Source organism: Rhamphochromis longiceps, linkage group LG20 (assembly GCF_057381845.1).
Source record: "Rhamphochromis longiceps isolate RC_006_pf linkage group LG20, R_longiceps_female_GT1.1, whole genome shotgun sequence".
Taxonomy (NCBI): Eukaryota; Metazoa; Chordata; class Actinopteri; order Cichliformes; family Cichlidae; genus Rhamphochromis; species Rhamphochromis longiceps.
Window position 1 is genome coordinate 10,452,060 of NC_140576.1, and position 285,806 is coordinate 10,737,865.

The following is a 285,806-nucleotide window of genomic DNA, read 5'->3' on the forward strand; positions in this document are numbered from 1 at the left end:
AATGCAATGGCATACCCGTTGCACCTCCTCAAAGGATCACAGCTGGTCCTCTGGTTTTTGTGTCTAAGTGCCCTGGTCCACACCTCCTCGGTCGCTCTAAAGCCTCAACAAATAAGGCCTAATCCCATATTATGGTTTACAGAAGACGCTATAGAAAAAGACACGCAGTGTGGAATATTTGGACTGCTGAGGGCACTTTCGGTGGAACAACTGTTTCCCCGAGTTCCAGTAAAGTTCCGACTCCTCTCTCCACAAAGGTTCCAGTAAACCATTTTCTCCCCCCCCCCCCGATGTCTGTGTCCGTGTTTCCGAGCTCGTCCTCAGCTGATGTAACAAACAGTTGGTGACTGTTGTAATTGTGACTGCATGCTGTGGTGAGTGATTTGTATGGGTAGTAATTGACTTGGGTGTGTTTAGTCTTTTTAAGCAGAGTAACTACTGGTTCTGCTTGCTTTTTTGCCTTTGTGCAATCTCTCTTTTTGCCGTCCTCTGCCCCCTCTCTCCCAAAATCCTCCCTGTCCCTGAAGAGTCTTTCTATTTTAGCCTCAATTTTCCGCCCTCTCATCTCGTATTTATTTAATAGTTTCTTATCTCAGCGGATTATTTGCATCGTCATTTTATCGCAGTTTACTCCCGAAACGCGCTCTGTTGCAGAAGCTGCCCCAAGTACAATAAACTTGCAGACAAACAAAGTCTTTCCTCCACGTCTTGTGTTCATGTCTCCTGTGAAATCACTGAGTGGCTGTTATTACTGGCCGGGGTTCAGGTCATGAATATGACACCAATAGAGTTTAAACATCCCGTTTCACACGGCTATGATGGGACTATTTAGACTGTGTACAATTCTCATCTCAGCCCTTGATAAATACATTTCTCCGCAAGTGGCTCGTAAAGATAAATAGAAGCTAAATTAGAACAAGTCTGCCAATGGGAGAGTTTTTAGTGGACGGGGAGAGGAAAAAACAACTGGCTTCATGTAATGGTTAAGCCATAAACATTTGATGGAAGTAAATTATTTAAAAACAAAATACTTGATCTGGCATTTGCAATCTAAAATGTCAGAGATCGACACTTCAGTAGATGTAAATTTTTTAATCTGGTTGCGCTGAGAGCCAGCTGGTTCCTCATGGTGACTGCAGACTTATTAAAACAAAGGTGTTGTGCAATTTCACTCAATCTGATGGTGACTGTGCAAAGACGTGAACACGGCACCACTCCTCAAGATGACAGGGATTTCATTTAGCTGGCTTAAAGTGGATTTTACACAATGGAATCATCTCACTCCTGCAGGATAATCCCCACACTGAAATTTTCTGCTCTACCAAACTCCTTTAACCTTTGATCCCTGTGGCTGATCTCCAAAATAGGGGAAAAAAGGGGGAAAATTGCTTAAGTCACAAACTCGTTGGACAATGCTGTTCATTTAGATGCACAGTCTAGATATAACCTTGGCTATAAACCCACTGTGATTACACTGATTTACTTTGGATTTCTCAGATCTTACGCCAAGCTAACGTCTGCCTAGCGGGCTGAACTTGAGTGAGCTGGTTAGGTAATGGGGGTGGGGGTGGACTTTCAAGTGGTGTCATGCACAGTCTTGTTGGGCCACGCTTTTAGTGAGCAGAACACTGGCAGTTAATTCAAACAAGATGACAGAAAATGTAGCACAAGTTTTTAATGTGGACTGCAGCTAATCATACTACTGTGGTTTAAAAAGTGTGACTGGTGTTGCGGTCGAGCCGTGGGGCACTTCATGATTTTATTTTAAAAAAAATGTATATACTTAAAAAAATAAAAAAAAAATAAAAAAAATCTGTGGTGAATACCTAACCCTACAGTGGCCCTGAGAGGTCAAACCAATTGCAACTCAAGAAAACACCAGCAAATAGAAAAACACAATGGAAGTTAAATAAAACTCAACAGTGTTTTTGCGGAGACATTAACGTGACAGAACAGTTGCGTCTAACCTTGTGAGGGCGAAAAAGTTGCAGGTAATGCATGTTTTAATTCATATAATGCCGTAGATGCATGTTTGCTATTAGCCATTTCCTGTTAGCTTACTTCCACAGCTGTTCCATCACATTATTTTCTCCCCCTAAAATTTGGGAGTTTTTCTGCACAGCCTTTTTTCTATTTCCGTTGAGTTTTATTCAACTTCCGTTGTATTTTGTGTACTTTGTGCAGCTTTTTTTTTTTTTTCTTGGTTGGTCTTTTCTTAATTTGCAGTGTGTTTGAACTCTCAAGGCCAGCATACAGTACTAACCACTTAAAACACTTGCTGAAAATTCAGTGAGTTCTAATGATTTTAATTGTAGGCAGACCTCCTGCCTCCGAAACATTTAGAAGATGTGCACTGTAACAATATGGCAGCCACATTAAGGTTTAGCTAGGCGAAAAATGCAGTTGTAGTCACTTGAGCTGCAGAATTAAAGACCAAAGTCTCTCACATTGTCCAAGTTAAATGAAGGAATTAGTAGGCAGTGGACCAAACAACTGTGAGGCACATGAGGGGGAAGCCCACTTTTTGAAACCTAAAAAATGTATAGCTTTGCATCTACAGTGTAATTAGCACAAATGGTTTCCATGCGTATTTTATTATTTATAATTAAATAATTATATGAACATTGAGGCACTGAGAACAGTGCTAGTTTTTGGATGTTCAGCAATCCTCATGTCATGGAAAACCAAAACAATGAGTGAAAAACGGGGGGGAAAAGGTTCTTTTGAACTAACGGGAAGTGTTTACTTTTCGTGTTCGTCATGACAAACAAGTGTTTTTGATTTACACGTAGTGCTGTGAATGTATTTTTAAAAAATTGATTAGTGCAGCTTTAATCGGAGTCCTCAACATTCTGACCAACACAACCAGTTTGTTTTTGCAGTCGCCTTATTTAGTTTCCAAATGTCCCTTGGCCCAAACAACTGACCCTTAGCAATTTTTAGCTTTTTAGTGTGCGTGTTGGTTGTGGTGGGGAAGTTGGGACATATTTCCTCTTGGTGACATTCCTGAGCCTGCAGGCTGTGTGTGTGTATGTGAAGCGCATTGTATTGTACTGCTGGTGTGTGAGGTCAGCACTTTCCTTCCCCCATGTCAGTCAGTCACCCCCACCTCCCCCAAGCACAACACCCACCCGCCCTTCACTGCTAACAGGACGAGCCCACAGCGGAAACCGGAGGTCACCTAATCCCTTGGTGACTCCCCAACCCGTTGGCTCAGGGCTTTCCATTGTCGGTCGATGCCGAGCGGCCTTGCTCAGCCGCTTTCCATTTCGTTGTCCTCCCTGATAACCTTTATTGTTTATTGGTGCATTTCGGTCTCATTTTGGCCACTTCCCCTAGCCAGGAAGCAGACAGTGATCAGCATCCAGCGTGTTACCTGTTGGCTTGTTGTGGTGTAGTAAAACGGGTGTCGCGTTTGCCACCTGGTCATCTGGCTCTACCAAGCAGCTTTGCGGAAAACCACTGGAAGCTGTCTCTGTTGGCTCACCTCAACCAGTACTGGTTTCTTCGATGCATCTGCAAAACCTTAGAAACGCTGAGCACATTTCGTGTCTGCTTGACTCGACCTTTCTCTCCCAGTTTTCCTCCTCCTGTCAGTGAATCTGGGTGGACAAAGGGAGTGAGAGGCGAAAGCAGATCGGGGAATTTATTGTGTTTGTTAGCAACCCCAGATGAAAGCCTGAGAGCAATTGTAAAACAGATGTAATGCCCTTACAGCTGCTCCATTGGTCAGCTAATCCCTTTGACTAATGCTTCTCTACCCACCCACCCCCAACATGCACACATGCACACTCTGCTCTCAGCCCTTACACCTTTACTGCCTTCTGCTGCTCTCCCCTCCTTTACCTCAGTGACCCCCCACCCCAGCTCATATTACCATTTCACCTCCTTCAACACAGACCCCCATTGTTCCACTACCTCCGAGTACCCCAAAATGCTAATGGCGTGTTGTCACCCTACATACAAACAAAATGACATGACATATTGCAATTACAGGTTTGTCCCAAGGTGGAGAAAACCAGGGGGATGGGGAGTGTAATAAGAAGACAAGGGTACAGGCAAATGCCTTTAGTTATACTCGGGGAGCCATTCTGATTAAGATCTAGACATTGCATTTCTTGGTTGGTATTATTTTTGCAAGATGTTTTTTCTTTTCTGTTCACTGGCTGTAGTTCTGAATTTATCCTTTCTGTCTCCCTCCTCCTCACTGCGAGCATGTGTTTGTTTTACTTGGCCACTGACTCCCTGTAAGCCATGCACAGTTTAACTCACAATTGCCCTGAGGCAGACATGACCTTACTGCCTTTAAAAAGCCCTGCACTGGCTTCAATTGTTGGGGGACCAGGGGGGTTTCCCCTTAACCATGTGCTGCCCGAGTCCTGAGGGCCGATTCCTGTTGTTGAGCCACCATGTTACCCATTCATCCATCTTTCCGACCGTGCATTCATCATTTCGGCGCCTCCATCCATCTTAACTTCAGCTGACAAGCCTTATGGGGTGGCCATCGGAGGCTCCCACTCCAGAGCCACTCAGGCTCCCAGCAATGTAGCGGGCCCCTGCACTCACTCTCAATAAACAAACACAGAGCCACTCGAGGCACACGGGGCCTCTCAAATGACAAACAGTTCCTTTCTTTGTAGCTACAGGGAGGGGAAAAATGGCCAGTCTAACTTTGTGAAATGTTTCAACTCTGAAGAAGCTGGCTGAGAGACATTTGTATACACGATCATTCATCTAAGGAGCCCCCCCTCTCTTTGTGGGTTTAGTGCCTCTGTTCGTGTTGGGTCAACACATTCTGGCTTCCTTTTGGGTTATTATTCTGTCTCAGGTCTCTGGTAGCCACAGCGGCAGTTCTTCTCCTGGTCACGCTCCCCTTATGCTTCCATGCTTTGATTGGCTGCTTTAGGAAGGAAGTCTGCGTCAGTCTCACACTTCCTGTTTCCTGTTGTGTCCAGCAACAATCCAAAGCCCCTCTCTCCACCTTCTCCGTGGAACAAGGAAGTTGTCTTTCACCGGACTTTTCTCCTTTGTCGAGGAATCCTCTCATCAAATACCTCAGCAGAGAATCATCTACTTTCATTTACCGTCAGTGACTCAAATGTTCATGATACACAAACTCCTTGACCTTTTTTTGTTACAGCGGAGACCTGGGCTGAAAATGAATCTGCTCTCAAGGCGCTCTGGTACAGGCCTCCTGTTGGGTGGTGTGCGCTGGAATGCATCTTGATTATAGAGGGGACTCGCAGAGTAAGGCCATCATCTCCGCAGGCCTGACCACGATGCATTGCAGCCGGCACTGTAGCGCCAAAAAGAGGCTAGTCCTCCTCTTTTCAGTTGCCATGTGGCATTCCGGCTATTCCCATCTGCAGCGCTTGGTTGTTTGTATGTTTTCTTTTTTTTCTTCTTTCAGCACTTGAATGGCATGGCATTCTCTTTGCCTGTTGGTCAGCGGTGAATAGCAATGTTAATGGGTTAGCTGGGAGGCTTTTTAGAGGCGACCGGGAGGAGAGAAAGGAGAGGAGGAAGGAATTTGGGGATTACGAGGAGGAGAGGTAGGGGTATGAATCGGGGTTTGAGGCAGCAGCTGTTCCCCCTTCTCAATGAGCGAGTTCACCCATCCCCGTCTCCTTTCTTTCTCCCCTCTTTTCTTCAGTCCTCAGCAGGATACAGTATTTCTTCTGTCCCCTTCACACCACCTCTCTCCTGCCTCTCCTGTCCTCTTGCCTCGTCTGCGTTAATGAGTAGCAGTAGCTGTTGGTGAAACAGCTGGCTGAGACAGAAACGAGGCGCTGTCTTGAGGGAGGATTGAGTAACGCGTAAGCCTGTTGGCCAAACTTAAAAAACAAAACAAAACAAAATACCTCAAGCTGAGCTTTTTCTGTCTTCTAATCCTTATATAACACACACACCCGTTCACAGCAGCGCAGCTCCCAACCCGCAAAGATCGAGGAAAAAAACAAGCGAAGCTGGAGTGAAATGTACGGTTTATTGAGGAAATCCCCTTGATATATCTTAAACAGAGCCACAGCCATGTGCTGTCTGTGTGTGTGTGTGTGGGCACTTGTAGGTTGCAGATAAACTTTGACTCATTTCGACCTCAGTGAAAGAATTCTGCGTGAATCTGATTTTTATCGTCATCCTCGGCTCTCCTTTATAAGTCGCCCCTGTTGGAACACACACATTTTGCCTTTGATTTGAATGTTTTGTTGCTTTTCCTCTGTCAGCGGCGTTAACCACAGTCTTTGAATATCATGAAAGGTTCTTACATTGTCTGATCTCTATTTCTAGCACCTCTTTTGAATTTTTTTTTTATCACTTGAACCTTTACAAGTGAGAAAATGTAAAGGTCTGTCATTACTCATTAGCTATTTACTCCAGAAATACAACTTGGAACAAAGGCAGAGATGTCTTATTTTATGTTTCTGTGTGTGTGTGTGTGTGTGTGTGTGTGTGTGTGTGTGTGTGTGTAGTTGAACTGACTTAGCAGAGGGATGTGAACAGGTGACAGGCAGTAGACATAATCCCTGTTCTGATGTCAGTTTGTCCCATGTGTCCAAGGCTGTGCTTTGCATACATGTATGTGTTTTCTGTGCATGTGTTCGGTGCACACATGAATGCGTGTGTGGATGAATGTGCAACGGCGTGAGGACACGAGCGGCAGCAGGCGTTGGAATGCTCTCGCGGAGTTAATGGGGAGCCATCTCGTTTTCACTCCCCTTTATGGCACGCTCTCTCTGAGATTTCACACCACATTAAGTTCGTATTTCACCGCGGCTACGCACAGCTGGACCCCTACCTGCGTCTCTTTATTCAGAGTTGGACGTGTGAAATCGGGTGTCATCTTATCTGAGCGATACAGTTTCAAAGATCTGCATGTGGTTCTGTAAAAGGAAAAAAAAAATAGAGATGATGGATTGTCAGGCGCACGCGGATGCAGTTTTGGGCTGATTCTTGGTGTTTTTAATGAAAGCTGTTGCTTCCATTCCTCTCTCCCGTTGCAGCACTGAAAACCTAAGTATCGTCAAATGTGGCATAACTGGTTGTGCTTTGAGAGACGGTGAGAAGCCAGCAGAGGAGTGAGAGAGGTGGCGTTTTGATTTATTGATTTGATTAACATTCAAATTCAAATCTCAGTGAAAACAGTGAAAAAAAACAAAAAAAAAACAAACAAACAGTGAAAACAGAACAAAAATCTACCATAAAGAAAGAAAGCATGAGACAAGGCTAATCAAAAGGTATTGGCTGAAGCATTTGCTTATTACGCCAACCCTTTTCACAAAATATCTTTTTGTATGCAGCTCCTGTACACAGGGCTTGAAGAAAATAATAAAACAAAGCAAAAACCAACCAAACAACCAACCAACCAAACAAACAAAAAAACAAAGAAAAAAAAACAAAACTTTCCACCTTAGATAAGTAACTACATCAAAGCAAAAGAATCAAGAGGTTGTTTTTTTTTTTCTCCTTTTTGCTCTTTTCATTCTTGATTTCTATATTTTTCTATTACTCTATTTTTAAACATGTTTTTAAACAAGGAAAATGAACTACACCTTTTTAAATCACTGTCATAACTATTCCACAGGTTAACTCCTCTAACAGAAACACATCTCTGCTTTATATTTGTCCTTATCTTGTTTTTTTTTTTTTAAAGAAATCTGTTCCCCTTAAGTCATATTGACTCTCTCTGACTTTGAACAGCTTCTGAGTACTGGGGCAAAGCAAGTTATTTTGTGCTTTATACATTATCTGTGCCATTTTATATTCAACTAAATCATAAAATTTCAGGGTATTCAGATTAATAAACAAAATGTTAGTTGGTTCTATATAGTTTGATTGGTTTATAATTCTTATAGCTCTTTTTTGTAACTTGAAAATATGAAGAGTGTTCGTTTTATATGCATTACCCCATATCTCCAGACAGTAAGTCATATATGGAAGCAACAGAGTACAATAAAGTGTGTATAATGATTTTTTTGTTCAGGACATGCTTTGTGTTATAGAGAATAGCAATGGTTTTTGACATTTTTGTTTTCACATGGTTTATATGAGACTTCCAACTCAGCTTATCATCAATTATCACTCCAAGAAATTTATTTTCGTACACTCTTTCAATTTCAATTCCATTAACCCTTATTTTAGATACATTTTTAATTTGTCTAGTGCCAAAAATAATCAATTTTGTTTTCTTTATATTTAATGATAACTTATTTACATCAAACCAGTTTTTTAATATATTTAACTCCTTTTCCGCTGTAGTCAGAAGCTGTTCTAAGTTTTTACCTGAGCAGTACAGAGTGGTATCATCAGCAAACAATACACATTTTAACAGTTTGGAAACACTACATATGTCATTTATATATAATATAAATAATTTAGGGCCCAGCACAGAGCCCTGAGGAACACCACAAGTTACCTTCAACTGCTTAGATTTTACATTATTGAATTCGACATATTGATATCGTTCATCCAGGTAACTTTTCATCCACTTGTATGCTATCCCTCTTATGCCATATCTCTCTAGTTTATTCATTAATATAGAATGATCAATTGTATCAAACGCCTTTTTTAAGTCTATAAAAACACCAACAGTATATTCCTTATTATCTATTGCATTAGATATCCCTTCAACAAGTTCCATCACTGCCATTGAAGTGGACCTTTTCACTCTAAAGCCATATTGGTTATCACTTAGGAGATTATGCTTCTCAATATATTTATCAAGTCTATTAACAAATAACTTTTCTAAAATTTTTGAGAACTGTGGGAGTAGTGATATTGGCCTATAATTGGTAAACTGACATCTCTCTCCGTTTTTATGGATTGGAATAACTTTTGCTATTTTCATTTGTGAGGGAAACACACCAGTTTGAAAGGACAGATTACAAATGTATGCGAAAGGTTGCACTATATATTCTATAATACTTTTAACTAATATCATGTCAATACCAAAACAGTCAGTGGACTTTTTATTTTTAAATGTCTTCACAATGTTAATTATTTCTCTATGAGTTACAGCACCAATAAACATGGAGGACACATTCTGAGTAATATGTTTATTTAGGTCGTTATTATTTCTTGACTCTGGAATTTCTTTTGCTAAATTAAAGCCAACATTTACAAAGAAATCATTAAATTCATTTGCAATGTCTTTAGTTTTATCAAGCACAATATCTTTATCTTTTTTTAAATAATCTGGATGATTCTTATTTTTTGAGCCCTTTTTGATTATACTGTTTAATATCCTCCATGTTTCTTGTGTGTTACTTCTACTTTGCTCCAATAATTTGTGGTAATATTCTTTCTTACTTGTTCTTATAATATTTACTAATCTATTTTTATATAACTTGTACTTTATTTCAGCATCTTTTGTCCTCTGTTTTATGAATCTCTTATATAGATTATTTTTCTTTTTACATGCATGTTCTATCCCCTTTGTGATCCATGGCTTATTTGATCTGTGATGCTTTCTAGTGATTTTCATTAAAGGACAGTGTTTTTCATATAGTGAAATTACAGTTGATAAGAATGCATCATACGCACTATTTGAATCTTCATTTGCAAAAACCTCATTCCAATTGTGTTCCTTTAAGTCCACCTGGAGGGCAGCAATGGCTCTTGTTGTTCTATGTCGTATCATATCAAATATTTGATTCTTTTGTTTAGTTTTAATCCCAAAATAATTTTGAAAAATTGCAAAAACAGGAAGATGATCGCTTATATCAGTTATAAGAAGTCCACCTACTATTTCATGGTCAATTTTATTTGTGAATATATTATCTATCAATGTAGCTGTATCAATTGTTATTCTACTTGGTTTTATAATTACAGGGAAAAGGGAGTTACTATACATTGTATTTATGAAATCTGTTGTTTTCTGTTGTCCATTTGGGTTTAGCAAATCTATATTAAAATCACCACAAATTATTTGCACTTTTTTATCATTTAGGTTGCTAAACATAGCAGCAAGTTTTTCATTGAATATCTCAAGGCATGAACCTGGTGTCCTATAGATGCAACTTATAATTATATTGTTAGCTTTTTCAACATGAATTTCAATAGTGACACATTCCAATATGTTATCTATGGTGCTTGACATGCATTCAATCAGACTACATTTCAAAACTTTATCTACATATAAAGCAACACCGCCTCCTTTTTTATTCACCCTGTTCATTGTAAATAATTCGTATCCTTCCAGTCCCATTTCACTAACTTTCTCATTATCGAGCCATGTTTCTGATATTGCAATTATGTTAAACTTTTTTAACTTACTTAAACATTCTGTAATTTTAGAAAAATTTTTATACAGGCTTCTACTATTGAAATGTATGACCGACAATGCATTTGCCATTTTAATATTCACATTGAATTGGTCATCTGTATAGTACTCACAAGTATTATTGGTGTTATTGTAGAAGTGGGTATCTGGGTCAATGTTACTTTCAGGGTCATTCATGTTGTGCTCTGCTTAGTTAAACGTTTTGAAGTTCGTTTTCTCAGCGTGTGTGGCAAAATAACCACCTTGACAGTCCTTTTCATAATCAAAGTCTTCCTCGTTAGAGGTTGAAGAAGTAAAGGGCAGGAGTGCAGGCTGAATTGGGCTCATCTGAGTATTTTAATAAGTAGAGCCAGCACCATGCAAACTCTTGCACATGTTTTCCCTACAAAATATCTTTCACTTGGAGGTGGCTGAGGCTGAGGAGGTAGAACAGGCCATCTGCTAATTGGAAGGTTTGATCAATCCCTGTCTGCAACCAGCAAATTACTGAGCCCTGTATAAATGTGACTTTTAGTCTTGACATGTCAACTTAGCCTGATTGTGTTGCACATGAGGTCAAAAGTTCACAGCATTGCTGCTCTATTGACGGGTGTAGAAAGGTCTGGAGAAACTAGCTTTGCATTGTCATTTGGGATGCTGCCTGAAGTCATTTGTTGTTCTGCTGCTTATGCAAATGTCGTCTTTGTCTCTGCAGAATGTCGGCCTGGCTCTTTCAAAGCGGAGGCATCGAGTGACGCGTGCGAGCCATGTCCTGCCAACACCGATACGCTGGAACATGGTGCTGTGCTTTGTCCCTGCAAGGATGGCTTCTTCCGGGCCCCAACCGACCCCACTACTGGACCCTGCTCAGGTGAGACCCGTGGAAGGAAAAAAAGAAACATTTGAAATGAGGATGTGTTTGCTACTCAGCCAGTGCAACCAGTGCCATTTCCACACGTGACCTTTCCAGTGTGTAATCAAAAGAGACATTTTAAAAGTGACTGTGAATCCTTCAGGATGTGCAGGGGTGTGTTTATGGTTTTGAACTGGCAGCATGACTTTCAGCCTACACCGGACATGTTTAAAAGTTATTTTTATCAAACTTCTTTTCTAAAAAAAAGAAGTATATTTCAAGTCATAGCTGAAAAAAAAAAATCCCACACATCTGGCATCGTGTGCTTCTCTTCTTCGTTGCTCTTAATGCTGCGTGCATTTCAAACCTGTGCTCACCAGGCCCCCCCTCTGCACCACGAGATCTTTCGGCTGTCCGTCAGCCCTCCGTGGGAAGACTCATCCTCTCCTGGACCCCCCCTGAAGACACCGGAGGTCGTAATGACATCACCTACAGCGTGGAATGCCAGCGCTGCGATGGGGTTGTGTGTCAGCCCTGTGGGGAGAGAGTTCGCTATGAGCCGGGGAGCACGAAGCTGACTGAGGCCAGGGTGTCAGTGAGCGAGCTGGAAGCTCACCTCAACTACACCTTCATCGTGCAGGCGCACAGCGGCGTGTCGCAGTTGGCTAGTGAGGCTCAGCGGCCAGCATCCAGGAGCAATGTCACTATATTTCTGCACTACACAGGTGAGCACAGCTGATATGAAGCAGCAGTGTGGGGCTATCTGTGAGGTAGCGACAACTCCACAGGTTGAAAGATGAACTGTCGGATTTCAGCTCTAAAGTCTATTATTTTATCTATTGTTTCTTATATCCTCTCAGCTTTTCACATCACAAAAAACCCCTAATATTCTCTACCCTCTCCTTAGATCCCCCCCAAATTACCACAATGCGACTGGTGGGACGGACCTCCACCAGCCTGGCTCTTTCCTGGGATGTATCCCCTCGACCACGTGCCCAGCTTCACGTCCGGTATAAACTAACTTACCACAAGAAGGTGAGCATCTTTTGTTTTTCTCACCAGGAATGCCCTGAAATCAAACTTTGTCTTATGTATCATTTTGGTTTTGTGTCAGTGTATGTGTGTTTCGCATGTTGTTTAAATAACAGATCCACTGGATCTATTTTGAATATTCATAATTATATCACGAGGCATAAATTTTCAAAATCAGACATCGCCGTTTTGGCCATAAGCTTAAGCCACTAATATAAATGGCTGCAGGATCACGTCTTCTGCAGTAACACTGGCTGCTTAGATCACATTTCTTCCTCTGCCTCCCAGGATGACAACCTTGATAAGACTACCTACACCGTGCTCACGCTCGACAAGAACTCTGCGCAAATCAAAGATCTGGCCCCGGGTACGGCCTACCTGTTCATTGTGCAGGCCCTCGGCAGCGATGACAACTCCGAAGGCTCCAGAATGGAGGAGCATTTCGAGACCTTGACTGAAGGTACTTAGCAGAATCCCTCTACAAGTTTCACTAGTTTCATGCAGATGTGTGCGTCTAACCTTGTTTTCTCTTCCAGGAAGCCCGTCTCAGAACTACACTGTCTTATTAGTGGCGGCAATTGGGGTGGCGATGATGCTGATCGTAGTGTTCGCGTTCCTTTTCTTCCACAGACGGTCAGTAAACGTCCCGCTCTGCTTCCCTTCCCTCCACTCTCTGTCTGCTAATCGGTCAGAATAAGTCCTCCTCCACCAGCTTCCTCCCTCATTCTTCTGCTTTTCCTTTTTGAGGGGCCTCCAAATGGCCCCCGCATTCATCTCTCCTCACCTCTCACTTTTTCCCTTCCTTTAGCCAGCTTTCTCTTTCTATTTATCTGGATTTGTGTCCCAGCATTCACTGGCGAGGAATTTGCGTTGAATGTGCCTTGTCATTGCTCAATGGTGATATTCTAGTGAGTGTTGGGGGGGTAGTGGGGGGGCCCTTGAAAGGAAATTTGCCCAGAGTGGTACATTGTTGGTGATAAGAGGGGCTTGGTTCTTTCTGCACCAGGCCACGGGTACTTTGTCAAAGGTGACCTGGGTCTCTGCTGTAGCAGATTGTACTGTAGCCCGCCTGTCTACCTCCCTCCCTCCCCTCCTGCTCGTCTGTCTTTCAGTCTTTAAATCAGCTTTGCAAACACAGCCTATCGACAGCCGCTATCAAAGGGCCACTTCTTTCTGAATGGATGCATTGCAGCAGTGAAAGCCTTAGAGCAAAAGAAAAATTGCTACAAAGGTTGCCATGTGCTCTTGATGTTAAAGGAAGGAAATAATAAAGAGATAAAGTAGGGCATTAATTTGCAGATGGATTTTTAAAAATTTATTTATTCCTTTTTTTTTTGTTTTGTTTTTAGAAAAAGGAACTCTCACACCAGGCAAGGACCAGAGGACACGTACTTCTCCACCCCAGGTAAAATTAAATAAAATTCTCCCACCTTTCTGTCTCATTTCAATGAATTGACTTGATTTATTTGTTGACCTACAATAACAGTGTTTGTTGTTGTTGTTGTCTCTTCCTTTGGTTGACAGAACAATTGAAGCCTCTGAAAACCTACGTGGATCCACACACATACGAGGACCCCAACGTGGCCGTCCTCAAGTTTGCCACCGAAATCCACCCCAGCCACATAACCAAACAGAAAGTCATCGGAGCTGGTGAGTGACAGCCCTGCTGAGACAGTCTGTTGTGGGTCTTAGCTCTGAGACGTTGAAAGATTTTTCCAATCCCCCAAATTCGCTGTTTACATTGTGCATTTTCCACAGCTTAGCAGGGTGACTGACGGTGGTTACTTCAGTGAGATTAACATCCGTCAGGCTCGCACAACAAGTTGAGACATTTTATTGTCTTGGCTGTGGCACCTTTTTTGTCGTGGCTCAAGTTGACAGCACACTTACACAAAAAAGGAACTGTTGCAAGAACGGTGTTTTGGAACGATATCAGAGCACCTTCCTGAGCGCTGTCGGCTTTTTTTTTTTTTTTCTTTCCATTTTCTGCCCCACATGATGATACGTTTACTCAACTGCGACAAACTTTTACCCTGTAAGCAAACGGTCTTTTCCAACACCCGCTTCCCACGACCGCGTGCCCCCCACCCGTTCTCCTCTCGTGACAGCTGATTCCCATGCCCACCCCCCACCACCACCCTGAACTACAGGCTAATAAAACAACAACAGAGAATCAGGCTCTGAGAACACACCTCTATGAGAGAGCCCCGGGCAAAACAGCCGCGCAGTCTTCCTCATTTTCAATCTGTAGCACAGCCAAACCCCTGTGGGTAAACTCTTGAGATGTATCAGATGCATGTTCCAATATTGGGCATCTAGTTTTCAACTCAAGTGTCTGAGTGATGGTGTTTTTTCTTTTTTTGTTGCAGGGGAGTTTGGTGAGGTGTACCGCGGTATTCTGAAAGCGCCGGGGAGGAAAGAGGTGGCAGTGGCTATCAAGACACTGAAGCCTGGCTACACCGAGAAACAGAGGCAGGACTTTCTGAGCGAGGCCTCCATCATGGGCCAGTTCTCCCACCAGAACATCATTCGCCTAGAGGGAGTGGTTACCAAATGTAAGGGTTTCTGTGAGTTTGGCCGCTTCTTTTCTAAGTTTTATATGTTTCAGTTGTTTTGGTGCAATGGAAAGATGTGTAATTTATTATTCTTGGTGGCTTCTTTGTGCAGTTAAACACGCCATGATCGTAACTGAATACATGGAGAATGGAGCTCTGGATAGGTACCTTAGGGTAAGTCCACAACATACAGTTTTTACTAATGCAACTATCTCTGTGAGTATAGCCACAAAGAAGCTGTTAAAAACACAAGAACGAGCTCTGAAGTTCAGAGTTTGATCCTTTTTCTTTTTTGTTTTTTAAGTTATTATAATAACTGTTTTGTTTCTTACACCAGGACCATGATGGTGAGATTTCTTCCTTCCAGCTGGTGGGCATGCTGCGTGGCATCGCTGCAGGCATGAAGTACCTCTCTGACATGAGCTACGTCCACCGAGACCTGGCTGCCCGCAACATCCTCGTCAACAACAACATGGAGTGCAAAGTGTCTGACTTCGGCCTGTCCCGGGTGCTGGAGGACGATCCTGAGGGGACGTACACCACAAGTGTGAGTAGATGTGGGCCTTCCTGAGAGCTTTTCTCCAGCCAGAATCATCTTACCACGTTTTAAAGATCTGTTTCTTACCGTTTTTTAACATTTTTTTCTCACATAGGGAGGTAAAATTCCGATTCGCTGGACAGCTCCAGAGGCAATAGCATACAGGAAGTTCACCTCGGCTAGTGACGTGTGGAGTTTTGGCATAGTCATGTGGGAAGTTATGGCTTTTGGAGAAAGACCTTACTGGGACATGAGCAACCACGAGGTATGTGCCAGACAAGCAAACTTCATAGAATTAAAAAAAAAAAAGACCACAAAGTTTGAAGAACCCTGTCATTTTAAAGAGAAAAAACAAACAAAAAAAGGGCTAATGAGATCAACTGTTTCCAGGTGATGAAGGCCATCAATGAAGCTTTCAGGCTCCCGGCACCTATGGACTGTCCCTCAGCCGTTTATCAGTTGATGCTGCAGTGCTGGCTCCAGGATCGCGCCAAGAGGCCACGTTTCGGAGACATAGTGAGCCTGCTGGACAAGCTGCTGCGCAGCCCAGAGTCCCTGAAGACCATTGCAGACTTTGACCCACGGTAAGATTTATTTAAACACTAGGCAGAAGGCTTATAGTGCATATTTTTCTAGTGCTGACTCTACAGTGGCTGCCACTATCAGCAACCAGTTCTTGGAAAGAGCCCTTTAACCAAAACATTTGGCAATACAATAATAATATAAATTACTTTTTTTCCCTCCTTCTGTCTCATTTATGTAAACGTCCTTTGAGCTCTTTCAGCTTCCCTTCTGCTAGATGTTAGGACGGAGCCATGCGATGTGCATTGAAGACTATGCACATCATTATTAACAAGTCTGTCAGGGAAATGACTCAGTTTATTTAATAAATCAAGGCTTTTTTTTTTTTTAAACAGTTTGACTGACGTCTGACTGGACTTTTGTCACAGGAGTTTTAAAACGTGACTAATTTGACTCGACGCTCAGCTCAGAGTTGGCCGTCTGACTTCAGACTCAACCTTTCCTAGCTTCAAAGGAGAGCTTTAGGCAGCAGCTCAACCATTAAGTTTAATTTTACAAAATTGCAGGATGTTTAGGGTCAACTGGGGCAGTGGCAGTGTTAAGATGTTATACTTAAAAACATCAGGACACACTGACACCTTTGCTGCTGGGCTAATGGAAGAATTATGCGTGCTAAAGATTTTTTTTGTTGTTTTTCATTCTTTTGTTTTTGATGTTTTTTGTGTGTGAGAATACATACTTTCACCTTTGTGAAAACGCATTAGAGCCAGAAACGGTGAGAAAGGACAAAGGATGCCACGCTATCTTTCGCCCCAACTCCTCAGACTGGTTTTTATCACTGGTTTCCTGCACAGTAATTGCAGTTCAGTCATCAGCCTTTGTTGTGGGGAAAGCCTGCTGATTATTATCATTTGGATCCATTTTACTTTACCAGCGTATCCATCCGCTTGCCAAGCACCAGCGGCTCAGATGGCTCTCCCTTCAGGTCGGTGTCTGAATGGCTGGAGTCCATCAAGATGAGCCAGTACAGCGAGAACTTCACCTGCGCCGGGATTGTCACCATGGAACAAGTCCTGCAGATGAAAACTGAGTAAGTGTGACATGATATTAAAGTAGCAGTTATCTTATTTGCTCACAGGTTTTAAGATTGTAGATCCAAAAGTTGCACACTTGTTTTTCCTCCCAGCCCCTGACGGACTTCTCTCGGGCAGTTCATGTATCTGTTTTCCCAAAGATGTTAAGTTTTAACAGCCAGCAAAATAGTTTGCACTCAATATAATCGCCAGCCTCGGTTACAACTTAAGAAATGTTTGAGATGGAAAATTTAATCGAGGGAAGGAGAAGAAGTGGGGCTCATTTGTGGTTGGCTGACGGTGGTGGCTTGTGGTTACTGCAGTTCTTATTTTTCTTGCCCTCCTCCATCCTTTCTCTCCTCCCTCCCTGCACCCAATCACACCCGCTGCCCTGGACGGCACTTTTACTCGAGCCCCTAACAAACCGCCAGTTTTGCCCGTTTAGATCGAAGGCCTTTTGTGGCTTCTTCAACATTAAAGTAGGGGAAAGAGGGGGGGGGGAGGAGGGAATAGGCTGTAGAGGAGCAGCAACTAGAGGAGATTACTGAATTGAAATGGATGTGATTTCTGGAGAGATTGAAGAGGTGCGCTCAGAAAGTACTCCCTGAACTCATCACAAGATGGTTGAGGCAATTAGATCTTCCCTGACTCCCCCGATTACAAAAGGGGTAATTTAATGAGATGAACTCAACGTTTCGGGAAGAAAGGCTTAGTGAAGCATATAGTATAAGGTTGCTTTAGCTCTATAACGAGGGCCAGAGCATTTTCTAACCACATGACCAACCAAAAATAAACCCCTCCACACCCCATTCTGCCACAACGTATATATGTAGGTCTTGATCTTGGGAAGATGGGCAGACTGTGAAGCAGAGACAAACCCTTTTGAAGTATTTGTCATACAGTATGGTGTGATTTCATGGCCCCATGTTTCCATCTCGGGGCATCTGGTAGCACTCTTGGAAAACCAGCAGTTATTTACAACGCGCCCTCTGCTTGCCAGACAACTGATTCATCGTCAGCAGAGAGAATCCTTGTTAAGTAATTAAGGCTTTGACTTTAGGCTGCTGCTTTGCAGGGCTTTTGCAGGTTCGCGTCGTGCGCTCGTCGAGCCCCCTGTGATGTCCTTTTTATTTTTCTTATGAAAGATCAATCAAAGCCTTGGCAGACTGCACACTTGGAAAGCATCCCACGTAGGCATGAATCGGTTCAGCTCCGGGCTGGCATTTCATCACATCGAATGAGTCAGTGATTACTTCAAGGCTCGAGAGGCAGGAAGGATGTGCGTGAAAAGTGTTGGAATGTGGCCAGACTGTAAATCCATGTGGCGCTTCTCTTATATATCCTCCTCGTTGTGTGTGTGTCCTTTGCAGGGATATTAAGAACATTGGAGTGAGGCTGCCTGGACATTTGAAAAGAATTGCCTACAGCATCTTGGGCTTAAAGGACCAGACCAGCACACTGAGCGTGTTTGCAGTGTGATCCTTATAATGAAGGGAATTCAAATCAGGCACTGCAGCCGGCAGCCCTTTGAACTCTAAACGGAGCTGGAGCACTACTGCGGGGATGGCTTGGGATCATCAGAATCAAGAGGACTGTGCCATCCTTTCAGGCTGACTGAATAAGACAAGCTTACTGTACATTTTTTCTGATTTCTTATCTACAGGGAATGGAGCAAATACACACCGACAAATATATCAAGTAGACTGTGTATATTTGAATATCTATTTTTTTTACTATCCATAATTTCTGTACAGATGCAATTTTATCTTTCTTTTCTCTTTCTTTTCTTTTTTTCCATCTACGGTTCATAAAACGGTCTACTCCTTGGAATGCTTTACACAAATCGTACCCTGAGCTTGTTGTATCCAGTACCAAACAAACAAGCGAAGGAACAGTCAAGGTGTGATCAGCCTTTTTGTTGTGACTGTGGTCGGCAGTGATGTCACAAAATCTTCCTTTAATTGGCACCTTGCTCCATTTCCTGTTAGGCCGGCCGGTGAGGACGGAGCGCCGCAGTGGCTGAAATGAGCTTGAGCTGGCCCAGAGTTAAAGAGATGGTGTTGCCTGGGTGCATAAACACAGATGGACCTTGTGTTTTTACTGGCCGCCTCCTGGCTGTGTGCAGAAATTAAGCTATAATCTTATAAGTGATGTTTATATGAGAAGAAAAAGAGAGGACATATGTGAGGTACTCTATGTGTACAGAATCCCCCCCTCTCTTAGTTTATAGGAACGAAAACCTACAATGAAGCACTTGGATCGAAGAATCAAGAATTGCAGTAGTTTGCAATTCCACTCAAAAGTTTCTATTGGAATGCAGCACGTTTGTTTGTAGTGTGCCGGCAAACGAAGAGGGGGAAAAAGAAAAAAAACATACCCTGGGGAAAAAAATGGTGAGGATTAAATAATGAGTGGTTGTGGTTGAGACAATTTCACACTAAATAATAGTTTGGTTTGCAATTTCAATGTCTCCTTTAGTTTTGTAAAAGCTTTACAGACATTCGTTCATATTCTTGTTGGTTTGGGTAACACGTCGACTGGATGAAGCTCTATGAATAGACAGTTGCTTGATTTCCGACATTTAAAGACTTTATCTTTTTGTTAAAGTGCCTCTTTCTAGGAGTTTAGCGAGAGTTTGCTTCCGTCTATATAAAAGAAGCGGCTCTATAATGTAGTGGATAGTGGACAGTGTGCCCCAGTGCTTTAATTGATGACTGCAATGCGTTGTGTTACTGATGTACACCTTCCTTTACTTGAATTTTTAATGTATTTTCAAAGTGTATCTATGATTCTGTTGTAGCAGTTAGACACCCATCTTTGGAAAAGGGATTTTTTTTATTACTGTTTTATTGATTGCAGTTACATTTTGTATAGTTTTCATGATTTCGCTATTTACCAACTACCAAACAGATTATTTTTCTAAGTTCATCACTTTCCAAAGCAGCATCTCCTACTTCTTTTGCTTTCTTCCTTCATCAAAGAGCAATTTCCTCCCTTTGTGCCTGTTGTTTTATACTGTATTTAATAGTGTATTTATTTTGAACTTGTATTTATTTATCCTGATAAACATTGAGCTGGGTTTATAATTGGAGCTTGCTCTCTTATTGTCAGTAATTTAAAAAAAAAAAAAAAAAAAAGCTGTAATGTCCCTTTTTTTTCATTCCTGGTTTCTTTTTACTGCCTTTGTTGCATTTGCGGAGCAATAAAGTCTCGAGTTTGGCAAAGCCCGTTGCATGATGGACATTAAAACAAGCAGAAGAATGTGTCTTTTAAAAGACGCCATGTTTTTACACCCACCTGGGTATGCTGATGCTATTGGGTGTTTTTAATTCTAGAGTTGGAAACTATAAAAAAAGTCCTCAACGAACTCTTTGGAAACAGATTACAAGGCTGCTCCTGAAAATGTTTTACAGGAGTTATATGATCTAATCAACATTAAAAAAAATCTCACATTTAACTCTGATTCCTGCATTTATTAAAAATTTATTTTAATGGCATTTAATTACTTCTTGGGAAATGATCTGATGTGTAGTGCTGTGAAATTTTACAGTAATGAGAAAAGGAAAGTTTTCACTGGACTCTCTGCAGTCCTGTGAAAAACTAAGAACACCCTTACTGCTTCCATACGAATTATGAGGGTAGGTAAAAGCCAGGTGTAACAAGTCGATGAGCTGATCATCAGCGAACACGGCATGGAGGAGTCCTGATCTCGGCTTGTTTTGAAGCCACAGGACATGACCAACTTGCAGTCATTGAGTCAACCATGAATTCCGCTGTGTATCAAAGTACTCTAGAGTCTGATATGAGGCCATCTGTGATGGCTAAAGCTTGGATTGAACTGGGTCAGGACGACGATCAGAACAGACTGACAGGAAAAAAACAAAAGTCCAGGTTTTGCAATTGTCTAAATTGCTGCAGTGGGAAAGGAGGTTATGAGAGCTGTGCTGAGAAAAATGCCCACAAAGAGGCTAAAGTCATATATAAAATGATCACATCAAGATATCGCTGCTCAATGTGGTTCTACAAGCTACTGAATCCTGGTGTGTGTATATGAGAACAAGGAAGGCAAATCTTACATCCTTATAGTATAGTCATGCATAAAAACCAGAATCAGTTTTAGCACCACAGAAAGTCTATCAATCATTTTTTAAGCATGAGATACGAGACAAAAGTGCACAATTTCCCTCTGTTAGTTGTAGTGGAAGGTCGTTTCAGTTGATTACATGTTGGCCTTTTCCCATAATGTGGTCATTAAATTATCATTTTTACGTCACTACACTGAACTCGGTGACTGATAAAGGGGGAAAAAAACAAGACGTTCCAAGTTTAGTAAAACTAATCTTAAAAAAAAGAACAAAAAACCCATAAAAACACCTGTTGAAATGTCAGATTGTAGTTTCCACATTCTTGCAAATTCATGTGATGACAGATTACTATCATCTTCCAAATAAACTGATTCAGACAATCTGATTTAGCGGCTGGCAGGGTTGCAATCTCTTCGTCTGTCCGACTCCTCCTGGTTCTTGTCCCGTCCCGTAACAAAGACTGTCGGGCTGGCGAAAAACAGGCTTAAAACAAAATGTGCTTACCAGAGAAGCTGAAAGGGTGACTATTAAGAGTGTCTTGTAATACAACAGAACACAGAAACAGCACCTACCTGTCACTGAAAGCAGCCACGCTTTTAATTGTCTTAATTTTAAGCCTTAATACAATATAAATGGGGGAGTAATAAGAAGTTTAAGCCATGACAAAGGACATTTGCTGTTCTTTTGTTTTTATCTAACCAGCCTGTAAACTGGTAAATTGGCCTTAAGTGTCCAGTTTAGGAACTGCGGTTCTGCATTGTTTTCATTGTTCAATGCACCACAGGTTGCTGCTTGGTTCTTCCACACCTGTGATACTGCCTCTCTTGCTCTAGTGTCTGCACCATTATCTAAACTAACCAAAAAACTATGCAAAAAAAGTCCCAGCATGATTTCTAATACTGTAATTTTCACCTCTGCCCTGAAAATAAGAACGCACTAACTACAGATCAGCTATTTCTAAGGCTGTGGGACAGGATTTTATAAAATAAAGTCATGTATGTTAACATCTGAGCTTTTCTTTTAGTCATCAGAATGAATAAGGCATTTCTTCCAGCAGGAATGTGGGTTTGCATAAATGTAACTGATCAGCGCAGTGCACTGAGCCAGGTTCAGTTTTTTTTTTCTTTTGCTGGTCCGTTCATGTAAACGATAGGGTTATAATTTCTCCTTTTTTCTTTTTCCTTATTTATTTTTTACACGGGACCGTCTCAGGCCTCAGAGTCTGCTGTGCGTCAGTCCACATTTGAACCGTGAATGACGACCGGCCCAGCAAACTTATAAATAAAATCACTGGATCACTGAAAAAGACATCAAGGCCGTTTTATATTTGGAGCTCCTTTCTATGTGACCTTCATGGGAAATAGAAATATTGGTGTTGAAACAGGAGAATGTTGTATCAGTTTCTTTTACATTCACACACCTGCTGAGGACAGAAATTACCAATAAAATGTAACCGTGCACAAGCCCAAGAATCCAGCAAGTCTAGACATGCCCCATACTTTTCACTTCACCTTGACTGATCCACTGCGCCTTATCTGACTCACTCTAACCTTGCCGCCCACATTTTGAAAATTTATCAGCTTTGATTTACTGATGTAAAGGGGGGGGGGGGGGGGGGGGGGACTTAAATGCACTCTTCAGATAAGAGCCACACACTACAAGGAGGAATGTCAATATTTAGATATTGAATTAATCTGCAGGTCAGTGAAGTAGCAAGAAAAAGACCCTACAGGGCCGGAGCATGGGAACTTGGATCTGCCGCTAAGTCCCTCACGAGTCTTTGTCCTTGACTTCCAGCTGGCTGTGTGTTCTTGCCTCTGTTAAACCAATAGGACGCCTAGAAATAGTCTTGGCTTTATGTGGCGACTGTAAACTGAGAAAGTATTCCACTATTTTCCGTCCATGGCTTTAGTGTTTCACAGCGAGGTGGATTTTTTTCCCCTCTCTCTCTCTGTCTCTCTCCCTTCCAGCCGCTATGGAAAAAGAAGAGCAGAGCCACACAGTTTAACTGCTGATTGTACTGTTTGGATTTATGCAAATCCACCAAGTTGAGTTCGGTTTACGTCCCTGTCGTCGGCTGTAATGCGATTATCCTCGCTCGCCGAGGGTTGAATGTGTGGAAGTTTGCGTCTTGTCATTAGGACTGTAAATGACAGGGATGCATGGAGAGACAGACAAAGAGCAGGAGGTGGGACAGAGAGGCCTGGTGGTGAGAGTGGGGGTGGAAAGGGTTAGCTGCAGATTTGAGCCATACCAGAGCTTTACTGCAGGCCACAATAGCATGTGTGGTGATTATGTTGAAGGCTTGGCGTCCAGGGCCCGAGCCTCCCCCTGAGGACTGTTGTGCGTGGGGGCCGTGGCTTTCGCTTTCAGAGTTTTTCCCTCCTTCTTGTGGCTTGTTAGATGTCTTTGTTCTCGGGGCGAAGGTCAATTTAAAAAGAAATAAAAAGAAGTAAGGAAGGCGGAAAACATTACCCAGGCACTTTTTCATGTATGACCTCTTCCTATACCGCCGCCCTTCCTTTACTTTTTGTTGCTGTTGTTTGTTTGTGTTGTTTTTCTGGCAACTCTCAGTGTCACGCGTGGATCTGAAAACTGGCAACGCTCAGGAATTTACATCCCTGCTAATTTTAGCATCGGGTTCCTGACCAGAAAACACACGCTCCAATTTCTGTCTATATTGGTCTTCCTGCGTCTTTCCGCTGCTGTTCCTCTCAGCAGCACTCCAGGCTTTTGCAGATTATTCTGCTAAGCTAACTCTCCTCCGAGCCCCTCAATTTTCCCATTTTCACCGCATTCTCAACTAGAACATCTTACATGTCCTGATCCAACATTGCTCTTTGAACACTGCCAAAGCTCCTCTCCAGGTTTAATCCACGTGAAAACAAACTAAGCTGCTGGAATTAAACGATTTAATGAACTTGTTTAATAGGATAGTAGCTGAGGAGCAAATAATTATTACCGGCATCAAGCGTTTCCCAAACCGCACTGCTGGGATCTGTTTGATGTTAGCGCAGGGGACATGAGGGGGCGAGTGGAGAACAGTAACACATGCTGCTGCCGCTGGCCTCGTCTTTCCACAGGCTCCTTGTATATTTTGAAACGACGACCCTAAAGTCACTGCACATTTGCGATAATCACTGTGCTGATGTCATTCACTTAGAGTGAGCGTGCACACACACACACACACACACACACACACACACACACACACACACACACACACACACACACACACAAAGAAGGGCCATGAACACATTAGTGCTCTGCAATACTGCAAATTTGTAAATGCCGGGCTAATATTGGCGACACCGATACTTTCAGCCTATGAAGAGAGCTTAAGCAGAGGAGAGCAGTGTGTTATGACTTATGACAGAAATCATCATCAGTTTGCAATCTTGGAACACATTTTAATGACCATTAAATCTATAAACTAAATCATAAAATCTAAATGTTTTACTTTCCATAGCTAGTTAGTACAACAAAACCCACTTTTCAGCTTTTTATATATTCCCTAAAGCACTTTGGGTCAACTTCTGCTGAAAGCTATAGTTAAAATGAAACGTGTTCATAGTGCATGTTAGATATATATTTTTTCACTTTAAAAAAAAGAGAAAAACTTATTTAACACAATTCAGTTTGCCATATACTGAACTTAGAGGACAGAATCCAAGTATCGATCCTACTGAACGAGTATCAATCTGATACCAATACCAACGCTGGTATCAATACTCTCTTAAAGAGAGCTCTTTGGCCCACCTCTGGTACACATCATGATGCTGCTTTTCTGGCTGCTGCAGTATACAAGAAGGTTTTGTAATTAACACAGTAAATAAAACCAAAAGCTAGACAGTAAATAAGGCGACAACGTCCCATTAATACAGGAAAAACTTTCTTTGTATAGGTGCAGACATGGTTTCAAATTTTAAGATGAGTTTTTGTCACTGTCTAACTACACATGTGACAGATTTAAACATGTGCTTCCATTCAAAACAGATGTCAACTGTGAGAATGGATTAAAGCAGTCCAGTTTATGGTTAAAGGCTCTCGGCGTGCATTAAAGGAGAAAAGTCATTTGTGATTTGACTGAATCACTGCACAGTACAATGCCAGCAAAATCAACAGAGACCAAATACGTGCAGTTGTGCATGTGGAATACATTGTCTTATGGCTGAGTCTAATTTTTACTTACAAGGTAATACATTTTACAAAAACATGTCTGAAATGTGATCTACAGGATCCTGAATGGTTCTTTTCATAGACTAGATTAGAGTTTACGCTTCGCTGGTAGTGCTTTATGATTCTGGAGCCAGAAAAATCCAGATTTGATTAAAGAGAAGTAAACATGGGCAGACCAGTCGAATGGGTTGAGTGGCGACCGCTCTGATAGGCTGAGACACCTGCCGCGTAAGGAGACATGCGCCTAAAACAGCCAAGTGAACTGCCGGCCAAGTATGTTGACACAGGGAATTTGACTCGGGCGGTCCGTGGTTCTTAGCATACACAGAGCTAAAAACAAATACGGGAAGGTCCAAATACAGCCAGACACAGATAATGGGATGCAGCATAAACATGTAGCCATTACATACAAGAATTTAGGTATGAAAATAATATTAAACAGCTGGAAACAAACACTCCATTTCTACAGGTCACATACTTGCTGTGTGCTATAAACAGTGGTCAGCTGTGCTATAAGTTTCTTAATGGAACGATAATTCCCAAGATCAGCCCCAGACATCAACAGTGAATCTATCTAAATATTCTCACAGTCGACTAATCGTTAGCTGAGCGTTTCCTCATTATTCTAACATGGGAAGATTTACTGCTTTTTCATAACATACAAACTAAAACAAGAATTTTTTTAACGGCTGAACAAATGTGCAAGTAATTTTGACGGGAATCTTTTTTTTTTTTTAGTTTAATTCAATATAATTTTATTTACATAGCATCAAATCACAACAACAGCTGCCCCAAGGCGCTTTATAAAACCCCAACAATCAGACGACCCCCTGTGAGCAAGCGCTTGGCGATGGTCGGAGGGAAAAATTCCCCTTTAACAGGAAGATATCTCCAGCAGAATCAGGCTCGGGGAAGGCCTGATTATTCGAGACCTTATGTGTGAGGAGAAGGATTTTAAATTGAATTCTGAATTTAACAGGAAGCCAGTGAAGAGAAGCCAGGATGCTCTCTCTTTGTAGTCTCTCACTGCAGCGTTTTGGATCAACTGAAGGCTTTTCAGGGAGTTTTTGGAACAACCTGATTATAATTTTGAAGATATTGCACAAATATTTCACATCAAACAGTTTATTGATTAACTGAAAAACATCACAACCCCCCTCATGCCTCCAGCGCTGACCTGTTGGTTTCTTTGCTTTCTGTCTCTTGTCTTTCTCTTGCTCTGCGTACCTTTGGTTGTCTGGACTTCTGGCGGCGTGACTATACTCACCAGTACCTGCCAGGTCCTTTACCGGCACACATGGCTGGCATCAACTAATTACCAGCCTGCTGTATATCAAAACTGGCTCTTCCACCCAGACGGTGTCACATTATCTGCTGTAGTGTAGTGGAACTCATTTCCTCCCAGGCTCCTCTCTTTGGGTTTTAAGTTTCTTTTGATATTCACTTCTTGTGTGTCTGCTCACTGTCTCGCACCTACACAACTTCAGCTACAGGCCTCTTCCAGCACCTCAGGAAATCACCTGCATCCTCTATGTCATAATGAAGCTTTTTAAATCTCCCTCTAGGTGTTGCATCCACCATTAGAGTCAGTCAGTTCCTGTTTCAACCATTAGAGAAAATAGGTCCTTTTCAGTTTTATCATGTGTTGCTATTTGTAACTCCAGAAATGTGCATTTACTCAGTCAGTCTCCCCAGTGATAGTAAACAAGAGGAATGTTGTATACCAATTCTTTTAACTCGCTTATGAGGAAAATCTCTTAAAGAGAGCACCTACAGGGCATTTGTGGTACTGCAACCTAACTCTTTTTTTAATATATACGTGGTTGTTCATATACAGATGTTTTCTAACACATCATTAAGGTTAACTTTTACCTTTTAACTGTATGGGTGGCATATGTTTTATATGTCCATATGTGTCTCAGATTACATCTCATTAAGATTTTTTTTAACTTAGTAGAAGATTTCAACCAATAAAGTCCCACAGAGAAAAGGAAAAAAGCTCAAAGTGCTGTGTCATTGTTCTGTTTCTCTTAACCAGCAGGACGTGTCTCCCTCTGCAGCTTTACGGCTCTTTTCTTCTGCACAGCTATTCTTTGTCTCAGTGCCCCCCTCTCTTAATTTCCGCCTGTCTGCATATGTTTTGGAGGCCATTAATCGTCCCCGGCACAACATGCACCCCAGCAGATAATTACAGTCATTAAACCAATTAGGGAGCACATGGAGGGGAAGGTTTAGTCAGCCCTGAGGCCTCCCACTCCTGTTCTTCTCTACAGGACAGCCGAGGTGGTCCGCTGAAAGTCTGGCAAAGCCTTAAATAAAGAAGGGGGTGAACTACTTCATCCCAGCTCTGGATTAATGAAATTTCCTGTTGATGTAGCCTTGAGAGACCTCGCTAACTTCGCTGCAGGCCAAGTAACCAGAGCCATTAGCCAGCAAAAGCCGTCTGAATTTTCCCATCTTTTTTGGAGGGCGTGGCAGCCGTTTAGGTCGGTGCGTTTTCACGGAGCCAAGAGGGTTATTTTGGTGATTCTGTGGCAAAACACAAAAAGAGATCAGAAGTGGCAGGAAAGGGAGGGAAGAGTGGTCAATCTGCAGACAGTGGTTTTCAGTATGCTCAGTCTATCATGTGATTGTAGAGCTAATATTATGGTTTCAATGCCCTGCACAGTGGGAGTTCTGGCAGAACAAGGCCGTAACACACAATAAATTAAACTGTGATTTCTTAGTTATTCAGAAAGATGGGAGTGAGACTTTTAGTTACTGGCTACATGTGCAGGCAAGCCACAGAAAGTCCCTCACACTCGCTCTAAGTCACCATGTTGGATGACAGATTGTCCTCCCTTGTATCAGAGAGGTATTTCCCAGCATTCATGTTATGCTTGGCACATGTTTTTTTTTCCAACCTCTGAAGAGAAAAGAAAAGAAAAAGCAAAAAAACTGGGAGCGCTTTAAGTTTTGTCTGTCCTTATGAATGAGATAGAAGAGTAAAAGGCAGATCTTGTAATGAATCCAAAATAAGCAAAGAAAAAAAAATCCTTCAGGTCTGAATAAGGCTGGGCTAAGCTATACTGATGGTATGAACTTTATTTGCAGGCCTGAAAAATGAAACTTAAAGAAAGAGAGACGTTACCGGCTCAGTTGTAGAGACAAGCAGTTATTATCTGTGCAGAAAGCATGGGGAAAGTAGCTACCTTGACATTTTCCACTATTAGAAAAATACACAAGATGCTTCTAAATTTCAAGAAGAGGGTAATTTGTCCAACCATGCATTGTCTTAACCACTTGACCAATTCAGGGTTGAGGAGGGGGCTTGCTGTTATAGGACAAGAGGTAAGATACACTCTGAGTAGTTTAGCAGTCTGTTGAGGTTTTATATATACTTTTCCACCATTTTGGGCATGTAACAATCCTGGTAACAATGTAGGATCAAGTGAATAAGGCTCAGGTCACGCAAGCCTAGACCCGGTCCACAACCATCTGGCAAACATGACAAACATGAAAAACTGGCAACTGTGGCAATCTGGCAGGCTTTTGGCACATCATCTTCTTTATCACTTCTACCTCTTCTTAAAGTCAATAAAGAGTTCTTTTACTGATGGCATGAAGTTGGCTTTAATGTTAGTTGTAAGATCTTGGGGTTGTTACAGCTTCACCTTGATCACAAACTACGCCACCGTCGAACTAAAACATAACATAAAATCCAATGAGATAGTAAGACGAGTGAATTAAAGACATAAAATGATCTATATAACATACAAACATACCTCGCTGGCTGACCCATGCTTTGAGGCAGAAATGAGCACTTTACAGATACTTTTAAGAAACAACTTTCTCTGAATTAAATTGGCTTCTCTTGCTTCAACTTGCCATGCTCACACATCAACATGGGCGTGCATCTCCCTCAGGTGCACCAGTGGAACCAAAATGCAGTACAATAGTTCCTACATGAGAATTTTCACAATAAATGACCTAATGGCATATAAAATATGCATAGTGCAAAACAAAATACATTAACTGAAAGTAAGGCAGTAAAACTCCCACCAAATCACAAAACTATTGTGATTTCTACTTAAACATTATAATAGGAACATGTTTACAATTTAGCATTTATTCTGCTTCTAGCAATAACACAGTTTTGTGTACTGGCCTATCAAGGTACACTGGTTTGACAGTCCTTTTGCCATCCTTATCCAAGGTTGAATCACTGAGCAAAAGCTTAACCTTTCTAATTCTTCCATCTGCACTTGGATATATCTCTGTTACTCTTGCCAATTTCCACTTGTTCCTTGGAGAATTGTCCTCTTGGAGAATAACAATGTCATTCACCTTTGCATTCCTTTTATCTCTTTGCCAGATTTGTCTCTGTTGAAGATTGAGAAGGTATTCCTTTTTCCACCTAGTCCAGAATTCATTGGCCAAAAACTGAACTTGGCGCCATCTCCTTCTTAGGTACAGGTCCTGGCTCACAAATTCACCAGGAGGAGGTAGAATAACACTGGACTTCATCATGAGAATATGATTCGGTGTAAGAGGCTCTAAATTTGGATCATTTAGGTTCTCTACTGTTAATGGCCTGCTATTCACAATAGCCATGACTTCATAAAGAAATGTTCTGAGTGAGGAATTGTCAAGTCTCTTAGAAGTGTGATCCAAAATAGAAGTTAAAACACTTCTAATAGTTCTAATTTGCCTCTCCCAAACACCTCCCATGTGACTTGAAGAGGGGGTGTTCAGAACAAACTCACATCCATATTGTTTCAACTGTTCTTTGTCAAAATCCTTTAGTGCATTCAAAAACTCTCCCTTAGCACCAACAAAATTAGTACCTTGGTCACACCTAATTTGTCTTACATGTCCACGAATAGAAATAAAACAACGTAATGCATTCATAAAGGCATCAGTGGTAAGGTCATCCAGCATTTCAATATGTATTGCCCTAGAACACATACATGTAAAAAGAAGACCATACCTTTTAAGTTCTTTTCTACCCTCTTTTACATAAAAAGGTCCAAAACAGTCAATGCCACAGTAGGAGAATGGGGGTGTTGCTTCCATTCTATCCTCTGGCAGATCGGACATCCGTTGATCTTGAGTATGTCTCCTGTACTTTCTGCAGGTTGTGCACTTGTAGATGTGAGAAGCAACTGCATTGCTGCATCCTGTGATCCATAGTCCATTGGAGCGCAGCTCGTTGACAGTTATTCCTCTTCCTTGATGTTGCACCTTTTCGTGGTAGTGTTTAATAAGTAAAGACGACACATGACTTGATTTGGGAATAATGGCAGGATGTTTGATATATGGGTGCAGAGTTGCTCTTGTTAAACGTCCTCCCACCCTGAGCACTCCCTGCTCATCAACAAATGGACTTAGGCTGTACAGCTTGTGTGTCTTATCCTTCAGTTGAATGTCCTTTCCTCTAGTTAAGTCCTTGATTTCTTTGCTGAATGTGTTTTCTTGTGCAAGTTTTATTATGAACAGTTCTGCCCTTTGTCTGTCCTCAACACTTGTGTTTTCACCCTTTGTTTGGGTGAGTCCTTTAAAATCCTTCACAAATTTCTGTAGACGAGCAATAGCTTTAACCGCTCTTCTCCAGTCTGAGAATTTGGTGAGACGGTCTAGTATTGTTCTCCTTTCTTCTACTTTGGTGTTGAACACATGTACTGTTTTTAGCTCTGGATCATTGGGCTTGACTTCCGTAAACTTGCCATTTTCAACAGGTAGCTCGCTTTGCCACAAAAACTCTGGACCTTTAAACCAGTTAGAGTTGAGTAGCTGTTGGACACTGAGTCCTCTTGATGCATGGTCTGCAGGATTACTTTCAGATGGTACATGATGCCACTGTCGTGGGTCTGTGAGTGACCGTATCCTTTGAATCCTATTTGCCACAAACACGTGAAATCTCTTTGCATCATTATTCACGTATCCCAACACTACCTTGGAATCTGTCCAGAAGTGTTCTTCAAGATCACTTATCTCCAGTTCATTTCTTAACATTGCACTTGTTCTTGCGGCAACTACTGCAGCCGTTAATTCAAGTCTAGGGACAGTAGTGACCTTGGTTGGGGCTACACGTGCCTTTCCCAGGACTAGGGCACAATGAACATCACCCTTTGATGTTACTGTTCTTAAATAACTACACTCTCCGTAGCCTGTCACACTAGCGTCTGAAAAATGGTGTAATTCACACTGTGCAATGTCTGTGTTTGCAGGTAAGACATGTCTTTGAACTTTCACCTTTGACAGGGTTTGAAGATCTAGGAGCCAGGATTCCCACTGTGTGCTGAGATCATTTGAGAGTGGCTCGTCCCATCCAACTTTCTCTTGACATAACTGTTGCAGGATTTGCTTTCCTCTTAGGATGAACGGTGCCACAAATCCCAGTGGGTCATACACTGATGCTATTGTGCGCAGAATTCCTCTTCTTGTCATTGGGTGCTCTTTTACAGTTATTCTGAACTGAAATTCATCAGCAGAAACGCACCACTGAACACCAAGAGCCCTCTCCATTAATGGCTCTCCAAGTGCCAAATCTAAATCCTTAATACTTTCTGCACACTCTTCTCTCGGCAATGACTTTATCACATTTTCACTGTTTGATATGAACTTGTGTAATCTTAGTTTACCTGTGCTACACAGTTCTCTTGCCTCTTGGACTAGTTTTATGGCTTCTGACTCTGACATAACACTAACAAGTCCATCATCTACATAAAAGTTCCTTTGAATGAACCTTACAGTGTTTGGAGTGAACTTTCCCTCACCTTGCGTGGCTAGATGTTTTAACCCAAAGTTGGCACAGCCAGGAGAAGAAGCAGCGCCAAAGAGATGAACCTTCATTCGAAAGACTGAGGGTGGAACGCTTAGGTCACCATGCTCCCACCACAGGAAGCGTAAGTAGTCCTGGTCTTGAGGTGTTACATGAAACTGGTGAAACATGCGTTCCACGTCACACATTACAGCAACGGAGCCCTTCCTGAACCTACAGAGCACTCCCACCAAAGTGTTTGTGAGGTCAGGCCCTGTAAGCAGGTGCATGTTCAGCGAAGTGTCTTGATATTGTGCAGAGCAGTCAAAGACTACACGTATCTTGCCGGGCTTCTGAGGGTGGTATACCCCATGGTGGGGGATATACCAAACAGGTGTATTACAGAGTTCTTTCTCCGGCACTTTCTCTGCGTCACCACATGCTATCATGTTCGCCATAAAATTTGCATAGTCTGTGTAGTACCTTTGGTCCCTTTTGAATCTGCGTTCGAGACTACTTAAACGTTGCATTGCACTTGGCATGTTATTGGGAAGATCTGGCCTGTCGCCCTTGAAAGGCAGTGGCATTTCATAGTGTCCATCTAGCTTTTGCTTTATTCCTTCTTGTAGCTTTGTAATAAAGCGGACATCTTCTTGCGAAATGCTTGTCTCTTCCACTGCTCTCTCTGTAAAGTCTGATTCAAGTGCTTTGATTACATCTGGAAATGTTACTTCCTTTACTTGTGTCTTGCAGATGTAATGAACCTTATTCTTTAGTTTTGTGGGTGACTCAGTCTCTGGTATAACTTGTTTTACAATGATGCGGTGACTTACTCCAATTACATCATTACCTGTATCACATGAATCACAGTAGCTGATGATGCTCCAACCCAAATCTGTTCTCTGAGCGTATGGCTGGTTTTCTTCACCACATACGACCTCTCTGGGCATTAAGGCTTGTGTGCAGTTGTACCCTAAAAGGAGTCCTATTTCACAGTCCAAAGGGGGTGCAATATGTTCAGTGAGATGCTCCAAATGTGACCATGCCCTTGCAGTGTCTGGAGTAGGAATATGACTACGATTAGCGGGTATAAAGTCCCGTGTGTAAACAACTGGTACAGTGAGTTTCTTCTTGGAAAACAGTCCTCTTATTTGCAGAGCTTCAAGTTTTGTGCATGGTACAGTAGTTTTCTTGGATGACATTGTAGATAGATTGAGCTTAACTTGAGTTTTGGTTGTGTCCAAGTTATTTGCTACTTCATTAAGAATAAATGAAGAATCACTCTGTGTGTCCAGCAGAGCGTAGATCAGTACTTCTTTACTTGGTTCATTTTGTGTGGATACGTAGACTGGGACTATTGCGGATGTCTGTGTGTTTTTACTTTCATGAGTCACTCTATTAGATGTGGTCTCATTGACTATGTCTTGTGACTGTGTTACCTGATGCTGGGTTTCCTTCAGTTCACTTACTTGTTGCTCTTTAGGTGGTTCTTTCTTTGCCTCTTGTCTTTGTCTTTCTTCATGCAGGCATGTAGGATGCCGTTTTGAGCATGTGTTGCATGTCATCTTGTTGCTGCAGTTCTTGGAGAGATGGCCACTATTTAAACAGCCAAAACATAATTTTTCACCTTGAATGAATTTGACTCTCTCAGCGACAGGTTTCTCAGTGAACTTACGACACTTGTGTAAGCCGTGTCCTGCTCTTTTACAAAACACACAAGAGACCATGCTTCTTTCAGTAGAGTTAGTTGTGAAGATTTTCACTGTATCTTGTCTCTTAGGAATGGGTGTAGGTTGAGGTTTTGTCTTTGGTTGGTCAAAGTCACTTTGTCTTATGGCTTGGTATGATGTAATGGGATTACATGCGATACTTGCCTCCATTGACAGGAATGTTACAAAGTAACTGAAACGTGGGAATCTTTTGTGCTCCAGCTGGTACTCTGTAGCCTTTCGGTTCCACCTGTTACTTAACCAATCTGGTAGTTTAGCAGCAAGTCTTTGATTCTCAATGCCATCATTGAGAATGTTCAGATTCTCATTATTAGTCATTGCAGATTGGCAGCTTTGTAAAAAGTCCACAAACTTTCTTAGCTCTGCACTATCCTTTCCTGTGACCTTTGGCCAGGTGTGTAACTTGTCTCTAAAGGCCTTAGCAATGACAAAAGGCTCTCCATAACGTTCATTGAGCATATTCCATGCTGCCTCATATGAGTCTTCAGAGCCAATCAGAAAATAGCCATCTAAGGCTTCCTTAACACAGCCACCAACATACTTCTGTAGAAAAAATATCTTTTCGGCAGTGGGAATGTTCTTTCTCTCTATTAAACTTAAGTGGATCCCCACTAAATACCGAGGGCTCTGGAATAGGCAGTCTATTAGCTGACATAGCTTCTGCCAAAACCTTTACAAGCTCACCTGTGCTCTCATAAGTGACATTTGACTCTCTTCGTGGTTGTAAGGGTTGATTAGCAGTATTCTTGGACTCTGTTACCTGTAAGTTTGCAGGGTTTAGAGTGACTCTTTCTTGCTTTACTGAAATGTAGTCTTCCTCATAAACTTGTAGTTTTGCCTGTGCTGCCTTGAGTCCTTTCAGATTTTCCAATCTTTCAATTTCTCTTCTTAAGTCCTCAACTGACCTTCTCCTCGCAGCACTTTCCTCTTGTTGTCTCTTTATCAGGGCCGCTTTCTCCTTTTCTCTTTGTAACTTGCGCTCAGTTTCCTCCTTTTCCTCTAGGAGACGTTGTGACATTGCAGCAGCTGCTTGCTCTGCGAATATGCGTTTGTCTTCTTCTTCAAGCATTTGCATTCTTTCTCTGTACTTCTCTTGTTCTGTCATTATCTGAAGCACAGCCTTTGTGGCTTCATACTCTGCTGCAGCTTCTTGTCTTTTGGAGGAGGAACCATTAGAAAGAACTGTATTGGCTTTAAATGGACTATGAACTGAGACACTAACAGAGCTAGAGGATGTAAATATAGAGCCTGCATCAGGCCATACAATCTCCTCTTGAGTTTCTCCTTTAATGTGACATTTGATCTTTTGCAAAACTACTGTAGTCACTGATGTGCATTTGTCTAGCTTGGAACGCATATCATGAGGTGGTCCATCCATTGCTCTGTATTCATCATAAATATCATTAAGCTCGGCTGCTTCTCTTTGTACAACGTTCATGTGACCTTCAAGAATGTCAGGTGGATCTCCTTTTATAACAGATTTTTTTGCCACTTTGATTAATGCTTTCCATCTGTCATAAATACTGTCAAAGCGACGTTGCAACCCTTGTAACCTTTGATTATGGAATTCTTTTCCTTTTTCTGTGAGCATGCGAGACCTTTCACTTCTACGTTGCTCTATTTGCACTGTTTGCTCTAAAGAGGTTTCATCCACTTGCCTTGCAGCTTGTTCTGCACTGGGAGCTTCAATTTCTGTCTCATTTGTGTCTGACATTTTGTTTTTCTTGTAATGCACTTATTTGTTGATGCAAAATCTCCCTTTAACTTGACTTGAGTAATGAATTGTGAACTTGGGTGCATTAATTCCCTTCTTGCTAACTTGTGATGCTGTTGTTGTCAGGCTTAACACAGTTCCTTATTGTTTCTCCTTCCTTGTGTCATCTTTCCAAACATAAACTTTAATGTCTGGCTTCTGGACATCTTATGAAGAAGCAACTGTGAACTTGTGTGTCCATTAACATTTGCAGCAGCTTGGTCCTTGGTGCACTGGCACGATGTTGCCACCAGGGGGCCGGGAATCATGCAGGTCCGAGTTCGACTATCACTTCTACCTCTTCTTAAAGTCAATAAAGAGTTCTTTTACTGATGGCATGAAGTTGGCTTTAATGTTAGTTGTAAGATCTTGGGGTTGTTACAGCTTCACCTTGATCACAAACTACGCCACCGTCGAACTAAAACATAACATAAAATCCAATGAGATAGTAAGACGAGTGAATTAAAGACATAAAATGATCTATATAACATACAAACATACCTCGCTGGCTGACCCATGCTTTGAGGCAGAAATGAGCACTTTACAGATACTTTTAAGAAACAACTTTCTCTGAATTAAATTGGCTTCTCTTGCTTCAACTTGCCATGCTCACACATCAACATGGGCGTGCATCTCCCTCAGGTGCACCAGTGGAACCAAAATGCAGTACAATAGTTCCTACATGAGAATTTTCACAATAAATGACCTAATGGCATATAAAATATGCATAGTGCAAAACAAAATACATTAACTGAAAGTAAGGCAGTAAAATTCTTTGTAACCAGTTGTACGCAGTGAGATCTGGAAACTTTCAGGAATCACTGCCAATCACTTGAGTAATACAGATGTTTCCCTAGCAACCAGTGTAGCACATCCAATATGGAGAACTCGGGAGCAACATGGCACGATGTAACATGAGATGCCTCATAAAAAAGGATGTGTTAAATAAGTGCAGCAGTGTGAAAAGGCTAACTAGCTATTACCCAAGTCCAGTCTTAGATTCTGCATTTTAAAGCTTCACTGTTCGTGTTTTGAAGTCAAATTCTACATTACTACGAAAGGGTAGCGGGCTTACTTCTCAGCTAATACTAGCTAGCTTGGTTAGCAAGCTGCATCCATATATCATATTGGTGCAATGCTAAAAAGCTTGGTACCAGACTAACAAAGCAATAGAATTTCACTCATCAAAACTGAAGCCAAAGTTCTTGGATGGTCTGTGTCACACAGCAAGCCAAAATCTTAGTCAAATAATACACAGTGAAAAAGATCCAGTTATATTACTCAAAGTAATGGAGGTGAGGGCTGTCATGCTCCAGAGTTGGTGTGAGGACAGACGAGAAGAAGAGGATATAAAGAACAAAGGATGCCTAATATATAGAGCAACCAGGCAGGAGGAGATGAGAAAGACCACAGAGAAGATTCATGTTTATAGTGAAGTAAGATATTGGTTTGACAGAAGAAGATGCTGTGGATAGGGTGAGATGGAGACAGATGATCTGCTGTGGTCACACCTTAAGGGAGCAGTAAAAGAAGAAGTGTTGAGTTGTATGTGTTGTGAAGACAGTGTATAATCGACTAAGACTGAATGAAACCGGTTTGCTCTCTGTCCTGTCAGGTTATGGTCTGCAGGTCTCATGATCCTTTATATTCAAATTTTGACGTGTGAGCTTATCCTATATTAAATGACATGATTTGTGTTTTTAAAAAACTTTTTTTTAGATACCAGACTGAATTTTAACATCATAATTTGCACAAAGTAAGACATAACTATAATAATAATGGGTATATTTTGCTTTAAGCTAACATTAACTTTAGTACAGATTTTCATCTTTCACTTGCTTTAATGTTTCTCCATTTTATTTATGTCTATTGTGCTCGCCAAAGAAGTCTTTGTCAAAGATTGTCAGGCCTGATGTTATTGTTGGCTGCACATTTAAACCTCATTGAGGTCACATGTTTGCTTCTCGTTCTTCTTGAAATGCTGAATTTTCTCTGGGCTCCCACTGACTCTCACTGAAGGACTGCTGTAATATTCAAAAGTGGATCTAAAAAACAGAAAAAGCATGGCGGGTGGACAGCTTTTTAAAGGATTAAAAAGTAATCGTCCAAAAAAGGCTTTTTAATTCATTCCCTTTTTTAATCCTTGGAAATTCCCACATTGACACAGACTGCAGCAAAACAGAGGTTGAATTTCCCCAGAAGCCGAATGACTACTTGCTTTGCAATAAGAGCAACAAAGTAATCACACTTGTATTCAATCAAAACTTGGCTGCATGAAGTAAAAAAACAACTTTCATGTTGAGTACACTGTGCATCATCTGAATCATCCAGTACTGAAAGGCATCCAACTTTCTCTCTGCCGCGAGGGATGACAGAAATGACTGTTGCTGAATGATTGTGGCTTCCCACTGAGGAGAATCGCATACGCGTATGTGGATGTTGGACATTCCTCCTTCTCTTTCTGCTCTCTCCTCGACTACTAAGCAAAAACCCACATTCCCCTCAAAGCCTACTCGAGATTGGTTTCGTTTGATGGACAGAGATTCAGTCACACCAAAGGACCATAAAGAGGCCGGTTTTATTGGCGCTGTCTAACAACTGCACACGGTGACAAAAAAAGGTTTGCACAGCAGCCGGCACTGAGACGTGTTGAGGTGTGGTAAAGAGCTGATGTGAATATGTAACAGCAAAGGAACTGACTTTTCTTCAACATGCAAGGTGAGAAGTGGGATCTGACCCTTGGGGCTTTAGTGAACACTTCCACCTGCTGGTCTGAATTATTCATGAAACACTTCCCTAAGCTCTTCCTGTCTAACATCCAAGCTCTGGCTGCTTTAACCACTCACCTTGTTTGGTTTAACAATACATTTACAAACAACTGAAACACAAATGTCATGAAAGGTGGTAACACAGCCTTCCAAGTTTCTCATGCACTTTTGCCTTTTTGCCACAAGGTGTCAGGCTGCTCCTAACCTTGACCCCATTCCTTTCACCAAGCGTTTCATGATGGGATGGAAGGACATGGGGGAGTCTGGGACTACAGCAGAGATTATTAAGAATGTTCCAGAGCAGGTTCAGAATTATTTAAAGGAATAATAAGATTCCTTGAGCTTCTCAAAGGGTTTCTGGAGGGATTTCAGAGCCCCCAAAGTGTATTAAAAGGGTCAGTGAACATATTACAGCCCTCCTTGAGACTGGTCCTGTGGCCCTGAAAGAGGTTTGAGGGGCTCTGGAAGGGTTCCTGCAGCTGGAATAGGCTAAATTTGAAGTAGTGAGTTTTTCATTTTCTTAAGGTTTCTTTTAGGGGGAGCTGAATGGATCAGTGAGGGGTCTCTTTTTCTTGAAGGTGTGTGGTTTCTTCACTATGTTTAAGGAGGAATTTTCTTCACTGTGTTCACTGGTTGTTAGCAGAAGGTCTCAGAGGTCCTTAGATTTTTGGAGGAACATCTGTCATTTCTAGATGAGATGTTAGGGTTCATTAAGTTCTCCTGAAGCACAATTTTCTGGAAAAACGTCAGTGAAGGTCAACAGTTTTTATCAGGGTTTCATTTAATGAAAGCAACTCATTGATTATATTATTCTGTAAAGCTACTCATCAGCTCATACTTATCTCTGTGTCAAATTAGCCAGAAAGAACTTCTCTTTTCCAAACATCGAGTTTCACCCCATCTTCTTTCTCCAATGTGCAATTTCAAGGCTCACTTATATTTTCAGTTAGTTATTTATTGTATGGTTGAGAGGTAGGGTCTCTGGGAATGTATATGAAGGAATACCCTGTGGAGTTTCGGCTTAGTGGAAATCTGCCCTTGGGGAAAATACAAAGAGCACTGTTTCTTTTAAAGGGAACGTAAACGCAGCACGATTTTCTTGAATGTTTGAGGTCAGCGTCTGCTGTTTCTCTAACTTTATCAGCGCAGTCCTCCCATGTTCATCAGATAATGTTTCTTTGCATCCTTTCCCCGTCCAATTACAGCAAAACGCTTCAAAAGTACGGAGCAACGTGGTTGCCACGGCAACAGGATTTTCCCCACGTTGCCGCGGGTGATGTCAGCAAAGCCCCGGTTACTACTGTGCCAGCAGGCACCGGGCTCTGAGACCAACTTGCGAAACACACAAGGACAAGAAGAGTCGAGAAAGAAAGAAAAAAATTGTTCCAGGTGAAATGAGCCACTGTGTTTAAATGCTGTGTTTAAGCAAGGGCAAGAAAATCTGAACATTCAGCTCAGGCTGGCAAGTTCAGAGAGAAGATCGTCTCAAAGGCATCTCAATAACGCCACAAAAATGCGTTTAAAGGAAGATTTGGCTTCAATATCATCCATAAAAGTTTCATATCCCCGGAGAAATTAATCAGGTGAGACAGAATTTGCAAAGGAAAACATATAAATTATATATCTATATATAAAGATATATATAGATATATAATTTATGTGCAGTGTGCGCTGTTGGTCTGCTGTCCTTCTGTGAACTGATGCGCTTTCCCCCTCGTCCCTCGTATAAGGTCCAACTATTTCTTTGTCATCTGTCAGGGTTCTCTCCTCTGAACTTGTGTGAGTGCTTCTGATGTGTGTTTGGTGTCTTCTTGTTTTTGTGTTGCTTTGTTTGTTTTTCTTCAGTCGTTTTCCTTCTTTTCGTTTTTAAGACCACCCTGTACGTGTTTTCCTCCCCGTTTTGCATTCGGAAAAGTCGGGCTGGTTGCTTCTTTAGTGCTGTTGTCTTAAATACGATGTCATATGCACATAATGTAATAAGAGATTGTCTGCCCTTCGTGGTCAAAAGATAGAAATGGAAATGACTGCGTAAAAATGAGTGAGATCCACCAGAATCTGCACTTAAACATTTTGCACTTTCTGCATGAAACATAGTATCTATCTATCTATCTATCTATCTATCTATCTATCTATCTATCTATCTATCTATCTATCTATCTATTATTTGTCCCACAACATACTTACATACCTCCATCAATAAGCCCTCTTGTCACAGTGTGAAGTCAAATATATACAGTAGCATGAAGACTGGGAGGGGAATAGAAGAAAGAGTGGGGAGGGGATTCAAATCGTCACCAAACAGACATTCATGCTTTCTCCCCCCTTTTCCTCTCTCTCTGTCTCTTTTTCTTTGTGTCCCCCCTCCCCACACTTCGTGTCTGTTGCTCTCTCTCTCTCTCTCTCTCACCTCCCTTCTCCTGTATGGAGCAGTGCCTCAGCCTACAGCTCACCAGGCATTCACTCTTACTTACCCCCCAACTCACACACACACACCACCACCACAGTTTCTCACTTCCCTCTGCTCCTCTGCTTACTGATACTTCTGCTTCCACTGCTGCCTTCCTCGCTCCCTTCCCTCTTCTCTGTAGCTCGCTCCTCATCCTCAATCCACCATGGTGAACAGATAACCGCCCCTGCCGTCCCGAGACCATGGGTGCCTGCCTCTGCAAAGGTCACAAAGGTCAGTGCCCGACTCCACCTGCTTGCTCTTCCTCATCTGTGTGTATGTCTGAGGGTTTAATCAGCCTTGAAGATAATGTGACAGCATTCACAGGCTGTTTCAGAAAGTTGCATTATGCCTTTCAGGAATAACTATGCACGTGAGGACATGGAAAATCATGGAAAATGTTTGATTTCTGATTTTGGCAGATATTCCTGAAGTTCTAACAGCAGAAAGACCACCTGAATCACATTTTGAGGCATGTTTACAATGCACTCCATCATACGAATCCAGAAACTTATTTTAAGCTGATGTCTTATCTATCCTCGAGCGAATCTGTTGAGGCTGCTTTAGAATAAAGACTCTGGGAGAAGAGGCTGATGACGAGGCTTGTGTGGATCAGTGAAGGACAATTGTAGCTGTAGGATGTCAGAGCTTCGTCAGAAGCCGATTCCAAGTTGTCGTGACTTGAAGATGTGACTTGGGTTGCAATTTATTTTCTCTCCTACTGTGTTTGCTCACTATCTCTGCTTCTGGGGGAAATAAGTTAGTGTTCCAACGCTGCCTAGATGAAATAACAATACCTCAGCTGAATGCAGGGCCTCTTCCAGGGAGAACATAGGTAGTAATTTATGCTGTCAAAAATAAAGGTTCACTAGCATCGAAGACAGATGTGAGGTGTCTGTGATACCTCAGAACAGCAGTCTACTTAATATTTTCCCTTTATATTTTACATGACAAAATATTAACATCATACTGCAGTCTTATATATTATTTTCAGCTGGAGCGCCGAGTGCTGTTTGAAAATATTTTGTGAGACAAAGGTGACAGAGTGAGCAGCGCTTTCAAGCTGGGAGGAAAGAGAGAAGGCAGCTGTGAGGATCCAGACAAACAGATAAGAGAGCAGTGGAGGTGTGTGTTGTGTGTACGTGCACAGGTATGTGTGTATGGGAGTGAATCAGTGTGGGATTTAACCCCACAAGGACAGTGTATTGGATCAGGAATCGCAATGGGGTTTCTTGACCTGCTGATAGGATCCGATGAGGCCAGAGAGCAGATACAGCCCTGTGCACCAGTGTGTGTGTGCATGTGTAAAAGTGTGCTGGCAAGTAAATGGAAGGGCATCACTAGTCACCTCTTGCTGTAGCGTTTCCATAGCAATACCCAATTGTATTGAAGGCACCTCCCGTGGGAAAACCCCTAATGTGTGAGCGTGTGTGTGCGTCTGACATTTCTAATAATGTTAATTCGCCATCGCACGGGCCTGCACTTCATTTCCTCCTGTCATTCATACGAACCTCATCACCATCAATTAGAAAGCAAACAGTGTGAGCTGGGGCCGAGCTAAATATGCAGAGAGGCTTTGGTTAAATGACTCTAACAGGATTCAGTCGTCTCCATCTCATCATTTATATATGAGGCTCACTTGACCCCTGGAAGCACATCGACACACACAAAGGAAGCTTAGACATGTATGCTCCAAGTGTAACACCAGGGTTTGTCTGTCACTCCCTACAGAGATCAGCATTCCTGTATCAACACTGCACCACCCCGAGGAGGGTCAGTCATCCCCTGCCAAGGTAAGTGGAAGCCCCCCACCCCACCATCAACTTGTCAATACGCCCTTTTAGATTTTTAATGGTAGCTTTAATGGCTGTCATTACTAGCTAAAACCTTTTTAAAACCAACAACACAGATCATAGTTTAACTAATTATGTCCCTATGATATCATCATTAGCTGGACCAGCTCAATTTATGATGACATCTAATATGCTGGCAGCTCTTTCTATACCCGTAACACAAATGTTACAACATTCACAAATTCTCAATTATTATAAAACATTTTTGTCCTGCTGTCTCTCCATTTTTGTAACCCTTTAATATTTTTATGTATGTTTTAAGGAATAATCTTCGCGTTAGCGATGTCACAGTTAGCATTTTGTAAAAAATGTATAAAACAACACATGTATTAAAACCTTCAAGTGAAATTGAGTTTAAAGGAATCTATATTAACTTTTTAATTACTGTTATGGAAATCTGAAATAAATCAATTTACAAGCAAACATGTTGGTTTTGTGAGGTTTTGATTTGCCTCTACAAAGGGAACAACAGTGGTGTATTTCTCAAAAACCACGAGTTACAGCTCATACACTAAACACTGCAACTACAGTAACTTACCCTAAACCTTTATTTCACGTGTTAAAAGTGTTGTTGAAAGCCTACCCAGTCAAACTGGTCAAATATTCAGTCATGGTAATTCCTCGATTTCTAATTTCTTCTACAATGGTAAAACAAAATGCGTGCTGCTCCAGGCAGGTTATTTTCTGAGGATAAATGACTGCTATTGTCTATCAAGGTGAAAACTGGGGACCCTGATTTGAAGAGACGAAGATTTCACTTGCTTTTGTAAAACAAAAGAGCATCTACATTTGGATGTAATGGGGAAAAATAGATTGGACCTCCAGCAGTAACATTAAGCTATCAACTCGCGTAGATTGTACAAAACTGAAATTGAACACATCCCAAAAACATGCAGCCTGTCTGTACCAAAGGAAAGAAAATCATATTGTAGAAAACTGAAATATTTTTTTCGAATGCTGACAAACGATAGGAAATCAGTAAATCGCCTTTCTGTGATGCACAAAATGTGAATGCCATTTATTGTTATACATGAAAAACCGTAATATCTGTACAAGTGGATTTGAACTGGTTTCCAGCAGTCTGGAGTGGAACCTTTATCTATGCTCTAATGTGAACAGTTTACACCATCAGCTTACTCTCAGTTCAAAAATACTAAAACCGAGAGAACACTGTTTGAAAAGTACCTCCCAAGTCTGTATTGATTGCAGCTTCTTGGGTGTAAACAGCAGACACGCTTATAATACCTTTTGTCTGCAACTTATTCAGGCTGAGTGTGATTACTGAGGGACTGTTATTGTCATTATCACCATTTTGCCAGGAAGAAAAAAAGTGGGAATAGTGTGGGTTGAGGCTCAACGTGACTGGATGCGGTTGCTAGAAGAGGGTGTATGCAAATGTTCTGTTGCATGCATATGTTTGCATCTACTGTTTTTTTGCAGTTCCCTGCCCCTGAATTAGGTCAGATGTCATAAATGTATTGATGGCAACTAGGGGTGGGTTTTTATAATCGATTCATCGATTAAAATCGATTCTGGCTTGGATAACGTAAAATCGATTCATTAAAATCCTGAATCGATTTTTTAATATAAATTTATTTTGTCCGAAATGCCAGAATCTCTGGTGACATCTCACAACATTTCAAGAACCACCAAACAGTAAATGAGAGCAGGTACAGGGATTCTGCACATAGACTTAAACACACAGCGCGACCCGCGGATCAGAATCAGTTAGATGTAGCCTTTCTCACAGCTCGCTGATCCGGGTCCGCGCTTTGTGTTCACGCCCTTTATGCGCTGATTCTAAAGCTGTTAGTTTGATCTCTCTCCAAACAATATTGACCGAACCAGCAGCAAAAGAAGATCCAAACGCTTCACATAAACATCGTCATGAATTCACTCTGTTTTGCTTCCATTGCGATGCGCAGCTCTCTCTCTCTCCCTCTCTCCCTCCCCCCCCCTCTCTCTCGAACAGTTTCGCTTTCTTCATTATTCGCTTGCTTGTTACGCACAAGTCTACTGTTGCTTACAGCGCTGTCGGCCGCTGTTTTTTTCCCTTTTACATTCTTCCGAAAAGAAAACCTCATTTCTGCTGTTCAATACTGAACAAATTTAAACTTTTTAATATTATTCAAAATGCAAAATGCTTAGCCGTGTGTCTAATAAAACCGCTGTAACGTCAGAGGTAATGTTCATTAATTAATGGTTTTCTTTCGTTTTTGATGTACTGCAGAATATTTTTATAAAATCCCAGGCCAGGAAAACCTTCATGTTTTTCTGTGTTTTATCCTCAGCTACTTTGACACAAAGGCATCTGCTGTGATGCTCACACCTTGGATAAAGTCTTGCGAGTGTCAGCTTCCTTTTTATAGATACAAAAATATGTAAATGTTCTGATCTGAATTATACTTCTGACTGTCAAAATTTCCCAGATTTAAATCGAATCGAATCGAATTAAATCGAATCGTGGATCGAATCGATTTGGGACCTTGTGAATCGGAATTGAATCGATTCTAGAAATCAGTGACGATACCCAGCCCTAATGGCAACCTAAAAGGAAGCTCAGTCCTGAGAAGTAATGAATATAAATCCCTTTTTTTATGCTATTATACTGTGTAGGATGACCAGAATCCCTCCAATGGCAGCGTATCAGATAAAACCAGTCGCTATGACATTGCAGAGCTGGCCACATCCTCTTTACTGGGTGAGACACACACACACACACACACACACACACACACACACACACACACACACACACACACACACACACACACGTGTTTAGTTCATGCTGTGTTTAATTCCTGCGTGCTTCATCACGAGTCACTGTGCTTGTAACTACGGGAGATTAAAATGTCATTTCCGTCTTTCCTTACTCCCTCACACACAGTAATGCCAAGCAGCACACATATTTCCTTCATCCATGTGTATTTTTTCCTTCTCCACCTTTAACTCTGGCTTCCTGCTCCTCGTCTTCTTCCTCCTTTCCCCATCCTGTGTCTGTCTGCCTCATCTTGACTGCTTCCCCCGCTCAGTGGGGGGTTCATTATCTCGGTTAATGTGTTATGCCTTGCTGAACTTTTCCGAGTGAACGCTTCTTTATTACAGTGACAGAATAATTACGGAGGCCATGAAAACCTCATGAATGCAATAGACAAATACAGACATTCAGGAAGACGGCTGAGATGCTGGCACCTGCTTTGAGAGGCTCCGTGATATAAAAAAAAAGAATCAAAAGGCTTTTTAACATTTACTCAATCTTAATCAGTCTTCAGTCATCACTTAAATTGGCACTGTAAGTTCTGTGGACGTGGAGCTGACATCCTAACTGCTTAAATGAGATCACACTGTGCTAACGCAAATATTATTGTAACACTGTAATTGCATTTTGAATAATATTGAGCAGCCGTTGCTGCTTTTATTTTCCTTGTATGATGCTGTTTGATGAATGCGTCAGGCTGACGTGATTGTATTAAGAGCCAATGGTGCTAAAGCGCTGTTAGTAACTCTGGGAAGCTAAAGTCTTCATCAGATTGCAAAGCTGCAATAATATTGGACTGAAAAGGAAATGATGTTTTGTTATTCTTAGAAACCCCGTGTTACTAAACATGCAGTGTTTTTCTACACGTATGTTTACGCTGGTCTTTAAAATGAAATAGGCTTCGCACTATCAGAGTATGAAGGTGCTCAGTGAATTTAGTGTCATTTGAAAGGTAGTCATAATCACAACTAAACTTCAGTTTATATAATGCTGCTGATTCTTTCATCGTGGTATACAGCAGTTCTGCAGGCTATAACAGTAAATGCTGCTGCCACCTCCTAGCAGAAGCTCTTGCTTGACTGCTGTGGCTGGGTAAAGTCAATTGTAAACACCAATCTGCTTGTCCTGTCATTACTTTAGATTTAATTAAAACCATAAAACTAGAAGCATATTCTTGATAGCTTTGTGCAGTCACAGTTCATTAATGATACTGTAAAGGCCCGATCTCCTTTATCTGGACGTCTGTACAGCTAAAAGGATCTGCTCAGCAGATCTAGTGGGAGTGTGCAAAGTTAAAATAAAAAAAGATCAGAGAAGTAAGGAGGCACAATCCATGACAATGACTTAAAATCAGCGGGAAAAATGGGGCCGATAAAAGGAAATCAATATGGTTGATCTGTTAAGACCCAAACATTTTAGCCCAGCTGCAGACTGAGCAACAACTCACTGACAGGTGAATAAAGACTGTTACAACAGTCAAGTCACGAAATGAAGGCATGAATAGCCTTTTTCAAAGTCTGTCGAGCAGAGAAATAGCCTCACCTTTTAAGTACCCAGAAGCTAAAAGAGCCTAGCTTTAACAACAGCATTTATCTATTTATCAAAAGGAAAAGAGCTGCCGCCGGTCATTCTCAGGTTCTTCACAGAGGTTTTGTTTGTTTGTTTTTTAAATAGATTTTTAAAGGTCTGAGTCCAGTGGGTGTCAGGTGCTCCAAAAAATCACTTCTGTTCATTTAGCAGACATTTTAGTCTTTCTGTGTGCAATTTGAAGAACATACAAAAATTTTGAACATGCCATTTCTTTTTAATAAATATTACATTTAGTAATGCTGTCTCTACTTACAGCAATGAAAACAAGGCAAACTGCTCTGAAGGCTATTTTAGACCAGATCAGTGCAAGTGAAAATAAATGGGACAAATTTGCATGCCATCAAACCAACTCTTCTAAATGAGAAAAAGTAAACAAAGAGCACATTTGCCTACAGTTATAGATCAAAATTAATGCCCTAGGTTTTCTTGATTTCAGTTAACAAGTTTAACAAATTAAAAACTTATGAAGACTCTAGTTTAAGTTCAGTTAATGCAGATTTTTAACACAGCACTTCAACTTCGTGTTTTAAAATCTCTATTACAGTGGCTACATAAAATGTAATTGTTCATCTTGAAGCGAGCTGAATGTTCCCGGCAGTTTATTTAATACAAAGTTACAGCTTAATATACAGAATTGATGGTGGCTTTGAAGGAACATTCAGGAGCTCCCCTAAATATTGCACTTAATTTGCTGCTCCTTCCTCAGTGGCCCACCCTGGCAAGACTGTGCTATATTGGTAATAATGTAGTAAGGCTGCAGAAAAGGTAATGCTAACCCATGAACAGTGCATAGAGACATGGAGACAACATAGAGACAGGCAACAGGTCACACTCCTACATGAAATAAAACTGGAAGTTCTGTTGTTGGTGTGCCACCCCAATATTTTTAGTGGCCCCCATATGGCCATGGTATGAAAAAAGTCTGGAGGCGCCCCTGCTTGTCAGGATAGATAAGTGTGAACATGGACGTCTGTCCATTCACAGTGGCCAAATTTACATCCCTTAAGACTATAACCATGGTAAATACACAGAGCACCCCTTTGCCTGTATTTAGAGCCTTACAGAGCTGTTAGCAGGTTCATTTAATGGTAACAATGAATACTTAAATACAATGCAAAACCCACACTACAGCTCCAGATTTTAAAACCACAGTTTATTCATCTGTCTGTGTTTGCTCATAAACAAAGCACACCAGGAAGTCGTGCTTCACACAACGCAGTATATGTTTTTTGTTTTTATTTGATAAAATCACTTACTCCAGACTTATTGGTTGTTTAAGTAGTACCACTATCTTGATTGCAATAAATGAGACATTGAATCATTTATTACAGTCCCCAAGGAATTTCAGATTATTATTGATATGCTTGTTGCCTCTGACATGCTGAACATGGCTAAATGTTTCATTTATCATCTCATTTCCTGTCTTATTTTAGCAGTGACTCATTTTTAACAGCAAAGTGACTCTTACATATTTTCTGTCAGTTTCATTTTTATGACTGCTTGCTTTGTTTCCACAATCACCTCTACTGAAGCTGCCCTTGTTGTGCAATAATATATGTGTTTAAGGACAATTTATAGAGTTTAAAAAAAAACTCAAGCAAAAAAGCATTGGTTGAAAATGTTGGTTTGCATGAACCATTCAATATTTTAAAAGGAATGCCAGCTCTACACCAATTTAAAGCTTGTGTATGTGTGTATCAAATGACTTTGAATGTGGGATCAAAAACAGAGCAAAAAGCATAGTTAGCAAACGGATTTGAGCAGCCATTCGGCTACGGTAAATGATAAAGGGGAGACATTAGTGGAGAAAATAGCTGGCGACAAGCAAACCAGTCGTGGAAATGGCTGAAAGCAGACTCTTAAAAGCTATGTGGGGTTTTTTAAATCATAAAAGCATCCCGGTCCTATCCTTTGTTAGGTAGGTACTTTCAGCTGCCCCCTTATTTCCCATGAGGTCACCACAGCAGATGGATTGGTATATTTGATTTGACACATATTACACCAGATGCCCTTCCTCACACAACCCTGCCATTTATCCAGACTTGGAACTTAGGACACTAGGAACACATTAACTTGTGACCCCCTAAGGGTCGACATGCGGGTTCTCAAACAAGGGATGTTTTGCATATTAGACCTATGTGTTAACTACTGCAACATGGAGCCACTGGACCGTAGCCTTTAGTTCGTGTACCACAGACCTCTTAACAATCTGGGTTTGTTTTGACTTTGAAATAGCTCACACAGTCACTATATTCAAACCCAGTAATGGCATAATTCCTCTGAAGTTGTGAAGATAAATCTAATACATCAAATGTGTCTCTAAGGGTCTCCTTTGAATTCAGTCCTTGAACTCTTATTTGATTGATCTGATTGGCTGATCTTACGTAGAAGCAACCAAGCAAATGTAAAACTTGACATGCTAATCCTCTCTTAGCTATGTGCTTAGCTATCAAACTGTTTCAACTACCCAGCTCATATATCAGCTTGTTTGTTTGTTTCATTTACGATGAGCTTCTCCTTTTAGCTGTTCCCTTCTTTCTACAGCAGTCCATCTCAGCCTATCCCTAGGATCCACCTCTCTCACATTAATATCCTCCTTCTCTACATCCATGAATCTTCTCTGTGGTATTCCTCTTTTCCTCCTGTCTGGAAGCTCCATATCCAATATCCTCTGTCCAGCATATCCACCATCCATCCTCTGTACCTCTGAGCCTGCTAGCCCTTCACCTCAGCTACGTTTTTGGTCTCTACCAGGTCTTGAGGGAATTTTTTTTCTCTTTAATTGCCGACTGCCTAGCTAAAGGCTAATCACCATTTAAGCAAGCCTCTGCATGCCCTCCTTCAGTACATCAGTACATCCACGACTGGTCTCTGTCTGCATTTAAAAACTATAAATCAACTGATTCAGTTCTTATATATCCCAGTTCACTCCGTTAGCATAAATGTCAATCATACAGTATAACCTTATTGTTCTTACAGCTTTACAGAATGGCATAAAATAATGAGAAAAAATCTTTTCCTGTTTAAAGAAATATAAATGAATTTTTTGTGTCTGCTGTTATTGTCAGGATCCATATGGCTCCAGTAATCCTAACAGGCAAGCTGGGTATAGGGTGAGATGCTAAACTAAAGGCAAAGAAGGACAATATCACTGTCTTTTGTGCTCCACTCACAACTGCTTAATAGGCTCATTGCTTTCAACGCCCAGCAATAATTGAGGCTGACTCAGACAAGCATATGTTTCAGAAGTTTTCAAAAAGACTTCTGTGATAAGGAGAATTATCTGAAACAATAAAAGCGAGGATGACAAAAATAACATCTTGAAAAAGCCCTTTCAGTTAACTGTGCAAACTCATGAAAATGTTTTACTTCTCTTCACACAGAGACAATGCAAATGTGACATTTCGTAGTTTTTTTTTGTCTTTTTTTTTTTCAGAAACATAATAACAGGCCTCTATAGAGGCATGCAGCAGCACAGTCAGTAGCTCCAAACAGCACACTGTGCATCAGCCTCCCATGGACCTGGCGGTCCCTTAAACACTGTTTGTCTGCACTGTACCTACAGATTAACAGCGAAAATCATGCCTGGCTTACTTCTGCCCACTGCGTTCTGGGAACAAATAGGCTGAGCTATGGCAGCCTATTATGATTTAGTCCGTTTCATAACGCAGTGTTGACAGTTAGTGCAAAATACCCCGTTTGGAAAACAGATGGGATTTTATTGCTGTGTGCACATAACATAAATGGATGCAAATATAGCTTTTCCCACATCAACAGTCAGCCAGAAAAGAGCCGCAAAAAAGAGTCGTCACTGTGTGAACGCAGCATGAGACGGAAGTGGGTGTCACAGTGTACAACAAAACGCTGAGAAGTAGGTGTTGAGCTCAGAAGGGAAAGAAGAAAAAGTGATACCAATGTTTTTTTTTTTTCTCAGCTTGAACCCAGATGTCCAGCACATTCGGATCCCTTATCTTATTTACACCATTTCTCAATCCTCAAAGTCACCTTTTGATTTCTAATCCTTGGTTTTCCTCTAAGCTTCTGTAGTCTTAACATTTTATTTCTGCTTTTTCCATAAATTCATCTCTTTTTTTGACCTTTACCTTTTCAACCTTTCCTTTGTTTGTCCTTTGTCAATTTGACTTTAACTCGTCCTTTCCGAAGACCTTTCAACTTTTGTCTCCTTTGATTAAATTAAACGATGGATCCTTTGAGGTTTTGCCCGGTGATTCCGCAGTTTATGAATAACACATTAGCGTAGAGATACGGGAACACGGAGACTTGATATTGCTTGACAAGACTCCATTCAGGGCAATATTCAAAGACCCGAGGGAAATGCACCTGATTTGTGGGATCCTTCTGGTTAAGCTAACAATTATGATGTCTGTCTAACTACAAAGGAGTCCAAACAGACTGAAATGATCTAATAAAATGATAAATGTCACACAGTTTTTGTTTCAGTGGTTTTCTATCTAAGTGAGACTCATACAATATTGTTAAAGTGCTGAGAGTTATAAACAAGAACTGCCTGAGGCGTGCAATGCTCTCATTTCTGTTCTGTCCAGTTTCGTTTCTGTTAGGTGAGGCTGTGTGCAGACAGGAATAGGACCCAAGGTGCAGACTCCGGAGACAGTCGTGAACTCAAAAAGGCTTTAATTAGGTACTCAAAAATATAACATAACTAAAAAACTCAAAACAAACTTAAACTGGAGGAATGACAGAACACACAGCTAGGAAAACGGTAGATCGCGACACGGACACAGAGAAACACTGGGCTTAAATACACAGAGGGAGCAATCAAGGAATGGGTAACAGGAGGGAAACACAGCTGGGGCAAATCAGGCCTAACGAGACAAGGGGAAGCAAAACCAGACACATTAACATCAGACATGGACTTTCAAAGTAAAACAGGAAACACATAACACAGACTGAACAAAGACACAGACTCGCACGCACTGCAACAGAGGGAACAGAGACGTGGGACCAGGGCAGACACAAACACTGACTGGACACGGGGATATAGCCACTAAGGACACACAGAGACGCGAACTAGACAAGGGGATACAGCTGACAGGGGAGACAGAGCAGCTAGAGAAAACAAACAAACAACGGAGCCTGGAAAGCAACAGAACAAAACACAGGAACAAAGTCCAAAACAACAGCACCAAGGCCCAGGCATAGTCCAAAAGCAAACAAACAAAAGAGCTCACGAAAGGCGCAGAGGCCCAGGCAATAGTCTCAAAAAAGTTCAGGGGGCCGGCCCGGAGGCTAACGGCACAACAGTCCAAACCCGGGCAGGTCAGGGGGGCGGACCGGAGGCTGATGGTCCAAGAGCCCAGAAAACAGGTCAGGAGGCCGGCCGGGCGGGAGGCAACGGTGGCGACGGAGCAGATCAGGAGGCCGGCCGGGCGGGAGGCACCGACGGCGACGTAGTTCAGGGGGCCGTCCATGACAGCAATGACGTTCAGTCATCGGCCGGACGGGACGAGCAGGACGAGCAGGCCGGACAGGACGAGCAGGACGTGCAGGCCGGACAAGATGTGCAGGAACAGACAGCATGGAGACCTCAGGAGCGGACGAAGCTGAACACTCGGAGGCCGGACCAGGCGGAGCTGCAGACTCGGGGGCCGGACCAGGCGGAGCTGCAGACTCGGGGGCTGAACGGCCTCGCCAGAACCATCAGCAGACACTGGGACGTGCTGGCTGGGTCCTCCCGGACCCCCAGCTGACAAGGCAAGAGGCTGAACGGGGCCCCCCCTCGGACCCTCCAGGGGAAACAGGTGGCTGAACGGGGCCCCCCCTCGGACCCTCCAGGGGAAACAGGTGGCTGAACGGGGCCCCCCCTCGGACCCTCCAGGGGAAACAGGTGGCTGAACGGGGCCCCCCCTCGGACCCTCCAGGGGAAACAGGTGGCTGAACGGGGCCCCCCCTCGGACCCTCCAGCGGAGACAGACGGCTGAACGGGCCCCTCGGACCCTCCAGCGGGAACAGACGGCTGAGCAGCTAAGTGACCCCGTGGCTGAGCAGCTGATGCAAAAAATATAGCCCCAGAATAAATAGTCCCATGGCCCGAAGAAAAAGAGTCCCTTTTGCTCACCACAGCCGGTTGTTTTGACATCCCGGGGTCCAGCTGTGGGGTGACACGCCGGTGGTGCGGCCGCCGCTTCCTCCTCGGTGATGGCTCCAATGGGCCGGGCAACTCCAAGTCCGGCGGGCTGGGCAGCACATCTTTCTCCGAGTTGGGTAGGTGAGCGGTAGCAACAGGGGGATGCAGATCAAGCTCATTAAGGAAAAACTCCTGTATGAGTGGGTGAAGTGAGTCCAAAAGCCAGGGGAGACCAGAAACCAGTCGCTGTAGCCGGTTCGCTACAGCACGCTGAAATTCCTCCCCAGAATGATTCAGCCACAGGTCACATAATTTATCCACTGAATAAATTATATCCTCCCTGAGCTCTTCAGACGGGGCGAGTGCTGCTGGGTCCATGTACTGGTCGCGATCTTCTGTTAGGTGAGGCTGTGTGGAGACAGGAATAGGACCCAAGGTGCAGACTCCGGAGACAGTCGTGAACTCAAAAAGGCTTTAATTAGGTACTCAAAAATATAACATAACTAAAAAACTCAAAACAAACTTAAACTGGAGGAATGACAGAACACACAGCTAGGAAAACGGTAGATCGCGACACGGACACAGAGAAACACAGGGCAAATACACAGAGGGAGCAATCAAGGAATGGGTAACAGGAGGGAAACACAGCTGGGGCAAATCAGGCCTAACAGACAAGGGGAAGCAAAACCAGACACATTAACATCAGACATGGACTTTCAAAGTAAAACAGGAAACACATAACACAGACTGAACAAAGACACAGACTCGCACGCACTGCAACAGAGGGAACAGAGACGTGGGACCAGGGCAGACACAGACACTGACTGGACATGGGGATATAGCCACTAAGGACACACAGAGACGCGAACTAGACAAGGGGATACAGCTGACAGGGGAGACAGAGCAGCTAGAGAAGACAGAGACATAAACTATAAGACAGAACTCAAAGAAACCAAAGACTAGAAAGTATAAATAATATAATAAACTCAAAACCCCTGGGTCAACGACCCAGGCATCCTAACAGTTTCAGTGGCTCGCTACATAAGAAGGCAGCAGTAGAAGTTCTTCTTTTCATGGTTCATGTTATGCAAATCAAGAATAAATGCTCACCCTCAAGCCTGAATTATGCAAAGCTGTAGAATTTCATGTCAAACAACAACCATCTCATTATAGTTCACCTTTCTCTTGCCCTCTATTAGATTTCACATGCTTCGTTTCTCGCTGTTTTCATCTCTTTCCTACTCTACATCATTTTCATGGAGCTATTTCATCTTTACATTGCCTTCCCCTCAATTACTTTCTCTTATTCCTTCGTTACCACACTTACTGCATGCTCCATCTTTTCACCCCGGACAACCAAAATCTAATCTTGAGCTTCATCCCTTCTTGTCCTCCTTCCATTATTTAGGTCTGGTGGCCACAATAAAGGAACACATCACCAAGCCGACGGCAATGGCCCAGGGGCGAGTTGCGCACCTGATTGAATGGAAGGGTTGGGGTGGATGCGGTGAAGCCAGGGGAGGCGGAGGTGGATGCAGCGGGGCCTGGGGTAGAGGAGGCGGCGCCTGGGGGGCCATGGAGGCCGAGCTGCAGGAAGACGAACAGCTTTATTCCCAAATGACGGACGAGTTCAAAGAAGCTCGCTTCGCTGCAGGTGAGGCAGACGGATGAGTTTCATAGGAGGAAAAACAAGATGTTTTCTGTGGAGATAAAACAATGCTGTGATCCCTCCCAACATTGTTTTTGTGTGATTGGTTTGTGCCGAGGGAGCATCTACAAAAATCAATAACCTTTAGAACGTCTGATGACGGTGACTCAAACCTCGTGCACTTATTGAATTTCCCTCTTTTCTTTTTTTTTGTCTTGTGGTGCTTTAAGAAAAACAACTGATCGACTTCTGAGAAGCGCAGCACGAAATGTGTTTGTTTGACTTGTGTCTCGCAGGTGTTGCGGAGCAGTTTGCCCTGGCTGAGGCAGCCATGAACGTGTGGTCCATGAGCGACAACACAGAGCAGCCGTCCACCAGCTTACAAGGTTGGTGTCTCCTTTATCGGCATTTCATTTTTGTTTTTCATGCTGCGAACGTGGCCGATCCATTGTGTCTGAATACAAATGAACCAAATGCATTCATTTCTTTTATAACGGTCTCCGTCTGGGTTTGATTAATTATTATCCCAAAGTCATAATTTTACCTTCAAGTCGTTGCTTTAATGTTGACAATGGATTTTATTTGCAGACAGACATAAAAGATAAAAGAATGAATTTGTCTTTCACAACATACCTGATTTATAGCTGCATAGTGATGTAAGCTGCTCTGTTGTCTTCTTTATTTTGTTACTGCTGCTTTGGCATGGAGATTAATCTGTCCTCTATTAAATAAGAGCCATGAAAGAATCCAACTGACTGACAGTTACTTTACTTGACATCAAACGTCATCAGTGTGTCAGGATTTATTTTGTCTAGTAGTGGTAGAGATCTCAGAGGAACTGTTTATGCATGGTATTGGTTTTGTTGATATCTCACGTGTTGTTGTTCAGCCGAGGTTGTATTTATGTAGTTTGGATTATTTTTTGTGATGTTCTTACACATAAAACCTTAGAACAAAAAGAGGACGTGCTTTCTGTTTAGCATGACTCTTTGTCTTTTTTCTGTTAGCTGTTTTGTAAGGAAATAAAAAAAAAACTTACTGCCTAAAATTCCAACTTAAAGGAAACTTCACCAACTGAAACGTCTCCTAATTGTCACAGTATGGAGTCATGCTTTGTTCCAGTTAGTTTCTGGTTACATTTTGGTGATTTCTAGGTCTTAGGTTTCAAAGATTCAAGATTCAAAGTGTTTATTGTCATGTGTACAGAAGAAAGAGCATTTCTCTGTGCAATGAAATTCTTCCTTTGCTGTCCATACACAAATGCCAAATTAGGTAGGGTCGAAGGAACGAGATAAATAAGGATAAGAATAAGACAAGGTATTAAGATAAATAAGGTTAAAAAAATAGTGAAAGATAAATCAGTACAAAATAAGTAATTGAAGACAAGTGAGGTATGGAGTTGTTAATGTAAAAGGATGTACAAAGGAGCTTAATGTGAACGATGAACTTAGTGTGCAAATTGTTCTGATGTGCAAATTGCGGTTGAGGTAGTTTAGCTGTTCAGGAGTCTGACAGCAGTGGGGAAGAAGGAGTTGTTGAGTCGAGGTGTTCTGGATTTCACACTTCTAAACAGTCCGTGCGAACAGTCCGTGTTGAGGGGTGTGTGGGGTCTCTAAGGATGGAGGCAGCTCTCCTCTGGACTCTGTGATGGTAGATGCTCTGCAGAGAGGGCAGCGGGGTCCTGGTGATCTTCTCTGCAGTTCTTGGCCGACATCTCAAATTTCCTCAGCCTTTCCTTAGGTTTGTTCCCGTGCCTCCCACGTTTAGAGTGTAATGATTCAGTGTAGGTTTGGTTCTGTCTTCATGTTCATTCATCTGTTTCCCGGTCACATCTTTTGCTCCCTCTCTTCCTTATGTTCCGTCAATCTGCGTCTCAGTGTGAGTCTCTGGTTTCCTGTTTTATGGTGATAGTTCTGTGTGAGTGTATTTTGTTTTGCTTCCTCCCTGACTCGTCATGTCTGATTAGGTTCAGCTGTGTCTTCCTTCTGTTGTGTATTCTCTGGTTACCCTTTGTGTATATAGTGTGTGTCTTCTGCTTTGTTCCCCGTCAGTTTGTCTGTTAACTTTCCCATATCTCCCCGTGTTCCAAGTTCCTCATGTCTCAGGTATTCATGTGTTCCTGGTGTTCCTGGTTTTCGTGTATTTGGTTTTCCCACTTTAGGATTTTGTGATTAGTTTCTCATTCATCTGGTTTTTCATGTCTGGTTCCTGTTCTGTTTTTCAGCTTCAATAAAAGTTATGTCTTTTGTTATAATCCAGTTCAATTTCCACATTCCATGTAAAGACCTTCTTAAACAATCACAGCAACCTGTGATGACTCACTTGTTTGTGAAATCCAGATACTTTTTTTCCTTTTGTTTTTACAAAGCTACCATCTGACTGATACTGATACCCCTCCACAGCAGCACAGAGCCACTACCTGTCTCAGTTCCTGCTTGATGGTGGAAGCGTTGGCGTCCCTCAGCATCTGTACAGCATTCACACCCAGGTGTATGGCAACAACACTGCAGTCAACCTGATCCCCCCTCCACCACCACCAATCAGCTCCGCTTCCCTGATGTCCACCGCCCAGGACAGAGATCATCCTATTCAGGACAGAAGCACTGTGATTGCAGAAGCCGCTGTCCGCCACGTAGACAGCAGCTCCTTATCCGAGGACGATGTTTTTTACAACTAGGCTGTAAAAAAAGAAGTCTTGATGGCAATCTCTAAAATGAGTCTCAACCACCAGCATCGAGCGAGAGGAGAAGTAAAGGCAGACATTTAAGAGGCGACTCTGTAAATGGCTTTTCTGAAAAGGTTCAGAAGACTCCGGATAGTATTTTCTTGAGAGCTAAGGCATATAGTTTTGTGAATGTACATAGTTCAACTGTGACATTAAAAAAAACATTTTTTATTCCATGTACATGAAGTAGTTATATAGAGCTGAACAGTCAAATGAAATATGCTGTAAACACCTTGTTATAAAGTATGTTTTAATATATGTGATGAACAAGGCTGTCTTGTTTGTGTCGTGGTCTCTTTTCTTCTAACAGGTGAACTGAAGGAAAAGGTTTCGCTTATAAATTAAGGATTTCTCGTGTGAATAGAGAGGTGACGTAAGCACACATCCAATTATCCGAGTTTCAGCCGTGATTAGCCATAATTCACACTTTCCTGTCTGCGAGCTGAGAGCAGATGCAGGGAGCGGTGAGAGACGAGGAGAGCGTAGAAAAAAACCGAGTGAGAAGAACACAGAATATACTGTGCAGCCGGTGTGTGTTTGAGAGGGAGAGAAGGGAGAGGAGAAAGGTGGTGTTGCTGTTTCCTGTCATGATGATCTTTTAGCACAAGCTTACACAAAGTGAAGCTTTGCCGCGCGGCGTGCTGTGGCTATTCTGTTACCTCAGTGGCTGTGCACGGCTAGTGTGATCGCATCCATCAACAAAGTCTTTAAGGAGTTTATTTATTACTGCAGTGCAGCAGCATCTAAAGTTAAATGTGACGCAGCTGAATGAAAGGTCACAAGTGTATGTTAGCAAGAGAAAAGTAAACAGAGGCTGTTTTTCAAAAGAGGGCCTCGGTCTAACAGTAGGACAAGGATAAAAAAAATAAGTCCGAGATGGCAGCGTCCTGCAAAAGAAGAAGAGCGACTCCTCTGGGAGCTTATGTTTGACCACCAAACGTCTGCGACTGTGGCTGCTTTCGTTCATCGCAATCAGATTACCCATGTGCTAACTTGAAATGAATGGACAGCAAAATTGTTGGCTTGGGTTGATGATTTGGAATTGAATGCATGAGCAACTGAAAGGCTTCCAAGGGGGTTTTGGAAGTGGAGCCACTCAGACTCAGATCACAACAGAATTTAATGCACCAGTGGCCTGCAATTACCACTTGCGGCCACAGAGGCTCCTGAAAGCCAAAAAGTAATTTATTGCTTCAAAGAATTTCTTAAAGGATGACTCCAGTTTATTCATGTTTGCCGCTGGAGCTTGTTATTTTCTGCCCTTGTTCTCAACAATTACTTACATAGTTATTACACTGTCAGCATAACTGAAGAATGCCAGTGTCTTTTCCTTGTGGTAACTCTAGGAAGGATGTCCAAGTCACGAACTGTTACATTCAACACATAGCAGCTATAATTTTAAATTCAGGGGGCCTTCAGTGGGCAACAAGTTTATAAGATTCAGTCAAAATGTGTGAATAGGTTCGTGAAATTTAGGCACCTTACCTTGTTTGAATTTGGTGGATTTCCAGTTTCCTGTTTGTTGATCACTCCCTTGAAGTCTAGTTATGACCATCTCCACTGTGCACTCAACAATTTCTCCTCAGACCTCAAATTTGTGCAGAGGAAAAGTGAAGTTATGTTTCAAATTGACCTGAATTTCACACGGAGGTGGTGATGAGAGAGCAGAGCAATTTTCTGCAGTTTTAGTGGAAAAGTCACTGTTCACAAGCCCAAGGGCTTCGTGTTAGGCTGTCAGTGCAGAGTTGTAATCAGCCCAAAGAGGCTGAGGGAAAAAATTCAGCAGGAACGATCTGAACCTTGAGGTGTGGCAGCGTAATATATGGCACATGCGCAATGAAAAGGTATTTTGGTCACATGAGCATAGAGGTCTGGCTCACATAAGTACAGATGTTCAGAACAGGACTTCTACTGAAAGGTTTAAAAATAGCAGCCATGCTGAAAACAGCCCAGGGGCTTACAGGAAGACCTTGAACCAAATTTAAATCAGGACAAGCTTTTTGATTTTACAACCCCAAGTCTGAAACTTCTGAACTTTCAAAATTATCTCTCATAGATACAAGTCACAGGAGAAATCATAGGTCAGTGTACCAAAGTAGTGCTGTGTGATACTGAAATGTTGGTATCGATTACTAATACCAACACCAATATCACTACTTTGAACTTATAAATGCAGCTTATGAGTTGAAGCATCGATTTGCAAATTCTGAACACATTTTAACAAGTTAACACAATAAAACACAGCTTTCAGCTTTTCATCAGAATCCAAAATGGTAAATGGTAAAAGGCCTGTATTTGTATAGTGGTTTACTTAGTCCCTAAGGACCCCAAAGCGCTTTACACGCTCAGTCATCCAGCCATTCACACACACGTGATGACAAGCTACATTGTAGCCACAGCCAGCCTGGGGCGCACTGACAGAGGCTGCCGGACACTGGAACCACCAGTAGGCAACGGGTGAAGTGTCTTGCCCAAGGACACAACGACCGAGACTGTCCAAGCCGGGGCTCGAACCGGCAACCTTCCGATTACAGGACGAACTGCCAACTCTTGAGCCAAGACTTTATTTATCCCCAAGGGGCAATTATGTATTTTGAAACTTTTTTTGGAGATCTGAAATGTAAATGTGCCCATCTGGAAAGCACTTTGGATTAGCTTCTGTTGTTTAAATGTGCTGTGGGCTGTAAATAAAACAGACGTGACTGTCAAAGGTTCAGACATTTTTCATAGTGCATGTTTTGTTTAACACAATTCATTGGGCTACACACTGAACTTGGAGGATAGAAACAAAGTATCTTATCATATATTGGATTGATCCGCCCAGTTCTTTACCAAAGATACACTACACTGATCCCTTAAAAAATGCCATAAGCAAAAAATAAAAACAAAAACATTTGGGTGTATTTTCAAGGAAGCCTCATCTTGCAAAAAGACCCCCCCCCCCCCCCTCCAACCCCCCTCCCCAAAGGGAAAAAAAAAAACATGGCTGCCCCTGGGTTATTATTTAAGATGCATGGTCACATAACTTTCAGTTGCGCCCCACAGGACCTAATATATACTGAACAGAGACTGACTGTTATTACTTGTATACATTTTAAAACTGTTTTTCTTCTTATTAGCACTGGTTAATATTCTTTGTGCTTACAATTTTACTGTGAGACAAAGTGCAAAGCAGTAAATGAGACTGTGTGCTATCTGCTTAATGGACGAGATCCTTCTAATTACAAAAATAAAAATGAAAGATAATAGGCTCTGATAAATGTTTTTCACAGGAGTTTGCAGGTGATAACAGTATAGTTTGGTGTGCAAATATTGTTAGAGAAATTACATCATTATTAAACACGTTGAGCTAATCAGGCAGAGACGGATACATGTTTATTTAAAATACATTTTGATAGGATGTGCTGACGTGATGATGTCGCTGTGATGTCGCTCAGATTTCTTTGGCCAAGTCCTCTAATATCCTCTTCATCTGGAGGAGAAAAGGGAGAAGGAGGAAGAGATGGAGGTAAGAAATGAGACTGCTTTGAATCCATAAGTAGCTATTTTCTCCCAGCGCCCTGCATAATTTTAACAAATCCATACAAGGACGTGGTCTCGTTTGCACAAAGTAAAGCTCATTTGAGGAACATGGGAATGTGACAAAAACGTGCATGTTGAAGGTAACATCTGTGCATGGGTGAAAGTACACAAAAACACTCCCTACCTCTGGCCACGTGATAAGCCCGACCAGCTTTCCTTCGTCTGCAACAAACAAGGTTTGGGATCCGAGTAAACTCAGTATACTGTGGGCCTGAGAACACGCAGAGGAAAAAAGGGTTAATGGAAGCAATTTCTCAGATGAGATCATAAATATTCATCTGATGTCCTGGAAACTGCAGGGTTTTTGTTGTTGTCGCTGTTTTGTTTCTTCCCCGCTGTTTTGTCAGATACGTTGCAAAGAAGACTTTTTTTTTAAATTATATGCCCTGTGGATGAGACTGTCTTTATCTTCACATATTTAAGTAACTGAGTGTTTAGAGTGTTTTTCAGCCATCTGTTGAATCTAATTTTAATTTGCTCTCATTTGGCTTCATTTTTTGTCTCTTCCAACTTAACGAGAGAAATATCTTGCTCTTTATGTGCTAGGGTAATGTAATCCAATAGTATCTGTCCACTATCATTTGTTAAGCAGTGTAGTGGGGGTTATTATTTCTGAGAACAGCTGCCTGCTTATTTAAAAAAAAAAAAGTCTAGCAAGTCCCCCAAAATAATTGCATATTGTTGATCAGAAACACAAGGATTTGGGTTCGCTGTGTGCAATTCAAACATCTACTTCACTCTAATTGGCTACAAAGCTTTTTGTTTGAGTGTGCAGCGAGAGAGGGAGAGAGAGAGAGCACCAGTTAACAGGGCTTTTAACTGTTGGCACTTGGTTGCTGGTTGTTTGATTGGTTTGTTTGCTGTGGGTATAAAAATATTTTTGCAGGAAAAAAGATGGTGACAGCAACAAGGAGCAGGCAATGCCAGAAGGTGGAGGAAGTGTAGTCTCCTGTTGCTGTAGCAGCCGATGAGTCAGTGAAGCACACGTGCCACAGCCTCTGCTACAACTTAAGGTTTTGTGAGGAAGGGAAGAGGATGCTTTTGCAACCCAGCAAGATAAACCCTCTGCGCAAGCTGCAAGTTCACCTGCCAGAGACAAACCTGAGCTCACAAAAGAGATTCATGATCTCATGAGTTTTGCTCCTTGCTTGAATAAAAGTGTTGTGCATTAAAAAAAAAGGTTTATTGTATTTATATTTGTGATCTAATCATCAAAAAAGTGAGATTTTCTGGCATTCTGACTGCATTCTTTTTAGGAGAACAACAGCAGAGAGAACAGGTGGAGAGAGATGAAGAGTGTGGCAGATGGTTGAGGCACTCTAAGAGCTAGTGGAGAGGTTCAGATAGACAGAGATAAAGAGTTAACACAGTTCAGTTTATCCATTCAGAAAATTTGCTCATTACTTAAGAGAAGCAGGAGATGTGAGACCAGATAGGTCCATTTTCAGAGACAGACTGCATCAGTGTTTTACTCATATCTAAATATTTCAAAACTAAGCTAGCTCCAGTTGCTTTTATTTTCAATTTCAGTCTGTGCATAAATGGAATAAAACAGTGAATAAAACAGCTCATTAGTTATTAGCTGTTTCCAACTGATTATGCTATGCTCTGCTAACTGCCTCCCGGTTTGTGCTTTGGAAAGTGTGCATCATCCTCCAGTTCTCAGAAAGTGATAAACAGGATTTCTTGCAATTGTTGGGCCAACTGTTGCTTTAAATCAATGACTGGTAACGCTGCCAGTTCCATTTAACAAAGAGCCCCTACCTCCTGAACAGTGTTGTGAGGTGATATCACGATGGAGGTTTGGTAAATGCAGCATCCTTCATCCAGATGTTTCTCCGGACTCTGCACACACACATGGTTTTCAATTGCTCATAAACATGAATCAGTAATTTGGAGTAAAATGCAACTGAAATATACAAAATCAAATGTTTATTTATTCAAATTATAATTGGTTAAGAAAAATATTCATGGTATAAACTCAAGTCAAGTAAATGCCTTGATTGGTTTTATATTGTACTTGCATAACAACACTAGAAACTAGAAAATTTTAATGTAAGTTTGTAATTACAATACAGTCAACATTTTGGGCAGACATTGTTTTGGAGTTTCACAGCTAAGCACGACCTGGAATTAATACCAGTAGGTTCCATTTTCTTGAAAAACTGATTTCCTACTTTTAACAGTTTATTGTAATCCTCTAAAAAAATAAAATAAAATAAAGTATTTTTCTGTGAATAGAAAATCCTTTAAAGTGGATGTGAGTTGTCATGAAATGAGCTCTTCCATCAGTTCGCAGTCCTGCCAGCACATCCTACTTCAATCATCTTTTTTTTCCAGCTGTTTCACATTCAGTCAATGTCAAATGGATTGCACGGACACGCTCTTCTTTTTAAACGGCTGCTTTAAAAAAAAAAAACCTCAGTGAACTCTCTGTCTCCATTCAGCCTTTTCACCTCAGTCTTCCAGCGACGCAGGAACGTCAGCAGCTCTGATCGCAGGACAAACCCCAGCAAAATCTGTGACTCTTCAATAAAACAGAGGAGAGAAAAATCTATTTTCTTTGCCACAGTCGGTGCTGCAGTTTAAAGTGCGCGCAGCTCTCTAGCGGCTTTGAGTCATCTGTTCCAAACACAAAAATTTATCCGTGCAACTGCTGCCGAAAGGCTCAGCTGCCCAATTGATTATTTTCTCATAATTGTCACCTTCTCGGGGAAGCACTTTTATGAAGCTGTACTGCTGCAGCCTTTAAGATGGCTACAACTTTTCATCATTTTATTTTACTTTCAGTTGATCTTTGTGATGTCATACCTGTGCGTGCGCTTTAGACCAGCATGTATGTAAAATTTAAAAGCAATAAAATGAAGAAGAGATAATATAGGCAGACTATTGGAGTGAATTATGATCAAATACATTTGTCCGCTCACCGTAGGAGTCTACCACAGGGATTTGCATTTCAGTGCTGGTTCTGACAGCTTGCTCAGCCTCCACTGGCCCAGCTGCTTTCTGAAGCAGCACCGATTTCACCGCAACCTGTCCGACTGGTGTGGATGGAAGCCTGCAAGAGAGATGAATCGTGTCACACCTGGAGAAAAAGCAGCAGTGCTTAAATTAAATGATCAATTCTGAAATTGCATAATAGCGGCTGCCAAATGATAAACAGGAACGCATAAAGGAGAACTGCAATGCTCTGCTTTTACTGATGAATTTGGATCACTTCCACCCCTCATACTCAGGAAGCATGTTGTATAAGAGCTGGTTGGAAGTCAGACAGTACAGCTGCTGCTGTCAGGGCAGTGATATAGAAGACCTTTTGTTATTCCAACAACACTTCATCTGACAGACATAGGCTGATCCATGCGTGGTCTGAACTTACCAAAGTGGTGTCATGATATCTGTTAGTCCTGTGTGATACTGTCGATTTCGGTATCGATCTGATTATTAGTTAACACGACAAAATACACTTTTCAGCCTTTATTTATTTTGAAACTGGGTTTCTGGCACTTTGGGTCAACTTCTGCTGTTTAAACGTGCTATAGGTTATAAATAAAATATATCTGAAAGTGTGACAGCATTAAGCATGAGAAAGCATTAGCCCTCTCAAGGCAGGCGTTGCCAATTTGCAACACTTAAAAACTAACAACCTGATTACGCCACATACATATTTTATGAGTTTTTTTTTACTCAGAAGTACCACTGCAGGACTTGGTTGTGCATTAGCAACTAAAAACTTAATTTGAGCCTGAGGGTTAAGGGTTATATCCTGTGTGGGTGGCAAACAGATGATGATCCAAGTATAGACACATAAATCTCTGTTAAATCTGAGTTCATTTGGATTTTCATTCTAATTACAGTTCTAAGCAGATATATGATTACTGACATTCATAGCCTCTGTGCCCAGTTTCCAGATATTGTCAGTGTGGGTTGTCATGATGAGTTTCTGTTGTGTTTTTTGTGGCTGACTTGGTTAAAAGATTAAATTCATTGTTGTGAGTGTTTTGATTCTGATGGTCGCCTGTGCTCCTGGGAATCGCCTGGTAATCAGTTGTAGGCGAGACAGGTTTGTTGATTGTTGATTGGTTAAAACGTTTTGATGCATTCTCAATCATCCAGGAAAGTAAATCTCCAAAAATTGATTCTGTTCATCTGGACGTAGCGTTTTGTGGGAGAAACGTTTCGTCACTCATCCAAGTGACTTCTTCAGTCTCAGCTGACTGCAGGTTTCCCCAAATCTTATAAACATCCAGAACACCCTGGATTTCGTTGAGAAGGTGAGAGATGTCATTATTGAGACAGATGAAACCATGGTCTCGTACGACGTTACATCTCTCTTCACTTCCATCCCAGTCACGGAAGCGTTGGAGGTAGTCCGTAAGAGATTACAGGATGACCCCAACCTCAGCAACAGGACCACTCTCAGCATCAACCAAGTGTGTTTGCTTTTGGAACTGTGTCTTCATTCCACCTACTTCACATACAAGGGTCAGTTCTACAGGCAGAAACATGGGTGTGCCATGTGCTCCCCAGTTTCACCCATCGTGGCCAATTTGTACATGGAAGAAGTGGAAAAGAGGGCTTTGCTATCCTACCCTGGAACACCACCAAGCCATTGGTTCAGATATGTGGATGACACCTGGGTGAAAATTAAATCTTAGGATGTACTACATTTCACGGATTACATTAACTCGGTGGACCGACACATCAAATTCACCAGGGAGGATATGAAAAGTGGCAGGTTAGCCTTCTTAGACTGCGAGATTTCCATCAGTAATGGGGGACATCTAAAAGCTGACATTTACCGTAAACCTACACATATGGATCAGTATCTAAGGTTTGACTCTCATCATCCACTGGAGCACAAACTGGGTGTCATCAGGACGCTACAACACAGAGCGTACACCATCCCCACTGACACAGCGGCCAGGGAGGCAGAAGAACAGCACATCAAGAAGGCCCTGAGTAAATGTGGTTATCCCAGCTGGACGTTTGTCAAAGCTGGGAAGGCACCTAAAGAAAGCTCCAGCCGATCCAGGAGAGAAGGACAACCGCTGCCCAAGCGAAAACCTGTAGTGATCCCATATGTGTCAGGAGTATCGGAGTAGTTGAGACGCATTTTTTTCTAAACACCGGGTCTCTGTGGCTTTTAAACCCCAAAACACGCTGCGCCAAAAATTGGTCCACCCCAAGGATCGGGTCCCCCGACACAAACAGAGTAACATAGTGTACGCCTTTAAGTGCCAGGAGGAGCGCCAGGATTTATACATCGGGGAAACCAAACAACCTCTGGCGAAGCGGATGGCACAACACAGAAGAGCTACCTCGTCAGGCCAGGACTCTGCAGTCTATTTACACCTACAGGCCAGTGGACACTCTTTCAAGGATGAGGATGTACACGTATGGACAGGGAGGAACGCTGGTTTGAGCGCGGAGTCAAGGAGGCCATTTTCATGAAAAGGGAAAGACCATCTCTGAATCGAGGAGGGGGCCTAAGGGTACATCTTTCGCCATCTTACAATGCTGTGATTGCAGCCATTCCCCAACTATACTGCTGTGAAAAATGAAAGGAACTCTTTCAAAACACATCAAAAAGTCGTGCTGGATGCACTGATATGGACTGGATAATGTGCTTGGAATGAAAGTAAGGAAATTAAAATACAACCTACAGGGGACTGAATTCAAAGACATACCTAAAATCAAAGTGCAAAAATGTTGCAGCAGGCTGGCCCATTTTGCACAAATTTCATTGCAGAAACTAAAAATGGTGCTCAGTAGTTTATATGACCCCCACATGCTTGTATGCAAGCCCGACAATGTTGGCGTGTGCTCCTAATAAGACAATGTCTGGTGTCCTGGGGGATCTTCTCCCAGATCTTGTGCCAGTCCAGATTGCCTGTACTGTAGAGGTTTGAGCATCCCTCCATGAACATGATTCCCCAGACGATCGCTGATTTACCGCCAATTCGGTCATGCCGAATGAGGTTAATGGCAGCATAATTTCTCCAGATCCTTTCACGTGTGCTCAGGGTGAACCTGCTGTCATCTGTGAAAAGCACAGGATGCCAGTGGTGGACCTGCCAATTCTGGTATTCTATGGCAGTGATCATCCTGTTCTGTCAAAGGAGCAGACATCAGTCCTGCTAATGGTTTAAGGACCTTCTACGGTCCTGTCAGCTCTCCTAGGGTAACTGCCTGTCTCCTGGAACTCAATAACACCAAAGCAGCTAAAACTGATGAACAACCTGACCCGATCAATATCCCAGACGTTCAACTAACTTGATGCTGTACTCTGATTAGAAAGTCTTCCCATAATTTTTTAAGCAGTTTATATACAGCCATACATAAAAGTGTTAGTTGTATGATTATTTACACTTTGGTTGGCTTCCTTATAGTTTTATAGTTTCAGTCATGGACTGAAGTTTTGTTGAAACTTTTGATACTCGGCATAACTTCAGAGTCGGAGGATCCAAACATCAACTGATGAAATATTTCACTGTGAAACACTGTTTGAAAAACAAGCTTTGAACAGCAATGAGAAAACCTAAAATTAACTAAAACAAACTTTATATTTTATTAATATAAACTTTGTATTCAGTTTTTTTCACATTTTCACACATTTCCCCATTTCTGGCTAGAATTCAGTAATAGTGTACATTTTCATGCCTTATATATTGATATGACTTTCTTACTAATATAATGTTATTACACACACTGCTCAGCTAGATGCAAAAAACCCACAATCAGCACCAAAGTTTACAGGTTTGCAGGTTTACTACAGATTGTCAGACGGCCTTTTGTGTTTACTTACTGAGGACTTGCCTTCTTCAGAGAGGGAAGGTGTGGGAGCCTCTTGCTGATGGACAAGGCATCATAGAAAGATGGGCGTTGTCCAGAGCGTGACAGGGCGTTGGCCAGCAGAGTCGCCAGGAGGATGGGTACAGCATGCGTGAACTGACCAGTCAACTCTATAGCCACGAGAACTGGGGACAAAGTGTGTGTGACAGCGCCAGAGAAGGCCGCTGCACCTAAAACAGACCAACCATACGATGCACTTTGAATTGTTGCTTTGTTAAATTTAATGCCACATTTCAGCAAATTTACTTAAAAACTTAAAAAGTTGAAAGGCATGATGATGATAGAAATTAACTTATTAGCTAAAACTGGGTTCAAATTGTAGCTCTAGGAAAATGTTTAGCAAAATTTGAAGTAAACTGATTAATGCAGGCAAAATTGTCCCTTTCAGACATTCAGGCAAAAGTCAATGCGAGTGTAAAATATTAGCACCAAACTACAGCTGGTCAGGTTTTTCTACCAGCAAGTGCGTAGCCTCCTGGGTTTACAGAAGCCCACTGCTGGCCTGGAGTCACTCCAGTGGAAGACAAATAAGCGGCTCCTTCCCCAATCAAACGCCCAATAGCTGCCCCTGGAAAAGAGAAACCAAAACGACCAATAAGAAAGGGTTTCTTACTTAGTAGCTTTGCCATGTTAGGAAAAAGACAGCATTTCACTCCTGCAGATGGGGGATGCAGTGAGACGGACTTGTTATATTGAAATTGAAAGTTGAAACACTCACCATAGATGAACACTGGCATGAAGTATCCAGCTGGCAGAGGCAGGGTGCAGGCGAGGACCAACATCCACATCTCAGACACAACACACAAAGACACAGAGCATCCAGAGGAGTCACATCAGGCTGTGTTTGCACTGCTCTCATTTATGCACAAATGATTCCATTATGTGCATTTGCGTTTCACATTTAAATGTAGAAATGAGAGAACTGCTCATTGGTTCCTGCTAAAGTGACTATCAGAAGCTGTTCTCAGTGTAGAAATTTTCTTTTAAACTCATTTTCTTTTTTGTGCGTTTCCAAGGTGTTCTGTCTGCTTCAAACACAAATGAGAAGAAGAGATGTGTGGACACATAATGGGACTGATTAAAACCAGTAACTGGGCTATTACTTTAATAGCTGTTAAAGGTCAAAAACCCATTCTTTCCACCCGCAGTGCTGGTATGACTGAGCATCAAGCATCACAAGACATTTCATCCTCAAAGGTTAAACAGCCTTTAGTTTGCCTATTCTATTGTGAAAATGTCAATTACTGTATTCCAATTATGGGTCGCTGTGACCCAGCAGAGAGGAACAAGAGGAGTCGCAGCCGAGTTTGGTGCCTTCTTAGGATTCCTAGACAGATAAAAAGATGATTTCATTGACCTTTGCATTCCTGTACCTTCATGAGCAGAAAGAAAACTAAAGAGAAGTAGACAGAAGTCCCTGATGAGCTCCACTCCAACAAAGGCTGCAGCTGCTCGGAGGTGTTGTGGGATTGTGAGGTCCACTGCCTGCTATCCAGGAAAGAAGTGAGGAGCTCCTTCATGGTGTACTGATTAAAAGATTAGTGATATTAGTATTACTACCTCACATTATGAAACAAAAACAGACTGATGCTAACATTGGTCCTCATTTACAAAGAGTGCGTTTGCACTGGAGCTGGGCGGATCGATCCAGATATCAACAGCAACGCCGGTGTTGGTATCGGATCGATACTTTGTTTCTATCCTTTAAGTTCAACATGTAGGAATTGTGTTAAATTATTTTCTAAGAAATAAAAAATATAACTCAATCAGGCATTATGAAAAATATCTGAACTTTTTCGTGTTGACTGTCACATCGATTTTACTTATAAACTATAGCACATTTAAACAGCAAAAGCTGACCCAAAGCACTTTATAAAAAGGCACATTTGCATTCCGGGTCTTAAAAACCTCAGTTTCAAAATACACGAAAAGCTGAAGTACGAGTTTTGTTGTCTTCTCTAATTACAGCCACAGATTTAGTGGCTGTTAAAATCAGAAAATGCAAATTCACGATGATTCATCTCATAACTCATTACACGCTGCTCTTCCCTACATAAGCTGCCATTAAGTTAAAAGTATCGATATCAGTGTTCGTATCGGGAATTCTGGCCCTGTATTTGGTATTGGATGGATACCAAAATTTGCACACAAATCTGCATGAAAACTGTGTGTACCAATATTTTTTAACATTATTTTTTTGACCTTTATTAGATAGCACAGTGGACAGCAGGCAGCAAAGGTGGCAGAGAGTGGGGAAAAACAAAGGGCCTCATGTTCGAGCTGAACCAGGGCTGCTGACTAAACTGGTAGTTTTTCATGGAATAATTAAGCAGTGGCTCATCAATGCACATGACCGACATTTTCAGATGCACTACCTCTGCTAAGAGCATTTCTATGCTGATATTCATTCTGATGTGATGGTGATATTCAACAACGGCATCAATTAGCGTCTTTGCTAGCTTAATGGGATTATTATGATTTGAAAAAAAAAAAAAAAAACAGCAATCAGAGTCAATCAGAGCTTTTTAAATGGAATTAGGAAACAAGAAAGTTTCTTCTTTATGTTAGAACTGGGAAATTATTCAAGAAGCTTTGCGCCAAAAATCTCAGTTATGAGTTACTGAGATAGAATTAGATATTGTGAGCTGACACCCTGACAGAAATAAAAGTGAAATAAGCCTCTGTGGTGAGTGTAATAATGTCTAAGGAAGAGCAAAGTAATGACAAACACAAACAAAGTGTTTGAGCTTGTAATGGAGTTAAACAATCTGATCAGGCTCAGATCAAGTGTTGGAGTGAGCGGTGAAATTGTTGCAGACTATAATTGTGGATTAATAGTTACAATTTATAGGAGGATGAGAGCAACGCAGCATACACGGGAGTGACTCAGAATAAAGTGCATTATAATGAAGGAACATTCAGACGAAAGCAACAGCGTGACTCACTGCAGTGTTTATGTCTTTAAATGCTGCTGATGCCCACCTTAGAAGCCATGTAATGACCAGCAAAATGGGGAAACGTCAGTGATGCCAGGAAGAAGACAACCATGCCTGAGTACAGAGCCTTCCTGCAAAATACAGGCATTTGGTTCATTCCATTAGCTTTTAAAATTGTCTGTCTGACTTCTAAATAACCTGAAATGTTTTCCTATCTACTCTAGTCCATGCTTTCAGGGGTTTAAAGTGTGTTACTCGACAAATATTTGCTTCTATCTGGAAAAAAAGGCAAATAAGTTGTCAACCAGATTTTACAGCACAATTCAGGTTGCAAAGAGCTCTCACTCTGTCGTCAGCATCTTGGCGAAAACTGGGTTTGTTTTAGTGAAACGCAGGATCCACCTGTGGCAGAAGAGGTAGCAGCAGCTCACAGCCCCACACAGCAGCCTGTTTTCAGACAGTGACACAAACCACAGTGAGAGATGAGAGGCTAATTTTAATCCAGGCAGCAACAGACTATCGGAAGTCATTACACTTGGAGAAGTCATGGGAAGGAAAAGGAGGAGGAGGAAATGGTTGAGATGAGACTAAAAAAATTGGAATGCTAATTGGTACAGCAGGAAAAACAGCTGGTTTTCATTGTGACTGATATGAATACGAATGCCAGAAGTCAGGGATTATCTGTCAGACAGAGAATAAAAGAGGACCTGTTTGATTATGCAGATACTGTCAAAATAAACCTACCCCAAGAAAGCAAACAGCAGAATTTCCAGCGGGTAGAAAGGTAAAGCATCGGGGAAATTAGTTCTGAACAAGGCCTGGAGAGTCTCTGTGGACATAAAACAAATTGCATCACTTCAATCTTCCCCACAGCCTTTCAAATTTAATAATCCCTCACATTACTGAACTCAAAATGTATTGGATTTTACAGTCTGCCAGCTTAAATGCTTCCAATAACTTTGCCAAAGTTGATGTTTGACACGGCGAGTTATTATATAGCTGTCAACATTACTGACAACAGAAAGAAATAAAATCAGAATTTAAAAAAAGAAAATATTTCATTTATTAAGGATTTACTTCAACATGAGACATCTTCATGATAAATACCATGAGAGAGATGGAGAGTCTGTTTATGTCAGACAGTCTGGCACATGGGTTTCTGAGAGATCCATGTGTCAACATGATCAATAGGCAACTGAAAAAGCTGCAGTGACATACATCTTCTGCCCACTGGTGGATTATTGGTGCACTGCAGGCAGTAAAGGAGCTGCTGTCATGTAGACAAAGCAACAGGCCACACAGTCTCTTTCAGCCCAGTTACCACAGGCTCAGAAAAATCAAGCACCTATCCACGCAGTCTGCTTTTACAAACACTGGTAAGAGAACAAGTCGTTCTGCAGAGCTCACTGAATTCCAACGCTCCTCCAAAGTGGATGCTGGATGCTTAAGTGGAAGTGAATGCTGATCAATGTAAAAGGAAAACATGCTAAAAAAGCAGAAAGTAAAGCCAGACAATGCAAATAACCAGGAGCCACTAGGAGTGATTTTACAGAAAACTCTGGGAGTGGATAGACTTTGTGGTCGACCTGGCAAAGGTCAAGGGGTGACTGAGACAATAACTATAAAAGGACATGAGCCTAGAGGGAAACGGGTGGGAAAAGCAGTGGGGACAAATCAGGGATGACAAGGGAAGTAGAACCTTTAGCAAGGCACAGGGGACAAACATCTATGAAAATAAAAGAGGAAGTGGCAAGACGAGCAACACCAAACACAGAGATTGAGACGGGCAGGATGAACTGAAACAATAACTTAATATAAACAAAACCAGGAAAACCGAGGGAAAACATAAAGCAACTGTAAACAGTAAGTATTAAAATAACCAAAACTAAGAGATCCTTAACTTAGAAAAACTGGGACAGCAACCCAGGACCATGACATGATCAGCTGTCAATGGTACTACTGCACAGTGGAAACCAGCGTCACCAAGTACTAAAGGCACACAGTGTAAAAAAAAAAAGAAGTGTCCAACGCTCTGCTGACTCAGTAACTGCAGACTTCCAGATCTTCTCTGACATTAACATCAGCATAAAAACTGTGCGGTTGGAGCTTCATGTCCTGTGTTTCTACAGCTGAGCGCTCATGTAGGTGTAGCGTGTAGGTGGCCCAGTATAATCTAGGACACATGTTTAAAATGTCATTATTTTCCTACGCAGTTGTTGGTGTTAAGTGGTCCAGCTTTTAAAAAGGAAATAGCACAGTGTCCTTGTAAGTCTGACTTCAGTAAAATCTCAGCTCTTCAGTCATTATCATCATATTATCTTGGCCTTGTTGCTGTGAGGAGCTGTTACTGTGGCCTGATTATTGAGCTGTTAGCTGCTGGAAAGCAAGTTTATTACCCTAACCCTTCCCTGCAGGAATTTGGTGTTTGGATCCAGTTTGAATCAACACGCTGTCTGGCTGTCTGGTGGAAGGCTGTGGATAATTAATAGATTTGGACCCTCTGAACCACTTACTCGACGTACTGCTGAACATTTTTCTCTGACATCTGTTTCAGCTCCACTGCCCCAAGCACTGATACAGAAAAACAAGGCGCGCATTCATATTAAGCTTCTCATTTTAGAATATTTCGATTTTGATTGAGTGAACTGTGTTCTTCTTTCTTTTTTTGGCCAATGCAAGACAATAATTTTCCATATTTGGAGGGAATTCCTTCTTCTTCTTCTAGGCTTTATTTGGCTTTTTTTTCTGTGACTCTAAAGTAAACCCTCTACTTCTAGACTATTAAAGGAGCGAGTGGTGTTTAGTGCATCCATCACCTCCATCTCCACCCCACACTGCTAAAAGTCGGAAGGTCAACGCCCCACAGGCTGCTGAGAAGAAGCATGGGCAGTAATGCCTCAGGGCGAAGTGAGAGCTCATCACCTCCACAGAGAACAACACACCTGCAGGGGAAGAGGAGCAAAGACACAAAGGAATAAGGTGCAGATGACATTTTGCATGCGACGGCAGTAGCCCTTTCTACTTTAAACAGTACAATCTTTGGAAGGCTGTAATAAATAGTGTTGTCTGCATCTATGCCAACAGAAATAGGGGTATATTTCAGGTGTTAACAGACCCCCTGCTGTTTTATGTAAATTGTGACATTTTGAGCTTATCCTTCAAGCACAAACCTTTGGCAATGAACCTCCAGCAAGGATGCAAAAGAGAAATGGAGGTAAGAAGATCAAAATATTAGGCGGAGAGGTGATCAAGGGAGGAAGAGGTGAGGGAGGAACATATACAAACACGATGGGGGACCAAATAGGGCTGAGGGAGGATAAAAGGGAACAGCAACTTTGTGAAGCATGCAAAAGGGAAATCAAAGGCAGAAAAGAGCATTACCTGAGTAACTGTGCGAAAAACAGATTTGCTGTGAGCAGATACATAAAAAGTTTAAAAAAAAAAAAAGCTCAACCTGGCTCTCTCACCGCCAATGGGAGCTCCGAAGCAGCTGGCTACCCCGACCCCGGCAGATACAACCAACATTTGTCCAGCTGCTTTTTCCTACAAGAAACACATGCTGTAGTGTGTGTGCTGTCTCTTTTTTCAGACTTTTATGCTTTAAAGAACGTAGCAGGATTTCATTTATTGTTTTCCAGAGAAGCATTTCACACCCCGTCTGAGCCCATCTGAGGTCCCTTGCTATGATTCAAATAACATGGCCTCCAAACAGTGGAAGAATCAAACACAAAGCTCTTAACATTTAGACATCACTCAGGCCTTAACAAGCATGTAGAGCCTATGTTCTCTTATTGTGTTTCCTGTAAAGATGACTCTGTCTTTACTGGAATTATTTCAGTCCTTCGATGTGATTCATTTTTTCTGACGTGTCAAAAGCTGCAGTTCCTCAAACGGCCACTCGTGGCTGGCTCCAAAAATGAGTCGTCCTCCATAGACCATCATGTTAAAACGCACAAATTTAAAGTATAAACCAAAAATGCTTGCAACCTGAAACAAGAAGCAATTTTAGTTTTTATCGCTAATTTTCTCATTTAGGACAACTGCATGAGGGATGAAGTTTGCATGATTTGCTTATGGCAGCTTTGGCTGAGAGGTGGAAGATGACACTGCCCACTTACAGCTAGAGCAGCGGTCCCCAACCCCCGGGCCTCGGACCTGTACCGGTCCGTGAGTCGTTTGGTACCGGGCCGCGAGAGTTGAGGCTCAGGTGTGAAATGTATGGTTTTCAGAGTTTTTATCGGTTTTCAGCGTTATTTTGTTATCGTTTTTATCGTTAACTCGGTTTTCCTGGGTCTTTTCACGTGTGTTACGAATAAATCTTCTTTTTTTTTCGGTACCGGTACTAGTTTTATTTTGTTGTATTTATCCGCGACACCTTAAAGGCCGGTCCGTGAAAATATTGTTGGGCATAAACCGGTCAGTGGCACAAAAAAGGTTGGGGACCGCTGAGCTAGAGCATTTTGGAAAGGCTTCACCTCAGCACTGATCTGGACCTCTCAAAAACATTTGCGTCCTTTTGAGCATTTTTAATGGAATTATCTGACAAATAATGGGCTGCTGTGCGATTAATATTTCTAGACTGTCCAGGAAGACTGTAGACAAGTTCTAGTATTATATTTATGCATCACTTACTTTTATTTCACTTAGCACTTATTTCAGCACTTTCATTATCAGGTATCTGTTACAGCAGTTAGGCTTTGATCTTAACCCAAGGATTAAATGTGTTGCAATGAGGTAAGCAGAAAGAGATGAAGATGACAAATAGATTCTGAGTCAGAATTATTTGTCCAAACAGATTAGGGGTCCTATTTACAGCAAAATGATGACATCCAGTGTTCACACTCCTTTTGTTTTTTACTAACTTCTAAATCTCTTTTAGCCACTAAATGGATTTATATAGCACCTTTCCACTTGTGCTGAGCACTCAACTTTCTGTCTCACTCAACTGTGTCATTCACCCGATCAAACATTTATTTAGGCCTAAGCTCACGTACTGCTTTGGAGACAAGTAAAAGTTCTGTATTTTGTGCAAAGACACTTGGATTGGTGGACTGGAGGGGTCAGGGATTAATCCAATGACCTTGTGATTGGTAGATTACCTACTCTAACACCTGAGCTTCAGCTGTGCCACTAAATCATCTCTGGCTTTGTTTGCCTGGTGTTTGGTACCTGATGTGCAATATAAGGGGTTTATCAAAGCTTTTCTCTTTTTTTTTAACTGAAAGGTTTCTGGGCTTAAATATCAAAAAAGTTGAATTAAAATGTGCTTTATTTCTAACATACACAGACTGTTTTAATGTACAGCATCCTTTTTAGTTACTTCTCTGTGCTTTACCTTCTTATCACGTTGTATGAGAGTGCAGAGATTGCTCAGGTAACCTCCCACCATGGTGGAAAGATGCACAAATGGACCCTGATGTTTCGAGGTAAATATACAGAACCGTCACAACAAATCAGAAAACACACCATTAGCAAAATGATTACATTACTGCTGCGCATTCTGAGTAACAAAAAGACATGCTGAGTCATCTTACCACTTTGCCCAGGAAAACAGTGCTGCCAGCAGCCAGTGTACAGATGAGGCCCAAGAACTTGGAAAACAAATTAGTGAGAGACAAATAATGCGGCATTTCAAATCCCGCCAACATGGTTCTCACCTCTGGTATCCCTGAGCCTGAGAAGATAAACAATTGGGAGTACAAGATTGAGTTTGAGGTACAAAAGCAATCACAAAGGCAAAAAAGACTATTATAGGTGAATACGCAAGAATGATTTTTGAATGATTAAATAGAGGGGAACGTCAAGGCAAGGATTTCTTTGGGACTTAAAAAGACCATCAACACAAAACAGGCAAGCTGAAGATGAACTGTGTTTCAGTATTTGATTGTAAAGGCTATATCTGCACAGGGGGATTTTGGTTGCATAAATCAAACCAATTTCTCCTTTTTTATGGTTCAGCTGAGATGTCTCCTTGTTTGCTTTGTTTGCAAGTAAGAGACCAGAGGGACCGCTGGGCTACAGTACAGAGCTGCACTGCGAACGGTGGACAGATAGAACACATAGTCCCTTAGATATGCTTTATCCTACATCCTTCATACTTCATACAAGATTTCTGAGACTGCTAATATCATAGTTGACTTCTTCATATCTCATTTGACTATTTTTCAATACCATTTATTTTAGATAGACAGAAAGACGTTTTCAAGAGAAAAAAAGTGGGTGATGAAAAATGAATATTCACGTTCATTTGTGCTCATTTATCTTTTTTCTAAGACTATAATGAAGATAAAAAGGTTGAATGTCCTTTCATGTTACGGTGTGGCCGCACAAAATCACCTTGGATAATTAGCCTTTCTAATCTTATGCCGTGTTGTAGCCAAACACTACATAACTTCCACGGTAATGATCACTTGTAAGTGAATGAATGGCAAAAGCTTGCTACTGCAATACTCATCAGCTCACACACATCCACATTTGGTAGAGACTCAGTGTTTGCTTAGCTGTCACATCTAAAAAAAACTGGTGCTTTAAAGCATGGGCTCACAATTTTTCCAAGTCTGTCTTACAACAATAATCAGGTTTGCATGTAAATATATGGAGAGTTTTTCGTGCTGTAGTAGTTCCTGTTGTTCACAATAATAATCACTTTCTATTGACTTTTAACCCTGTAACAAGTGTTTGAGACCTCTATATCATTAGTGTTATTGTTTTGTATGTTTATGTTAAAGTTGAATTAAAAGTATAAATAAATAGCATAAATAATATAAATACATTCGAGTCTGAATCTAGAGGCATTATGAGGCGTTGATGATATGAGTTGTAAAGAAAAATCAAGTCTTTTTAGTTATAAACATCATCTTTGGACACAAATAGTTTTGCTTTTTTCTTTCAATTTTGACATGGACACCTTTGTTTTAGGTAAGCTTGTTGATTAAAAATGTTCTCACAGAACTAAATTGCATACTGAAGAACGTTTCAAGGAAGGGGTGTTTTCTGCTAGAGCTTTGTTTGTAGTGTGTGGTGACTATCCCCCAAGCCACAATCTAACTAAGATAGATTTGAGACCTAAAATAAAAACTAATTCCCTCTTTCTTCACCTGTGGACTTGGACGGTTGCAATGCCATGCTCTCAGAATACAGAGAAAAGCAGCACAGCCTGTGAAAAAACACCTGAACTAATCATGTTTCCTGCTTGTTGCTCAACAGACCTGTGGAGAAAGGACAGATGTTGTGGGAGAATGATGATGCAATGGCACAAATACATGCTGGGTAAAGAGTCCAGCAGAGAAACTGCAGCAAAACATTTCCTTCCAGCATCGTATAAAGCCACTGGTGAGCTGCAAGAGACACGAGAGAGAAGCACTGATTATTTGTGTGCTTTGCTTACTTAGCTTGTGTGTGTGTGTGTGTGTGTGTGTGTGTGTGTGTGTGTGTGTGTGTGTGTGTGTGTGTGTGTGTGTGTGTGTGTGTGTGTGTGTGTGTGTGTGTGTGTGTGTGTGTGTGTGTATCCACCTCGCAGCAGCTTCGCTACACTGAGGTCCATGAGGAAACTGAGGATGGCAGTCAAAATACCCAGAGCAGCGTAGCCATACCATTCAATCCCACACACTGTTCCCAGACAACACCTCAGCTTCAACAGCAGCTCTAAGGAAACAAAAAGGTTTAGCATGTCAGAGCAACAGCGTTGTGCTGAGATGTTACAGAGGTGGTAAAGTTAAAAGGTAAAGTTCACAATTACTTGGAAAGCTGTGGAGCATTAAAGTTTTACATTTTTCATCAGATTGGATTCAGTTCAGTTTCGATTCAGCAGTTTCCAGAGCAGGTTTGAATCTTTTAGGTTAGTTTGCATTGTTTGATTCCAGCCTTCTAGTTGTTGCCTTTGAATTAGATTGTACAAAACAATCTGAAAATATAAACACTTGGGTCACAGTCGTATGAGCACCCCAACGTATTGAACATAAATGATCATATTAAAAATAGGCCAAAACTAAGGATATTTTTTGTCTTCATCTTGTTTTGTTCTACTTTTGTTTGTCCACTTGGAGTTAACCTCTTAAATGGTAAATGGCCTGTATTTGTATAGCACTTTAAGCTCCAACGCCCCCTGATACGGGGGCAAAAGGCAGGAGATCAGGTAGGCTTGGGGCTTAAGAGGTTAATAATAATAATAAGGTATACTTTATTGATCCACGTGGGGAAATTCCTCTCTGCATTTAACCCATTCCCTCAGTGGTGTATCCTGGGGTAATCAGTTGTTTTGGGTCTCACAACATCACAGACCCTCGCTCAGGTGAGCCACCCGATGGTGATCAGGCCTTGACTTGCATACCAGTAGCTACCAACGGATCAGCCCTCTTAATCCACAGCCACCTTGTGGCTTTCTCTGCCGCTTCACTCACAGCCTGGATGGCATTCTTTTTGGCTGCCCCAGCCACACCCAGCCAGCAGAGGACTTTGCAGTGATCATCCTGCAAAGCCCCTGGATCGCAGGAACGCCAACGATACCGACCATTGCCCGGGCCTTCGGGCAGCTGCTGACGTGTTCTAGGGTGCCTCTTCCAGAACACAGGGGACAGATTTCCCCCACACTTGTGTATTCAACTATGGAGCTGTGCACAATCCTTATTTTTTTCCATTTGTGCAAGGCTTGAGTCAGATAACTTAACTTGAAACAACACCTACAGAATCGCATAAGCTAATATTGAAGTAAGCACCCATCAGAACAAACACTAATATGTTCAAACATGCTGTACTTGAGTAGAACTACAGACACTAGTGCTAAAAAACACTCCAGAAAAAGCTGAAGTACTGATTTAACCTCTTTACTCAAATAAAAGTGAAAAAGTACAGGATCTGAAATGTACTCAAAGTATAAAGTAGCTCTTTGGAGGATGTTTCTACCACATATATTTGTGTAAAGGTAACAGGAATATTTTAGCACTAGTATTTGTACTTCTACTGCAGTAAAGAATGTTTTTACTTACTTCAGTATTAGCACGAGTGGTTCTGTAGTTGTTGTTTCAAGTTAAGTGACCTGACCCAAGCCTTGCATGAATCTAAAAAACAAGGATTGTGCGCAGCTCTGTGGTTGGATACACAAGTAACAATGAAATCAAATGACAGTTTAGTATAACTGAAATAACAGAAGTATAAAAATATAATATGAAAGTTAAATCACCAGATGAAATATAACAGCAAACGATTATACTTGGGTATGAGAACTGAATATTAATAAGATATCAAATCAGTAATTAGGTTTCAGTGTTGCACCCTGTCCTTAGAGCAGAAAATACATATTTAAAAGATGTGATAATATCTTATCAATAAACTCTGTTATTGAGTTCAAGATTCTGATCAATGTATGACTTTTCAGATTGAGGTCAAACCAAACTGGAGCTCCAGCGTAAAACTACATACTTGATTAAGATTGCACATGGCTGCTCTCAGATAGATTGATTGCATCAGTATTGATCAGATTATAACGATTTTCCAACGTCACTCTGACCTTTGACAACAGCACGGTGCCGTCTGCATGGTTTCCATGGATCCGAAAGGAGCGGGCTCTTATTATGGGATGTGTCCGATTGATTTTCTTGCTCCCAGTTGTTGTTCTCGCCATCCGCTTTACTCCTTCGAGGCTCATCCGGGCTCTTCATTTTGCCTTGAAGTGTTTGCATTGCAGTGTGACTAATGCAATTACAAATAAGCTGCTTGAATGAAGATAAAATACTTACATGTAAGACAAGCAGACTTACCTTCAAGCCCCAATTGAAGTAGTATGATGTGTTACAGACAAACGTCTGTGTGTAGTACGTACAAACTGGTAGCTGGTTGTCAACTGACCTCTGTTAATGTGTTATTATTAAGGTGATGGGGCAGTCACGGCTGAAAGGGTAGCTAATATTAACTCTTTGGGGGAACATGGGTATGTGCCCTTCATTTGTCTGGACGTGCATGATATTCAGCTTTTAGGTAAAACAAAATATGCTTAAAATACATGTTCCACTGTGTAATTTATGAATTATCTGATAACTTTAGCTATTAAAATCTGATAAATTTAACTGGCTAAACTAAAAATTGCGATTTGTTATATATATTAGATATTCAGTGTCTATTTTCCAAGGTCATAGAGGACTTAAAATTGTAAAATGAATGATTTTCTTTTTTTTTCTTTTTCAAATAACTTAATGGTCCGACTTTTAAGAACAAAAACAGAATATTATATTATATTATATTATATTATATTATATTATATTATATTATATTATATTATATTATATTATATTATATTATATTATATTATATTAGATTCGATGGAAATGCATTCATTTAAATATAAACTTGAAGGTAGGTCAGTTGAAAATCAGTTTTAATCTGAGCTTTTGTTACTGCAATAACTTTACAACTGCAAGAATTGCAATTAAAAAAAAACTATGACCTTGCTTAGAAGAGTGATTGTCTTTAAAGGCCCCGAGAACCAGAAAAAAACATTTTGCACAAAACTGTCATTGTGAATTCTCTTAATGTCCCAAACTTTGCAGGAAATGCAGGTTTAGCTTCAACAGGTTGTTGAAGGTCAAGGTAATCATTGTTCAGTCCTGGAATACACATACACATGTGTGCGCACCCACACACACACACTTTAAATCAGCCCTAAGTTAATGGCTATCAGTTATACATCCAATTTATTCTTTCATCCGTTTTGTTTTAAAAAACTGAAGTAAAGTATGCATTCTCTCTGTCTCTCACTCTCACACACACAATTACTCAGTATAAAACTTGTTTCCATGGGAACAGCACGCTGAGGTTCCTAGAGAGCCAGACCGAGAGACGCTACTTTACTCTTGTGAACAATGACTGCTGCTGACTTGAGAAGTTTTCCTCGCTGTCAAATAAGTAAATAAACCAATCAATTTATTCCTTACAGTTTCTGAATCCTGAAGCTGAAAATGAATGCACTTGCAAATATAGACAAAGCTTTATTTGAGAGTAAAGTCACAAATTAAATGACCTCCATTTATTTTCTTTGTGAGGCTGAGGAGAGCTGCTTCTCTGTGATAAACTGAGGTTGAAAATGTTTTGCTTACAGCAATCTCGACAAATGACTTCTGCCTACATAGCTATGTTTTCATGGAAATACGATAGGTTAATGAATGAAAACATGTTATGACCTTCAAGCACAGCCGCAGTCTGTTACAGTGGGATCTGTCTGCAACATTAACAACCAGCAGCTGAAACCGGCAAAATCATACGTGCTGTGTGTGTGTCGCAGGTGACACGGTGTCACTAGTTAGTGAGAATGTCATGCCTGATCATTGTGTTTTGTCTATCCACACTCACTCTGACCCACATACTGAATATATAAAAGTGGTGATCATCCTGCATGACTCGACTGTACTAATTTACTGTTAATTCAGCTGTAAGCCTCAGACTAAACAACTGGTCTAAAACTAAGAAACACTCAAGTAAAATTTAAAAACAGTTTAAAAAAAACCATCCCCGTTCCAAAATGCCATGTGATTCATAAAGAGTGGACATCATGCCTTTGATCCTTTGAAGTTTTTTCCTTAAGTAGGGGTCAGGAGCAGCAATTTTTAGTCAGTTTGTTCGCAGCCTTCAAACGTTCGACCAGAGATATATTTGGAAGTATTTGTAAACCTTTTCAGAGTCACTGTGCACAGGCGCCAACATGTATCCACGAAAATGCCCACAAAGAAAAAAAGATTATGCCGCCTCTCCTTTGAGGTCTGGCCGGCCAATCGCTCCAGGAAAAACAACCATGGATAGTGTCTTATCAGCCCGAAGGACATTACAGGAGAACTCCGACCTACATGCAAAAATTAAACAAATTGAAGAAGAGAAGCTTCAACTGGAAGAGAAGTGCAAACAAATGGAAGCACGAAATCAAGAGCTGGAAAAACAACAGCAACACCAGCCTTACACAAAAATTATTAATGAGGCCTGGGAAGGAAAGTTTGGTCAAGCACGAGAGAAGATTTTGTTCCTGATGAAGGAAAACAAGAAAAAGAGTGCTGAATTAAAAGAAACGTCTGCCCAGCTTCAACACAAGAATGCTACTATTGAGGAGATGCAAAGGGATCTCGAAAACATGGAGCAAAAGAATCAGGTGCTCCGAGGAACGCTTGATGAAGCTATGGAAGAAATTGTAAATATCCTCGGACAGAAAAAGGAAGAGGTCACACAAATGCAGGACCAACTTGAAGGCATAAAGGAAAAATACAAAGTGCTGAAAGTCAGGCTGGATGAAACAGTGCAAAAATAAAGAGCTTCTTCAAGAGAAAGAGCAACAGGAAGAAGAAAAACGTATTCTCCAGGACTTTGAGAGAAGAAATCTAAAACTGAATGAATTTTGTAATACAATGAAAGACAGAAAACCTGAACTGGAAAGAGAAGTATTGGAAAAACTACGTTCAAAGATGCAGTGTAGGATCAATGAAATGGCGAAAAAACACTCAGAGGTCATTAATGAGATGTTGTTGAAATTAGACAACTTGAAGTGCGAAAACGCTGAAATGCTTGCGCAAAAGCAGCAACAAGAGCAAATAAATGAAGACCTGCAGTGTAAGCTTCAAGAAATCACAAGAAGAAATGAGCATTAAAAGAAACGGAGCAAAGATGCCAGAAACTTGAGAAGGAAATTGAAGAAACAAACGATCAGTTGAGAACCCTCATCCTGGAGAAAAAAGAGCTCATGGAAAAGTACCTGAAAAAGAAGAAAAGGCGCTGCTGCTTATTCATGTAGCCTCGTCGTCCTCCACCTCTGTTCCATCTTAATTTTCACCACTCCTCTCCCCCTTCTCCCTTTCTCTCCTAACACCTCTTCCCTCTCTCCTTCATCTTTTTTCTTTTTCCACCCTAACCCCCCAACCAGTCCCGGCAGTTGACTGCCCCTTCTGAGCCTGGTTCTGCCGGAAGTTTCTCCCCGTTTAAAGGCAGTTTTTCTTCCCCACTGTCGCCTAGTGCTTGCTCAGAGGGGATTGTTGGGGCCCTTTTTTTTCTTTTTATTACCGTTTTCCTTTATTTACTGATTTGTTTTTGGGTTTTTTTACTTTTCTTTTACGTTGTTTCTTTATTTACTTGTTTAACTTTTTTTTCCAACTATGTAATAAAATTATAAACCAATTGAATTTATCCTTTGAGTATTTTATGGTCATGCCTTGTCTTTTATGTCCATCCTCTACACTGACAGTATTCTGTTTATGCTGTCTTTTTTCCACACAGGATAAAGTTGGTGTGAAGGTTTCAATCTGTGAATGAATCTAAGCACCATCACCTTAACTCTGTTACCCTTTATGTAACTGAACTCTGACCGTGAGCACCACAGCCACTGCGTACCAGTCACACGCACTTTAAATCCATCACAGTAAACCAGTTATTTTATCTCAGTTTGTTTTGCAGCACATTTCACAACATGAAAAAGCATAATGTCAAATGTACAGACTCAAAATCTGATTTAAAAACATGAGGACTGACCTGTAAGCTTTACATTTACAGTTTATCACATACCACTGAGCAGTTCTTACCTGTAATTCTAACCACTCTTCTTCCTTTTCTTCCGTCTTTCTTATCTTTTTCCATCTCTGAGTGTAGTTAGCTCTTTCTCTCCCTGTGAAATACAGCAGCTGGACCGTTAGCTAGCAACACACTGTGCGACAAAATGCATGAAAGCCTGTGTGTTTGTGGACATTTGTTGAGCTAATAGAAATGTTGCATTTGAAACGACTTACAACTTAAAAAATATGACTCGCTTAATGCTCGCTCATCTTGTGTAGGGCTAAATAGATGCTGACGGAGTGCAACCGTCCTGCAACTGTTCCGATGTTGTGCAAAATAAAATGAATAAATAAAAATGCCGGCCCACTTTAACCCCTGGCTATGGCACACCATTTGCCTCTTTCATCTATTTTCATGCGACATCCCCTGGTGTTTAATAGGGGGACAGGACTGACTCGAATGTGTTAAACCAAAAATAAACATGTTTTGAAAATGTAAGGAGGAAAAAGTACTGGTATTTGTTTAAAATCAAAAGTTGACAGATACATAAATTCCTAAGTAAAGTGGAGATACCTGAAAATTCTATTTAAGTACAGTAAAAATTTCTACTTCCTTACTTCTCACTTCTGCTGCCTATCAAGCCCGCTTGTCGTTTTTTGAGCTTGCGCTACAATCACCTAGAGGTGGGACCGAGTCATTGTTTTGTAAGTCTCAAGTAAGTCTCAAGTCTTTATCTTCAAGTCACAAGTCAAGCCTCAAGTAAAGTCAGGCAAGTCAGAGTCAATGTAAATAAAAGACCATGTGTTCTTTTTTAAATCTGTATTTATCTCAACACTTGACAAAACAAGTGAACTTACAAGACATGCACAAACTAATTCTGAAATTGCACCTCTATAACATACAGCTCTATTAAACTTTGCTGCAAGAATATTCTTCCTCTAAACTACAAATTCACAGAATAAACATTCAGTGAAAAATGCAAAAGAAGAACTTCCTGTTCAAACAAAAAGTGCCGAGATTTCCTTCTGTATATAACAATGAACCATTGCAGTAAATTTAGTGCAGTGTGATTAGCTTGTCCACTCTCTCTCTCCTCTAGTCACTGTGTGAACACGTGTGTTTGTATGTGTCCATGTGTCAGTGACAGAGGAAACAAAACAAAACAAAAGACCCAGATATATGTGTATATTAGGGGTGCAACGATACTCGTATCGATATTGAACCGTTCGATACAGTGCTTTCGGTTCGGTACGCATATGTATCGAACAATACAAAATTTGTAATTTATTTTATCAACTTTCCTTCTGATGATGCTGTCTGTGTTGAGCGCTCAGTGAATCTGCGTAGGCTGCACTGTCGAGTGCAGATCCACTGAGCGTTCAACACAGACAGCATCGTCAGAAGGAAGAGCGCAGGGCAAGCTAGTGAGACAGAAGTTAAGCTCTCCTTGCAACATGGCAAATTGAACCTCCCGCACCCTCATTCAGATCTGGCGTTTGGAATTATTTTGGTTTTCATGTGACGTATGACCCTGAAGGTAAGCGAGTCATGGACTAAAGTAAAACAGTATGTTGGATGTGCCACGCAATGCTCAATTACATGGGTGGGAACTAGTGTGTTAGCGCAGTTAGCTCTTAACGTGTTGGCCGTCTAGCCCCACGCAGGGGTAGCTCGTTAACGGAGATTTGCCGTGTTGTGGCGTTAACGTCATTTCAACGAGATTAACGCTGACAGCACTAGTGGGAACACAATGAATATGACTGCACATTTACGCCGACATCATCCTAGTGCAAAGACAAATGGAAGCAGACAAAAACAACAATCATGCATGCTACAAACTTTACCCGAGTCATTTAGACAGCCGTTAGCACATGATTCTCCTTATGGGGACCTGATATGTTTAATATTGTGGCGAGCTCAGACAACGAGGAGACGGAGGTATCGTTTGGTCTTGCTTCCCGTGAGCTAGCCAGGGAGCACAGCCGTTTATTGACATCTGCAGAAGAACACTGCCGCTAGCTAACTGCTCAGCGCAGCAACCGCACAGCAACAACAACACACAGAGCGCCCTCTGACCCCGGAAGGACACACCTTCTCAGCGAGAAGGCGTCACCCGTCACTATGGCAACATAAACAAAACATAACTGTACAAACAGAACCCCGAACAGCCCTGACCCGCTACATAGCCCCCACCTAAGGGGTCAGTCGTCCCCGACGACCCCATTACCCCACACAAAGTCCTGCAAATGTCCAGGTGCCATCTTTTGGCGCACCGGCCGGGGTCACTCGGGTCAGAACATGGGGTGCCACCATCATCCCACTTCTGACACCAATGTGGCGAGCTCAGACAACGAGGAGACGGAGGTGTCGTTTGGTCTTGCTTCCCGTGAGCTAGCCAGGGAGCACAGCCGTTTATTGACATCTGCAGAAGAACACTGCCGCTAGCTAACTGCTCAGCGCGGCAACCGCACAGCAACAACAACAACAACACACAAGGCGCCCTCTGACCCCGGAAGGACACACCGTCGCAGCGAGAGGGCGTCATCCGTCACTATGGCAACATAAACAAAACATAACTGTATAAACAGAAGCCCGAACAGCCCTGATCCGCTACAATATGCTGCTGAGAATATAGCCCAGAAGAAGCGTATAGTATAGCTTTTATTTTGGAAAGAGCCATTTCTCTGTAATAAACTCTCTTTTCCAAAGATGAGTGATTCCTCAATCAGATACAGGTGTTACCGCGCCAGAGCCGCGGCCCCGAACCGTAGTAAGGAAACCTCTGGCAGTTACTTGAAGGTCCCGTAACTGACTCGTAGTCGGCAACAGCTTACTATACAGGTCAACTCCGCTAGCAAAAAGATCGAAGGAGGCGTAGGAAACTGCTTCACCGAACTTTATTTCTTCTCTAAGGCACGAACACCGCGTACAGTGGGCTGAAACAGTTTACTCACAGCGAGCATCGCCGACACAACTCTGGCTGTCGAGGGAGTTATTATATTCCTTTTATTTATTTTCTTTTCGTCTCTTCTGTAGCTAACCGTTACTTTTTCCCCTTCTCCGCTCTCTCTCTTCACACACACACACCAGGCAGTCCCGCTACACACATCCCGAATACATTTCCCATCAGGCTTCATCCTTAAAGGGCCATGCCTGTAACACAGGGCTTGCAAAATCGCTAGCCCGACGTCCCGGGGCTAGCGATTTTTCCAGTCGTACTACCAAAATCTATCTCTGCCCTGCCCGTCGGGCTATTGTAGGAAGGAAAAATATATGTCAATGCTTTTGCATTCTTTCGGAAATGTAGCTGGGTAATTATGTCATTGGCATCGGTGAGCCACTGTCAATATGTGACATATTGAAATCGCGTTTGAATTTGCGCTTGTTTTTTGCTTTCAGTTTGCAAATGTCCAGGTGCCTTCCTTTGGCGCACCGGCCGGTCACGACCGGCGGGGGAAAAGTCACTCGGGTCAGAACATGGGGTGCCACCATCATCCCACTTCTGACACCAATGTGGCGAGCTCAGACAACGAGGAGACGGAGGTGTCGTTTGGTCTTGCTTCCCGTGAGCTAGCCAGGGAGCACAGCCGTTTATTGACATCTGCAGAAGAACACTGCCGCTAGCTAACTGCTCAGCGCAGCAACCGCACAGCAACAACAACAACAACACACAGAGCGCCCTCTGACGCCGGAAGGACACACCGCCGCAGCGAGAGGGCGTCACCCGTCACTATGGCAACATAAACAAAACATAACTGTATAAACAGAAGCCCGAACAGCCCTGACCCGCTACAATATGCTGCTGAGAATATAGCCCAGAAAAAGCGTATAGTATAGCTTTTATTTTGGAAAGAGCCATTTCTCTGTAATAAACTCTCTTTTCCAAAGATGAGTGATTCCTCAATCAGATACAGGGCTCGCAAAATCGCTAGAGAGTGACAGCACTGATTGGTGAGTGATGATAATTTGTGCACCAATTCCTCTGACATTGTCTTATCAATCGTTAGCTTACTATGCAAACATGACAAGTGAAATCTCCTGCAGCAAGCTTAAACATATGAGAGGTTGATCGCGCAGAGAATCGCTGACCGTTATGTGTGTGTGTGTAAAAGCAGCAGGATATATATTTTAGTTCTGCTGAGCCAAATAAGACAGTTCAGGGTGAAGAAGTGACAGCCAAAGAAAAGCTTACCACAAAACGGAAAAGTTATGACAAATCAGACTATAAGGCAAAAAGAAAGTGCAGCTTTATGGTTTCATGGACAAAAGAATTTCTGTGGCTGCAATATGACGAGCTATATAACCGGGGCTGCACATAAGTGGTCCGCAGGTGCGCATTCGCTGTCAAAAAAAAAAAAAAAAAAGAACGCGCACAAGATATGAAGTTGCAATGCGTGTTTGCATACATAAGATTTTCTGGAGGAGGACAGACATTTGTTTAAAACTCTTAAAGATGTCGAAGAAGCTCCTTTAAGCAATTACTGTGATGTTCCTCCACCTCCAAAGAAATGTCAGAAGGAGTCCGAACCACAAAAGAAGCGCGTATTCTCGGAAAAGTGGTTGCAGGAGGTGAGCTGGCTTCAAACAAATGATGAACGCACAGAGATGTGGTGCGGAATGTGCCGTGAAAATCCCACTCTAGCGGACAAAAACAGTGCTTTGCAACTTCTTATCTGGTGCGCGTCTTTTATTTTGACAGCGAATGCGCACATGCGGACCACTTATGTGCACCCGTGTAAATAACATAATGTTCTACCAGGTGTGTTGTTGGTTTTCTCTCGATTTCTGAGTCGACAAGCGCCTTTGTTACTGGGACCAGTCATTTTAAGAAAGGCCCCCATTAGAACCCATGAGAAATCCAAGAAATGCATTATTGCTCAGTCTGCAATATCTTTCCCAGAACAAACACCAATTGCAAATAACATACTCAAAATAAACCTGAAAAATCTGTTTAGAACAGCGTACTATGTTGCAAAGAGTGAACTACCACTGGCAAAATTTAGCAGTCTTTGCAAACTTCAAAAAGCAAATGGCCTAGATCTTGGTTCCACTTGTCTCTTACCCGTGACTTCAGTGGAAATTTCAAATTCAGGATCTGACACAGACTGATTCATGTCCTACACAGTTCTTACAAGTTCATAGAAATTTCTGTTCAATTAGAACCAAGTATTTGAGTTGATGATTGTAATTTTTATACAATGTTGTAATTTGTTTTTCAACAATTTTTTGATTAATGTTTTGTTTCCTTTACAATATTATACTTTAATGTATAACATTGTAAAGGAAACAAAACAGGAAACAAAACATCAATCAAAAAATTGCTCTCTTTTTTATTCGGGCTACTTACATTTATTTTGGGCTACTAAAAACTGAAGAGTCCCTGCCCGAAGGGCTACCAGGGATTTTGAAATTTTGAGAGCCCTGAGATATATTTATTTTTTTAATTACTTTTGTTTCAGCAACATTAAATTTAAAAACTGTACTTTTGAGTTAAAATATATATTTATAATTTTAATAAATGACAAATTAAAAAGGCATTAACATTTTTTTTTGTATCGAAAAAATATCGAACCATGACACCAAAGTATCGAACCGAACCGTGAATTTTGTGTATCGTTGCACCCCTAGTGTGTGTGTGTGTGTGTATATATATATATATATATAATGTGCAGTTTAAGTTATTTCAGTTAACTATTGTGCATTGCATTTGCCAAATTGGCCAAATGCAGGTACACACGAAGGTACTGCCAAAACTCTGGTGCCCACATGAAATAGAGAAGGAAGAGTCTGTATGTTCATTGTCCAGAACAAGAGGGCATTGTGTCCATCAGCAATATCCAGGTAGTGACTCAGCTGTAGCCCTGCTCTTCCCCACATCCTTCTTCTGCTTCTTATACTAAGCAGCAAAGAGTCCTCCATCTTCACAGTCTTCTTGATGTTTCTCACCAGGAGTCACAGATTGCTCTGACTTTGCAGGATCCGCAGCATCTTGCAGGATCAGATCTGGCAAAACAAATTAACAACAGCAAAAGAGTCTTTATTACAATTTTAGACAAAAAAAAATACAGAAAAAATATACACTATATTCAGTCTTTACCTTTAACTTTTAATGTCACTTCTGTCTTTATGTCACAACTGCCCAACACATGGTGTCCCAACCCACAACAGAGAAAATGCTGGATCCAAAGCAGCTGCTTTAAGGTACACTGGATGTGAAAAGGGAGCAGTGATCCCATCTTCTGCTCTAGCCATTTGCACACTGATAAAAATTCCAAGAAAGATGCTTGGAGACTCCCGACCAGACCATTCTCTGTTTTGATATAATTGTTCTGCAACATACTACCGGACTCTGTATTTTCTGTCAACTACTGGCAGAAAGTGTCGAAAATTCTTGTTTTCCACAATAGACAGTTTGCAACCAATATTCAAGTCACTTAATCATGCATTTGTGATAGCTTTCTGCTGTGGATGAGTCATGCTGTGCTGTCCAGCACAATTGTCCATAAACTGTGATATGGAAGGCTGTTCAGGTTCATTTGTGATCCTCTTTTTCATCTGGTATTCTTCAAATATGCTTTCAAAGGTGCAGCCATTCATGAATTGCATTTGACTTTAATTTGTTCCTACTAATCGGTAATAAATATTAACACTTAAACCCTCATAGTTTTCAGAAAATAAAAAATATAAAAACTATTTATTAAAACACTTTTCTAAAAACTCTGCATAAAATAAGATAACCTTTATTAGTCCCACATGTGGGAAATTTGTTTTGTTCTAATGCGTTCTAATAAGCAATGTTTAGCGTCAATGTTAAGAATAACTGACATTTTCAAATAAACAACAGCTAATAATATAAGATCAAAGTATTTTATGTGATGTATTGACATAAATGACAGGAGAAAAATGATGCAAAAGTTACACACGGCCATGCATTAATTGCAAATTAAACACAGTGGTTTTGAATTTTGATGTGATGGTAAAATAAATATTTGTCAGTCTAAACTGTGTTAAATCTACGGGGTTAATGATGGGGAGGAGACGGAGACCAAGTTCCTCGAGTTCAGGTACAGAAACCCACTTTCCGAAACGGACCCTGCTCACCATTTACCGACAATTCTGAGCTACCAACTTGCATGTTATTCTTGGATGCGCTTGTAAGACCGGGTGTAAAATAGCATGACAAAAATATCATACATGTTGAAGCCAAACAGTATCATCAGCGTAGCCCGGAGAACAGTTGCTAATAAGATGAAGTTAGCTAAGTCAGCTATCTCATCATAGCAAAAGAATAGCACCATGGTACCGTTCTTTATGCAACTTCAAATGTTGGACAAAGTTGGAAGTTGTTCTATCTCTGTCAGTGATTCTCTTCTCGCAGGTTTTTCATATTACATTTCGTTTTTTGTTGACTACTTCGTAGTTTATGTACTTGGGAGCATTTTTGGATTGAGTGTTTTTTTGTTTTGTTTTTGTTTTGTTTTTTATCTGGTTAATTTGATTGGCTGTGTTACAGCTCACGCTCACATACGTACGGAGTGTGGTAAGAGTGAATGAACAAAATGAGTTAATGGTCCGCACTTTTTAAATAATATGTATGTTGAATTTTAGTCCCAAGTCATTCGTGTAAAGTCCAAGTCAAGTCACAAGTCTTATAACATTTTTTTAAGCCAAGTCTAAAGTCATACAATTAATGACTGGAGTCCAAGTCATGTGACTTGAGTCCTCACCTCTGCAATCACCTGATTTCAGTTTGCGTGTCAGAGGAGGAAAATAGCGCTGCAGTCTAGAGCCTGGACAGTTATTTTTTTTTAGTGCACAACAGGAAAAGATAAATGGTAAAGTGAAAGACTGCATCGAGGACAGGAAAAATTGCATCATGCTGCTAACACAACACGGTTTCAAGCATCTGCCCAGACAGCATGCTAACGCCAAGCTAGCCAAGAACCCACTGTGGTCAGATTTGTATTCCACTAAGAGACTGATCTTCGAGACATGTCTTCTCATTAGGGATTTGTCTTGGTGTGTGGGATGTTGCCTGGGGTTGATAGTGTTAAATAGTGATTATATGTGTTTCAGCTATTTTACAGAGTAACATGAATTTAATGTAATGTTACTCTGTGGAGTAAATAAGTCATATACTGCATTACGACCAGGGTAATATGTGAAATAATGACTTTTTTGAGTAAAGACTCTGATCACAACAAAGAGGGAAAATACCACAACAAACATGCGCAAACATTTGACCAACAGCATTAATGTAATTTCTGCATTGCTGCTTAAAGATACTGGTGACTCTGAAAACATACCCAATGAGAACTTAATCTATAAGTGATATTGCTAATGGAATAGGAATCGCTAAATTCTTATCAATTCCCATCCCTACAACCAGCAGCTTTAATCTCCATTAGAAGTTTGAAACACTGATTCATATCTGATTCTGAAATAAAGTAACAATATTACTGCTGTTACTAGGTAGGGAGGAGGCTCTGTTAGGGAGGTGCTGAGTTGCTGGGCTGGATTTAGACCTTCAGCAGGGGTCTGTACTGATAAGACTGGAAGAAAATAACACAGTGTGACGTCATTTTCAATACAGGGTAACGTTTCAAAAACAAAGATCACCTTGCATGGTGGATTGCCTGGGAATTTTCTGTAAAGATTGACTGTGATGGTCGTTATTAGATGTTAAGGACTGAGGTTGTGATCTCTGATTTGCCTATAATGTGTCTTACATACAAACCTCCTTTCGACTGGAATAATGAATCACAAGTCAACAAGGCAACCTCAGAGAGCACATAAATGGATTTTAATGGATTAGCTGTCAGCAGCACTAACTAGAAAAAAGGAGCAGAGAGTGTTTACTAATCATGATGGGCTGTGCTCTCCGTGCAGATATTAATAGCCACAAAGCAATGTCACTACCGAGGCCCCTGCCCCCATCCGTGGCTTTGTTTTCAGGCACATTCTTTCCATCTTTGCTTTTCTCCTAACCTACACTCTGAAAATAGAGGTGAGGCGCTTTTTTCACTTTTAGATTGACTTTGCTCGCTTCTCTCAGCACAACACAAGACAGCAGCTGCGTTTTCTGGCACATGATTAGGAGACTGAATTAAATAAACTCATGACACCGTGAAGGATTTCAGTCGAGAACGGGCCCTTGTGAGAGCACAAACATCTGAGATGAAACCATGCCGCGCTACTCCATACGCTGGCATTAAACGGCAGAAACGCGTGCGGATCTAATTTCAGGTCAAAAGACGTGGCCCTGAATATTATGAAAGCAGAAGAAATAGACAGATGGGAGTGATGGAGAGCAGGGGGAATTAAAGCGAGGGCCGGAAAGCTATTTCAGGGATGACGTGTGATGGAGTGACAACTGTTGCCCCCCTCCCCTTTATCCCTTGTCAGCCCCTGCTCTTTTTCTGCCTCTCTCTATCAAATCCCACTCTGCCTCCCTCTCTTAACCTTAGGCCCTTCAGTGCCCAGAACTTTTCCAACCACAGACCCATCTCTCCATCAGCTCTCTGAGTCTTATGATAAATTTAGAACAGTGTTCCCAATGAGCTGTGGCCTGTGTGACACGTGCCACCTCCCAACCACTGCATGGGACCGTATAGTATATAAGGGCCGTGGGTAAAGGGCTGCAAGAGATTGGGGGAAAAGGTTGATACTGCCTTACACAAACCAGAAAAAAAGAATAAATAGACAGACAGAAAAAGAAAGACAGTAAAGGTAGATAGAAGACCTGTGTGTGCAACTATAGCCGCAAGAAGAATCAACTCTCTCCGCCTCCCTCTTCTCTCCTTTTCACTCCTCCTCTGCCTTACCCAGCACTTACAGCCATCCATGAGTGTAACCAACTCCTCTGCCTATCGATCGGAGCGTAGTTTCCACCAGACTTCATCCTCAACTACGTCCTCTGGTAACCCATACATGGAGAAGAGCCGGGGACTATTTGCTGAGGACTTTGGCTCGTTCATGAGGCCTGGGAGCGACTCCTTGGGTTTTTCCAGTAAGTTGGAAGCAAATTTAAGGTCTCTGGCATTCGTTTTGTAAACAAAAGAGGTAAAAAATTAATAGTAAAAGAGAGCGGAAGGAACAGCTTTGACGGCAAAGATGATTTATGCCCGCTTGAATGCGATTTGTGTACAGTGGTGTGTTTTTGTTCAAGGAGTGATACTGATAACATATCTTCAGAGGAAGACTATGGTGTGGCTGATCTGTGTGTGGACAGATGTTTCTTTAAGGGAAACTGTAGCCAAGGTGCTGAAAGAATAAACAGAACGGACTCCATTTTTGGACATGTATTTACTCTTTTTTTTAAAGATTTATTAGGAATTTACATATGTGTTTAAAACGGAGGGTTGAGGAGATTTTTTTCTTCACACAGCCTGGTTCATCTACAGGCTCAGTATCTCAGTGTCCACTTGGTGTGAAGTGCTCCGTATCACTTTGCTGCTGGTCCACGCAGACGCGTGTATGTGTGAAATCTGATCTTTAAATGGTCCATGTGCTCCTATGTGTCAGGGGCAGAGCAGCATTGTTTTGGAGCCATGGTTGGTGCTGTAATAGGTGCAGCAGATAAGATGTGAGGTGGGCGCTGCTGAGAAGAAAGCAACGCAATCACACACACACATGCAAGCACACACAGAGTACGTGCAAACCTGGGAATGCTGGACTAACTGCCAACAGTGTGACATCACACACTGAGTATCTGGGATGACGCCTGCATGAGAAATGACCAGATGGTTGCCCAGTGACCAGTGCGCACACACACACACACACACACACCACAGTGAGGTGAGGTCACATAATTAAGCTAACCTATACGTGAAGTCAGAGCTAATATCACTCACACACACTCGTTTCCAGTCTGCTGCCGTGTGTGTGAGGTCATGCACCACGCAGGCTTTCAGTGAGCTCAGACTCCACAGGGACAGAGAATAAATCACGCTTTTTTCCTGGACCGACTCACCTATCAGTCCTAGGATATTTAACCGGGACTACAGCTGTGCCTCTTGACAGTTCTTAAAGTCACACCGGGCACGGATTGAATGATTATGCCATGTGGAAGATTCACAGGAGTGACAAAGCCACAAACCATATGTCGGCTGTCGGTTTTCTTGCCTCCAAACTGTTCTCAGAAAACTTTAGTCAGCTGGAAACAAAAAAAAACAAAAATCAACTTCTGGTTAACTCATCACGCTGCTTATTGAACAACCGAGGAGAGAAAGTCATTAACTCAGCAGCTAAAAAGTCAGATATGTTCTCCAAAGAGGTGGTGCAGACCCAAACAGAGCAAAAATGGAAGTGAATATAGAATATGGATGAATGTGGACAGATTAATGATCTGTTTCTTCATGTCTGCTGACTGCCCATAATGTGAGCCAAATTTCAAAACACAGTTAATTTTTACCCCAATTTTTACACCTCGTCAACTAATCACCATTATTACTCATCATATTTTTTGAGCTTGTATATGAATATGAACAACAAGAGCTTAAAAAAAAGGTTTGGGAATTACAAAAGAAACATACAACAAGGGAGTGTAACTGATTTCTATTCGACTCCTCAAAGCACTTCACACAACACCCATCATTCACAAAAGCACTTGCGTCAAAGTGCTTTCTATCGAACAGACAACTTGAGGTTTTAGTATGTTGCCCAAGGGTACTTCAGCATGCAGAGGCCAAGAGTTGGACCACAAACCTACAGCCAACCCAAGCTTATAACACTTGGTATTCCTAATCAGTCTCCCATCCAAGTACTAACCAGGCCCAACCCTGCTTAGCTTTCAAGTTCAGACGAGGGCATGCTCAGTTTGGTAAGCATGCAGCACAGATTCTAGCTCAGATTCATTTAACCATGGAAAACAGATGATCCTCTGAACTGTAATAATTAAGGTGCTTGTGCATCTTTTGTCTCTATTCAATCCATTAAATCGACAATAAAATCCATGTTTGCCCAGAATGTGTGGAATAGAAGGTGTGTCATGCTGTTGAAGCAAAAGCAGAGATTCTGATCATGTCTAAAAATGGATTTTGGTGAATACACACAACTGCAGATCCCTCACTCAAATGAGTGTGTGTAGCCCATCCTTAATGAAGCACCACCTGCAGGTACTCCAGTGATGAACAGCACACGGTTCTCAGACTGGTGGGTTTATTCACACAGGAAGTATTGAAGATGAAAATCTGTGAACGTTAACTGTGCGAGATATATGTACTTTGCACAGTTAATTGTAGCTTCCCGATTCATCATTTGTGCTCTAACATCCTTTCATCGTCTTGGCCGTGGGTTTAGGTGGAGCTGGAAATATCAAGACTCTTGACGATTCGTACCAGTTCACAGTTGACGTGCGAGATTTCTCCCCTGAAGACATCATCGTCACCACATCCAACAACCAGATAGAAGTCCGTGCGGAAAAGGTGGGTGGGAGGTGTTGAAACAAAAGGGGTTAATGTGAGCCAAATAAACCCTAACCAAGCATCCATCTCCACAATACATCGCATGAATCTCTAAAGCTTTCTGTTTTGGCAGTTGGCCCAGGACGGTTCAGTGATGAACACTTTCACCCACAAGTGCCAGCTACCCGAGGACGTGGATCCCACCTCAGTGACATCATCATTGGGCACCGAGGGGACCCTCACGGTCCGGGCACGGCGAAATCCAGCCAAGCATGAGCTCGTACAGACCTTCCGCACCGAGATCAAAATCTAGAGACGGTCCGATCCGTCACTTCCTGTGATTTCATACCATTTCCTGTGCTTCTTATCCTCACTGTCATCATTCAGTTTTAGAGAGCTGACACTGTGCTCTGTGTGACACAATGCCACTCTGTTGCTGCTCATTTATGTGTGTGAGTTAGCTCATCCCGCACATACACAACGGGACATACACATTAATTTAAGGAGACACAAGGGCTTGGAGCACCATTTTGCACAAAGATGTAGACACACAACCCATCAGTTAACTTCTCCCCTACCCCTCCCAGTGTTATTCTAAAACTTACCGGTCACTTCTAAAGATGATAAGTTATTGTATAATATTATTTGTGTGAATAAAATGATACTGCTTTGACAATAAGCCATCCTGCTCTGTAGAATGCTTTTTATGAACTTCTGATTTTACAAATTATTGACAGGAAATACGAGTTGGCAGTTTAAGAGATTTATTTGTTTATTTACTCGTATTGTTTCAGTTTTGACAGAACTGGAGAAATTTTCTGTGGAGACTTATCACCATCCTTGGTATGACTTGCCTTAAACCACTGTTTTGTTAACCATCTTTGGAATAAAAATCTGCGTAAACCTTGAGCACCACAAGGCAAACTACCCTTGAAATCAATATGAAACGGATTTCGCATTCAGTAGGTGCACAGAGGTGTATATACAAAGGTGCTTCTATTCAGTCTTTTGTGCGTGGGAGCATTATGAACCATCCTGTCCTCCTTTCAGGAGAATAGGGTTTCAAAGGAGGTATTCTCCAATATAATTTGGAAGTCATTGTTGTTTATAATTTCCTCCACTGTACGTGAGCTATGCAGTGGCTTTTTCCTTAGAAATATACAGGAGCATTACTTTTATCCTTGTATTAATATACTTTTTGTATCGCAGAAAATTAATTTCTCCTTGTTCTTTCAGTTTTCCGATGATTTAAGACAAGGACCTCTTCTGATTGTATAAAATAAAGCCTAAAGATATAGCTCATTTTAGCACGCAGGGATTCAGTTTGAAATTTGTGATTATTAAGTTAGACTTAGAGCGCTTATTTACACACTACACGTGCCTGTAATGACAAACTATTCTATTACAAATCCATTTTAGCTCCACTGTGTTATGAAGGTATCAGCTTTGCACATTATGTAACTTGGGTGTATCGCGACACCGCGTGGCCTCTGTCGGCAAAACATTGGTTCCCACTGCGCGTGCTCCAGCGATACATCCGGCCGGTCCCTATCAATCGATCAGAGAGAGGAAGATGGCGTTGGATGGAGTGAGCGGGGTATGATCGATCACCGAAAAACTCGATTGGGTTCGTTTTTCCCAACTGAGCCAAAAACTCCGTAAGACCGCTTGGACCAGCAGTTTCAAGCCCGAGTGAAGACGAGATAACAAGGAGGTAAATCGGAAGTTGGTTTCTGTTAAAATGGCGCTTCTTAAAAAACCGAAAAGAACAGGCTAGCTGTGGAAACAACAAGAGGGGAGGCCGGACTCGCAGCTCCGCCATCTTGTTCCCTCACCACACGCATGTAGGCATGCTAAATTAATCCCTGATAACAAAGCTGCAAGGATTGAGGAATTGCAATCGATATATTGCACCGTCAAACCACGCTGTCAAAACTTGTGGAGAAACTGACGTTCAAGTTAAAAAAAAGAAAAAGAAGAGAGAATTAAAAATAGCTGCACAGCCAGCGGGACACGAGATTACGCTTCATCCTTGCGTTAATGTCGTATCTCGCGGTTTAGTTGGCCTTTAGCATCTTTCGCGTTGCATTTCGGATTTAAGCTAGCAGTCATTTTGAGTGGTTGATTTTCAAAACGCCGTTTTTGTCCTTAAAAACACACACACGCAACATGTTTGTGAAGTTTGGTTCATAGGTTGCGTCCCATGGGACAGTTGTGAGTCTGGAGGAGATGTCATTATCTAACATAACAACTGAAACAAAGTACTTAGACATTACCAGTGGCAGCGTTGCTATAATTATTATAGTTTTATTACTGTTATTATTAATAATAATTTAGTTTAGATTTTATTATATTAGTTTAGTTTTTATTGGTTTCAGTTTTCATTTTGCTATTGGTTATTACTTATGCCAAATGCCAGAGCCAAAATTTTACCTCATCAACCAGTTTGTGCCAAAATTCTAACAGATTAACACATACCATATTTATTTATGTTTCCTCTGTTATTTTCCAAATTCCAAAAATAGTTTTAGTTAGTTTACCCCTTTTCATGGTCTAGGCTTTATTTTTATTTATCTAACTAGAATATTTTTCAAAGCTAGTTTTAGCTTTTGTTTAGTTTTAGTTAACAATGATAGCCGTGGTTATAGTCCAAAGGAAGACACAAATTAGTGTGAGGAATACAATTGCTGTTATTAAAACTGCTTGTGAAACAACACATACACAGTTAAAAAACTGATTTAGCTTGTTGGACGCTAACTTTAATACATCTCTGTGCTGATACATTGTAAAAGGGGTAATTGTGAAATTAAAATGAACACAACTTTCCAGTTTTAAATAAGGATAATAAATAATGTAATGGTGTAATGTGACATATAGTCTAGACACAGAATTTATACTTCATTATAGCTCATTATATCTTATTTCTGTTGACTTATATTAATTTGTAATGTATAGGTTTAGTTTTAAGGCTGATACATCTATTTTTCTGAAAGCAATCATCCCCTAATATTGACTGACCGCAGTCAGTCAATAATAAAACTACTATGCTGTCGGAGGATGCATAATTATATCAGAGGTGAAGAATGCAGACACAGATTTAACCTGACCATCACAGCCTTTTCAAGCTTCCTCGTGCTCCACATTTCATCCGTTTTATCCACAGAGCTTGTCCTTCAGGACGATGGAGTTCCCGTGGCACAGTGGGAAAGTTCTGGAGCAGCTTAACCGGCAGCGCAAGCAGGGCCTGCTGTGTGACTGCACCTTTGTCGTGGACGGTGTGGACTTCAAGGCCCACAAGGCTGTGCTGGCTGCCTGCAGCGTGTACTTCCGCACCCTCTTTCTGGACCAGAAGGATGTGGTACATCTGGACATTAGCAATGCAGCAGGTCGGTCCCCGTCAGGTTATGTGCTCTACCCTATCTCTGCCTCGTCTCTGCTGTCTAACTGGATGTGTTGTTTTGATGAATGTCGTTTCAGGCTTGGGTCAGGTCCTGGATTTTATGTACACTGCAAAGCTGACTTTAAATCTGCAGAATGTAGAAGACGTGCTGTCGGTAGCTCACTTTTTACAGATGCAAGAAATCGTGAATGCGTGTTCTGCGTACCAGTCGTTGTCAAATCCAGCCCCGTCCGTCATAACACTGGATTTTGCTGTTGGTGAGTCAGGTCCTCGGTGAATACTCGTGTCTGTACCCTTTTTTTCTTTATTTCAGATAAATTGTCATTGCCCTCAGCTAATCCGTCCATGCCTTGATTCTTCAAATGAATCATCAGGTTGCTTTGTATTAAATTTGTCAACCAATTTTACCGTCACTTTTCATAGCATGATGACAAATGTGTATTTCTGCTGTGTCCATGTTTGGCAGTAGTCCTAACAGATGCTGTTCTACATTAAAAAAGATAAATGAAAAGTAATTAATACATATTTACCCGATTGTTGTTTTGTTGAGCTCATAACATGGTTCTTTATCTGTTCTTATTGGCATTCAGTTTGTTGAAAATGGAACACAGTCGTCATTGATTCTGCATTCTAATGTGTGAAATGTTGCTCCTGATAATTTCGATTTGATTTGATTTTAATTCTGTCTTTAACACACCAGATGAAAAAACAGGTGAAGGAGAGCAGAAAGAGGAAACTGACAGTCAGCTGTCAGATTTGGCATCACAAGCCGAGGAGTGCCCTCGTAGCATTCCCACAGAGGATAAAGAGACCATTCAAAGTCAGGACATTTTAGAGGAAGAGCTTTCTGCCAAAACACAGAAGCCTGTTTCTCAGCCGAAACCCACTAGAACCCACACAGGCCGCGGACGACCCCCAAAAACGTCCCACCTTCTGACTCAAAAGAAGACGTCTGTCAAGAACAAGGAAGAAAGTGGTGCATTAGACGCACCCGCCTTCCAGGACGACACCGCTGATGCCGACTACATACTGAGTAAATACATATTCATAGAAAGTCTTTTCAGTTATTTAATTATGATGTATGCTAGCATGTTTAAAGTTTGAAAGGATCCACATGATGCTAGTAGCTTTTTATTTGATGGCATTTGATATCTTGATATATTATTTTATCCATTATTAATGTTTTTAAGAAACGATAGGTTATATAAATAAATACATACATAAATGTTTAAAATCAAGAGTTAAATTCAATGGAAAGAACACAAATGATTGTGATGGCTTAACAAAGAAGTGTTTTCGTTTTTTATTTTATTGTTTTTATTAGAATCACCGTTAAAATCTGCTGGCAGTTCGCCTTATATGAGCTCCCGCGGGAGGAGAATCAGAAAACCACCTCGACGAAACTTCCCACCTGGTGAGCGCTCTGTCCTGAAGGAACTTATGCAATGCCCCTTTCGTTTAAGCTTCCCACTGGACAAACTATGTGCAGAGGCAGGAAAAGCGAAGTCATTTAAAAACACCTCTAGATTCAGGTTGATTAGTGCTCGAATGATTATCCGAGTGCTGTTTTCCGCATTTTCACATTCCGTTTAAAATGCCAGAAATGTGATTAAAAACATGTATATTTCTTCAGCACCTTTCAAACACGCAGTCATTTCACATTAATCTAATAGGATTTAGAGCATTTGCTTTGTATTAGAATAAACACATTTCTTTAAAGGTTGCAGCAAACCTGCTTCTTGTATTTGTTTCATTGCTGATGGTGCTAGTTGTTACCCCAGTTGTAGCTGGTATGTCTGGAAGACGCAGTGGGGAACATTAACGTAAGAGTGACCTCTGTCTGATGTAAAGAATGTCACCACTTTAACAGACCGATGAAGCCAGCAATCCCATATCTCAAAAAGTCATTGCTATTCCCCGTCAAAGCTGTAGACAGTTTGTCATTTTCAGAGCTTTTCTGCTCTTGTTCTCCCAGACAATGACTCAGAGGATGAAGCCCCATCACAGGCAAAAACTGATAATAAGGTGGCAGAGCCAGCAGGGGTGGCTGAAGGGCAGGAAGAACACTCTTTGGAGACCGGCGATGTGGAGGCTGATGATATTGATGATAACGAGGATGGAGAGGAGGATGACGAGATAAGTCAGCAAATGGAAGGAGACAGCCCAAGCAGCGAGAGAGATGGAAGACAAGCTCAGTCAGCGTGCATGAGCAGCCGATCTGAATCAAAGCCTTACAGCTCCGTGACACACAAATGTGAGGTGAGGGATTTGTGGGACGGCCTAAGTTGCGCTGTGCCTGCTTTTCCTGCTCTGGTCTGCAGGCTCTGAAGATATAAATGTCAATGCTGGGAGCTTTCATGAAAAGCTGGGCATCATAGATGCTTTTATGCAAATGTTGGTCACATTTGCATGCATATCTTTGCATTAAAAGGCTTCACGATATATTTTCCTCTTTTTAGGACTGCGGGAAGAAATTCACCCACACGGGCAATTTCAAGAGGCACATGCGTATTCACACTGGAGAGAAGCCCTTCAGCTGCCGGGACTGCAACAAGGCTTTCTCTGACCCCGCAGCTTGTAAAGCCCATGAGAAAACACACAGGTGGATGGCTTTTCCTTTTCATATTCATTTAGTGTATTTTTGAATACTTCTGCAGAGGGCTTAATTAAAGTGAGCTGTCGTTGACTCCTAGCCCCCTGAAGCCGTACTGCTGCTCTACTTGCGGAAAGAGCTACCGTCAGATCAGTCTGCTCAACCTGCATCGCAAACGTCACACAGGGGAAGCGCGGTACAGCTGTGAAGTTTGTGGCAAGCTTTTCACCACTTCGGGCAATCTGAAGCGCCACCAGCTGGTGCACAGCGGCGAGAAGCCATACCACTGCGACTACTGCGAGAAGGCTTTCTCTGACCCCACGGCCAAGATGCGACATCTGGAGACACATGACACAGAGAAGGGCAACAAGTGTCCACACTGCGACAAACGCTTCAACCAGGTACCCTTGGAAAGGTTTGGCTTTTCTGTGGACAAATATAAACACGATGAATGAATAACATGATTCCAGGCAACACTATTTTTAATTGAAAAATCTTAGCTGGATAGTAATATTCACTGTTTGTATATGTATATATATATAACTCTGCCTCAAACCCCTTGGGAATGATATGTGTGTGTTCCTCAAACTAGGGTCCTCTTCCTGAGGCCCGTGAGTCTTATGAGTCTGGACAGAAGCCTCTGATGATGTGCCTGAAATGTGCTGGTACCACTCTTACAGTTTGGGGGTTACCACTTAGACCACTTTGGACTTTACCTTCCACACCCGCTTTTGCAGCTGGATGTGGGTGAGGGAAGGGAGATAGGAGAAAAACAACACGACTCTCTTTAGAACAACAGGTCAGGGTACAAATCCTCTGCAGGGCATGGATACAGTAAGGTTCCCCAGGCTAGATCCCTAGTTCTATCCAAACCTGCGCCAGAGAGACTTAACTAAAGTCATACTGGCTTGGCTGTCACCCCGGTTGAGCGCGCATATACTTAAGTGTCATTTAAGGAACATTTTTGTTGTTTTGTGTTTCCTCGTTAGGTTGGGAATCTAAAAGCTCATTTAAAAATCCACATTACAGACGGGCCTCTCAAGTGCAAAGAATGTGGCAAGCAGTTTACCACTTCAGGTAAAAAAAGAAGTAATAACAATGTTGCTTTTTTTCTCCCTGCATTTTTATTGTCACAGTGAATAAAACGCTCTCTGTTTCTTCATGAATACAAATTCTACCTGTCATATTGATCTTGAGAGAAATTAAGGACCAAAAAAATATCAAAACATACACCATTGATTTGTTATTTTATTTATTTATTTATTTTTGTACTTACTAACAGAAACCTACTTTGCTCCTTTCCGTTAGTAGGTAGTGTTAGTCAGTGTTATTCAGTTTGAAAATGGTTTGGGATATACAAAAAACCCATTAAACTGCATGCAAGTACAACAAATGTTATATTTAGAGATTCAGTAATAATTATAATATCACTAATAATATTAAAATAATGATAAATACTATTAAAATAAAGTGTGATATCCAATAGTTAGACCATACATGAACAAAATTATTTAATTGCTTTTAGTTGGTGTGTTACTATGTAGAATTGTTTTTCTTCTTTGAGCCATTTGGTCTAATCTGTGTGTACTAATACCTGCTTTTTAGGGAATCTGAAGAGGCACCTGCGGGTTCACAGCGGGGAGAAACCGTACGTCTGCGGGCACTGCCAGAGAGCTTTCAGTGATCCCGGAGCTCTGCAGCGGCATGAGCGCATCCATACAGGTACTCTGGGGATTCTGGGGAACTTATTTTCATTCTTCCATCTGAATCCCTGTGTGAATATTATCTACTTCCCACGATAGTGAAACAGTTATTTATATGTTGCAGGAGAGAAGCCCTGTGTCTGTATTATCTGTGGTAAAGCTTTCACTCAGGCCAGCTCCCTCATCGCTCATGTCCGCCAGCACACGGGAGAGAAGCCCTACGTCTGCGATCGCTGTGGTAAAAGGTCAGCACGGCACAGTGCTGCAATGATAGGCTCAGGTTTCAAACTCACTTGTAGCTGAGGTATAGAAACTGGCATTATTTAACAGGGATGTTTGAGAGGGGAATATTAAGTGTAGTTTAGAGGTTTTGACCTGTGTAGGCGGTAATGAGAATTGAAGATAATATAGATTTGTGGTCATTCTCAAAGGTCAAGTAACAGTGACCTGTTATAGTTCATTCAAATGATAGTGAGAGTACTGAGATTGACCAAATTAGAGATTAAAATACTGTTTAAAAGATTATTTTCTTATGAACAAAATGAATAAATGTGTCAGTAAAGTAGATGAGAGGAAATATCATATATATGTTTTTGTGCAGGTTTGTGCAGTCTAGTCAACTGGCCAATCACATTCGCCATCACGACAACGTCCGCCCGCACAAGTGTCAGATGTGCAACAAGGCATTTGTTAATGTGGGAGACCTGTCGAAGCACATCATCATTCACACAGGTGAAGAACAAATTTGTTACAAGGCTTTTTTTTGGGAGAGTGAGGGTTCACCTGTTGAGCAGCTAAGTCTCTGTTTCCCACCACATTTGTATCCATCCAGCAGAACTCTGATCTTTCACCGTCAATTGACTACTTATCTTTGTTTTGTTGTCTCAGGAGAGAAGCCGTTCCTGTGCGATAAATGTGGTCGGGGGTTCAATCGCGTGGACAATCTGCGCTCTCACGTCAAGACTGTGCACCAAGGCAAGGCCGGCATGAAGCGGCTGGTGGTGTCAGAGGGAAGCTCAGACGAGTTGGGTGATGGAGGAGCGGGGCCATGCACCTCTGACAGCGAGATCAACATCGTCACCGTCACCACGGAGGACATCGTCACACTGGCGACAGAGGCCCTGGCGGCCAGTTCTGTAGCTCAGCTGACAGGTCAGACTACATCTTCAAGGCTAGAATGTAATCAACAACACAGATGTTTGTAGATGGCTGTGAGGCACAGACGGTGACAATGTTTGTGTCTGTTAACAGTAGTTCCAGTGGCTGCTTCGGTTTCTGCAGATGAGACCGAAGCTCTGAAAGCTGAAATCACCAAGGCCGTGGAGAAAGTGCAAGAAGCAGGTAAGACCTGGCATTATAAAAACATGTAATGTTATGAATAGGGATGGGTACCGGTGTCCGGTGCCATGATGGCACCGGTTCTGACATAAACGGTAGTAACCAGACCGAAAAGCAGCGCACATTTCGGTGCTTTATTTCGGTGCTTTTTTTTCCTGAGCTGTGATACACTTCTAGCCAATAATTTTACGTTTCCGAGGATAGTAGGCGGGTCCAGGTACGTGCGTTCTTTTAGAGCAGAGCTACAGATTAAAAATGCCCAAGGCGAAGCGGTCAAAAGTCTGGCTGTACTTCACAGCAAAATATGCAAACTCAGCAGCCTGCAACAAGTGCTTTAAGCTGATACTGTGATACTGTCAAAGGAGGTAACACCTCAAATCCGATGAAACACCTGGCGACGCATAGCGGGTTTTTTTAAAAGCCCAGAAATGCGCCGTATGATAGCTTGCTGCGAGACCTCACACCGAGCACATCTACTGTGCGTGGGTTGCCTGTTATCGGACCCGGAGTTAGCAATATCCCCCAAAAACACGAAGAGTAGAGTCCTGGCCCCTAGCCCTGTCAGTGTAGCAGAAATGATGACGGATGATGATGGCAGCAGCAGCAGCCGTTCTTCTCTGCGTGAGTAGCTTAATGTTGTTCGCGTGTAATTTACGTTTAGTAGGCTAACCACCTTATTACATTAATGCATGTAAGGTGAACTAGCAAACATCATCATAGCTACATGCGGCTGTCCTCTTGTTTGATGGCAGATACTCCCTTCACCCGGGCCAAAAAGGCCTAAAATGACCAAAGAAAAAGTGGAAAACAGTTAAACATGAGAGGTTTTGGACAAAGTTTGTGTTTTTTCCCATTGATTAAGCACTGCTTCCAGCCAAGAGTGATACCATATATGCCCCATAGCTGCAGAAAAGGCTAACATTGTTATCTTTTTACAAAAAACCAGCTGAACATGAGAGGTTTTTGGACCAATTTTGTGTTCTCCAGTCTTTAAGCACCGGTTTGAGCACCGTTTGAGCACCGGCACCGTTTCAAAAGTACCGATTTGGCACCGGTATCGGATAAAACCTAAACGATACCCATCCCTAGTTATGAATGACAACAAAATATCAGACATGGTTTGGGGGAGTAGCAGTATGGAGTGTTACGCTTATAAGCTGAAGTCCATTTATTGACCCTGAAAACAATAATCAGTAAAAGAAGCTGAATATGTACGTATGAGTATGTGAGACAGATTTTGAAGTACACAGCTACTTGCATAACCATCTAAATGGTCTCAATGAGAAGTATTATTACAGTACTGTAAACAGTACCGTAAACTTCATCAGAAGCCAGTTCCTTTTTCTTACACAGAACAGGACACAGATTGAAAAATGGTTCGTTTGTTCATGAAACCTTCTTCTCTTCTCAGATCCCAACACGCAGATTTTGTATGCTTGTGATTCGTGTGGCGATAAATTCTTGGATGCCAGCTCCTTAGCTCAGCACGTACGCATCCACACAGCTCAAGCCCTGGTCATGTTTCAGGCAGATTCCGACTTCTACCAGTACACCGCAGCCACCACTGCCGAGGGGGATTCCACTGCAACATGGCAACCCACACCCGAGCAGGTCATCCACGAAGGAGAGCTAATCTTCCGTGCTCAGGTTGGAGAGGGAGAAACAGAGGACGGGATGATTGGAGAGGCGCAAGAACAAGAAGAATCAGAACAGGAAGTTCAGGAGAAGGTGGAGAATGGACAGGTGGAGACCACCACTGAGATCAAAACATATGAAAAAGATGTAGAGGAGGACAAGGAGCAGGAGATGGAGTGTGAGAGGCAGTCGTAGTGGGGCAGATTTGTTTAAAGTGTGTGTCATTTTGCTTGTAAATGAAATGAGATTTATACTGTATAAGGAGAAGTAAGAAATGAAGTGTGTTTATGAGTTTTGTTAAATATGAACTGGATTCATAACAGACACTGTTCCTGAAAAAAAATTCTTTCCAGATTTGTGATCAGTAATCATGTCCTGTTTTCAGCAAACAAGGTGAGATCTAGTAGTTTTTGTAAACGTTGAGAGGTGGTTATGCTACTTTGTGTAGTTTATTTTTAGACTTCAGTGTAGGACTGTGCTTCGTCCATTATATAAAACATTTTAAAGTCTGTCTTACCCAGTATAACTTAAAGAAAAGAATTCTATGTGATATTTTTCCCATTTTTATGATGAAATAATAATATAATCATTTTCTTTAAACATCCAAAATATTTTTCTTGTACTTAAAGTATTTTCATGCAGAGAATGTTACTCAAAGGCTATCTACATGAACATATATGAGTACTAAACTAAAGTAAAGGACACTTGATGCCTTTTTACAGAAGCAAGGTGTTGTAAATCTTGTGTTTGGATAATATTTGTCATGTTACCTCTGAAAAGATTAGACTTGTGTACAGTGACGACAAACTGACAAATGTCACAAGACATTTTTGTGTCACTATTGATTTTTGTGTCATTAATTTGTCTGCAGAATGGATAAAACCCCTAATACTACTTTTACTGGAAGATGCCATCAGCTCAATAAAGAATTGCCACTGCTTGTGTTGTGCTCTTGTTTTTACTAAAAATAAATAAAAAGAATAACAAAGGCTTATGTGCCTTGCTTATTATTTAAAAACAGAAATAACTTAAATGACAGCTGAAAGGCATAATCCTTTAAGTCGTTTAAACGCCGTTTTTGTTGTAAATATTCAGTAAAAATGTGCATATTTATATTTCGATGCCTGGACTTACCTGTTTGCCAGGCTTACAATGAAGCTCTCACGCTATTGGTTGACTGGCAGTCAGAGCGACGCGTTCCGCTCTGTGATTGGCTGCCTCTTAGGGTCAGAGTTTAGTCAACTGCTAACGCTGACGTCGACTTCTGCAGCAAAATGGCGGCGCTGACAGCAGTCATGCAGACGAACCGGTCCGGTTCTTTATCATCGTCCAAAAAACGAACCGGAACGGTGTTAATGAGGCGGTTCAAGCTTTTGGACCATAGCGTCCTTTTATTGCTGTCGTTAGCCTCCGTGCTGCATTGTGCTTTGGCTGACGGTAAGACGTTGGTGCTGCTGGACAACCTCAACATCAAAGACACCCATTCAATCTTCTTCCGCAGTCTGGCAGGTCAGTATGATAATACTATTTTTTGCAGCTTTACTTACTCTGCTATGCAGTCGTATATATGCCTCGTTTACCGGGCATCAGCAAGTTTTTGGCAGCTAACAAAAAGCCGCTGCTAGACCAGAAATTGATGCACGATAGCAAGAATGCTAACATTAGCTTAGCTGTAATGTGTTCGCGGTCCTAACGTAATTTGAGCCTCTTACAACTCAGTGTAATATAATAATATAGATGAAGATGTGCTCGATGCTGTTGTTGTTAAAATTATTTAAATAATACTATGCATTTCCGTGCATATTTGCATTTCCGCTCCTCTGCTCTTCTGGTTTGCTGGTAGGTACAGTAGTGGGAGAAATCCACTTTCCTGATTAGGCAACAGTCTTCAAAAGAGGAGTTCATACAGTTTGGGTTATTACTGTTTTAAGAAGACATGTAAAACAAAACGTTTTGTCTGAAGATACAACTTTTTGTAATACTCGGGGATATTGCATGCTTTTGTTAGAGATAACATCAGTGCTTGCACACCTTTGCTGTATCCTGTTGTAGTAAACATGTCCTAATTTTCAAAAACCACTGTGTTAAAACTTTAGCCTTAGTACAGCATTGTTACTGTTAATTATAATGCATCTGTCTTCTTCAGACCATGGATTTGACCTCACCTTCAAGACCGCTGATGATCCCTCCCTGTCGCTGATCAAATATGGCCAGTTCCTGTATGACCACTTAATTATCTTCTCACCATCAGTTGAAGGTGAGTTTCGCAGCGTTAAAACAAAAAATAAATAAATTGTGGCAGGTGATTTCTTCCTGAAGGTAAACACTTTTTTGTCATCCGCAGACTTTGGTGGAAATATAAATGTGGAGACTATTACATCCTTCATTGACGGTGGGGGCAATGTCCTGGTTGCTGCAAGTTCAGACATCGGTCAGTTGATTTATAACAGTGTTTGTTCAAGTCGTATATTATTTGAAATGTTTAAGTATGATCATTCAAGTATTTTTGTTTTGTTCTTGTTTCACAGGCGACCCTCTGAGGGAGCTGGGCAGTGAGTGTGGCATTGAGTTTGACGAGGAAAAGACTGCCGTCATTGATCATCACAACTATGATGTGTCTGATCCTGGAGAGGTAAATGGCTTGGCCTTTACACAGCTGCCATTTTATGTTTTGTTATGTTGTTGTAATTTGTGATCTTTTGTAACTCCAGCATACCCTGATTGTCGCTGACCCAGAGAACCTGCTGAAAGCTCCCACTATTGTCGGCAAACCCACCAAGAAACCTGTTTTATTCAAGGGTGTCGGGTAAGCACAGTGATTTTCACGCTGATGTGTAATAAATGATAAATTCATCCTTTTAGCTGGAGCAGAGACTTGTGTCAGAAGATGTAACAGATAGTGTTGTTAGATTTTTAGTCATTGTAAAAGATTAACTCCCATGCTCAGTGGAAAATATATTGAATGTGGCTCACTTCTTCCAGCATGGTGGCAGACCCAGACAACCCTCTTGTCCTGGACATCCTTACTGGGTCCTCCACCTCCTACTCCTTTTTCCCTGACAGACCCATCTCACAGGTAATACTGTTGACATGTCATGATAATGTCAGGTAATGAATTATGATTTATTCAGGACAAACTGTCCCGGGCATGATAAGTAGCCCTTTAAAATTAAAATTGTGTAGTAATGCTTTTGGAAGAAAAAGACAAGCTTATTGTGCACTACCTCATTTTCTCCGCGATGTATAACGTGGTCAAAGTTTCAGAACAAAGGGTGGAGCTAAAACTGCTTTGTTCAGGCAGAATGAACCACAGGCCAGCACCAAGCCCAGTATGAGATGATTAAGGATTATTTTCAACTATTTTTAACGCAAAATTACGCTGGTAGAGTCCAATAATAAACAAGTTGAGTTGAGATCCTTGTATAACTATTATTAGCCTGAATGGATATTCAGTTCACTTCAATTTGATTTTATTTATAGAGAGAATCAAATCACAACAACAGTCACCTCAAGGCATTTTATATTGTATTGTGAAGAGGAAAGCTCCAACAATCAGAAGACCTGCTATGAGCAAACACTTGATAGTGAGAAGAAAAACTTCTCGGTATCACCCCTTTTAACAGGACCAAACCTCATGCACAACCACGCTCAGGGAGGGGCAGCTATTGGCCATGACCGTTTGGGAACAGGAGGTACTAAGTTAATTTTACTTTTTTAATGTTGTTGTTGTTTTGTGTGTTTTTTTTGTTTTTGTTTTTTTAAATGCTGTAGTACCCCCACGCTGTTGGCAAGAACACCCTGCTGATCGCTGGGCTCCAGGCTCGAAACAATGCCAGAGTGGTGTTTAGTGGCTCCTTGGACTTCTTCAGCGATGCCTTCTTCAACTCTGCAGTGCAGAAAGCCACACCAGGTTCACAGAGGTACTCCTGTCAGTGATGGCCTGGCTTGTTTTTCTTCCATGTGAATGTTACAAGTTCAAACACATTTACTGCAGATTTCTGCAAGTTTAGATGCTTAGAATGTGTTCCACTGAGTTTGCAGTTTAGTGCGTTTGACCTCCTAAAGCTAATCTGTAGGTGGAAAACAGCCTTAAAATGTAAGATTGTAATAACTAGTCACTGATATTAGATTTGGTTACAATATAGTTGGTTACAGATGTCAGTGTTCCCTGTCCTTGTGGGCTTTTTCAGGCACGAGCGGACAGGGAACATGGAGCTGGCCGAGGCTCTGTCTCGCTGGGTGTTCAAGGAGGCTGGAGTCCTCAGAGTGGGAGCTGTTACCCATCATCGCGTGGGGGAGACCGACGCCCCCACAGCATACACCATCACCGACCTCGTGGTGGGTCTTGTTGTCTGTTTGTTATCATCACCGTGAAGATATTTGTTTTTAATGCAGTGTCGCTCAATCACTGTAAACCCTTTTCATGCAGGAATACAGCATTGTCATTGAGATGTTGTCCGAGGGCCGTTGGATCCCATTCGACGGAGATGATATCCAGCTTGAGTTTGTGAGGATCGATCCCTTCGTCCGGACTTATCTCAAGAAAAATGGTATGGTATTGTATTATAGAATATATTTACATTCATTTACGTCTTGTTTACAACCTACATGTATTGTTTTTATGTTTGGCAGGATTGACTTCATATTCTCGTCATATTTACAAACTGCATTTATGATAAATGTTCCATTGTTGTTCAACTAGGAGGTAAATACAGTGTCCAGTTCAAGCTGCCTGATGTGTATGGAGTCTTCCAGTTCAAAGTGGACTATAACCGACTAGGATATACACATCTCTACTCCTCCACTCAGGCAAGTTCATCAGAAGTTCCCTCCTAAAGACTGAGTCATGTTGAGTTTATTTACTATAAGATAAATGTATAGAAATGGTAAATATGGAAAGTATTGCTCAATTAATCATCCTGGTTACTACCTCTGTTCTTTTATCAATCATTTGTTGTAATAGTAACATAGTAACCTATTAGTTGATGTGCTGTATGGCTTGCTAACTAATCCAGTTGTGTTTCTCCACCGTAGGTATCGGTGCGTCCTCTGCAGCACACCCAGTATGAGCGCTTCATCCCCTCAGCCTACCCATACTATGCCAGTGTCTTCTCCATGATGGCTGGACTCTTTGTCTTCAGCGTAGTTTTCCTCCACATGAAAGAGAAGGAGAAGTCTGACTAATACAGAATGCCAGTGGGGAAGAGAAAATAAGACTGGAAGTGAACTTGTGGTGTGAAGAGTGGAAATGAATGTCGTGATGGCTTGAGTCTTCATGCAGGGACTTGGACTGTTTCTGTTCTGTTATTGGGGAACTCACTTTGTCGGGGTCTGAGGGCCAAAAGAGGCCCTGACTGTAATGCAGTGGTTGTGGGAGGTTTTTTTACACTTTGGAATCACTCAGTGGCCCTTGTCTGTTCAGAAGTCAGTCAGCGTTTGTTTAAAGTTGCTTTACAATTGATTAAATATTTCAAGTCAAACATTTGCTTAGAAATGGGGAAGAAATTTACAATAAAATTTGACCTGCATTGTTTTATTTTTCAGCCAGAAAAGTTTATTGTGGTAACTACATGCACTGATTATGGCAACAACTCATTTGTTTGTTTGTTTTGATAAGATTAATGTGTTTCCAAATAAGTTGGAGTCATCTTAATAAAATATTGACATTCCACTCAATAGAAATGCCTGTTGTCTCTGTAACTTAACACGCAATAACGGTGTTCATTGAAATGTTACGAGTGGTTTGGTCTACTGAATGTGGAGCTGCTATGATTTGTGCTTAAGGCAAAATAAATGTTTAATGACACTCATTTTAATGTGCAGATACTTAACAAGAAGCGAAATGTGGGGAAAAGTAAAAACGAACAACTATCAAAACTCTAGATATTAAACAAACCTTAATCTTGATATGTGCACATTTTTAAAAAAGAGCCAGGGTGCTTTAGCATTTACCAAGATGAACAAGGTCTGAAGAAGAGCTGGAAACGCTGGGGAAAAAAAGTTTATGACTAAGTTAAAACAGTGGAGTCTTGTGCCGAATTCATCACTTCATTCAGATTAATTCAATCACACACTAATTTACATTGATATTGGGTTTTGGCACAATTCTGAGCATAAAATCTTTAAATTTGCGAAAATTTAAGGTCCTTCAGTCTGCGATTAACAAACCGGATGACGTCATTGACGTAACTCACTGACGGCGTGAGTTCAGTTGTCACTCAGAAGACGATAGCATGAAAGTAACCTTAGCATGCGTTACATTGATTAATTAACTACGGAAATAAGCACAAAGAGGTGACTTAAAGTAGGCGTAGTTCACAAGTGGCAGTCAAAGTAATAAAACGCAGAGTGTGAGAAAAATCAGTTCTACTAACAGTAAAATGTGGGTTAACTTTAAAACTTGTTAGCTATCGCAAGCCCCTAGAAAAAAAAAGTCGAGTGGCTAAAGCTAATGCACAGCCATAGGGTAACTGCACTAGGTTAACCGGGCTGTTCAGTGACTGAGGTTACACCGCTTCGCTGTTTTTTTGGCGTTAGCACTATAGTCCCGAGCTAGTGTCGGTCGCTAACACTGACATTAGTCCTATATTGCTAGTTTGGAAACCAGTTGTGTTGGTGGGCAGGATAATGTTAGCAAGCTACTGCAGGCGGCGTTAGCTTTAGCAAAACAAGTGCTTTGAGTCAGCTGACTGCCTGCTGAAAGCTGCCAACAGACCAGTGATGGATCAACTGAAAGTAAAGGATCGTATATTGGAAAATATCTCATTTTCTGTTAAGAAGGTAAGCGCTGCTGGGGTTGGTTACCGCTAAAATACTGCCAGACATTTTCGCGTTAAGATTTTTCACACGTTTGAATCACTATAGCTAACATTAGGTCATCTTTTGTCTGCTAAAGAGGGCAACTTTCAAGTCAGGAGGACACAGGAGGGCCTTGCCCCTACTGATAAAGAGAAAATAGCGCAGTAGATGTTTCATATAATGTTTTATGGCTCCAGCTCTCAGTTAAGTAGAAGTTTGTGTCTTTTTTGGCTATGGTAACAAAAGTGACACCAAGCCCCTGTGTTTGTTTACTGCGGCATCTGTTATAAACATACCTGCAACCATAAATCCGACACATTTGTAGCAAAAGAGGTCAGTGGATCTTTGCTCTTGATTTTAAATGTAAGTAATGGGCCATTTTGGAAGTCATGTGCAGATCTGCTAGGTGTTGTGGAACATTTCCTATAACCTGACAGACAGCATTGCACTGTCTTCCTTCTTCTCTCCCAGTTAGCTTTTGCATTCGTTTTCAAAAACCACGTTTTTCTATTTAATGATTTATTTTTTGTCATTTTATTTATTGTTTTATATCGTTTTATATTATTACTGTTATTTATATATTTAATCTTCTTCCCCTTGACATTTTCATTTATCTGTGTTGTATTTTCCAGTCCAAATCACCAGTCCCATAATCGGGTGTTTGAATTAGAAAAATTCCATATTTGTTTATTCCATCAAGCAAATATTTGTGTTTCACCAGGTTTTACCCTGTAATTTACCAATTTCAATGTAAATCATGAAAGGCGAACTTTCTTGGCAAGTCCTTGACTTGGCTTAAATTCCTTGGTTAACTGTGTGTTGTATTGTATGATTAATTTTCTTGAGACCTTGTCCTAAATGTTATTCATGCAGTGTTGATGGCATCCATAAATATACTTTAACTTCATCATCAATTATATTGCTTTAGTTTCATACAACATCATCTTTGATTTCAAACAGATAGTTTGAAATCAAAGATGCCGTTGTGTGAAACTAAAGCAATACAAATAACAGTGAATGACCAGTTTTACAAATTCAGTCATGGGAAGAGGTCCTTTACATGGTTATTGGTGGCTATTTTATTTGTCTAGAGTGAATGAACAACAAAACAAACCAACGATGTCTCTTCACAGCTGCAGAGTTACTTTGCTGCCTGCGAGGATGAAACTCCAGCTATTCGGAATCACGACCGGGTACTGCAACGGCTCTGTGAACACCTTGACCACGCTCTGCTATATGGGTAAGATGGTCACTAGAAGCAGATTGCACACACTGTACATAAAAGCTACCATGACACCATGATTTGCAAAATTCCCATCAAGCTGAGCATTTTACTTGTTGCCATTTGAGTCCTTTCAAGCTACATGTCAGTGTGTAGACACCCCAAAAGGTTGGTTTCGTCACTCATCCAAATGACTTTTTCAGTCTCAGCTGACTGTAGGTTTCCCCAACCTTAAAAAACAGAACATTTGTACAGTAACTGAGACCAGCCCAATGAATGAACAATGAGCTGTGAGGTCAGTGTCTTGATCATTAATATGCAAATTGTCACAACCGTTGATAAACAACCACCGATCAAAGTCCATTGATCATTGATCAAAGCCCATTTATCATTGATCAAAGGCCATGAGTGTGGAGACAGCTTGTTCGATTTGTCAACAACAAGATGGTCCTGCCCTAAAGCATAGCCTTGTACAAAATAAACATCATGTTCTGTTTCCATAAGACCTGAACCTAGAAACTGAGACCATAAACTCTTCCAGAAAATGTTTACTGAGGCCATGAATCAATGGACGAACAGTCCACTTTTGCTATGCGCTCTGACTTTTTGGAGCTGTGTGAGACTCCCCCTGCTGATGAGGGAGAATGCTGTTTAAAATCTCTTCTGCACTGCTTCAGTTTTCAGATCCAGATGTTGAATAGATCTTTTGTATAAAGTCTATGGATTGAAAGAGCAAACATTTGTATCAGTTGTATTTTTTCTGTGTTTTTCTGCAAGAATTATGTCCATCCATGATATCTGTTACAACTTGTGGATGCTTTTGGTTTCAGTTTACATATACACTTTTCACTGCAGGCTGCAAGACATTTCTTCAGGCTACTGGGTGCTGGTCCTTCACTTCACTAGAAGAGAGGCTGTGCGGCAGATAGATGAGCTTCAGCACATAGCAACCAACCTTGGTCGAAGTGAGGCATCTCTCTTAGACCAGCACACACACATGTGGAGTACTTGGAGAGTAAATTATTACTGAACTATTATGTTTGTTGTTTGTAGGTCGTGCATGGCTATACCTGGCACTGAGCGAGAGCTCTTTAGAGAGCTATCTTCGGCTCTTTCAGGAGAACCAAGCACTGCTGCATAAGTATTATTTCAAGTAAGTCATCTAGTCGTTTGATCCCGATGGCTTAAAGGAAATGAAATGTTGCTAATCAGTTATATTGAAACTGAAACATTGTCTTTTGTGAACACGTCTCACAAATTTTTGTTTTTTAAAAAAATTCTTCACGGGTAGGAACGCACTGGTCTGCAGTCACGACCACCTCACGCTCTTTCTCACACTGGTGTCCGGCCTGGAGTTCATTCGCTTCGATCTGGAGCTGGTTAGCATATACTTGACTACCATATCAATACAAGCTAAATTTCTTAAATGACTGCAGCATAACTATATGTTTTTGTTGGGTCTTGGTGGTTCAGGATGTGCCCTATCTAGATGTGGCCCCCTACATGCCAGAATACTACAAACCACAGAACCTGCTGGACTTTGAGGAAAGACTGCCCAGCTCAGACAGCCTGTCTCTGCACTCCTTCACCTCCCTCACCTCCACCAACCTGGAGTGGGATGATAGTGCCATAGCTCCTTCTAGTGAAGGTAAGGTGTACTTAATGTGCTAATCCGTAGCTAATTTTTATTTCCTGCTTTTCTTACTTTTCTTCAGATTTGATTATGTGTGTTTTAGAGTAGAGAAACAGACTAACTGGTTTTGCAATCTTTGCAACTTTACACGCTATTAATTCTTTAATAGCCCTTAAAGTCAAGATTGAGTAGTCAGTTTATTTTATTTATTGAATTTTTTTTAATAGCCAATAGAAATATGTAGTGTTAGTTTTAAGTGTTGCTGTGTCTGCAGTGTGTGGAATTAGCTCTCGTGTCATTATATTCTGCTCTTCTGCTGAGAGGACATGCAGGCATGGCAGGCTGTATTTTGGGGTTTATGATGTAATCAGGGTTCACATCAGTGCAATCACACACTCATGTGCTTTTGCTCATACTGTGATGTCAGGCTAATGGCATGTCAAAGCAGAAGTTAGTTTGACCTTGGCCTTTTATTACTCACAGATATCAAAGTGCATTTTATCAGCTGACTTGGCGTGCAGATGCCATTTGTCATTGAATATTGTCATCAGGGTGATTGCAGCACTAAGCATTTCCCATTCACACCCCACAAAGCACCAAGCCAGTTCTCCTTTTTTTAGTCTAGTTTTCCGCATTCTGATTCTGTTATTTTGTGTTCCACATATCATGTTGTTTTACTGTTTCTGTGACATTGACTAAGTCTCCTCTCACCTGTCTCCACTCCACCTCTCTCTAATGTTGAATGTTATTCCCTCCTTTTTTTAGATTATGATTTTGGTGACATCTTCCCCGTGTTGCAGTCATTGCCAAGTGCAGACTGGGAAGGTGGGACATTGGTCAACCCTCCCTCTCCTGCCCTACCATGCCTCCTTCCTTCCTTTCCTTCCTACTGTCTGGCATGTTTGTGCTTAAAGCATGCTGGATACTCTACCAGTAAAAACTGCTAGCTGGTGTAAAATATTGTATCTCAAGACACAGAAATACACTTAATGGGAAATGGGTAAGAGTGGTTGAGTTTTATGTAGGTGATTTCAGTTGAATTGTAGGCAAATTTCAATCTGAAGTTTTGTGACACATGACTGACTTTTTATGAATGAATGTGATGTACATTTACTCCCATAGCTGGGAATTTAAAATTGCATTGTGTACATTTAATACAAATTTAAAAGCACAGTGCTTTCTTCCATAATTACTAGGGGTACAACAATACACAAAATTCACGGTTCGGTTCGATACTTTGGTGTCACGGTTCGATATTTTTTCGATACAAAAAAATGTTAATGCCTTTTTAATTTGTCATTTATTAAATTTTCACGGCACATTCCGCACCACATCTCTGTGCGTTCATCATTTGTTTGAAGCCAGCTCACCTCCTGCAACTACTTTTCCGAGAATACGTGCTTCTTTTGTGGTTCGGACTCCTTCTGACATTTCTTTGGAGGTGGAGGAACATCACAGTAATTGCTTAAAGGAGCTTCTTCGACATCTTTAAGAGTTCTAAACAAATGTCTGTCCTCCTCCAGAAAATCTTATGTATGCAAACACGCGTTGCAACTTCTTATCTTGTGCCCGTTTTTTATTTTGACAGCGAATGCGCACCTGCGGACCACTTATGTGCAGCCCTGGTTATTTCGCTTGTGACAGCCCTGACCCGCTACATAGCCCCCACCTAAGGGGTCAGTCGTCCCCAACGACCCCATTACCCCACACAAAGTCCTGCAAATGTCCAGGTGCCTTCTTTTGGCGCACTGGCCGGTCACGAGGGGGGGGGAAGTCACTCGGGTCAGAACATGGGGCGCCACCATCATCCCACTTCTGACACCAATGTGGCGAGCTCAGACAACGAGGAGACGGAGGTATCGTTTGGTCTTGCTTCCCGTGAGCTAGCCAGGGAGCACAGCAGCGCAGCAACAGCAACAACAACAACACACAGAGCGCCCTCTGACCCCGGAAGGACACACCGTCGCAGCGAGAGGGCGTCACCCGTCACTATGGCAACATAAACAAAACATAACTGTACAAACAGAACCCGGAACAGCCCTGACCCGCTACAATATATATCCTGCTGCTTTTACACAGGCACTCACATAACGCTCAGCGATTCTCTGCACGATCAACCTCTCACATGTTTAAGCTTGCTGCGGGAGATTTCACTTGTAATTATCATCACTCACCAATCAGTGCTGTCGCTCTCTATACACAGTTCGCACGATTGCAAAGTGAAACAAGTGAAAGCAAAAAACAAGCGCAAATTCAAACGCGATTTCAATATGTCACATATTGACAGTGGCTCACCGATGCCAATGACATAATTACCCAGCTACATTTCCGAAAGAATGCAAAAGCATTGACATATATTTTTCCTTCCTACGATAGCCCGACGGGCAGGGCAGAGATAGATTTTGGTAGCCCGACTGGAAAAATCGCTAGCCCCAGGACATCGAGCAGGCGATTTTGCGAGCCCTGTATCTGATTGAGAAATCACTCATCTTTGGAAAAGAGAGTTTATTACAGAGAAATGGCTCTTTCCAAAATAAAAGCTATACTATCCGCTTCTTCTGGGCTATATTCTCAGCAGCATATTAAACATATCAGGTCCCCATAAGGAGAATCATGTGCTAACGGCTGTCTAAATGACTCGGCTAAAGTTAGTAGCATGCTTGTTGTTTTTGTCTTTGCACTAGGATGATGTCTGTGTAAATGTGCAGTCATATTTGTTGTGTTCCCACTAGTGCTGTCAGCGTAAATCTCGTTGAAATGACGTTAACGCCACAACACGGCAAATCTCCGTTAACGAGCTACCACGGATCGCCTGTGCATGGGGCTGGACGGCCAACACGTTAATGAGCTAACTGCGCTAACACTAGGTCCCATCCATGTAATTGAGCATTGCGTGGCACATCCAACATACTGTTTTACTTTAGTCCATGACCCGCTTACCTTCAGGGTCATACGTCACATGAAAACCAAAATAGTTCCAAACGCCAGATCTGAATGAGGGTGGGGGAGGTTCAATTTGCCATGTTGCAAGGAGAGCTTAACTTCTGTCTCGCTAGCTTGCCCTGCGCTCAGTGAATCTGCGTTCGACTACTCAGCCTAGGCTGTACTGTCGAGCGCAGATCCACTGAGCGCTCAACACAGACAGCATCGTCAGCAGGAAAGTTGATAAAATAAATTAAAAATTTATTTTGTATTGTTCGATACATATGCGTACCGAACCGAAAGCACTGTATCGAACGGTTCAATATCGATACGAGTATCGTTGCACCCCTAATAATTACAAAAGTGAACCTCATAGAAAAGGTAGCATTTAATAAACACACGCATAGCACATAGGTACTTCCAGCTGAAAGACTTTAGTAAAGCTTTATTAAATAATCATATTAATTCAGTTAGAAGAGAGGCTTATTTTACAGGAAGGTCATCATAAACATTGACTAGTAAGTTTGTTTCACCTGGGAACTCGGTGTTGGGTGGGTTATAAATGAGTACAAAATTATAAGCCCCACTATGAACATTTTTGTTTTTAAAATTATTTTCCGAGTGCTGTTAAACAGGCCAAAGATTTGTTTTAATGCAGCTTTTCCAAACATCCTTGTTTTATTTTAGATGCTTTCATTATTTTACACAGAGAACAAAATTATTTCACAAAAACTACCAGGGTCACAGTTATTAGCTCTCCTGATGCTAAAAGTCAGTTGTGTATCTTTTTTGCTGGATAACAGCCTGCAGGAGTTTGTTTCACGTCTGCTGAGCAATCCCAGTTCATTTTTCTTTTGCGATTCTCTCAAGCTCCTCCAGATTCGATGGTCTTCTGGCATGGATCTCAATCTTCAGTTCATCCCACAGTTTTTGAGGACTCAAGTCAGGCTTTGTACAGGCCAATCAGTAACATTCACTTTGGTTAACTGGAGGTAGTTCATCTCCAGGAGCGACTTATGTTTGGATTAATGGTGTCAGACCCAGTTTTGCTGCGGCCTGCTTGAGGGTTTCTTTGAAAATCTTCACATATCCTTCTTTCTTTAGGATTCCTTTCACCTTGATGAGATTCGCAGTACCAGAAACACTGAAGCATACCTACTTCCTCATACTCCCACCACTGTGTTTCACTGCACATAAGTTTTTCTTGGTCTACAACCTCACAGTCCATTCCTGTGCAAGGTTCTAGTGATCGTCTTCTTTGAGAGTACAATTCCCGACTCGGTCTTTGAAATTGTTCCCTTGCTACCTCAGCCAGGTTTGTTCTGTGCTGTGTCGCTCTCTTTGAATTTCTTGATGATAGTTCTCACTCCAGTTCATAACACTTTAGAAATGCTTTGTATATCCATCTCCTGGTTTGTGAGCGTCAACAATTGTTTTTCTTGAGTCTAACAGATTTTTTTGTGTTTTTGGCATGATGATTTCTCAAGTGACAGCTCAAACCCTCGCTGAAGTTTTTATACTGTGTAAACTGGAAGATAACCCTCAGCTTTAACTTGATTTTACTTTGACTATCACAAAGTTAAAGTAGTTTGTGCTATGGCTCAGTAAAAAGGTCAGTTTTTCAGGAGGCTAATAATATTGATCCTGGATTTTTTTCCCCCTGAAATAATAATGTTATTGTGTGCAAATTGAACTTATCTATGGTTTCTAAAAAAAACTAGTATGTTTAGAAATGTGTTGAAAAATTCCTTGCTCTGTTTAAAAAAAAGGACATTTTTGACATAAGCTTTAAATGTCATAGTTGGACTAATAATTTTGCCCTCATTTGTATTTGCTTCCGTCATGTTGTGCATGTGTTACTTGTTGGGAGAATGGTCCCTGTGCTCACTATGCCTTATTATTTACCACAGCAAGAGATGCTCCTGAAGTAGCTGTAACTCACCTCATTGAGTCTGTCTCCGGTACACTGTGTGTCTGTCTGTCTGGCATACCATTTTGTGTAATGTTGTCCTGTGTCATGCGTTGCACTGGCCTAGGTTCAGCTAAGCTGTAGTGTAAGGTGATGATCGTTCTTGGTCGCAGAGTTCAAATGAGCTTTTACTATATTTTACCACATGTGTATACATTAAGCTCCCGCATGCACACGCAATCTGCAAATGTGAAATTTGTCACAGTTCATTCCACGGACAAAAAATTATTGGTCCGAACATCGTTTGTTTGGAGAAATCTTCAAAGTCATCTAACTCTTTAAGCTGTAGTCCTATTTGCTGACATCAGGGCTGAGATACTCCAGGTTTCTGTCATGCACAGATGTTCTAGTTCTTAATACCTCAATTCCAGATATCCACCTTTTAGAAAAAGCAGGATGCTGTTGGATAACAAATGCTATTCTCCTTTTGCAGAGCCATCCTAGCTGCCAATGGCTCTCTATATTCTTGACAAAGCATGCTTATTCCATTTTCTGAAGCTTTGATGAGAATATAATTGTCAAATGCAGCTTGTACAAAAACACAACAGTCATTATTAATAACCCTAATGTCAAATACTGATTCCTCTAAATTATTCAGACATATCCATGTATCATCTAACTCTGCCAGCTACAGTGATAAAGCTTGACCTAGGTCTGTGCCTGTGAAAAGAAAACCTCTGCCTGTGTGCCTAACTGAGCTCTTACTTGTTGCATTTTGTGCTTTTTTTGACTCTGCCAAAGGCCTACCAAGAACTCTGCAGTCCCTAACATTTGTTGTGCTACACAGGTGAAGGAATACACGCACTTTTTTGTGGCGCTGTTTTGTTGGTCACTTCTCACATTCTGATAAAAATGCATGAATAGAAAGAATTCTCCTTCACATTACTTCTTTGTAGTATTTGCTACCAAACCAACAGGACGGTGCAAACGAAAAAATTCTGTGTATTTCTACAATGGTGTCAATGTAAATGTAGTAACTGCTGCTGCTTTTGCATGAAATAATTGAATCTCTGTGCCTTTTCATGGTAGAGGGTGACCTGACTGACCAGGCAAGCTGCCCACGATCCAGTGGCTCTGATCCACAGACGGTCATAAGCGACACTGTGGTGCTTTCTACCACTGTGAGGGTGAAGCTACCGCCTGTGTCTCCTCACAGTCCCACATTCAGACACAACCCGTTCAACGAGGACTCTGACACCAATACCTCAGCTGACGTCACACCAGTTCATGTGCCTAGCCGCCACAGTAGCACCACCACAGGGGATGACACGGAGATCAACAGCAATGAGCTTGAGGTTATTAGGTAGGGTAGATACAGCTTCCGTTACTGGCATGCACATATTTCTGGTGTTTTGAACAAGCGCTAACGCCTCTGTTGTTCCAGGATGGCAAAACGAAGGAAACCAACAAAGAAGAGACGTGGAAAGAGCTTTACAGATTCCATCAGCAGCACCCATAACTCCATCTCCTCTGAACAAGTGGAAATGGAAAGTAGCATCACTTCAGTAGATGCTGATTTAGTTAACTGCTCTATAGTGAAGCTGTATGATGAAGGAGAGTTGAGGAGAAGCCGGCTTGGATCAGAGGTTCTGGATGAAGGACGTGATGATGGAACAGGCCTGCGACTCCCAGAGATGGCAGACACCTCCATGGACAGCTTGGGCCAACCGCTGTGTGACGTCATTGACCAGCTCAATGGGACTCTGGATCGAGAGGACACCTGGGAACATCCAGAGGAGGACAAAAATAGCAAATGCTCTTATCGGAGCTCCGAGCCTCCTGCACAGCAGCCCTTTCGTAAGGATTCAGGGGGTAAACCACCTGATCCGGCCCCAGGAGAGACCTCTTGCTCCCCTCTGGCCAAAAGCCCCGGCTTCCTGCCGACCTCTCCTGTTCCTGCAGAGGTTTGCTGCTTTACCCCCAACAGTCCAGACTCTGCTCCCACGCGTGGTAGCCACCATGACTCTACAGAGCTTAGCCAGTCACAAACTTTTTCAGGTGGCCTTGAAGATGAAAGAGAAGCAGAAGCGATTGCAGGACAAGAACCCGTCATGAAGGAGGAGGAAGACGCACAAACAGACAAAGAGACTTTTAAAGCTGAAGAAACAAAACAAGTATTACAAGAGGAGAAGCTTAGTCCCTCTGAAAGTTCTCATCCTGCAGAGTTTAAGTAAGCAGCTGAACAAAATGAGCTGTTTGTTGTTATACCCTTGTTTAATGTTTGTTTAATAGTGTTCGTCATTCAAATTTCAGGGTGGACAACAATCACTTGCTGCTACTTATGATTCATGTGTTCAGAGAAAATGAGGAGCAGCTCTTCAAGGTAAAGACTGAGAGAGAGTTTTTTTTATTGTCTTTAAGGGATGGTGGTTTTAGTGTTGTTGCACCTGCTGGTTTTGACATCAGAGAAGTGGATACAGGTTATGTTTCACACTTTACACCAACCCTGTAAACAAAAACCTAAATTGATTCCAATTTCTTCAAAAATCATCATGTAACAGAGTTAAGTAACATTGATAATCAACAAATGTAATGAAGCTGCTGATGAACTGCATCCCTCTAAAAGTCCTGTGTGGATTATGTCATTTATCTAACATCGACATCATGTCGTAGGCTGCTTTACAGCAGACAGTTTCCAACACTTGTCTCAGCTTTTTCTTTGCGTTTTCAGATGGTGAGGATGAGCACAGGTCACATGGAGGGGGACCTGCAGCCTCTTTATCTGCTGCTGACTGACTGTTACATCTACCTGCTTAGAAAGGGTGAAAGTCTTGTCTGTAATAAGGGATGAACGAGTCCAAAACTTAAACTGGGAATTAATAATAATGGCATTTGTTCCCACAATATATATTTAAAGTATATATTTAACAGTTGTGGGAACAGTGGTGTCCAAGTTTCACAATTTCAAGTTTTATTGTCGTTACTCAGTAAAGACACATATTTCCCTGAACATTCAAAATCTTCCTTTACTGTCCACAAAAGATGCCAAAGAGAAAAAATGAACACATAAATAATATAAATAGGATGCACAATCATTTGAAAACAATAGAAAAGATTAGAAATATCAGCAAATGAGAAACACAGAAGAAATAGAAGATTTACATACAAAACTATATAAATAAAATAAAAGAATCTAAGCTGCAATAAGATCTTGACATATTTATATAATTTAGAGTACTACATCAGCTTAATGTGCTGTAGTAGGATAGCAGTGCCTGTATTTGGGCTGCACATAATGTTTACACATGAGATTAACATTTCTGCATGTCTCGTATTCCTCCGCAGGTGCAGCAGAGAAGCCCTACACAGTAGAAGATGCTGTTTCTTATAACGAGCTGGACTACATATCAGTAAGCTCTTAATTACAGAAGTTGCATGTTTCTATTACGCAGCACGCAGTTACCTCATCATATTATATTGGTAAATGGCCTGTATTTGTAAAGCGCTTTTCTAGTCCCTAAGGACCCCAAAGCGCTTTACACATTCAGTCATCCACCCATTCACACACACGTTCACACACTGGTGATGACAAGCTACATTGTAGCCACAGCCAGCCTGGGGCGCACTGAGGCGCCCCAGGGCGGGTTAGGTTTAGGGTACATCGCATACAGACTACATGCTCTGAGTTGTGAAGCCAAACATGACAGTTTTGTTTCTGATGATGTCATGATGTCGTTTTCATTTAGGTGGGCCTCGACCAGCAGACAGTAACTCTGGTTTGCACCAACAGACGAAGAAAATTCCTGTTGGACACAGCTGACACCTCGCTGACAAGGTGCCTCATATTTGTTTTTACCAGTTTAGCTCCACGCAGTGTCTGACATGTACAGTATTTACGTCCGTCTGACATGATTATGTCTTTGCAGCATGCCTGCGCAGTCTCTCCTTTCATATTTGCATGCATGTATGGGCTTACATGTCAGAAATCAAATAATCTGCACTGAAATGAAGACTCTTCTGTGACTTAAGTTAATTTTATGTCCAAAGCAGGAGGCTAAATAAGTATTTCCATCCAACTGTAAGGATGTGAGCCGGAGAGATACTGACTTTATAGAAGCACGAAGGTTACACCACCAAATGGTTGTTAGTCCCGCCTCCTTCTGACCTCAAGTCAATTTCTTCTTGACTTTTAGTTGGTTCCTGACTAGTCTCAAGTCAGCTATGGTAAAAGGATGTCGAGAGCCTCCGTACCCCTCAGTTCTGACAGACGCCACCATGGAAAAACTGGCGCTCACCAAATTTGTCTCCCAGGAGTCTCACTCCGAGGTAAATTAACTTTAAACACGATGATCACATTCATTTCAATCATTACTGATATATAAAAAAGAACTTCATGGTCCACCTGTTCAGGTAGGAGTACATATATGTACATATTTCATCCTCTAGAGTACATATTTATACTAAAATAACCACTTTCCTTCAAAACAGCTTAGCATCCCTAACATCAAATATCATAACCCCAGTTTCAGTTGGGGCACTGTGTAAAATGTAAATAAAAACAAAATGCAGTGACTTGCACATCTCATAAACCCATTAATCACAGTAGAAGATCAAAAACATCTTCATGATTGTTTTTCTTCGTAGGGTTGTAGAATAATTGAGAGTCCCTGCTTTATTGCTTTCATATTTCTTGGCAGACTTTAAAAGAGGTGGCTAACTGATCCTTACCTGTGTTCCCAGGTATCTGAAGTGTCTATTAAACTGTATTCACTGGTTCACTGGGAGGATCCTATGGACATGACTTTATCTCCCCAAGGTGGTCCACCAAATCTTGGAGGATTTTCCAGCACAAAAGAAGGGTCTCTGCAGTATCGGTCTGGAACTACATACCTGGGTAAAGAGCAGTGGAAGAACTGCTACCTCGTTCTCAGGTACGAGCAGGTTGTTGTCTCCTTATTTTAATATCAAACATTAACCCTCAAGCATTGTGTGTTATCAGTTTTCTGAGGTCTCTTTCCTTGAAAAAGCAAATAAACCAGTGATAAGCATTAACACCACTGACATACTTTTATGAGTACTATGTGCAAAAAGTGTAGATTACATTTACCATACACCTCACTTCCTTCTATTCACTTTAGCAGTCATAGTGAACTGTATGTGTTTAATGTGTCTTTTGTTAAGTTGAATGTAACTATGCTCTCTTGTCATGCAGTAATGGGATTCTGTACCTGTATGCAGAAAGAACAGATGTGACCCCCTTGCTCTCAGTCACCATGGGGTAGGCTTCATATGCAGATTCTTCAAAATCCATGAAGCAAATGTCCAAAGACACTGAAGTTCACTGGTATATTTTTCTCATGTCGTTTGTATTCTCTCACTTCTCTCACTCTCACTTCAAAAGAGGAGAGCACTGTGGAGGCTGCCGTCGCTCAAACAACACAGAACGTCCACATGCTTTCCAAGTCATCCTGACAGAGCGCCCTCCGCTGGTGCTCAGTGCAAACAACGAGCAGGACATGGCTGAATGGATGCAGTTACTCTGCCAGTCTGTGTCTAAAGGGGTGAGAAGAGAAAGATAATAAACACAGCCTGTTCATTAGTGCTCATGAGGTTCACCCAACCATAAAAAAACTCTTTAAAGAGCAATGGTTATGGTCTATTTTAGATATTAAAAGAGGAAGTGCATTATTTTCCTTCTATGTATCGGCCATATTAAAATGACATACAACCACCTTGCTTCCAGGTCATTCCTCAGGGTGTCTCCCCCACCCCGTGTATCCCATGTTGTCTCGTGGTGACAGACAAGAAGCTGCTGACTTGCCATCAGGACTGCCAGACGAGTTTCTTTCGTTCACTGGGCAGCGCTGACATCTGTGATGTCATCGCTGTCAGCCTGGAGGCAGACATGGCGTACTGTGTTATTGTGAGTGACCATTTCTAAAGCTGGTGTTAGTTTTGCTAACATGGCTTACCAGTGTAATCTCTGTCCTATACTGGAAATTGTACAGCACTGCTGGAACCACTGGAAATTGTATCATAATTTAATGAATGTTGATAAAACTCATGCTTGAGCCGATTACAGCCGTTGCCTTCGAGGTAGTCAAGAACTGTTGCACTGCTGATCTGGTGGAACTAAAGTTTACAGAATGTGCCATCAGATTTCAGTTTGAGGGGTTACCTCATTTTCTCTCAAATGGTAAATAGACTCATTCTTCTACAGCTGTTTTCTTCTCAAGCTCTAAAAACACTTTGTATAACACACATAAATTCATACAAGCAGTTTTTTTTGCCTGAGTGCTTTCTATGAACACGCTTCAGGGTTCAGTATCTTGTCCAAGGACACTTTTGCATGCAGACTGGAGGAGCCAGGGATCGAACCACCAACCTTGCACTTAGTAGATGACTTACTGTCACGGCTGCCCCATGTACATTGCATAAATTACATTTCACTGCTTTAACACTTTTTTAACACTATAATAAGCATCACTGTTATTCTCCAATTTGTTGGTAGGAGTTTGCAGCTGATCGGGCACAGTTCCTCCCGCCCTGGGTTTTGTACTTCAGCGGCTGTGGAGAAAGAGATCGATTGCTGCAGGCTTTGGACGACGCATGGAAGGCCATTTTTCAGGTAACAACATCGCTTAGTCTGTCAATTGTTGTGTGTTTAAGAAAAAATAGAGCAACTGTGCAGCCAGTGAAGATAACTACTGTCAGGATGTAACCCTCATGCACCCTCTCCGCACACAGGTTGAGCTTCCTCACAGAGACGTTTCTGATCCATTGGTGCAGAAACGCTGCGGCGAGGCACTCGAGCTGATGAAGAGCGCCTGGCAGAGAGCCGACAGTCTGGCTCGAGGCAGAGCCCAGCGTGAACCGTGGTGCTGACAGACACGCACGTGAATATCTATACATTTGCGTGTGTTTGCAGCCACTGAGTCTGATAGTTTGACAGGATGGGGTGTAACAGTTTGTGCCACTGCGTAGTCATAAACTAAAAGACTTATAAACCAACGAGATGTGATGTGGCTTGTGATGAACCTCTGATTCTTAAATGTAATCAGAGAAACTTCCTGTTGTAGAAGCACTGCGTGATGCACATCACATTGCAATGATGCAAGACTGCAGAGTCTTATAGTAGCCTGATAAAACAGCATTATAACTCACTATCTTGGTATCATGCCAAATCAAAGACATTTGCTGTCACATGATTTGACAATTGAGATATAGATAGAAAATGATAATTACATTATTTAGCAGATTGGAGAAGCTTGATGGAGACACAGAACAATTACCAGAAGCTTCTCTGTAACATGAGAGTTTTATGCACGCACATATACAAAGCCATTAATGAAACAGGAAATGGTTGGTTGTTGGTTTAGTAAAAAAGTTGACACTCCATAGCCGGAACTTTCTGCACAGCTCACACACCCGTGTTAAGAAAAAGTCACTTGTTGCTTATTAACACTTAGAAAACGTGCTTCTGAACCATAATGGTGGCGTATCATCAGTGCAAACATACAGCACTGCACAGTATCATTGCATATTCACTGACGGTTACATATTTGTTGTGTACGTTTGGGATTAAATTTCGGTTTGTCAGTAAGTAGTTACTCTGAAGTATTGTCACATACACACAGCACATCATCGGGAGAGAATGAGGATATCCGAATACTTAAAGCTTGCACTGTTACATAACATGCTCATGGCTGCAGCATCTGTCCGAGTTCTCACTTTATCAGTTTTAACATTTTCATTCAGATGAAAATAACTTCTTTCAGGAAATACAACAAACTTGCCTTTTCTCCACTCTGCAGAGATGGAGGTTTCCATGCTGACTTGCACTTTTTTTCCCAGTTTTTTAAGCGGTACTGGTTGTGGAATTGCATTAACATGCCATGTTTTATTTTATTTCCTTTTTAGAGAAAATGGGAACAGTTGTTACCAAATTATCCAGTTTGGAGGTTTGTTTTTGTTTTGTAATGGAGGATTTAAGGTTTGGGTGAGGAGTTGTTTAATAACTGAGAGCTAAAGAATGTTTTGACTTCTCATTTTTATTTTGCACCCGTAGTTTATGCTGTACTGTAAGTTCTGGCCACACATCTAGATTATAACATGCCTGCGTCCTCTGCACTAGTCCCAAAGTAGGACCATGTTTGAGGTTTAAAATCCTTCAAAATTTTACAGTCTAGAGCCTTTTAAATAATAGCCTGTTACATTAGCTAATGGTAAAGCCTTAATCTGGCAAGAATACATAATTACAGGACAAATTTAGAAAAAATAAAAAGCCTCCTTACTTGGCATAGAAATGATTGTCCGGAGACATGAATAATGCATGTTTGTCTTTAGTATTGAGCCTGATTAGAGGGTTAAAGTGCTGCTGCATGTGCCGTGTGACTGCTCTTTCTGGAAGGCTGAGATAAATATGAGGTTTTCTTTGCGATGACAATGTTGCCTTTTTTAGCAGAACTGAATTAAATTGCCAAATTATTAAATTTAAGCATCAGGTTGTTTTTTTTTTCTTTCAGCAATGCCTTACACTTTATAATTTCACAGGGTCTAAAACAATCAACGTTTTCATTCTGGGTCCTTTGAGAGAAATGTCAATGCTTGTGCTCGATGTAGGTCTGTGGGTCATATACGTCTTACCACTACTTACTGTTGAATATGTATGGAAATGTTACCCAAGCCCTATACACATGTCACTGTGTTGCTCTCATGTCCGCATTGATTTGTATTTTAAGCTCTTCTAAGTGCCCCATGTTCTCTTTCACCTTCTGCTTTTATTTATTCATATATATAATTTTTATTTTATTTCATTTTATAAAGAAATCTAATCTCATGTGAAAAGGGTACTTCACATCAGAACACTCACCAGTTGCTTCTTCTTTTTTGAGCATTTTATTACTATTATTATTATTAATATTATTTAATTTTTTTCTGCTTTGCAGCAGTCCTTTTTAAATTTTCTGCTTTCCTTTTGGTTCCTCCCTTGTGCTCGGTGCATTAAGAAGTGATTTTGCACACATGGACGGCTGCAGAGTGATGTCAACTGTTGGAAAAGGTTTTCTGGAGAAATCCTTTTATATTTTAATGGGTTCCAAAATAGGGTTGGTTGGCAGTGCAGTTAAATTCGTCTCCCACAGTGGGAAAGAAGCATTGCAATATTTGGACTTACTTGAAATGTTTGTCGGATGATTAATAATGAATGTGTTTAAGAGTTGGAGAATATGAATTGTATATAACGAGAAAGTCAAAGTTAGTCCTTTTAAGCAGTGTTTTTGCAGGTGAGACATTGCTGGCCAATGATGGAAGACATCTTTTAAGTAATGCATTATGCAAAAGCGCCTTTTGATTTTTGTTTACTGCATGTAATATTTTTATTGTGTTTAGCATTTTTATTAAAATGTACATGAAGCACTAATCAAACATAACAGTCCCTGAACTCCCACTTGGAGAAGTGCATGTCCTGAAGGTTTTATACTGTTCATTTAATGTAACGAATGTACAAATAAATCTTTGTGAACTGTAACCGAACCCCGTCTCCTGTGGTGTCATTTCCTCTGCTTTTAGTATGCCTGTTTGTGTTTTTTAACAGCTGCCTTTTTGTCACAGGTCACGCCAGTGAAATATGGTGCAATACAGTGGAGTCATGAGGGCAGTTGTGTTAGCGCAGGAACAGAATATTCACGGGTAAGAGGGCATCTTAGGTCACTATGCTTTTAGGAAGTGTAACACAAAATGTGTTCCCATTGTCTGTGATTGCTTTAGATACATTTCTTGTGTATGTTTGCTCAATTAATAGTTTGTTTTTGTAGTGCCTATGACATGCTGCTTGGTGATTTGTATTACCTCTACAAAGGAGATTATGTTTTGAATGAAGTCTTGAATGAGTTCTGTTGAGACCTAGTAGGGGTGTAGAGTGGGCTCATGTTAGCAATCTATTCAAATTTGGCATACTTCCCCTTCAAAGTCCACTCAATAACTTATTGGTTGAAAATTGACTTAGCAACTATGATTCTTAAAAGTGTGTTGTGTATTGTCAACTTAAAGAAAGTACCATGTAAAGATTTAAAATATCATGTTACATTTGACCTCTGACCTTTTCTTCAAGCCCAGTAGATTGAGCTGAAGGTCAAAGTGATAACAATGCTATGTAGAGCTTAAATAGATATTCATTTGTAATTTTCTGTACTTTACACACATTTAAAAAGAACAAATAAAACAAAATGAATAAGTGAATAAGATACAATACTAATCCCTTAAAAAGTAAACACTACTTCAGTCACTTCTTCTGTGTTTTAAATCAAAGTGTTCAAATGTTTTCTGACCAAATGTCACACTGAGACAGTGACAGATGAGCTGTTACATATTCATAGTTTGCCATTTCAGTTACTCTAATTTCTCTGACACACCTGCAGAGGTCATACAAACAGTTTGCATCCAAGCCTGATGTCAACCAAAGTGTACAGGGACGTCTATATGGTGTGTGTGTTGCGGGTAGTGAGTAACTTATGACTGAAACACCCAAAGTGCTTTTATGTGAACCCAAGTTATTTACTTTTGGCAGAGCAAATATGGGTTTTAAGTTCGGAGCACCTTGCAAATGCTCAAAGTGTCGATAAACTTAAAGGATGTTTGGTATCAGCTGACTCAGTTTGTAGTGAAAGGAAGACGTTCAAGATAGCATCAGATACAATCCAGAGTACATGTTAACAACTTCCTTTATTGCTGATAATAATTTTATAGTTGCTAGGGCAACCGTTACCACTGGTCTTGTTCAGAGGTATCTTTATTATTTAGTAGTACAGTAATAGTGTGCTTGTGAGGTTACCATGAAAAAGAAAGCTGTGAACTCTTTGTAGTAACACAGTTTCAAAATCATAAATAGGGTTAGAAGTTGAGACTGAAAGACTTGAAACCAAATGTAAACCATTACAAAACAGCATCACTGATAGAAAAGGAGGCTGTGATGGCTTATGGCGAAAAAAGAGGAAAGATGTTGATGTTGGATCGATGTTGGGTAAAATATCAGGGGTTTTGACCTCTAGGGAAATTCACAGGAAAAAGTTTAATATGAAAATGAAGATTATGTGCTGTGCCCTAAAGGTTTGTTGTGGATAGCTAAGGTGAAGCTCCAGAGCAGGGGTCTCGAACTCCAGGCCTCAAGGGCCCGGTGTCCTGCAGGTTTTAGATGTGTCCTTGATCCTACACAGCTGATTTAAATGGCGAAATTACCTCCCCAACATGTCTTGATGTTCTTCAGAGGCCTGTTAATGAACTAATCATTTGATTCAGGTGTGTTAATGCAGGGTGAGATCTAAAACCTGCAGGACACCGGCCTCCGAGGCCTGGAGTTCATGACCACTGCTCTAAAGCGTCTTTCAAACTCGCCAGTGTTGGCTCCGGCATTGCATTAAAATCCACTCAAAGATACTGGTGATGTCATCATTGTTTTTAAAATAGAGTTTCCCTTTGACAGCACGACTCTGGTTACTGTATGTGTTGTGTTATTCCTTCATACATGTCTCACAGGTTCGACTCTGCTCTGACTGCAGCACTGCAAACAGCATGAAAAGCAGGAAGGCTGCTGGAGGTGGTGTGCCAAAAAGTGACTTAGTTTTATATATCCTTTATTTATCTAGCTAAAAAGTCTCATTGGCAATAATTAATTCATTTATTTAGTTCTTCATTTTATATATAACCTCTTCATTCATCCTGTTGACTACAGTATTTCTACCATTATTAGCAAAGTTATTACACATAAAAAACACACAGAAACATCACTTTTTAGCTAAAAAAAAAAAACAACCTCCTGGTACATGTGGGGCTTCTGGACTCTGAGTATAAACCAACAGCATTTTTAAGTGCGCACAGTTTGTTCTGCGCTTTGAGAAGATCACGTGGGGGTGGTGCTTCATCCTCGTGTAATTTATGTTAATTATCTGCAGAATTTCAAACCAGTTCAGTGAAGTATATGAAACAGCTTGCATGGATGAAGGAATACACATTGACTTCAAAGAGAAGAATCCTCTCACAGTGCGTTATGTCCATATAATTATATTATTATAGCACATAAGAGCTTGGACTGCCACTCACTAACTGTTACATTATTTATGAGGTGAAAACGTGCATTTCCCTGCTGAGATGCAGCACAGCACTGTTGCCTGCGTGCTAGATCCATTACGGTATCCACGGCTCTTGCAGTGGAGCAGAGGAGCCTGATGGATGCAGAGATAAAAAGCAGAACGAGGACAAGGGAAGCGTAGATTGCTACAAATGCAGACTTCAGCAGCAGCTTGTTTTTCACTATAGCAAAGACCAGTATCCAGATTTTTTAAGGCTTTTTTTGCATCTCTTACCTTCAGCCTGGCTGAAGTTATCTTTGAATTCCTTCAGTACAGATTTCATGTGAAGGCATAGTGTTTGTTTCAAGTCACAGGAGCTTTTTTTTATCATGTTGAGGAAGAGCTCAGAGCGGCTGAAGGGAGACAGAGAGGTCCTCCTGGATCTGGATACTAGGGCTGAAGCACAAAGCACAGAGAGCTATGGGAGCCTGCAGAATGGGAGCTTTATCCCCCCACGATATGTAAGCTCTGCTTTACTTATTTCCTACAATACTGCAGTGTGATATCTCTTCAGCTCACATAAATCTATAAAATCGCATCACTTTGACACAGCAGTTATTCATTATCCTGTTCCCTTTTGGCCTCACTGATTTCTCAGAGATGTGGCAGTGAGTCTTGAGGGGTTTTACCCTTCATGTAATATAAACATGAACACAAGGTACTGTAAGGACACTGATAATGGGTAATGGTGAGGCATGACTTTACTGCACTGAAAGATTGTTTTCGGCTCATCTTTCTGGTCTTATTACTGCAAAGTGGAGGCATGTACTAGCACAAGAATTAAACCTCTCCTCAAAGCCAATTAAACATTCATACACCGAGCGAAAAGGTTCAAATGCAGAAAAGTGAGCAGAGTTTTCGTCAGCAGCTGTCTCTTTACAGAGTTTCATGATATATTAATGGTGGCTCAACTGTCAGCTTGCAGCTGCAGCTGCTGATGGAGATATGGATGGCGATGATCCCATTTATATGCAGTCTCCTACAAGAAGTAAGCAACCAGTGCCACAGTTGGGGAATTACTTCAGAGACGGGAGAACTAAGATTGGTAGGCTGCTCGCTTTGCATGAGGTTTCATCAGCTCAGTGGTAGGTAGACAAAGTCATTCGTTCATTTAACCTTTCACTCCTCTGGTCTGGGGTGCAGACTTCGTGCTGGTGTGGGAGATTCGTTCACGGAGGAAGCGGCGAGGGAAAGGGACAAATATGGCTACCAGTGAGGAGAGGGAAGCCGTTCCCGCTGAGGAGAGCAGCAGGTCTGAACGAAGGAAAGCACAACTGGCTCAGTGGAGAGAGAAGTTTGTTCAGAACCTGGAGAGTGTTGGCTTGGTCATGGAAAAGGTGTTGTTGACAAGATTAAAGATTATTTATCTTATTATTAAATTATTAAATCTGTTCATTATTTTTCCTGACTTGTTGATTAACGTCTTCTTTGTTGCCTCTTTACTTGTAGGAGGAAACTGCAAATGAAAAGAAGACCATACACTTTCTCAAAATTAGCGCCCCCTGGGATGTGTTGGTGTGTTATGCTGAGGAGCTTTGCCTTAGAGCTCCACTGCAAGTAAGTACAGCTATTTATTTCTAGGTAGGTTCAATTTAAAGTTATTTGTTACGTGACGTTAAACCCAGTTGATAATAATACTAATTTGGGGAATAAACAAGGACAACTTAATATGAAAGAGCACACTGATGTTTACCAGATAAAGTCTTTACTCTCTCACTTTTCTCTTTAATCATGCGGCGAACATTTTCTGATTATCTCTTAAGACAATGAAAACCTGTCGTAACATTTCACTCAGAACCAAAAACGTGCATCTTATGCTGTTCTACAGTAATAGAAGGAGGTCACCTGTATCTGTGTTTGTGTCCCAGGCACAGCAGCATCTAGACCTCAACACATCTGCTCGGGTACTGAGTAAACTATGCATACCTAACGTAATGACGGAGTCTGTGCCTAACAGGCCTCTGGACTATTACACATGTGCCTTTCGCAAGTCAAAGATGAGCAGGTGGGTTAACTTCTGCAAACAGTTGGATCAGATCACTGCTGCGTGTTTTGCTGAATGTACGCCTTTCTTCAGATTCCTTGGCTGGGAAGATCACGATACATATTTCACAAATACGCAGAGGCACCGTGTTGTAAGTAACACAAGTGTGACAATAGTAGTATACTGAATGTATCGGATGTATATTTGAACTAACAGACTGAGAGTTTTATTTCAGGTCTATGAGATTCTTGCCAGGACAGCATATGGGAAAAGGAAGAAGGCTGAAGTCGGAGTGGACAGACTGTTAAATGAAGGGGCGTACACAGCAGCGTTCCCGCTGCATGAGGTGAGTTATTTTTAGCTGTTCTGTACACTGAAATGTGTCGTTTTCTCTTTCTCATTAGCAGCATGTTTTTTCTCTTTAGGGGCCCTTTCAGCTTCCAAAGCACGAGGTCCGACCTGACGAGCTGAACCAGAGGCAGGTTCTCTACTACTACTGGGCCCGCTGGTGCAAATGGTACAAGTATCAACCACTGGACCATATCAGGGAGTACTTTGGAGAGAAGATTGCACTCTACTTTGCCTGGCTGGGTAAATATACATTCTTATTTCTGTTGTTCAAAAAATTTGGCTCATTTTTTACAGATAAAAAGCCCACTCCTTCCTGAATCCAGGAGGATTACTGAATCCAGACCAGAAGGTATCACAATAACTAGTAATGTTAATTAAATATTTAGATTTTGTCATTATTGCTAAAATGAAAACATTATAAATATCTGTGCAACTGTTAAGGCTTTCTCCCTGTCGACAAGTAATTTGAGTTTAATTAACTGCTCAACATAAGCGTTCTATTGATATCTCAGTAATTTTATTACCTTGAAGCACAAACTAAAGCAGTTTTTGCAGATTATTTGGTTGAAATCAATTTAAATTTAGTAGCTAACTATAATTTTATTACAATTCTGGTCATTTGATTTGAGTCTGATGGGGGCCAAAGATTTCTCTATTTACAAAAAAACCCCGCTGTTCATTTTAATAAATGAGAAATACGTGGAGTCTGTATTATACGCCAGAATCATTTAAAATGATTAGAAATGGATCAAAACTAATACAGGACAATAAGCAGAGTGCTCACATAAATAAACATACTGTATGATACAGCAATCTAAGCTACAGCCTCCTGGCACTGACTCTACAGTGAATTGCATCTATTACTTTTTTCTTCCTTTCTTTTTTCACAAAAAGGTACAAGTGGAAACTCCTTTTTTTAGCAGTGAAATTCTTTTATGAATCTCTGTTAAGAGGAGAGTGTAGTATATGCAAAGGGGCTATACCTGAGCTTGAAACCATTATTGTCAGGATGAAAGTCATCACTGCAGCTGAAATTGAACATCCGTCTTGCATCAGCTGAGAGCTGCAGTCTAATGGAGCTTTTTGTCTCTGCAGGTTTCTACACAGCCTGGCTGCTGCCGGCAGCAGTGGTCGGGACTCTGGTCTTTGTGTCTGGAGTGATGTCCATGGGTACCAACACACCAGCGTGAGTCTGCATCATGTATACATAGCATGTGTTCTATTGTGTAACACAAAATAATTTTAAATGAAATGTCGCATTACAGACATGGCTAGTCACGTGTGACTGCACTCACTTAGATAAGGTATTGTGGCATAGTTGTTGAAGTTTTACACACAGGGGTCAGTTTAAGCAGGCAGTTCAAACACAAGTGAAGCAACCACCGTTTTAATAGACACAAAAACTTGGATCTTGTCTTTAATAATGTATAACATAAAAATCAAACAAATAGGAAACCCTCACACAAAGTTAGTTGCAACTAGTTGCAAACAGTTGCCAAATGTGAAAAAATCCAATGCAGTCATGGGGCAACTATTGATCACCCAGCCCCCTGACCCCCCGATCCCTCAATGGAGTTTCAGATGGTAACCAGACATTATGTTTAATTAAACATTAAACATACTTATGCACTGACATGTATCACTATTGATAGTGATTCAGCTGAATTTAATGCACACCCACATGGCTCATAATAAAAATAAACGGGACTAATCATTGTCAGCCAGCTGCTGGCTGCAGTGGCTTCTTAGAGTCTTATTGTTTCAGTGAAGCTGCTGAAATTGGTGCCGTTGTGCCTGTTCAGAAACGTATAGCAAAAACCTTACTGATGTCCAACATAAGAGCCAAAGTTCAGTGCTGTACTTAATGTACACACATGAGATTAGCATTGATTTCTCCTTAGAAAGAAAGCAAATAAGTGTGTTATAGCTGCCACAGTTTCCTGGAAATTAAACTCCACTTACAGACTCTCTCAAACAAGCACAACTTTAGATTCAAATATTTCAAAGCAGAGCGCACTCTGCATAAAGACTCGCTTCACAGCTAGATCATCTACATGTGGGATGTCTGTGCCAGTTTGTCATATATTATTTATTAAGAGTTGGCTCTCCTTTCTGGTTTTTCTTCTCAGTGTAAGTGTAGCCTAGATTGTGTACAGTAATATTGCCGCTGTAACTACTGTTTACCTTTTTCTGGCTTCATTTCTTAGGGATAAGTCGATATCCTAGGAAAGAGAGTCTGTGGCAGCAAGAAAAAGCAGCCATCTCTAATGGACAATTAGTGCAGAATAATCCTCCTATTAAAAAAAAGAGAGGAGGAAATAGATCTCGCTGTCAGTCCAGGCTTTATTTGTAGCTGATCCCATGTGCAGTCAGGGTTTCAGTAACTCACTCTATAACTGTAATAAAGGAAAGAGCAGTAGCTTTGTTTCCCGGCAGGAGGTTAGGAGAATGCTTTCCACACCGCTCATCTGTTCCCTGGAAGCAGTACGTAATAGGTATATGTGCAGCCTTTACATCCATTAGAGTTAATTCTCCCAATCCCTTAGCTCCCACACTGATCATTATTGGGCCTCACAGTTATGTGAGGCCAAATACGTGTTGCTTTAAAACCTGTAATTAGTGTTATCTCAGGTGTAACTAATCTATGTCAGTGTGTCTGTCAACAGGGAGGAAATCTGTAACAGTGGAGCTAGCTATACCATGTGTCCACTCTGCAAAACATGTAAGGCCTGGAACATGTCTGAGATCTGCACCTTGACGAAGGTACCAAGCTTTTCGTGGTGAACAAATCGCTGACTCTGCGAAAAAAGACTTGAACCTAATGGTTGTACCTTTCTCTGTTGCAGCTGGGATACTTATTTGACCATCCAGGTACAGTGTTTTTCAGTGTGTTCATGTCATTCTGGGCTGTAACCTTTCTGGAGTACTGGAAGAGAAAAATGGCCACTCTGGCACATCACTGGGACTGTATGGACTTCCATGAAGAGGAGGTATTGGTTGCTTTCAGTATGAGTGTGATCATACTGGTCTTATTCGGTTTAGAGCTCTTAGGTCTGTCATGATTATAGATCCAGTAATACAGTAATGGGCATCATGACTGTTTGCACTTGTTTGCACAGGGATTCTATTTTTTTAATATTTGATTTTAACCTTTATACACGGAAGTTTCAGTTTTGTACAGAGTAAACAAGGTAAACAACAGAGCAAAGACTAAAGTTACAGACCAATCTGTGAACCAGACAAAGCCGGTGAAGAGTGTGTCCAGTGATGATGGTCACTGTTTTCTTTAAGGAGCGTCCTCGGCCGGAGTTTGCAGCCATGGCCCCTACTATGGAGCAAAATCCAGTGACTGGGGTCAAAGAGCCATACTTTCCTGAAAAAACCAGGCTGTCTCGCATGTTCACTGGCTCCATGGTTATCATAATGATGGTGAGGCCATTTAAAATATTTTACATACTGTACTGCTGTTTTGTTGTTTTTGCACTTCAGTAAAAGAAATACTCGAGGTGCATTTTAACACTATGCATTATGTTTAGTTAGGTTCTTAAACGGTTTGATTACCACTATTATTGTCACACTGTAAAATGTCGTTCTAATACAGCAGATCCAGATCCGCTCCCGAACAACAGACTTTCTCTTTTTCTCATCATTAATCTCATTGCACGTGGTTTCAGTAAGGAGTCTCGGTTTCTCTTGAGCTTTTCCTTTTGTGATTGTGTTGAGAAATAGAGGTGGGGTTAACACCTTTGTGCCATTCCAGTAAATCCTGCATTGTTAACTGAACCCTTTTTTAATAATGAATCCAGGTCACATGCCTACAGGGCCAGATATGATCCCATCATCTCATCCACGCACTTTATGCTGTGTCCAAGATTCACTTCTTTGTAGATGCAGATCTGAGGATCATTTTTCACACACCCTTGTTTTGATGATGGGATTAGAGATGGAAATGTTTTAAAATTCTAATTCTCTTCCCTGTTCAGTAGAAGGATTTTGCTGGAAACATACTGATGTTATGATAGTTGTGAATTTTGATATAAGGAATGAAAATGTCTGCAAGTTAATTTCCCGAAACTGAAAGGAATAGAATCCACTATTAGACAAAGAAAAGAAATGAATATCATGGAAAAAATTATTCAGCTGTTACTAAATTTTATGGGAATAATACCTGATCCAAGCTCTTGTTGGAAGCTCTTGCTTGCTTGCCAATCTTTAGAAAAATCCTACTACTAAATGCTACTGACTTAGAAAAGCAAATGCATGTCTAGCACATTCAATTAAAGCCGTCTTTTAAAAACTTTGTTTGTGCTCTGAAAGATGTCAGTCAGGATGTAAGAGATATGGATCAGTTTTATGATGAGCATCATGAGAGCCGCAATGAGGATGCTGGACTCTTGACTCCTTGGTCTTATATTATGCTGCATGGTGTTGATGATGACAGCAGACCTTTGTGTGCCTCTGGCTGTGTGCAGCATATTATGTCGCAGCTACAGGTGTGCTTTTCCCCCTCTTCTCTCAGCTGTGTGTGGTGATGATCTTCCTGGTGACGGTGGTCGTGTGCCGTGGTATCATCAGTGTGGTGATATTTCATTCTGGGAGCCCTGTGCTGCGGACAGAGGTACATTACAGCTGTTTCATGCTTTGCACAAAGAAATGCTACAAACACATTGGAGCTTTTTTCCAAAAAGAAAACTGTTAATAAGAAGAGAATGCAATTATTAAATTATTAAAAATGATCACAATCACATTTTAATATAACATTTTCGTTTTTTGGGCATCACAGTGGTGCAGTGGTGGTGGAATCCACTGGCCATTTGGGGACTTTCTGTATGGAGGCCCCAGACTCATACATCCCCACACTGTGTGGGTTCTCTCTGGGTGCTCTGGCTTTATCCCACAGTCCAAAGACATGCATGTTAGGTTAACTGGTGAATATAAAATTGGCCATAGGTGTGAAAGTGAGTGTGAATGGTTGTCTGTTTCTCTGTTTAAGCCCTGTGGTTGACTGGCTCCCTTTCCAGGGAGTAGCCCCACCCTTTGTCCTGTGACAGATGTGATAGGCTCCAGTCAACAATCATGACCGTTCAGTCTTGGTTTTCTTCTTTGTCCACTGTGTACAGAAATTTATGCTGACACTTTTTATCATATTATGTAACACATATGATCTGCAGTAAAATTCTCATATTTACATTATACCAAGAAACAGCTCAGTGTTACTAACTTTACACATTTTTTTGCCATTCTCTCAACTTTTACTGCCAGTTCACATGGTCAAAAACGATCAACATTTGAGTTGTGTTGTGTTGGTACTGTTTTTAATTAAATATATTTGTACATGTTTAAATGATTTTGCAAATCACTGCATTTTATTTATCATACAAACATTCATGCATTTAATTTCCTCCCCCAGGCAGGGACCATAGCCAACATCTCCAGCAGTATTGTAAACCTGGGGCTCATACTGCTGATGGGCCAGGTCTACACTGCATTAGCTGAGCAGCTCACTAAATGGGGTAAGAATCAATGCTGCTCTCACACACCTCAAACCTCTGTGGTGTATATTGTTATCAGCTTTGTACTTGATTGCCACTAACTAAAAGCTCAGACTTCTCCAGAGCAGGTGAATCTCTTCAGTTGGATCCTTATGGTTATTGTTTCTGTCAAAGTAGCTGCATCATGTTGCAGAATTATGGGACTGTAAAGTACAGATACAGAGGGCATAAAAAGTCTACACACAAAAAAATATTTTTAAAAACCCTAAAAACAATGTGGTTGGACACGTCTGCACGCCTTCTTATAATTAGGGGTAAGATTAATCACATGTGAATTCATATTAAACATTAGTCATCAGTTAAAGTGACTCATTAAAATCAAATGAAGTTCAGCTGTTTTTGTAGGATTTTCCTGATGTGTACCTTGTGGCATCTTCCAACAAAATTTGTGATCTGCAAATAACTTACAAACACATCAAACTGATCTCATTGCTGAAAATAGATGAAAAAAACCCCATTACTGCCAGAACTGAGGGAAAGACAAGAAGATAACTGGCCAGGGAGATTTACAGCAACATTAAATGAGCTGCAGGAATTTCTGGCAAGAACTGGTTGTGTACTACATGTGACAACAATCTCAAGTTAAACACACACATGATATACATACATCAGAGCGTCCACAAGCATGTAGGTTTTGTGTCATGATCTGATAAGGCCAAAGTTGAAGGTTTTAGGAGTGATTCCTTGAGATATGTTTGACACAAAAACAGTTCACATCACCAGAGAAAAACTGTACCTGCAATGAAGCATGGTAGTGATAACATCGTGCTTTGGGGCTGTTTTTCTTCATCTGGAACTACAGTAGGGCTTTAGTCAAGCTGGGAGGATTTATGAACAGTACTAAAATAGCAATCATTTTTCACAAAAAACCTCTTTAGGCATCTGCTAGAAAACTGAAGATCAAGAGGATTTGGACCTTGTAGCACAACAGCAGCAACCAGCTGCATATATCCAGATCATCAAAATAACTGATTCACCAAAAAATGAGCCAGCCTGAGTACAGATTCAGATCCTGCTGAAAAACTGTGGAGTGACCTGAAGAGGACTGTGCTCAAAAGCTGGCGCCATAATCTGAAAAACTTGGAGTGTTTTTACAGAGAAGAGAAGGGCAAATAATGAAGACGTGCCATGCTAACAACTAACCAAAAAGACTGACTACTGTAATAAAATGCAAAGGTGCTTCAACAAAGTTGTTAGTTTAACCCTTTAACTCACAGTGTACCATATTTGATACATGACTTTTCATGAGTTCTTGAGATGTGCACATGATCAGTGTGCAAAAACTCTGCTTAATTGTTTAGGCAAAAAATAAGAACAAATAAATAATAATTTTCTGACAATTATTTCATGGGTCAGGCTTTAAATAGCTAAGGATGTGCATATTTATGCAACCAGATTGTTGTAAAAATTTTAGTGTACATGTTTAACCCCTCCAAAAAGATTGTAACTGTTAATCTTGATGTTTAAACAGTTCAGCCACTGTTTAAAATGGATATCGGCAGGATTGTTGATGATGTATCCAGCAGAGTATTTGTAGAATCATCTCATTTCAGTCAAGAAAGTATGATAGACAATCATATTCGCTGCTGATTCTTGATTCTTGTAAAAAAACAGACAAATCAAAAAACACCCCAAATTAATGTAAAAAAAATAGTTTACACTGTGGTTTCCCTTTTTTCTTAGTTTTGACTACCTGTAAACCAGTTATCATAATATCTTGTTATCTATATAAAAATCACTTTGAAGTCATTTAAACTAAGTGAAATCAAAGGCAACATTGTCTCGATGTCTTTAACACTGTGTTTTTGTGCGATGTGTTGCAGAGATGCACAGAACACAAACCCAGTATGACAACGCTTTCATCTTCAAGGTGTTCATCTTCCAGTTTGTCAACTTCTACTCGTCTCCCTTTTATGTGGCTTTCTTTAAAGGAAGGTGAGACACACGAGTCACAACAGACACACAGGATAATCATGAAAAGATGAAGACACTGAGACAAAGAAAGTATTTAAGGTGCCACTGATCTCTCTGTGATTAGGTTTGTGGGTTACCCTACCAACTACGGGACCTTGTTCGGGATGAGAAATGAAGACGTGAGTGATTTAGAGAGCCTGTAACGTACCAGCATGTGAAAATGATGCCCCCATAGTGTCATGTCTGTGTGTCTTTGCGTTACAGTGTGGTGCCGGGGGTTGCCTCATTGAATTGGCTCAACAACTTTTCATCATAATGGTGGGAAAACAGCTCATCAACAACGTTCAGGAGTTCATCTTACCGTACGTTGCTACACTTTTAGCTTTTATGGGTTTTTTTATGTATATGTTTTATGTTTTTATAGAAAAATGTTCTGTTGTCAATCTCCAGCATATTTAAACATCCTTTATTCTTCCTTTTATTTACATCCTTTATTATTTATTTAAAAGCTTTCGTGGTTTACCAGGACATCTTACTTTTTAGAGAAAAAATTTCAGGAGTAAATTTTTTCTGCAATAAAATAATAATTAAACAAATTAGATTCAAACACATGAGCAATAAGTACAGTGACTGTCAAATACAACTGAAAAGATTAAAGCAGAGTTAGGATAAAAGCTAAAACTGGTACAGATGTGGGAGATGCATAAAAGTAGCTGTGCTGTGTCATATTGTTCCACAGTTCCAGCTGTTTAGTGCAGTAAATCTCATCCATGTGCCTCTGCACCATCAGCTGTGTGTGACTGTTTAAGACTTACTGCAGACAGTAAGTGTAAACTAAGGGCAGCAGAGGAGCAGTTCAGTAAATACGCTTAAAACCTCTGGCAAAATTATGTAATCATCACTCTTGAGGATCCAGCTCTTTTACTTTGTAGCACATAAACAAATCACAGATATGATGACAGAAATTATTGCTATACATGAAAAATAAATGGGCAGAAACAGGAGCCAACATTTGTTACAGAACTGTCAGAAACAGGCTGAATGAAATGAGATTTACATGCAGAGAAGCCAAACACAAGCCAGCGCTTACAGTGGGCCAAAGAGGGGCAGTCATGGACTGTGTTAACTGATGTTAGTGATGAATCATAAATGTGGAGTGGCCAAGGGGATGATGCTGGAAATTTGGTCTTGTGCTGCTGCAGTGAAACAGACAAAGATGACTGCATGAAGAAAACAAGCACATTTCCCCACTCAGTGGTGGGGCGGCATGTGTTGTAAAAGATGAGAGGGGATTGCAGTCATTACATCAGCAACAAATGCTTCCAGTGATAGAAAATAGGTTTGGTTAACTAATTCCAACTGAAAGTCTATGGTGGTTATTGGGGAACAATGATTGCTGTTCAGCTACAAAAAATTAGTCCTGTGTCATATCTGTGATGTAATGAACATCCTCTAAATGTGCTGTTTCTGTCATTTTTGCCATTGCATGTTACAATGCATACTAACATAAATCCTTATCCTGATTCCATCAAATGATCAGGTGACCCTGGAGTTATGCTCCAATAGGCCCAGGCTGCTGGGGCGTTCCCTCTTCACTCACTTCTTTTCACTCTCTGCATGGTTTTGCACCACGTGTCTATTTAGTCATTAGCCGTTATTAAACTCTGGCACTTTCTCCCATAGTTATCTCCTTTCTCCTGTTTCTGCTGTCTTCTCCCATGCCATCACCCCCAAGTGGTCGCGGCAGATGGCTGCTCTTCCCTGAGCCTGGTTCTGCTGGAAGTGTCTTCCTGTCAAAAGGGAGTTTTTCCTTCCCTCTGTTGCCAAATGTTTGCTCACAGGGGTTGTCTGTTGTTGGGGTTTCTTTCGAATAGTTTTTTGGTTTTAACCTTAGAGTATAAAGCACCTTGAGGCGAATGTGTGCCTTTATAAATAAAACTGAATTAAACCGAAAATGTCTTTTTCTTCCCTAACAGTAAAGTGAAGGCCTGGCGCCAGAAGAGAACTCTGGCAAAAGTGCTGGGTGGCAAGGCATCCCATGAGCCTCGGCGCTGGGAAGAGGATTACCAGCTGGTTGAGTGTGAGGGCCTGTTCGAAGAGTACCTGGAGATGGGTGAGTATCCATATCTGATTTAGAGACTTTAATATCACTGCATTCAACCGGATCGCCAGTTCAGTCCAACTAAAAATTCACACATAGATAATATCCATTTTGATGAAAAAATGCAAAGATTAATTATCTAATTTTAATTTCATGTGCTGCAGTGCTCCAGTTTGGGTTCATTACTATCTTTGTGGCGGCGTTCCCCCTCGCTCCGCTCTTCGCCCTCCTTAACAACTGGGTGGAGATTCGTTTGGATGCACACAAGTTTGTGTGCGAGTACCGCCGGCCGGTGGCTGAACGTGCACAAAACATCGGAGTGTGGTTTAACATACTGGAAGCTTTGTCACACCTGTCTGTCATTGCCAATGTGAGTTCATGTCTAATACATTATTGTCAGACTACATAGCAATATGAGGAAAAAAAGAACATTTATTATCTTTTGTTCTTTTTCAGGCTTTCCTAATAGCGTTCACTTCAGATTTTTTACCTCGCCTGCTGTATCAGTACAAATTTGACAATGATCTCAACGGATACGTCAACTTCACCCTGGCTTACGCCCCACTCAACTACACAGAGTACCCTATGTGCAGGTATGCTGCTTTGATCTTTCTTTTTATGCTCCTTTTTATTCCTTCATCTTATGTGTCAAGTTCAACTTCTCATATATGGTTACTTTGGTGTTGCTAAGCAACATTTAAGTTTCTTAACATTTAAGTTAAGTGTGTTCATGTCATAGCCTTGGCCAACAATGGGTGATATTACTGAATATTAAGACTGTTCTTTTCATGTGCTGCTGCTGTATATTATACACACCAAGTATTACAAATATTTCTTGTTGTAACTTTGTAACAAATTATGTTTGTTGGGGTTTTTCAGATACAAAGCATTCAGAGACAACAATGGAAACTACACACTGTTTTACTGGGAGCTCCTGGCAGTCAGACTTGGCTTTATTATTGCATTTGAGGTATGACGGAAGCTTCCTAGCATCTCTATTTACTTCATTTTGCCTGTTTTAGTGGTTTTACCTTTGTTTAGTATTGCCTTTTCACTGACACCTCTATGCCAGTTCTGCTTGTTTGGACAAATTCTAATGATTTAGTCCTCTTTTACCGTTTTGTTTCCATCTGCATCACTTTTTATTCTCTCTCTATATACCTCCTCTCTGCCATTTCCTCACAGTTATTTGTTAATGCTCACCTGAGAGAGAAGAAATTATTCACCAGTTGTACAAATTATGTGGAAAATAAAACTACAAGTACTGTTTTTCCATTTTCATGCTTGAAGATCAGCTGTCTGTTTGCTTAAAATTAATGACAATTTGTGATGTGGAGATTGTTCACACTGTTCTTGCTGTTGTTTTTACTGTCACCAGCACGTGGTGTTCTTCGTGCTGCGAGCCATTGACTGGATTGTACCCGATGTTCCCGAGTCCCTGGAGCTGAAGATGAAGAGGGAGCGCTACCTGGCTAAGCAAGCTCTGGCTGAAAACCAGGAGGCCCTGTTGGTGAGTCGAGCCCGAGCGGCCGCCGCTGCCACTCCAGGCACCTCCAGCCCAGGTCAGTAAGAACATGGGACGCACACACACAAGGTCATGCAGCACACACTTCTCCATATAAAGTAAATCTAGTTAACAATGACCAGGTAAATATGTTCATATTAAACTCACTTAAATCATCTTTTGGATACAAATTTGTGTGTCTGAGAGCAGAAAAAAAATAAAAACAAGTCTTTTCTATTAGAAGTTTCTAATAAAATGTTACCTTGTCAGCTGCATGATAAACAAATCCTCTGCAGTGTGTTTCCACGTAGGTGATCCATGCAGTGTCAAACCTGTCACTGTCTCTGACACAGCTGATTCACACTAATAAAATCCACAATTGAAAGGCTTTTAAGAGCTCACCCACCCACCTGCAAAGCACCTGCGGCTATACTGGCTGTCATAAACTCGCTGCGTACAGCATGATCATTAGAGGTAATCTATGTGGGATCAGTGCCAAATATTTCGCTTGATTGCATCGCCAGACTTTGTGACCTGATGTGTGTTGGCACGGGTTATTTCATCCATCAGCACTTCTGTTCAGGTTGGACTTTAAATAAAATGAAAAATCATTATGTTCAGCAAAACGAAGCAGCTTAACACGTCACATGTCAAATTTCATATTCTGCCCACGGGGATTGAGCGATGATCGTCGGGTATAGACTGTCATAGTGTGTATATTCATCCTCACCTGTATGTGTGTGTGTCCCCTTTGTTCTGGCCCACGCTGTTGTCATGTGTCTCATGTAGTGAATGTTGCTGGATGAGGACAGGTAAGTACAGCACAGGTAAGTGAATGGCATTCCTAAAAAGGATGTCATGATTTCAGTTCAGAAATATTGGTATTAATTTATATTTTTAAGCCGATCCAGTGATCATTTAAAGTCTGATTTTCTTTTGTTGTTTAATCAAAAGTTATAATGTGGTACATGTAAGTCAGCAAAACATCTGTAAGACGTCAGTGGGCCCAGAGTTGCTCGCTGTTATGGTGATTATTCATCTCCATATCACATTAGTTAGTCTCTGTTTAGAAGCTGCTTATTTTATTTGCTGATCCAAGTTAATAGCTAGCTCTTTCCTCAACATTACTAACTAATACTAATTACTAATACTACTACTCCCTGTGGTTTCATTGCATTTGGGATGCACAGGTTTTGGATTGGAGTCTGAAAACTTGAATACAGCAGGTGGCATTGTGGGATTTTTATGTCCTCTAACTCCCCTAAAGTCACATTTTGTTTAGTTTAATTTAGAACTTAGTTAGATCAACACTGTGTGAATTTAATGTGCATATTTGCTCTTCGAAGATAAAAAGCAACCATTTTATTAGATGTGAGGCCTACAGGACATACAGACTAAGGACTTTGGCATCTGAAATTATTTATTACATTTCATTGTGTAACCAGTTTATTTAGTGTTGTAGTTACCTGATGTGATCGCTGCAGCAAAAGTATCTGTGTCAGCCTTTTCCTCCTCTGTACCTCTTATTGTAGTCAGTCTAACACAATTAACTCTTTTTCTTGCCTTTCTGCTTCTTTCCCGTTACTTCTGCCATTGCCTCCTCTGAAGGAAGTGACACGTCCCTTGGAAACATGAGTTAGGATTCCTCTGTGGAAAAGAAGCAGTGGGACTGAACGCTGGTGGAATATGAGACTTTCCTTTGTATCTCGGATAAGTGAAATTTTCCCAAGAAAGTGGAATACTGTCTTGGGATTGGTTTTCATATCACTAATACATATTCATCTGCACAGATACATGGTAAGCAGGTGTGCTTCGGCCTGCCCACCTTCTTCATATGGACATTTCTCCAACATATTTGGGATTTTTTTCAATCTCATGGTTATTGCAACATTATCAGAGTCTGATGTTACTGGAGCAAAGGGCATGAATTTATAAAGCATAAATCTATGTATTGCTAAATAATTAAGCAACGTATGTGGGGAAAATTAGTATGTTGATTGGCTTCCACTAGCTGCAGCATGCACTGTTAATGCTACCTGACGCCACGCAGGTGTGGGACTTACTTGCAGTACTGTGTGTGTATCCCACGCAGCCTCAGATTGACTTCAAAGTCTGACAACATGAACTATTTAAATGATGCCAAATGTTGTATTGACAGAGCATAGTTTGAAATTGCATAAATTCCAATTTGCAGTGTTTTTCTTGGAGTTACTGTTGGGATACCCAGAGGACCTGAAATGTAATGAAGTTGGATTACACCTTGACTCTGCAAAAGCTCATCCTGAATATTTTGGGGGGGCTTTATAAAACTCCTCTGAAGGGACAGAAGGCTTCAAACAAAGGAGTGCACAGGATCAGTAGTGCCACTCATGGAAAGAAAACAGACTTTTATGTGTGAGCTCGGCAGACTGCCTCTTTAATGTGTATTGTTATTATCTTTATGACGAATGCTGACTTGAGGTCAAAGTTCACCTTTCTTGGACAAACTGTTACAACAAGATCAACAGAGTCAACAGTGCTTTGGGGTTTTTTGCTCCTCATTTTCACAAAGCTGGCATTGTTCACTGACTGTATTATCATCACATAGTTTATGCTGCGTTTTCACTCAGCACCAAGCATGAAAGTCTTTTCTACGTGAATGTCCTGCACAGTATGGCTGTACAGTACTGTAAACAGGAGTGAAACAGCACCTGAGCAGAGGCCATATTTTACATATGAGCTTTTTTGTCATTTTTGATCAAATAAATCTAGTTTGACGAACGCAAACACCTCCTCGATGTGGGATTCACAGCCTCAGAGATGCTGTACTTGCTGGAACTTTAATCCTTCCACACCATCTGTCTTCTCCACTTTCTTCTTCTCTTCATTTTGCCCTCCTTCTTAAAACATCACCTTCCCCCCAAAAAGATGAAAAGTCTCTGATTTATTGGGAGTCAGAAACAGACAGGTGTTTCATTAATGATTTCCCTCTTCCTCTCCCTCCTCCCCACACAAAAACTCCACCAATGGCCGTGGCCTTGGGAAACTCCTGACTTTTACTTCATCTCATCTCCTCTTCCACCTCAGTCTCTTTTTTTTCATGTTATTTCATTCCTGAAGTCACTTTTTTTGTAATGAATACTATCTTCTTCCTCCTCTTCTCTCTCTTGGCCACATTCATCCTTTAGATTGTTGTGATTGCTCTGCGTTCCTCTGCCATGGCCTGCAGGAAGAGTGAGTTAGTACATGTCAGCGAGCACAGGTATGCGCTGCGGACACCGGCTGGCTCATTTACCGGCTGCTGGAGTGAAGTGAGGGAATGTTTGCATGCAAGCAAGACATGGCAACGAGGCATATGATGAGGACTCAGCTGAATATTTTTTTTAAAAGCCCTCGAAACTTGCCTGATAGTCAATGCATTAGCATTTCAGTTGCAAATGCACATACTGAGAAATACAGCTGCATTTCAGGGTTCAGTCAGTGTTACCTGATATATATGTATACATATATGTATGTGTGTATATATATATATATATACACACACGTGTATATGTATACATATATATGTATGTGTGTGTATATATATATATATATATACACACATATATATATATATATACACACACACGTGTATATGTATACATATACACGTGTGGATACAGACGCCCCAGGCAGGAATCGAACTTGCGATCCTCTGTTCCAAAGGCGTGTAGTCTAACCACTACGCTATCCAGCTGCTTTGGATAGGAGCCACTGACATAAAGACAAGAAAGCTCCTTACCATGCATGGAGGGTTTCACCCCAAGTCCAGCACCCTGAGGCTTTACGCTAAGCGGAAAGAAGGGGGCCGGGGACTGGTGAGTGTCAGCACCACAGTCCAGGATGAGACAAGGAACATCCAAGAATACATTGGGAAGATGGCCCCAACTGACCGAGTGCTCAGTGAATACCTCAGGCAGCAGAAACCCAAGAAAGAGGAGGGAGACGAGGAACCATCATGGAAGGACAGGCCCCTGCACGGTATGTACCACCGGCAGATAGAGGAGGTGGCTGATATCCAGAAATCCTACCAGTGGCTGGACAAAGCTGGACTGAAAGACAGCACAGAGGCACTAATCATGGCAGCACAAGAACAAGCTCTGAGTACAAGATCCATAGAGGCTGGGGTCTATCACACCAGGCAAGACCCCAGGTGCAGGCTGTGTAAAGATGCCCCAGAGACAATCCAGCACATAACAGCAGGGTGCAAGATGCTAGCAGGCAAGGCATACATGGAACGCCATAACCAAGTGGCCGGCATAGTGTACAGGAACATCTGTGCCGAGTATAACCTGGAAGTCCCGAGGTCAAAATGGGAGATGCCCCCAAGGGTGGTGGAGAATGACCGAGCTAAGATCCTGTGGGACTTCCAGATATAGACGGACAAAATGGTGGTGGCTAACCAACCGGACATAGTGGTGGTAGACAAACAGAAGCAGACGGCCGTAGTGATCGATGTAGCGGTTCCGAATGACAGCAATATCAGGAAGAAGGAACACGAGAAGCTGGAGAAATACCAAGGGCTCAGAGAAGAGCTCGAGAGGATGTGGAGGGTGAAGGTAACGGTGGTCCCCGTGGTAATCGGAGCACTAGGTGCGGTGACTCCCAAGCTAGGCGAGTGGCTCCAGCAGATTCCGGGAACAACATCGGAGATCTCTGTACAGAAGAGCGCAGTCCTGGGAACAGCTAAGATACTGCGCAGGACCCTCAAGCTCCCAGGCCTCTGGTAGAGGACCCGAGCTTGAAGGATAAGCCGCCCGCAGGGGCGTGCTGGTTGTTTTTTATATATATATATATATATACATACATATGTGTGTATATATATATATACATACATATGTGTGTGTGTGTATATATATATACTAGGGGTGCAACGATACACAAAATTCACGGTTCGGTTCGGTTCGATACTTTGGTGTCACGGTTCGATATTTTTTCGATACAAAAAAAAATGTTCATGCCTTTTTAATTTGTCATTTATTAAAATTATAAATATATATTTTAACACAAAAGTAACGTTTTTAAATTTAACCCTAACCCTTGTGCGTGTTGTTTTTTTGCTCGTCATATTGCAGCCACAGAAATTCTTTTGTCCATGAAACCATAAAGCTGCACTTTCTTTTTGCCTTATAGTCTGATTTGTCATAACTTCTCCGTTTTGTGGTAAGCTTTTCTTTGGCTGTCACTTCTTCACCCTGACCTGTCTTATTTGGCTCAGCAGAACTAAAATATATATCTGTCTGTGAAGGTTCTCAGTCATCCAGGTCATCGTAGTGAAATATATATCCTGCCGCACTCACATAAGCTCAGCGATTCTCTGCGCGATCAACCTCTCACATGTTTAAGCTGCGGGAGATTTCACTTGTCATGTTTGCATATAAGCTAACGATTAATAAGACGATGTCAGAGGAATTGGTGCACAAATTATCATCACTCACAGATCAGTGCTGTCGCTCTCTATACACAGTTCGCGCGATTGCAAAGTGAAAGCAAAAAAACAAGCGCAAATTCAAACACGATTTCAATATGTCACATATTGACAGTGGCTCACCCAATGACATAATTACCCAGCTACATTTCTGAAAGAATGCAAAAGCATTGACATATATTTTTCCTTCCTACAATAGCCCGACAGGCAGGGCAGAGATAGCCCCGGGACGTCGGGCTAGCGATATTGCGAGCCCTGTATCTGATTGAGGAATCACTCATCTTTGGAAAAGAGAGTTTATTACAGAGAAATGTCTCTTTCCAAAATAAAAGCTATACTATCCGCTTCTTCTGGGCTATATTCTCAGCAGCATATTAAACATATCAGGTCTCCATAAGGAGAATCCTGTGCTAACAGCTGTCTAAATGACTCGACTAAAGTTTGTAGCATGCATGCTTGTTGTTTTTGTCTTTGCACAAGGATGATGTCGGTGTAAATGTGCAGTCATATTCGTTGTGTTCCCACTAGTGCTTTCAGGTTAATCTCGTTGAAATAACCTTAACGCCACAACACGGCAAATCTCCGTTAACGAGCTACCCTATACAGAGGGGCTAGACGGCCAACACGTTAACGAGCTAACTGCGCTAACACACTAGCTCCCACCCATGTAATTGAGCATTGCATGGCACATCCAACATACTGTTTTACTTTAGTCCATGACTCGCTTACCTTCAGGGTCATACGTCACATGAAAACCAAAATAATTCCAAACGCCAGATCTGAATGAGGGTGGGGAGGTCCACTTCTGTCTCGCTAGCTTGCCCTGCGCTCTTCCTTCTGACCATGCTGTCTGTGTTGAGTGCTCAGTGAATCTGCGTTCGACTACTCCGCCTAGGCTGCACTCTCGAGCCTAGGCGGAGTAGTCGAACACAGATTCACTGAGCGCTCAACACAGACAGCATCGTCAGAAGGAAAGTTGATAAAATAAATTACAAATTTTGTATTGTTCTTTTTTTTTTCTCCCCTTTGGTTTTCTTTCTTTCTCTCCCCCTCTTTCTTTCATTCTTTCCCCCTGTCCTATCCCACAGTCATGTCTGTCCCGTTTGCAACTGAAAATAAAATAAATTCATAATTATAATAAAGGTCAATCAAATGGACCAATATGATGATCCACTTAAAATAAATCCTCTTGGCATCTTTCTTGGCCTCAAGACAACAATTCTGATGGCTATAGATCCAAACGGGACACAAAAAAAAAAAAAAAAAAAAAAAAATTGAAAAAAATTTTATTGTTCGATACATATGCGTACCGAACCGAAAGCACTGTATCGAACGGTTCAATATCGATACGAAAATCGTTGCACCCCTAGTATATACATATATGTATATGTATATACATGTGTGTATACATATACACACATGTATACGTATGTATACACACACACACACACACACACACACACTATTAGTCGTACTCGTACTCCCACTGATTAGTACACCAATGTCCCGAGTTAACCCAACTCACAACTGCCATTCTTTTTCATGTTTGGTTGTTGAACATTGCTGATCCCTCTATAAACGGTTCAAGCGTTCCTTTGCAGCTTCTCTCCGTTTCCATCTCGGAGTCTGACATTTGGTGAAAGCTGCATGCAGGCGTGTGCTCGCTCCCGCAGCCAGAGGCATTTCTAGCAATGGAGCTGCACGCACAAAATCCAACATGCAAATCTCTGCCTTTCAATCCCCATGTGCAAATCTCACACATTAGGACGGTTCCCAATGCATGCACACACAAAAGTAATCACTTTTCTGATAAAGTAGATACCCCACTGCCCTCACATTCAGAGTTTTTAGTGGTTCAACACTTCCATAGAAGTGCAACCTTATCCTTCCAATTTATGTTCCCTTTCAATCTCAGGGCAGGTGCTGAAATGGCAAACTAAATAACTATCAGTTTTATAGAACGGGCAAGAGAAGGGGAGGAGAATAAGAGAAAATAAGACAGCACTTCCCTAACAGTAGCTGTGTGTGTGAGAGAGGGAGAGGGAGGGAGAGAGAGGGAGAGAGAGAGGGAAAAGCAGAGGGAAGGGAGAGCAGAAGAGCTTAGAGAGGGGATCTGCATTGCAAGTAGCTCTGAGTGCAGCAAGCGGTGGCTGTTTTTTCTCAACCTGTTTTTGTTTTTCTGGAGAGGGGAACAAGAACAAGGAGAAGATCCGAGCGGAGGAGTGCAGTTTATAAAAGTCCAGGCTGTGTCTAAAGCTACAGGGAGGACGAGGGAGGAGAGAAGCCGGGAGGAACACAAGGCAGCAATGGATAACAGAGTCCAGTCTGACCCTGGGATGGCCTGGATTCACACACTGCTGCTGAACTCCATCCAGCACACACATTAGGCTGCTAACGCCACTGAGGTACAGTACTAAACATACACCAGCAATAACTCTGAAATAACAAATTAAGTCATGAAACCAACACACACATTCCATCTTGTCTCTGATATCAGACGGCTGCTGTGAGTGGAAGTTGAGTTGCCCGAGAGTGCAGGCTGTGCTTTGTGTGATACACTTGAGGAAAGTAGTGCTGTGCAGCTCGTCAGGTGCATTGCATAAATATGACAGCTTATAAACTCTCAGCTGGATACAGGAAGCACAGTCATGAGACGGGTTATCAGGTGTATTGTCTACCAACAAAAGGCGTCCATTTGAACACATTCTTTAAAGCCATGTGTGTGGTAGAATCAAGTTAATAGCTTAACCATTGTGCTGGCTTCCCCGCTTAGGCAAAGTCTGCAGATAGTCAAGTTACCCAACTCAAATTGATGCATGTATCCTGCCAGTGAGATTATTAGCTTCTGCTTTAATGTATTCTCTTGGAAGAAGCTGCTTCTTGCATCTGTAATGTTTCCAGCTGCTCCCTAGGCAGTGTAGACTAAGGTGAGCCTTGAATGTGATGGTTACAGTGGAGCAGTGAGTTGTTGCAGAGTGGGGCAGGTAAGTGCATGTCTGGAATATGCTGGATGAAGGGTTGTTAAAAACTACACAGGGCTGAAACTTGGCACTTCAGCTCAAACACGCTGCTCAGTTCTCCTCCTTGTTAGATTTTAGCATAATACTCAAATCCACCTCTGTGTTTGTGGCTCCTGGCTAAGAGCTTGTTACTAACCCTTCCCTTTTCTGGCTCCGTGTGCTTCGAAACGTGTGAGTGCTTGTATTAATTAATGCCTTCATCTGCATATGTGACACGAAGGGCTTATTCAAAAGCCCCAAACTGGCCAAATTGCTGACGCCACTTCATCAGTGAATAAAACAGTAATGCACCGATGACATTTAATAGCTGGAAGCTGCTGTGTTTCTCTCGCTCACCCACTGAGAGAGAACACTCTGACTTGTTCTGAATGTCTTTCTACTATCATCAGCAAAATCCCAGGTGATGGCTGGCCCTCTTTCTGCTATCCTGATGACTAAGTGCGTTGTCATGTGAGTTGACGGCTGCCGATGATGATGGCGATGACGACGATGATGATGTGTATGGATAGTCTGGAGATTCATATTTTGACTGGAGCACAATTAGATAGTTGTGAGCGGTTTTGTGGATTATCTGATTTACTGCGGTGTGTTTGTCTCGAATGAGCCATATGCACATCATACGGGCAGAAAGTGTAAATCAGGACCTTGGACTGTTTTACTACACTTTATTACAGGCTGGAGATCGTCTCTCTGATAATCTATCTTTTTTCTCATTGGAGGGAAAGAAAGATGTTTGATGACTGACTTGTTTTTCTTTCTGACTACATTTTTTGGTCTCCCAGCAAATGACTGAAGTTCTGATTTCACTCTGCACGCCTGCTGATATCACAGATTTATAACTTTGCTTGCCGCAGGAGCCCTGCCTTTCCCCAACACTTCCTCCCCCACACAACTGCATGTCTGCAGAGCACCTGCCCCATCACCTGCCACTCAGACACTGGCTGTCTGAGTGTGTGTGTATGTCTGTGTGTGCATGTGCACATGTTTGTGTAGGTGTGTGCAAAGTTTAGGAAAGCAATCCTGGATGCCACACCTCTCGATCCTCCCACCTCACCTATCCCTGCTAACCTTGCATGCAACTGCTTCCCTGTTTACCTCATGGGATTTATAGATGTTCACAAAAATTGTCATAAGTGCCTCTGCTCTGGTTTCCTCACTCACCTGTTTTCCTTAAAAACTAGGCTAAGATCACTAAGCAGCACTGACTGAGAGCAACCTGTCATTTAACCATGAGTGACACTGATATTTTAAACTTACTTGGTCATGTTCCTTTTTTTTTTTTGGCTTGTGGCCTAAATAGCAGCAGTGTTAACAGCCCATAATAGCAGCCTTTTGCTCCTGCTTGTGTGATTTCGAGTTTCTTTGTTTGTCTCCTGCCTCAGCTTAGCGGTCAATTTCAGAGGAATGAGTGTGCCGAGTCATCCGGGGAATGTGGAAAAGTGTCTCCTGCGTATCATCTGGGGGTAGGGCGCCTCTCAAGTTGGACGTGAACTTGTCTTCAAAACCTGTACTCTGAAACAGGCCACCTACTGAGTTAAAAGCCTCTGCACTCAGTTAATAATGATAAGCAAGGCAATGGCTTTGATTTGTATTTAGAAACGTTTTTTTCTGAGGCAAGCAGGAGGCTCCAGCCTCGCTTTGAAAACATAAACTTTTTACTTTTTAGGCAGCAGTCCATGGCTCTGTCAGAGGGCTTTTTGGCCCATATACAAAGGTTAAAACCAACAGAATTTTGAAATCTAAACCCAGGGGCGATGTGTACAGAGCACTGCCCTGACTGCGTTGCTGCACACCTGTCTAAGACTGTAGCCCCAGGTTATTGACTTGGCCAGTGAGACGCATCGTGTGTTCTCATTTGGGCTCGTGCACGATAATGCATTCTTGGGTTTGGAAGCAGTGCCCTTCATTAAAATGTTTTCTGCACATCTGTGCTCTTCAGGAAAAAAAACATAAACCAGGTGTTGCTTTCACATTCATCTGCAGCATGTCTTCTTTCCCAATTTAAAGGCCATTCAGCTCTCTTTCACACCCACTAATCCCCTCGATGCTGCTCGTATTCACAGTTTGGTTTTGAATAGTTTACAGCTTTAGCTCTCAGCTAAACACGAATCATTTCTGAATGGTCACCTCATCAGGCGTGCTCCACTTTTGCCTGATCACATTTCAAAACAACTTATAGCTTGTCCGTGCCTGTCCGCATGATAAAAGCGAGGAGCATGGGTAGGGCTCGGTGCTGAGAGATACTGTAGTTAAAAGTGCAACAGAGAGCGTGTGTGCAAACACAGGAGCTGATGAATGCGAGAGATGCAGCAGCAGTTTGGTGTAAAGTAGGTCAAACTCTCGAGAGCTCGTGGCAAAAGATCAGATTAGGAATCAAAGTGCTCTGATTGACAGTTGAAGAACTAACAAACCCCCCATCCTCCTGTTCAGCAGACAGATGTAAGCCATAAACTAAAATGAAACCAATGCAGTTGCATGAATGGCAGTCAGTTATTAGAACTCTTCTGGGCTAAAAAAAACAACAACAAAAAAAACATAACAAAACAAAACAACCCAGAGTAATAAATTGAAAGGATGTGGTTTGTGACAGGCTGGAGCCTCCCCCAGCTACCACTGGGTGAGAGGGAGGGTACACCTACAAGGTCGCCAGTCTGACCACACAGACACGGGGAGAACATGCACACAAAGACCCAGTCAAATGGTTGTCGAACTCAGGAGCTTCTTGCTGTGAGGCAACCTCTGCTCCACTGTGCCACTTGAAAACAAAATGTAAACTTTTATCAACAAACCAAATCATTTGTCAGGAACTATTTTCAGCTGTGGAGTAATCCGGATTAGATGTTTGAGTATTTAGAGCAGTATATGTAGGACTGAGTTTAAACTATAGTTGTACAAAAGGGTTAGGTTTGTGTATGGGATTTTCTATGCCCCCTGAATGCACCATCGGGGTGCATGTCCGCAACTTTAGTTCAGGGACAAACGGCAGCCGAACAACGGACAGTGTGTGCGTTCATAAGACCAAACCACACACATACACACCCACACACACTCTCTCGCCCAGCTGCGGGCACATTCTCAATTGGAAATACAAAGAATGACAACTTTATTCCTGGACTCTGCCTGTTTGTTCCTCTTACATCTGAACATTTGCAAGTGTTCTGACCCGACACTCTGAAGTGATTGCTGCCAGCTCAGATTTCTTTAACCCTTCTGAACAATAGTGATTTGCTTATGTTTGTAGTAATGAATAAAGACACCCAGGAGTATCAGAGTACTGTGTTTAAAATATTTTTTAGCATGGAGGAATATGTTTTATCAGCCTCTGGATATATAGCATTGGGGTTTCTTGCTAATATTTTAAGGTACAGTGTAAAGTGTCCTGAACTTCTTCTGTGAATTGGTGCTCAAATTAGCTAAAGAGAAAAAATATATAGGATACTAGCATTAGCTAGTCAGGTAAGAGAGTCAGTTAAATCTAATATGTATGAATATCTAAAGGCATTTATCTAGTGGTTGGAGAAAAAGAAGATATTTGAAGACTTGATGATATGTATAATGGAACGTTTACTATAAAAACGACATGCTTGCTGAATTTTAACTAATCTGATTGGGTTTAACTTTTCATATCTCCGCATAACCTGCTAAAACAGCTCTCCTTTTTTTCAAATCTCATTGCATTCTGATAACCATCCTCTGTCAGAAGGTGCTCATTATCAGATTTTCTGGATTTACAACCTGTTGGATCTTTGGCTCTCCATCTACATGGTAGCTTTTGCGACTCCTGACAAAGCACCATAATTAGATCAGGTTATTTCCATAAGTTTTGTCAATAGCTCCTTTGTGTCGTTGCTATCCTGGCTGCGTGTCTCTTGTGCATCAGCTTATCTGACTGCAGTTGTCATGGCGGATGAGTGAAGCCGGGAGTGGGGGGCAGGAGAAAGGTTAAAGGTCCAAAAGTCTTGGCGTTTATGCGTGAGATGGTCGCCATTTTTCCAGGCTGTTAAATGAGGGTTCACTGTTTGTTCATCTCTGCTAGCAGGAAGCCCACTGGCCGAGACAAGGTTAGAGAGGGCCTCTCTACATGTTGTCGGTTTCAATTAAAGGCTGGGAGTCCCTCTCTCTGCCACACGCACACAGACATTCAGGTGTACCTTTTGAGTTGTAGCTTTGTGCGATTATTAGCTGGGTTGTCAGCATGCATCTTCATAGTGTCCCAGTAGGTCATGGGTAAGTTGCCTGAGGCTTTAGGGGAGGATTAGGAGAACCCACACCATGTGTAAACATTTAGGTAACCCTCCCACTAACACCACCACTACCAACCTTCTCTGTAGCCTCCGGGGTACTCACCTGTCGCCACTGGTGGAGGCTGGAAGAAGAAGTACGAATACCAAGAAACTAAACTGCCTGACCTAAAATTCACCCATCTGCTTTAAAACTGCTGACATGTTTGATCTGACAAAAGAAATGCTGATTAGCGCGTCAACCTGGACTACTTCTTTCACTAGAATTCAGCACAGCTTAATTTTGAAAGATTAAAATGAAACACCATGAATACCACCTTATTTTCCACACACGTGTCAGTGTTGCACATTTGAAGCGGTGCACAAAATAAACCTGAACTGAGGCAAATTTCCATCAGTGCGGTTGAATTAATTTCACCTTAATTAAATGCATATTTTAAGAATCAGCCGGGAAAGTGCAACTGCACTATAGATGCGTTATCAACTGTAAGCAATCAGAAAATACTAACAGATAAATAGCAAAACACTTTCTAATGATTTAAGCCGTCATAATCATCCATAAAATGCTGTTTTTAAAACTATGGTAGCTGCACTGAAGCACAAGGTTCAATTGCAACATTAATAACAACTCCAAAGGCTGTGGTTTCAAAGATATTTACTCATTTGCTAAACATGCCTACTGCTGTAATATTCTGTTAGATCTAAATTTTCTCGACAAGTTCCCAGCTGCCTTTAACTGTTCGTATGCCAACGCATCATAATTTGCATCAAATTAGTCCTAGTTAGACATCGTTTTTTGCTCTACAGCAGCTTGTAGGATGCTGTGAAATATGCTGTTGCAACAACAGAATACTGCATCAGACGCTTTATGCTTTCCATTTTGAAAGCTGTTTCACATCTGTCCCAGCGCTCAATGGAAATATTTCGAAGAAAACAGAGAGCTGAGGAAGGTGCTTTTCCCTGACGCTGAATGATGTCACGTCTTGTCTCGGCAGACAGTGCTGTGCTCTTTAGCCTGCTGCTTGGCAATTAGTGGTCCGATGTGACCGAGCTGAACTGCGATCTCACACATACACGTGAGATGGTCGCACCACACTGCCAGGACACTCCACGTCTGTCTGACCAAACACACTGAGGACGGGCAGTCATGGAAAAAAGTGTGACTGTGTGTGTGTTATCTTTTCATTGTGCCTGGTTATTCATATTTCTGTCATAAGGCATCGTAACGCTGCAACCTTAAAACCTTAAATTATTGTATTTTATCACTGGCGCCTCTTATGGAGCGTTGTGTGGGTTGCAGCATCATAGCAAAGCAAAGTGTGCATTGGCCTGAAGGTTAGGAAAGTAAAGTGTTTATACTGGATCCTGATGATCAGGATTAGTTTATCTTAGTTTATCCATTCAGCCTGGCAGTGTTTTTGTTTTAAGCTCAGTTTAGTTTAAGCTGGATTCCACAGTGGCTTTAATCATTTATTGTTTAACATTTACTATATAAGCAAATGCACACTATTGTAATCTTTGCATTCTTGTAAATAACCATATGAACATTTTTTTTTATTGCTACTATGTCTGTGTCGTTTTTTTAAAAAGCCGCTTTTATCCCTTGACGTTGGTTGACGGAGAGTCACTAAATGACAAAGTATCTTTATCTCTATTTATTGTTTTTAGGGTTATTTTTGGTCTTTTTTAGTTATTATAAAATGGGGCACATTTATGGGGGGAAGATTCAAAGCTGTTCAGAACATTTGATAGAAACATGAGAGTCTGTGAAAGCAGCAGACCCAAAGTCGTGTAGACACCAGTCCCACAAACACAAATGCACCAGATCCTCACCGCGCTGGTGATGAAACGCTCGGTATTTTTACTTTGTTTCAGTTTGTTTGGTGAGTGCAGATCATCATTTCAGCTAGTTTCTATTTTTTGTTATTTTTAAAATGACTAGATTTTTTTTTATTTCAGCAACTGAAAGTTTTTTACTAAACCTAGTTTTAGTCTTACTCAACGTAGAGATTTTTGTTGGGGGGTGGGGGGTGCGCCTTTATCTGACATATTGAGATAACACATTTCCAAAGAGCTAAAATAATGTACATTTTTAAGTGTTATCTATTTTATCTTGACTAATCATCAACACGCTTTATTTTTCCTAGTTTGTGATGTTAGACGACATTGTCTGTTTCCGGCCAGGGAAATGGCATCAGTGAAAACTTTTTTTATTTTTTTTTATTTGAAGAGGCTAGATCTACTCTTATACCGTTTCTTAGTTTTATGATCCCTGAAAATAAAAATCCTTTAGTTTTTGTACTTTTGGAGACCACAAGCTCAGTCTTCGTGGGCTCAGATCAGCGTTACTTCTTTCAGGCTGCGATTAATGTGCGTTCAGCTCTCTAGTGAGTATTTACAGACGCAAATGTGGAAAAGACTTAAAATAAATTACAGTGCCTGTGTTGATAGCTGGATTACTTTGGCTGTTTATTGTTGTCAGCTAGCCAGTTAGAAAAATCCCGTGGAGCTGCACCATGGCAGAAGGTAACTTTTGAATCCAAGTGGGAACTGGGAATGTACAGTGGTTGCCGTGTTTTAGTAGATCAAAGGTCAATCACAGCGAGATAACAGCAGTAGTAAGTGCTGCGTGGGACGGGTTCATGTTGATGTTTGAATAATATCTTGATCACCAACAAGTTTGTGATAGATTTGCTTACGTGCCCATTTAAAGCAGTGCTACCTTTATACACCCTAGCATTAGTAAAATAAACAGTGTAGACATGTACATCTTCACTGTCAAAAACCACAAACAGCTCCAGCAATGAATCCATTTGTTTTAAACTCCCAGCAGCAAACATCAGACAAACTTTAATTATGCGATTACACAGCGTTTTGGCTCTGTTGACGTGCTGAATCAGCAATAGATTTATGCTCATATTCCTGCGCTTATCCCCATTAAAGGATTATTTTGAGACGTATCACAATTAAAAGTGCTCCTCGTTTGGCTGCTGGCATTAAATGCACGCCACAGCGCCACTCATTAACTTCTGTATGCAGACACGCTGTCTTAGAGCAGCCTAGTGAAATTACAGGGGGGGAAACACTGGCAGCAAAGTCCACAACAGTCACAAAATAACACCCTGCTGTGACAAGGGAAATTACACGTCTTTGGAATTGAAATTTTAATAGTGCATAGATATAATTGTATCAGGGAGAGGAATGCGCACCACATGTAATCGGATGCTTTCATGTTTTGATAAAACACAGCAGTGGGATTTATTCTCAGCTCTTTAAATCTTTCTCTTGGTCAAATGAAAAGATGAAACTAATGCGCTGCGCAGATTTATGTTACATTTAACGTGCTGTTAAAGGCTTATGTGAACATTCATTCATTAGGATAGATTATTTCCCTTATTTGCTAGACAATGCACTATAAACGACAGCGGTAGAGAGGGTTTAGCTAATACTTGACATACACTACAGCAGGATTAGAGTATAACCAGCCAGTAATCACATGCAGATACCAGTAAGCTGGTGTCATTATGCAGCAGTGGTCGAGATGTGTTTATATGGCTCAGTGGCTGCACTATATGAGTGGATCAGTATAAGCAGTTCCCACACCCTCTCAGGTGTCCTGTGCTCAGGGCGGCCTGGCCCAGGTACACAGATAAAGGCTGCCTTTGTCTGCAGCGGGGAACAGGTAACCATTTGAGCCTGTGTGTGTGTGTGTGTGTGTGTGTGTGTGTGTGTGTGTGTGTGTGTGTGTGTGTGTGTGTGTGTGTGTGTGTGTGTGTGTGTAAGAAAGAAACAGAGAGATAGGATTGACTGGTCTGCCTACCTTTGCCACAAGAACAGGTGTGGCTTTTCAACGGCCTCATATTCACAGCATACACATCTGCGCTCAACAAAAAGGAAGGTAAACTGTGATTTCCAGTCCGTGATTCTCCAGGCAAACAGGCAACATTACAAACATACTCTCAGTGAAAGCACGAGTGTATGCTTTTATCCACTTAAGGGACACTAGGCGCATGCCAATTACAGGTACTCAGGTTAATGGGATACATTAATGTAAAATGTAAGCTTCTCGTAAACATTTGCAGTGTGAGAATGATGATTAAACTCTAAATTACAAAAAAAACATCCCCAAATTAAAGGGTATAATTTCTGGCTACAGAGAGCCTGCACTGTGTGTGTGTGTGTGTGTGTGTGTGTGTGTGTGTGTGTGTGTGTGTGTGTGTGTGTGTGTGTGTGTGTGTGTGTGTGTGTGCGTGCGTGCGTGCGTGCGTGTGTGTGTGTGTGTGTGTGTGTGTGTGTGTGCGCGTGTGTGTGTGTGTGTGTGTGGGCTGTTGTGGAAAAATACCGATAGAAAAGTTTGTCATACAGTACACTATTTTTGCACTCTGTGAGTTTACAGGAGTTTAAAATAATCAAGTGAAGCTGGATAGATTTAAAATTAAACATGCAGGCTAACATATTTTATCCTGCAGTGCTAACAAGTTATGCTGCAAGATATATATTTTTCATGAGCATTCAGTAGTTATCTTTATTAAAAATGAACAAAAAAAAGAAGTGACTGAAAACAAATGTGGCACAAATGTGAGCGTGCATGTGTGGAAAACGGTATTAGTGCTTGCAAATTTGTTTGCTACGTACAGTTTAACCAAGTGCTTCAGCCACAAGAACATATATTTAAAAAAAAAAACTTGACCTGACAAAGAAATTAACTTTTTGTTATTATTGCCAAGAAAACAGAAGAATCTGGTGTGCTGCCATCGACAGCAGTGTGATTATGCCAGAACCACATGCCTAGGTTCCTGCGAGGATGTGACTTGAATATAAAAACTATTTTTTAATAATCCCTACCTCTATATCCCTGTGTGTGTGTGTGTGTGTGTGTGTGTGTGTGTGTGTGTGTGTGTGTGTGTGTGTGTGTGTGTGTGTGTGTGTGTGCTGTACGTTCGTGTCTGCCTTATTCTTTTCCCTAGGTGTTTAGGCCAAAAGTTGAGGATTACTTGCCCAGGAAGCAGTGTAAGCAGAGACAGAGCTCCACTGGTGTGTGTGTGTGTGTGTATAAAGAGCCTGTCAGGAGAGCTAACTTTATGACCCGCTGCTGTGTTTCAGCAGACACTCACTGTAAATAGTCAATCACTAAAGGTGCCTGCTGAAGACAGCAGCTGACAGGAAGTCAGAACAACAACCAGACTGACAGATGAGTGTAGAGCTCAGGTGAAAGGTGAGAGTGCTGACGATCTCTTCCTCCGTCTGTTCTTCTGTTGTGGTATTCTGTCTGGAGCTGCAGTGTGTGCACGTGTGTGTGGAGATGTTAAGTACAGGGGGTGAATGCTGTGTGGAGAAAAGTCCTTTAATTAGAGCAGGAAGACACTGCATCAGACTTAAATGTGCGTGCGTGCGTGCGTGTGCGCGCATGTCTGCACATGTCAGTTTCAGGGTCCTTTTTCATGGAGCTGTATATGTGCCTTTATCCTGCTGCACGAGTTGTAAAATGTGAAGAAAGGGTTTTAGAAGGTCATTCTTGTGCCACCTCCACACAGTCGGCATCCATAAATGATCTAAATGGTTTCACAAACTTCCAGAATTTGGACTGCTGCTTATTAGAACTGAAAACACCGAAACACTCGATCGATTGTTAGGAATCCTCTGGCGACACTAAGCCAGGCTGCAAACACTGAGCCGCGTCCGACCATGTTCGATTGCAAGATAAGTGGTATGCTGCTGTAGTCATTCTGTCCAGCAAGGTGGTTGGAGGAATTATGTTTGCTCCATGTTTTTCAGATGTTACTGCAGAATTAAATGCTATTTTTTAGGCAGTTCTAAATCCTGAATGTAGATTTTCTAAATCCTTTTTTTATCCAGTCCCTTATGAGCCACTGTTTACCAAAGCTATTAACAAAGTTCCAGTCTGCAGCTCATTTGCATTTGAATTAGAAAATAAGAATTTGTGATCTTCCCTCTCTTCTTTTTTAGCTCTCATGTGCCCGTTCAGCGATGCTCCCCGGGTATGGGTTCTCACCTTTGCCTGACTTCCAGCCTCACCTTCATGCCATTCGCTGCCCAGGAGAAGCCCCCAGCATGTGGATCCCGGGCGGCTCGGCAGAGTCCCAGAGTCTGAGTGAATCCACCGAGGACAGACGTCTCATCCACATGTGTCACCACAAGCACGTTGCTGTGTGCCAGCAGGAAACGCTGGCCTTTTTTGAGCTACAGCCAACAGCGACTCACAAATTAAATGGTTTTGGCTCCTCGAGGCCGGCCATTATACCACACGCACAGTGCACAACACACTCGCAGCATCTGAATGGTTGCAGACAGACGCTAAACGAACAGAATGACACATGCAGCAGAGGCCGCAGGACAGACAGCGAGCGTGGAACAAATCTGAATTCGAACTCTCCCACACTCGCCGCAGGTGACGGCGAGCTTGAATGCCAAAATGGCAGCAGGACTCGTTCGCAGGAGGAAACTGAAAAGCCACAAACGGTCACGACAGTATGTCGTCCTCTCCACGCTGCTCTTAGCCTCCCTCTATCGTTCCCTCTGTCCTCTCTGTACACAAACAGAGACTCCTTGGAATCTCAGCTACCGTCGTCACCAGAATGTCCTGGCATTCAGGGCCCAGACTCCTGCCAGCCTCAGAGGAGAACATCACAGGCTTCCCTGAAAGAGAAATCCATCCGTGAGTGTAAACCTTTTGTTTGATTTGGCAAATTAGGCTCTAAAGCTCCTTAACATTCTTTCTTCTCATCTAATAAAGTAATTTTCTCATGCGCAGGGAGAAAGATGCAGGTTTATTCCCCAGACAGTCCGAGTGATGAATCGCTCAGCAGCCCAGTCCTGGAAGCAGACTACATCTTTCCTGGACCTTTTGCATCTTTCTTAGAGGAAGACCTCAGCGGAATATCTTCACTAGAGACCATTTCAAGTCCCTCATCCACAGACGGTGCTACGGATCTCTCAAACACCAGTCACGATGATATTTTTAATCTACCCGAAGAACCGTTGCAGATAATAGAGGACTCGATGCCATGTGTAGGAGAGGTGAGTGGCAGCATGGACACATCGATCGCCGCGGGTGGAGGGAGCTCTTTGTCACGCACCCGCCAAGGCGACCAGGAACGGCGGCGCTTCTCAGCTTCAGAGATAATATCGAGGCTTCAGCTATCGCAAAGGAAGAACTCCTTCACCTTGAAGCTGGGGAAGTCGCTCTCTGCTCGGGTAGCCTCCAGGGACAGACAGAGCTCCAGCAACCTCAACCCCAACACCGACTGTGAGTAGACAACAGTGATGGATCAATCAAGAGTTTTCCAAAGCAGCCCAACGGATTATAACAGATCAGTGAGACAAATTAAAGATGACTTAATAAGATGACTACCACAGCATGCTGCTTGGGGCAGTTTATTCATTTACTTCTTCCAAAAGTTTCTTAAATGCCTATTAGAAATTTAGCATTTACTGAGCAGAGGCAAGAGTGACCACAAGCTGCAATGACTGCAGGATTCAGCCACATTAAAAGTTCTGCTGTGCTTTAAACTCGAGGGGTGAATGTTAGTGGAACAAAGCCTAACCACTCAGGCAACAATCATGAAATCATCATCTCTAATAACTTTGCTATTGCTGCCAAGCACCAAGCACAGGCTGACTGTAGAGTGTACAAACTGACAGTGATAAATAGCTTTTCCTATGTTCTCAGAAAAGAAGCCTCAGGTTAATCCTTAGTGTAAAAAGTCATGAAAAAGAAAGTACAACAGTTCTTTGTCTCCTTTATTGCATGCGGTCTATCAGAGTAGGTCTCAGAAGGTCATGTCATAAATGCCATAAATCTCACATCCACTATCTGCATTTCATTCTCCTAAGGTAAGTCAAACTCAAAGCAGCGGAGCTCAGGAGGCTCCAGTGACAGCGCTCCCCAGAGTCCCGTGGGACCAGCACCTTCCTTTCCCAGCAGTGACAATGGGATGCCTTTGCAACGCTGGAGCGCCAAGCTCGGGTAAATAGTAGCAAAAATAGTGCTACTTAAAATCTGTAAAGAATAAATCAAACATAGAGTTTCATTTCCCATCGTTTCGCAGAATGCGTAAGAAATCCATAGAGGAGGACCTGAACACACATCCATCTGTTCCTAGTTCAAATCGACTGTCACGGTTTTTACCCAGCTGTAAGTTCGCTTCACTTACTGTTTGTTTTTTCCAAAACTGTAAGATATTCCAATCTTTACAAAGTCTTACCTGTTCTTTCCTGGAACAAACTTGCTCTTTTTGCAGCGATTCTGTACCAGGAATACAGCGACGTCGCCATCAATAGAGAGATCCAGAGGCAGCAAGGGAAGGAGCCGGGCACAGAGGAGGAGGGGCTCAGGGAGGAGGGCTCTGATGGGATCCCGTCTCCATCAAATCTGTCCCCATCCAGCTCCTTTCGCTCATCGCGAGGCTCTGCTTTTGCACTGTGGCAGGATATACCTGATGTTCGAAGCAGCGGGCAGCTCGACAACTTCAGCAACGAAGAAAGGAAATTACAGGAGGTGAGTAAAATATTACGTTTCCGTCTCATTTCATCTCTATTTCACTCTTACTGCTCTTTATAAAGCTGAATTGCTGCTTTTATCTAAACTCAGGCAAAGTTTGAGCTGGTGACGTCCGAGGCGTCGTACATTCGCAGCCTGACAATCGCAGTGGACCACTTCATGCTATCACCGGAGCTCGCAGACTGCCTCGGGGCTCAGGAAAAGCAGTGGCTCTTCTCCAAGCTGCCCGAAGTCAAAGATGTCAGTGAGAGGTGAAGTAACACGCAGCTGACGTCCTTCTGTTACCCTGAGGTCGGCGTGTGCTAACATCTCCAGTATCACATCTCCTTCTCTGAGTCTCTCCTCGCTTGTTGCCTGTAGATTTCTTCAGGATCTGGAGCACAGGCTGGAAGAAGACATTCTCCGTTTCGATGTGTGCGACATCGTCCTGGACCACTGCCCGTCTCTGCGAAGGGTTTATTTACCCTATGTCACCAACCAGGCTTACCAGGAGCAGACATACCAGCGTTTGCTGTGAGTGTAGAAACACATCAGCCCCGGAAGACGTGAGCACACATCTGCACGTGCTTGACCGCAGTGCATAAAGTCTGATTGTTGTGTGGCTGTCTGAGAGTGCTCTGGTGTATTTTCACGCCTGCATGACTTAACTTGCAGATGATTCATCTCGACTAAGAGCATGTTTTCTCAAGCTGAATTGGATGCTGGAATTTTGATTCACTTTCTCTGAAAGTCATTAAAACATTTCTCGCCCTGTCCTCTCAGGCACGAAAACCCTCGTTTCCCCGGCATCCTGGCTCGCTTGGAGGAGGACCCCATCTGCCAAAGACTTCCTCTGACCTCTTTCCTAATCCTCCCGTTTCAGAGGATCACGCGGCTTAAAATGCTAGTGGAGGTACACGCTTAAACATTCACTGCAGAATTCCAGTTGAAACCCAATCATACGGAACTGCATACAGGATAACTCTTCGTTTTCCCCTGCGACATCACCACACAAAAGTATTGTTTACTCCTTGGAACATCTTCAAAACCATCTTTACTTTTCAGAATATCTTAAAGAGGACAACACCGGGTTCCCGAGATGAGGACACCGCCACCAAAGCTTTCAATGAGCTAAAAAAGGTGGTGATTATCATCTGTAATAGCCAGTTGGACGAGTACCAGTAGTGAGACATGACAGTAATCACCATGTTGGTATTTGTCTTCTTAGATCATCAAAGAATGTAACTCCAGTGTGCAGTCGATGAAAAGGATGGAGGAACTCATCCATCTCAACAAGAAAATCCACTTTGAGGGCAAGGTGAGGGAAGCGTTTGAAGGTTCCTCTTATTATCACATTTTTGTATTTTTTTTTTGTTCATTAAAGCAGAGCCTGCTTCCTTTCTTTGTAGATCTTTCCTCTTATTTCCCAGTCACGTTGGCTGGTAAAGCACGGAGAACTCCTGGAAGTAGACACTCAGACAATGAGCATCTCTGGATCAAAGCTCAAGTTACCCACCAAGCCAGTGTACCTCCACCTGTTCAATGACTGCCTGCTGCTGTCCAGGAGGAAGGAGTGAGTTACATTCAGTGTGCACACAAAGAAAAGCTGAAATATTACTCTAATGATGCATAACATGAAAAGTGCCAAAGGTGTGGCCAGAAAAATTCATCCATTTTCAGTAAACTGCAAGCGGCACACTGGCGAGGACCCCAGTTTGGGTCATTTCCACCGGTCTGTCTCAGGCAGTAGAAGTCTGTGTTGACAGTCTAACCCCGGGCCATGAATTCACGTTGCAGAGCCCCATAAATGTCGGGGTGGGGGGAGTCCAGGATGTGCTCCCGCCGCTTTGATTATTGAGATCTGGGGACTCTTTGACCAAAAGCTGCTGTTTGGTCTCTTGATCTCATCAAGACTGATCACCCTCAGCATGAAAGTCGTCCCACTTTCACATCGAAGTTTAAGATCCCGTGTCAAAATGGAACAAATGCAGAGGGTCATAATAGGACTTCCGCAGAGCATTAAAAAGTGGTAAAAGTGCCAGAAGCGGCTCAGATATGCATGAGAAGATGATCTTAAAGGTGGTATCTACCTAGTTTAAAGGTGTTGTTTCAGTTTGACAATTTGGTGTTTTTCCCAGACCTTTAACCCCACAGTGAGGTGATCAGGTGACTCTATTATGCTGTAGGCAGCATTTTGCTGCCATAATATTGGTTCGATTGTCCCTTTACAAGGAAGAATCCCTGCAAATCATTTCAAAGTTGTAGTGAACGCTCTTTATTGAGGAGTGGTGGAGTTTTTCCAATATTACAGGCTACACCTGCACCAAATAGGAAAAGATTGCTGCTTCATTCCTTCTGTAGAGTACCAAAACCAAGTAGAATGGGTAGGTGGTGCTAGTGGTTCAACAACTTACTGAGATGTAGTTTTATCTATGAATTTGTATATACTGCTTGCTATTGATCATTATACTAAAATGACCCATTGTCCTTTGCAGTACATGGAAGTTTATGGTGTTTGTACACGCTAAAATCGGAGAGTTGAAAGTGAAGGATCTCAGTCAGAAGCTGCAGGGGATCTCAGGCTTCATCTTCCACCTACAGCTGTGTGAAGGCCAGCAGCTCAAACATCAGATTCTGCTCAAATCACACACCGAGTGAGTGTCATGTCTTTGTCAAAAGCTTCAGTCACAGCTGGACAAGTTAAGTTGTTTAACCGCTCCTGTCGGCTTTGTGTTTGCCAAGGAGCGGGAAGCAGAGATGGATCACCGCCATGTTTCCGTCTGACCCGCTCGTAGACATCGAGCAAGCCAATGAAAATGATGGTCAGTGGAGATCTATCAGTGCAGAAAGATTTAAGGCAACACTATTCACCTCCTCATTCATGTTCTCGCTTCGTGCCTTTTCCTATTAGATATATCGCAAGTTCAGTGCATCAAAAGCTACCAGGCTCAAGAGCACGATGAGTTAACACTGGAAAAAGCTGACATTCTTCACGCCAAGACAATTACAAGTGATGGTAAGAATCGGGCAGTCTGTTTTTTTTTTTTACCACTCCAGCCTGAACCTAAATGAACAGAACATGGATGCATTAAACACGCAGCTGTTTATTTGATGTCTAAGGGCTGCTGTGTTTCAACAGGCTGGGTGGAAGGCATCAGGCTGTCAGACGGGGAGCGGGGCTGGTTCCCCAAATGCTACGTGGAGGAAATCACAAGTCGCAGCGCGCGCCTCCGCAACCTCAGAGAAAATATCCGCATCAAATGTGTCACACAGAAACTGAAGGGAGAGCACTAACTCTTTTTAACTTGCAACTTGTCATGTGTTAAAGTTGCATTTTGAAGCTTGTGGATGATTGTTTTCTTTTTTAGATGGACGTGGGACCTCCGTAAAGTATGCAGGTGCTAAAACAAGCCAACGTGTTTTGATTGTTATCCCCGTGGTTGACATTAGCAGTTTCCTTTGGCACACTAGCTCCAGAAAGAGAGTGCAAAGCTTCTAATGCTCATTTTCCATTTGTAGTTTAGACTTTCCACACGTAAGACTGTAAACTACACAGGGGGATTACTTTATGCATGATTCGGTACCATTTTTACAGGCTGGAAAGAATGAAGAATGTGGTTTAAATATGTGCACGTTCATCACCAGAGGTAGTAAATGTAAGCATCACTAAGCAAGTCTGTCACTGTTTTTCTATCATGGCTCATGTGGGGCACAATCTTACTTTGGGCTGTCTCCTGGCCTCTGTGGGGTGCTGCAGGTTCACTCTTCTAATAATCAGAAATGTGCTTGATGCGGGTGCTGCTTCTGAGATGCCTCAGGACACACCACAGGCAGTTTTTTCACATTCATATCTTCACGTGATATACGATTTTTTTACCAGTGCAACAGCGCATTATTGCCATCTACACCCTAAAGTGATAAGAATTTGGTCAAACATGCTTACCTCTTTACTAGAGGATGATACCTTTTTATCTGGACATGATCTGCAGTACCCATGCTGTGATGAAGTGCTTTCAGGACGGTATTTTAGAAATGAAACAAGTCGTAGGGTTTAATACCGGTTACACTGTATCCACATATGTAGCCAAACCCTGATATATTGTGTGTATTCCTCTGTGCCATAGACTTCCACTTTTGTTCAGAATCCACTGGTGACATCTCTAATTTGTCAGTCGCACCATGACTGGTGCACAACAACATAACATTGAAACATCTACTCCTGTTTTAGTAACATCTGCATGAAGTCAAAGCCGCAGCGAGCAGCTGTTGACCTATAAAACCAGGAACTGAAAAACCTACCAGTTTCACCTTGTCGGGCATTTACATTAACCATCCATGTGGTAAATGTGGACGTTTAGCGTTACATGTAATCATTTTAAAAACTTTTTTGACCCAAATTAGCAATATAATTGATTATACCGTTATACTAGAAATACTGAAAAAAAAACTGCTTGCATACACTAAGCACTAACTTGCGTATAGGTCTCCATCCTTCAAATTATTTTGTGTAAAAATTCACAAGTGACCAATAGCACAGTGTGACTGAGCTGAAAGCTGTTGTTAATGAACCACTTTAATTAAGATTCCAGTGTAAATTCATCCAGCGGCACATGAAATGTTTGTAACACAGCTTATTTCTGTATCTCACTTCTTAGTTTTAATTTAAACTGTTGCAGTTGCAGTATGTGTATTTATAGTTACTCCTCTAGCTGGTTCCTCTCTAAGGAGATTCTGATGTAAATGTGTTTTCCGATAAAATGGGTTTGTGTATAAAGAGCAAAACGTTATGACTGTAATTTATATGAACTAAGATTTGACAAATACTATTGTATAAATATGACATTTGGAGTCAGTTTAATTCCCAACGCCACAGTAATTACAAGCGCTGTCAGACACTGGATGTTTTCTGGATTTCTGCACATTACTGTAAATGTTTTGCCTCTGAAATAAACAGATCCTTACAATATGTTGTTTGGAATTAAACTTTTTTAAATAGTTTATTTTGAAAAGGTAAAACAAAGCTACATACAGGTATTTACAGTTTATTCACCCCTAAGTTTAAGCTATTTTTGAGACTCTACAGTTTCTACATCTAACATTTCTTCAGGTCTGATCTGCTCTGAAACTGGGTCAAGGACTAGTTTACGCTCGAACATGAATACTGGCTTTAAGTGCTGTGTTCTGTCTGTTCACAGTGACAAAATCAACCAAATATATCAAAGATTAGAACGAGAAGTCTTCACTGCTCTGCCTCCATGTTGTGGCACATACGAGACATATGTACAAATTATCTACATGTTTCAAATTTATGATTACAGTGACGTTTGAGGCTCTTCCTCCCGTCTGAGGAATCAGCCGCGTCCATTGATGTGATATGGGTCGGCTGCTAGCATTGGTTCCTGGGACTCCTTCCTGTTCCTCTGCAGCTTTGGCATTATCGGAGGTGGCGGTTGACTCACAGTAACATGGTTGCTTCTGTCTGGCTGCAAATTAAAAAGAAAATCTTGTTTATGCAAATATGCCGCACGGTTAAAGCACCACACGTCATGTTCTGCATGACAAGCAGTTTTTCTTGCATCTAGAAAAACAACGGACTTTAAAAAGCCTGGGCTTAAGGAGTGTCCAAATAAACATTTTTTATATCTTCTGCTTTCAGAGTTGCTGAATATAGCTGCATGAATGTGCTTTTAATCTCAAACAAGTTCATACAAGTTGATTTTCATACCAAACTAAAACAAGTGACTACCACACATAAGCCTAAACTATGCAGAAATGTGATCGGTCAGTTCATAGAAAGTTTTCTTCTAGAAAGTATTTTATTATGCAGCTACTTTACAACTGCTAAGGAAACGTACCGTTTAATGCCACAATTTTCTTGAATGTTTATGTCCTCCTGCTCTTGGCAAACCATTTAGGCCAAAAAAACTCTTTGTTGGTCACTTCATTAGATATACATGTTCAACTGCTTGTTAACACACATATCTAATCAGCAAATCACCTTTAGGCATGTGGACATGTTCAAGATGACTTGCAAACTAAACATCAGAATGGGGAATAAAGGTGATTTAAACTGGATTTTCCATTATAACCATCTCGAGGGATTATAGAGAATGATCCTAGAAGGAGAAAATGTCTTTGATGCCAAAGGCCAGCGCAGACCGGCCAGACTGCTTCAAGCATGGAAATAACCACTAGTTACAACCGATGTATGCAGAAGACCATCTCTGAAAGCAGCAGCAGAAGACCGCAACAGGTGCCACTCGTGTCGACTAAGAAAAGAAAAACGAGGCTACATTTCACAAGTTGTGCCTTCTATTGTCCACAGTTGTGCAAATGTGTGATGCTATAATGTTAACATGGAACAAAATCTCCGACGAATGTTTCCATCACTCTGTTGAATTTATGCCATGAAGAACTAGCAAGGTGTACCCAATGAAGTGTCCGGTGAATGAGTATTGCTGGCTGATAAAGTGTTACATGGCAGTTTTTTTAATTAATTTGCAGAAAAGTATTTTTAAAATTTCTTTATTTTTCACTCATTTAAATAAAAAGCACATAATAATGTTTAAAATTAAACCTACACAAACTGGCTGCAAACGATCACCTTCCCTGTGACTCCCTCATCTCTCCTGACCTGTTTAGCCTCTTTCACTGTTACAGCCCATACATTATTCTTTAATGGTTCATTAAACATGTATAATCATACAATCATGTCTAACCTGTTGTAACTGAAAAATCCAGTTCTGATAATCCTCCATGCAGGTACAAGAGACCTGCAGCGGCTCCACCAGTTCACCTAAATCCAAACAAAAACAGTGATTATATGAAATGAATCACATATTTATTTTTGCCCTTCCAACGCTGCATTTAACTAAAAATACAAAGATACCACGTGTGTAGAGTGTACCTATCAGTTCAAACTCCAGCCGTCCAGGCAAGGCTGACCTCTCAACTGCTTTGACACTTTGTCGGGGCAACCTTCCCTGTTAGAATGACAGAAAAGACAAGTTGTTTTCTAGATGCTGCTTTAAAGGTTTTAACAACAGGTGAGCTGGGCTTCTGTCCTTAAAGACAGATAACCATATAAACAACATCTCCTCTCACATCATACGCAGTCGAAAGTCTAAAAGCTCAGCCAGAAACTAAACATGTAGAGCAGTCTGAAGCCTGAGCATCCACTTCTCTAACAGTGTATATATAAATACGAGCGAAAATGAAGAAAGAATAGTTAGTTCATCATTTTGGAAATAATTTTCTACTACAAAGATACTGAATGATGAAGGCAGAAAGTTTGAACTACCATGTTACCTACCAAAATAACAAGGAACATGTCATAATTACTGGGACACTGGGAAGTTTTGCTGTCACAGCAGCAGAAAAGGTGTTATTATGGATTTTTCCCACAGAGTAATTTTGCAGTACCTCATATCTTATAGTCAGGCGCTTGTTGTCAACAGATAGAAGCACGATGTCTTGAGGGAAGAGAACCATCAGTCTTTCTTGGAGACCCTAAAAGAACAAAGCCAGCATGCCTTGGTTACTGTATGTGAGCATACTCACATTTCCTGTTATACCGTGTTATCAAAGGAGCTTGCAAAGAAAAGCATCTTGACTTCTTTAAGTTGCTTGAAGACGTTTCACCTCTCATCCGAGAAGCTTCTTCAGTTCTAAAGTCAACTGGTGGAGAGTCCCAGATTTAAACCTAAAGAAGTCCAGACATTTTTCTTTGCAAGCTCCTTTGACTACCATGACCTGGATGACTGAGAACCTTCACAGACATATACCGTGTTATATTTCCAATTTAAAGGACGATCACATTAATTTTTTCTAGGATTTTTATCCGCTTTTGTTGTCTTTTGAAAAGACTTTTTGTGCATTGAGCAGCTTTATGGAAATTCTTGCCCATGTTCATTTTAGATAATCTGAACAAAGAACAACACTAATCTGAATCTCACTTCTGCCCATGACAGGGACAGAGAAGTGACTTGTTGAAGATACCCTGAACTTCTCTGTCAGTAAGTGCAGCTGTTTTTGCCGCTGTAAGCCTCTGTGATCTGGGGTTATCTCTGTCTATGTTACCTGCTGTTTATGCTGCTGATAGCCACTGTTAGTGGCTGTTAGTCTCTGTTATCTGGGATTAATCTATGTTAGTTGCTGTTAGCTGATGTTAGTCTCTGCTACCTACTGTTTAGCTTCTGTTAGCCACAGTTAGCAGCTGTTAGCTGGCTTTCGAGATACTTTTTTGAAGTAGATCTAACTCGGACACTTGTGAATAAACTCTCATATGATGTGAATGAGAATGTATATCAACCTGTTTATCTGAAGAAAACTGTGTTTTTTCTTTTTGTTTGTTTTTAGAACACTCCACCCTAACATTAGCTGACATAATGTTAGCTTATAACCAGCTGTTGTTGTTGTTGTTTAGCCAGCCTGTTGGCAGCTGTCTGGAGGGCAGGGTCATATGTCTAATCTGCTGGAAATAAATAATTGAGAAAATATCATGAATAAATAAGCATATTTAAGTTTTTGTGTGTTAAAACACCCATATTTTGGTTCAAGAGATGATGCTTGATTTGATGATGTAGAGAATGACGTTTTATCCAGACGCCGGTCACATTCTTTATGATAAAACACAGCTATGATCTGTCATATGGTGAGTCTGCATTCGTATGCCTATGAGTTTTAACATGTCCTACGCAGGTGGCTGGTCTCTAGTCATATATAAAACGCAGTTATGCGGAATAGCGATGTCTATCTCAACAACTGTATTCAAGATGGTGGGAGGACTGTATTTTTAATTGGATTAATTCTAAGTTTATGAGATTGCATTAAGTTGTTGGAAGATCGAATTACACACGTATCAATGTATATTTATGAGAACTCATAGCTGAAAAGAGTGAAAACTGCTACATGGTGATAGAGAACAAGGTTGCACATCCTTTTTCTTAGGAGCTGAGGGGAAATATGTGCTCTTGTCAATTATGGTTCAACTTGCATCATGTGGTAAATGTAGAAGGAAAGAGTACTGAAAATAGGGTCTTTACACTTTTCTGAGGCCTTTAAGAAGTCAGAAGAAAATGTCTTTCCATGCTGAAAGACAGCATGTATACATCATGTTCATTGCATTCATACAATATATGAATGCAATGAACATGATTTTAACAAGACTTTCCAGTTGTGGTTTGTCATAAGTTAGTTGCACAATGTTAATGTCATAGTTACCCAATCCTTTTTTACCGTGAATGAGAACTCAGAGCAGTCTTATTATTAATTTGCAAGCAATTTTTTTGGTTCCCTATGATGGCTTCATCATTTCCCCAAAGACTATTTTATAATTCTAATAAAACAAGATAATTTTTATTAGGATTTAAAAAAGAAGTCAAGTTTCTATTTAATGATCTAAATGGAAATTGCCTACCGTCTAATTTTGGTGATTTTTGTGCCCGCCAAACAGTTGATCATCTTTAGTTTAATATGTCAACACACAAAAAATGTTTTAAAAATATGTTACAGAAAACTTTCAGAGGACGTTGAAGAGTATTTACTACCTGTCTCTGTGTGTTGATGATGTGGACAATAGATACGTAGCTCGGCTGACCCATGTGCTGTATGGGCGAGCCCTCCCATTGCCATATTGGAGCTTGTAGTAAGTATTTTTTCAGTTCTTCTCTTTTCCAGTTCTCATCACACGGTAACTAGAAGAGAAATATGTGCACAGTGTATTTTACTGACATGTAACTACAATACTTTGGTAACCAGATGCAGTGCAACAGTTAGTCAGTACTAGATAGGAGAGAGCGCAGTGGGAGGGACTCATGGGTTGGATCATGGCCTTGTATCTCCTGTCTTCTGCGTGCTGCATCCATTTCTGTAGGTCTGCCGCACTGGCACACGTGAACACCTTGGAGTCCATCACTGGACCTGGATAGAAGAGGGAACAGCATAAACCATGCTTAGTTTTTCACACTGCTTTGCACGTCTTAGTGGAACTCTGTAATTTCCACGGACTCACTGCTGATTTCAAACATGTGTGGCGAATGTGACGCGTCCAAGTCCAGAGAGACAACTTGGAAGGAAAGTCCAGAAAGGGGAAGAATGCCCTGCAAGATAAACGAAGACAAACTTAAAGAAATGAATAACACCGACGATTAGATTCCTGTATTAAGATTGCAGTGCAGAAATTGCCTGACAACAAAAACCCAACATTTAAGAATTTAGGACATTGATCCCTAAAAGTTCCTGCAGATTTATTGTGTTTCTACACTTTCAAAACATAATTCACCCTACAAAGTTTGGAGATTTTCATCAAAAAAAAGTGAAAGGTGTTTGGGAAGGCGGCAGGCACAGTGGATCTGAATAGCTGCATTATAGACGTTTGACAGTATATTTGGGGTTTGACCCATAGCTGGAAATAAAAACTTAAATCATTCTATTTTCACCTTTTGCAACTTGGAAGTAAAATTCTAACCTGTTTGAATGCAGCTTGATGCAGGGTATTATGACTAGGGTCTAAAGTTACAGTATACAGTTTTCTGATCACAAGAGACAATTTAATAAGTTAATGAATTAATTTTTCATTATTAATAAAGCCAATGTGTGAAAAAAGGCATGTGCATGTACAACACAAGGATCTAAAGAGCCTTCCATTAGGTGACCTCAGTAGCCTGGGAGGGGTAAGGTTTCACAGTGGCTTCAGCAGTGGTAATGTCCCATGCCTTTTCCCAAACCTTGGTTCATGTGATGACGTAAAAGGCTAGTACTGGGTCAACGACCCCCTCATAAGGAACAACCCCCACTAGAATTTAAATACACATGCATGTAGTGTATGATCACACTTTTAAGCTGATATCATGTTTAAAAGGTTTGTTGTTTATGTCGACCAGTTTGGCTTGGGGTCCTCATAGAATGAGTTAAAAATGCTCTGTTGTAGCTGTTTTCTGCAGGGCACAAATGACAGCCCGTGATTTAATTTCCAACCCCCCGCAGCTTTATTATTAACACCCACTTTTAGTTTTATGTTACACTACACTAATCCAATAAAGGTTTTCACTTCTGTGAAAAAATATGTTTACTTCAGTTTTCCAGTGATCGTCTGCTAACATAGCATTTCTAACCACACGTCTTAAAAAGTATAAAGAATACCTCATAAACAAAGTCTTGCCGAGAGTGGTCCAGAGAAAGGATGAGTAGGTGGAAAGAGAACAAAACCAGGAAGTGTTCTTGGGTTTCCTGCAGAGGCACAATTCACAGGATTTAATCATTTTCACTGCTTTTTTAAAAGGGCCACATAAACACATGTGTGGGTGCTAAGTGACTTGTTTATGATATTTAACTAATTTATAACTAATTAAACTAATTTAAATGTGATTTTTCTTATTGCAGCAATTTTTTTCATTTTATTTTGTTGTTCATTTTAGTTTAGTCTAAATCCAAGGACTGTCTCACACATTAAATTTCTCACTCCTTTTGTGTGTTACCATATTACCTGTGTGTAGCTGATGTAGAGAGACACCAGTGAGGAGTGGATGATCTCTCCATACATGTGGGCAGCTTGGCCCTCCCAGCCCCTGATTGGCTGTTGGGAGTATATCCTTTGGTGGAGCTCATCTCTGCTCTTTCCCCACAGCACCACCTAGAGACACAAAAATATATCACCCCATGTCTGTGGCTCATTTCATGTGTCTTATTTTTGTCTGTCTTTGACAGCAGTGTTAAAAGATGCAAGGTTTTCTCTTAAATAGAGAGAATTAAAAAAAAATTTCTAGTGGGTGGCCATTTCCCCCTTCCCACTATCTCGTATCACTGTATTTATTTATAGTCAGTATTAACACATGCATTACACAGCAAACCTGAATGTATTTCACCATTGCAAGGCTTGAATCACTGTCTTTAGGCAAACTTTGTGTGTGTCTTTAGGGAACAAATACAGAGGTAAAGTGTAAGAGTTGAATCAAGTCTGAGAACAAAGCTGTGTCTAGCAATGTTTCCTCTCTTGTATATTTCCTGTAAAGTTTGAATCACACCAAAGGGGAATGCAGAATATGTCACCGTTGCATTGGAAATTCCTACAGCGCACGAGGTCTCGTCTCACCCCGGCTGAGCACTACAAGTGTTAATTCAGACTCAACCACACAGCATGCTCTGACCTTGAAAAGTGCACGATCAAAGTGTCAAGATGTTTATTTGTCAAGTACACAGCACACACACATAGCAACCTCTTGTTCCAGGTGTGGTATTGAAGGTCTGCGTGGTGGCTGGGGCTGCTCGTCTCTGCTGTTCCTCACAGACAGCTGAAGTCTGGTTTCTCCCAGGCTCCACACACTGAAAACAAACACGCACTCTTGCTCAGTGAAGGTACAAACACTTTAATGCATTAGTCATAACTGTACTGACAATTAGCATACATGCCAAAATGGTCGATTTTTGAGTATAGTCATGCAGAGCTGAAAGGAAGTAGATATGATTTCATATTATTGTTTGAGAAGTAAGTTAAATTTTGACTTTGGACCATTCACATTTTAAAATAATTCTAATTTATCTAATACTGGGCCATGAAACAATTGAACAATTTGTGCCTGTTATGGCCATAAGAGGGTTATCCTCTCTCTTAGAGCAGGCTGACTACTTGTATTTGTAGGAAAATAATAATAGGTCCTTGTAATTGAAATATACAATAGTTTTTAAGAACATTGTAAAATGGCTAAGCACAAGCATTGTCCACATTGCCAGAAATTTAAATCAATGTATAAATATATGTTTGATAGATTGATTGAGGGGGAGCATTAAGCTACAAGAGGTGTTTTCAGTATAGATATTTTTGTATGTTTTACATAATGTTGTTATATAATGTATTAAACCTACCCAGGAACTAGCTAACTATATGACTGAGCTATAAATGTGTGATAGGGTCAGAGTTCATAAGTGTTGGTTCCTCCTGCTCATTTTTGAGCACTAGAGGACTTTATTTTTCTTCATGTATATGCTCTATTTAGTTCTATTTTGTATATATGACCACATGCTTGAAAACCGTCAATCAATCAAAACTCATTTTCTGAGAAAGATATCAAATGACTGAGGCAGGTGGTATAACCATATATAACATATAACCACATAATGCTGGCCTGGTATGGCCACAGTATAGACACCTTCTAAAGGCTGTTTCCGGCAGGATGACATGCCATAACACAAAGTTTAAACAGGTTTCGTGAACACAACAATGACTTCACACACAGTTCAACTTCACATTTTATATTATGATTGCTGCTCTGCCACCGGCTGTAGCTCAGGTGGCAGAGCAGGTCAGCCACTAATCAGAAGGTCGGTAGTTCGATCCCAGGCTGCCTCCTGGCTGCATGCCAAATATCCTTGGGCAAGATACTAACCCCATGTTTGCCTACTGGTGGTGGTCAGAGGGCCCGGTGGCGCCAGTGTCCGGCAGCCTCGCCTCTGTCAGTACGCCCCAGGGCAGCTGTGGCTACAATGTAGCTTGCCATCGCCAGTGTGTGAATGTGTGTGTGAATGGGTGAATGACTGAATGTAGTGTGAAGCGCTTTGGGGTCCTTAGGGACTAGAAAAGCGCTATACAAATACAGGCCATTTACCATTTAATATAATTACTGAGTGCATTCAAGAAGCCATGTAAATAAACCTGGAACTCTGAAACAACACAAAAACAATCATGGCTGGGGAAATAAAGTCAAGTTTAATAATAAACTGACTTGAAGTTGTTATTACTGTTAGATATTTACTGATCTAACTCATCTGGTGATTAAACGTTATAGCTGTTTTTGTTATTATCATACTAGTGACGGCACTAGTTAAGCCGGTTCTCCTGAAATTGCATTATTTTCTTGTATATAAACAAGGTCAGCATCAGTATACTGAGCCAGTCAGTAGCTAGCAAGCGCACATTCTAAGACATCTTTGAAACACACACTTTTGTGTGTGTTATGAAATACAAACATAAGTGGCTTGCCTGATAAGCAGTTATAATTAAAGAGCTACACATAAGGAGCAGAAGCTCCTGCAGTGATTAGCTTCTGCTAATCCCCCAGCCTTTGAATGAGAGGGGATTTGTCCCGCCCTTACTCTGTATTAAACCCCTCCATGCTTCAACCATTGTCTTATAGTAATCTGCTAATCACATCAGTGCAGCATCACTGAGCACCCAAGTTCATGTTGAGTAAATAGGAGCCAATTAGCTCTCCTGTCTTGTGTCTCCATGAGGTGCTGATGGGCAGAAATCGAACGCGTGTCATTGGTTGTTCTGCAGTTTTTGTTTTCTTTTTCTTGTTGGATTTAAATCTAGTTTTAAAGTTTAAAGTGCTCTGTGTGACAACACATCCTGTTACTGTAAAGCCAAGCATGTAGTGTGTGTGGTATATCCTGTACATGATAACACTGAATATGCTGCAGTGCTGAAAAGGATTATGCTTGCGTTTTACATTATCACCTTAAAAATGTCAAGAATGAAATGCCACAGAAAACCGCATGTGTTGAAAGAGAAGCAGCTCTCTTTTCACTTTACAGCCTGCCACCGCTTCCTCCAAAACACAGAAAAACCACATTTAAAGTGACTTTAGAGATACACTCAAAAAAATACTGAGTGAAATTCACACGTTGCCGTTCTGTTAACTGTTATTTATATATTTATATATATATTTATATAGTTAACTTTTTGTTGCAGGATCAAAATACAGTGAAATAAAATTGTTTGTTTTATTTTTTGAACAGCTCCTAGCTTCAAACACTAATCTTGCATTTGTGTCTTACCCTAAATTGTCTCCAGAGAGTTCCAGGAGCTCAATCTCATCAGGGCCCACCTCGTCCACTCCAGTATGCCTCTGGGTCACACTGCAGCATCCCATGACGGAGAAGGAGTCTGTCCCTCTTTACCTCGTCTCAGCTTCTGTTCCACACACTGAGCACCATCTGTCTAGACAATCATCCAAACAGTTTGTGCGTGCCTCATTAAAACCAAAGAGATAGCAAAAAAATGGGGGGGTGGGTTTAGAAGAGGATATTGTGCACAGGAGCAGGGGATGAGGAGGCGGTGTGCTGCTAAGCTCTAGTTCCCCCTTTTTGCCAGCATTCAGTGTGTATTTCCACAGAGCCCCGAAAACAAAAAGCTTTTGAAGAGGAATTGAAGACAAAAGTGGCAGGTTTTTGTTGAATCGCAGCGTAGTAGTTGTTCCTTCCTTCCTGTCAGTTGGCCGTCGGCAGATGACTGAGCAGCTTCCTATTTTACACTCTGAACTTACGCTGGGAACCTGCTGATGTATCAGCATGATAAATAAAAACTGTTTTGTCACAAAAAGACGAGCCGACCAGATGAAGGTCAAAAACTATCATACCTCCTGAAGTTGATAAGACAAGCTCCCTCCTTGTTGTGAAACGTGTGGAAGCAGTTATCTTATTGGGAAAGATGGGGCCATGCCTGTCTAGTTTACATGCGCTGAACTTGACTCTGAGTAGCCAAGAGAGATAATTATGAGTTATGACACAGAGAGGTAAAGGGCTGCAGTCAAAACAAGCTACAACAACTGTAGAGTGGAGCCTTGCGTTGATCTTCCTGGTTAAAGTTGCAGTAAGGTGGTGGGAGGGTTTGCACACAATCACGTCTGAGTGACTTTCCACAGATCAGAAGCTGCTCTGCTGATGCAACTTCATGTCAGATGACTCACTGATGCATTTTCTACCAGACCCTTTGATTTGAGAATGAATGTTGTATGCATGCACTAACAAAGAAAAATGACTTTGACATGGGTTCTCTTCGCCACACCTTCCTTACCAAACAGGACCAAAAAAAGAAGCCAGAAGATATTGTTGATGATGAATACATTCTTTATTGACGCATTTTCCAGAGTATTTCTCTTAAAATCTTTAAAAAGCACCAAAGGCTTTTTATACCGCAGCTGTCTGCATACTGTCACAGTTCCTCTTTTCTTTTCTACACTAAACTCTTCGTATCCTAAATTGTTCCACATGTTCAATACTGTAAGGTACGGTGTTCCAGGAGAGCCACAGACAGGTAGAGCTTCACTCACTCAGAGCTAGTGATGACGGGGATGTGATGGTCATTTCCAGCCTTTAAATGATGATTCAAAGTACTTTTGCTTAGCTTGAGTTTAGCTGTATAATGTGAATTCCCTGACTCACGATGATTTTGTGAAGTGCTGGTGGGACGGTGGCCACTCATCGACCTGCTCCTTCGTTTTGGAAGTGCTGAATCATTTGCAGAATTATCAGGGGGTGCCGAGGGAACACTTTTTTCCTCTGTTCCACACATAAACCTTTTCGGTTCAGTTTTCTGAGCATCTTTGGTTTTTTTCTGCAATTCCATGCTAGACTTCTCTGTAGTGGAAAAAGCACTATAGAGAAGCACAAACTCCCTCTGACTGACCAAAGGAAATATTTTCTGCCTGCCACGAATCTTCCTGAAGATCTCCAGAGTCAAATCTAGAGAAGGGCATAAAACAACAGACAGACTTATAGATAGAAAAAACACTTTTGGTTGTTACAACACATCAGCCTGTTTAGCAAACATGTGCAATAAAGGGAACTGTGACTATGCCAGTTAAACACTAAACAAAATGTGAGAACATCTTTGGTGGAGTGGTATTAATACAAACATATGCTGAATTTGCATTTGGGGCTTGCGAAACGTGCTGTTTGTTTTTCCAGAACTCACCTAGTGTCTCCACAACCACGCTGGGTATCACCTCCTTTAGCACCTCACAGTTCGTATGGAGAGCTGGATTGCAGTTCATCTCCAGCAGCCACACCTATCAGGAATGCACACACTCAATGCACATGCTAAACACTGTTTGCATTCACATTACCAGAAATGTCCTACCCACTTTGAAGTCTTCATCGACCAAGAAGTCACAGCCGATCAAGTCAAAGAACCCCAGGCGGCAGTCTAACTTTGACTTGACTGCTAAGAAGCACTGGCTCATGATCTGCTGCATGCGCTTCTGAATATCAGGGAGAAAGAAAGTTGTTCATTAGGCATCAGAATGATTTTATGACTTTTGTATTACCGGCTGGTTTGTTTCACTTCAACTAATTAAAGTTCCTCACTACTGCATATAGCTCAAGCTTCATTTAAGTCAAAGAAATGTGTGTGTGTGTGTGTGTGTGTGTGTGTGTGTGTGTGTGTGTGTGTGTGTGTGTGTGTGTGTGTGTGTGTGTGTGTGTGTGTGAGTGACACAACGCCAAAAATGAACCGACCAATCTGCAGGGCACTGTAAAAAAAAACAACCCATCACATGTAACATCTCATTTTAGTGATGGGATGATGCATCCAAAACTTAACCACAATCTCAATTAGCTGCATGTGCCAGTAACCATCATTATAATTGTAATTGGTCCCTGAGAGCTACAACACTGCACTCACTGCAAAGGCGCCCAGCACCCAGTCCCTGGGCAGATCCTTTGCAGCCTGAAACCTGTCGTTGACGTAGGTGTTGAAGCTCTCCATGGACCACACAGTGTCTTCCTTCAGTTGGCTGTAAAGAGGGTTCTTCTTCTGCATGTACTGGAAACGAACAGCAGGGGGACCAGAGACACACGAAGATGTGAGCAGAGGCAGGTAGCAAGTTTGTGCCAAAACAAAAAGCTTGATCTGGAAATAATGAAGACATGTAGCATAAAAAAAGACAGACATGAGTGTCCCTCTAGCAATAATTTTCCAGCTGAAACATGTTTAGCATCTTTAATATCTGATGTGCACATAAAATTCACCACCGAAAGTAAAACCTAAACTAATGTGTGATTCAAGCTAAAATACAAAATAAACCAAGGTTAAAATCCTTTGCTAGTTTAATGGTTCAATTACAGTGATTTGTGTGTTTTGCTAAATGTAGACAATAAAGTGAATGTGAATCTGATCTGGTCTGTCTGTGGAAATGCTTGTAAATAACATTTCAAAGACATACCGCTCTAGTTAAAACAGTGATGATGTAAAGTGTCATTTTGGTTTCTATTCCTAAATACACATTTCTGCTATAGCCAGGACTCATTTCTTAGCGTATACGGAAGATGGCACATTGTTTCAGGACACGTTTAGCCTTGTTACAAGGTCCACTGGAAGGACCTGCTTTCTAACTGCTTCCCCCATTCACCACATTTTTTAACAGCTGTCTGATTTCCAAGCAGATGATTGTAAAACCGTTTAGACTTTGATCTTCCAGTTAACCCTTCATATTCTCGCAGAGTCTATCTAGATTAGGGGTCTACCTGGTTGGTCAGGTGGGCAGAAAGGTTCTTGGAGGTGGGGTCATAGAGGTCACAAGTCAGTCGCACGTAACCATGACGGAAAAAGACCACATAAGGTGCAGTGCATGCGATGAGAAGGTAGGAACGCACGTCAAACTTTTTCCCTTTCAGCAGCAGCGGGTTCTGGATGTAACTGAGGACAAATCGTAGGTCTGCATTCAATCGCACAAACACCTTCAAAGGCTGCGTTTGACAGCAAGAAGCTGAAGCTGACAGTAAGAAATGAATGACAGATGGTTGACTAAACAACCTGTAGTACAACAGAATTGTTTTTATGGTTCCTTATCATTGGCTGCTGTTACTTCTGTTCATGTTATTTTAGAACAGCACTGCAAAATGACAACTGAATCAGAGACCCAAAACTAAAGGTTTTTTGAAGCCTGTTGATGCTTTTAAAACCATGTGCCAATACTAAAAACCAGGAATAGCAGGCACTCAAGCTACAAAAATAGAATAATATGCCTGCTTCTCTGGGAACTGCAAGTGTGGGTGATATTAATCTTAACATCCTGTGTTCACCAACTGTTGAACGATGTAAGCCTGAGGCTGGCGGTAATGCATTTTCCTGTTGAACTGGCGGTCCTCCATGTGCTTCAGCTTCAGTCTGAAGGCAGCTATGTCCTCCTTGCTCTTCAAAAGGAAGATCCCTCTTCCCTGGTTCATACCCGTAGGCTTACAGATCCACATGCGGCTCTCCCTGTTGCTCACACCTGGCGACAGTGACAAAATTAAATTAACGGGGTGTCACAGGAACTGAGCTTTCCACCTGACAGTTTCCTTTTCTGTATTGTTTTTAACTTTTCAAGGCTTAATCCTGTATTGAGGCATTTGTCATTTTCACCAGTAAAATCTGATTCCGTGAAATCGTGCTTTAGTTGCGCTCAAGCACAGTTGTGGGAAAACTGGATTGCACCCAAGTGTGTTGTATTTACTTTTCACCTCTTTAGCAAATATTTAAATCTGAAATGTGAGTCGGAGTATTTCCTTTTTTTTCTATATGTTGTAGTGGAATATGATCTCTAGGCCACTACATGTCATATCATTATGAAAATAAAGACGTAAAAAAGCTCAGAACATATTGTGAACTGCAGTCAATAAAAATTATGATGCAAAATTTCAATTTCTAGTTTTTTTAAAAACAGTCAATATGCTGTTTTAAAAGTGATGCCAGCATCGACTGTCTTTAAACGCACGTCTATTAGAGTTGGTTCTGTCCTTTTTCCTTCTTTTCCACAAATTCATCCATCACCAACAGATCTAAAGCAGCTGTCTGTATTCTTGTCCTGTTTACTTAGTGATAAACGTGTTTGTCAAAACCCGTGCACAACTACTGTCATTATGCTGGGTGCCTGTAATTACTACAGTGGGTGTTAAAAATCTATTTCATCCTCAATGCTTACCATGAAAAATGTCAACTTTAATATTAAATGTATTTTCTTTGGCATTCACATCCTGCTGCACCTCTCTCCTTGTGTTTGTGTCGCAGCCCTGCCCTCTGCTGACTCATCTCTATGGCAACAGCATGTTCCCCTGGTGATTTTATCAGGGCCTTATGGGAGGTGAAGTGTATTATTTTCCAGCGTCCACAGCCTCTTGATTAAACACTCACCAAGGCGACTGTTGTCTTAACGCTACGCAGGACAAACGATTTTCTTTCTTTTCAATGTTGGATGCGTGACCCAACATGCATTTCAAGTTTAATTGATCTCATTTTAAACCTGCAAACTAAAGGATGTTCCAGTTCAACCAGTACTGTTATTGTTGCATCAAAATGCTAATGTGTAAAAGGTTGTTGTAGTTAGGTAAGATGTCAGTTACCCTCCTGTTGGGCAAAGAAAGCCTCTCTCTCTTCCCTCACATCCATGCGCAAAGTAGTGGGTATGAACTCTTCCATTTTCAGCCTCCTGTAAATTACAACAGAACAAAACGAACAAGGAAGCCCACATGGATGTCGGTGCCATGGATTGCGGGAAAACTGGCTTTGAGGCAAAAAAGAAAGTCAGGCCACAAACATACAAAATCTTTGGTGTACCACAACAACATTCATATGTTCTGTTCATCCATCGTTTGCGGCATATGTTCAGATTTATTCCAAACCCCAGTCATACCATAATTTCAAAGCATTAAGTCAAGCTTTACATATATGCAAATTGATTTTTCTGAAGAACTGAAGGAAGTTTGTAATAAAAAAATAAAAAAATCTAAAAACATACACAAAGTCTAAAATATGGCATATTTCCTGCTATATACTGGTATAATAGTCCATTATTGCATATCTTCACTAGCACTGAAACATTTTCCAGCATTAGTATAAAATTCCACTTATATACTTTTAATTCTGTTTGTAGAAACTGAAGTACTCTAATCTTAATATTTGTAACTATAAATTCACATAATCACATTAAAAGCTGAACAGCTGGTTAAAATAACTCAGTGTTCATAGTTTTTATCTCTAAAGTGTGATATCTCTAAAATGAGGAACATCATATCTCAGAGCGATGCTGGAAACTAATTCATGCATTTATTACTTTTTAGGATAGACTATTATTATAATCAAGCTGTTCTAAAAACTTCCTGACAAGCTTACAGTTGATCCAAAATGCTGCAGTAAGAGCGCACACAGTGACTAGAAAGAGAGGGCATATTTCTCCCATATTGGCTTTTCGTCATTGGCTCCCTGTTAAATCCAGAATCAAATTTAAAGTCCTTCTTCTCACATACAAGGTATTCATTAATCAGGCCTCTCTTAAAGACCTCATAGTACCGTATCAGTCCAATAGAGCACTGCGTGCTACGACTGCAGGCTTACTTGTGGTCCCTCGGATATTTAAATGTAGAATGGGAGATAGAGTTTTCAGCTTTCAGGCACCTTCTGTGGAACCAGCTCCCAGTTTGGATTTGGGAGACAAACCCTTTCTCTAATTTTAGGATTATGCTTAAAACTTTCCTTTTTTGATAAACTTTACAGTGAGAACTGGATCAGGTGAGCCTGAATCCTCCCTTGGTTATGCTCCAATAGGCCTATGCTGCTGAGGCTTCCCATGATCGACTGAGTGTTTCTTCTTCACTCACTATGTGTTTATACTCCTTTGTATTTCATCTTTAGTTATTATTAACTCTTCCACAGTGTGTCTTTTGTCCTGTCTTCCTCCCCTCACACCCAACCAGTCGCAGCAGATAGCCGCCCCTCCCTGAGCCTGGTTCAGCCGGAGCTTTCTTCACGCCAAAGAGAGTTTCCCCTACTATCGTTGAAGCGCTTGCTCATATGGGGTCATATGATTGTTGGGGTTTTCTCTGTATTATTATAGGGTCTTTACCTTACAATATAAAGTGTTTTGAGGTGACTGTTGCTGTAATTTGTTGCAATATAAATAAAATTGAATTGAATTGAACTTACAGAACTAAGCTTGATACAGAGGCCTCTGCGATGCACACTGATAGCTCTACAGATGCAGTAAAATAAAAAAATAAAAAATGTATTGCATGTTTAAGAAACTGTTAGCTTTGTCCTTCTTTGGCTCTTTAGTTTTGGGGGGCAATGGTTGGGAGACTTTTTTCCTTTTCATACATGTTTTCCTTCCTACCAAAGATAAAGTATCCATCTGTACATGACGTCATTTACCATAAAAATTAGGTTAGTATCAGAGTTTACATCTAATACTTCCTGCTCTGACACAGATGTTTGCACAATAACTTTGCGTCGCATTCAGCATATCCCAATTATGAAAGTGAAGTACATTTTTAATGTTTGTGACTATAAGTGAAGCTTTTTTTAACTGCATGTTTCTATGAGCGTATGGTTCTGTTTTTAAAACTATTGTATTTCCTTGCCGAGTATGACGTAAAAAAAAAATCAGGTTGTAAAATCAAACTAATTTACTATTAATAATTAACCACAGATCCAGCATATAACTGCGACACAAAGCTTCTGTGATTCAATGGAGAGGCTAGATATCTGATGAGGTTACTTGGCGTGTTTATTAAATAGTTTCACAGGCTGATATGGTTTTAAATCATTATTTACAGAGTGGGGCTTCTATTCAGCCACAGTAATCGTACCGGATAGAAGCTGGGAGATTTGACACAGCTGCAAAATTTGGTAACAGAGATATACCTGTCTGCTTTTAAGAGAAACAACCATTTTGGATACGAGAGAGAGACAAAGACAAAGAAAGGAAAATAAATGTCCAGCTCACCTAAGTGCTTGACCATGGCTGACTCTGCTGCTCACTCGCTCGTACTGTTGAAGACTGCTGAGGAGACCGATCTTCGTGGTGAGCACCTTGTTATTGGGAATCTGGTACATCAACTGCCTGCCTGGGAACAAAAAATGAGGATTTTGAAATATTAGTTAGTTAGCATGTCAACTTTTAGTTCTGTCTCTTAAGCTAAGCAACAGAAATTGCATATTTTCGTCGTAAACCAGCTCCAGGTGATATCCTCTGCATTCCCACTACCTTCTCTGAAGTTGGAGTACTGGGCTGGTGATTTGGTCTCGCACCACTTGAGATTGAAATCCTCCCTGTCCTTGTTGTAAATCCTCTTCCATCCTCTGCTCTCACAGTAATTGCTCACTCTGAAGGAAAAGTCCCAGAGGAAATCACTTAGACTTTAATCACACCACAAACAAGAAGTAAGGGGTCACATTAGAAAAGCTTTAGACTGACAAAAGGCCCCAAATAAAATACATACCATGCTATTTTTTATTCAAGCATCACACCATACATTTCTCCACAACAGTTACTTTGAAATTAAATAATTCATACTAACATTTTAGCTCCGTTGGTTCCTCCAAAAAAGTAAAAAGGCCCAGGCCCCCTCGGCTCCTCTATCTGCCTGCCTGACAAATCCTTTAACTTGGACCTCTGGACGGGTTGTGCCATTATACATGGACCTGATACACAAACACAACACATTACCGATTCATTTCTTTACAACAGAAAGGCAGAAGAAATTAATTCTATTCTATTCCGGGGAATATTTAAGTTGTTTGACTTATAGTGTTTTTATTTTATTAGATTAAGATGTGCAGACTTGCATTTTTGTGTGCTAAAATAAAAATCACCCTATGGACAGAATTTAAAATAAGGCGCCCTCTTTACTCCACACACACCTCCACTTTGGCTCTCCTGGTTGACAGACGATTGGGAAAATGTCTGTCTCTCTTTCCAAGTCTGTGTCTGTGGCAGCAGTGTCTGTTCTCTTCCTGGTCCCTCCTTCCTCAGACTTCCTGCAGGCCTGCTGCTTCCACAGGGAACTTCTGTTTCCTCCTTTTCTTGGCCTCGCTTCTTCTCCAGTCTGGTCTCTGCTGCATCCTGACCATAACTGCAGGGATCCACGGAGCACCTTGATGACATCTCTTTGCTCTGGCGAAGGTCGCTGGGGTAATTTATTATTGATCCATAATTAGAAAGTGGGAGGTGCTCTTTTGATTCACAGTGATCCTGTTGGCATAAAGAGCGGAACAAGAGGAAAAGTACTACTGTAGAGTACGCTTCATTCATAGTATTTTCCCTGTTTCGTATGTGCATATTTTTTACTATTATATTATTTGAGCATCACACTGTTCATACTTCAAACAGGTTCATAATGGCAGAGAATAACTCTTATTAATAAATACTCTTCCTGAAGTGCATTTTAATTACGCATCCGCCCAAACTGCCAATTTAACTTCAATTTGTCAATGTTGCTCTTTTAAAGTGATCTCCCTCCAAAAGCTTACAATATGATGACATGTGAAGTTTAATGTGCCTAATTATGTTATGCTGAAATTGCAGCACCATATCACTGGTCTTCTAGAAAATGGTGAATAAAGAAAAAAAATGAAGTAAGCGTACCTAGGTGGCCTGCTTCCTGTACCAACAGCATGTAATCAGGCTGGTATGCTGATCTAGTATGCAAATAGTAGCAGTGGAAATGTGATAAATAGTTGTATGGCTTTACCGTTTGCTGTGGTTTAATAAGAAATTAGCTCTGTTAGTCCTTTTACTGTTGTTTTGTGTGAGTATCATAAATGTAGGTAGGTATTTATGTTGGAAAGCAGGAGCAGAACTACTACAGCTATTCAAAAGTAAAACGGTTTACCTGCAACTACAGCTTCACACACACAGACATCAGGGCTCCCTGAAAAACTTGTCAGCTTACTCTTCTTCTGCCAAGTGCACTCAACCTTATAGTCCAACTGCAGGGCCAAGACAAACAGTTAAACCCACAGACTGAAGGACAGACTCGACAGGGGCGCAATCACATGGTCTGTCGGCAGTTTAGTCTAAAGTTAGCCACAGTATCGCACAATGAAAGCAAGAAAACCAACTAGTAATGTAAACAATCACCAGTTACTCGGGTAATGGGACCCTTAGCAACAGTTGCTACTTGTAGATTGAATCTTACAACACAAACTAACAAGTCAAGATTGTGTATCCCACACCAACCGGACCTCTAAGTTTAGCTTCATTCATTATTTATTGTCCGTAAGCCTCTATTGTGTGGACCCTATGGTAACATGAGAGCACTGTGTCAATCAAAATGGATTTGCCAGTTTTCCAGGGTGGCCTGGTAGGTAAAATAGTGTTCTCAACTGGCTCAGTGTCATTAACATCTAAAAGAAATCATTTCAGGGGACTTGTTTGCTTTAGATACACCGGTCTCCATCTTTTACATTGGGTTGTCTGTAGGACAGGAGGTAGAGCAGGTCATCTGCTAATCTGAAGGCTGGTGGCTTGAGCTCTGGCTACTCCAGTCTGGCCAAAGTGTAACTTGGGTCAAATTTGCGTGTGTGAATAGTAGATAGCAACCGTTAAGATGTAGAAGAATAAAGTGCTTATATCAATGGGTGAATAAGTACTAAGTAAGTGCTATACAAGACATCGTCCTACCTGTGGCCTACCCTATGTCTTTAGGTCCAGTTTACACAATTTAAGTTAGAAATCTAAGTAATAAAAATAAACCCAAGTGTCCCATTAAACTATGACATAATTTAATGTGAACATTAATTTATTGTAAAACTACTTCATCCAAGGCGAATCGTTCTTGATACTTCCAGACATCATCATTAATCATAAAGTCTAGCGCCAAATCCAGCAGCAGGTATGCAGTTGAGCAACATAGCATTAGTCTGCTCGCATGGCAAATCCACTAATCACCTTCTGTCTCAGTGATTTGACTCTGGGGGAAACACCCAGGCCCAGCTATGGCTGGCAATTATGCATAATCTTCTCTCTTCCTCCAAACAACCTGATAATTGACAGGGGTGGGTACCTTTTAGACCCAGCACACATGCAACCATATAATTACACATACAGAGGGGCAACCACGAGCAACATAAGCACACTGTGAGCAGCCATATGGACCAAAGTATTGTGCCTTTTAGAGCATACATCAAGTTTGGTTTGACTTACCATCTGTAACCTGATAAAAGGACAACCAAACTGTGAGTCAGCGTGATTTTGGCTCTATTGATCTGGTTTGTTTTTTTGCATCACAATTATCCTCTGTGATAAATCAAATGTAAAAGAAGGAAGTTGCCAGTCTGATCAGTTGAGTTATTTATACACATATGGTTGTAAAAGTGTAAATGCCCAAGTGCAAAATACTAGCTATAAGAGGGAGCTGCTTGGCAATAAAACTAGTCCAGCCACAACACCCCAGTTGTTACAAGGAGGCCTCCCATATTCTTGTTTAACAGAGCTTTGTGTGGAGCCAGTGTGAGCCACACCTTGATAAAGAGCCGCCATCTGATAGACACACTGTGCAAAGTGCTGCGTAGGTGGACAAAGAGAACAGGCTTGTTTTACAACCTCATGGTTCACCATCTGCTAAGAGACTGTGTACATTTGTGTGTCTGTGTGTGTGCTCATATATGAATTTTAGTGAATAAACTTGTGTATTTAATGTCACCATCCCTTTTTTTTAATCCTGTCTTTCATTATTTATACCTGAATTCATATCTTTCCTTTGACCTCCATTTGTTAGTAAAGGGTGTGGGAAATATGACACTTTTTACTTTTCCTTTCTTTTTCTTTCCATTAAGGTAGTTTAACTTTCTGTGGGTGGTGCTCCACTGATACTCATACTCCTGGGCCTTATTGTAAGAAAAAAAAAAACACATCAGATAGAATATGCCAGAAAGACAGTGAGTTAGTGAATTTAAAATACAGGAATATATCGTTAGGTGTGTGTGACTCTTAGTGACTGTCCTATCTTGGGGCAGTGACAACTTAAGTTTTGTGTTTCTTTGAAGGCTCACCTATTCCCATGTCATCTCAACTGACTCAAACCAGGAAGTGCGCCGCAATTACAGGGATGCACCCTGCAGCAATGGTGTCCCCACACAACCCATTATTTAGAGGGATTCTCCTTGTCAAGGTGTTATAGCGGAAGAAATGGAGTTGAGTTACGATGCAAAGAAAAGCTTGTCTGAATAGGGTCTCTCGCGCTCGCTGCTGCTATTCATGGTTTCCTTACAGGATTACAGCAGCAGAGCACAGGGGGCTGTAGTATCGAGGGGCGACACTGCGTTCCCAGGGTCGATATCTACTTGTTCCCTCTGGTGACAAGTACAACACGGAAACAGAAAGACATCGAATTTCACAGAGAATAACAATGATATGGGAAAATGTGCAAGTGGAAATGTACATTTTGTCCTTTGTTCTGAAACAGCCGTCTAACAAGCATGAACACGTGTTGCCTATATTGCTTTTACTTGTTAGTAAGTAAGAGTGCTATAAGTGTAAGAGTCACAATACAATTTTGTACAAACTTGATGATTCAGTCCTACCTCTTACATAAGAAGATCAAAATGTAGGATGATAAGAATATGTGTATTTGACTGGTTGTTGTTCCCTTTACTATGGTGAGTGATGTCATGTGCAGCGGAGTGAGGTGGAGAGCTGCATTAGGCATGAGAGCATACAGTTTTTTTTTATTTATAATAATAATAATGTATACTTTATTGATCCCTGTGGGGAAATTCCTCTCTGCATTTAACCCATTCACTCAGTGAAGCAGTGCAACAATGTAACAATGTAATTTTGATCATTTCAAAGTAAAAGTTTTAAAACTTAATTAGCTCTCCTGTCATATGCATCAGACCTAAGTTACTGTGCATGCAGTTCCAGAGTGCCTTGTTTAGAGATTTAGAAGGAATCTCCAAAGAATTCCAAGTTCGGAAACATAAGGTATAAAAAATTGTTAATTGTGTTGGTTACACCCTTTAAAGCTATGAGAAGACACAGGAGGACACCGCTTGATTTTTAAATGGAAAATGACTCATAAATAAAAACAAAAATCTTTGACAAGAACATGACAGTACTTGTTATGTTATCCTTTTATATTTCACTTTGTTGCTACTAGCAAAAACTAAAGAACAGCAACTTCTAGTTTAAGCAGCTAGATTCATTCATTTGGTATATTTGAATCTAAATTCTGCCACGCTGTGAAAACGAAAATCTAGCTGAGAGGCTACCAACTAATGTTACTTGGTTTATGACATTTAAAAGATTTGATTATTAAAACCCAACATTAAGAAATTAAATCTTCTAGCTATAACTGAACAAGCTAACATTAGCGTCATGAACTATTTATTATTAAGTAAACCTTAACAATTATTTTTGCAATGTTTTGGGGGTTAAAGCATATCTGTGCGAGTCAGACTTTATCAACAGTCTGAGAAAAAAGTGACAAACAAACAAACAGCTGCTGCTATAGGCTAACATACAGCTAGTTTCACTGTGAGTGTTTTATTTTTTTAATGTGCAAATTATGGAAGCTTGGGTACAATTTTTGGTTGCTGCTTTAAAGTTTTGTTCGGTATCTCAAAATTTCAACTTGGAAGTAAATTCAAAAATATCCACCTCCAAATCTTTAGAAAATACAGTGTTCTCTCGCTATAACGCGGTTCACCTTTCGTGGCCTCACAGTTTCACAGATTTTTTTTTTAAATTTTGCATGCTTTTTCTAAAAAAAAAATTAAAAAATTATTACAGCTGTGTTCTGCATGCTGATCAGCTGTAGACCATCTCTACGTATACGGTACTGGTGTTGTGGCAAAAATAAGCTTCCACACCTGAAACTGCCAAAATTTCCACCTACAAACTTACCGCTTCTCGTTACGGTCCGACTTTCCTTTCTTCTGAGCTGTTGCTGTAATTACTTTCTTGCCCACAGGAGGCGCAAGTTTAATGTTTACTGCAGCACTAACAGTTGTACATATTAGCTGTCAGGCTTTCAGATGACTTCAGAAGCTTAACGTTAACTGACACCAGGCGCTTTTCTTTGTCCAGCAGACAACCTGTAACTACCAGAGCTTCTGATAGCTTCTGTACAACTTGACTATGTTATGGCGTGCTCCTGTAGTATTTATTATGTTCCTCCATGTTAAACTAAGTTAGCTAAAAGTTGTTAGCTAGCTAAGTAAAATATGTGTGTTCACAGCAGTGTATTTTGTGAATTTGCCCTGCAGCAGTATCCAAATTATGTAAGTTTGATTTGTTCTTAATAACAAAGAATATTTTATGGTCGAGCAGACCAATACTAATGTTTGCATGCTAAATAGCTACTTAACTTTTGAATAAGAGGAGGTAGAAAATTATTTTTCATCAGCTTTCGAAGTAAAATGACAATGTGCTCAATAATAATAATTAAAAAAAATTAAGGTATATCATACATCATTTAATCACACACTCAACATTTTGTGTTTCTCAATGATAGGAAAAACAAAAAAGCAGTATCAGAGATGTCCTGTCAGAGATATCCTGAGTAAGTAACGAAGTTAAAGCTATTTTGTGTTAGTTATTTACCTTCTATGGACCTGCAAACTCCATGCAGGTATGTACGGTGTGTGATAAGTCTGTCACATCTTATATGTCTTTATCTGCGTTCTTCAAACGCTGACCTGACAGTAAATGACTGATTACATTGCTGCTAAATTATGAATCGAATCTTTGTAAAAGCTACGATTATCCTGTCTTTAATGCGTTTTAGAATTAACCAAACAAAGATTGTATAGTTTATGAAATAGATAGATGAAAAGATACTCCTCAGTGTTTCTAATGAAGGCATTTGCTCACAAATTGCAGCTTGTTGCTGATAAAAACAAAAACAGTGAAAGCGAGTATTTCTCACATGGATTAAATAAGATATTTCCTATAATCTAGCAATGCTTCTACCAAAACCTGTAATCAGCTCCACACCTTGATACACTCGAGTGTGCCAGCTTTTTACTCTTACTGTGCGTCAGCACGTGCAGGTATGTCACAGCCGTTTAGCTGCCGTTGTGCTCCTGTTCCACTCCAGTGGATAACCCAGCTAAGTGAGTCTAGACTTCTCATCCACAGCCAACACTAATACAGGAATCTGGTTTGACTGCAGTAAGCATGCACAGACCAGCGCAGGAATTCTTTACAGGCCCTCCGCCAGTTAGTAATGTGATTCAGCGGTGAGACGTCACAAAGGGAGGAGCTGACTACAGCAGTAATTGTACTTAAAGTCTTAAATTAATTATTTCTGACACATTTTAACTCCGTGTCTTTAAGTTCAGTCTAAACCACCAATAAGCTAAGAGCTAAAACACTTGCAGCTTGTGGAGGGACAAAATGATATGTAGGTGGAGCATACATACGCTGTCATAATGGTTTAAAAAGATAGTCATTTCAAAATTGTGCTTCCTTTCATATTAGTTTACCAGCTCACATAGAAATGTCACACTCTTGATTTGTTTGTGTCCCCATCATTTAAAAAAAGCATATTGGTAATGTTTAGGAGCATTAATGCAACAATATTTTACAGCAATTTCTACTTTACCATTCATAGGATTTACACAGTTTAATTCTTCATATACCTTCACTGCAACACCACAAATAATACTTAGACCATATTACTTTGATGCCCTGTAAGTATGCACCGCCACAAAAGGGCTTTTTCACAACAAACATTTTGAAAAGAACTAATAAATAACACCTTTGCATATGACATTTGAAAATTGCAGTGTCAAAAATACTGAATTGATTGGTAATTGTATTTACTTCTGTGATCTTTCCAGCCCTGAAATAAATAGAGTATTATTTATTTATTGAACTGAAGGCCATATATTAAAAAAAAACCTCACTGTAATGTGTCATTTACAGTAGGAAACACAGGATACTATTTTAAAGGTGCGTGCACACAATGACTCAGCATAATTTTTGATCAGGGTGTTTGATCAGAGTGAAAGGAGAACCTGCTGATCATGTTGGCTGAGCTTTAAGATTTGATGCTGTATTTAACCTGTTAAATACTAAACCTTTCAAAAACCTTTCCTCACAAAAAATCCTTCATAATGAAAAACAAGCAGTGTAGCAATTTAAAATAAAGCTTTGACTAATGAATGATTAAACAGGCGCTGAAAAAGAAAACATTGCTGCTAAAATAAACTAAATGCTAAAATTAACAGGTTATTGGTTACTGAATAAACACATTCCCCTTACATTTAGCTTTTCTTAATTTTACCTTTAGTGTTTGTCAAACACATAAACACACACTGACGCATAAAAAGGAACTGACCAACTCATTCCACAGAGGCCCGAGGTACGTCATATTAAATGTTTTTTTGTGTTTGCGTTCTCACTGATAAAAACCACAAGTTATGATTTTAATCACTGCCTATACTGACTGAATGTTAAGTCGGCCGGTACCCTGGCAGTTTTACCAAGCTAGTCTCTGTGCTGCTATAGAGCGGGACACAATGAAGGCTTAGCTGATAGTGGGGGGGAGACCTCATGGGTAAATTGAGGCATTTAAAAAGAAGCTCTGTTCAGCGGTAACCTGATCCACACCTGACTGGGGCTCGGCATTCCGGTGTGGCCGGGGGAACAGTTCACAATTACCAGAGAAACTGCAGCAAAGAGCCAGGGCCCTGGAAATCTGCGGTAAATGGTTAAAAATTATTCTGAAAGTCACTTTTCACGAGAGAAAAAAAACAAGCAAACAAAAGGAACATTTTCATTATTATCCATCTTTATTTAAATGATTTTTTTCTTTACAACATACCACATTAGATACAGTTTCTATGTACAGAGTGTGTGTGAGAGTTTTGAAAACTGTGCGCATTGTTCTTCTGTAGCTGGAGAAAATCCAAGTTCCCAAAAGGAATTTAGTTATTGCGGTAAGAGTAAGAACGCCGATCTTTCAACAGAAACGTTACACAATTTCTAATCCTTTTTTTCTTTTTTACATCATATTCACATTAACATTCCTGTCAGAAACAGGATTACAGCACAAAGACCCCTAAAAGTCCAACCTTATCTTGAACTGCTGCTCAATTGAGAAACTTTGACTCAAGGCACATGGAAGAAACCACCAAAAAATCAAACCATCTTCCAGCGCATGGATCATAGTTCCATAGTCATCACTCAGCCCCATCTGCCACTACTGTTAATATGCTGATGTGCTTCCCTGGATTGCCCTTTGTCAATACGCTGAGAGTCAGATGCACGAGAGTGTGAGAATAGGAAGTAAGAGAGCAGAAGGTAATGCCATTTAATGGACGGCATTACCAGACAGTATTAGACACCAATAATTACATCTAACCATGTCTGGTAAGACGCCTATCAACAGGCTGGAAGGATGACTTCTGAGCTTTCACCTGTGCAAAGAGGAAGATGAAAGCTGGAGGGAAGAGAACAGTGTTGCAGAAACAGGCTGAAATGAGCAGTTCCTCTTTTGCTGCGATCATAGATTCTGTTAACACTACATTGTACCTTAAGTCATTTTTTCCATTTTACTTTGCCAAGCATGCAGAAAGAGTCAAAGCCACAGGTAAACAGACCAAGGGGAGAAAAAAAGCAAACTACGCTTGGCTAGCTTGACTTTTTGTTTTCCGGTTTGGCTACATTTTTGCATTAACGCAAATTAAATGATGAAATCCAGAGAAAAGGGGGATAACTGGAGGGACAAAATACAATTCCATGTTTCTGTGGCTTAGATAATGGAGCTAGATGAGCAAATAAAGGTGTGGCTCAATATTTGTGGGGTAATTCTCCCTCCTTCTGCAAACACTAGGTTTCTGCTTGCTTCATGTCTATTATTTGCTTTTGTTTCTGACGTCTGTTTGAAGACTTTACCCATGACATTCACGTCTATCCCGATGATGGAAAGTGTTCATTGTGTAAAACGGTGTATTTAATCTCCTCTGTTCTAAGTCAACAGCACAGAAATTAATTGGAAGTTAAACTTCCAATGTATTATAGGAAGTCAGTTTTATATCTGCTTAAAATTCCTGGTAGACAAGCCTTGGAAAGCTGGGAAAAGGCTATAGTCTATAAATGACTCTATAGCTGTGTTGGGTTTTTTTATGCAGCAAGGCACTCTCAGGTGAGCTCATGTGTCAGTTCCAGGATGTGCCACGCAGGTAGGGCTAGGTGGACCAATCGCTGCCATACAGCACAAAGACCAACACTGTTCAGGGGAGGGAACAAGGAAATGAGGCCCTGCAGGACCGGTGGAACCATCAACTGACTGCTATTCTTTAACTTGGGGTGGGGTTGCCATTAACGTTTTTTTTTTAAAAGGGAGGTTGGGAGATAAGTTAAAGAGCTGACTTTCAGGACTTACTGTATTAGAGATCTACTTGCTCTCACAAGAATATATTAGGGAAAACCCTAAGAACTATACTAGTTCGCTGGAATCAGACAGAATTCGGTACAGCCTGAGGCAACGCAAGTCTACTGTAAACAAAAGACTGTAAACTTTACCTGGAATCGACATGCGAGTAAAATGTGAGCACACCGAGCAGCTGGCTTTGTGAAATGTGCCCTTCAGCGACCACATCAAAATGCCTCGAAGAGTTCAGCTGCCCTTCACAATATTTGTCATTTACATACCGGAGACCACGCAGTCACCCAGAAAACATCGTTACCAGACAGTGTTAGAACAACAGTAGTACAGTCCAGCACTGTCAGGTAAGATGGATCCTGAGAGCCATTTCTGTCACTGCTCAAGCATTTGAGCTGATCCACAGGGTCCAGAATGGGAGCAAGTTGCCACCAAACAATGATAGAGCGGTTGATATGATTGTAGTCGGCAGGTGGCTATCATCATCATTACCAGGCAGTATTAGAGAAAGTGATGATATCCAATGCTGCCTCGTAAGATGGAGATAATCACCCAAAACACGTCTGACACCGCCTAAAGTTCGTGAGGTCATCATTCATTCATTAACCTTCAATAAATGGAAATCTTAAAAAGTTTTCTCTAAAAAAAAAAAAAAGAAGAAGAAAAGAACAAAAAAAACCAGGGAAATTCAACTTTATCACATTAAATGTTAAGAATTTAGCTCAAAGACACGTAAAAATATGCAACTTTTCAGCTCCACTAAACTTCTGAACTTAACCACCACAGAGCCCACCAAACAGCCATACATTGCTGAAAATAGTACAGGAAATGGTAGCAGGGGGAAGTCCATATCTACAGACGACCTCTCTGCTGTGTTACTGCTGAGCCCTTGTTGTGGTTGGGGTATTTAGCTTAAACTTGCTGTCACAGAAGACTGGGCCACAGTGGTTGTTAATGATTGCCAAAACCTGTTCTGACTAGTCTAAATCTATGGCACGGCAAGGTTGGGAAGGCTGCTTTTCACACAATACATGGCAGTTACTAATTTCAAACACTACAAGTTGCGCACATCCCTCAGCCTCAAAGGCATGTTAGCCCTCGGGGAGCTCTCTCTCACCAACGTCACACTGTATCCTTGCTGTTTGTTTTAGGTTGTAACATACTATTCTCGTTCGATTAAAGCAGCGTGGTAAGAGAGCTGTTTCAACAGATGTTTAATGAATTTAAAGAAAGGAAAACCTCTTTTTTTCTCTTTTCCACTGGCGGACCTTTCGGGCCGTTGTCTTTGTGTTTGCCGAGTGATGAAAGGTTGATGGAATGCTGCTCAGCCCGACCTGACCAGTGCTGTGTATGCAGAAGGTCACTGAAACAGCCCTCCTTTACTGAATAACGTGGATCATTCACAGGTATAAAGCGTGAAATCTTCACACCCTATACTGAAATTTGAGTGTACATCATTATTCTCTAATAATACGTGCTGCGAGTACACTTTTACCTACAAAAAAATAATTAATTAAAGACTAAACCTTCGATTTTAAATCTTTGTCCTTTTAAAAGCAACTAATTTTGAGGCATTTTTGGCAAGAGCAGCTTCACAGTCATCCTTAAAGCAACGCTAAAGTAGAGTACAGAGGGGGGAGGGAGAAGAAAAGAGTATAAGGGAGTGAAAAGTTCGGGGGAAGGAAGCTGAGAATGCACCTGTAACCTTACCGTCATGAAAAGTACCCCAAGGAAAGAATGCAACAAAACCAAAGTAAAGTGAGCACGTTTAGAGGGATGGAGCTGAAGAAGAAAGAAAAAAGATCTTGAGTTTCCAGCCCGCTGCCTGAGAACACTCCGTCTTCCTCCCGGTCAGGCAGGCCCCATGAAATGAGAAAGCCAAGCAGACCTGCTCTCCCAGACTATTTAGTTAATCATCAGCATTATAAACCAGTGCTGCAGGCCCTCTGAGAAAGACAAGAGCATGAGAGAAAAAGAAAGAGGTGAAACAAAGATTAGCCTAGAAATTTGAAGCTGGTAGAAACAAGCTGTGAAAATAACAGTACCTTATTAAAGCAGAGCATGTCGTGTGTCAGTATTCAAATATCTAACCAGCTCCTACGTCCTCTCTGTTTGCCCCGCGTTTGTCCATATACTTCCTCTTCTGCTCCAGCTTATGTCAACGTATCGCAAAGCTTTTCTCCCATTGTGCTCTGCGCCGTGGGAGTTAGCTGTGCTCGCGGCTAACCACGCTTTTTGCCTGTTGGAAGTGAGGCGTGCTCAGGTAACTCTGCCCTCTCTGCTGGAATGCGACTCTGCTGTGAAGTGAACAACCTGATAGGTAAACTGGCCTGGGCCTTAATCAATAGTTGCTGTCTTTGTGAGAAAACAATGGCAGGGAAACCCAAAACCTTATTTAACTCCAGACCTTATCTCAGTGCCACCTAATTGGCCCTTCAGACTACTGAGGAGCTGCGTGGTGACATTTAGGCTACGATACTGCTTATCATCCGTGTGCCACTCAAGTTGCTTGCTAATGATTTTAAATGTGCACACTGTGATGGACTAGGTATACTTTTGTCTTTTTTAAAACTGTCGCTCCTTTGGCCAGCCCAGTCTCGCCCTCGTCACTTCACCTCCCCCATTTTGACTAAAATATTCAAAAAAAATTTGACTACCAAAAAACGAGATATAAGCTTTTCCTACCAGACTTTTTAAGCTCCTCCCCCTGGAATACAGCTTTATTAGCTAAGTTATGAATATGAAAAAAGTTAAATAATTGCTTTTTAACATGGTGCCAGGTCCCTGGTGGGAGATAGCATTACTCCTGATTAAGTGTTTAATCCCAAAACAAACAAAAATCCAAGTAGAAAATTTGTGTTTAATCCCAAAAGTGGAATTTTTTTGTTTTTAACTTTAATTCAGAAAGTATTTATTGATGATGTAATTTTTCCTTGGTTTAAAAAAAAGAAAAAAAGTACTAGCCTAGCCTAGCACCGAGTTTCCTTAAATAGTCCTGACCCTTAATGCAGTGTCATTCACCCTGCAATCGTATTGCAGCTTGAATTTAACCTCTCACCCCATGAGGCGATAAGACTTACACTTCCCTTTCAGGTCAGACCTGTGCCTCAAACATGAGCAAACAATGTAAAATAAGTATCTGCCACTTTTTTCTGGCTTGCTGGTGATTAAATGTCACCCCACTGAAATTCTATTCAGTACTTCCCGCCCTGTTGCAATACACCAGCAGGGCAACTGGCACTCATGTGACTCGCAGCTATTCTACTGTATGAAAGAAATGAACAAATGTTTCACTTTCCACCAATCACAACCTTCCACCTCGCTCTGCAGTTGTCGCTGTACAGTAAGCAGTCGACATTTTCCCTCCATTTTCCCTTCTCCGTTTCGGACTTCCACAGTCCGCCGCTGCTTGAAAGCATGTTAATAGCAGCCTAGGAAACTAAATGTATACCTTCTATCTTGTGAAAATGCTCTGCTCTGATAATTCCAACTCCTGTCTTAACTTGTACTAAACCTCAAAGGTACGGAAAACGGATGAGCAGACATTTTACGTCTGTCTGACTCACTTCCACATCTGAAACGGGCAGTGTTGAGTCAAAGTTGAAAAGCCAAAAGAGAAAACCCGTAGGTTAAACGCGAGGGGAAAAGGCTGGATAATGTCATCAACGGATTTACAGTTCAACAGGTTGAAGGAAAAAAAGTTACTAATTAAGTTGATATGAATTTTCGCTTAAATTAACAGAAATGTTTGTTAAATAATCGGCTACTACTGTCATGCTATGGATTTGTGAAGATGTTTCATACCGTAGTGTCGTGGTTGTCTCCTCGTTAAGCATGTTTAAGTCTGTAAAAGAAGGAATCAGCGTCTAGCTTCATATCCTTTGACAAGTCTGGCAGTTTGCCTTTACCTGCCCCAACTGGTCTATCCAGTTTAGGAATGAGCGTTAGCCTCTATTGTTTCCTCTTCTTTCTCTCTGCTTAAATGGAGCTGAAATTTGATACACATTATTTTCGCTCCCCATTGAAACTACCTGGACCCTCCTATATCAGCACGCAACTGCCGAGGGCTTCACGCGATGACCTAATTTGTTTGTCGTACATTTCCTGCTCTTAGCCATCTACCGATTGTCCTTAAAGTTCTAACTCTGCCGCCGCTGAGCAACAGGTAATGACAACAGCACAAACTTTAAAGATGGAGAATGAAGACAAAGAGGGGATCGCATTTGTGAATTTACCCAGTCGTTCCCAGGTGTGGTCATCGATCCAGAAACCCCAGACAAGAGGCATCATTGTATGCGGGCTCCTGACGCCCTGTTGGCTAGTCTTTCGCGGTCCTGCTCACGCTGAAGGACAGTCGACCTCTGGACGGTGATTAGAAAGTTAAGGGGGAAAAAAAGCTGTCCTCGTCACGTAGATGCAGGCGTAGAGTCATAAGACAAGCCAAACCCCGGAACACAGCCAACCATTTCGAAGCGCGTCAGTCATCATCCTGCTGCCAGAGCAAAACTTGTTTTTTTCCGTGAGCCCTCATCGGCGGTGTGAAGCGTTTAAGCTCCTCAAGAAGACAGAGGCTGAATTTGTAAAGGGCTTGGTTTACATGTAGCATGACCTCCCCTCCTCCTCTTTCCCCCCACAGGTGTAATTTTCAGGTTGCAGCCAATCTCCTTGGGCTCTGCCGCTTGCAGGTGCGTCCCCCGCGCTGCCTTTAGCCAATGGTCTTAAAGACGAATACCCCACCCATCCCACCTCACCGGTTTGCTCACCTCCACCCTCCCCATCGGCCCCCAGGTACCTTGTTGTGTGTGTGTATGTTTTTATGATGTCAGCTCAAGCCTCTGTGGAAACGACCTCCTATGTTCTTATTACAACTTATTACTTCCCAACTGCCAAACACACCCATCCTGCTCAGGGAAAATAAATCATCAAGCCAGAAAAACTATTGGGGGTCAAGTATTCGAAAACATGTATCTTTAAGGTATTATGTCAAGCGCAAACCTTTACCTGCTTCCTAGAGGCATAAGCCCACCATAACCTGAAATGCCTGCCCTTTGCTCTCATAACTTCCCCCGGGCTCTCTTTGTGTCCACACACCTTTTTTGCCCCAACAATAACCCTTCTGAGTTTCACCGGGAAAGGACAGGTGTACAAAGTACAGGTGAGTAAGACATACTGAGAAGGAAACACCAGCACTCTGTGGTCAGTTTGAGTTGTGTGAAACGGGGGAGCAACGACAAGGGGCCTGTTGGGGCCCTTGGCCCTTAAGGGCAAAGAGGGGTATTATCCAAACCTGGTCAGGGCTTGGCTGGATGCTGGGTAAGGTCACTTTCGGTCTTGAGGTGTAATTATCGGGATTAGACTCAACAATGAGCACAATGCCAGAACCATATCCTGTTTCAGTAGGGGCGTGGCAGAGGTTGCAGCAGAACTACATTGAAAAAGATGGAATAAAGGCGATTGTTTGAATCTATAAAACACATCGCAAATAGACATTAGGGAAGGAAACTAGAATAAAATAATTTATTATCCACAAGTCTTTCAGTTTAACCATTAGGTTAGGGATGGTTATGGCAAAGCTCAATGTTCAGCCTGTTAACAGTTTACTGCTTTAGCTGACCACCACACTTGGTAATAGTTACATAGGGTGGGCTTAAGCATTAAAAGTAGTTTATTCACTTTTTTCCTTTTGACACCATCAACCTTGAGCGGACCTCAGTCTCTTCAAAGGAAGCAGTTTGTAAATTGCTCTGCTCTGAAAGGTTTGCTTTGTTTAGGCTTTTCATTTGCATACCAAATGAGGCAGGGACAGGACAAGGGCCTGACCTGAGCTTATTTGGCTACTGATGGCTATCTGGGCAGCCGGTCACACAAGACGGGATGTAAAGACATCCATCACCAGCAGTGACCCAACAGCTTCAGATGTACAACAAGCACAAAGAGGCAAATGCTTACATGCATGCTTAAATTCAAAACTGCAAAAGCGATATAAGTTTTGAAGTTACAACCCTCTACAATTCGGAGTCACTCTGTAGGTAGTTGGAAGCGGGACACAGACATATTCTAGTTATGCCAGAGCTTTCTATCTGCTAAAAGGGAGCTTTTCTTACCAGTGTTGCCAAGTGCTTGCTAATAGGGGTCTGATTGTTGTGGTTTTCTCTGCATTGTTGAAGTTATTGCAAAGCTCCGTGAGGTGACTGTTGTTGTTGTTGTTATAAATAAAATTAATTACTATGACTTAAGGACTTCACAAGGGGATTAAGCTAATCAGTAAAAATGACTTAATGTTTCTTTACAGTATAGAAAAATGAATGTGTGTGTGTGTGTGTGTGTGTGTGTGTGTGTGTGTGTGTGTGTGTGTGTGTGTGTGTGTGTGTGTGTGTGTGTGTGTGTGTGTGTTTAAACAAAAGGCCTACAAACTAACACCTAAAGGCAGGTGTAAACTACGTCTGGAAAATGACAACAAATAGAGCGAATACTTTTCCTGTCGAGAATCCTTTCCGGGCAGTGACCGATACGTTAGGATACTTTTTCTATTCGCATGGGAAGTTTGTTCTCTGACTCATGATTTTTCCATGACTTCGCTTTAAATGCTTTAGGTCTTATATGTTTACTGATACCTGATACACTGCTGCCCCGTGTACTTGGTTGTATCCTTGTTTGCGTTTATAGGAACCTGACAGCCAAACATGTGGATCACATTCTGGATCCACACTAGAACTTGTTAACTAAGAAAAGGAAAATAATGACTCACGCTTGTTTCATTTTATCCTGTGCTGTCACTGACAGTTTCCATGTTGCCCTTCATTAACCTGCATTTTGTATCCAAGGTGACTCGCAAAGCTGGACATGTATCTCCCCCCAGGCCTCAAAAGTAGACTATATTTCTGTTTATATGATGTTTAGCCAACCGAAAAATCATAGTGCACTGAACAGGTGACCTTTGTGGCACACTCCGCCCTTTAAAACCCAGTTCAATAAAGTGTGTTTACCCCCCCCCCACCCCCACCCCCAAATATTCCCACATAACCACATCTGTAGCTTCGGGCCTTACACACACACACACACACACACATGCACAGCCCACCAAAAAATTAAAATTAAAATTAAGGTATTTATTTAAGGGAGCATTTTCTTTTCAGAATCTAGCCCTCAAAGGGTTAAGGATTTTTTCACTGTTTTACACTGATCATTGTTAGCTTCAACAAATTACACAAATAACAATTAGCAAAAATTTTCTACTTGGATTTTTGTTTGCAAAGTCTCGGTAAGTGAATTGCTTACATTCCAATGAGAATAAAGGATAAAAATATGCCAGAAACAGTCAAAGAGTTTATGATAAATCTCCTGATTAGTCTATATACGCTCTGAAAGCATTTCATTACCTGTTCTATTGCTGGTTAATGCAAATGTCTATTAAGCCAATTACATGGCTGTAGCTGAGTGCTTTTAGGCACGTAGACATCATCAAGACAGTGCTGAAGTTCAAACCAAGACTCTGAACGTGGTTCGGTTGATGGTGCCAGAACAGCTGCTTGGGCATTTCTTAACCTGCAGATCTGCTGGGATTTGCACACATAATCATCTCTAGGTTTTACAGTGAATTGGCCAAAAAAGAGAAAATATCCATTGAGCAGCAGTTCTCTGGGAAAAATGCCTTTTTGATGCCAAAGATCAGAAGAGAACGACCTGATTACTTCTAGCTGATAGAAGTAAAGCTACAACTCAAATAACCACTCATTACAACCAAGGCACGAGAGCTGCTTCTCTGAATGTACAAGACACCAGATCTTGAGCTATAGCAGCAGAAGGCCTCAACAGGTGCCACTCCTGTCAGCTAAGGCTGATAAACACACACTGAAAGCATCCATCATGCCTTCTATCAACAGTTTATGCTGCTGTTGGTGGTGTAATGGTGTAGGATATTTTCTTGGCACACCTTGGGTCCTTAGTACTCTTTAAACACCACAGGCTCCACAAGTGCTGTGGCTGATTATGTCCATCCCTTTATGATCATAGTACCCATCCTCTGATGGCTGACATGTCAAAAAAGTAAAATCCTCTCAAATTAGTTTCTTCAGCATCGTGATTAGCTCACTGTACTCAAATGGCCTCCATGGTTACCAGATCCCAATCCATTAAAGCACACTTGGGATGTGGTGGTGCAGGTGATTTGCATCATGGATGGACCAAAATGTTTCCAGTACCCTGTTGAACTGGTGCCACTTAGAATCAAAGCAAAAGGGAGGTCAAACCCAGGACTAGGTGCAACTAATAAGGTGTCTGGCGAGTCTAGGTACTAAAATCTGATATGGAAAAAACAGCTTCAGTGGTGAACGTTTCACACATGTGCTCCTAAAAGGTTGAGACATGCATATAGTATGTCAAGCTTCTACATGTAAATGTATAATTGTTATAATTGTCTTTGCAGCATGCACGTTTTAGGAAATAGCATGAATGTCTAAAATTTACAAAATTTTTGCTATGTGATCATCGAAGGAAATGATAGACGGCCTGACAGGGCATGTATCAGCCATGTATCATTTTAAATAAGGCCTGTTTGGGATATTTTGGGTATTCAGAGACCCACCAAAGCTTTTACACGTATCAAATATAGCTTGTCTGACAACTGTTTCGATACTGTGCACATGCAGATGGACCTAAATGGAGTAGTTTTAATAAAGGTGTATGTGTGCATGTCTTGAAGTAAATAGACACCTTGTACTGTATAGAGTCACCTGTGAAACTGATCTGAACAATGCAGTATGCTGTGTCTTATAACATATTCATCAGTTATGAATAATGAATACCAATCTTTCCATGTTAAAGTGAAAAGTCAGGGGTATAGTAGTTGTTGTGAAAGCTGCTGTTCTCACAGGTCTCTTAAATTGGAGGCCTTTAATCGCTCAGTACGCACTAAATGATTGTTCGGTCTTTTCTATTGTTTTATCCACCTGTCCGCTTCTCCTGCCCTTCTGCTCAGGTGACTACGAGATAATTATAGAGATTTACGTTGTCTTAGAAGAAATTGGAGGACTTAGCCCAGGTGTGATGTTTAAAGGTCCCTCATTACACTGTTCAGCACTCAGCCACTGAGTTCTACCGAGTCTCTCGCCAATTAGCTCCCTGTCTGCCAGGGCAGAAAAACCACCTCACTCGCTCAGAGCAGATAACAGAAATATGGAATACAGCTTTTGTTGGTGTCATTGTTGTTCTTGCAGTTCTTTTTGTACATCACAGTGTTTTTAACTCTATATTGTACTTTTGCATTTGCCCTGTTGTTGCAAGAAACAACAAGTCTCACTTCTTTTCACAAAGCCTGAGAATCACCAAGGGAGCAGCATGCACACAAGCAGTGTAGCAGCCACAGCCATGCTCTGACTTGCCGCCTGCCACCAGCAGCAGGTAATTGGCCCCAAAAGATTTGGTGTGGGAAGGTGTGTATGGATGGCACGGTTGTATCCCATAATCTCCAATGGGCCATATTGCTATAGGGGAGCGGAGCGAGGCATACTAATTATTACTATTTCACAACACAACTGTTTGGCTCCAAACTGCTGCTGTGATCAACTTGACATCCACGACACGCACAGAGATAAATGGAGTAATATTCAGAATTCATACATGACCATAATCCACATAAATATACCCACTGTTGAATGTTAATGTGCTCTAAATATGGTCGACACAAAGGTTGGAAAAGTAAAATTGTCATATTAAAAAAAGTAAATAAACACACACACATACACACACTGGCAACTGAGGGGTGTACTTACTACCAAGCAAGATGAATGGGTTAGTGAGCTATGTTGAGCTTAAAGTCAGATTGCTCTGTATTACGAAAGTGGCTCGCTTTTTACTTGGCTAAATCACCATGGCAACTTATGCTGAACACATAACCTGGTTGGGAGCAGGTTTAGAGCTTCGGTTGATGAAACAATCGTCTGGAAGTGCCGCGTTTTAACTGATTCTTCTGTTTGCAGCATGTTTTGAGCACAATATAGATTTTCTGCTGAGGGAATACGTTTTATATGTGGAGTTTGTTAAGTCGTGCCTTACTAGCGTCATAAATGAAGAAGCCCAGGTGTGAAGATGTAAATGTAAAATTGCTGAAGTAGAAACTGCATCAGTGTTTTTGTACTTCTAATCTGCTGCTAAACCTGTTTTACGCTGCTGGAATTGTAGCTGCTAGAAACACAATAGAGAAACTAGAGTATGTTTCATTTATTATTCTGTGGGACAGTAACATTTAATGTTTAAAAGTATCCAGTTTAAGCATAAGCATTATTCCTAAGGACGTGCTTGTTAAAATAAATATATTAACTCAAACTAAAAATTGAAATTTGTCCAGTCTCTGCCCTAGATCACCAGATTAATGATTTTCTGCAGCATGAATCTCTCTCTCACAACACTGCTGAATCTTACTGTTGTGGGTTTTTTATGTTCTTATCACCATTTCATTATTATCATCTGAAAACATCTCTGATTGGACTAGGCGGCTCTCACAGGCTTCATTTTCTGTGAAGAAGGGTCACATGACGAGCTTGTAGCCTAAAGCAGAAAGCACAGCTCAACAGAGAAAATAGAAAACCACTGTAATAATACCTGTTATCTCCACTTGGGGTTTTAGATTTTTTTTTTAAGCCAGCAAACACAAAGACAGCATGAACTTCCTTCATGGTATACCCCTCTGGCCTACAACCATCACCTATCTCACACTCTGACCACATTACGTAACATACAGCTGTCGTTTTCCCCTCCACATGGTAACATTTCAACTCAGTATCGCTAAATAGTGAACTAGTTTTTACAGAAATTGTAGAAATGATGATGTTGTAATGATAGATATTAATAGTAAATATCATGGGGCAGCCAAGAACATTATGCTAATAATAAAAGGGATGTAAAACTGTAAGTGTGATGCGTCATCTCATTTTAATTAATTGCATTTTAATTTGTGGTAAAATGTATTACCACATTATTTTTTGAAAAAAGCATCCATTACAAATCATTAACTGCAAAGTTAATGATAATAAATTAAGTCAGACCTCAGTGGTACATGAGAAGCACATCTTCTTAAAGTCAAGTTCAATGTCATCTGAATGGATTCTTATCCATCCTAAAACTGCATGTATAGACACTCACACGCTAAAGTTTGACTCTTGTTGCCAGTCAAACACACCTGCAGAGCAGCCGGCTGGCTCAAATTTCAGTCATTCGCCGTCCAGACGCTGGAGTTTGTTTAGGAAATGAGCGTAAATGGTGACCTGAAGGTCATCATTCATTGTGTCGTGCTTTAAAAAGCTTGTCAGCCTTGCCTTCTTCACATCCAAAACTGGCATTGTCAGTCTTTAAAGGATTTCTGTGTGTTCAGTTGGACGGCATTATGAGGTGCTAGGAGAGCGTACCATCTCCAAACACACCTGTCCGTTTCTTCCAAAAGACTTTCCATTTGATCTCATGTAATTAGCTCACTGTATAATGCGTTTACTAAAGCATTTGAATGAAGGCAATAAAGATTTTTCAAGGATGAGATATCTGCTTTAGCTTATGTGCATGTCAGTTTCATTCAGGCATGACAACATGAACAGGAGCTGAGTGCCCATTGCACAGGCCTTTGAGTCTTTGGGGCAGAGATTATTCTGAAAGGAAAATCATGCTTGGACAGCACATACAGCTGATTATCAAAGGTTCATCAATCAAAGTTATATTTATGATAAACACAAGTTCAAAACTGCTTTTAATTAGCCATAGATAATGTCTGGTGTCGTAACAGCATCACCATTCATTTTTAACTCTGAGACCAGGCGAACCAAAGGGAGGCTGACAGATAAATGTAAACTGGAAGTAGGTCTACTCGGTGCTTTGTAAATAAATCACAAGTCTGTTTTAACCAGAAGTCCCCAGGAAGTGAATATTAACTGAAACTAAATCAGGAACTAAACAGGTCTACACAAGAAGTTGTGTAGACCTGTTTGCATTTCTACCACACCGGAACGACCGAGACCAAACGGACAAATTCCAAAGATTATATTTTAAGAGAAAACTTTGTGATCTTTGTCTGATTCTTACACACCATACAGGAAGTAGTCATAGTTTTGAATGTCTGCAAACATAAAAGGTCACCTCCAGTCCCAGTATTGATACAATTGGCAGGCATTGCTTGCTGCTCAATGGAAGTCATTGTTACTGCTAGAGTGGCAGAGTTTGTCTTCAAAGGATGGTGTTTGCTGACACGCACTTCAGCACTCTCAGAGAATTTCTTTATCATGTCCTGTAGCATGAAAAATTTGGGACAGGAGGGTTTGGGGCTGATTGGAAGAATGCTAAAAGAGCCTTGCAAAGATAGAAAGCAGTTCCCAGTGGTGTCTTTTATACTGAAACTTTTTTCAGCTGCAAAGATATTCAGGGACTAGCCTGAAAAAACCCCTGCAACGACTGATCGATTCTCACAGTCTGCCCTTTTTTAAAATTTTAGAATTACAACTCTTATTTCTAGATTTTACCAGTGTTTTTAGACCCAAAACATGTTCCATGAAATATGGGAAGGGAGTGGGAGGGCAGGAGCTGTGCCAGTTTTACAGTGTGAATTATGTATGGATCTTCAAACCTTCAGTAACAGAGTTCAGCAGAAACAAAGTCTGTATTCACAATGAAGGAAAAGATCTGTGTGTAATTCTGATACAATTTAAAAAATGTTGAATTTAAAACGATTAAGGGTTTGATATAATACCCAAAGAGCCTGCCTCCATGACAAAAAGATAAAAATAAAAAATAAGATAAACACACTCCAAACATCATACGAACAGTAAATGTATCGTGTGTTAGTCTGCCATTTTTTTTGTTTGAAGCCTTTTTCATTCAAGTGTAGCATTCTTAACTCTTATCATCACTTTAAATAAAAAGCTCAGAGAATCACTGACGCTCTAAAAGCTGAGCCTAGTCACTGTAACATGGTATGAACTGTCACGACAGGTCAAAAAATATGGGAAATTCATTTCTGAAGGTTCATTTCAGCCTTTGTGCCCTGAGGATGGCCACACATCACACACTGAAAGAAAACACAGTGTCTACAACGTTTTTTGGTAAACTGGGTTAAAGCAGCGGCCCCCAACCTTTATTGCGCCACGGACCGGTTTATGTCCAACAATATTTTCACGGAACGGCCTTTAAGGTGTGGCGGATAAATACAACAAAATAAAACCAGTATTGGTACCAAAAAAAAGGAAGAAGATTTATTCATAACACACGGGAAAAGACCCAGGGAAACCGAGTTAACGATAAAAATGATAAAAATAAATAAATAAAAAAAATGATAAAACTGATAAAAACCCTGAAAACCATAAATTTCACACCCGAGCCTCAACTCTTGCAGCCCAGTACCAAACGACTCATGGACCAGTATTGGTCCGCTTAAAGGATTAAGTCCAGTAGTTTTTCATTTTATGTTGACACTATAACTTTTGCAAACTTGTGTCTCAATGTTGCTAAAAATACTTGACATGTACAGTGCATTTTTTGTTTATTCTTTTGTTCTTTGCATGTTAAGTAATAACTGATCTCTCCCACACTGTCTGCTTTGAGGAGGGGGGGGCAGTAATCGCAGGTTTTGCAAATGATGCAAGATGTGTTTGTGATTTGGAAGCTCTCCAGGGAAGCAGGGTTCAGGTGAAGACGCCATCAGGAAGCGTCCCACTGGGACCAGTTACCAAGAAACACAGCCCTCAACCCCATATGCACCCTCCACTTCCTCCATGTGTCAGGGTCGAGGGCGAAAACAAAAACCACCCACACTGCAGCAGATATTGCGAAGTGACCAAAAGCAGCCGGAAGCAACTGAAATGAAACCTGCTTAAAAGTATAAAAAAAAGCTTTAAAGTCCACATCAAGCCTGAAACAGCTCAGTGCCAAGGCAGCACAGTCACACTTCTCAGAAACAGCCCCGGCTTCCCGCATCACCTGTTTACTACTTCTAAAACTAGTCTGCCTTTTTAGGTCATCACTCTCAGTCGCAAACAGGTGACACTACCTCCATCCCAGATAGGAAATAACGGTCAGCCCCCATGTGGCCCATATTTGCAGTTTGTATGGGCCATACTTGGTCTTGACACTAACACGGTAGGTCTGGCTGCTTCAACATATCGAAAGGATCCAGATGTTAGGGGTTTTGTGGCATTTGGATCACATCTGGCAGGTACAGCCTTTTAGAGGGTCGTAGATACCAAATAAAGCCCAGATCAGACCCAAACGCTTCTCAGTGTGATTTCTTTCTTTCAGAATCACACGAAGAGTCGTCTAAACATTAAACTCTGGTAATAAAAGAGAAAACTAACTGTACACACTGTACTGTAACTTACCTCTGAACTACTTTTACAGTGTTTTGCTATTACACATACTACGAATCTGTTTGACTTGACTAGGAACTCATCATAAAGGCTTTGTCTCTCATCACTGTCTGTTGCCAGTAAATTACTGCCGAGCCATATAAAATGGATGCAATTAAGTGAAATTTATAGCTTAAATCTCTTTGCTGCTCTTTGAAATCCTGAACGTCGCTGCCAAAATATACATCTGACCTAAGCGGTAAGGGAGGGGAATAGGGAGATACCGAGAAATTCAACCTTTCCACTCAAACTTTAAAACAAGGGGCCGAGGGCTAAGAGATTTTTAAAATAAGCTCAAGAGTGAGCCATCTTCAGCTAATCTGCAGCTATTCTAAACACAAACTCACACTTCATTAAGGAACTCGTGCTGTGGCTCGCTGTGAGCACACTGCATATCGGATCAATGCAGGAAAAAGCTTTTGTTCCTCATGCAAACAGAGTTCAGGTTCCGCAACTGTAAGTGGTGTAAGAGCTGTTGAATGTTTATGTGAAAGGAAACAGATTTCCCCCTGAACTGAATAGATCCCTTTGTGCATTTACAGTATCGCTTATTAAAAACACGCCAACACTCATTGCTGAGCAAATGCTGCAGCGAGAGAACTGACAGGGACTGGACATATAGAGCATATATCCTACATAGTGGACAGCAGAGAACTTCAGTCTCGGACTCCTGGCTTACTTGTGGGTCTCGGATATTTAAAAGTAGAATGGGGAGCAGAGCCTTGAGCTTTCAGGCCCCTCTTCTGTAGACCGAGCTTCCAGTTTGGATTCAGGAGACAGACACTATCTCTACTTTTAAGATTAATCTTAAAACTTTACTGTTTTAATAAACCTTGCAGTTAGGACTGGATCAGGTGACCCTGAACCCTCCCATAGTTACATAGTAGGCCTACGATGCTGGGGATTTCCCATGATGCACTGACTTCACTCACCTTTTTCACTTACTATGTGTTTAAACACCACTCTGTATTTAATCATTAGTTATTATTAAACTGCCCTGTGTGGTGACCTGTCCAGACGGATGGATATTAATCTCTTGCTCTCTACCAGTGCACATCTTTTGTCCCGTCTCCCTCCCTCACAGCCAACCAGCTGCCCCTCCCCTGTTGGAGGTTTCTGCTGTTAAAAGGGAGTTTTTGCTTTCCACTGTTGCCAAGTGTTCGCTCGCAGGGTCATGTGATGGTTGAGTTTTTATTTCTCTATTATTGTTGTGTCTTTACAATAAAAAGGCGACTGTTGTGATTATAAAACAAAATTGAACATCAAATAGTAAGCTACACCTTCCTTTCTACATAAAGCAAAAAAGTGTTACACTGAATGATGAATGTTTTCTGCTGCTAAAAGCTGCACTTGAATTAGATAATTATATAGCTAATCATATAGAGTATATATGTGAAGCACAGGATTTGATAAAAAGGAGGTAGGATTCTGGAAAACCACTCCAGCTTCGACCTCAGTTGACTCCCAAGTCTGTCCTCAGATTTAATTCATAGAGCTGGCTATGCGAGTAAATCATCAGCACATGAAAACATGCGTGTCAAAGTCCACAGGCCTAAACATTACCTCGGCCTCTCTGCTGCACCAGCCTGTCATAGTAAGAGGCTACACATTAACATATTCAGCACAAAGGCTTCCTCAGCCACAGCTTTTACAACGCCAAACACACCCTGTGGATTCGGGCGCCGCTCTGTAAACACTACAGTTTCCAGACGGCAGGCAACTGGGTTCATATAATCCTTATGGCCAATCAGAAAAGAGGCAGCTAGGTGCAATACAATGCATGAGAACCTGTGGAGGAGCAGGTGCCATGGAGACCAGCTGTTCATCGGCTGAGGAAGTGAAGGTAAGGGCTGTATTTTGGCGGTCAGAGTGTATACACTCATCCCGTATGATGCTGCTGTTTTATGGCCGGCGCTCTGTTCATGGCAGTGTGTTTATGCTATCTAATCTGCGATCATTCAGGAAGACACTGGCATTAAGGAGCCTCTGAATCAACATACTGAAATTTAGCCAAGAGTAGGCACCATAAAACAGCTGAAATTTAGCAAACGCACCCCACGAGCTAACTCCACCTTGACATTTTAGGATTAAATACGACTAAACACTGCCATCAAAGCTCCTGTCGGTGCATATCCAATAAGAAAAACCCTCCCTTCTCCTTTTCCACAATGTGTTTCTCATAAGGTTGGAAAGTAAAGACACTCAATAGATGTGGGAAGTCCTGCAGCTTTGACCCCACCTGACCTACCTGTGGATGAGCATAATCTCTGGCCTGGATGACCACCCAGTCTCTCCTTTCCTTCAAAGCAGGCCGAGAGGTGAATCTGCAAACGTGTCCCCGTAACTCACATCTCCTCTAGAACCTCACACTCTCCTGTTCACCCGGTGCTCTGAGACCAAGTGCATTTAAAACGTGAACTGGGAAAAACTGAGGAAAAGATGCTGGCAGCTGGTGATGTGTGTTGAGAGGAATGCACCGGTGTTATCACTCACTGAGTTATGCAAGAGCGATCCGGTGGAAACCTTTGCCTGGTACAGTATTGGGCCTCAGCCTGCTTGTGCATAAGCTAAACACACTCAGTGGCGCTCTGGCACATACACACACAGCCGAGCAGTTCCTGCCCTGAGGATTTTCTAATTACCCTCAGTGAATGGGAGGCAGTCGGACACACAGAGGGCCAACCGCCTGGGTTATCACACACACTCACCCAAGACTCCCCTTTTTTCTTCCAAATATACAGTAGTATTTTTAGCTTTCATCTATGGCTTTTTTCCCCTAAGAAGCCATAAAGTATATGGGAGGTATCCTGAGGAGAAGACTTGTTCTGGGCAATGCTGTAGGCCAAGCTATAACGAAAACCTTTATATCAGTGTGCTTTCAGTTCCCTCACAGAGGGAACTCGTTACAGAACATTTTCAATGCAAAGTTTAAAATATTCTTGTTTAAGGCTGCCTTTCAGCCTGTTTGTTGATCAGAGGCAGAAGAATAGAATATACGTTGATTTATCTGTCAACATATTTCAGTGCAGAAAAAGATCCTGATTTGCACTTTGCTATTTTTCCCCAAAACTCCTTCACACACAGAGCTCAGGTACTACAGACACTGGCTGTTTTATCAAGCTGCTAATCCAGTTTAAAGTTTCTTTAGAGTGGCGATGTCACTCTCCATTTAAATCACAGGCTATGTACAGTCAGTCCACTTTGGACTTTAGTGGGCCAGACCAGTGATACCTCGCTTTCTGTCCATGTAAAGTTTAACTACACACGTTTAATCCTGAGATGTCGTAATGTAAGACAAAGAAGTGAAATTTCGACAGTATGTCTCAGAGTGTACACATGTCAAAGAAAGTCTGCTTTAGTAAAGAAGAAGAAAAGACAAGAACTTTTCTCTCATTTTATTGTTTATAGATTACTTAATTACTTTGGCGAGGTATGAATGGCCTCCCCGTGGCCTTTATCGGTAGAACAAGCTTTAAAATGTATGAAAATACAGTTTAAAGTCCAAAATTTACACCCCTGCTCTACAACAAGCAGCCATCTTAAACACACCTTCTGGCAGGTATTTAAAACCATTATCTTAAATAAACTTTAATCTCGTTGGTCACCAGGACTTTAAAACTGCTACTCGCCAGTCAAATCTGAGAAACGCTGCTTAAAAAGATTTTAAAAAGCCAGGTTCTCCTGAGAATCATACTTGCACCACCATCTTTGCTGTTACTAATTTCTCCCATAAATTCTTTGGGTGTCATATCTTTCATAATGTCTCACTCCAGTCTTGCTTGAACTCGCATGCTAAATGAACAGGGAATACTGTGAAAATACCAGCTGTAACTCATGACATTAAAGGTGTGCGCTTCAAAACACGGAACAATTGTGTGTGTGTCGGGGGGGGGGGTTCTTTGCAAATGTTATCAACCCTCAACTGTGAAAACAAGTTTTAAAGGATCCCACATTCTGGCGCCATACAAAAGTCAAACTCAGCTGCACACTGTCTTTCCAAAAGCTTTTTTTCCCTCCTTCATCTCATTCAGAGGGACCAAGTGAGGAACTCCCGGCGATGAATGCAGCGTGGTAGCAAGCTGCAGCCCCAGGCTGCAGAGCTGAATGGAGCGACAGTAAGGTGAGGAAGAGTGGTATCAAATGAACACATGAAAGAGGGAGGTTACTGGATTTAAGGCTTTTTGTCTTTGGACTGTTCAAAGGAGACAGCTGTCGACTGCACAAGGCTCAGCTCTATTCATGTGGAGGGGGGGGGGGGTGACCGCAGACAGACCACGCCAACATACACACACACACACTTCAAAAGAAGTTGTGTGCAAATGTACGTCAACTCAGTGTTTTCAGGACAGATTCACATGTTATTATCATTTAACATGACTTCATTCAAACATAACTGCGTCTGCATCTTATTGCCTCTTAGACTGCAGTGCACAGAGCCGCTGCAGGTGGGGCACAGATAAGTGAAACTAAGGTAAATGAAGGATTTTTGAACAAGTAAACAACCATTTGATGACACTTTTAAAATCAAATCAAACCAAATCAAGCTGCCAGGGTTCCAGAAACAATAACCTCATACTAAAGGTGAAAAGCTAGAGAAAAAAAAGGTTGAGTTGTCTTTTTCAGTGGGTTTGCTGAGAGAAAGAAGGGCGTGGCACCTGGAGCACCGCTAACAGCGACAGTGACACTAGAGGCCAAAACTACCTGTGGGCACAATTTGCCTTAGTGCGCCACACTACCAGCTTTGGGGAATAGGCCCCTGCATGAGATTGGGCTGTACTGTCCCAATACACAGCACATAAAAGACAAGCAAACAGGCCAACAGCCAACTGAATAACAGGCTTCTGTGTTTATTAAACAGAGGACAGGAAGGTGAAAAAACATGAAGTTAAGGTGAAAGATTGGCTCTTTTTTTAGCATCTGAAATCGGACTCAGCAGAAAAAATATCTGTCATATCTGTCCACATAATTTTCCATGTTTCTTTCATGTCAGAGACCCACAGGACCTGACGGTGTTACCTCAGGAGCGCTGCTATGTTGGGACTAAAAAGGCCCTGAACTTTAAAGCTCTATCCAACACAGTGGCTGTCTGTCTCCCTGACCTGTGTAACACATTGTGTAACACAAAAATTTTCATCAACCAAAAAAACTGAAACATAGGCTTGTGGAAAGTGCTGAACCCAAAAATTACTACAGGCCAGACTATTTGTTGGACAGTTACAATTAAATGCTACAAAAATCAACAACACCACACATGGCAGAAAAGCCCAGCCCTGTGGCTGCTAACACTTTTAGCCACTTTCTCCATCAGAGCGCTACAGAGAGACACACAGACAGCCACACTGTCTCACATACACACACGCAGTGCTGCAAAAATATATTTGCCCCTTACTGATTATTATTAATAGGATTGTCACACTTGAATGTTTCACATCATCAAACACATTCGAATATTAGACAAAACGTGACAAGGTCATTTTGACTTTAACCTGCCGCAGAAGTAAATAGTTTTCTTAAATCATGAGTTAATTGTGATTAACCACATTGTTTTGGAAAGCCTTCAGTTTCACTTGCCACACCCAAGCCTGATTATTGCCAGACCATTGATTTGAGAAATCACTAAAATAGAACCTGTGTGACAAAGTGAAATAGGCTAAAAGATCTCTCAAAGCAACACATCATGCTACGATCTAAAGAAACTGAAGAACAGATGAAAAGCTATTTCTAAGGCTTTGTGACTGCAGTGAACCACAGTGAGAGTGTTTATCCACAAATACAAGTCCCCAAAAAAAGGGTCAAATACATTTTCACCGCACTGTAGCAGCTAACCAGCGTAGGAGGAAATCCGAGCACCAAGAGGACTTCCACATGTGCTCTATATAGGCACAAGGAGAACCCATAAATTCCCCAAGCTGCCCCACTTTTAGTCTCGATGCCATTTTTAGACTTTTTTTTTTTTTAATTTTCTTATTTTTAAAATAACCTATATCCATATTTATTTCAGCAACAAAGTTGGGCATTTTTACGCTGGAGCCTGTAAAGAAGTACTGGCAACGTTTATGAAAATGTACTTTTGAGATTTCCTTTTTCAACTTCGGCGGTTGTTGCTTTGTTCATATGACAAGTGTGGAACATACTGAGGCCTGCAGTGCAGCTGCTGAGGCCTGCAGGTGAATATCACTGGCATTTGAATAAATTCATGGATCTGCCTCCTAATCAGGTCACCTGGGGATGCGTTTAATCACTCTTTGCTTTTCTGAAGCAGTGCAGTGAAACACCACCCTGCATTACCTAACTGCCATATACCTACCTTTTAAAACCCTACCACAGATCTGGTGTATATTTATACCATGTCCTTATACAAATACTTCTGTATCTTTATTTACAAAGCCACAGATCCATATCAGTGTGCTGCACACTAAGGGCCTGATTAAATATGTCTTTAATGTAGTCAGACAAGTTTGTTCCTTGAGTTTTTAGGCACCCACCAGCATCACAACTCACAGGAACAAAAGGAAAGCACATTGATAGTTGCTTTAAGAAATATACGCAGCTTGCACGACACCACTGAAGCAAACGATGATCCTGTATGTCTACACTACAGCTGTTTTTAGCACTGATCTAGGATCAAAACTCCCCTGACTGATGCGTGGATTTTTTGGATGAATTGTGGGGGGGGTTTCAGTTGTTGAGGAGATAAAACGTGGAATAGTGAGACGTTGAAAGTGAAGCACAAAGTTTCACCAGGTGCACAGAAAATCCCAGTCTGACACTGAAAGTCAAATCACTCTCTCCTTTGCCTGAAGCAGCTTTTTCTGCTGTCTGAGCTGCGTCATCACCGTAGCGCATCTTCGGTTGATATTTGCATCAGAGGCAAATCAGGCAGTATGTGGGAGAGCCTGGGTACACGGGCAGAGCTGTAGCAGCTTCTGAGCCACCACTTTTCATTTGGTTCTGTTTCACTGCCTGTATTTTTTTAACTAATAGAAAATGTGGGGAAAACAGCCACAAGCACAGATAAAGTAATAATATAGTCCATATTATCTACATTATATCTATCGACATTTCTTCCAACTGAATGGACCAGCGATGGTCACGCTATAACCCCTGCTCCTCCAAAGGCTTCACTTCTATTTTCCTATGCAAATAACTTTGCATCCATGGACTGCCTGCAGGAGACAAGGCTGCTCTGTCATGTTCAGGCCTCTCTTCCTGACCTCTTTTGTTCAAATCAAACCAAGATGCAAAACTGGCTTCTGCCGCAAACATAACTAACAGGCAGCGCCCTTTGTCTGCGACAGTTTCGCACAGAGACGAGCTGCGGGGGAACTGAAAACAGCCACAACCGCTCTTTTAGTGATGTGTGAAATGAATGAAAGAAATGTGATGGATTAGATTTTTTATTTTAACCTGCCTTAGAAGTAAAATCCCTATGATCTGGTTTTATTTATGGTTTCCGAACAATGTGAACGCACTACAACTCACACAAGACGTATCCTGTGGGTGTCATCAGGCCTAATTAACCTGCATCATTCTTTGTTTACCCATCTGCTGTGGTGGGGGTCCCACTACATATGGACTGTATTATCCTATAAGAAGTGTAATGACCACCTTTTTTACAAATCTGCAGCAAAGGGGGACACTCTGGGCAGCAAGGAAACAGCTGGCTGACTACAATGAGGGCAAGATGGGATGGGAGGAGTTAGGGTGGGGATGCAGAAGGGGGTGGTGGGTGCACAAGTTGCGGCATGGGCACGCTATTGAAGTGTTAAGCAGTTAAGGTGTGGCAGGTAGTGTGGGGAGATGGCTATGCACTAAAATGCTGTTCAAATGGCTTTGAGGCAACTGTGGAGTCGCATCAATGATCAGCTGTACCTGGGAAACACACACACACGCACAAAGAAACGAGCTCCTGTGTGGGGTATTGTGAGCACAAACACCGAAATTACACAAGGCTCTCGTGTGCCCAGAGAGTTGAGCCAAGCTCGGCTGGTGTTGCATCAGTGGGAATCTCATCATAGCAACAGATGCCCACAGTCAGCCTGGGAGGAAGGCGAGAACAGGAGCACAAAGGGGAAAACAAGGTGCTCGCCTCCTGAAAGGAGCAGGTGCATCATTTCCATCGTGTATCAAAAAGCCTATAAAACATATTCAACATATAGTTTTCTTGGATTTTATCAGCACTTTGATAAGAATACACCCAAATCATCACAAATTGGAGCATCGGTTATCATTTACCACCAATGCACAACCGACCCCTTGCTGTTACTGAGATTGTAAAGATCATTTCTGTATCCTCAGATAATCGTCTTGTGAGACATTAGCAGTAAAATAACAGGATTTCTGCTTCTTTGTTTAAAGCAAGGGATGCTGTCTTAGTAACAAAGGTATTGTCTTGTTTGGGGATTTAAATGTTCCCATTAAAAGCAAAATCTGAGGGTGACACTATATGTTTATTAGCCTGTGCTACTTATTTATCATGTGTTTATTATTTATTAATTATTTGTGACCGAGAGGAGACACTGAGACTTCCAGGAAACTTTAAGTCATTGTTGTTAAAGAGAAGCTTTAATCCCATGGGTCACAGTTATCACGATCTGTGCCATTAAAACTAAACGCAGGATCTTTCCTTTTTCCCCAGGAGGACTAACTATACCGTGACAGTCAGTAAACCTGTGCAGCTCTGGAGCAGCTTCATCAGGTTTGATAAGACTAGACTAGATAAGACTAAGACTAAAACAATCCTAGAAGCCTGGATATTTTGGCCTTTGCTGCTACTACTACTATCTTTGAGCTCTTGAAACTAAGTGGGAGTGCAGCCGTGAAAAGCTTGAATCCCCCTTCAGCACTGCGAAGCTATGAACTTATACATGAACTTAATAAATTGTTTCAGGAATGCTCTGAAGCTTTCTTTGCAAATATTGGGCAAAATGCCTCAAATTAAAAGGAAAACAAGTCTATGTGTAATAATTATTTTTTAATTATCCTCCATCCTCTAAACTTTTCCCTTTTCTCATTCCCTTCCTTGTACCTGACCATTTTCGGAGGAATGTTCCTCAGTAATTAATTTCTCTATCACAACAAAGCATGCTCAATCCTTCTTATATCATCTCTCCTTGTTGAAATATCATCTACCTGGATAGAAAAGCTCACAAAACAGAACACTATCAGTCATGGATTTGCCTCCCCAGAGCCCAGACCTCGACATTATTGAAGAAGTGTGGAATCATCTCAACAGAGAACAGAACAAAACGCAGAAACATCTAAAGAAGAGCTTTGAATGTATTGGAGAAATATTCCTGAAAACTACTTAAAGGAATGACTAGAAAGCTGACTAAGGCTGTGTTACAGAGTAAACATGCTCATAACAAAAATACTGACTTTCAAGCTCGTTAGAGCTGCACAAGCACTGTTTTTACCTTATATGCTATATATAAATAAGAATTTTGCACAGCACTGTATATTTGTGCTAATACAATCCTAAAGTTTCTTCAGTGAAGAAACAGGAATGACCGACTGGGGGACGTCTGACAATAAAAACCTCATCTGCTCTGTTTTGTAGCCTGAACTTCTAGCAGAGGATCTCAGGCTACATTCAGGCTCACACGAGGTTTTGTAGGTCAGAGCTGCAGGACATTATGAGGAAAATCCCCATGTTTACTTAAATACTCTTGTTAATAAATGACAGTGTTATTCATTTTTATTGAATCGTTTTTGAGGTCTTTCTGTAGCATTTTGGGCCTGTAAGGTTTGTTAACTGTTTTGTTTTGGGGGGATTTAAAGAAGAAGTATTACTGGTGAAAACATGCTAAATGTTTTTACAATGTATTTGAAATGATGCAAACAAAGCTGCATCTCAGGAGTCGAATAGCCAGAATTATTTGTGCCAAACATCATTCCAAATTTGGGATGGTTCGTAGGTCTTTCACAGGCTCCAAAGATGAACTTAAAGTTGTCCACTGTGTTTGTGAGACATTTAGAGAAGGTAAAGGGAGCCCTCCTGCCGCATTTTCTTTCCCTTTATCTCCCGCTTTATTTCAGCGAGTGAGCAAAACTTGCAGGTGTGGACGTTTTAAAGTTATGTCCCAAAACAAAGCAACCGATGATGGGACAACAGTTGTTTAGTGACAGTGTAAACAAAGCCAGGTTGAATACTGGTTTCTTTCCCCAGTGGGCGAGTTGCGTCACTAAACCTTAGCATGAAAAACTCGCAGCATCTTTTTGGTTAACTTCCATCAAAGCATCAAAACTGGACCGCGCAGAGTTCGGAGGGCAAAGCTGCCACAAAGACTGAAGAGTTGAGAGGAAGTGTTGAGCCGGATTTCTCTGTGACTACAAACACATTCTGGTTTTTTGGTGTTTGTTTTACACTTCATCAATGAAACAGGACACAGAGGAATATGTGGACTTCCTGACTCAGGGTGCCACACCTTGTAACAAACAGCTGACGCTCAGGGGATTGTGGATGTGGCAAACAGGTAAACAGTGCTGAAAACACACCTCTGTAGGAAGAGTCACACTGTGATAACGCCACAGATAAACTGTGTTTTAAAGCAGAAAAAGTGACAGAAGACTGAATCATGCTAAATGCTAAAAGAGGCATAATCTGCATTTATTCCTGATCTGTCCAAAATCTGATGGAGCATCAAATAAAAGTTAGTCTAGAACCAAATGATGTGAGGCTGAGAGCTTTGAATCATATGACACTTCCTTCCCCGGGCTCGTTATATCAGACACGTGAAAGTGTACGCACAAACCTATTGTGCTTTCACCTGTTCTTTTCTCCCCCCCCCCCCCCCCACAGTTACCAGGCAATACAGTAAACACAGTGAGCGTCTGAGCAAACCTGTAAGACAACTTAAAAACTGGAATATGAAGCAGTGTGCGTCATGTCAGCCATTGGATCCCTACTTAGTCATGCTGATACAGTTCATACACAGGTTCATGAGTTTGAAAACCCCCAGTTATATTGATCATTAGCTTTACGTTCTTCAGTAATATTGAGAGCACATTAGATTAAATAGCACATTTCAAAGAACCCAAGTCAAAGGCCTCAGTGAGTACATGACAGTTTTTTATCAACTGCTTTTTAAAAATGTAGTCGAGGCATTTTAGAGCGGAAAGGGGAGTGTGTTTCCAGAGTGTGTGGGCAACAGCGCCGAGGACTCAAAAGGAGAGTAGACGTTTAGCTGAGAAGGTCTGAAAAGTACCAGGAGTAATGGCATATAGAGATTTGTAGGTGAGGAGGATTTTATTGGAGATTCAGGTGGGGATGATGTGTTGCCAGGTGTGCACTCTGGCAGGTGAGTCCTGAACATACTGTAGCGTAATGGCCAGAGTCTGAATGGATTTGGTATATGATAACAACAGGAGGGTAGCGTACAAGATGACATCCAGGTTGTGGATAGTTCCTCCATCTTACTGGAGCTGGAAAGATCCTTCCACATCAAGACCAATATAGCAACCACTCGGGAGCCACAGCCAAGAGTTCAGTTTGAGAAAGCTGATGACATCCAGTTTTTGATGTCTTAGAGGAAGTGGAAAAGAGAGTTAACTGGAGAAGCTGGTGCTGAGATACATTATCAGTATAGCTCAGTTTATGGTGGTGGATGATCTGACCTAGTGGAAGCATATAAATTATCAAAAGGAGAGGTTCCAGCACAAATCCTTGAGGTACTCTTTGGCTGACTGGAGCAGAGGAGAAACACGAGTTTCTGCAGTTGAGTTAATGTGCCCCATGACACCGGCAGAGTGCTACACCTGCACTGGGAAACTGTATGAAAAGCTCCTGAAAGGTTCAGGACACAGCGGACAAATTTCAAACCCCTAAATTAACCAGTGTCTTTAATAATTAGTGTCTTTATGTAGGAGTTTTTCTCAGACAGAACACAAGCAGCTATTTAACACTCACAAAAGCTTTAAATCCAACTATCAGTCTCCTTCTGTAACATTGTGAGCACTAATGTTGGATAGATGGTTGGATAGACCTTTAAGTATAACCTAAATACTCTAGCAAGAACTCTTCACCTCACTGGATGGATGGAAAGGAGAGAGAGCTTCAGTTCACACAGGGCACGGAAAGCAGTTTGGTGAGGAAGTGCGCCCTCTGTAGGCGCCCTGAGACATCGCCCTGTGCTTGTTGCCTTCCCGTTCCACATATAGTCTGCCTGACATAATGACATGGATATAAATCATAACATCGTGTGTGTGTGTGTGTGTGTGTGTGTGTGTGTGTGTGTGTGTGTGTGTGTGTGTGTGTGTGTGTGTGTGTGTTTAAACGTCATTACTCTGATTTTCCAGCTGCCACTAGATGGCGATCTCACCTCATCTCTCTGGCTTTGCTGCAGGAGATGAAACACACTAATAGTGACACACTGGCTGCAAATGTTTGCATGGATGTTGTTCGTGGTCGGTGAAACGAACGAAAATCAGTAAGACAGAGTCAGATCGTCAGAGTGGTATTTATTCTAATACAGGAAAATAACGAGGAGGAGCTGGAACAGAAGCTAAAATCAGAAGGATACGAGACAGAAGAATGCACAATACACCTGAAAATGCCAGTATATTGATCATCATAATTAAAAGTGTGGAAAAGATGGATGGATGCCAGTTCCTTATTCACAAATATTCGAAGTATATATGTCTCCTAACATGTGTTTTCTGTTTATCCTGTGCTAAACATGTTTTTGTATTTTTCTTTCACCAAACCTTCCCATGATCAAAATGTAAGTGAGAAGTTTGAGTTCACATAACAGAAAGGACATCCCCTTTTGCCTTTATTTTCATGGCTACATCGGCAAATGTTAGCTGGGGCCCTTATGCCTGCAGAAGTGCCTTAATTTCATACATTCACCAAGGTACCTTTTGTTCCATATTGCCATGATATGGGTTGTAGCTCAGGTAGAGTAGGTCAGAAGGTTGGTGGTTCGATCCCTGGCTGCTCCAGTCTGCAGGCCAAATATCTTTAGACAAGACACTAACCCTAAGTCGCTCATTAGAGTATGAATATGAGTGAAGGAGGCATTTGTATAAAGCGCTTGAGTGCTCCAGGAGAGTAGAAAAGCACTATATAAGAATTTGTCCATTTACATGATAGCATCATGCAATATCTTTGTCATCTGGACACCCAGGATGTGAATCTCCTGTTCTCTATTGGATTGAAATTTGGTGACTGTGGAGGCCATCTGAGTGCAGTGAACTCACTGGTTAATGTTGAATAAACCAGTTTAAAAGGATTTCAGTTTTGGTCTGTCACCCTGCTGAAAGCAGCCATCACCATAGGTACACTGAACATGCTGCGTTGTGCAGCCAACCTCTTTTGGTCATATACTCCGGTAGGCTGTGATATTTAAATGATGCTCAGTTGGTACTAAGAGGTAAAAAGTGAACAAGAAAAATATCCCACACACCAGGAGGCTGAACCAATGATACAAGGTAGGATGCATCCATTCTTTCAAGTTGACCCTACCATCTTAATGGTAGCCAGACCAGACCAAGTCATGGGGTTAGGTTATTCACTAATCTTACTGAGCATGTGCAAACTGTAGCCTCAGTTTCCTGTTCTTAGCTGAGAGGAGTGGTACCTTTGTGCTCTTCTGTTTGTTGTAACAAATAGCTATTTGAGTTACTGTTGGCAGAGTTTGGAGGAGAAAGGCAGTCTGGCCATTCCCCTCCAACCTCTGGCATAAACAAGGCATTTTCACCCAGAAAACTGCCGCTCGATATGTGTTGTTTGTGGCCCATTCTCTGTAAACACTCAACTTGGCTGCACAGGAAAATCCCAATAGGTCAGCCGTTTCTGAAATACCAACAACCATGACACATTCAAGGTCACTAAAGTCCCCTTTCTTCCTCATTCTGATGCTCGGTTTGAACTTCACCAGGTTGTCTTCACCATGTCTACGTGCATAAATGCACCGAGCTAGCTCCAAGGTTGAACAGTTGTCCATCCATCCATCCATCTTCATCCGCTTTGTCCGGGGCCGGGTCGCGGGGGCAGCAGCCTAAGCAAAGAGGCCCAGACCTCCCTCTCCCCAGCCACCTCCTCCAGCTTATCCGGGGGAATACCAAGGCGTTCCCAGGCCAGCCGAGAGATATAATCTCTCCAGCGTGTCCTGGGTCTGCCCCGGGGCCTCCTCCCGGTGGGACATGCCTGGAACACCTCACCCAGGAGGCGCCCAGGGGGCATCCTTGTCAGATGCCCGAACCACCTCAGCTGGCTCCTTTCGATGTGGAGCAGCAGCTGCTCTACTCTGAGCCCCTCCCGGATGGCCGAACTTCTCACCCTATCTCTAAGGGAGAGGCCAGCCACCCTTCGGAGGAAGCTCATTTCTGCCGCTTGTATCCGCGATCTCGTTCTTTCGGTCACTACCCACAGCTCGTGGCCATAGGTGAGGGTAGGGACGTAGATCGACCAGTAAATTGAGAGCTTCGCTTTTACACTCAGCTCCCTCTTCACCACGACGGACCGGTGCAGCGTCCGCATTACTGCAGCTGCAGCCCCAATCCGTCTGTCGATCTCCAGCTCCCTTCTCCCATCACTCGCGAACAAGACCCCGAGATACTTGAACTCCTCCACTTGTGGCAGGAACTCATCCCCGACCCGGAGTGGGCACTCCACCCTTTTCCGGCTGAGAACCATGGCCTCAGATTTGGAGGTGCTGATCCTCATTCCCGCTGCTTCACACTCGGCTGCGAACCGTTCCAGTGCGAGCTGGAGGCCCTCACCCGATGAAGCCAACAGAACCACATCATCTGCAAAGATCAGAGATGAGATTCTGAGGCCACCAAAGCGAAAGCCCTCCGCCACTTGGCTGCGCCTAGAAATCCTGTCCATAAAAATTATGAACAGAACCGGAGACAAAGGGCAGCCCTGGCGGAGCCCATCACCCACCAGGAACGAGTCCGACTTATTGCCGGCAATGCGAACCAAGCTCTTGCAACAGTTGTATAGGGATCGAATGGCCCGTAGCAATGGGCCAGACACCCCATACTCCCGCAACACCTCCCACAGGACACCCCGAGGGACACGGTCGAATGCCTTCTCCAAGTCCACAAAACACATGTAGACTGGTTGGGCAAACTCCCATGAACCCTCAAGTATCCTGGAGAGGATAAAGAGCTGGTCCAGTGTTCCACGACCAGGACGAAAACCGCATTGTTCCTCCTGTATCCGAGGTTCGACTAATGGACGAACTCTCCTTTCCAGCACCCTGGCATAGACTTTCCCAGGGAGGCTGAGGAGTGTGATCCCCCTGTAGTTGGAACACACCCTCCGGTCCCCTTTCTTAGAGATGGGGACCACCACCCCGGTCTGCCAGTCCACAGGTACTGCCCCTGATCTCCACGCAACATTGCAGAGGCGTATTTGATGAAATGGCAAGAGCGGGAATATTGGGATATATCAAGTATAAAAGATGTGATGTTAACATGTGAACAAAAAGTCAAACAAATACATATTGAGTACTGAATGATTTTATGTTGTAGTCCACCTAACTAAACTGGCCGAGCTGGCGTTTATCATAGAGGATTAGACAAACCCAGTAACCTTTTTTAAAAAAATAAATATCGCCTCAGCTTTGTGATGTTCAAACAAAAACAAGAAATTCGAACATCACGGCTTGATTTTTGGTCCCACTGTTCTGTCATCCTGTCCTCAGACGTCACCAAATCACTGAGTCATATGCCAAAGCCTTCTGAGCCATAAGACAATTAGGACTAAGAGGAAGCACAAGGCAGTGTTTAACCAGAGACGCTGCTCAGAAACCAGCCACACTAAAAGGGTTACAGCGGACACAACTTGCTCACCTGCTGTTTAGCGGAACTAAGATTGGAGGATGCATCCAGGAAAGGGATCGAGGGATCCATTATTACACACACTTTAAATATTTCAGTCTTTGAACCTTTCAAATCATCTTTGATACTGCAGTGAGTGTTCTTCCATTTAATCCCCCCCCCTCCTAAATGTAGTCAGGGAGGAAAGTGTGATTGAAATAGTTTTCCTGGTATAAAAATAGTCATTTGGAGTCTTTTCATTTCTCACAGGCTGCAAAAAATCAATTTCTTTGCTGTGTGGGTGAAAACAGGAATGAAAATAGTGTCTGAAAATAAGCAGGTGTGCACTGATGAAGGTAAGGATTAGCAGGGAGACGAGGCAGCAACAAAAAGGGCTTCGAAAATCGAGAATACTAACAGGATCATTCTTAACAATAACTGAGTGCAAAACTTTCCATGATTTAATCCTTTGCTTTGATGAAGAGTCCATAATGGTTCAGGTAAGGATACTGTGGGTCATTCTGATCAAATTCATGACACAGGCCAGACTGAGACCTTGTTACAGGACATTATCATCTCTGTTGATGACACTTTACCCTGGAAATGTGTTGCTCATAAACATTCATTATCCTGAAAATAAGACCTTTAAATTGAACTCAAATTGTATTGTTGACCTATTTTTATTTCCTGCATGTAACTACAAAGATACCCCCGCTATTTCTTGATTTCATCTATATTAAAAAAATAAAACATGAAATAAAAAAGAAAACAGATAACACCATGGTATCATTCGTTCAAGGTATCCACTCTGTTACTATAACAGGATTTTCAGTAACAGGAAAGAGATTTTACCACAAAGAAAGATTATTAACACGTTATTAATCAAATTTTCACTATTATAAAAAGGAAGTGCGATGTACTGTAGGTAAGGTTTTACAGGGTTTGTGTTACTCTAGGGTGAGATCGCTGAATTATCTGGATAAAAATGGACCAAGCATTTCATAAATGACTATATACAGAGAAGATCAGTATTCCTAATGTGGAGCCCTGGAGAACTCCTTCAGATTAGGGAGAAAAAAAAACTATTTGAAAACAAATCTAAAGCATTCCTGTCAATACTGTGAAGGCTATTCACCAGTGTCAAAGGGCACATAATAATAATCAGCATCATCATTTGTTTTTTATATAGGCAGCTGAAATTGAGCTACATGTTTGGAGATATGACAGGTGTAAATCGTGGGACTGTCCTCGGGGTGCAATTTCACATCTTTGTACTGTGAGAGGAAACCCAGACAAAAAGTTCTACCCATACACACGGTTCAAACCCAAAACCACTTTGCTGTGAGGGGATAGTGCTAAGAACTGCACCATCGATCAATCCGAAGGACAAAGTGATGATGCTATATAATAATTTGAATACATGTACAATGTTCCTGAAGAAGTCATTTGTTTTTTTAATCACAAACATATGATCAAAAGCTTTTTTTCAGAGTACTTCTTGTCCAACAATGTGAGTTTGCACTATGGCTAGCACAGCGGTGCAGTGATTAGCATCATCACCTCACAGCAAGAAGGTCCTGGTTCAAATCCTGGCTGGGGCCTTCCTGTGGGGACTTCACATGTTCTCCTTGTGTCTGCGTGGGTTGTCTCAGAGTACTCAGACTTTCTCCCACATTTCAAAGACATGCATGGGGTTAGGTTACCTGGTCAAGTCATCTTTATTTATATAGAACATTTAAAAGACATCAAGCGTCGGCCAAAGTGCTGAACAGAGGAATATAATAAAAATAATAAAAATAGCTAAAAACATTATAGAAACATTGTAAGACATCCATATATGTTTGTAAAAAATAGTGGTGACTATAAACTCAGGTAAGCACAGCTGGGATAGATTCAAGCCTCCATCCATGAGAAGAACCGACGGATATCTGGTCAGCTGAGAGGTTTCCTTTGTTAAAAACAGCATCTTGTCACATCATTTTAAACAAGATGTGTCGATATGACTGGACACATTATTCTACAAATAAAATTTTGACAAACATGCAGCTTAATCTGTGAAATTTGAAAGAATGAGCTACCTTTTCAATCTAAAATATAATTAATAAGTTAACCATTCATTCACAGAGGTTAGCATCTGATTCTGTTGCTGCTGACTCTTGATTTCTGCAAGCATGCTTCAAGTCAAGGGGAAAATGCAGCACACTCAACTGAGGTAAGGAAATCTCATTGTTTAAATTAAGAAATGAAGCATAGGAGAAGCCCAAGTCCTTAGAAAACAGTTCCATATTTATTGCAAAATATTTTTGTACAGAATACAACTGAAAAAACATCAACAGAGGAGGAATGGACAGTAAGGCCAACATCAGAACTCCAAGAGCTGAAATGTACAAACACCAATAGTAACAACTGCTGCTTTAATATAATTTTTATACATAAATTGTTTCCTGCCCTCACAGCGACCTCCTTAAAAAAACAAAAACAAACAAAAAACCACAAACATCTTCCCCTTTTTTTCTAGAACATTATTGCCTTTGCCTGTAAACCCATCACCTTAAAACACCAACAATCCTTAAAATGCTGAAATTTCTGTAAGAAACGTGTCCCTTGATTGACAATGTCTCACAAAATATAAATATATATATATATACTTGTAAAAAGCTCCAAACGATATGGGACTGATAATATTTCAGAAGTGTGTAACATCACGTTTCTTTGAGAACACGAGGAGGTTCAAAACAGTAAGCTAAAGTTAAAAGGCTAACACCATTAGCTCAGCTGCTAACATCAGTAACCGAGTGTGCTGTGATAATATTTCTGATTCTAACCTAAAAAAAAAACATGAAAATTAGCTTCTTTTTTTTTTAGTTCACTTCACACAGCTGGAATAACCGAACGCTCGCTTGAGCTTAGAGGGGTTTAGCATAGTGCGTCTAGGTAATTTCGGGCGTGCATGCCCATGCACATCCTCATGCGATTTGGCACTGATAAAAAAAAGAAAAGAAAAATTCTTTCCTCAAAGCAAATCTCGTGGTACCCCTTGGTTTCTCCAGCTCCTTCTCTGTTACCTTTTTTTTTTTCTTTATACATAAGAAAGGCAGAGTGAGACCGGATATACCCCCTCCCAAAAAAAAAAAAACATTCAAATGTACATCTTTTTAACATTGCCTCTCCCAAAATTTGGGATCTAATGAAGAAAAAAAAAATGTCTCTGGAAGCTTATGTCCGAAAATAAAAATTACATATATATATATATATATATATATATATATATATATATATATATATATATATATATATATACACACATACATACATATATATATATATATATATATATATATATATATATATATATATATATATATATATATATATATATATATATATATATATATATATATATATATATATATATATATATCTGCATAAGCCCTTCAAGTTAACACACCAAGAACAGATATCAGGATGATATACAATCCAGAACTCCAGAGGAGAAAGGGAGGCTTTCTTCTGAAAAGACTGGACTACAAAGGTAGACGTGGAAGGAAATACACAAGTGACACGACTACGCAATGTTTTTGCCCTTCTGATTCTAGATCTTACAATACATCTGGTGGGTTTGGTAACAAAATAGCTGTTAAAGTGTGTGCTCGCTGGGTTCTCCGCACCAGCCGTGTGACAGACAGACCGAGTGGTCGCCACACACAAAGTGAAACACAGAAACGAAGCCGACTGGTTCTTCTGGGAAGCTTGGTGGACTTTTTTTTTTTTTCTTGTATTTTCAGAGGAAAACATCAGCTTTGTTGCAAACATTCGTTTAACTAATGAGAATGAAACTGTGACTTTAGACAAAGTGTTTCTACTTCAGTTCTTAGTCAGTATGCCCAACTCTCCATCCTTTCGTTTCAGTAACCTGTTGCTTTATAATGCTGTGTATCTGTATCTGTGTGTGTGTGTGTGTGTGTGTGTGTGTGTGTGTGTGTGTGTGTGTGTGTGTGTGTGTGTGTGTGTGTGTGTGTGTGTGTGTGTCTGGGGGTGGCTCTTTAATTCTGTATGGATATTCCAAGTGCTTTCAATGATTTGATACCCTGAGTAGAGGACATAGGCTTGGGGGTGAACTTCAGTAGAAACCAAAAACCTTTTGGCCGAAAAAGGACATTACTAAGTAATACCACCTTTCACACATAAATACACACCTGTACTCGTAGGTACGTTATAAACCACAAATGTAAGCAGAGAGAAAGAAAACGACAACAAATCACCCATGACGACACGGTCCTTTTCAGCTTTGCAATATGCATATGTTCATGCATATACAGTGTGTATTTCCCCTTGCATACAGACAATTGGTTGGGGATTATATAGAGAGCCTTTAGTTATACCAACTCCCTCTGCAGAGACTAACACTGATTATTAAGAGACTGATACAAATGAGAGCAAACATAATTCACAGGACAGGCTGAGGAGCAAGATGAGAAGTGATTTCTGCGCAGCCTTGTAAACAGATGTGGCCAGAGAGCCAGAGAGGATGATGGGACAAACATCCACTTAAAGCAGCAAAGAGAGGACAGATTACACGAGGCAGAGGCTGGGTGGGAGTGAGGAAAAGAAGTAGTGAGTGAGGGGAGGGGCGTTTTTTTACCCTCCCAGCTTGCCAATCAAAGCAGCGGCGTCGTCTCGTGACTTTGACTGTCGTACTCAGCTAAACATCTGTCCTGGAGCTGAAAATCGAATTAAATTAATAAACACGTTCCTGCCTGCGCTGCTCGATGAAAGCTACTCCGAACACAAGGTGGCCTCTCAGTGATTTAATACAGCATCTGATAGTCAAGCAGCCTGTGGGCTGATCCAAGGGGATGGTTGGGGTTACTGGGGGTGTCCAAAATAACAGCTGCCCACTGCCCATCCCCAGCCTCGCTTCTCTCCGATGCCCCCCTCCACTATTCTCTGGACTGAGCGGAGAGAGAAGCTCAGACAAACAGCTGGATCCGCTCGCGGATGGTCTGCCGGCAGATCGGGCAGGTCTTAAGAGCGGCGCTGCAGTCGATGCAGGAGGCGTGCCCGCACTGGAAGACCAGCTTGATGTGGTTATCGATGCAGATGGGACAGGTCATCCTCTCCTCCATCTGACGGTAGCGGGACTGCAGTTGTTCGAGCAGGTTGTGCTGCTCTGAGTTCTCGGTGCCGGGGCTGCAGTCCACCTCCGTTTGGTCTGTGGAAAGAGGTCATTGTTATTAAACGAGTTCATTTTATGCAGACTGTGCAGTGCTGTGCAAGATGAGATCGTCCTGCTGTACTAATGGCTCAAAATAATAAGGTTAACACGGAGACAGCAGTGTCCAGAACACACAGCTGCTTGCATTTACCATTCAAGGCTGCGTCTGAGTGACCAGACAGCACCATGAATACGGAGACGTCGTCTTTAGGACATCATAAATGAATAAATAATTTCATGAATAAACATTAAGATAACAAGAAACATTTAAGGCTTAAGATTTCGGACAGTAAAGCAGCTAGAACTTACCTTGCCTAATTTTCTTGGTGATTGTGACCTGGCATTTGATGCACTTCTTCATGCGATGGGCACATTCTGTTTAGACAAGCACCGCATTAGCCAAGGATCAATTAGACTCAAAGTCTATTTTTGTCTGTATCAATAACAATACTGTTTGACATTCAATAATGAAAGTAGAGCAAACAACACAGAGAGAAAAAAGGCATAGCCCACCTTCACAGGCCACACTGTGCTGGCAGGGGCAGAAGAGAACCAGAAGAGCCAGCTCGGAGCAGATGAGGCATTCGCTGGGCCCGGGCGGCATTGGTAGAACCAGGTTGGTCATGGTGTTGGGCGTCGTGTGGACCCGCCGCAGGCTGGCGCTGCTCAGGCCCTGTCCGCATGTGATGGCCTGCAGGCGCTGCAACCTGACACACAACACACAGCTATAACGCCCCACTAAACCAAGGCTTCCTTTTTTAACCTCAGCTGACTCCCACACACCAGCGCTTATTCCTTAGCAACTGTTTTCTGTTTGTCATTTCAATGAAAAATAGCACATAAGAGTGTAAATATGACCGTCAGAATGTTTTATGAACTATGCATCATAAAAATATCAGCCACCGCTTCGTGTACTTCAACCCTAATTTTGCAAACGGCTACCTGTGCTTCTCAGAGAAGCTCTTGATGAGCTGCAGCATGGTGCTGTCTGCCACCAAGTCCAGAGGACTCTTGCCCTTGTGGTTGGCGTAGCTGATGTCAGCACCTTCCATCGCTAGAAAACAGGCGACAGCTGTGCCTATGCTCAGCTCCGTACTCCCCAGAAGACCTGTCGCGTTCAGCTGTGGACAGAGAAGATAAGGGAGGGGAGAGAAATTTTAGACCGTTTTAGAGACGCACTCTTTAAAAACCTAACAGCTGATCCGAACGGTGAGAGCTGAGAACAACTTAAAAACCTCCAGGAGCTGAATTTAAGCAACACCAGGTAACTGAAGTAAAAACAGTGCAACCCAGCTAAGGCTGATATATAATTGCACTCCTAATCAGCACGGAAGAACTCCTAATAACTCATCTGCTGACAGTGGCCAGAACAGCCCTGAGCACTTAAGTCTAGCCACCTTCATGGCTGTGTATGTGTGTGTGTTAGTGTGCGCTTGGCAGGTGTCCAGGATGCTGAGAGGAGCTGCAGTGTTTGCGGTCATGTATACTAGAAAGGACGTTCTTCTTCACTGGTGCAATGATACCAACACGAACTGGTGGAACAGCAATTAAAGTGCTGCTCAAAGCAAAGAGTCAAGGTCTGTGTAAAATGAATATTAGGCCACTTCTCGTGAGTAAAAGATTCAGCCAAGTATCAAACAACAGATAAACAAAGTTAGCATCTATCTAATTACCGGAACCTCTCTTTTCCCAGTGTAGGAATACGTGGAAATCATGTGACCTAAATCCATCTATTTCCCATTTTGATGATGTCAGAGCAGTCCTAACGGCTCAGCAAAGCACGTTTGTATTAACAACGTACAATTTGGATTAACTACAAGTAGTAGAATTAGCCGTTCTCTCATTCATTACAAAGTCTCTGCCAGTATTTTCTTTTAAAGCCACAGAACGAGATTAGAGTCAAAGACACAGTCATCTTACGAAATCCTAAATGTTGAGGGCTTATTGTTCAAATGTCTATAGCTTCACTGGGCATGCAGCCCCTGCTTTAAACTATATATGGTATCATTTCACTGCACTCCTCATTACTTTGTCCGCAGTTAACCCCACTCTTCTGCCATGTTTATACAACCTGCCAAAGTCCTTACTCCTTATTTAACGCCGTCTTTAAGGTCATGCCACCTGAGTCCTTCCAACTCCTTCTCACACTCATCCTGCTGTTTACCTGGTAAAGTCAACTAACTCTCTTACACTAAATTAACCCCTAGAACTAAGGGTAAATAGTGTAACACTTATTCATCTATGTCCATCATTTTATCCTCGACCCTTATTAGCCTTTATTTACCCTACTATGAGCCTGCACTTACACTCTAAAGCCCGCAATAATCTTTCTCCAGCTCTAAAGTAATGTTCTGATCGCCATTTACTCTCTTATCCAGTCTATATTTACATCTCTTAGTAGTCTTAGTAACCTTGTCTTTGTCCTATATTTACCTTGTTGCCAGGTTTTATTTAGCCACCATTTCATCCTGTCAAACAGCATCTTTTCTCTTGCTCTCTTTTCATTTGATCCACTTCCAGCAACACCAAGAATTCAACAGTAGAGGATCTGTTAAATGCCAATCTCATGTTTTAAATCTATCCCATCATAACGGGAATCGCAAAAGTTAAAAAGTGGTGAACTTTGGTGTAGCAGTAAAACAGTTTCATCAAACCAGGCGCTCCCCTCGAAGGAATCTTTTAAAAATGAAAAGAACAAATTTAACAACATGCCACCTCCCCCTCCCCGTCAGTTCTCACCCTGCAGTACAGAGACGTGGAGGAACATCCGTCGCTGCTCTCCTCGCTGCTGCTGGTACCTACGGATGGGCTGAGCATAATGTTGGCCAGCTGCGGGCGGAGGAGGGCCACATGCATGGCCGTGTCACCGTCCTCGTCCTCCATGTTGACGTCGGCGCCCTCGTCCACCAGCAGCTGCACCAACTCTGTGTGGCCCTGCGTCACCGCCAGCTGAAGCGGCGTCTGGTTCCGGTTGTTTCGGATGTTGATGTCACAGCGCCCCTGTAGAAGAAGAAGAGCAAAAACAAATACATTTTTTTTAAAGTTTTACAACAAAAGCATCGGTTTAAACAGGTAAATATGCAAACGTATGGTCAACTCGCCTCCTTGATGAGGATTTCTGCGACATCTTTGTGGTTGTTGAGAGCCGCCAGATGCAGCGCAGAGAAGCCATCCTCTTTTTTAACATCGACCAGCTGCCGTGCTCGGGCCAGGATCTTTTCTGTGGCCCTGCCAGCAGGACAGAAACACAACACTCAATTAGCCACATCGTTCCTGACTCCTTAAATTAAGTGCTGTATTAGCTGTCTTCGAGCTTGTTGCCCCATCAAACACTCACAGAAACGGCTGAATATTGATATAATGGTAACACTTGAATTGAATGGAATATCAATGTATTTTATTTGATGTTGTTTTATTTATCTACAAATACTTAAACGTAGGGACACTGGAACAAAGGGACAACAAGTCAGGCTTTTACAGGAAACAAAAAAATAGTTATTCAACTGTCCTTTTATTTTACTCAAATATATGTAATAAGGCCTGTTCTCCCTTCCTAAGGTAAAATAAAATAAAATACTATATCAGCAATAACTATGTGACCTTAAAATGAGAAAACAATCAAGCAGGATTACAAATAAGCTGTTCTAAATCTCTACTAAATACCAAGTATAAAGTGAACATCCATCATGCACATCAGCATAATGAATATTAAATAGAGAAGTAAAAAAAAAAAGGGGGGGGGGAAAGGGCCCAAAAAGTGCAATGTATTTATGATGTCAGCTGGGGAAATACTATTTGTTTTTCCACTGAATTTTAATGAAATTACGCACTTACAGTATAAATAAAACGACAACAGCCTAAATGTACAACATTGAGTACTTCCTTAACCATATATTGATGTAGGCTTATCATTATGTGCCTGAATCTGACCAGACAGCGACAAGTGTCTACAACACCACCTTGAGCTGAAGAAAAGGCACAAAGCATAAACCTCTCAGAAATGGAAATATGATCAAGTTTCCTGGTCTCTGAAATGAGCTTGGACTGAGACGCAGCTGCTGTAAAGCCGCTAACAAGAACGCTCACCATCATCATCAGTATTCAAACAAACAGTGCACTACATCAAGGACAAATACCACAACCTCCACCTCATTTACACAGTGCTCAACTCAGCTGAGGACAGCCAAGCTCAAGTTTTCTAACGTGAAAAATTTAAGAGCAAGTTTGGTCAGATTAGAGATTAGAGCAAGTCGTCTTAACTGTGAGAGGTTAACAAAAGTGAAGTTGAAATTCGGCTGCATTCGGTGAAGTGACAATATGGGAACTATTTTTTTATCTTTACCACACTGGACTAATTCTGCAGTTTAAGGATGGACTGCACTGTTGAGTTGCCCTCTGGTCTGTAGCCGAGTTTGCTTTATGACGTGTGAAATTGAAGTCGACAGCCTTCACGAACGCCCGGGAAGCTAGCGTGTCTGTGAAGGCCTCCGTGTGAGGTGAAGCAAACTTTCCAGTGATCGTAACTTAATTTTAATGTCAATCCTGCTGGGTCTCACTGAAAAACACCAGTGGTGCACACATCGATAGCTGGTGTCGAGCAATCATAGTGAAGCTGAAGCAGATTAACAGATGGCATATAAGGAACACCCATCATTATTTTTTTTAACTCATCCCTTTTTTTTTGTTAGGGGAGTGGACACTTTAACCAACATGGCCCTGTATCCAATCACTGTCTGCATTGCCTTGAGATGACGCATTATAATTGAGACTGTAGTCTGTCTGATAATAATAAATAAATGTAATTCATATTCTGGAAATAATACTCTTCCAATTCGAATAATGGTTTTCAAAGTTGTGCTTTTTCTTTTAACCCGACTGGATGCAACTGTATGACATCAGAGTAACAGGGACAACTTTAATGCAGGTTTCACTGACCTAACTAAAATTTTACAGTGATTACAGGACTCTTAGCAGCAGAGCGCTAATACATGAGGTCCTGGACTGCTATAAGTAAGCGGCATGTATAGGCACGATTGATGGATGAAGGCTGTTAGGGAGACACTGTGTTAGAGGTCATTGGTATCTGCAATGCAGCTCTATACGTGTGTGTCAGCGTGTGTGTGGTTGAGCTATAAAAGTTAGCTCCAGACCACCTTTTATTAGCTTCACTCAGGACGGGTAGCAGCCGCCTCAGCTGTGTCACCTCTATATCTGCTGTGCCTTTCTTCTCTGCATTTCTTCCATAAGCCTTACTCCTGTGTGTGTTCACGAATATTCAGACTTGAGCTGGCGTTTTGAGGCAGTTTTGTACAAACATGCACTCACGCGCAAGAGCTGGAGGGCATCTTAGGCACGCTGGTAATGACTTTCCTGGGGACTGAAGTCATCATTAGGTTATTTTTGGGAGTTTCCATCATGCTTGTTTGTAGCTTGCTTTTCAATCAAAGCTTGATAAAAGCAGGAGGACTGCTTGATGTACACGAGACGACAAAACAAAACATAAAACGTGGCGGTATTATTAGCTATAAGAGTGACTAAGTTGTGAAATCTAGCTGTGTCAGAGAGTTTACACAGTACTGTCAAGATGAACACTAAAAATGAAGACAAGGGTTTGAAGAAAAAGGGGAAAAAAACTTGCTGCAGACGTGGTGAAAGTGAGGAGAAAACAATAAAGCTATGTTGAGGTGAAATAGAGGCAAGCAGTTTTCATTTTCAAGTAAATACAGTTAGCATCGTCTCTCCTATCGAGCTGAAACCTCTAAAAGGAAATCTGGCAACAAGCCTTGTTTCTTTTCTTTCCCAGGACTGTTTGTGAACTTGGCCTCAAGCCCCTATTTTTCCATTTCCTTATAATAAATAAATATTCTAATAAACAGAACATTCTTGTCTTTTGGTCACAAAAAAGAAGGTCACAGCTGCTCTTGAGAACTCAATCCTCAGGATAGTAAAGCAGCCATCAATTAAGCAGTGGAAATATCCTAATGGACAAATGGACTGAAAACAGACAATGAGGGAAACAAAAGAAGCAGTTTTAGTCTGCTATGTGTATTGGACAATATAGAAACACAAAAAGTAGACAGTCACTGTCCTGCATTAGTATAGTGTAGGCCTGCTGATGATAAATGAAGGACCTGGTGAACCGAGTTGATCCTGAACACTGTAAATCCTGTGTCTCTGTTTTTGGTGCAGCAGCTGATGTCAGGCTAAATGAATGCTGGGGAGAGCAGCCTAAATTCCCAGAGGTGCACATATGACACTTGCCAGAACAGATCGGACATTTATTAAATGACTGTCTACTGCGGCCTCCACTTGCAGGTGTTGCTTGCCAAAAGTCTTTTCCCCGCTCAGTCCACATTTGTCCACACACCGCTCATGTGCAGGGATGTCCTGAGATACTATTTTTCAAGGTCAGTAGATTATAAGACACGTAGGAGGAGCCTGGCTGTGGGAGTGCTGAGGATATGTGGGTCACTGGGAGGAAGTCAGAATTTGAGGCTTTAAAGCCTTTTTTGAGGAGAAAGCCTCATTAACTTGCAGCATTTTTTAAGTAAATTTATAGCAATAAATAAATAGAGGAGAGTCTTCAGGAAAAACAGCCAGCGGACTATAGTAAGCTAGAGTAATGCATTTGTTCTTTACTGACCATACAGATTCATGGACTTTAGATATAAGATACACTTTTAAAGTCTTGAACTAAAGCCTTGAATGAATGAATTGCTTCAGGGGGAATTTACGGTGATTCTGGTATTTTTAACTACTTGCCTTATTGCCTTATTGACCCACCCCTTAAAAAGCCGGGGAAAATCTTCCATGACAAATTTGTGCTATTTGTAATGGAAAATTCCCAAAAGGTTGTTAAGGCCTCAAAGCAAATGTTCAGTCAGATTTGTTGCATTTAGGGAAACAGCAACCTTTTAAAAGTCACTTGAATCTTTAATGCAATATTTCTTTACCTTATCAAAATAATCCAATTTCCACCTAAAGAAAATACAGATTTATACATATAGAACTGCACTCAATCATTTCAAGCAATATATTGTTAATACTCCGGAAATTAATGAAGAAAAAAAAAAATCACACTACAGACCGCATTAAGCAACAGGCAACGCATTACTGAGAAGAATGATGATTGTTGACTTTTCCCTCTACCTTTACATGTTCCTGGAGGTGTGGAGAACAGAGGGAGATACCGGCACACCAACAAAAATCCAGGGAACATTTATATGAAACCCTATCATTGTGAGAAAACTCAGTTATCAACTGCATTTCTGTGTCAAGACTCAGCTTAAGATTAAGAACCTCCAGTGTTGATCAGCCTCAAACCAACAGACAGAAAATAATGGAGCCTTTGTGGCACGTACCACTGAGGCAACTTTGAAGGCTGGCCTTAAGCACTTCAGTGTTGAGTAAAATGGCTGAGCTGATCCTTTTCCAGCTTCCGAACGGTGTCACTTGTACCTCTTTCCCATCCGGACAGTGTCTGTGTTGGTGCAGAGCCGCTTTCAGAATGGGCTTGAATTTCGACAGCGTTGCAAAGTGAAGTTTATGTAACACAGTGTACAGTATCTTCTCTCTGTGCCTCTAAAACAGTGTTACACAGCAGTGACAAAGTCTACAGCCGAATCGTGACAGCTTTGCTGTGTTAATAAAGTCTTTCCTGGGAAAACATGTCTGGCTCATTGTTTAGCTTTTGTTTGGATTTTGGGAATTTTTACGCACTCATGAATCTCAAAACTGCATTGCTGAGAAATGACTAGACTGCATACAGTCCAGGGAAAAGAGAAATAAAAACAACTGAGTGTGTACAGAAAGAAGTGACGCAAAAGTAAATGTTGTTGCATTTTTGCCTCATATTGACAGTCAGCCTGCTGACAGCAGCAGAAGCTGTGTGGGAGATGAGATCTATCTGTAACAGATAGCGCTGAGAGAGCCGACCTTTGAATCCTTATTTGAACCCACAGAAGAGACCCACACATAAGCACACAAGCCTATACACGCACACTTCCAACGCTCACAGATACATGCGTTTAAACTAACAATACACGGTGAAAAACTGAGCAAGGACTGAAAGCTGAATGACGCTAAAGGTTTTTTACTTTGCAGCTGAATTTGTTTGGTGTACATAAAGCTAGATTTGGGGAAACCAAAGCTTTTGATTGATTTTTCATCAACGTGGTGCGAGGTTTAATCCAGAACCAGTTTCCCAAATTCTGAAACATAGTATAGTATCATTAATTTGCTCAGCCCAAAGCAGAACCACTGATTTCACTACATATCGTACTGTGTATGACTGTGTACGTGACAAATAAAAAAAAAAAAAAATTTGAATTTGATGCCAGTGACTACTGCAAGAAATTCAGCAACGATTGGCACATGAAACCCACTATGATTTTCTTCCTAAAGAAACTACCCCAACTCCTGCCAGTAACAATAGTCAATAATAGTCTTTTATTGCTTTGGCACATTCAATTTTGTGATATTTTAAGGCACATGCCCAATACTTCTTAATCTCAAAGTGACAACTGCAAGACTACAAGGCAAAATCTTTTCAAAAGTCCTAAAATCCTCTAATGACACTAAATGGTAACCCCTAGAAACCCCAATTGCATGTTAGAGCTCAAGAAAATGCCTCAAGTGCCTAAAAAAACATTTAAAGTCAAAAAATCTTTTCCAACAAGTTTTGGGGATATTTCCTAATTTCACTTCTGTGTATGACATGTGACTGCGCATGCAGATATGATTACGTCATCCCCACTCACAGTTTGTTTCCTTTGAGGGCAGCATGGTGCAGCAGGTTGAAGCCTCTGTGGTTCTGCTGGGTGAAATCAATGTTGGGCACCACGGACAGGATCTCAATGATATTGCGGAAATCTTTAGCAATGGCGTCGTGGAGCGGCGTGTCCCCGTATGAATCCTGTTAAAGACAGGAAGCAAACAGGGTCAAACTAGCTTTTCAAATTCAGGTTTTTAAATATTTTCTTGAGACTTTAGAAAATAACATTGACATGGTCTATTAAACATCTTCTATACAAAATATTCCGGTGATCTGTCGACTGAACATGATTTCTGTTCACTACAATTTGTTGATCCAGGGAGGCAAAAGTTCCTGATTGCCTATATGCTTCCCCGCCTTTATGAAATGGTCAAAAAAAGCAGATGTACGCTCAGATCACGTGCACATTTATCACACGGAAACGCTGAAAAAACTCTGGGCTGGCATGTTTTTAGCTGAGTAGCCACACCATTGAAGCAGAAAAAAATAAATTAGGAAATTGTTGGCCTGGTTGCAGGCGTGTTAGACCATGTGAAAAATCCCCTATGGGCAGTATGACTGAAAGCCAGAGAAGATTACTTACTGGCTATCTAAACACTTACTCAAGGGTCTCTCTCCACCCCCCTAAACTGACTAGTTTGATAATTAATAATAAGCTCATTCACTCCTAACCAGTAACTGCACCAGAGTGAGTCAAATAGTTGAGTTAATTTAGTTCAAATAAAAGATAAGGAGTAAAAAGCAACACTGGAAAAACGATCAAGCATAAAAAAAACTAACATGTTGGATCATTTTTATTTATGGCTGGGGTCAGGACTGAGCACACAGCCACCTCTCACCTGGAGATTGACATCAGCAGAATGTTCAGTTAGCACCCGCACCACGTCAGTGAAGCCCTTGTTGACGGCGATGTGGAGCGCCGTGCACATGGAGTTGTTCAGGAGGTTGACATTTGCCCCCTTACTCAACAGCAGCCGCGCGATCTCCGCCTGATTACTGGACCAAAACAGACACAAATTAACCCGCACTTGATTGTTCACATTTCTGTAAACTATATTAATTCAAAACTAGGAGACAACAAATGAAAAGAAAAAGAAAAAGCTACCTGCATCTTCAAAAAGCCCAAGAGTTTCTTACCACGACACACAAATATCCCATCTGACTTTTTTATAATTTGGATTATATGAAATCTTTCCTGATCACATTAACGCAGGACGTTAACTGGGTGCCTTATTATGGTTATTATGCAACAGTTCAAGGCAGTCACTTCTGTGAACAGGTGATCACATTACAAGGAAAGGGATTAGCTTGAGCTCAAGTCATTTATCTGTCAGTCACAAGCTCCTGTTTTGGACTTGCAATATGCTAGTCTTTTCTTGTTTGTATTTGGCAAATTGTCTCTGTATATATATATATATATATATATATATATATATATATATATATATATTTATGTGTGTGTGTGTCCTTACCCAAAAGCAGTGTAGTGCAATGCCGTGTCTCCATCTTCATCTTTGACCTCAACTGAGCTGTTTGCCTGCAGCAGGGCCTTCACCACCTCCATGTGGCCTTGGTGAGCAGCAACCTGCAGCGCAGTCTTGCCTTGGTTCTTGATATCCACCTGCCATGGGCACACACATCGTTGCAGATTCATCAGAGCTGATGCTAGTCTGGACAATAACTGAGCTCAACACAGAGTGGTTGGAAATAATCTGCACATGAATAACAACCACACTCGTCATACACTTGAACACATAATCCAAATAAGTAGTGTCGTCACAGCAGAGCTGAATGCAGAGATAAATATTTACTCTGACTTCACAGTGTGACTTTTTTTTCCTTTTTTCTTGAACAAAAGAAAAACATCTTAGGAAATTTCAAACATCAATTTAAGTAGTCTAGATCAACACTGAATGAAAAGTGAGTGCGACACAGCTACACTAACACACAGTGGCCAAACTGCAAGGTTTCAAAAGTATTTCGACACTTCGGTGTGTCACTGATGCACAAAAGGAGCCACATGTGACTCAGAGGTGTTTGAGGGATGCCATTTAGAGAAAAAACTCAATACGATAATGAGGTTGTAAAACCCACAGCCTATCTGAGGTCTATCTATAGCAGCTGGGTTTCCCAAAATGACCAGTTGGGTATTTTCTAAAAAAAAAAAAGCACATGTGAACAGGAAAACTTGAAAATTGCAAAAGACAGTGTAAACAATGAATCTCAGGTTTGACAGATGCCGAGAAAATCTGGTTCATGATGAAGACAAACTGCACACAGTGATGCACAGCAAGTCTAGAACCTCACTAAAACACAGGCAATGATCAAAGGGTGAAAAATGATGCCAACATTTTATTCTACTTTTAAACAACTGATCACTTATTGCTTTTTTTTACCCATATTGTTTGACAGCTTTTAGATTATGCCTTATTCTTCACCTGTAATCAGTTAGGAGTGACTTAAGCACTGTTACAAATACCTTCATAAAGAAAATATATTCTATATACAGCATGCCTGGATCAATCACTGATCTGTCCTTTCAAAACCAGTTTTACGTTCTGTCATTCAAACATGCAATTAATGCCTGGAATTATTTGATTCTTTGGCTAAGGTAGCCCATCTGGTTGTGTTGGAGATTTTTCCTCCAAACCATGGGGGAATTGTTGGTTTTCTCTATAATAATGTAAGGTCTCAGCCCTCTTGTGTGTGACCTGAAGATACATATGTCATGCTTTGGGGTTACATCAATAAATTATTGGACAGTGTTTCCACTGCCTGTGTCAGTGGGTGAGGGTGGAGGGGAAACCTTGTAAATCTGTTAACAAGTGAGTCCTATAGTTGAGTTTGAGTTGCATTTTTACATAATAGCACTGACAGACTGGAAAATGTCAGCCTATAATATTGCTGTATCTGGCTCAATAAGTCAATCAGACTTCAACCCAAGGCCTGGAGCCCTGATGTAAAGAGCTCTTGGAACAGACAGTGGACTGCAGCAAAGAGAAGGAGTGCTGCACTAACCTTGTCAGGATACTTCTGCACCAGCTCCCGCACCTTGCTGGCACTGCCATGCGCTGCCTCAATGACTAGCCGACTGGGATTGTCTTGCTCTGTGGACTGAGAGAGCAGCTTCTCCAGCACTGAGATGACAGTACCTGAACAGAGACAGAGTCAGAAAGAGAGGGAGAAGAGGAGGTGTAGGGGTAGGATGTGAAAAGGGAACAGAGGACAAAAGAATTACATTAGTTTTTTCCACTTCAATTCTAATGTCGCACAAGCCTTGCAAAAAAAAAAAAAAAAAAAAAATAAGCCATTCGAACTGGTTAACGAATGCTAGAATGAGTCAAAATGTCCCAGCATGCACTGGAATCTGACCACACACATTTGCAAACACACATCAGTCTGTTGTTAGCCTCCCATAATCTGAACTGAACACATAAACAGAGAAGATTTTGTCATGATTAAGAGACTGCTGAGAACTTGTGACATGATGACAAACGTGTCCACCTGCTGTCAAAGTGCAGGATCAGGAGATGCTACAGAGAAAATTTCAGAAAGAAGCATACTTTACACACTGCTGAAAAAAAACAAACAAACTTGATGCCACTGATGCCGCATGGATGAGAAAGGATGCGTAGCAAAGCTGAAATGAGGGAGAGTAGGGGGATAACTGAAAGCCTGCAGGAGATAAAGCTGGAGCTGGTGTGTTAGAGATGAGCCCCCTCTTCCCGGCAGAGGCCTTACTTCCAGATTCGTTGGGGTTCTCGGCCGTCATGAGGTTGGCATCCACCTCCACGGGTTGGGCTGAGAGGCACGCTGGGTTAAATGTCCATGTCTGGCCTCCAAATGCTACCCGTAGGTCACCATCTGCATATACTTTCAACACCTTGCCGACCTGGCCCAGCACCTATGAGAATAACACAATGAATAGGTGAGAAAGAATTGACAATGACAAATAAATGATCCTTACTAAACACCCATGTACAACCTAATTTTCATGAAGTAGGTCAGTCGTAATGTGATGACGTTAAACAACTGGATCCTTTACTTTTGCAAGTAGCACAGTAAGCATTGTGCACATAAACAGGGAGAAACCTGAAACCCGGAATATAGAGAATGGAGTAAAAGGGCACTGGCATTTGCCAAAATGCATCGGAAAAGCATTAACTAACATCTAAAATGATGCCATGTTCCAACGTATCTGTATTAGTAAACAATACACAGCAAACTGACACATAAATCCTGACTAGGATATTCGCTGGCTACAGCGGAAGCCATGGAAAACTGGCTGTTGCCCCCGGAGGGTAAATCAACAGATTAGCTGGGTTGCTGGACTAAGTTATGAAACACTGGGTTCAAGTCAAAGTCATTCTTCAAAGCGATCATTACTTCACCAATTTATGTGACTCAAGTCTTCACTTCTGCACACAAGGTGAGGATTTTCAATCCAATTCTGAAAAACCACAGTAAGTTAGCATTAGGAGGCTACGAATATTATCAGGTAAAATGAGCATACAGGAGTCATGCTGTCTGTCCATTCTCCATGGCCAGCCTGCAGTCTCTTCACGCTCTCCATGTCCTCCAATACTCTCACTAATTCCCCAACTCCAAACGTGTTCACCTAAGGGGGAAAAAAAGCAGCCGAAGTCTAAACAAAGTAATTTAGCTGTAATAAACTGTGATATTAAAATAACAAAATAAGTAACGCAGTACCTTGGTGAGTGCCCCAGGATGGAAAGTCCAGCGGATATTGTTGCTGTACTGGACTCTGACATCTCCTCGGTCAGTGATTCTGTGAACCGTCCCAATCCGGCAAATGTACTGCAAACACAAATATGCTATTTAACCCTGGGTCTTCCTCTACATGGCTGTGACCTTAATGTCCCTTTTAGCAGCTGTGATATGAGAGTTGGATGCTCCATTTCTTTCTCCTCTGTTGCAACCTCCATCTGAGCCACTTATATAAATCTTCTGTATGCTGTGTTCTAGAGCCACGTGCATTTGAGGACATGTTTGTGTAAAACATGAAGCAGTTCATATGGTTACAATGGAAACCTGCTGGAAAAACCCAAGGAAGAGCACTATGTACGTCTGTATTGTATTAGAACTCAATAGGGAGTTATTTAAAGCTGCCTATAGTCAACCGGTATTATGTTTTTACTTTTTCTAGCGGAAGGCATTTGTACCTCTGCCATTTTGGGGTTCCACCCTCCGTGGCCCTCCTGCATCTGCCGTAGGATGTCTACCTCCAACAGACATTTGACCTTGTCACCCTGCTGGAAAGAATGGCCGTCTGCACTCTCCTGACGCTGCAGCTCTGCGTGCTCTCCTGGATGAACAGGTGTCAGCGTCAACAAACAGAAACTGACTCGAATTTTTTTTCCTAAGCTAATGATAAAAATAGCTTGGGTTTAAAGCCAGTATGTAATCAGTTTCTCAGTGTTACAGTATTACAATGCCACACAGAAGTACTGATAAGCACTGATATACGACATACAAGACATAAGTTGTTTACATCAAGTTAAATCAAGTTTCTGAGCCACTAAATAACTTTAAACTTTCTAAGGAATGCATACTTGAATAAAGAAAGTCTGTCTTACCAAGTTTTGGTAGGTGATCTTTGTAATAGAAGCCTCCCTGGCCATCTGTCACATATTTCAGGTCTACCTTGCCCTTGTGGCCCATTCGGTAAACATTAGTGGTGCCATTAGACCAGGTGACACTGGCCACGCTGCGACCAGACTCGTTGTCCCAGCCACGAATGTCCACTACCTTCCCAACCTTACCCTCCCCACCTACACACACACACACAAAAGTGCAGAAACAAACACAGATATAATGCAAGAAACACCAGTGCATCAGTTTATGGGAAAAATGGGAAACAAATGCAGTGAAAAGAAAACAAGCTCAATAAAAGAAGGAAAGGTGGTTAGTTAGACGACCGTGGTGTGATGCAATGATCAAAAAATAAATAAATAAACATGAGTGCAAACAAAGTGAGAGACAAACATTTCATTGTAGGGGCTGCCAAGTATCACAGACATTCATTATGATTTTCTACAATCACCGTCAAACACCTGACAATTTCCTCTTTTTGATTTGAGTGAAACCAAAGGACCAAATAATCAAACAATAAACACAAACCACATTATTAATGCACGTGTTGTGTCACAGGATAATTTCAGATCCATACATCCAGCTGTATGATGTAAATAAATCCTTGCTATGCCATTTAAGTCATCAAGCTGCTTCAGCGCCTAAACACACCAACTAAACCAGTGACCTGTAAGACAACACGGTAGGCTGGGAAGACACTGAGCATGCTCAGTGTGTCTTTTATGCACTTAGAGCATACACCATTTAGGCCTGATGAGTGACTTAACCGAACCCCAGGGCACTGATTTCAAAGGCACCAAAAGGACATTTTGACTCATTCTCCTTAGAAAGAAAAGGGAGCGTTGCTATTCTCACAACCCTGGACCAAAAAAAAAAAGAAGAAGTCTAAGGACACGTTGCCATTCTCTATTTCTTTAAAGGGAACGTTTACAGACTTGAATTTAGCCCATCGATGTGGAAGATTACTTTGAATTAAGATTTTAACTAAACATCAGCCAGCGTAGGCTGTTTGGATCTGAAAAAAAAAAAGAACATGCAACAGCGAAGTCAGTATACAGTATATGACAGAGTTAAACTTCAGCCATTCGTGGAGGCAATAAAACACAATTCAATGTCTCATATATTCTTAACTCTCTACTTTATCTAAACTAATCTTTTTTATCTAAACTATGACCACAGACTTCAGGTGCAGGGTCTTTCTCAGTTTATGCCACTACACAATGATGGAAAAGAAAAGGCAAACATTCAAACAACGAGGACTCAACTGGGACTCTCAGAGACGCAAACAGTCAGGCACATCTGTGAGACAGACTTATATGAGTCACCCGCAAAATAAGTACACACAGACACATGCTAACACAACATCTTACAGGTTAATGAGTTGTGAGGTTACAATGTTATTATGGGCTGTTGATGGTAAAACACTTTGAAGAGGAACATTTCCACACTCAAGCATGCACAGAGTTTGCTGAGTTGCCAGGTTATTGGTATCATTAGCCCACACATCACTCACCATCTTGGTTGCCCCAGTCCCAGTCTGGTCCACGAACCACTTTAACCCCCTGGAAGATTCCTTTGAGGATGATTCGTGGGAGGTTCTGCCTCGGTGCCAGGCTCACCCTGTGACAAGAGCATGAAGACGCAGCTGAACAAACAATCATAGAAAATGCTGAAGGGTGCTAAGCAACCCCAAAACCTTCTCCAAATATGCACATTAGAAGTTCTAAAAATTAAAAATTAACTCTCTTACATATTTGTAAGAGTTTGGAATTAGTGGCAAGGCAAGTAAGAAAAAAATGTAACACTTGCAGCCAGTACATTTACTCGTGACAAGAAAACATTTGAAGTTACACAAGATATGACAGTGCAGTAAAGAACTGCCTGACATATCAAACAAATGCTACTCAAGGCTGTCTGTTCTGAGAAATGATATCTTACTTAGCAAAGGCCATTTTGTAAAAGGAATTCAAGGACTGTGAATAGCTATGCTTAATAATAACACACACACAACACACACACACACACACACACACACACACACTATTAAAGCCACAATATTCTCAACACCATTAACCTTGAACACAATCTGACATAGGTGAGCTAGCCGTATCTACAAAATCAAACATACTTTATGGTAAAAATTTGATCAGATCTTGGTGCAAAAGAGCTGCCTATTCCCATACTTCTCGACGAGATCAAAGCCCAGCTTCCTTTCCAAGCAAACAGCTAATGGGATAAACTCCAAATCATATTAAATCCAGTGTGTTGAAAAGAAAAAAGAGCCTTGTGAGAGCCGTCATCCTCAGGGAGTCTCATAGAGACTCTCGTGCTGGGGTTTCGCTCAAAGTTAGGCTTGACTAACTTCACCCCCATCGCTAGCCAGATTTTCAGGATCCCATATGTGCCACAGCAGAAAATAGCAGTGCATTTTCCTCTTAAAGCTAACCAACAGTGAGTGTGGTCTGAGCTTAGACAGGTCTGTGCCGAGAATGATGTGTATCTGAGCACAGAGCTTTCAGCCTAATCCTAGACAGCAGAGCTATCAGAAAGCAGGGCACCACAGGGCAAATCATAGACAGTGCACGTGCTAGCATCCAGTACTATGTGCATCTAGATAGTTATGCACATGCATATACAGCTTCAAACCATGAAGCTGCTAATAACAAATGCCCATTTCTTGATGGCACCATTCAGATTTAGTTTAGAAAGACTGGACAAACTTAAGTATCATGAGCACCTCTACTTATGACAACAATAAGTCAGCTCATTAAGACAAACAAACCTATTATGAAAACATGACCCATGGTTTTTTGAGAGCAGAGAAGATATAAACTGACAGATGTCCCCGTTTTCATGGACAGTGAAACACACGACCTCAGTGTTTCACATGTTTGTTTTTTCAGTACAGCTTCTCTTTCAAGGGATCAAGATTTCTAATCCAGCTTGACCAAATGTCAGCGCTGCTCACAGACAAGATGAGGATCAGGGCAAGAGACCTAAACCTACTGACACAAAAGCTGGATCAACAGTCATCCAAGCAATAGCCTTTGGTATTAAAGCAGTGTAATACACACAAGGATCTACCAAGCAAAGAGAAGTCACATCTGTCAGAAAGACAAAGCTAAACTACGTGTATGTGAAAATACCAGGAGTGTGTCATGCAAATGCATTCAGAGCTTGTATCTCAAAGCAAGTTTAAAATGTCTGTCTTGTTTGCATTTAGAGCCTTTAATGTGTGAGTTGCCCCTTTACAACTGTAAAAACAGCATTAGGTTCCAGACTTATTGGTGATATCTTTAGAAATAACATGTTTTGTCATTATCTAGTACGATACTTGTTTTAATCCATACTTCACCTAGTAACGTACTAATCTTAACACATTTGAGGAGCGTTTTAAATGCTATTTTGATAAGACTGGAAAGAAAAAAAAAATCATTACACATAGTGCTTAGATCCCTAACAAAAAAATGAGAAGGAGAGACAGCTATTTTTCCACCAGGGCTACAACTCTATTCAGTTCTGTCTGGAAGAGGGAAAGCAGCAGAAATCCCTGCAGGACAATAATGAGGATAGTTTGGTTGTAGCTTAAACATGAACACACAGCAGAAAACTGAGAAGTCAGGTGGGGCGGTGAAGGATTAGGCACTGATTTGACCCAATAGGTTCGCATGTGTGGTGCTTGCGTTGGGAGAGCCGATTAACCAGCTGCATACTGACCATCTCCTCGTAAACATATGGCACGCACATATGCTGCTGTGAGCATGTAAACACATGCCTCTTTGTACCATGTAACATATGAATCTTAACTAAATGCAGGACTCGGCAGGCTTTTCAGCGCATTCGGTACATTGCAAAATTATTCCAAAACAACAGCCAGAGGCTAATAACGACCAGGCTTCATGGCTTGTGAGCATAAAACTTCGCCCTGACTCGCTCCACATCTGAGACCTGTTAAAACATGTCTTCAAGGAAGTTGAAAATGTTAACATGCTAATCCTCACAGCTGAGAATGGTAACCATGCTAATCCAGCTAAATCTGTGTAATTACAATGGAACACTCATGTACAGTACATCCGGCTCAGCTCTCACACCACGTTTGTGACGCCGCTATTATATTGTCAGCATTCTGCAGCCGTTTATTACGCTGACCACCGATTGTCCCCTCAGGCCGCCGATAAGGTTTCTGCCAACGGTATGACAGTAAACTACAAATAGATCAAGCTTGCTTAAGTTGCATTTAAAGCCTTGCACATGTTTGACCCACATGAAAGGAGTCCCTCTTAACTAGCCCGAGCCCCAACTTGAGCTTCCTAACATAAATCACAGCTGGCACTGCATGAAGTCACAAACATTATGAAGGCAAGTTAAATTTGTCCTTCCAGGCAAATATCAGTGTGTCCCATGACTGCCAGATTATAAATTCATCTTTTGAAATGCTGTCAGTGAAATATGGGTCAGTGTGGTCCGGAAATAAAGAAGTGCTGTGTGTCTGGCATCACATATTGTCGGCTGCTCTTCTACTTCATTCATTGGATGAGAAAAGAAGTGACTTTCATGTGATGATCTTCCAAATCTGTATCAGTGAGAGACAACAATTGCAATTTAATTTTTCCTCCGATTATACAAATCTCCCTTTGATAAGACTCCAAGATATAAATAGATAGCATTATAATGATATGAGAGAAAAACTGTTACTTATATCAAATGATTAAATGATCTTGGTTGTCTTGTATAATTTGCATTCACTACACTGGCTGTGTGCTGACATTATGAGTAAGCTTGCACTGACCAAAAAGACTCCTCTATAAAAATGCTTCTGACATACATAAACAAAAGTTATTTCTAACTTCAAATCCAACCCAATTTATCACCACTGTGAAAAACACAACTGAATAACAAACAATAACATCTCAAAATTTTTTTCTAAAAGCTAAAATTTCACTTTAAGGGGGCAGGGCATAATTATAAGCCAGTACATAGTTTTCAGAAGTTAAAGGAATGACTGGAATATTTATTGGGGCAACATAAATATATCTTGTAGTCAAACAACTGAAAATATGTTGAGTCACACTGAAGTTCACCGCCATCGAGAACAATACGTGGAACATTGTGCACTCACTCGCTGTGAGAGCCGTCAATGATAAACACCGAACCACTCAAAAGACAAAGAGCTTCGACCGGTTGGAGATTTCATCCACATCGTGACAGGATAAGGTTGGCTGACTCTGATAGGCATCAATATACCATTTGTATTTTTGATTCTTTAAAAGTCATCTCCCTGAGAGCCAGAATTGAGAGAGGCTCATTGTGTTATCACTCCATTCAAAAAGGTTGCAGAAAAGAGCTACAATTTCTAAATCTCATTCATATTATAGAGCCTAGTATTTATGAAAGGCCATTTCAAACATCTTTCAAATGGAGATATTAATCCCACAACATCCTATTTTAGTCTTTGAAATCTCTGTATTTTAAGATTCTGTATTTCTATTCTTCTACACCGCTTTAAATTAGCATCTACGTAATGTGCCATGATCTCAAAGAACCCACACATAAAAGGTTTCTACAGTATAAATAGTAACTAACAACAATGCAAAACTGTAACATTTAGGTTGACGAATCGCAAATGCTACTTACATTTACTAGCTCAAACAATTTAAAGGTGTTTCTCGTCTCAATAAAGTACAGCCTTATTTTCGGCTTTCTAAGTTTAGCCTTGTCTCACTTTGATGTTATGCACCCTGTATGAGATTGCAGCAATGCCTGTTTGGTAGATTTCAATAACAAAGGCAGGTTGCTACTTGAAATATATCACTACTATATATTTCCTAAAATCATTATCTTTGTTAATGTGTCTAAAGAAATCCCCAACTCAATGAAATAAAAAAATGAACTGTCAGTGAGTATTAGTATTTACTTGCCCAGTACTGACAAAAGGAAGGCGCTGATGTTTTAACCCACATGGAGGTTCACAGAAAGGTTTTTATTCTGTTATCTCAATGCTGTTCACAGCTGAGCCAAACAAAATTTTGACCTTAATGAAAATCAATAGTTTTGGGGAGAAACTGAGGAAGGAAAAGAAATGAGTTCCAGCTGGTGTCAGAATGCTAAATGATTACTGCAAAGGCCAGATTTCACTCAGATGTGCAATTGATGTGCTGCTCCGGTACCATACCACCTATCCATAGCAGACGAGTACAGACCTGACCAAAATCTAAAATTCCACTTTATTAACAATACGTCTCATATTTAATTAATTAAAACAGGATTTCACAGATCAATGCAGGAAAAATCAAGCTGCACATTCATAAGCAAAGGTGTAAGAATGCATCTGTTCATCCCATTTTAAAATAATGTGCTGATTGTGAGACTTAATTTTTTTTAATTTTTTTTTTTAAAGGGTTTTAATAGAAATCAAGATTACCAAATTCTTGGGCCAAAAAACAAACAAACAAAAAAAAAAACAACTTTTGAGAGGAAGCCATTTGTAAGAAGCCATGATTCATGCACCTATTCTGAGCATTTTTCGGGCAACAGACTCAGAGGAATTAAATGGAACTGTGTTGGACCTGGACGGGACTAAACTATAGAAGAAATCTGGGTCATACATATCACCTCGTTAAAATGAGAACAGGCCATCCAGCTGACATTCAGACAGTGCCTGGAGCAGTTTGGAGCTCTACTGTGAACTGATGCAGAAGAGTGAATTCTGAAGGGAGAACTCACTCCAGTAAATCTGGATACGTAGGACACTTGGAATCAGCTCACTAAACATTTATCCCCAGCAAGGAGGCGTGCAGTTTGCACGATGCCCACTTTTATACCACAGGTGTCTTGTGATGACATTCGTTAGAGTTCGTGCGGGACCAGCCATGCTCTGCTGAGGTCATTAGAATTGTGGCTGTGACACATCCATTTTTTAATGGTTGTGTCACCCTCAAATACTAACATCTTAACACATAGCACTGTAGACTAACTACAGCCGCAGCCAAAGCCCAAACAATAACAATAACAATAACGCTGAGGTACAACATCACAATCACAAGCAATAGTGGCCGCATGATGTTGTTCAGAAGACTCCAACCAGACCTACAGGAATGTATGAATTCCAGATTAAGATTAAGATTTGAGGAAGCCATTATGAGGCCAACACAATTTGAAAACAGCAAAGTAGCAAAGACACCATCATTAGAATTAAATAAGGATCAGCTGTGCTGGAGAGCGAGCAGAGTTGTACTCACGGCTGGGAGTGTGCTGTCTCGTAACGCTCGAAAGCGTGGCTCAGGTCATGCTTGTTGTTCATGTAACACTGGGTGCACAGGTCGTAATCGAAGCACACCTTGCACTTCCATCGCATTCCCATGATTCCATGCTTCTTGCAGCTGTCACAGATGATATTGGAATGACGCACCCCTGGAGTGGAAAGTGAGATGTTGAGTGGGCACAACAGGCTTGATGTTTCTTTTTGTATTTTTGTTACAAAGAAACATATGTTTTGACAGAACATGTCATAACCTTCACAGCAAAGAGGACACTACCATTCATTCCCCCGTGTCTAAGTCAGTGAAACGTTTAAGGCATACGTCACATCCTTGATGATGTTACTTATTGCAGAGGGTAACATCATGAGATGTGCAAAAACTGAGGCACAAACAGCATGTGCCTCAGGCCCCCCACCCCCTTGGCTCCTCATCTCTTCTCCTCCTCTTCTTTCGCTCCATTAATTGAAGGGCAAGTTTTGTGAGGCAGAAAAATGTTGCTTGAAATGGAGCAAAAATGCTAATGAGTCCTGCATTAATGTGTGTGTCATTCAAGTTCAAAACTGAGCTGGATGGCTGATGGCTGAAGATAAGAGATGACTTACTGTACCCCGCTTTCTTTAAATGGGCCAAGTAAAGGCTACGTTCACAAAAATACAAAGTGTGTAAAGAGAATGTGTGTAAAAAAAATAAATAAATAAATAAAAAATACTACATGGATCAACTACATGGATACATTTTTCACTTTTTATCAGAGCCTTTCAAGCTAGTGCTCGGCTTTAAAAATGCTGAATTATCAGGATAAGATCGAGTTCAAGCATTTACATAATTATAAAACAAATCCTGATCAAATGTTTTTTTTTAATTTAAAAGAAGTATTAGGATTATAATAACACTATAATTCGTAGCAAACAATAACTACCTACACAAATTTGAACCTATTAAAAGCTTGGAAAGTAATCTAACCAAAGGCAACATTTTATTTTGAAGGCGCTCTTGAACATCAAAGCTTCTAGCATTTTCCTAAGCTGGAAAAAGCAGAAATAACCATTTTAACTATGAATTACTGAAAGGACTGAAAACAATACAATAGCATAGTATCGTTTGGTATAATAACAAAACTACAATCACACTGGTGCCATGACTCAAAAGTTTCACAGCAGTTTCATATGACTCTAATGTAATCGCTTACCAATCTGAGCGTTATCATAAAGCAGCAGGTCATAGGCACCCTGGTAGCCAGTACGGTAGTTGGTTCTCGTGCCGCTGTCCCACTGCACCACCACCGTCTTGTCTGGAGTTGTAGTGCTGCCCTGACGCCCGATCTCCACCACAGTACCCACATGGCCCTCACCATCATCTTGGTTTCCCCATTTCCAGTCCAGGCCGCGCACAACACGCATGCCTACCTCCATGCTGCCTCTTTTGGGGCCTGGCCGACAGGCTGAGGGCAACGTCTGAGGCCTGGCAACGCTGTCACGTCCGCTGCTGCTGCGCCTCCGGGGCTTCTGAGGTGCAGAGCCGGCTCGTGCCGATGGTACTGCTGGTAAGGACGGCACAAGGGTTGTTTCCGGGAACAGATCAGGGGTGACTGAAGGAAAAAAAGGATAAAAAGCATTGAAAGAGCAGTCACAGTAAAATGCTCCAAGTACAAAAGAAGTTGATACATTCCACTCCTGCACCAGCGTGTTTTACTACATGTCTATCAGTGTTTGCTTGGGGACTTGAATAGCAGCATGCCATACGTCCTATTAATTTCTTAGCAGTGTTTTACTCTTAGTGGTGGATCATTCACTGGAGGTCTTGCTGTGCATGATGGCACACTTGTGGAGAAAGCAGCTGGACATCAATGCTATGCCCTCCTGCGCTAATCAAGCCCTGGCCGGATATGTGCACATGTACACACACACACACACACTTAATTCCTTAGCAGGACAACATATTGGCCTCATTCTTGTCCTGAACGTCAACTCATAAGACTGAGCTAGTAATCATGGGGCAAAAACTGAAAACACATAAGGTGAGATCTCTGAAACAAACAAAACAGGCATCTTTTAAGTGACATAAACAAAGTTACAATTTAACAATGAACAAAACTCTGAGTTTATGTAATTGCTAATGAGATAAGTATTTTGTCTCACAAAGACTGGCGCTACTGGTCCAGATACGATCAGGGGTTAAGCCATCAAGTTGAACTTCCTTATACGGGGGTTTCTTAAACACAGAGTTAATCACAAGAAAAATCTTACCCACACTCCCCTAGCCTGGGCTTGTTGTCATATTCTTCATGAACAAGTGAACACTAAGCTATAACAGCAAAAAAATCAAATGCAAAAAAAAAAAAAAAAAAAAAAATCTCACAGTATTCCTCAGTAAGTAGGGAGTAATCTGCCTAAATCTCCTTAATTAAAAAGAAACAAACTTTTGCCATAGGCGAATAAATTAATTTAGGTTGTTTTTTCAAAAGAAACCAAAAAGATTAAATTTTGTCTGAAGGAGAAAACATTTCACACAGCTGACTGAGTACACCAGTGGTTTAAACTGATGCTGCTGGGTGTTGGAGACTACAACTACAAGTAAAAGGAAGTGGCATTTACAGTAAGGGAAAGCTTGAGTCAGCAGCACAGAAAGAAACTTCTGCTGGAGACCATGATCATCAGCACACATCTAATTACATCCATTAATCACATGTGGCACATCAGATCTACTCTTTTATACACCACATCATTACATCTCCATCACAATTTAAAGTATTCCTTGTTTATTAAAGCAATGCTATTTAAATATAGTGTGTCTCAAATAATTACCAGGTCCTTTCCTACAACATGCAATTCAATAAAGAAGAATTTGAAGATGTCATATCTTCAGTTCTTTGGAAGTACACATTCTTTTGGTTGCCATTATTCACTGTAAAGCCAGGCTTATACACACACACACACACACGCACACACACACACACGCACACACACACACACACACACACACACACACACGGCCTGCCTCCACATACAGCACTACCAAAGAGGCCTCTTGTCTTGCTGTAATGGAGAGGAAGGAAATTTACTTAGACAATGCAGGCATTGTAACTTGATTGCTTTGGATTTCCAGGAATACCAGTGAGACAACAGCCCTGGACTTACCAATAATGGTGGTAGACCCTAAATCAGTCATTATTTTATACCCCTACAGTTACTGACACAAACAGAGACACTAGTAACAGCAGTCACTAGTAGTGACTGGTTAAACTGGAAGTCAGAACAATAAACAACGCAATAACAGCTTATCTGTGGCATATCAGGCATGATATCTGACGACAATCTCTAAAAGATGATGTGGGTAGTCCATAACTTCCCTGTTCAAAGAAACTATTATTTTAAATTAAGCAGATGATGAGATTTAAGCTTTTTCTATGAACAGCTCAAACAGAGAAAAAATAAATAAATAAATGATCTTTAAATCCACAAGTCTGTGCATATTTGTGGGGAAAAAATCCTTAAACTTTCCAAATACCCTCCATTATTTGTTCATGTTTACACCCAACATGTCTTTTAATATTGAGCCTAATAATACACCCATAGTGTTTATTAAAAGATAAACAAAAACCTTTATATAAGAGGGCGGACAGATGTTTGTAAGAAGCTGAGATTACACTTGCACGCTTATTGAGATTACAATGTCATTTAGGTGGTGACTGCTTAAACATAAAACATATGGGATGTAGGGGATAAAAGGAGGAAAAGCAGGCTGCTTATACTCCATTTTCTGTCCAACGTGACAGCTTAGCCTCTTTTGTGCACTGAAACAACATCCCAGTTATCTAATATTTCAGCGTGCACAGAGAGGAGCTGTGAGGGGCAGTGGACAGCCTTCATGAAGCTTCCCAGCATTCTGCACATGGATGCAAGTAAGAAAAGTGCTGGACGACAACACAATCCTAACTTATTCAGAGCAACAGAGTCAAACTGAAACCCTGGAGGTCAGTATATTTATACCACAGTTAAATCTGCAGTGAAGCTGAGTAAAGAAAAAGCAGTCAGCTGTCTTAGCATTCAGTGTTAGAAGCTCTGTATAATAATAATAATAAAAATACCAACCTATCACCTACATTTAAAACTGTTCCGCTATCCACACATCCCCCCCCCCCCCCCCCCATACCACCCACTCCACAGCCCCCTCAGTGTTCCAGAGAACCCAGCGTGACTACTGATATCTTATCATTATTAAATAGTGCAGTACTGAGAAGTAGACTAAAACATAGTGGATTCGCTGGATCGCTTTACCTACGCAACTAGGTCATTTCCAGTTTCACAATTTAGTGCTGTGGAAGGTGGTGTTTTTGCCTGTGGAAAAGCTTCATGAAGATATGCACAGTGTGCACAAACGGTGAACACACAGCTAAAAGCTGTACTTGGCAAACATAATTAATAAAATATAATAAATAAATTAAAAAAAAATTTCTTTTATGTTGGCAGACGGTAGCTTCCAGCCTTCTTCTCAACACACCAACTGCAAAAAAAAAAAAAGATCACAGAATCCCAACATCTTAGGCAACAAAGCTGCTGTTTAAGAATCCTGAAAATAAGAGTGAATCCTGTTGAAAACGAATCACCAGCCCTCAAGTGAAGAGCACACTTTTACCTCATGGAAACATTTCAGAAAACGGTGACTACCACCTTATGCTTGACAGCAAAGCGGTACGGATGTAAAAACAATTCAGCATGCTCTTCTATTAACAGCTTCATGCAACTTCAACTTTAAAATTTACTCTATGTTTTCATGTATTACTACATCTCATATGTAATGTTGCAAGGCAAATACAAGACTGTGCCAACAGACTTAATGATGAAATTTACTGTCAGACTTTACTACTTCATTAGTGCTCCACCAGCCAAAATTCTGCTCAGGGACATACAGACAACAGCAATTAGTAGTTGCACAGTACCAATACTGTGTTTACATTTATAGACATATTTTTTAAAAATCACCCACAAATACATTTAAATAAATACCAGACAGACAGTTCTTTCAAACCTAATCAGCGCCTGTAGTGTCGTTTATGATAACAGCAAAAAAAAAAAAGGAGTGAGCTCATGGCATGACTTTATGCATAATGTAGGACAGAACAATAAGCTTCTCAATGGTGGTCTAGGTTTGAGAACACACAAAAGATTGTAGCCACAGTCTACGAGTTTTACAAAGCATTACAACCAATAACAATGTGAGATATTCTGAATCATAGTTTCCAGATGTCAAACTCTGGAGTGTCACCACATTTCGACAACTGCAAGCGTATATCTAATTAGAGCGAACAGGTGCAGGTGCAGCATGAGCTCTTTTATTCCAGAGGTCGGCTCTCCAGCGCGCATTCCTTGTACGTCTCTCTATGAGAGGCGGGGGTGAAGGCAGTCATGACAAGGCTACCTGTGTTGCTGAAATGTCACTGCCAATCTGCGACAGAGGGCTAAGACGGCCTGGATTACAGATCTCTGCCTGCAACAACAGATGGCCTAGCTTCCGTCATACACGCTGCTGAGGGCCAATCTGGGAGAGTAAGGTCCGTCACACAAACAACAGGCAGACATGCCAAAATTACACACAGCAAAAACAAACACACACATTTAAAAAAAAAGTAACAAAAAAAAAAAACAAAAACAAAGAAAAAATCCTCATTGAATTATTATGTGTAGCAGCTGATCACAAAGCAAACAGCAACACTATGTCTAATTTATTTGTGCATGTATGTTGTTTGTAAAAGTAACTCAATGCTAATAGCACCCTTAATTGATTTCTTTATCTCATACAATAAATACAGAAGTTGCAAAGAAGAAAGATGTATATATTACTCACTGGTGATATTTCTTCTGCTAAAAATAGGAAATGCTAGTCAGTTCTTCTGTATTTGTACCATTTTTATTAACTTATTGTTTACTGAAATAAAGTTAAATGCAATACAGCATAAAAAAATTAAATAGGAGAAATGATACTGATAGATACTCTGAGATTTTTTGCTGTTTGTGAATATTAACATTCACCTAAATGTATCATTAAATGAAGTGCAGCTGGGAGCAGGCAGCGATGGTCATAAATCGCACTGAAAAATAGTCCATGATTAGAGAAGCATTTCAGAATCAGTATTAATAGTAAACACATGTCCCCACTTTAACTTAAACAAAGACTGTTACATAATCTTCAGAGATGTAGGCCCACAGCCTGATAAGCTATCTGAAGACATCGATGAAGCAGATACTACATATTTACACTTCTTTATCCAACCATCAGAAAGACCCAGTCCTGCCCTCTACTCACTGAGCAGCTTCAAAATGGAAAATGAGTCAGGAGTATTATTATTGGCAGAGCCAGCACCATCAGATACGTGCTACTGTGCAAAGCTGCAAAGGCCCAGTTTGGCTGCGCGCCCAGAGACACATGTTCAAATTGGCTTATATCCTCGATTTCATTTCTAATAACAAGAGCCCGTTTGCCTGTACTGATATTCCTTTCATCACTGTCACCGGACCAAAATGCTTACCAAAGTGTAATCTATACACAAGAGTTTAATATCAGCTTTAATATCAGAAGTGAGTAAAAGCCTGCTGGAACTAGTTTACGTCAGAAACATCTGGAGGCCAGAGGAGTTGCGGGAAAATCAATAAGGACCGTGAGTAAATAATACCTGTACAAAAAGATTTCTCCAGCTTAGGTGTCGAGATTAAAAGAGAACTCTCAGTTCACCGTTTCAGGTTTCTGCTTGCCCTAGCTTACTTGACATAATCAAATGAGAGCAGGTCATATAGACTTAACAGATACACCAATCTCACAGCCTCGCTACAGATATGAGATATAATATTGCTCATTTTCTTCTAACAGCATTTCCTGACCACTGCGGGCTTCCTCAGAAGGACAACGATCCTTGCTACACAGCAAAAACAGATCTGCAGCAGAGTGCGAAACACTACAAAGAGCACAAGGTGTTGATCCAGACTGACTGAGCATCCACAACAACAAGCCCAATCCACAAAAGACCCCAGCCCAAAATGAACAGGATCCATTATTGTTTGAAAATGTTTAGTTTTACAGAGGGCATATGCCTCAACAAACAGATACTAAAAGTAAGTATTTCCTCTATATTTATACATTTAATCATTTCAGCTGTACATTTTTTTTAAAGGTGTAGTTTTTATTTTAATTTTAGGTAACTAAATGTTTTTAGTTACCGGTCTTCACTCATCACTATTCTCCTTGTGGCAGTCACACAGGACATTACCTAAGGTCCTGTATCCATCCCCTCATATGTCAGAGCTATCGCCCTGCACAAGAGGAGCCCACTATATTATATTATTAGGCAGGCGATTTTAATATTGTGGCTCATCTGTGAAGATCTTCAGTTCCACAATTCCAATATATGATGACCATGCACCTCTTAAAACAAATTCACACTAAACTCTTTGTTCAAAAGCATACTTAGAAAGCTTAATGGCTACAGCTTGACTCTCACAGACGTTTCCAGATAAGAAAACTTCAACCCTAGAAACTTTTATAAAAGACATCAAAAAACTCTATGACAGCACTGTACTAATCATATTATACCGCACGATAATGATAGTCATACTCACTTCCCATGATCTTTAGTCCACTTTTGAACATGTCAGCAGCTGTAGGATTCCAGTTTGCTGTGACACCTCAAGCTTCAACTACTTTTATCCAGGATCTACTAGCAAGACCATGTGAAAGCTCCAGTCACCCCACTACCCCACCTTTCTAGCACAGTCTCAGTATTTGGTTTGCTGTGAACTTTGATCTTTGTTTTGGAACATGCAGTTTCTCTCTCTCTCCCTCTTTTTTTTTGGGACAGATGACAGATGTTGCTCAAGAACTACATGCGCCTGACGCCTTATCTGGGGTGAAAAACATACTGATTCGGTAAAGAAATAACTTAAAAAACAAACAGTGCAAATCCCACAAGAAGACTGTTTTTTTTAGGTAAACACATTACTTTGTGCTATAATGAGCACTGTCACATCAGAGGTACGCGAAAGCTTTGATCAGTTCATGTGTTTGCCAAGGGTGATCTTTCATACAATGAGCTGAACTCACACAAGTGCAAGTCCAATCAGGGCCGGCATAGACCTTAAATACATCATTTTAAAAGTCAATAGAGAGTCACATGTGACTACTTGCATTTGATAATTTGATTTTGTATTAATGTCACCTACAAAAACAGGGGGACATTAAGTCTTACCCACTGGCTATACCTGGCTCGCTCCATTCTCGTCTTAAAAGCTAAAAATCTATGCAGTATTCTCCGCATCACAAAAATCCTCTCTAAAAGAGTCTACTTATTCGACATTTTTGACAGCACTCCCTACAGCTCTGTAGTCATTGCCTATACTAATACTGTTGAAGAACTGTGATTGGCTTCCCTGTAACTAAAATTAAAATTACTTACTCAACACCTCATACTGAGATTATTGCAAGATCATTGCATCTGCAGGTCAGGACAAACATTTTTCGTATTGTGATTGTCACCCAGCTGTTACACAAAGAAAGAAAAACATACTGGCTGAGTGAGGTAAAGAAAAAACCTACACATAATCAGCGCAATTGACGACAGGCCTAAAGTACAGAATCAATGTGACTCAGCATTGATTCTGTACTTTAGGTATTTGTATATCAAAACATCCAGGCTGTACTAACCTCACCTGAAACATATGAACTTTTAAGTCTTATCTAGGCCAGTGTCCATTTATTTGATCGAGTTTAGTTCGCTTCACCAAGCACGCAGTGTTGTGACAGCTACTTCTAATAAACGCAAATGCCTGTGAGATGGGGAGAACAGTGATTAAACAACCGGCATTTGTGAATCGACACACTAAAATCCAAAAGCACTTGCATTACTTTGACAACACGTACATTAGCGTGATGCAGTGCCTGCAGGCCAGGACAAACATGTTTAGCCATTTATGTGACAGATTGGTTATAATCAAACAAAGATAGCAGCAGCCAAGCGGCCAGATGTCTGCCTCAGCACGACTGCTAGCTTTACTACAGATTGCAAAGACATGTGGCACAATTGTAGTAGCATGGCCGTGGACACATGCTGGCTGCATGTATGTTGCACATGATCAGTTTCTCTGTCTGGGAGCTAAACTATGAAATCAGGAAATATGTCTACCATATATTGCTGGGGTTTGAAATATGAACAGAATGACAGAATGGATTTCAATATTTTACACAAAAGGCAGGTAGCATTGCTTAAATGGACATCACTGAAGCTGCATCACTTGCTACATAATGCATACCCCATTTAGCTGGTTTACCTGTTGGTATAGTGATGTGCAGCAGGGTGAACACAGAGACCGACAAAAACAGGAAGGAGAGGAAGCAGCTCCTACATCCTGCTACATAAAAACATCAGAGAATGAAAAATAAGCTACCAGTGGTCCCACCAGCTTCCAGCAAGGAAAATATAAAACGCCTCTTCAGCACTGACGCCTCGTTCTGATGCACTCCCTGAATGAACCGGAGGAAGGAGGAGGAGGGTATACTGGGGGGCGGAGGAGTAGGACAGCCAGCATGTCTTTCAAGAGATATCATATGCACTTGCAAGCAGACTTACAGAACCAGCATCCTTCTGTAGTGTACAGACAAACAGGCTGTAGAGGATCAGAGCTGAAGGAAGAGGAGAGTGCCTTGCTGCTGGAGGATGCAGCCAGCATTTAGTCCTTTGTGCGTTGTGTCAGCAAGGATTACCGCCGTGGAGGAGGAGGAGGAGGAGGTGAGAGGGAGGAGGAAGGCCAGGAAAAGCGGCTGCCTGATGAGCGCTGCATTCAGCTTGACGTTCCCGTGGTCTCACATAAAAAACAGGCCAATGGGCTTTGCTCTGTAAAGGCTTCCTCTGATGCTATACTCCATCACTGAGGGACGTGAGCATCGGCAGCACGCATGTGAAGCTGACACGCTGTGTTTACAGAAACAAAAAAAAAAATAAATGCAAAAACACATGCGCATCAAGCTCTGCATAAGGATGCACAGCCCTCTCTTTCATAGCCCGTGGGGACAACATTCGCTCTACTGCCAATAAGCAGACAAGCAAAGGACACAGAGCAGGGGGGAGGGGCATATGCTTCAGGGGGAGGGTCTGGATATTGTGTTTTGTGTTGGGAGATTGCTCAGGGAAATGGAAAGGGGTGGGGCTGGTTATGGTTTCTGATGAATGGGCATCTGCCACAATCCTCGTTTTTTGTTTTTTTTTTGAGTCGCAAACAGGTTTGTGCAACCACTGCTAGTCAGATAGCAACACCAGCCCAGAGATTCCTCCAAGCTCACACTGAGAAGAGACGGGCATTTGTGTGTGTGTGTGTGTGTGAGTGTGAGTGTGAGAGAGAGAGAGAGAGAGAGAGAGAGAGAGAGAGAGAGAGAGAGAGAGAGAGAGAGAGAGAGAGATTCCCAATGCTTTCCTAGCTTTGAACAATTATCTTCCAATGTGGCTACAGCTGTAGGAGACATCACCAATATGGATCCAAAAGTGAGCCAATGACACTCTGTCCATGCTAGCACACACATGAATGTACAGATAGTAATGCCAAGATGCGAAAAGACAAGTGCAAGCTTAGGAAGTACTTGAGACCCAGCCATATAATGAAGTTTATTACACCACTCTTGTAAACAAAGCTCCTGCTGTCTGTGTAATAGACATATATATATAAAAGGAAGCATTCAGTCACCCAGTTCCTCTTCCAGCAGACGCAAACACACACAAACATGTCATCAGATGTCACCAGACTGGGAGGACTGCTGAAATAAAAGCCTCGTTAGAGGCTGTGAAAAAAGATGTTTTAATATAGCTGCAAGACATGTCTGATCAACCAACTGTCCCAGCAGGTACACTGGCTTTATTTAGAACCTTGATTTTATTACAAAAGACAACAGGGAACAGCAAACACATTTAGCACTGCAAAGAATCAAACGCTCACTTCTATTTATGTCCTGGGTACTCAGGCCTGGAGTATGAGACCAAGGCGTCCTCACTGCTCAGTCCAAATGCGTGCCATGAATGCAAACATACTACAGATGAAACGGTATGGAAATTTAGTGTGATGATGAAAAATTATGAATGTTTGTTTTTCCACAGAGTGAAAACATTCATTCACTGTAATCATTTAAAGCTCCAGCACATCAGCCAAGTCTGATACTAGGTTATATCCAGTGACCCCCACCCCCCAGGAGTAATTCACAAAGCTACAAATTAGTCTTTAGAAAACTGTAGAAACTGCAATGAGCCCAACAAGTGGCATAAATACAGAGGAGGCTGTATCTGATTTTAACCCGTTTCTCCAGTTGCAACCCCTTTACAAGCGTAAAAACAAACAAATGCCAGGTTTGAAATAATAATATTTTGGTCAGATGACTTAACTATGCAACATGTTATGGTAATCAAAAGCTAAATAGAGCATGCAGACATGCAATTAATCTGGCAGCAGAAGAATCATGTGTAATTACAAGAGTGGGTTAAAAAAAAGCCTTCTCAGCAATGCTCTCTGTGTTTCTGGACACCACAACCAAATCTGATTAAGTTTCCCCTTACACCCTTAAATGCAAATATAGCCACACTTTACTTTTTAGTGACACCCATCAATCAATTTCTTGACAGATCACAATGGCAGCAGGAAAGCTACCACAACACACAGACCACAAACACCCAGAGGTGGTCCAAGACCAGATGAGATCTAATAGCAGCAGTGTGTTCTTTGTCCAACCCAGGGTTTCCCCAAATTTGATGTGCCCAAAAAACTCAAATGCAAGGCAGTAGGGGCAATCCTGATCAGACACGGAAATCACTTAAAATGGTAATACAGGACACAATGGAGAAGCAACTCCTTCCACAAATTGGAGCTCTTTATCTTGGCTCACACTCAGCCCAGCCACTCCACAAAAAAACAGTCATTTTGGCAATTTACATTAGCAAATACAAGTACACTTTTAGCTCAGGATAACAGAAATAGTGACAGTTCAAACCTTCAACCTCAACCTCACGCTCCATTTCACCATCACTAGCTGTAAAAAAAAGATTCAGAAACACTGGAACGCCTTGGACCAGCTGATCCTGGCAGCTGTGGTTTTGGAAATGACAGAAAGCTGTTCCCAAAGGGAGAGCCAAAAGAAGATTTAGAAGACCGAGTGAGGGAGGTATTACCACGTGCTACCTTGTGAGGATTCAGGAAGCCACAACCAGACCTGGGAGGGTAACATCCTAGGTCAGGTCATTGTCCAAATTCGTCCATTCTCACATGCAGCACACAATGGGTAATGTCCAATTTCAACCACAATGTTTAATGTGCTCCAAACAGCACATCCACTGGGTAATGGTTAGCGAAGTTCTGGGCTGCAGTTTTCTTCACCTGAGGCGCTGTTCCATCCCAAGAAAAATTCTATTTTCTGGCACAAATGCTGCACTCTAAAACATCAGCAAAATTAGACTGTTTTTGACCTGTGGATTGCTACACTTTGTTAAACCCATTACTGCACTCGTGACACTAACATCAAGCTCTGCTATGCGATATTATGCATGCTTGTCAGCCAAAAATCCCCTTTTTTAGCTTAGTTAGAAAATCTACTTAAAAAGACAAGAAATGACAAGAGATGTGGAAACACTCAAAAGGTCACCATATTTTCCATCATTTACAGAATGTATCATTCCAGCCAACAATGATGGAAACACAAACCATAACAGGGTCACTGAAATCATTAATTCTAATAATTGCTATTTTAAAAAGGCCATGTGTTGAAGAAAGTTTCAAGCTTCTTCCAAAAGTTAAATCAAAGAGCATAATACCTTACCTTGGGTATTTCCACATAATATTTTCCCCATTTGTTCTCAAACGCAGTCAAGTGAACTGTTTCTCTAAAACACTAGCCACAACCGTGATGTAGGAAAGCGAGCAGGCGCTTCAGGTTATTACTGTAATGTAGATTTGTGGAACCAATAAGAGACAGAGACACAGCAGAGGGCTGAAACTATGCTGCCGAGTAGGTGTGGCTGTCCAGTTATATGACCAGTTGCTGCTCCAGTGTGAGGCAGCTGCAACTGAGCTCTGATTCATCACTAACAAATGACCAGAAAGATGACAGGTGTTAAAAAAAAACAAAAAACAGTGCCACAGTCTTAGCACCTGTCAGGATAACCAGACACTGCAACATCAATGACAAAATAATTTCTCTAACAGTGCCCATCATTCATTCTAATAGTTTTTATTCTTATGCTCCCACAGTTCTGTCTTTTTCAGCATTTTCAGTCAGGTGACAGTGAATATAAAGTTTGACCAATGCTGATGGATACAGTAAAACAACCATGACACCCAACAAACTGAAAGTAAGCCTCCTTGTTATCGACTTCCTGACCTCTCATGTGATGAAGGCGTGACACTAAACACCTCTCACAATTTGCCGGCTTAATTATAGCAAATGTTATACAGATTGTTACACTTTAAAGGCAGTCCAAAACTATTCGCTCTAGCTTAAGTGTGGCTTTTTTGAATTGACAACTGAAGTTCAAGCAGCTTCACCACAGTATAAAGATGCTGTGATTATAACAGGAAAATTAACGGAAGCCTTTCATCTTAAAGGCAGCTGGACAGACTCACATCTGTGTTCTTATTTAGTCAAAACTGTGCCGTGACACACACACAGAGACCTTTTTTCCTCGGTAAAACAGTGACCAGAAATCAGCGTCGCTTTTTTAGGGATGGCTGGATTCTGCGTATTACTAGCTTCTCTAACGTTAATGCTAGCTAGCTAATTCATGTTTGCCCAACCTGTACTGGTATATTAAAAAAAAGAGGCAGCTTATTTTATAGGTGGAGCTACTCACCGGGTCTTTTCCACGAATTTATTTTGCAGTGAAATAAAATTCCATATTGCTGCCTGCTATCAACGCTGACATGGCTTGCTTCAAGGCAAATAAGTATTTACAATACTGAAAGCTTTTGCTGCACACAGCCATGACAACACGCCCATGCGTTGCGTCACTGGTGCTACCTTCACGTGCTCCTCGTGAAAAAGGAAACAAATCTTCATTCAAATACAAACTGTGTATACGATCATCGGCCACTTTATTGGGTATACCGGTTCAACAGTCACGTTAATTAAGATATCTGGACAGCCAACCCATCTTATATTATCGGCTATGGCAGCAACTCGAGGTGTTTGGGTAGATAGACATGGTCAAGACGAAGTTCAAACCAAGGATCAGAATAGGGACGAGTTGTGATTTAAGTGACTTTGAACGTGCCATGTCTAGTGGTGCCAGGATCTGAGTACTTCACACTGTTGATCTTCTTGGATTTTTCTGCACAACATGTTGTCTGATTAAAAATGTCTTGTTGATGACAGAGGTCAGGGCACAGTGACTGTAACTCGAGTAACCACTCGTTACAACCAATATATACAGAAGAGCATCTCTGAATGCAAAACAGCACAAACCGGCAACAGCAGCAGAAGACCACACTGGGTTCCCTTCCTGCCAGCTACAAAGAAGAGACTGAGGCCACAGTTCACAGAGGTCAAATTGGACAATAGGCGACAACTCCGCAGCAAGTGTGGGATACTGCCATGTAAACATGAACCTAAATCTCTGAGGTATGTTGTCAGCAACCTGCTGAATTTATGCCACAAAGAATTAAGGTACTTCTGAAGGCAATAGGAAGGTGTAACTAATGAAGTGGCCAGTAAGTGTGTTTTATAACGTTTGACTTCAAATAATAACCAATCACATTTGTCACCTGTGTAGCTTCAGTGCAAAGAAACAAGAACATTTGAAGTGATAATGCTATTTTTAAAAAAACAAAACAAACAAACTTGCTTTAGAAACACAATAAATGGGTTAAAGGGAAAGCAGAACTATTTGAAACAAGGTTATTTAACAGTCGTTCACTGAGCTGACTTATATTTCACGTGTCCTTCTCGTCACCTAAATGAAGTACAACGAGTCACATAAGCTAAATGTACCTTACAGTTCATCAGTATTTATAGGATGCCAACATTTCAATAGCATTTTCAATGCATAATGTTATGGTGCTCCACTGTTTACAGCATTTACCAGATGGGAGTGGCAGTTGTCAACATCCAGTTCATTTGCCCCTCATGTCTCTGGGCTATGGGTGGAAACTGCAGAATGCAGTATGGAGCCATGTAATTATTAAAGTAAAGCTCGGGACAGCCTTCCTAATGAAATTCAATTAAAGCACTCGACTCTTAACTGCACTGTAACTAAGGTTAAAGTGTAAAACTATCAGCTATGTTTAAGGACAAAGAAAAAGGAATACTGCAAACACGTCCAGTAAATAAAAAGTATTCAATTAAAAGAATAAAAATAAAGCTCCTTCTGCGATCTTTTATTTAAAATAACTTTCCACAGAGGCTGTGTTTTATCATCGGTCTTCTGCTAATATTCAAATTAGTGATACTCATAGAGTTTGATCATATAAGACATATAATATGTAAACAATTAGTCTAACACCGAGTCGTTACACCAAAACGTCAGAGAGCGCGTGAAATGTTTAATAACGCAAAGCCTGTGACAGCTTTCTGTGCCGGTTGTCCTAACACCTGTTCAATACTGCCCCCTGCTGGCCAGCTATGACCATGGTTTTTGTTGGGGGACAATATGCACTTGTTAATGAAACTTCAACATTATTGTATTATTTAGTGCCTGCTGTTAGAAATGTAATTTAGTGGAGTTATAGTGGCGTGGAGGAACAACTAGATGTGTCTGTGGGGGTTTTCAGTCATCCGGGTCATATTAAGAAGGCGACTTGTCTTCTTTATGGTGTTTTTGTTCTTTAGGAAATGTTTGACCACTGTGCCTTGTCATGTTAGCCAAGGCACAGAGTTGAAAGAAGAGCCACTTTGACATGATAAGACATCTGCTCTTAACCTCCTAGGACCTGGCGTCCATATATGTGGACATCACATTTTGGGTTATTTAGACCAAAATACTCAATCTTGCTCTACAAGAGCCTGATATCCACTTACGAGGACATTATACTGCTACTGTCCTATCGAAATTTTAAATGAATATCCTTATATGTTGCTCTCATTTTTCTTAGAAACAAAAATAAGGTAATTCTTTGTTTTTACATTCATCAGGTCCCAATCAGCCCAAATATCAAAGAGAAATTAAAACTGCATGCCATGAAAGAGTTCAGGTCTTAGGAGGTTAAAGGTTAAAGGTCCCTCCGTTGAGGATGCCAATGCTCAAGTTTTGAAGCAAGACCACAGATGGTTTGAAAGAGGAATAAGAGGTCAGCTATGTCCATCATTGAACAGAGGGAGCGGCTGCCCCCCTTCCCAAGCGCATTGTGTCATGTGATCTCAATAGATCACATGATAGGGTAAGGCAAGTTCTTCCAATGGTTTCACCTGAAACCTGTGGGTGGTGGTAACGACTCACACCTTGGCTCATGTGATGACAGTGGGTCAATGACCACCTCCTAAGCATAAAAAAAACACTAGAATTTAAATACCTTCGTGTCTCCACCTTTTGGTTTTAGAACTGAGGAAGCCCCTTGGAAGAGAGGTGAAACATCATCATCCCCAAAAAAAGAAACCCTAAAGAAGTTCAGTCACTTTTCTAAGTTCCTTCGACATGTAAATGATCTTTCCCCGTGGTATGAATAAGACTGTGCTACTAGTCATGCCAACTTTGTATTGCTCCAAGAACATGAGAGAAGTGTCCATATTATGAAGCATTAGTTGCTCTGTCATTATGTGTGATGCATTTTCTTTTTCATATTTGGAGGTTGTTTTTTTCCCCCCACCCAATGTAAAACTAAGGATTTCTAAGTGTTTAGTGATGTTTACTTATCTCAACCGATCTGGATTAAAGATGAGTAAGCAATCTTACCATTGATTCAAAGTGAAGACATGGCACATCAGTATGAGTAACTTTTATTACTGACAAAATACTATTAGGCTCTCCAAAATAAAAACCACAATGAACAAATTAAGAGTATGTACCATAATGAGAGGACAGCAATGGTTTACTGATGTTTGTAGGATCATGTTATATGTCATGTCTAGAAATATGGCAACAGTACGTTTACTTTTAGTCTTTATATTATGAAAATGTTGCCCGCCCCTACAAATCAACACCAACACTTCGTACTTTTACCAACACATTACAGCAGGCTTAATACTCGATAAAAGCATCTTGATTATGTTTTCAGCATCCCGAAGGAGGAGCTAAGTCTGTTCAGGTCATAAATTAAACAATAAATTAAAGCCAGCGAGAGCCTTTAGACAGTTTTGTATGAATACAAATACAAATCAGTACGTAAACTAGTCAGTATTAAATCGACAAAATTTGAATTTTATACTAAATCACAGTAATGGCAGGCTGCCAGAAGGAGCCAGAATGATCCCGAATACATAGAAAAGTCCCATCAGGAGGTTGAGCTTGGCTGTTTTCTGGGGGATCTTGGCGTAGCATCGGCTCCTGAACTGCTTCTCCAGGGAGAAGGCCATGGGCAGCGTGAGCAGAGGCAGTGCCATGCTGATGGTGTAACGGGTGGCGAGGATGCAAAAGAGCACGTAAGGGACAAAGAGCAGGAGGTTGTAGAGGATGTAAGACAGCATAGGTCCAATGAGGATGGCCAGGGTGACGATCCCCGCTTGCTTGTCAGAGTCCATGTCTCGTGTGTTGTTGCTGTGGAGGATAGCTTCTGTGTTGAGGGCCAGCGGGACGGCATACACCAACGGGAGCACGGAGAGGTACCCGACCTGCACCGCGTGGGCAAACATGACTGCCAGTGGGCCGAAGGTAATGAGGATGACTACATCTCCCAGGGCCACATACTTGAGGCCAATGCCTGGAGAAGAAGAGAAAACAGGATCGGTCAAAAACAGCAAATTGAGTTCCACCGAGTCTCACAGTCAAAACTTTGGCAGTACATTTAAAAGAGTATTCCAGCAGTCTGGGTACTGCATTGTTAAAAAGTTTGGGTTAGTCTTAGTTTGGTCAGAATCATCACGATTTTTTTAAGCCTTTCATTAGTGCCTCACTGCCATGTAAAGTCTTTCAAGCCAGTTTGAAAAACTGACCAACTATTATCACACACTCACCAGTACCTACCACAGCCAGTAAACTGCTGTTTTTATATCAGTGATGTTCCCCAACACCAACTTTTTTCCCCTTAGCAGTGATCAAATTCCTAAAAACACATCACCGTTCATTCAAATGATGCATTTTACTTTATTATTTGTAATGGTAAAGTCTTTCAGGAATAAATGTAACCCTACACCTCTGCCTACTTCAGCCTGAGTGGATCTATGAATACCCGACCCCTCCACCACCTCACTGCAACTGACTCTACTTAAACACAATGTTAGAAATTTAAGTGATAGATAAAGTGATCCCTTAGCCTGACTATGTTATCAAACAGCCAATCTAGGAACCCACCAGCTAGTGTGCATACTGAAGCGTAATTTATCATCTGGACATATGGTGACTGGCTGAAAAGTGGAAGGGAATAGTGAAGAGAGTGACAGTGGAATACACATGGAACAGCAGAACTGCAAATAAATACAGAAAGAAAAGCACAGACAGTGGCTGCTTCACAGAGAAAACTTCGCTTTTCGCTGTGGCTCACTGACCAACACCACAAGCTGGAGTAACCCTTAGACCAGTTGTACGACATACTTTGTACATCGCCTCCATCTGACAACAGAAGCTCTCTGCAGGCATCCAGGCCATCCCTGAAGTGCCAGCAGTCAGCGAATGTGCCACCTCTCCTGGACCATAAATTCTGCCTGCAGTCCAACAGAGGCAACATGTGCACTGTCCACTAACACAGTGGTAAAAACAGTTACAAAAGTCCACTGCAGCTACTGTCTGCGTTTTTATTGCGGTTTCTTGGGTGCTTTTCCCCATTCCAACTGAACTTTGCTGTCAGTCCCTTCCTACTCCGGCCTACTTGATGCTTACATCCGCCATTTTCAGCAACGTGACGACGGGAGATGCACATCATGTTACATGGAAGGTTATGGTGTAGGCATCACTGTCCGAATGGAAACACGTACACAGATCCAACACATTTGCAGGCCCATAAATTCTGCTTAAGCTCAACAATCTTATAAGCACTCTGGTATAATCATAGTAAATTCAGGCCAATACTTTGTGTTGCATCTACCGCTCATTATTTAGCAAGGCAGAAATATTTTCAAAAGCCAATAAATAGTTACACTGTCATGAGATGATCTGGTTTTCAGACTGCATTAAAGCAAATCCAGTCCTTGTATGAAGTGTTTACCTTCATACGATTACATAAGACTACAAACAGAAACCAGAAAGCTTCTCATACCAAAACTCGTGTCCTTTGCATTTGCAGATATCTGGTAATAGAAGTTATTCAACATCTTGTGCTGGTAGACAAACATTTTTCCTGAAAATCAGCTCTGATAGGTTGACAGAAATGTTTTGTTACATATGAATCCTGATCACCTGAACTTTTTTTCCTAAAACAAAATAATATCACACTTAAAAAAAAAAAAAAAAAGTCCTGATGAAAATGCTTTCTGTTGGAAAGCATAAACGTCACCTCATGAAAAAATGTGACACATCTCTGTCATGTTTTTAAAGAAATGCTTTCTTAAAGGGCCAGTTCACCCAAATTCAACAAACAGGTAACTGTGGGGATGGGTTTTTTTGCCAGTTTTCAGTCATCTGTCTCTTAAACATCTGCCACCAGATTGTGAAATATATTTTTTCAGCGTTGAATCGCACCTCAATGATTTTAGGGTAGATGCACAGTACAAATTATCTGCAAAGCTATGAACCAAAAGTGACCCTCCAACAAATTGCATAGGACAGCTTAAATTTAAGATGTGTGTTGACAAACAGCTAAGCAGTGATTAATACTCAATTTAACGTTTCACTCACCACCGGTGTATAAGAAGGAGCTGGAGAGACCCCCAAAGTAAATTAGGGCTAGGTGCTCCAGCCTCAGCGTAGACAGGAAGAAAAGCAGAGTGGCACACAAGCACCCCAGAGAATATAACAAAGCGCCAAACATAACAACATCCTGTGGTGCCAGGATTTCGTCTACAAGAGTCCTATCATCACTCTTCTTGTGGTCAATCCCTTTGGAGAAGTCATAGTAGGTGTTTACAAGGTTACCCGCCCCGTGAACCACGAGGACGGCCACAGCACACACCATCAGAACGACCAAGTCCACGGAGCCATCCAGTTTGTACGCCAAGGCGCTGCCAAGGGCCACGGGCGTTAGTGAGGCGCTGAAGCTCCATGGCCTCAATGCTAGCACGTAGGCCGCACACTTGTGCCTTACATCCGAGGCAACGCGAGCCATCCTTGACATTTTGTTAGCAGGTGCAGGATGATTTTGCACAGAGTTACTCATACCAGTCGCCCATTGCTGGCCATTATGACCATTCGACCCTGCAAGTAAAAACGTTTCCGCCCTGCTTTGTTTCTGCTCTTTGGCCATTGTCCTTCAAGGCGGTCTGCAACACGAGCAATGTTCCTAAATGTTCCGAGTCTGGGATTTCTGCAAGAAACAAAAAACACAAAATATAAATTTACAAAATAGACACCTGACAGTGTTTACAAGACCACAGCCATCATATGAGCATGTCATTTCCAATACGCTAAACAAAGCCAGGTAGTAAACTTTAGTACTTTGAGGAAATACGTGCCTTTACCTTACACACAAAAGATCCCCAGTTTTAAGAAAGAAATGAATGCCAGCTTCAAGAGGTCACAACTTAGTACTCTTAGCTGTTTGAGTCTGACACATGTATTGGGTGCATGGAGATTAAAAGCAGAAGCAAATATAACATATTGAAAAATAATCACCCAAAAGAGATCACATTATACAACAGTAACTCAACACTGAGAAAGCCCAATTATTAAAAAAAAATGTCTATAAGAGAGATTTAAAAAGACAGGGATGGCTAACAGAGTCTTGACTTGAAACCACAAGTTTATGGTATCATATGATTTCAATTATACTTTGACGGAAGTCCAGAGAGGGCCTTAAAAGTCATCATAAAAACAATCCAAAAGTTAAGATAAACTAAAACAGGAGTGACATGCTATCCTGTTTTGGTTTTGGCGAAGAACTAAAAACTTTTACGCATTTTTTTCTAAAAGTTTCACACAGACTTTGTTACTGACGTCCACAACCACGTCACATCCTCCATCTTCTGGCAAATGTTCACACAGTTTAAGGCTGTTTGTAGACATGTACACACCATGTTGAGTTTGTTTGTTAAACTGCCATGAATTAATAAATACGAATTGCGTGAGAAATAGTCTCACTGAGTTCCGCGAAAGTAACGCCAGGGAATTTATTTTTAAGTGGGTACTTTAAAAGCCAAACTCCGGCTTACTGCCAATGCAAACTTCATTTGAAATTTGGGTGAAACTACCCTCGGGAGAAAAACGGCTCAGGTGCTACCCAGACAAGGACACGGCACTCAAAAGGGGGTAAACAACATGAGGCTAACGAGATTATGGGATTAAAGCTAAGTGCTAGCCATCCGAGCTAATGGCTGTATGTACAGGGACGGAGGGGAGGAAATGTCTGACAGCAGTTCTTACCTGCTATGTTTTCAATATCCCACACACACCTGCACTCTCTCCACTTAAAACCATATTTCTCTTCAAGGTGAGCTCTGTGTTGCAGGAGGCAGTTAGAAAGCTTACGTGTCAGCTTCGACAGTACCCGACTGGCTGGCCACTGTAAAGCCTGCGAGACCAGACGGGTGCCATTTCCTCCGCCACGAGTGTAACCGCGTACAAAGGTCGAAGAAAACAAGCGTCGTAAAAAGGGTTCCGCCCTCCTTTTTTTATTCTTAGATATAAACCCGGATATGAGGCAGAATATAAGTGGACGGATGGATGGATACAGCACTGGAAAAGTCTTTTTATATGTTGTTAGGAAAATGGGAAATAGTTTATTGGAACATAAGCAAAGACACAGAATATAGGGCACAAAAATGTAAAAAACAAAAACAAAACGTGTTTGTAAAATTCTATCCAGCTTGAACGACAATATTTGATGTGAACGCCTTTGTTCTTCAACGCAGCCTGAACTGTCTTCCATTTATTTCTTTAAGTCATCTTCATGAATAGTTCAGGCTTCTTGAACATTCACAGCTCTTCTTTGGACGTTGGCTGTCATTTGACGATCCGACAGTACAGCAGTAGTGTTGAGGTCCGGGCTCCGTGGAGGCCTATCCATGACTGATGGTGTTCCCAAACACGTTGTCAATGCTTTTACTCCACTGACAGTGTGTTTGTGATCACTGCTATGCTTAAAAAATATATAGCTAACCCGAATACAGATAGCAGATCAATGGTGGTGGAGGATCAAAATCTGACAGGACTTTTTAAAAAATTCCATCTGTTTTAAGAAGGTCTCCAGCACCACTGGCTGAAATGCAGCCCCACTGCAACAGATCCTCCACCGTGTTTTACGGGTGGCTGCAGACACTCACTGTACCTCTCTCCAGACCTCCAACTTGTCCAGTTTCCTCAAATATTTAAGGAGACACTGGACATCAAACCAAGCTATGAAACTTCTTTAGCTAATAGCCCTCTGGGAGTCACCATGTTAGGGTGAAAACACTATTTTATGTTTGTCAGACTCTGTTATTTCATCGTTTGTAGATTCAACTAAAGAAAGAAAAAAAGATTTTTGTGTTTTGTTTTGGGGTTTTTTTTGTGAGAAGCAGATGGTAATAAAATGCCTAAAGATACATTTTAAAAATGGTTCTTTGCTAAACTGTGTTATGTGTGAACACAGCACTGGTTCACCCCTTGAGCTAGATGCATTTTTGTGTGCTTGAATGATGTATAGGTCAGTGTTAAGTGGCTTAACAACATTTCTCTGACAATGGTCAGGTACAAGGACTGGACTGAAAATAAGTGAAAAAGCAGCCAATATAAAAAACAACAACAACAACAACAACAACAACAAAAATAACCAACAACTCATGAAGTCCTTCAGAAAGCCTGGAGAACTATTGTTCAAGACCATTTAAAAAATCCCAAGAAGGCCTGACTCATTGGAAGCAAAATGTAAAGAAATGAGCGTGGCTCAAGACTTTTGCACAGTATTGTATATATATTTATTATGTCATCATCAAACACACACAATGATGTAATCAGGCAAAATGTCAACCCTCCAATGACATATACAATTTAAAGGAAAAAGTGGTTATAGCCATAGTTATCATATGCATACTGAGGTCACAAGAAGCTGTTTGTGCTCATAGCCATGAAAACAATCCAAAACAGATGACTGGAAGAAACAAACAAACTGACAAACACAGGGAAAGAAATCTAACTATCACATGTGGCTTGGCCATATAACAAAGAGTGATTTACTCACCTCAGTTAATCACAGTTAAGCTACTTAAAAAAGAAAATCAGTGTGTAAGTAGAGTGGTTTGTGGTTGGATGAGTGACGCATGAGTTCAAGCGGTCTAGCTTCCAGCCATTTAAGGGAAAAAAGATTAGCCAGGTCTGGCCAGAGATGACAGTCAGCTGGCTGAGGACCTTTCCCAGCTTCACCCAAGGGTGTACTAGAACAACAAACTCAGGGGAAGGTCATCAGACCAGGGGAAAAAGAAAATCTCCCCCTTCGAGCAGTTGGGCTGCACACGATATACTCGGTAAGAAAATGTAAAAAAAAAAAGAGAGAGAAAAAGTTGTAACATTTTACACAAATGTATACTACAAAAATGGATTGGTCGCTCCAGCTACTGGGTTATCTAAGACAAATAATGTGGGAGTGCATTCAGCTACATCACTTTAGAAAAGGATCCAGTGGAATCATTTCTATGAAATAACTTCTGGGTTTGGTCACTGTACCAAATCAAACAGATAAAGCATTTTAATGCTGCAGTAATGCTTCTAGTTTGTTGAAAGTTAAGTTCAGGAAAAAAAATGATGTTGATCTGTCTTCTTTAGAGCATCTTGGCTTGTCACGGGAAGGAAAAACACGGGCAGAATCATTATTAAATATCATTTATGTGTCCTCGGGGCCAAGCATGCGAGTCAGCATGCATAATACCAGAACCCTGAAACTGGCATGACATTATGAAGTATTTATTAATTCGAGAAATTCCACCAATTTTCCTGTCAGTCAGACTGTGTGTCGGGGGAAAAAGCAACTATTTACCAACCGGAGTCAGAGACACTCAAACAAGATTTGACCTAAAAGCCACAAAAATGATCACATGATAGAAATACCTCTACGCTATTTAAATACAGAGTCATAACAGGGTCACACAGAGGGTGCAAATGTAAACTGCCATTTAAGTGTCACTACGTCTTGTAGGGGAACAACTTCATGGAACATTTTTGTGATTAGACTCAACCTTATTTTTGACTCACTGCTTATGGTTTGACTTTCATCCCAGAAGCAGCAGGTTTCTCTCAAGTTTAAATTTCTGACACATCCTTTCCTGCATTTTGGTGGATTTTTTTCTGCACCATTTTCCACCTTTTATGCATCATGGTTGGAAGTGTCTTTATGTATGAAAAGGGAAAGTTTAATATCATCAGTACTAAATCAACACCTGTACAGATTTACTCTTCTGTGTTATTTTGTGTCAGCTCAGATTGACAGTGTAATGAACTGACTGTTTACCAAGCTATTAGTGGCATCTTTAATCTCTTTAAATGGGAACCTCTGAAGTAAATAAAAAACCAATTTATTTTCATTAATCAACGTCTGAACAACAACAGTTAATTTAAAATGTCGCGTGTCTGTGTTTTGTGATGATTTCTGGGAATCGACTATGCATTTTGAGTCTGGCTGAAAAAGGAAGAACAGACAACAAGTTCAGTTGATAAACTAGGAAGACTTCCAAACTTGGGGTGGGAAAAAAGTGGGTTTTGGACTTTTTGAATATAAAACAAATCTCAGTGATGAACATCCTGGTTTCTTTGCATGACAAGGACAAGCACGAAATGTGCCCGGACATTTTGTTGTTGGTTTCACCCAAGGGTGTACTAGAAAAAACTAAATCTGCAGTTTTTCTGCTTTGGTGTTAACAAAGGGGAATCAGCAGAAGTTGCTGATGAGCAGAGAGAGAAACGAAGCAGCAGTGAGGTCGACCGGAGAGTGACAGAGTAACAGAGTAAGAGTAAGGTTCCAACAAACAGATCCCTCCTTAAAACTGGACACAAATAAACCCCCAATGCAGAGAGGCCTGATACGAATTCAGTCTAGCAAGCACATTTTTTTCCTTTCTAAAAAACACAAACGTGATAAGTGAAGGACTTGCAGATCGCCTCTGGAAACTGTACCTTCGAGAGATTTTAAGCAGTAGTTTTGTTTGCACTTGTCCTCACCGGTTTGGTTTCTTTGCATGACGAAGACAAGCACAACGTGTGCATGGACATTTGCCTGCATGTTGCCTGCTCCAGCACTCCATCTTGGAAAAAAAGGTCACACTTTTGGAGAAAGTGTCAGGAAAAACTGCTGTTGCATGGTAGGGCTCTCTCTTCTCTGAGTCCAGGGACACAGTTTTATCTGAGGCCAAAGGTCTAGAGTATTCAGTTGATGTCCCTGCAGCTAGCTGGACTGATTTCATGTTAATGGATTAGACAAGCACAAACCAGAACCATAAAGGGTTGCCTGTGTCACTGTGCCCAGCTTTAGACAGTATCTGGAGGTGGATAGTACAGAGGAGGGTGGCTTAGTTAACCCACTTCCTGTGGCTCCCTCACAAAAGCTCAACTCTTCTCTCCAAGCGCTGCAGATTCTCCACATCCCAGCTGGACAAAGTTTATCAGACTCAGATGGGCACTGCCCTGCCATACTGAACTTGAAAAATAGAAACTAAATATTGATCCTATCGCACTAGTATCGATCCACTATAGCAGGTTGGTATCATCAATATTTTTGTGACCACCTCAGTTCAGTTCAGTTCATTTTTATTTCAAACATTTCAAACATGTGCCTTCACAATCATTACAAAATATCATTACATCATTTGTTTGAAAAGGAGTTGTCCATACCCCCTCAAGTTTCACCATGTACACGATATTAGTGTCACCTCTGGAGCTGGAAAACTACAAGTAAAATCTATTATCTGTGGTACATTCATTGTTCATATCATACTCTTCTTCCTGGACATGCAAGCAGTAAAACTAAAATAAAATGTTTAAAATAAACACTTAAAACTGTCTCTTATAGAGTAATTTAAACAAAACAGCCGACTAAATAAAGCCCCGATTTTATTCTGACCTAAAAATATCTGCCACGCTGTAAGGAGGAGAAGAATAAACTCAGCAGCGTTACATAAACGTGCAAAAACTAATCTTGCCCAAAAAATAAAAAATCAGCCTTTGACTCCGCTTTGGCTGCATCTCCGGCGGTTGCAACAAGTGGTTTGACGGACGTTTGGTTTTCATTAGGTCGTCTCGACACTGACCCCCTGCCCCGTCTACGGTAACGTGAAACCAGCCCGCTGGCAGGCGCTCAGTGCGGAAGAGAGGCGAGCAGAGCTGATGCAGTCTGCACTGCTTTCACAACCCGGTCGGTCCGCGGGGCTGGACTGCGCTGCCTGCTGCGCACAGCGACCACAAGCTCCCCAAGTAGTGACCCACCAGCAGCGATGCGTGCTATGGCCACGCAGTAGCATTCACTGGAATAGATGGTGAAGCAGTCTTTTGCAGAAGGGATTCTTCTTGTTTTTGTCTCCCCTGGAGGTGCGCTATGGCAGCCATGGTGAGCTGTCAGAGTGGCAGAAGTTTACGAAACGGCGACTGGGGCTTCGCACCTCTGCTGGCTGCTGTGCTGCTCAGCTTTCTGCTTGCAGGGATGCAGCAGACCACAGCGTTTCCCACCTGGAGATTAGAGGTATGCTGTGACCACTTTTTCCTTGCAGCTGCAGAGTCCGGCACATAGTTGTGCTTATGAAGTTATTAAGATGCTGGTTACCTTTTGAAGTCACATAACGCCAAACTCCATTCAGAATTCTGCCCCATTTGCAAAACTGTTTATGTAACAGGAGACTACATACGGGGGTAGAAAAGTAAGGCTTATTGAAAGTTCATGGTGAAAGTGGCAGTAATGGTGAACCCAGCAATGAAACGCTGTTTTATATTGAGAGTAAGAGGTAAGGTAAAAGCAACGCACCATATATTTACCACAAATCCACAAAGGTTATTATCGGCTTTATTATTAGTTGTGCTGGCGGTGCCCACTTGACAATCAGCAAAACAGAGCAGCGGGTATCAGGAAAATACCAGATCATTTAGGAACGATGCACATCATTTTCTTTCACTGTTACATTATGCAAGAATCCGTGCAATTTCAAGCCATTCGTCTGGATCTTCAAAGATATTTTTAGCTGGAAATCCTCACATGAAATCAGTGAGTGATGGTAATAGGCATCAGATTCAATTATGTGAAGTTAGATGAATGCTGCTATTAGGTTATGTCTATGGAATGGGTCTCTGTGCAGTAATATCTTCAGCGAATTGGATAAATGTGTTTCTCCACACATT

General features: G+C 41.3%; 14 protein-coding genes across 29 annotated transcripts in view; 9 read left to right on the forward strand and 5 right to left on the reverse strand.

Annotated features, from left to right (window-relative positions):
* Window positions 1-20,282, forward strand: part of epha2b (eph receptor A2 b) — a 26,345-nt gene extending 6,063 nt beyond the window's left edge. The window contains exons 4-17 of one of the 2 annotated variants that reach the window (XM_085394970.1): window positions 10,974-11,129; window positions 11,492-11,836; window positions 12,019-12,146; window positions 12,432-12,603; window positions 12,680-12,776; window positions 13,493-13,548; window positions 13,668-13,793; window positions 14,513-14,710; window positions 14,811-14,872; window positions 15,036-15,245; window positions 15,352-15,501; window positions 15,627-15,820; window positions 16,693-16,848; window positions 18,202-20,282. In XM_085394970.1, coding sequence (XP_085251096.1) covers window positions 10,974-11,129; window positions 11,492-11,836; window positions 12,019-12,146; window positions 12,432-12,603; window positions 12,680-12,776; window positions 13,493-13,548; window positions 13,668-13,793; window positions 14,513-14,710; window positions 14,811-14,872; window positions 15,036-15,245; window positions 15,352-15,501; window positions 15,627-15,820; window positions 16,693-16,848; window positions 18,202-18,310 — 2,159 coding nt within the window. In that variant the 3' untranslated portion in view covers window positions 18,311-20,282. The remainder of the gene's footprint in view (window positions 1-10,973; window positions 11,130-11,491; window positions 11,837-12,018; window positions 12,147-12,431; window positions 12,604-12,679; window positions 12,777-13,492; window positions 13,549-13,667; window positions 13,794-14,512; window positions 14,711-14,810; window positions 14,873-15,035; window positions 15,246-15,351; window positions 15,502-15,626; window positions 15,821-16,692; window positions 16,849-18,201) is intronic. The other variant, XM_085394971.1, reaches the window with a different exon arrangement.
* A 19,018-nt stretch (window positions 20,283-39,300) lies between these two features.
* Window positions 39,301-57,414, forward strand: fam131c (family with sequence similarity 131 member C). 3 transcript variants are annotated; one of them, XM_085394291.1, is made up of 7 exons: window positions 39,301-39,671; window positions 40,519-40,768; window positions 42,266-42,327; window positions 45,004-45,088; window positions 54,250-54,495; window positions 54,786-54,875; window positions 56,892-57,414. In XM_085394291.1, the coding sequence occupies exons 2-7, from the start codon at window positions 40,738-40,740 to the stop codon at window positions 57,164-57,166; spliced, it is 789 nt and encodes a 262-aa protein (XP_085250417.1). In that variant the 5' UTR covers window positions 39,301-39,671; window positions 40,519-40,737; the 3' UTR covers window positions 57,167-57,414. The 3 variants fall into 3 exon arrangements, with proteins under 3 accessions (XP_085250417.1, XP_085250419.1, XP_085250418.1); XM_085394293.1 differs by having other exon boundaries at window positions 56,895-57,414; XM_085394292.1 differs by lacking the exon at window positions 39,301-39,671 and having other exon boundaries at window positions 40,502-40,768.
* Window positions 57,415-60,201: 2,787 nt separating this feature from the next.
* Window positions 60,202-84,519, reverse strand: clcnk (chloride voltage-gated channel K). Of its 6 annotated transcripts, none has more exons than XM_085394239.1 (20): window positions 84,129-84,458; window positions 80,090-80,245; window positions 78,097-78,228; window positions 77,793-77,921; window positions 76,119-76,258; window positions 75,920-75,997; window positions 74,052-74,127; window positions 73,401-73,526; window positions 71,329-71,413; window positions 70,930-71,031; window positions 70,631-70,715; window positions 69,022-69,174; window positions 68,367-68,436; window positions 68,106-68,216; window positions 67,602-67,818; window positions 63,724-63,854; window positions 63,253-63,323; window positions 62,561-62,641; window positions 60,921-61,007; window positions 60,202-60,686 (listed from the first exon to the last, which is right to left on the reverse strand). In XM_085394239.1, exons 1-20 carry the CDS (start codon window positions 84,181-84,183, stop codon window positions 60,648-60,650), a joined length of 2,124 nt encoding a protein of 707 aa, XP_085250365.1. In that variant the 5' UTR covers window positions 84,184-84,458; the 3' UTR covers window positions 60,202-60,647. The 6 variants fall into 6 exon arrangements, 5 of the variants coding, with proteins under 5 accessions (XP_085250365.1, XP_085250366.1, XP_085250367.1 ...); XM_085394240.1 differs by having other exon boundaries at window positions 80,090-80,291; window positions 84,129-84,158; XM_085394241.1 differs by lacking the exon at window positions 84,129-84,458 and adding an exon at window positions 80,340-80,765.
* A 9,175-nt stretch (window positions 84,520-93,694) lies between these two features.
* On the forward strand, window positions 93,695-97,429 carry hspb7 (heat shock protein family B (small) member 7). Its single transcript, XM_085393568.1, has 3 exons — window positions 93,695-94,108; window positions 96,400-96,524; window positions 96,637-97,429. Exons 1-3 carry the CDS (start codon window positions 93,943-93,945, stop codon window positions 96,814-96,816), a joined length of 471 nt encoding a protein of 156 aa, XP_085249694.1. The 5' UTR covers window positions 93,695-93,942; the 3' UTR covers window positions 96,817-97,429.
* A 619-nt stretch (window positions 97,430-98,048) lies between these two features.
* Window positions 98,049-108,110, forward strand: zbtb17 (zinc finger and BTB domain containing 17). 2 transcript variants are annotated; one of them, XM_085393567.1, is made up of 15 exons: window positions 98,049-98,217; window positions 99,667-99,889; window positions 99,981-100,160; window positions 100,604-100,936; window positions 101,228-101,317; window positions 101,879-102,162; window positions 102,363-102,505; window positions 102,597-102,897; window positions 103,486-103,573; window positions 104,102-104,218; window positions 104,324-104,444; window positions 104,801-104,931; window positions 105,088-105,351; window positions 105,454-105,540; window positions 106,949-108,110. In XM_085393567.1, the coding sequence occupies exons 2-15, from the start codon at window positions 99,685-99,687 to the stop codon at window positions 107,365-107,367; spliced, it is 2,763 nt and encodes a 920-aa protein (XP_085249693.1). In that variant the 5' UTR covers window positions 98,049-98,217; window positions 99,667-99,684; the 3' UTR covers window positions 107,368-108,110. The 2 variants fall into 2 exon arrangements, with proteins under 2 accessions (XP_085249693.1, XP_085249692.1); XM_085393566.1 differs by having other exon boundaries at window positions 98,050-98,217; window positions 105,451-105,540.
* Window positions 108,111-108,417: 307 nt separating this feature from the next.
* ddost (dolichyl-diphosphooligosaccharide--protein glycosyltransferase subunit (non-catalytic)) lies at window positions 108,418-112,854 on the forward strand. Its single transcript, XM_085394387.1, has 11 exons — window positions 108,418-108,681; window positions 109,319-109,429; window positions 109,517-109,603; window positions 109,701-109,804; window positions 109,884-109,978; window positions 110,155-110,248; window positions 110,944-111,092; window positions 111,363-111,510; window positions 111,602-111,722; window positions 111,875-111,981; window positions 112,207-112,854. The coding sequence occupies exons 1-11, from the start codon at window positions 108,447-108,449 to the stop codon at window positions 112,354-112,356; spliced, it is 1,401 nt and encodes a 466-aa protein (XP_085250513.1). The 5' UTR covers window positions 108,418-108,446; the 3' UTR covers window positions 112,357-112,854.
* A 536-nt stretch (window positions 112,855-113,390) lies between these two features.
* plekhm2 (pleckstrin homology and RUN domain containing M2) lies at window positions 113,391-131,184 on the forward strand. 2 transcript variants are annotated; one of them, XM_085393412.1, is made up of 20 exons: window positions 113,391-113,952; window positions 115,104-115,210; window positions 116,048-116,157; window positions 116,246-116,345; window positions 116,484-116,571; window positions 116,666-116,840; window positions 117,591-117,650; window positions 122,746-123,019; window positions 123,101-123,886; window positions 123,970-124,039; window positions 124,388-124,478; window positions 125,002-125,066; window positions 125,403-125,491; window positions 125,850-125,982; window positions 126,397-126,587; window positions 126,869-126,934; window positions 127,058-127,217; window positions 127,400-127,579; window positions 128,168-128,284; window positions 128,404-131,184. In XM_085393412.1, exons 1-20 carry the CDS (start codon window positions 113,893-113,895, stop codon window positions 128,539-128,541), a joined length of 3,060 nt encoding a protein of 1,019 aa, XP_085249538.1. In that variant the 5' UTR covers window positions 113,391-113,892; the 3' UTR covers window positions 128,542-131,184. The 2 variants fall into 2 exon arrangements, with proteins under 2 accessions (XP_085249538.1, XP_085249539.1); XM_085393413.1 differs by lacking the exon at window positions 117,591-117,650.
* Window positions 131,185-134,110: 2,926 nt separating this feature from the next.
* Window positions 134,111-148,875, forward strand: ano11 (anoctamin 11). Its single transcript, XM_085393741.1, has 23 exons — window positions 134,111-134,242; window positions 134,700-134,826; window positions 134,925-135,118; window positions 135,231-135,338; window positions 135,650-135,786; window positions 135,859-135,916; window positions 136,001-136,111; window positions 136,191-136,356; window positions 137,212-137,302; window positions 138,783-138,879; window positions 138,963-139,106; window positions 139,408-139,545; window positions 140,636-140,734; window positions 141,527-141,629; window positions 143,492-143,603; window positions 143,707-143,761; window positions 143,847-143,944; window positions 145,559-145,695; window positions 145,848-146,053; window positions 146,140-146,276; window positions 146,563-146,653; window positions 147,062-147,245; window positions 148,796-148,875. Exons 1-23 carry the CDS (start codon window positions 134,111-134,113, stop codon window positions 148,825-148,827), a joined length of 2,757 nt encoding a protein of 918 aa, XP_085249867.1. The 3' UTR covers window positions 148,828-148,875.
* Window positions 148,876-154,684: 5,809 nt separating this feature from the next.
* On the forward strand, window positions 154,685-173,347 carry arhgef19 (Rho guanine nucleotide exchange factor (GEF) 19). Its single transcript, XM_085394692.1, has 16 exons — window positions 154,685-155,038; window positions 165,862-166,570; window positions 166,667-167,161; window positions 167,749-167,881; window positions 167,964-168,049; window positions 168,156-168,412; window positions 168,506-168,666; window positions 168,776-168,928; window positions 169,178-169,307; window positions 169,460-169,534; window positions 169,623-169,712; window positions 169,804-169,967; window positions 170,890-171,048; window positions 171,137-171,216; window positions 171,306-171,410; window positions 171,534-173,347. The coding sequence occupies exons 2-16, from the start codon at window positions 165,883-165,885 to the stop codon at window positions 171,686-171,688; spliced, it is 2,931 nt and encodes a 976-aa protein (XP_085250818.1). The 5' UTR covers window positions 154,685-155,038; window positions 165,862-165,882; the 3' UTR covers window positions 171,689-173,347.
* Window positions 173,348-173,428: 81 nt separating this feature from the next.
* Window positions 173,429-183,849, reverse strand: LOC146644977 (putative pleckstrin homology domain-containing family N member 1). Its single transcript, XM_085394335.1, has 12 exons — window positions 183,748-183,849; window positions 183,167-183,329; window positions 180,610-180,715; window positions 179,880-180,026; window positions 179,537-179,623; window positions 178,407-178,494; window positions 178,179-178,315; window positions 177,943-178,089; window positions 175,817-175,903; window positions 175,302-175,377; window positions 175,114-175,190; window positions 173,429-173,877 (listed from the first exon to the last, which is right to left on the reverse strand). Exons 2-12 carry the CDS (start codon window positions 183,259-183,261, stop codon window positions 173,746-173,748), a joined length of 1,179 nt encoding a protein of 392 aa, XP_085250461.1. The 5' UTR covers window positions 183,262-183,329; window positions 183,748-183,849; the 3' UTR covers window positions 173,429-173,745.
* A 381-nt stretch (window positions 183,850-184,230) lies between these two features.
* On the reverse strand, window positions 184,231-205,803 carry ttll10 (tubulin tyrosine ligase-like family, member 10). The gene is made up of 12 exons (XM_085394334.1): window positions 205,495-205,803; window positions 191,787-192,117; window positions 191,444-191,567; window positions 191,131-191,249; window positions 190,870-190,990; window positions 188,492-188,577; window positions 187,197-187,383; window positions 186,635-186,806; window positions 185,793-186,020; window positions 185,254-185,370; window positions 185,085-185,178; window positions 184,231-184,852 (listed from the first exon to the last, which is right to left on the reverse strand). The coding sequence occupies exons 1-12, from the start codon at window positions 205,516-205,518 to the stop codon at window positions 184,437-184,439; spliced, it is 2,019 nt and encodes a 672-aa protein (XP_085250460.1). The 5' UTR covers window positions 205,519-205,803; the 3' UTR covers window positions 184,231-184,436.
* Window positions 205,804-235,328: 29,525 nt separating this feature from the next.
* Window positions 235,329-272,274, reverse strand: mib2 (MIB E3 ubiquitin protein ligase 2). 6 transcript variants are annotated; one of them, XM_085393273.1, is made up of 19 exons: window positions 272,133-272,274; window positions 259,458-259,856; window positions 258,248-258,419; window positions 252,523-252,629; window positions 250,994-251,188; window positions 250,580-250,722; window positions 250,107-250,214; window positions 249,910-250,014; window positions 249,138-249,300; window positions 248,415-248,548; window positions 246,869-247,017; window positions 246,236-246,392; window positions 245,383-245,537; window positions 239,725-239,851; window positions 239,363-239,623; window positions 237,566-237,744; window positions 237,137-237,330; window positions 236,933-236,998; window positions 235,329-236,620 (listed from the first exon to the last, which is right to left on the reverse strand). In XM_085393273.1, the coding sequence occupies exons 2-19, from the start codon at window positions 259,678-259,680 to the stop codon at window positions 236,379-236,381; spliced, it is 2,880 nt and encodes a 959-aa protein (XP_085249399.1). In that variant the 5' UTR covers window positions 259,681-259,856; window positions 272,133-272,274; the 3' UTR covers window positions 235,329-236,378. The 6 variants fall into 6 exon arrangements, with proteins under 6 accessions (XP_085249399.1, XP_085249398.1, XP_085249395.1 ...); XM_085393272.1 differs by lacking the exon at window positions 272,133-272,274 and adding an exon at window positions 271,103-271,253; XM_085393269.1 differs by lacking the exon at window positions 272,133-272,274 and adding an exon at window positions 267,882-268,319.
* A 2,919-nt stretch (window positions 272,275-275,193) lies between these two features.
* ubiad1 (UbiA prenyltransferase domain containing 1) lies at window positions 275,194-280,068 on the reverse strand. The gene is made up of 3 exons (XM_085394709.1): window positions 279,879-280,068; window positions 278,199-278,823; window positions 275,194-276,129 (listed from the first exon to the last, which is right to left on the reverse strand). The coding sequence occupies exons 2-3, from the start codon at window positions 278,761-278,763 to the stop codon at window positions 275,642-275,644; spliced, it is 1,053 nt and encodes a 350-aa protein (XP_085250835.1). The 5' UTR covers window positions 278,764-278,823; window positions 279,879-280,068; the 3' UTR covers window positions 275,194-275,641.
* Window positions 280,069-284,769: 4,701 nt separating this feature from the next.
* mmp23ba (matrix metallopeptidase 23ba) overlaps window positions 284,770-285,806 on the forward strand; it is a 9,799-nt gene continuing 8,762 nt past the window's right edge. Inside the window, exon 1 of the mRNA XM_085392953.1 lies at window positions 284,770-285,156. Within this exon, the coding sequence (XP_085249079.1) occupies window positions 285,013-285,156 (144 nt within the window). The 5' untranslated portion in view covers window positions 284,770-285,012. The remainder of the gene's footprint in view (window positions 285,157-285,806) is intronic.

Excerpts from the sequence above, each read along its gene's own strand:
- fam131c (XM_085394291.1), top strand. The coding sequence starts at position 40,738 with ATGGGTGCCTGCCTCTGCAAAGGTCACAAAG. Across the intron at positions 45,089-54,249 it reads GGCCACATCCTCTTTACTGG|GTCTGGTGGCCACAATAAAG; the intron begins GTGAGACACACA and ends TCCATTATTTAG. Across the intron at positions 54,876-56,891 it reads GCCGTCCACCAGCTTACAAG|CAGCACAGAGCCACTACCTG; the intron begins GTTGGTGTCTCC and ends ACCCCTCCACAG.
- clcnk (XM_085394239.1), bottom strand. The coding sequence starts at position 84,183 with ATGGAAAAAGATAAGAAAGACGGAAGAAAAGGAAGAAGAGTGGTTAGA. Across the intron at positions 76,259-77,792 it reads CATCTGTCCTTTCTCCACAG|GCTCAGGGATACCAGAGGTG; the intron begins GTCTGTTGAGCA and ends TTATCTTCTCAG. Across the intron at positions 63,324-63,723 it reads CCCTGTGGTAGACTCCTACG|AGTCACAGATTTTGCTGGGG; the intron begins GTGAGCGGACAA and ends GTTTTATTGAAG.
- hspb7 (XM_085393568.1), top strand. The coding sequence starts at position 93,943 with ATGAGTGTAACCAACTCCTCTGCCTATCGATCGGAGCGTAGTTTCCAC. Across the intron at positions 94,109-96,399 it reads CGACTCCTTGGGTTTTTCCA|GTGGAGCTGGAAATATCAAG; the intron begins GTAAGTTGGAAG and ends CCGTGGGTTTAG. Across the intron at positions 96,525-96,636 it reads TAGAAGTCCGTGCGGAAAAG|TTGGCCCAGGACGGTTCAGT; the intron begins GTGGGTGGGAGG and ends CTGTTTTGGCAG.
- zbtb17 (XM_085393566.1), top strand. The coding sequence starts at position 99,685 with ATGGAGTTCCCGTGGCACAGTGGGAAAGTTCTGGAGCAGCTTAACCGG. Across the intron at positions 104,219-104,323 it reads GCATGAGCGCATCCATACAG|GAGAGAAGCCCTGTGTCTGT; the intron begins GTACTCTGGGGA and ends TATATGTTGCAG. Across the intron at positions 105,541-106,948 it reads GGAGAAAGTGCAAGAAGCAG|ATCCCAACACGCAGATTTTG; the intron begins GTAAGACCTGGC and ends TTCTCTTCTCAG.
- ddost (XM_085394387.1), top strand. The coding sequence starts at position 108,447 with ATGGCGGCGCTGACAGCAGTCATGCAGACGAACCGGTCCGGTTCTTTA. Across the intron at positions 109,430-109,516 it reads CTTCTCACCATCAGTTGAAG|ACTTTGGTGGAAATATAAAT; the intron begins GTGAGTTTCGCA and ends TGTCATCCGCAG. Across the intron at positions 109,604-109,700 it reads TGCTGCAAGTTCAGACATCG|GCGACCCTCTGAGGGAGCTG; the intron begins GTCAGTTGATTT and ends CTTGTTTCACAG.
- plekhm2 (XM_085393412.1), top strand. The coding sequence starts at position 113,893 with ATGGATCAACTGAAAGTAAAGGATCGTATATTGGAAAATATCTCATTT. Across the intron at positions 116,572-116,665 it reads TTCGCTTCGATCTGGAGCTG|GATGTGCCCTATCTAGATGT; the intron begins GTTAGCATATAC and ends TTGGTGGTTCAG. Across the intron at positions 126,588-126,868 it reads AACTGCTACCTCGTTCTCAG|TAATGGGATTCTGTACCTGT; the intron begins GTACGAGCAGGT and ends CTTGTCATGCAG.
- ano11 (XM_085393741.1), top strand. The coding sequence starts at position 134,111 with ATGTTGAGGAAGAGCTCAGAGCGGCTGAAGGGAGACAGAGAGGTCCTC. Across the intron at positions 134,827-134,924 it reads AGACGGGAGAACTAAGATTG|ACTTCGTGCTGGTGTGGGAG; the intron begins GTAGGCTGCTCG and ends TCTGGGGTGCAG. Across the intron at positions 135,787-135,858 it reads CGCAAGTCAAAGATGAGCAG|ATTCCTTGGCTGGGAAGATC; the intron begins GTGGGTTAACTT and ends GCCTTTCTTCAG.
- arhgef19 (XM_085394692.1), top strand. The coding sequence starts at position 165,883 with ATGCTCCCCGGGTATGGGTTCTCACCTTTGCCTGACTTCCAGCCTCAC. Across the intron at positions 168,050-168,155 it reads GTCACGGTTTTTACCCAGCT|CGATTCTGTACCAGGAATAC; the intron begins GTAAGTTCGCTT and ends CTCTTTTTGCAG. Across the intron at positions 169,713-169,803 it reads AAATCCACTTTGAGGGCAAG|ATCTTTCCTCTTATTTCCCA; the intron begins GTGAGGGAAGCG and ends CTTTCTTTGTAG.
- LOC146644977 (XM_085394335.1), bottom strand. The coding sequence starts at position 183,261 with ATGGGATGCTGCAGTGTGACCCAGAGGCATACTGGAGTGGACGAGGTG. Across the intron at positions 178,316-178,406 it reads ACACATGTTTGAAATCAGCA|GTCCAGTGATGGACTCCAAG; the intron begins GTGAGTCCGTGG and ends TCTTCTATCCAG. Across the intron at positions 175,191-175,301 it reads GCTGGAGTTTGAACTGATAG|GTGAACTGGTGGAGCCGCTG; the intron begins GTACACTCTACA and ends GTTTGGATTTAG.
- ttll10 (XM_085394334.1), bottom strand. The coding sequence starts at position 205,518 with ATGACCACACCTGGGAACGACTGG. Across the intron at positions 186,807-187,196 it reads CAGGCTTACATCGTTCAACA|TTACATCCAGAACCCGCTGC; the intron begins GTTGGTGAACAC and ends ATTTGTCCTCAG. Across the intron at positions 185,371-185,792 it reads GGGTGCTGGGCGCCTTTGCA|AAGCGCATGCAGCAGATCAT; the intron begins GTGAGTGCAGTG and ends CCTGATATTCAG.
- mib2 (XM_085393268.1), bottom strand. The coding sequence starts at position 267,859 with ATGATATCTCTTGAAAGACATGCTGGCTGTCCTACTCCTCCGCCCCCC. Across the intron at positions 250,723-250,993 it reads AGATCACCTACCAAAACTTG|GAGAGCACGCAGAGCTGCAG; the intron begins GTAAGACAGACT and ends CTGTTCATCCAG. Across the intron at positions 239,852-245,382 it reads GCCCTCAAAGGAAACAAACT|GGCCACAGAAAAGATCCTGG; the intron begins GTGAGTGGGGAT and ends TCCTGCTGGCAG.
- ubiad1 (XM_085394709.1), bottom strand. The coding sequence starts at position 278,763 with ATGGCCAAAGAGCAGAAACAAAGCAGGGCGGAAACGTTTTTACTTGCA. Across the intron at positions 276,130-278,198 it reads CTCCTTCTTATACACCGGTG|GCATTGGCCTCAAGTATGTG; the intron begins GTGAGTGAAACG and ends CTTCTTCTCCAG.